The sequence below is a fragment of the Ailuropoda melanoleuca genome, chromosome 5 (assembly GCF_002007445.2).
Source record: "Ailuropoda melanoleuca isolate Jingjing chromosome 5, ASM200744v2, whole genome shotgun sequence".
Taxonomy (NCBI): domain Eukaryota; kingdom Metazoa; phylum Chordata; class Mammalia; order Carnivora; family Ursidae; genus Ailuropoda; species Ailuropoda melanoleuca.
This window is the reverse complement of record NC_048222.1, coordinates 37206014-37440994: the sequence shown is the minus strand read 5'-3', so window position 1 is coordinate 37440994 and position 234981 is coordinate 37206014. Positions and strand designations below refer to the sequence as shown.

At 39.1% G+C, this 234981-nt stretch overlaps 2 protein-coding genes across 5 annotated transcripts; one reads left to right on the top strand and one right to left on the bottom strand.

Annotated features, from left to right (window-relative positions):
- Window positions 1-31543: 31543 nt before the first annotated feature.
- On the bottom strand, window positions 31544-44109 carry THAP10 (THAP domain containing 10). Its single transcript, XM_002922324.4, has 3 exons — window positions 43646-44109; window positions 33474-33621; window positions 31544-33364 (listed from the first exon to the last, which is right to left on the bottom strand). Exons 1-3 carry the CDS (start codon window positions 44072-44074, stop codon window positions 33201-33203), a joined length of 741 nt encoding a protein of 246 aa, XP_002922370.2. The 5' UTR covers window positions 44075-44109; the 3' UTR covers window positions 31544-33200.
- A 373-nt stretch (window positions 44110-44482) lies between these two features.
- LRRC49 (leucine rich repeat containing 49) lies at window positions 44483-199477 on the top strand. 4 transcript variants are annotated; one of them, XM_011228815.3, is made up of 17 exons: window positions 44483-44708; window positions 45361-45417; window positions 47341-47428; window positions 51810-52007; window positions 52365-52467; window positions 56317-56520; window positions 62769-62835; window positions 71749-71892; window positions 96465-96526; window positions 137167-137314; window positions 148642-148725; window positions 154005-154168; window positions 166996-167233; window positions 175379-175564; window positions 178238-178347; window positions 189249-189402; window positions 198835-199477. In XM_011228815.3, the coding sequence occupies exons 1-17, from the start codon at window positions 44661-44663 to the stop codon at window positions 199036-199038; spliced, it is 2259 nt and encodes a 752-aa protein (XP_011227117.1). In that variant the 5' UTR covers window positions 44483-44660; the 3' UTR covers window positions 199039-199477. The 4 variants fall into 4 exon arrangements, with proteins under 4 accessions (XP_011227117.1, XP_011227119.1, XP_002922369.1 ...); XM_011228817.3 differs by lacking the exon at window positions 45361-45417; XM_002922323.4 differs by lacking the exon at window positions 51810-52007.
- The last annotated feature ends 35504 nt before the right edge of the window (window positions 199478-234981 follow it).

The following is a 234981-nucleotide window of genomic DNA, read 5'->3' as shown; positions in this document are numbered from 1 at the left end:
GCGGCGGGGGGAGGGCGACTTCCTCCGCGCGCCCCGCGCCCAGCGCCCCCGCCCGGCGGGGAAAGACGCGCCCGACCCCCGACGCCTCCGCGCGCGCCCGCTGTTCCCTCCTCCTTCCCACTCGGCTCTTCACGGCCCCGGAGAGGGGAGGGCGCCCCACCTCGGACTTCTTCCGCGGATGACTGGGGGGGGGGGGCAGGAACGGAGGGCACCTTAAGGGACTTCTGTGCCTCTTGGTGTCTCCCCCCACGGACCTGCCAAGACGACCTGAATCTCCACCGTTCATCTCTTTGGCACAATCACTCTCGACTGTGCGCCCTGTGAGGTCAGGGACTTGGTTCCTGCCGTGCCCTAAACCCTGGTCCCCAGACCAGCAGCACCAGCCTTACCTGGGAACTTGAGAGAAACGCAGATTCTCAGGGCCCAACCAGATCTCCGGAATCAGGATCTAGGGTTCTGAACTTTGTGTTCTAAAAAGCCTTCCAAGTGATGCCAAAGTTCACCAAAGTTTGAAAGCCACTGTCTTGTAGTGCCCTTTGCATTTTCTTCTTAGAATATGCCCTGCATACAGCAAGCCTTCAAATATTGTCGAACGAATAAAGAGAGCTATTGAAATGCCAGTATGTTCGAAAACTCTGTTCATATTCAGCTTTAAGTAAGTTCCATAGCAACCCTGCACAAGTGACCCAGAAACGAGGGACATAAGCATAGACATAAATAAAACCTGAATGTGCTTTCATGAAGCTCTTCATTTACCTCCTTGAACATCATTTATTATATTAATCTGCCAACCTAGGGCTTTAAGAGGACAGAGCCCTGGACCAATACGTTTTGATAGAGGGAAGCAAATCAGAGAGGCTCAAGAAGTGGGGTCTCTTGGAAAGCACAGTCCTTGTAAAAGAACCCCATGCTTGGGACCCTGGGGGTCTGGGCTGGGGCCAGGAGAGACCCCGGGGGGTGCAGCAAGGGCAGCCCTTCTTGTTAAGATTTGACTGGAAACCCCTTCCATTTCTTGGTCAGATTTCTTTTTTGATTAAAGGGGCCAGAGAATGTGTAAGTGAAGGAAGAGAGAGCCCCCTGGGGTCCGTACCAGAGCAACTCACAGCCTGCCTCTAAGCTACAGAGAGGAAGGAAGAGGCAGGAAGTCCCCAGGGTCTGCTCCAAGCAAGCCGTGCCTCCCGCCGGGACTGTAGAGTTCATTGAACTGCTCTACACCTGGCCCACTGCGATGAAGATGTGGAGGACAGAGATTTGCAGCCCTGTCCACACCTCCCTTTCTGATAACCTTAGCTCCTGATTTTCACAAAGCTATCCGCATTATCTCATTTAAACCTTCCTGTGTGGCGAAGACAGCAAAGATTATTATCCTTACCCACAGTAATGGCTCATATTTGCACCAGACTCTACGGCTCATGAAGAATTCGTGCATGCCTATCTCAGAGTTTCCAATTGCCTGATAAGAGTGCCCTGGGGAACGTTCTGAAAATATAGACTCCTAGGCTCCTATAGTTTAAGAACTGGCAGTTGGGGGGGTGAATCTTGTCTGCGGAAGTGTGCTATTTGGTTGGAGTTCAGAAAAACTAAATGGAACGATATGCCCTTAGGTTCAAATGTATCTACCTAAGCTGTCTCTGATATTATTTCTGACTTCTCATAAAAGAATTTTGAATCTAGAAAGGATGTCAGACATCATCCAGTTTTGAGCTCCTCCTTTTAGGGACTGGGGATCCCCAAGAATAAACCTTTCTGCCAGGCCTCCCCTGAGTGAAGAACCCCCCCCCCCACACACACACCACCTCTTGGAATATATACTTGGAATTGAATGCAAAACTCGCATAGAATTTTTAAAGCAACTTCACATAAGTTTCTCATTTGTAGTGATGGGCTTAGCATGATGCCTTGGGGTGGGGAGGATGGACACCCCCATCTGCATTTCGGGTAGTGTCTCATGGGAGGAGCCCAGCTCAGTCAGTCACTCTTCAGATGAGGAAAGTGAGTTCTAATAAGGCTCACTGGTATTTGCTGTATGTTAAACAAATGATTCAGCGGGTAAATTTATTCCTGAGAGAAGGACCTCTCTGTCCTTGTTACAGCCCCCATCCTGTCTAGCAGAAAGCCCTGCATCCAGAAATGTGTGTTGATTTGATTTGATTTGTCCCACCCACACACCCATTCTCTGTGCCACTGGTGAAGGAGCTTTTAAAGGGCCTCTCTCCTTTCCAGCTCTTTCCTTCACAGAGCTGTGGCCAGCGGCTGAGGCCAGCCCCACCCAGGCCTGTGCTGGGCATCACGGCGGGGGTTCGTACCAGCATCGACTTCATTAGCAGAATCTCCTTCAGCAAAATCATGACCTCAGCCTGGAGTTGGCACCATTCCCTTTCCCTGGAATCCTGAGGGCTCATCTTTATAACAAACTCCGAGTGGGAAATAGTTTTTCCCCTATGGCTTCTGAAGATGAAACAAAAGGAAATACTAATTAACGAGTCATCGGGACGGACTGAGGTTAGGTTGAAGCAAAATTCAACCCCGGGGAGACCTTTTCAGTAAATGAAAGATTGTTGTTTGAGAATCAACTGGAAATAGTTTTGAGTGTCCCTGGCACTAGAGTTGCAAACCAAGGACTTAGAATAAGATATTGATGTGGGGAAATTGGCAGTGGAGGCTAAGTATTGAAAGGAAAAATTGGTAACATGGGGGTGGGGGTTCAGCAAAGGGTCTGGTTTTAACTGTAGGGAAAGGAGGCTGACTTATTTACTCACGTAATCATTTGTTTCAGCGTGTAACAAACACCAGGCCCCGTGCTAGCCTTAATTTTGTAAAATGACTAAGACATGATCCATTAATACCAGGAGATGGAGAGAGCCTGGAAAAGATGGCCTTCAGTAATAGAACTTGTCTCCTGCATTCAATGCCACGGCGGAAATCTGTACAAAGAGGCCCAGCCAGTGAAAACATGACTGAGATGTCTTGAAACTCCCACAGACGCAGTGGTGTGCGGTGGAAAACACTCGCTCTTGAAACAAGTACACTTGGGTCCCGCCACCAGTCTTGCCACGCCTTAGCTCCATAGCCTTTCTGCTGTTCAGTTTTCATACCTGTAAAATGCTCTGAATGATCCTTACCTCATTGAGTTGGGTCTGTAGGTCAAATGAGATTGAGGAAGACGTCTAGCACAGCACATGGCCCAGATTAGACGCGGGGTCTGCCAGCATACACTGTGCTGTGGCCTTCTAAGTACCTCCATACAGGGGAAATCTCAGCCTGAACGGGGAACACAAACACTCCTGTTGCAGATATGTGTCTTCGTCCATTGTCAATGAAGTAATTGGTATTTTGGGGGGTCAGTCTGGCAAACTTTTATAAGTTGAAGTAGCCTCTCAGAGCCAACTTAATTCTGAACACGCTGACAAAACAAAGGACCTCTCTGGGCAGGAAATCGGCATGTTTCTATAATCCATTTCTAGCTTCAATAAGAACGAAGATACCCATCCATGGGCATGAGATGTTTTACGAGACTTGTCCATCAATATACAGTCTCCCTTGCCTAATAAAACAAATCCCCAGTTGTAGATGGATACAGAGCCCCCCAGTTAGAGATTACATTTCCCAGCATGCTTTGCCCATCGTTATAAACACACAACAGAGCTCTGGCCAGTAAGATGTGAGCAAAAGGTTTGCTCCCATTTCTGGGCTGTGTTTCTAGAAATGCGGGTGTGGTTCTCCAGCTTTTCCCCTCTACCTATAGCTGGAGTAGCCATGTAGGAACTGAGGACAAAAGCACAGGAACAAGAAACCAGAGCAGGTTAAAGACAGTAGAACCAACAGCCAAGCCCTGGGCTTGTTCAGTGGACCATAATCTGGACCATCATTTAAGAGAAAAAATCACAGCCTGTTTGATCCTGTATTTTGAGATATTTTTGTTACAGCATCTTAGCCTGTATCCTCACTAATACGTGAGGATTAACTAAGATTGAATGAGATAACGCATGAAAGTACCTAGTTCAGGATCCAGGACATAGTAGCCACCCAATAAATGGGTGTTGAATTTGAATTTGAAAAACTTGATAACTCAACATGTATTGCATGACAAAAGTATACACATTATGTGGTAAGAACGATGTAGAATTCAAAAAGGAATAAAATGTGGTCTCTCTTTCTAGGAGTTCATATTCTTCTAGGAGAATTGGATTCTTTCTTCTTTCTTCTCATCCCTTCATGACAGTAGCATGACCAGCATTATTAGTGGAAGTCCAGCCATTGCAGCAAGTGGAAAAAACAGTGGGGGCTTCCAAAAGGCCCTCAACTTCTGTCTCCCACTCCCCTAAGTTTGAGGTCCCTCCCCGCCCAAAAGAACTGCATCTCAAGTTTGGGTCCCACCAAGTAAAACTAACATCTTGCCGTTATGACATTATCTCCTTTTGGCACATTATCCAATTATGTTGGCGCAGACTTCAGAGAGAGTATTTAAGCTTTCCCTGCCATGTATGACTTGTGGAAGATTAGCTTGTCAAACGGATGCGAAGTATGAAGCATTAAAAGCAGATGGAGTTGATGTAGGGGGGAGGGAAGCGAGCACAGGACTAGGGGAGTGTTCAGAAATGGCAGGGTTTTGGTCATTGGCAGAAATGCCAAGAAGCACAAACAAAAGTGCTCATTATCTTATTGAGGAAGAGCCTGCAGAACTTACACAAAGCTGGACCACACAGAGCGAGAGAGTCAGCTGCATTCTCGCGGAAGGGTGAGTCCACCCTTGGTCCTCCAATTCTTAAGAAGACACACAGCGGCCAGTGCATTTCTCTGATTGGGGTGAGGGCTCTAGGAGGTCAGAGAGCCTGCGTGTTAGAATCACTTGGGGAGCTGTAAAACGCTCTGATGCCCAGACTGCATCCAAATCCACTCAATTCTGATGCCCGGGTGAGACCCGGGCACTAAAATCTTTCAAAGCTCCCAAAGTGATTCCAATATGCAGTAAAGGTTGAGAACCTCTGTGTAAGATCTTTTGAGCTCCTGTTCTCCAGACCCCTCCCCTCAAAAGGTCTGGAGACTGGCTACCGGCTCACCTGATCTCCAAGAGAAAGTAACCAGCACAGTACGACCTCAGAGTTTTCCTAGAGCTTACTGAGATATTGGGTGACTCAAAGATGAATTTCTCTGTTGTAACATTCCTTAGCAGGAGCAGGCTTCAGACCAGGTTGCTGCAAACAGTTGCGCATGTTGCGCACAACACAAGAATGCTTGGCGAAGGGGATAAAGGGGCTGAAATTACAGCCTAAACTCTGCTCACCAAGTCGTGCCCCTGGCCTTGAACTTGGTGCAACTAGAAAGGGAAAGGGTGCATATTCCTAATTCTCACAAAGGAGCTGAAGGTCTAATAGAGTTCCTGGTTCAAGCCTGCCCAAGGTACAGGCAAAGAGTAATTCCAGGACCATCTGTATCATGATTACCTGGGATCTTATTAAAACATAGGTTCCTGGGCCCCCACCCCAATCTAATGAATCAGGTTTCTGGGGGTAGAACCCTAGAAATCTGTGTTTTAAACAATATCTGAAGTGGTCTCCATCTGAAGTCAGGTGACTGCTGGACTAGTGTGTGGGATGGTCTTTCAACAAAAATAAATTGAGTACCTCTTGCATGGCAGGCCCATGGCACCTTTCAGGGATTTCAGAGTAAAAAAGACCCTGTCTCTTACTCAAGCATCCCCATCTAATAGGAGACATGAGCAGAAAGTGTAGGCCCAAGCTAGGGTTCAGATGGAGCTGGCATATACAGTGAACCAGAGAGCAGACCCAGAGATCTCTCCAGGAGGGACTGAAGCTCCTCCCAGGAGGACAGTCATCCCAGGGAAGTGGGAGCCAGGCACCACAAGCCAGACCCACTAACAAAGGCTCCATTGTCAGAAAGGAGGAGTGAGCTGGGGGGACAGCTTAGTGTCTGACATGTGTTTGCATGTGGGCCAAGGCCCGACTGCCCAACCCTGTTTATGCTCCCTGATTATTATCTGAGTGTGGATGGAAAGCTGGGGCTTGTGCCTGAAAACTGAAAGGGTTGAGGGTTGCCTGGGTGGCTCAGTCAGTTAGGTGCCTGACGCTTGACTTCGGCTCAGGTCATGATCTCAAGGTCCTGGGATCAAGCCCCGCAACTGGCTCTACACTCAGTGGGGAGTCTGCTTCTCTCCCTCTCCCTCCGATCCCCTCCACTGCCCCTCCCCTCTCTCAAACTAAATAAATAAAATCTTAAAAAAAAAAAACCCTGCAAGGTTTGCTTCCCTATAACCCATTTAACTATCCGGGCAGAAGGAATAGGACTTTGGGACCTCACTGATTGAACATACACATAAAGGGGGAGGCAATCTTGCCAAGGCATACAACATCTCATAGCTCTGGCACTTCCTGTGCCCCTCCTTGGCTGCAGGAAGGAGTCTGTGGCACCTGGTGGACACAGCTGTGTCCAGGGCAGAGGGCATTATCTAGCAGAGAAGTGCTGAGATGGTAGAAAAAGGATAATCCATAGATACCAGGTGATGCCTAGCTATGCTTGTCCATTCAGACATGTGAGACACCTCAGGAAATGTCCACAGATACTTGGGGAGTGTCTGAGGGGCTAAGATCCTACTAATCTTTCAGATTTCAGCAAAAATATCACTTACTTGGGCAGACCTTCCTTTCTGGAGTTAGCAGTTTAGTGCATAAGACAATAAAATCCATAAACTCAGATGTGGAGAAAATGTAACTCTTTGGGGTGACAGAAACTGAGGACCAGTTTGAGTTCAGGCTCTTCCCATAACTTGAACTTGGGTAAAGATTCCAGACAACCGGTCACCAGCCATGTGTTTGCTCAGGCATCTGTCTACTGAGACGTCTATATCATCAGTCAGGGGCTCTCTTGGCTGCTTCAATGCCAGTCTGGGGCGTGTGGATCTTTGTTAGGCTCGCTTTGATCCCATGTGCCTAGAGTCAACACCACCGACACACAATTATCCTCCTTTTTAGTCTTGCTTCCATTCTAGAGGAATCATTTTCTGGTTCAAGGAGAAGTTGTTTCATCTCAAACTCTGTCCTGCTCAATGGTTGCTGGCTTCTTTCCCAAACCTTTGTATTACTTTTATACAGAAAGGTTGAAAGAATACAAATACCCATCCCTGAAAATTCTACTGGATCAATAATTGTTAAAATTTTGGGGCACCTGAGTGGCTCAGTCGGTTAAGTGTCTGACTCTTGGTTTCGGCTCAAGTCACGATCTCAGGGTTGTAAGATCGAGCCCCGCATTGGGCTCTGAGCTCAGCAGGGAGTCTACTGGATATTCTCTCTCTCTCCCTCTGCCCCCCTTCCCCCTTAAAATAAATAAATAGGTATTTTTTAAAAATTGTGACAATCTTGCCATCACTGTGGCCTGATCTCTGCATAGTCCAACCTATGTCTTCTAAAAGGCAGGGCATTTACCTACATAACTGCAACACCATGGCCACATCTAACAAAATTATCCGCAGTTCCACAAAATTACCAAATATCCAGTTCATATTCACATTGCCCTGAAATGTTCCATTCCAATAATTTTTTGTGCTTAAAAATAAACACCAAGATCCAACGAAGAGTCACACATTACATTTTCCCTCTAGGTCCTTGTAGTCTATTTTAATCTAGAAGGTGCCTCCAACTTTCTATGTTGTTGTTGCTGCTTCAAGGCATTGACCTTTTTAAAGGATTTGGGTCAGTTAACCTAAAGGACTCAGGTTTTTGGTAACAAAAGCCGGAGAACTCTGCTTCAAAAGTGCAAGTAACCCATCCTGGTTTGGCCCAGGACTGAGGGTTTTCTCTGACAGTGCGACTTTTAGTGCCCAAACCAAGAAAGTGACACACAAGCAAGGACGAGTTGGTCACACTAGAGGCAAGGAGGCACAAAACTGGATATTTGCTTGTATGGTTGCAAGGCACAGGGTAAAACTCTAAAGACAATAACCCAAACGGTACGGCCACGCTTGATCGATAAATGCTCTCATACTGTTCTCTGCTGACCCATTCAGAGAGCTCATATATAATTTCGACTCTCTGTTTGATGTCTAAATTTCCCAATAGATAATATATGCCATGAAGGCAGGGACATGTATGTCTTCCTCATGACTCTAAACCCTAATGTATCCCCGTACTTCTGGTACACATTAAGCACTTATTAAATAGCTATTGAGTGAAGGTATATTTGAATGATGGCAAAGAATTTCAGAAGTGAATGTACAAAATAAAATTCCACATCTATTTTTGGAAGGACCGGCTAAGAAATTTTTAAACCGTAGGACTGCAAACTCTGGTTGGGAATTTCCAGACCTTAATTACTGAGTATTATTATTAGGTTATGTTGTCTGCGTACAAGTCTTTTTTTTTTTTAAGGATTTTATTTGAGAGAGAAAGAGAGAGAGAGAGCATGAGCAGGGGGGAGGGGCAGAGGGAGAGGGAGAAGCAGACTCCCCGCTGAATGGGGAGCCCAACGCAGGGCTCCAACCCAGGACCCTGGGATCATGACCTGAGCCAAAGGCAGACGCTTAACTGACTGAGCCACCCAGGCGCCCCTCTGCATGCAAATTTTAACAATTATGCTGTGCAATTGTCTTGGCCTTACAGGTGAGAGTCTGGAAGTTTAAATAATCTTCAAGATCAAATTCAGACCTTAGCTCCTAAGCTCTCAGAGGCTTCAGGCGATGAGGGGACAGATAAGGGTGGCGAGTATCTGGAAATGTGGAGGCACAACTGGTCCACGTACCAGGGCCCTAAGGAAATCAATCACACTATAAGAAATTTCCGTTAAATCAGGTAGAAATTAATATTATAATTGTCCTCAGTCTTTGTCCTGTTCTCCAGATTTGAACCCCTCAATGCCATTAAATGTTGGTCCCCGAGAGGCCAAGAAGGAAGGGTTGGAGTTGGGAGGGCAGTTGAAATCTGGTATAATTCTGGACATGGCCTGAGCTTTAGGTCAAGTCTGGCCTTGGGGAAGTCTCCTGGACCAGGGATTTTGAGACAGACTTGAAGTAGCAAGGGGTACGTGTTGGTAAAGAATTCAGCTGGCAGCTGAGCTGGGCTGGAACCTTGAAGGCCCAGTGCCCAGGACTGGCAAGGTCCAAGCAGATGACTCCACAGCTCAATGCCTGCTTTCTCATTCCTTGCTCCCTCCCAACAGGAAGCGTGGTTGCGACCCAGGCTAATCTCTAAAAGGATGGTTTTTTGCAGAATTCTTAGTTCAGAGGCTCACCCGAGAAAAAGGTGTTGGGGTCACCGTGAAGTATCAAAAAGACTGATAGACAGGAGTGTTTAGAGAAGAAAAGAACTTCCTCGCCGCGAAGGGATTTTGAACCGCATGATGATGACATTGTGTGTGTGTTTTTTTTCGGAGGTTCAACAGAATATTTTTTATGGGCTCCCCATACGGGGCGGGGGCTGACATACTGAGAAGACATCAAGTCCTGTAAGGAGATAAAGGGAATGACCTTTCATGAAGCAATGACCGTACGCTACGCGCGTGATCTCATTCCGCCCTTGCAGCGCTCCCCATGAGGCACTGTCCAGAAACAGAGGCTTAGCAAAATTAAGGGACTCGCTGAAGATTATGTGCCTGGGACATGGCAGAACATGAAGATTTACATGTGTGCTGTCTGACTCCAAAGCTACACGTTTCCCACTCTCCCACCTTGCATTTTTCTAGAAGAACAATGGGGCTAAGGCCCGAACAACCTCAGAAGTGAGGAGGGGGGGGGCTGTGTGGAGGGCCTTATCAAATCCAGGCGAAGAAGACAGCCATAGCTGCCATGCTGTCTGGAGGCACTGGAAAGACTGAAAAACCCCAGTTTTTTCTATCACACCTCCCACACTGCCTTGACATCCTGGCATGCGTTGCTTTGAGATGAAGATCGGGGGTCGTGCCTCCCACAGCCATTCCAAAGAACGAATTTGACTCAGAGGTGATGGGGCGAGGTGCTCTGCACTCCTCCCTGTCACCTCTATTCTGATACATTCCAGATGCTCCAGCCGCCACATTGCTCAGTATTAGCCGTGAGCTTGAGAGCATTGTGTTTTTCCTTCTCTTTGGCTTGATTGTCCTTTGCCCTTGGGGGAGGGGGGAGGGTACTAATGGCCTGGAGGGTAGCCAGAGTATTCCATTTTGCAATCTCCAGCCACAGCTGCTAAAGAAAACTTATATTGTGTTTTCATTCAGCGGGGAAAACATGTTTTGTTTTGCACTCTTGCGTAACCATGAAACATCTGGGGTAACTTAGCTTAAAATTTCCCTCCAGTGTCTCATTTAGGATAAATGATATAGAAAAATGTCCACGTTGAAATGTAAGCTACAACAGTGTAATAAGTCATTATTACATGTGTCTGGACGCACACCCAGTAGGGAGTCATACAGGACTTATAACCCGGGCCCTCTTAACAGAACTACTGCCTTTATCCCACGTTATTCTGTTCCTTATAAATGATCAGGGCCCAGAAAATGGCACTCAGAAGGGGGGTGACACTTGGGAGGGCTTAGAAAGGACCCCTCAATGTTTTCAACTGATGGTTCTCAATCTTGACCGGGCATCAGAATCACCTACAGGACTTACTAAAACGCAGGTTGGCTCCATCCCCAGAGTTTCCAATTCAGGAGGTCTAGGGCAGAGTTCAAGGCTTTGCCTTTGCAATAAACTCCAAGTGATGCTGATGCTACCATGCTGGGGGCCGTATCTTTAGACTTTGGTCAACCCACGTGAGGAATTAAATACAATACATGGGACTGGCAAAAACTGCATACAGTGGCAATGTCCAGTTTCATGCTTTGTTTTCTTTTTCTTTCTTTTTTTTTTTTAAGATTTTATACATTTATTTGAGAGAGTGAGCATAAGTGGGTTTGGGATGGGGGGAAGGGCAGAGGAAGAAGGGGGCTCCCCACTGAGCCGGGAGTCTGATCCAGGGCCTGATTCCAGGACCCCAGGACCCCAGGATCATGACCTGAGCCAAAGGCAGATGCTTAACCAACTGAGCCACCCACACACCCCTGTTTTGTTTTTCTAAATGGGTAAGAGCTGGTGCTAAAATGAGCTGACCACACAGCCATTGCTAATGGGTGGACATGTTGGTACAAGCTTTCTAGAAAACTAATTGGAAGAAGAATAATATTGGGCGCCCTGCTCTGCTGGGAGCCTGCTTCTTCCTCTCCCACTCCCCCTGCTTATGTTCGCTCTCTCACTGGCTCTCTCTCTCTCTGTCAAAGAAATAAATAAAATCTTAAAAAAATAAAAGGAAGTGGAATAATATTTATGGGCATTGATCTAGTAATCCCACTTCTAGGTATCTCTGAGGAAATAATCAGAAATGCGCACAAAGATTAAGGTACAGGAATGTTTATTGCAGCTTTATATTAAGTAGTGGAGACTTGAAAATCACATAAATATGTAATAGTTCATATATATATATACACGAATATTCATACAAGGGAGTATTACACAACCGTCAAAGTACTTGAAGAAAATTTTTAATGATGAGAGGAAATGCTTATGATATACAACTAAGCAAAAAACCCAAGGCACAGAGATGCATATATAGTAATATGAAGCATATTAATACGTGTAGACTGTTTCGGGGTTTTTTTGCGTTTTTTAGTTATAATGTCACATCTCTTTTATTCAATCGTAATATAATGTGGTTCAAAACTTAATCACATCTATGGTTTCCTTTAGTACTTTATATGTGTTTGAGAACTGAAGACATTTACTGATTTTAATAGACTTAAAACGTTGAAAGTTCTTATTGCCTATTGCTTTTTAAATCTGTATTTTTGGGGATGCCTGGGTGGCTCAGTGGGTTAAGCATCTGCCTTCGGCTCAGGTCATGATCCCAGGGTCCTGGGATGGAGCCCTGCATCAGGCTCCCCAGGGAGCCTGCTTCTCCCTCTGCCTGTTGCGTCCCCTGCTTGTGCTCTCTCTCTGACAAATAAATATAAAAAATATTTTTAAAAAAAAGATGCTTGGGGTGCCTGGGTGGCTCAGTCATTAGGTGTCTGCCTTTGGCTCAGGGTGTGATCCCAGCGTTCTGGGATCGAGCCCCACATCAGGCTTCCCTGCTAGGAGCCTGCTTCTTCCTCTCCCACTCCCCCTGCTTGTGTTCTCTCTCTCTGGCTGTCTCTCTCTGTCAAATAAATAAATAAAATCTTAAAAAAAAAAAAAAGATGCTTAACCAACTGAGCCACCCAGGCACATCACCAAAAGGAGATTTTGGGGATCCCTTCCAGTGATAGATGACTGGACCCTGTATAGACCCCTGACCCAAGGTGAACCTATCAGGGACTCCCTCACAAAACTAGAGTAGTAACCCCAGAAAGAGCTCGATAGCTGTGGGATGGGTACAAGTAGACTTAGGGCTGTGGCCGTCTCGGGTGGCGTGTCAGTAGAGGGGGCTAGTGCAGACCTGCATATCTGTTCGTATTACCGTCTATAATACAGGTTCAGTAGCTAAGTAGCACACGCAGGTATGCACACACACACACACACACACACACACACACACAATTCTCCTTGAGGGGCGCCTGGGTGGCTCAGTTGGTTAAGCGTCTGCCTTCAGCTCGGGTCATGATCTCAGGGTCCTGGGATGGAGCCCCACATTGGGCTCCCTGCTCAGTGGGGAGGCTGCTTCTCCCTCCACTCTTCCCCCCTGCTCGTGATCTCTCTCCCTTTCTCTCTCAAATAAATAAATAATTCTTAATTTTTTTTCCTTAAAAAGCACAGTGGGGAAAGATCGTAAATATTAAGCTGTAATACTTTGTCCCTGCTATGCTTCCAATGATCTCCCTTTTGTGCCCGAGCTAATTAGAGAGGGTTTCTTCTCCTTGTAATTGCATCTTAAATTAACAGGTGACTTTTATTTGGGTATTCATACAGGATTGTTTTATCCTAATCTCCCACACTGGATGTATTGCTGCTTTTCTTACAGGAAAATATTGAAATGAAGACACTGAGCTGGGCTGAAAACTAATTACTTACTAGAAAGCTTCCTAGTTTATTACTAGCCCTTACTGACAAACCTTCCTATTTTTGACACTCTGACCTTCAGAGGTTTTCCTTGGCTTCTCTCAGTTTGGTTCAAAACCCAGGGACAGTTAATTTTAAGTTTGGAAATGTCCATGCAAAATTTGTATCCAGTACTGAGCTGAGGTCTGTCACTTCCCCCAGCAACTCTGAGGATTCCAACAGCAAAGACTGATGTCCAGTGAAAGACGCAGGGAGTGCATCTTTCCCCACCGCCTTGAAGATCGGAATGGGTGAGTCATCAGCAAACTGAATTGGGAGGGATTGCTGTAGAACAGCCCACACTTTGTCATAAAAATTTTGCTGCAATATCACACTAGTTCAACTGTGGTTTTTCATTTTTAGAATATGAGTGAATGCCGTAGAGTTTCTTACCACTGTTTTGTGACACGTCAGATTCATGTGAAGTTGTATCGACCAACCCCAAGGGTAATACGGTTCAGGACAGGACTATCTGGAATAAGCCTATTAGGTAATTCTGATCCCTCTCAAGGTCATCATCTCAACCTCTCTTTTCCACTGGGAATCAAATTCTAATTAACACATGGCTGGAATTGGTTTTCAGAATTTTTTTTATATGCTGTGAGATATTTAAGGGAAGGGCTGATTCTGCCACGTTCGTTGAATGAGCGAGAAACCATTCATATTGTGCTGAGAGCTGAACTGAACGGGTGAGTACTTGCAAGTAACAGCCTGAGGGGTCCAGGAGACCCAGACTGTGGATTAGAAGCCTGGGATGATGTTGGAGATAAAGTCATGCTATAATGTAGGGTTTCCAAAAGTGTGTGCTTTCTGAAAGGATAAGAAGACTGTCAAGAAGGAGAACATTATTAGCACTTCAATAATGGAGGAAATTCAGGGCGCCTGGGTTGGCTTGAGCATCTGACTCTTGGTTTCGGCTCTGGTAATGATCTTGGGGTCCTGGGATCAAACCCCACATGGGGCTCCCTTCTCCATGGGGAGTCTGCTTGTCTCTTCTCCCTCTGCCCCTCCCCCTACTCACATGCTTTCTCTAAAATAAATAAATCTTTAAAAAAATAATAGAGGAAATTCAGGCAGAGAAGTTAAGTTCCATTGGCAGAATCTTAAAAGCTGTCACGTCCATGAGGAGAGTGGTCTGGATCTGAAACCATGCAGTGGATCTGATGAGGGAGCAGAAGGCAAGCTGAGGGCAAAGCACGAGCTGACACCCCACAACCCCCTCCCCGCCCCCACTCCCAGGTGGGATCTGTGTGACACTCCTCAGGCACTCCTGGCTGCCCTAAAGCTAAGGGAAGGGAAACAAATGGTTAACTTAGATTCCAATTCTGCAGGACACCAGTCTCCCTCCCTTTACAAATGTCTTAGTGATTTACAAGAAAAAAAGCATTCTTATCAATAGCCTAACTTCCAGAAGGAAATGTAGATAACATTAAATGTCCTTAAAACCTGCAGCCCACTGACAGATACTTGAGGCTGGCAGAGTGTAATGTTCCTCCAGGAAACTCCCAACTGGCTTCATGGAATGCTCTGCTAGAGGGAAAAACAACCTTAACTTGACAATGGCAAGGCCTCCAGTATCTTGTAGGTCCTCTTTAGCATAGGAAAGTTCTTTTGAAACCTCCCTTTTTCCTTATCTCCCCCAGGTCCCAAGTATATAATCAGCCACCCCTCACAACCCTGGGACCGCAGCTCCTTCTGCCCATGGGTCCTGTCCCTGTACTTTCATAAAACTACCATTTTGCACCAAAGACATCTCAAGAATTCTTTCTTGGCTGTCGCCGCCGGACCCCACAAATTCACTAATATGCCAAAAACTGCATCATTTGGCGCCCAATGTGGGGCTTTGAGTCTTTACATCTGGACTCAGCGTCGGTACAAACTTGGTGAGTACTTTCTCTTCTCTTCCTTTACTCCCATTTCAGGGGTTTTTCAAGGAGTATGGTCTTATTGACATTGCTCAGGCTGTAATCCTCTATCCCGTGGCTACTCACTGTGGGGGAGAAAGCCTGCCTTTTGGCTGGAAATTAGCACCCCGGCTGGGATGGTACTAAGACCCAGAAACTAGATATCCTCTCTTCATTTCTGTCCTTATACAAAGTTGTCCGTCTTGGGCATGGGACACCCACCTAAGTCACCAGGACGGCTGCCAATCTTAAGACTCCTGTGTGAGGTTTCCTCTTCATTGGTCTAATGTGATCCCCTTCACATTCCTGCTCCAGCTGCTTCTGACCATGAGACATTCGCTGGGAGCCGACTGAAACCGGTACCCGATTGAATTAAAACCCAACCGGGGACCCTTTCCTTGGGAAGTTGGCTGTAAAGATACGTGTGTTGGAATATCACTTAGACCATAATGGATTTCTATCTTTACTGTCTTCTGTCAATATCCTCTAACTACTTGAGTTACAAAATTAGGTAATTTCCCCTTGTAAAAATTGCTAGTCTTCTCCATGGGTTAAAAATGGTGGGTTCCTCAAGGCCAGGTAAAATAAGGCATGACCTTCAAGGCACAGTATTTCAGTCCATATGCCAGGCACCCATTTGTAGCCTAGGATGCAATGGGGAAGCAGGGGGACCTAGCATTCCTCCTACAGGGGCCTTTATCAGCGGTGGTGGTCATAGAAATTTTGTTCGGGGGATGCCTTGGGTTGCTTTGACACCAGCAACGTCTGACATATCCTGCATGAGGGACACCACCTGGGAGTTGGGTGGAATTTTCTAGGTAATGGACATTCTCTACTTTTCTTCTTCTCTTTTCTTCAGTTTCCAAGGAATCTCCCTTGGGGTGCCTTTTAACCCACTGGAAACAATTCAGATTGCAAAATTTAGGAAAGGACTGAGCTCCTGTATCACTGCATAGCCTCGGTGGGATCTATCAGTTAGATCTCTTCTGCAGGAGATAGGGCAAAGGGACCTAGAGTATCTTTGATGAAGGATAGTTTGAAGAAGGGCAGGCAGGGATTAGAGGTCCCCGCTCTAAGAGGAAATCACCCTTAAAAGGATATTACACCACCCTGGAAGGAGCCCTCCACCCTTTTCCATGTGATAGATATGACAAAGCCTGATTGGGTGACAGGTGCAGGGAGGGTTAATCAGATGAAAACAGCCCTCCAACAAGCCCATAAAAAACTCCCAGACTTAGATACCCTGGTGGAAACCCTCTCGGGTCCCCTTCCTCTTCAGGAGCTTTGTGCTATCACTTTGCTGTCACTCAATAAACTTTGCTTTGCTGCCCACCACTCTTCTCATCTCCCTCTCCATTCTTCGAAGCAGCGTGACCAAGAACAGCGGGCATCGACAGAGAAGAAATCCGGTAACAGCTTCATAGCTTGCACCTAGGCCTTCATTGCCCTACACCAGGACCCCAACCTAAGGGCCTCTTTTGGAACATGTTTGGTCAGGAACCAGGCTAGTAAACTCCCTCCTGACTATGAGATGATAATTATCTAAATAGGCCTCCTCCAAATTAAACCCAGGCCATCCCTAGCAAAGGCGACACTGACTTTCTCACTGTTCCTCCTCCTAATAGATGTGGGGGCTTCTCCCTCATTTTCTAGGTTAATGGCTATAATTGGGGCCAACTGTGGTTAGTCTACCACAGGACGGGGACTTTAAGGAATATTCCCAAGCAGCAACTGAAACTCCCTTTGTTTCGGGGAAATTCCCTGTCTTCTCTGGTCAAGCATGGACTGAATATTTCCATTTTGGTGGAAAAAACCACGGTGTCTGCTCATCTGTCTGAGATGACGAGGTTTAGAACTGGGAACTCTTTTCTTTGCCTTCTGGTGGCATCTCACCTCTTCTGCCTTCCCCTCCCCCTCCTCCTGTTTCTGCGCCACCTTGAGTGGGGCCTGTAGAGCTGGTTCCTATACCTCAGGCATACCTCCTATACCATGACTCCTACCCTCGCTATCAAGCAGCGAAGAGCACCCCCTGGACTTAACACCCCCAACTTCAGACTTCCCCACCAGTGTCCCAGGTAAGAATTGACAATGGGGAGGATCCAAGTGGAACATATGCAGTATCCAGTAAATATTCTTTCTTCCATGGCAATCATAGTCATTTTCATAAGTTCAATAAGAATCTGTTCTCCTTAGCCAAACTGTAGAAAGAGCCCAGATGTCCATTGACAGATGAATCGATAAAGAAGATGTGATTCATATATACAATGGAATGTTACACAGCCATCAAAGAAAAAAAAGAAGAAATCTTGCCATTTGCAACAACATGGATGGAACTCGAGGGCATTATGCTAAGCGAAATAACTCAATCAGAGAAAGACAATTATATGATCTCACTGATATGTGGAATTTAAGAAACAAGGCAGAGGGTCATAGGGGAAGAGAGGAAAAATTGAAATAAGATGAAATCAGAGTGGAAGACAAACCCTAAGAGACTCTTAATCTTAGGAAACAAGCTGAGGGTTGCTGGAGGGGAGGGGTGGGGGGAATGGGGTGGCTGGGTGATGGACATTGGGGAGGGTATGTGTGGTGGTGAGAACTGGGTGTTATGTAAGACTGATGAATCACAGACCTGTACCCCTGAAACAAAGAATACATTATATGTTAATTTAAAAAAATAACGTATAAAATAATAAACAAACAAAAAGAATCTGTTCTCCTTGTAACAGGACACCATTGGAAACATGGGTTATTTTACCAAGGCTTTGACTGGAATGTTATATTTGAGAGACATGCATAGACTTAGATATGACCGAACAGCTTTCAGGAACTAAGGTTGACTTGATGAAACCTGGAGCCAATAGAGCCCCTTGGAACTGTTGGCTTGACACCTTGCTTACAGAGTTCCCAGCAGCCTCACCAGGTGAGTAAAGAATGTCACTTCCTGGCAGGTGCAGGAACCTCAGGCTACTTTGGGGGCCTTGAAAAGTGGAATTTGCCTAAATCTACAGGGATTGCAGCATGTCTGATGGCAAGTACCTGGCCTGGCTTCTGGCCTGGAGAGTCTACTAAAAGTTCAGCCTGGAGATTCCTTATAAAAAGTTCCAGCCAAGCAGATTGTAAAAGATCAATGTGATCCATCATTCTTGCTGAGCTTATGTAAATGATTAGGCCAAGGTTGTTAAAACTGGACTCGTTCTGCAAACAAATTAGTCTTGATTTGGCTATCTCTAGAAATGAGGGTTATTTTAGAGAGAAAAATTATGTGTCAATAACCCACCTTTGGGGGCGCCTGGGTGGCACAGCGGTTAAGCATCTCCCTTCGGCTCAGGGCGTGATCCCGGCGTTATGGGATCAAGCCCCACATCAGGCTCCTCCGCTATGAGCCTGCTTCTTCCTCTCCCACTCCCCCTGCTTGTGTTCCCTCTCTCGCTGGCTGTCTCTCTCTGTCAAATAAATAAATACAATCTTTTAAAAAAAAATAACCCACCTTTGCAGGTGTTAAGTCCTAGTTTGGATTTTCCTTGAGTGTTGTTTGCCTAAGCTAGACCACTTGAGGTAAACTGCAGAGCAGTTCCCACATAGTTCATGTATAGATAATCTTCGTGCTTTTTATTCTGTGAGGATAATGACAGGAGCCCATGGGCATATGATTAAACAACTAGAAACGCTGATCCCCCAACAACTGTGTAACTGCTACTTTGACCAATTCTGTGAGGCTGGGATGACAAAATTGCTGCTTAAAAGCCAGAGTGCGCCCCACTCCATGGGGTTGACTGTGGACTTGTGGAGATAATGAATGACCCCACTTTCCTTATGATTGGACTGGATGATGCACTTGGGGATGCCCTCGTCTCTTAAGACAAGCCTTCTCCCACTTGCCAGTGATTTCCTTATAATTAGGACACTGTTAAGGCTGGACCTCAAACAAAAAGGGCTTCTTGATGGTTTCGTCCCTCAAAGTCACAGTTGTCCTACAAGCCACCTCTATTGATGTTCAATTGCAAACAAAGGTTTTAGCCAAGCACATAACAACCTTCCTGGTAAAAGGAGCCTCAATCTCACATTACAATTCCTGACTGTAATGACTTCACATCAGGTCCAGAGTGTCTTAGAGACCAAAGGCCACCAATAGATGATGGGAGGCAGACTTATTAAATACCAGGCAATGCTTATAGATGTGCCTGAAATAATATTTAAAACCTGTCAAACTAAACCCAGCTCCCCTTATGCCTGGACCAGACCATCGTACTTCTATGGGGCATAACTGTGCAGTGGCTATTGATCTTGTTTATTCTAGTCGACCAGATTTTTTGTTTGTTGTTGTAAAGATTTTATTTATTTATTTGGCAGAGAGAGACAGCCAGAGAGAGAGGGAACACAGGCAGGGGGAGTGGGAGAGGAAGAGGCAGGCTTCTAGCGGAGAAGCCTGATGTGGGGCTCGATCCCATAACGCCGGGATCACGCCCTGAGCCAAAGGCAGACGCTTAACGACTGCGCCACCCAGGCGCCCCTCTCGTTGACCAAATTTATAATGCAGATGACAGTTGGTTCACCAATGGCAGCAACGTAGTTTCCTGGAAAGGGAAACGAGGAAAGATGGGTATGCTACAGTCAAACTCAGTCTGTTGAGGCAAAGCTCTGTCAGCAAATATGTCTGCCCCCAAAGTACAGTTATTAGTGCCCACCTGTGCTTTGCAGTTGGCAAAAGCCTAAAAAATTAATATTTACTCTGACTCCAAATATGCCTTCCTAGTCTTACGTGCCCATGGAGCAATTCCAAGCAAATGGGATATTGTCAAGCCATAGACCGCCAATCAAATATGGGCCTGAAATTACTACACAATTCAAAGGATGGCCCTCCAACACCGAGTAGCCCTTGATATCCTGACTGCACTGCAAGGAGGCCCAGTATTAGATGGCTGCCTCCTAACGGGACCCAATGGCTATGTGGCTCTAACTTGTGGCCATGGCCTCCCCCAGGCTGGATAGGCCGCTGTGCTCTGGGTTTTGCCTGGATGCACGGACATATTATTAAAACTATTACCAACCCAGCCAACCTTCCAAATTTAAAATGATGGTGGACATGTCTGTGTCTCATTGGTATGACCACCTAACAAACATTTTTGTTCCCTCTTTGAGACTGGAGGGTATTGTTCAGCACATAGAAACTCTTATTAAGTACATGGTCAAAGCCCTAAATGACACTCAAAATAACATTACTAAGATACTAAAATACGGAAGTAATACAAATGTGTAAAGCAGCTTTACAGAATAGAATGGCCTTAGATGTTTTAACTGTTGCAAAAATTAGAACTTACGCTATCATAAAAACAATGCTGTGTATACATTCCAGGTTACCACAAAATACTTCTGAGACATAAATGCTCAAATCGGCTCTTTAAACAATCTCTCTCTTTCCTTTAATGATTGGTTAAAACTTCTGGACTGGAGGAAAATTATGGTTAACTATCAATGGGTGTTTTTATCAGGCTTCTGTTTCTCATTATTAACCTTATTTTGTTGTCTTTTCCGGTGTCTTCCTGCCTGGTGTCAAGACTCCTTCACTGACGTAACTTCCAGCTGACAGATGATCCTTTCTACTCAAGGAGGTTCGCATATGCTGTCCGTGTTGGATTCAGCTGCCCCCAACTTTCATAACTCCCCTATACATTTCCTCACTGACCAATATTGACCCATAAGTAGGGACATCTCTACGCCCCTATTCAGCAGGAAGAAATTACGGAACATGAGACCTTCCGCCTTCCACAACGTTAAAGATTTCAGGGTCAAAAATTGTTCAAGGGGGAAATGATGAGGGAGCAGAAGGCAAGCTGAGGGCAAAGCACAAGCTGACACCCCACAACCCCCTCCCCGCCCCCACTCCCAGGTGGGATCTGTGTGACACTCCTCAGGCACTCCTGGCTGCCCTAAAGCTAAGGGAAGGGAAACAAATGGTTAACTTAGATTCCAATTCTGCAGGACACCAGTCTCCCTCCCTTTACAAATGTCTTAGTGATTTACAAGAAAAAAAGCATTCTTATCAATAGCCTAACTTCCAGAAGGAAATGTAGATAACATTAAATGTCCTTAAAACCTGCAGCCCACTGACAGATACTTGAGGCTGGCAGAGTGTAATGTTCCTCCAGGAAACTCCCAACTGGCTTCATGGAATGCTCTGCTAGAGGGAAAAACAACCTTAACTTGACAATGGCAAGGCCTCCAGTATCTTGTAGGTCCTCTTTAGAATAGGAAAGTTCTTTTGAAACCTCCCTTTTTCCTTATCTCCCCCAGGTCCCAAGTATATAATCAGCCACCCCTCACAACCCTGGAACCGCAGCTCCTTCTGCCCATGGGTCCTGTCCCTGTGCTTTCATAAAACCACCATTTTGCACCAAGACATCTGAAGAACTCTTTTTGGCCATCACCTCAGGACAAACTCACCAACATGCCCAAAACTACATCAGAGCTGTGTCGAGAGAGATAGGACTTTAATTCCCAAGACATCGCACCACCTTTGAAAGGCACGACCCTTGATGATGGATTGCCAAGTGGAAGGCACCGAAGTCTAAACTGGCAGCTGACCCACTTTAAGAACAGCCATATTCTGCTATTCCTCCCCTTGGGTAAAATACCACATATAGTCAGAATGGCTAAGTAAACCTAGATGATAGAAGATGGGAGGATGAGGGTTAAGAACACGAGGGAACTAGAAAATACTCATTGCCATTTCTTTAGGGAGTCTTTACCACTACATATACATGAGAGAGTGTTTCCTATATCCTACCCTACCCCACAATGTAATGACTTAAAACACAACCATTAATTTATTTCCCAGTTCCACAAGTTGCTTGAGAAGTTCTGTCTGGATGGGCGTGGCTGATAAGCTCGGGCTCACTCATGTTTCTCCATTCAGCAGGCATGTCAGCGGTGGCTGGATGATCTACGATGGCCTCGCACGTATGTTTGGTATTTAGATGGCTCTTGGCAAGGGTCTGGCTGCCTTTCCTCTCACCCTCTAGCAGGCTAGATTGGGCTCATTCCCATGGTAGTTCCAGGGTTCCAAGCACAGCCAGAGGACAACCCCAGTGCTCCAGCACTTTCAAAGCCCCGGCATGAATCACCTTTGCTAATATCCCATTGGCCAAAGTGAGTCATATGGCCAAGTCAGGCTTATGGAGTGGGCAAATAGATTTCACTTCTTGATAGGAGTAGAAGAATTTATGGTCATTTAAAAAAATCTACCACAACAAGATCATAGGGTCGGTAAAGAAAGAAACCAGTAAGTCCTTAGAACGGTAGAGAAATGGTTAAAAGGAGACAGTGCTTGGCTCTAGAAATTCTTCATTTCCTGGTGTTAGCAAAACAGAACCAGGGTGTCATTCAGCACAGCCAGGGAACAGGGTGTTGAGGGATTGCCCTGGGTTATGTTATCTCAGTGCCCAGAACACTTTTGAGCTCTAAATAGAACTGTAAACACCATCTTGGAACAATCCTGGAAGTGTCCTAGATGTCTGGGGTCTTTCGTTCTAAACAAAACATTCATGGGAGCCGTACTCTCGTCTCCATTTCGAAGAGGAAAAGACACTTGACTGATATTATAAAAACCTAATAGAAACAGAACCAGGAAAAGGGAAATCTATGGATAGATGAGAGCAATAGTAAGCAGTAAAGGACGATAAGACAACGTGACATCAAATTGGGTACATACAGCATCCAACCTCATTAGCTGGGGAAGCCCCGTGGGGACAGCCAGGCTGGAGTCGGATTGAGAGGCCAGGGAGGAGTGTCCTCCCTTCAAGTGAGACTTCCAGCTGACAATCCCCCTAAGGGCCACATTTATAGGGCAAATGACAGGGTCCGAAGTTAAACATCTATTTGCCCACATGCAGTTTGGATCGAGGGGCATTCCTATGTTATCCTGTCTTTACATGTTCAAGGAGCCTGGGCTGGGTGTGTTTGCCTCCCCTCCTGGATTCCGTTGGGGGGTTGGTGGGCCACCCAGCCTGGAGCTGGGTGGGATGTAAGGCAAGATTTTCAGCTCTTGGTGTCCAGACCAGAAGGGCCAGCTCTGACCAGGAAGCCAGCTAACGTCAACTAATCAGGCTCCCAAGGTCACTTATGTAGCACAAGTCTCACAATGTCTCACAATGTCTCAGAAATGACATTCTTTAGCCTGCTTGCATACCTGCGGCCTGGGTGGTCGTTTATGCGGACAAATCACAGAAACCTCCATTCATATGATACATCCGTCTATTTTGAAACTAACCAGGCAGGGACAATTTCCTTGGAATATCTGAAAACCCATCCCTGCTGGTCCAGGTGGGAAAGAGGAGCAATTTTTCTTCTCAAGGACAGGGATTAAAAACCAGGAGGGGCAAATCATAGATGGGTGAGTAGCAATAATAAGGTTGGTTAGTTGTCCTGGAATCAGGAAAAGGGAACATAGGAATGGTAAGCCTGCTCCCAGTGGGAAGTAATAAAAATTAATAATATTCTGGAGAATATGATCTGGAGGAAAGGTTAGGGAACATTTAAAGGACAGGTGGATGAAATTTGATACTATCTTGAAGCAGATTGAATTATTTTTTAAGGATGATAAGCTAAGGGAGATTCTCATCTCATCTCTGCCGCTAACCACTTTGTTACATGATCATGGGCATAACTTAGTTTTTTCTTTTTTTTAAAAGATTTTATTTATTTATTTATTTGACAGAGAGAGACAGCCAGCGAGAGAGGGAACGCAAGCAGGGGGAGTGGGAGAGGAAGAAGCGGGCTCCTAGAGGAGGAGACCCGTATGGGGCTTGATCCCAGGACTCTGGGATCACGCCCTGAGCCGAAGGCAGATGCTTAACGACTGAGCCACCCAGGCACCCTGTAATTTAGTTTTTTCATTGACAAAATGAAAAATTTCACCTGGGTGATTTTTCCAAAGTTCTCTCCAGCTCTCACACCTTCACAGAAACTGGAAAAAGAAGAAAAGCATTGATTGACGTGTACATGAAGAGAATGAGGTTGTGTTAGAAGGAATCCCCTTCGGAGATCATTGGAACAAGTACAAAGGAAGATTTGAAATCTCTAGAACTTTTAAAATATGATAAATCCCTAGCATTCATTCAACGAATGTTAACTGAGGATCTACCATAGGCCAGACAGAGCAGTCAGTGAATGACAGCAGCTTGGTCCTGCTCCTGCGGAGCTTACGGGATCCTTTGGGTTTGATCAAATGATTGTAGAAAATTAGGATTTGTAAGCACATCCAGCTTTATTATTCAGTCGTTTCTGATGAAGAGTGGGATTGGGTTTGCCAGAAATGGGGACACGGGATTGCTGAGACAATGGTAGGCAGGGATTACATCAGATAACTTCTCTGATCCTTAGTTTCTTCATCTGCAAAATAAAAAGGGCTGACTAGAGCATTCCTGAAAGTCTCTTTCAGTTCCAAAAATGTTGGGTGCTTTGGCTCAGCAACCCCATCTAGTGTCACTGTATGAACTCAGTAGAAAACATCCACTGGTCTGCCACTGACAGAGGAGGGGCAGTGAAGAGACCAGACCTAGCTGGAGATGGGCTTGCGAATTAAAATACCAGAGTAAAGGAGTGATGGTAATCCATTTTTTAATAATTATTTTTTATTATATTATGTTAGTCACCATACAGTACCTCCTTAGTTTTTGATGTAGTGTTCCATGATTCGTTATTTGCATATAACACCCAGTGCTCCATGCAATATGTGCCCTCCTTAATACCCATCACCGGCCTATCCCAATCCCCCCACCCCCCGGAAGCCCTCAGTTTGTTTCCCTGAGTCCATAGTCTCTCGTGGTTCATTCCCCTTTCTGTTTACCCCCCCTTCATTCTTCCCTTCCTTCTCCTACCAATCTCCGCTATTTCTTACATTCCATAAATGAGTGAAACCATATGATAATTGTCTTTCTCTGCTTGACTTATTTCACTTAGCATAATCTCCTCCAGTCCCATCCATGTTGCTGCGAATGTTGGGTAATCGTTCTTTCTGATGGCTGAGTAATATTCCATTGTATATATGAACCACATCTTCTTTATCCATTCGTCTGTTGAAGGGCATCTCGGCTCCTTCCAGAGTTTAGCTATTGTGGACAATGCTGCCATGAACATTGGGGTGCATATGGCCCTCGTCATCACTACATCTGTATCTTTGCAGTAAATACCCAGTAGTGCAATTGCTGGATCATAGGGTAGCTCTATTTTTAACTTTTTAAGGGAACTCCACACTGTTTTCCAAAGTGGCTGTACCCACTTGCATTCCCACCAACAGTGTAAGAGGGATCCCCTTTCTCCACATCCTCTCCAACATTTGTTGTTTCCTGCCTTGTCAATTTTTGCCATTCTAACTGGCGTAAGGTGGTATCTCAGTGTGGTTTGGATTTGAATTTCCCTGCTGGCTAATGATTTTGAACATTTTTTCATGTGTCTGTTAGCCATTCATATGTCTTCATTGGAAAAGTGTCTGTTCATATCTTCTGCCCATTTTTTGATTTGATTATTTGTTTCACATGTATTGAGTTTGAGAAGTTCTTTGTAGATCTTGGATACCAGTCTTTTATCTGTAGTGTCATTAGCAAATATCTTCTCCCATTCTGTGGGCTGCCTCTTGGTGATGGTAACCCTAATGAACGCGGACATGGCGTTTGCTATGTGTCAGCCAGTGTTCTACGTGGCTACTATTCATGCAATTCTCATAACAAACCTATGATAGAGGTACTAATACACTCCTGCTTTCCAGATGAGGAAACAGGGCAGAAAAACATAACTTGCCTAGTAAGTGGCAGAGGCGGATTCAAGCCCAGGTAGTGGTCGCCAAAGGTCACCCTCTTCTCCACCAAATTTTCCTGCCTCTAGCTAAGAGTGGCATGCTTCCCATGTGGCAGGCACTCTTCTGAGAGTTCTGCATATTCAACCTCATTTAATCCTGTCAACAAAAATATGATGTAGGTACTAAAACTGCAGTTTTTCGGATGAGAAGATGTAACCCCAGGGAGATGAAGTAACTTGTCTAAGCTCGTATAGTTGATTAGTGGTGGAGATTAGTATTCAATCGGGGTGAAAACCCAAAATGTCTAGTCACGCCGCTAGAATTTTTCTCCCACTTTCTCATATGTCACTGCTTCATTGTTCTCGGTACAAAAGGGAAGAGGCAAACATCAAATGCCAGGCAAAGCAGAGTGTGTGTGTGTGTGTGTGTGTGTGTGTGTGTGTGTGTGTGTGCCAATTATCTGAAGAGCCAATTCCTGAATATTCAGAAGTTGTTAATTTGACTAATGGTGAATGCAGGCTTGCACGTATTTTCTTGGTCTCTCCTGCTTCTCATTTTGGAGCAAATTTGCCAGGTAAGTAATGAAGACATTAAGTGCCACAGGAAGTTTGTTTATAAGCTGTCCTTTAGGAATCTTCCATCATGGTTTCAACAATCACTTTTATGGAAATACCTCCCCAGACTATATATCCTAAACTTACCACTCTAATTGCCTGAGGAACACATCCACGTTCCTGTTCCTTTATCCTCTCAAACTCAACATTCAGTACGTATTTAGCAAATACCTACAAGCACAAAACGCAAAACCCTTGGGCTCTCAGAACAATGCTTGACACAGGGGAATACTAAAGAAAGATAGTCCTTACTTTCAAGTTTTATGGGAGATGGGTAGACAGTCACAACACAAGGCGATAAATGTGATGGGCTAAGCATGACACACTCTGGTGTATGCAGTGACATTTCTTTTCTTTCTTTTTTTTTTTTTAAGATTTTTTATTCATTTATTTGACAGAGAGAGATAAAGCCTGCAAGAGAGGGAACACAAGCAGGGGGAGTGGGAGAGGAAGAAGCAGGCTCCCAGCGGAGCAGGGAGCCCAATGCGGGGCTCAATCCCAGAACACCGGGATCATGCCCTGGGCCGAAAGCAGACGCTTAATGACTGAGCCACTCAGGCGCCCCTGCAGTGACATTTCATCCAGTCTTAAGACAGAGGTAGGAATTGGGTCAAGGTTGGTTTCTCAGATAATTGACTCCTAAAACTGAAATCAACATCTTTCTCCCCAGACTGGCTGCTTCTTATCTCTACTCATTATCCTGCCATTTTAGCTACCCAGGCTTGGAAACTCATTGTTTACTCTGTCCTTGTTCACAAATCCAGACTCTAACCTAATACTTGTGGTCAATTCTTTCTTCTCCATATCACCTCCTTTCTTTGCCTTCCTCACTCTAGTTCAGTCTTTGATCTTCTCAAGCCAGGACTACTGCAAGTCTGTCATCTGAACTCCAGCAAATTCTCTTCTTGCTGATTCTTCCTGCACCACAATCTAGGTTCATTTGCCTAACATCCTCCCCTACTCAAAAATCTCAAAAGGTCATTCAGGACCCAAAGGATAAAGATCCATCTCTTTGTTCTGGCAGCATTCTGCCCCTAACCTTCTCCTCCCTCCATCTGAATCTCCCACAATTCCCTGGTAAGAGTCTCTCCCTTCAGTCTAATGATACCACCACCATCCCTTCAAGCCACCCACTCTGCTCTTTCTGCATTCATGCCTGTGTTGACTTTTTCTTTGCTCAGTTTTTTCTTTTTTAATGTAGCACATCTATATCCTATCTCTCCTGAAAGGGCAACTCCAATTTTACCTCTTCTGTGAAGCCTAGCTTGAAAAACTACAGAATTTATTGTCTGTACTAGTCATTTGGCAATTAACGTGTATTGACCTTTTCTTTGGTCAACTTTATAAAGGTATAATGTACACAACTACAAGGATATGTAGGGTACAACATTTACTGTCTCTACAACTACAAGGATACAGTGTAACTATCACCACATCAGGATCTAAAACACCCACATTACTCCAAACATTTCCTTCTCTCCCTTGCAGGTAGTGTCTTCCCTGCTCCAGTCCTAGGCAACTGCTGGTTTTCTTTCTGTTACTACAGATTAGTTATCTCTCACTCTCTCGTAGCAAATGGAGATACAGGATATGTACTCTTATTTGAATCTGGACTTTTTCACTCAGCATGTTTTCAAAATTCATCCATGTCATTAGAAACATGCTTGTTCTCTCTTATTGCTGAGATAATTCCATTGTCTGAATATACTGAATTTGCTTATCCATTCACCTGTTGATGAATACATGGGTTGTTTTCAGGTTTTGGCTCTTATAAGCATTTGTGTAAAAGTCCTTGTATTTTAATTTTTCTTGCATAAATACTTAGGAGTTGAATTGCTTGGTTGAATGATATGGGTATGTCACCTTTATAGTTTGTCAAACTGTTTTCTAAAATGGTTTTAACATTTTACGCTCCCATCAGCCATGTATGAGAGTTCCAGTTGCTCCTTCTCTATCCAACATTTGGTTCTTCTAAACCCTTTGTTTTTCCATACTGTAAATTGTTTTGATTTTTTATTTTGCTTTGCTAGTATATAGGAATACAATTGCTTTTTATACATGACTTTACTAAACTCACTTATTCTATTAGCTTTGTTATAGATTCCATAGGCATATCTATGCACATGATCTCTATTTAAAAAGACAGTTTTATATCTTCCTTTTAAACTTTTTTTTTTTTTTTAGATTTTATTTATTTATTTGACAGAGATAGAGACAGCCAGCGAGAGAGGGAACACAAGCAGGGGAGCGGGAGAGGAAGAAGCAGGTTCATAGCGGAGGAGCCTGATGTGGGGCTCGATCCCATAACGCCGGGATCACGCCCTGAGCTGAAGGCAGACGCTTAACCGCTGTGCCACCCAGGCGCCCCTCCTTTTAAACTTCTATGCATTTTTTTTCTTTTTGCCTTTATTGCACTAATTAGGATCTTCAGTACAATGTCCTTGCCTTTCTCCTGGTCCTTGTTCCTGATCAAGTTTTCAGCCCTTGAACATTAATTATGATGTTATTGATGGCTGCTATTTATCACACTGAGAAAACCCCTTGTATTCTTAGTTTGCTGAGAGTCTTTATCGTAAATGGATGCTATCTTTTGTCAAATGCTCTTTCTAAATCTAATGAGATGATCGTGTGATTTTTCTCCTTTATTCTCTTAATTTGGCAATTGCATTGATCGAGTTTTGAGTGGGAAGCCAACCTTGCAGTGTTAAGTTAAACTATACTTGGACATGATGTATTATTCTTATAATATATTGCAGGGTAGGTTTACTGACAGTCTGTTAAGGGTATTTGCATCTACATTCACATTAGGGTATTGCTTTGTAATTTCTTTAATGACTTTGCCTACTTTTGGTAATAGGATAATGTTGAACTTATGAAATGGGAAGTGTTCCCTAATTCTTTTCTCTTTTCTTTCTTTCTTTCTTTTTTTTTTTTTTAAGATTTTATTTATTTATTTGACAGAGATAGAGACAGCCAGCGAGAGAGGGAACACAAGCAGGGGGAGTGGGAGAGGAAGAAGCAGGCTCATAGCAGAGGAGCCTGACGTGGGGGCTCGATCCCATAACGCTGGGATCACGCCCTGAGCTGAAGGCAGACGCCTAACCGCTGTGCCACCCAGGCGCCCCCCTAATTCTTTTCTCTTGAAAGAGTTTATGTAACATTTGCATTTTTTCCTTATGTGTTTGATAGAAGTTATAAGTGAAGCCGTCTGAACATAGACTTTTCTTTGTGAAAGGATTATAATCCAATTCTTTAATAGATATAGAGCAATTCAGGTTTTCTGTTTCTTCCTGTGTCAGTGTTGATAGCTTGTCTTTTTAGCTCCAGAATTTCCATTTGGTTCTTTTTTATATTTCTTTTTCTCTTCTGAGATTCCTCACCTCTTCATTCAATATTGCTGTATTTCTGTGTTTGAACACATTTGTAACAGCTCTTCTAAAGTTCTTGTCTGCTAAATAAAATCTTTTAAAAAGCGGAGGGGGGGGGCACCTGGGTGGCTCAGTCGGTTAAGTGTCTACCTTCAGGTCAGGTCATGATCCCAGGGTTCTGGGGTGGAGCCCTGCATCAGGCTCCCGGCTCAGCAGGGGTCTGTTTCTCCTTCTGTGCTCTCTCTCTCTCTCAAGTTAATAAAAGCTTTTTAAAGAAATAAAGTTCTTGTCTGCTAATTACAAGTTCTGGTTATCCTGGGGTTGCTTCCTTTTTGTCTTGATTATTGATCACACTTTTCCAATTTCTCCACATGACTAGTAATTCTGAATATTGTACTGGGCATTTTAGATGATAAGTTCTGTCATCTTATTTTAAAGCATGATGGATTTTGTTCTAACAGCCAACTAACTTGGCTAAACTCATAAACTCCAAATTCTGCTTCCTCTATGATGGCTAGCCACTAAGCCAAGGCTTCCAACCGTTGCTTTCTGCTGAGACCCCTGAGGTCTCTCCATGCAACACATGTGTACTTCAGTGATTAGTCCAAGATTCGGGTGGTTTATAAACACATTTGGGCCCTTTTCCCCTGTGGCTTCTACTTTTCCTCTTGCCTCACCACTTTTCACTCCAGTAGCCCTTCATCTTCAACTCTGACTCCTCAAGCCAGTAAGATGGCAACTTTCTGCTTGAGTTCTAGCTGCCCCTCACAGCATGGAATGGGGAGTGCACTCAGGTGGGAAGGCACACAAGGGACATCTCACCCACTGCAGTTCACCTCTTTTAAGGCTGACTTGCTGCTTCTACTTGCTTTTGACATTCCCCAGGTCCATCAAAGTTATTTGTTTTCTATACATGTTATCCTTGGGAGAGTTAATCTGATACAAGCTTCCTTGCCACTAGTAGAATAGGAACTGCTCTATTTGTTTCCATGGGGAGATTTAAAAGAAAATGACACCATCACCACCATCAACTCTCCAGAATTCCCAGTATTTTTGACAGGACAAGCTTTATATTCACACACCCTTGATAGTTCTCTCTTTTCTTGCCTAAAGTGCAATGACTTTATGTGTGAATCCAATTGTTTTTTAAGTGTAAGAAATAAATACTGGCAGATAAGCCAGCCATAAAATACATTTAAAATAGAATTTAAGCGTAGAATAAGATAAAAATTCTTGATAGTGACAGCAAATGCCTTACATGGTCTGGTCCTGCATACCACTCCAATCTCATCTCTTACCATTCTCTGCTTAGTTCATTATCTCCAGCCACCCCAGCCTCTTTGTTGTTCCTCAAATACCAGAGCACCTGCCATTCCTATCATGTGGACTGCTCTTCCTCCAATCATCACACGATTGCTTCTTCTGATCATCAAGGTCTCTGATTAAGTATTGTATCTTCGGAGAGACCTTTCCTGATTACCCTAACTAAAAGAGCAAACCCTCTTCCCCACCCCAATTATGTTCTAACACCTTACTCTGCTTTGTTTTTTTCATAGCATGAATCACTATCTAAAATTATTCATCCATTTCCTTGTTTATAGTCTGGCTCCCCTCTAAAAGGTAAGCACCAAGAGGGCAGAATTTTTCTCTTGCTCACCAATGTATACTTGGTGGCTAGAACACTTATCTGTCACAGAGTGTGTTTAATAAGTACGTATTACATAAACAAATGAAAAATAATGGCAGGGTTGAGGTATATCTCATTTTCCCCCATTAAACTCATCTGGCAACAAAAGAAATTAAGATAATTGAAAATATGCAAAAAGTAATCAATATTATATAAACTGTAAGTTCCTCACATTTAATTTAAAATAAAGCCAGTATTTCATTTTACTTTAGGACAGTGAAACATTGTGCAATACATTATAAAACCATGTGAATCAACAAACCAAACATAAATTCTCAACTGGTAAGAGAAAAAAACCTAACTGAATAGGAAGGAAGGAAGGAAGGAAGGAAGGAAGGAAGGAAGGAAGGAAGGCAGGCAGGCTATGGTTGTCAAAGTTGTTTAACACATAGAAATGAAGTAAACTCATGGCAGTGAAATTTGGGGATGAATGGGCATATAACATTCATTATAATTTGAATTAAGGCGATAGGCTATTCAAAAGCTCAAGGAGCAACAGGTATTTACTGACAGTATTTAGCTTCAGAAGATTTATATTCTTAATCTTAAAACACAATGCTCTCTCAAAACATCAAATAGTCATCTCAAATTCAAGCCAAAGCAGCAATAACAATAATAATAATAGTAGTAGTGTTATGTGTTTACATAATCATTGTTCAGGCTCACAACTTCTATTAATATTTTATTTGTTATTCTTTTTATTAAAGTTACACTGTTCAAATTGAGTCACACATGAAATTAGCTTTGGAAGAAAATCACTTTGGTGTATTATTTAAACCTTCTAGGATAAAATGCATGCAAGTTCTTCCAATCATGCGCAACTAACAAGACATGTGAGGTATAAAATGGACATTTATTTTTATTATTCTCAATAAAAGATCAGAGTTATAGTAAGTTTCTCAGAAACAATTGTAACAAATTATTTCACGGTACAAAATTGCCATAGAAATTTTCCTGGTGAATGGCAGATGGGCGGCTATTTCTCACACACTTATTTCCCAAATGTAGAATTCAATAGAATGGTATTAATAAAGGAAAACCTAATTCTTGAAATGGGGATATCTTAGAAATATAATACTTTTTTTTTGCATGATGTTAGTAATTTCAATCTAAATTAGGCTATTTGGTTTGTTGTAATAGGAACCAATGCAAATAGATTTCATTAACAAGGCAATCCAAGTATATGAAACTCTATCTCTATTTAAATTAATTCCCTTTGAAAATTTTCTGTAAGAGCCATAACTTCACCAGAAATGCTCACAGGGACTGATCCACAGATCCAATAGTATTACAAATGGACAAACTAATAAATATACAAGATAAAAAAAATAATAATCAAGGATAAGTTTCCTGGCTCCCAAATCATTTAATAGTATCAGACTTGGTTGTGCTTACTATTATCTTCAAATTATTTAGAATAGTGATGTTCTAACCTGTGAATGTCATAGAAGTTCCATATGAGTGTTGCTTCTGCAGTAAGCTTAAACATTCAGTGCTTAATCTCGATCTGGAAATGCTGCTATTGTGGTTTTGTCTTATAACTCGATTTCTACCAAAAGGATAAAAAGAAAAAAAGAAACAAGGCGTGCAAGTGGGAGGTGGGGAGGATTATCTTCATTATTTTGGCAGGCGGCCACATTTTTGCCTTAGAGCTGAGCAAATTTTGCTGATACTCAACTATCCCAAAGTGAAACATTTATAAGAACAAAGAAGTAATTATGTGAGTGAAGATTTGAAAACCTATAGGACATCAAGTCATTTGATGTTGCGTTTTTAACAAGACTCTTCTTTCACCCGCATGGCTACTAAGACAAATCGCTCTGCTCACTCTTGACATCCCAGTCTGCATCTGGCTCTGAGTCACTGGAGTAAATGTCAAAGAGAGAGGCACTTCTAGACTGCAATCCGTCGGTCTGAGTCGTGGCATTACACAGTTGTTTTCCGAACACTTTCACTTTGGCCTGAATACCTGAAAGAGAATAAACACATTTGCCTGTGAATTACATTTTGCTTGTCATTTATCTTTCATATACAAAAGATCAATTCAATTATCGATCAGTTGAAGAGTCTAAACATACCAACACTGCGGTGGGGGGGCCTTTTCAGAGACATTTGTGTACTTTTATGCGCTGGGCCTTCTTCCCGGTGAGTAGGTACTGAAGCGACACCGTAAGATAGATTATTAGCAGGGACTTGTGTTTGTTTAACTTCATTTTCACATGTAATCTAAAAATATAAATCAGAGGAGAACTATATCAAAGGTAAGTCTAACTAGTACGGCTTATCTTTCAAAAGTGAGTGGTAAAACAATATACATAATAGTTTTCAAGGTCACATATTAGGAAGACTGGAATTTGAACCTAGGCAAGCTGGCTCCAAAGTCCAAGTTCTTAAGAACTCTGCCATACTGTTCTTTACTATTTGTAAATCATAAAATGCTAAGCATTCTGGTCAAACAGAAATTTATAAGTTATTAATTTCTTACAACTCATTATTTCCCCCCTAAATCAATAGCTGTACGAGATAATACTACTAGTATTAAATTACTGGATATCATAGCAGTAGCATTATTCTAGAAAGCCTAATCATCGGTCCTTTATACCTTACAGAGAAATACTTAAATAAAATAATATGATTGCCTTTAATGTTTTTATACTTCCCTGAGAAAAATTACAATGTGAAATGGAAATTTTGATTTGCCAGGGAAGTAAGAGGCAGAAAGGAGGAGGATTTGGACACTTAGAAGGTAACATAAACAATTGTACTACTAGGTATTTATCCAAAGAATACAAACAGTGATTTGAAGGGGCACCTGCACCCCAATGTTTATAGCAGCAATGTCCACAATAGTTAAAATATGAAAAGAGCCCAGATGTCCATTGACAGATGAATGGATAAAGATGTGGCATGCATATATACATATGTATATGTATGTGTATGTATATATGTATATTATATATGTATATATACACACACACATATATATGCATATTACTTAGCCATCAAAAAGAATGTAATCTTCCATTTGCAATGATGTGGATAGAACTAAAGGGTATTTGCTAAGCTAAATAAATCAGTCAGAGAAAGACAAATACCATATGATTTCATTCATATGTGGAATTTAAGAAACAAAACAGATGAACATGGGGGAAGGGAAGGAAAAATTAAATAAGATGAAAACAGAGAGGGAAGCAAGCCATAAAAAACACAAGTCTTAACTATAGGGAACAAACCGAGGGTTGCTGGAGGGGTAGGGGGTGGGGGGCTGGGTAACCTGGTGATGGGCATTAAGGAGGGCATTTGATGGAGTGAGCATTAGGTGTTCTACCAACTGATGAATCACCAAATCTTACCCCTAAAACTAATAAAACGGCAGATGTTAACTAAATTGAATTAAAATAAAAAATTTTTAAAAAGACGGTAACATAAGACTGAGTACCTAGAAATTATGTGGAAGACGCTAAGGATTTCTGGAATATGTAAGGAGGCCTGTGGGAAGAAGTAAGAAGTGATAGAGAAAAAAAAAATTAAAGTGCTTTGCAATCTTATCTAGCGCCCTGGTCGCGGCAACTGTCTTTGAACCACTGAAAAAATATTTAGTTGGTATTCATGGTTGCTGTAATATAGGCTATTAACACCGAAGTTATAGAAACTTTGTGAAAAAACTTCTGTGAAGAATCCCTTTGCTTTTTGTTTTTAAGATTTTATTTATTTATTCATGGGAGACAGAGAGGCAGAGGCTGAGGGGAGGGAGAAGCAGGCTCCCCACAGAGCAGGGAGCCCGATGTGGAGCTCGATCCCAGGACCCTGGGATGAGGACCTGAGCTGGAGGCAGACGCTTACCTGACTGAGCCACCCAGGCGCCCTGAAGAGTCCTTTGTAACAGGAATAATTACACCTAATATTACTGAGGACTTAAATCAAAATATAAGTCTTACCTTTTTATTTGTATTTGTAAAATTATGAACAATTTCCACTGGCTATATCTACTTCTAAGCCAAGCATTATAAAAGTCTAGTAAGTACATATTTCTTTACAAAATGGGTTTATGCTTTAATTAGGCTATTAAAAATAACTTCTATTCCCGTTAGAATAATAATACTTTTTATCACTGAGAAAAATTTGCACCATACAGAGAAGCAAAATAAAGTAAAAATTAGCCATAATCTCTTTATCTGTAGCTAACAACTTTGTATTTTGGAACTTTTTTGTTTTTTTCCATGTGTTTTTTTAAAAAACTGGGATCATCTGTTTTGTAACCTTGTTTTTTCCTTTAATATATCATGTTTCTATGTTATTTAATATTCTACATAATTTTTCTGGCTACATACACTCTATTGTACAGGTACACTGTAATTTATTAAAACAATCTATATTGGAAATCTTTGAACATAAATCTTTTGTGCACATATCTGATTATTACTTCTTCATATTAAAAGGTTAAGAAGCAGAATTTCCAAATATATATTGATCAACTGGAACACTAGTCAAAGAAAATATCTGAAATGAGGCACAGAGAGACAAAAGTTTGGAAAATAAAGAAAAGATCACAAGAGACAAAGCAGATAAGATGAAAAAGTATCATAAATGATATTAATTGTAGTACCAGAGGAAGAGAGAGAAAATGGGACAGAGGCACTATTTGAGCAAATAACATCTGAAAATTCACCAAAATGGAGAGAAGACATTAAGACATGGTTTTACAAAAGTACTATTTGTATTTATCCAAATAAAAACAAAGGAAGCCATACCTATGCACTTTACAGTAAAACTGGACAACAAAGAGAAGACATTAGAAGCAGCCAGAGGAAAAAGATACATTCTCTTCAAAGGGGCAATCATAGGATGGTAATGGCAAAACTCTTAAGGATACAGAAAGATTGAAAATAAAAAGATATAAAAAGACATTCTATGCCAACACTAACCTAAAGAAAGCTGATGTTGCTATATTGGCATTACATAACACAAAAACTGTTAGAATTACAAGATCAAATATGTAAATTCAAAATCACAGAAGATTTTTAATATGCCTCTCCCAGTAATTAATACAGTAAGTAGACAAAAATTCCAAAAGCATAGAGAAGCTGTAAACATGATTATAGACATGTACATAAATGTACTCAACCGCAGAACACACATTCATCTCAAGTGCATATGGAACTTTTATAAGAACTGACCTATGTTTTGCCTAATACAAGTTTCAATAAATTTCAAAGGATTAAATTCATATGCTGTATATTCTCTGGCCACAGGGTAACTGACTTAGAAATTGATAACAACAATAGAACTACAAAATGCCTGTATGTTTAGAAATTTAAAAATCTACTTCTAAATAACCCATGAAAAGATGAGATAAATTTATAGTGAAAATAAAAAGATATTTTAAGCTAAATAATACTATTCTATATAAAAAACTTGTGGGACTCAGTGAATGCCATGCTTACAAAGGAATTTATAGTCATACGCACAAAAGAGTATAGAAAAATTAATTAGGCTGAATAAATTTAGATTGGAATTGTTAACATCGCACAAAAAAGTATCCCACAAAATATTTCTAACATATCCTCATTTCAGAAGTCAATTTTTCTTCTATTAATACCACTCTAGGGAATTCTACAATTGGGAAATAAGCATGTGAAACTCAGATGCCCCTTTGTCCATTAATATGAGAATTCTGAAAACCCATGATCCAATTTAACTTCTCAAGAAGTTAGAAGAACAGTAAATAAAAATTTTAAAAGTAGAGGAACCAAGAGTGAACTATAACATAAACTATGGACTTTGGGTGATAGTGATGCGTCAATGTAGGTTCCTCAGCTCTAACAAATGTACCATTCCGGTGGGGGTGCTGATATTGGGGATGCCTACCCATGTGTGGGGGCAGTGGGAAAATGGAAAAATCTCTCTATGGTCCCCTAAATTTTGCTGTGAACCTAAAATTGCTAAAAAAAAAAAAAGTCTTACAAAAATAATTTTTAAAATACTGGGAAAAAATTTTTAATGTTATTATTTATTTGACAGAGAGAAACAGAGATAGCAACAGAGAGCACAAGTGGGGAGGAGACGGAGAAGCAGGCTCCCGCTGAGCAGGGAGCCAGACACTGGGCTTGATCCCAGGACCCTGGGATCATGACCTGAACTGAAAAAAGACACTCAACCAACTGACTGAGCCACCCAGGTGCCCCAGAGCTGGAAAATTTTTTTAAAAAATTTAAGCAGCTGGGCACAATTTGAAGTGTTTGGTAATTCAGTGTTTTGTCTTCACATAAGCAAGTTGGTTATTCTTAACAATATTCTTTGCATGAAATACCACATCTTAATATGTAAAGATAACTTTAAGTCAAGTTTTCACTTTTTAACAAGCTTGTTTAATGGAAAAATAGATAAGGAAATATCTGTTAATCATTTAGCTCAGTAATACATAAATCTAATCTATCAACTAAAAAATCAAAGTTGAAAAAAATAAGTTAGAGGGAAGGAAAAGTGACAAAAAATAATGCAAAAAAAATACCAGAAAGAAGACGAAGAAGGCAGTTTATTTTTTGAAAAGACTAATAAAAACCAATGAACACGAGGTGAAGCAGATCAAAAACAGAATGAAAAAGCAAAAATTACTAAAGATCATATAGAATTTTAAAGGGTCAAAGATTATAATTCTGTGTCAATATATTTGAAAATTTAAACTAACAAATTTTTAGAAACATATAACTTATCAAAATAAGTATAGAAACAAAAAACTGAATAACCCCATAACTATTAAAAAAACCTGATCCATCATTAAAAATCTTCTCACAAGGGGCACCTGGGTGGTGCAGTTGGTTGAGCATCCAAATCTTGGTTTCCTCTCAGGTTGTGCTCTCAAGGTCATGAGACAGAGCCCTGCTGCGGGCTCTGAGCTTAGCATGGAGTCTGCTTGAAATTCTCTCTACCCCTCCCGCTTGTGTGTGAGTGCTCTCCCTAATAAATAAATAAATCTTCTTTTTTTAAAAAAGATTTTATTTATTTATTTGTCAGAGAGAGAGAGCGCGAGTGCACAAGCAAGGGGAGCAGAGGCAGAGGGAGAAACGGGCTCCCTGCTGAGGGAGGAGCCCCACATGGGACTCCATCCTGGGACCCTGGGATCATGACCTGAGCCGAAGGCAGATGCTTAACTGACTGAACCAGCCAGGTGTCCCTAATAAATAAATAAATCTTAAAAAAAGTCTTTCCACAAGGAAAACTCCAGGACCAGGTAAGGACTAGGTATCTTTACCATCAAACTCTACCAAATATTAATACCAAATTTATTAATGAATATATAATGTCAATTTATAGAAACATTTCCAGAGAATGATATAAGAGGAAATAACTCCAAACTGGTCAGCATAATCTTGATACCAAATCTGAGAAAGACATTTCAAGAAAGAAAAATTATAGACTGAGTTTGCCCATAAACACAGATGTAAAAATCCTAAGTATTATCAAATGAAATTAAGCAATATGTAAAAGTAATACACCTTGGCCAAAATGTGTTTACTTCAGCCATGCAAATTTGGTTTTATATTTCAAAACCAGACAATATAATTCACAATAACAAAATAATAGGCAAAATATATGATCATGAATAGATTCAGAAAAAGCACTTGATACAATTCAACATCATTTATGATTTAAACCTGTAGCAAAAACTAGGAAGAGGTGGGAATATTTCTTTTTATGATAAAAAGCAGCAGCAAAAAATCCACAAAACTGTAGCAAAAAATGGTAAACTTATAAAGGCTTTCCCTCTGGAAATTAGAATGAGAAAAAGGATTCCTCATCACCTCTTTGGTTCCCAACACTATACTGAAGTTTCTAGTTAGTGCAGTAGGAATAGGAAATAAAAGCACAAACATCAAAAACTATTTACTGAAATGTTTTAGACATGTAGAAAATTGAAAAATATCTACAAATTATTGGAATAAATAGGTTTACACAAGGTTTCTGGATATAAGGTCAACAAAAATAAATTTATCTATATAAATACATAAAAACAAAATTTTAAATACTGTTTATAATAGCAAAATCTAATAGGAATAAATCAAAAAATGTACAAAACCTTTACATAGAATGCCATAAAATATTTTTAAGAGGAACGTAAAAACCCAGATAAATGTAAGGATACGCTGTTTGTGGACTGGAAGAACTGCTATTGTCAATATGCTATTTCTCCCCACATTCATTTATAAATTCAATGTAGTCCCAATCAAATCCCGGTAGATAATTTCTGGAAATTGACAAACCAATTCTAAGATATAGATGGAACTTTAAGGAGCCCCAAATAGCCAAGACATCCATGAAAATGAACAAGGTAAGAGAAATCGATCAATTGAATATTGATTCTTAATATAAGCCACAGTAATTAAGGTACTGTGATAATGGTGCAAAAATACGCAAATGGATAAATGGACAGAATTTTAAAATGTGGAAACAGACTTCATGTGTACATAGAAACTTAACTTATGACAAAGTTGACGCTGTAGGATAATGAGGAAATGCTAGCCTTTTCAATAAAAGACGCTGCGTCAATTGGGTATTTATATGGGAAAAAAATGAAACTTAAACCCATCATACACAAAAGTCAATTCTGAATGGGTTGTAGATCTGAATGTAAAAATTTAAAACAAGTTTATAGAAAACAGCCTAATAGAATGTTTAAGCATTAAGCATATAGAAAAATACTGGTAAGTTGGTCTACATTAAGAATTTCAATACATCAAAAGACACTATATGGAAGAGGGAAGCCATCGCAGGAGAAGATATTTGAAACATACTTAACTGACAAAGGAAGCCAGAATTTATTAAGATCCCCAAATCAACAAGAGTAAGATAACCCAACAGAAAAATGGGCATATCATCAAAGAGGCTATCCACATGTTCAATTAACATTTGAAAAGGTGTTCCCTTACTAATTTCATTTACAAAATGGGAAATGCAAAGTAAACCACCACTACACACCTTGCAAAAGGCCTCAAATGTGAGTCTGACCAACCAAGTGTAGGCAAGAATGAGGAACAATGTGAACGCTTATACACTGCTGGTAAAGTGTGAATTGGTACTACTATTTTAAAAAGTCACTTGGAATTATTTATTGAATTTTAACATACTACTCTGTCCCAGCAATTCTAGGTATATACCATCAGGATCGTGTGCACCTATGAAAAAGACATGTTCAAAAATGCTGATAGCAACATTACTTATAATCGCCCCCAAATGGTAACAACCCTAATGTCCAAATAGAGAACAGATAAATTTTTTGGCATATTCATACAATGGACTGCTACATAATAATGAAAACAATATGAATGAATCTCACAAATATAAGGTTGAACAAAGAAGCCAGATGCAAGAAATGCCTACATTTCTTTACACTTTATGAAGCTAAATAAAAAAGCAAACTTGGTTTCTTTGAGGAGGAGGGAAGGCTACAGCTCAGGTGATATAGGGGCCCCTGGATTGCTAGTAGTGTTCTATTTCTTTGAGTTATCTAGGGGTTACACTCGTTCAGTCTGTGATAATTTAATGACAATATTTATGCACTTTCCCGCATATGTTACACTTTGTTTAAAAAATACAGTTGGATAAAAAATAAGAATGCAAGATTAACAGTTAAGGAAAATAATCACAGCCTCATGAAGCAAAATATCAGACAGTGTATAGTGCTCCTCAGAGCCCCTTTTCTCCTCGGAGAAAGTCCCTAATCCTTTCTCAAGCTCCCTACAGGTAGAGAACATTCAGTTATATTTATCTATAGAAAGCACCAAGTACCCAGAACAGTGTCTACAACAGCCCCTCAATAAATGTCGTAGAATGCCTGGAAATTTGATTTTTAGTTAGTTGGTCCTGGAATTGGAAAAACAGCGAGTGGGGAAAGGAGCCAGAGGTGGCATAAGCAGACTTTCTTAGCAGTTACGGGGGTTCTCAATCCAGACCTGGCTAAAAACGTATTGCTGTCAACTCTAAACTCTTTTTAACCTTATATACTTTTAAAGTAACTGTTAATAAAACTAACACATAGTTTCCTAATAAACAGCAAATATATTAATGTAATATGGATTGTTAGAAATGTTGGCTGGATGTATTATTTTAATATATATAGTATTCTAATTGCCAAGTAGGTTTGGTATGTACTCTGGATTTCCTCAAGGTTAGCCTTTGTTATAAAATCTTTGATTGTTTCACTAGCTTGGCTTTTCTTCTCCCAAGTTTTGATTAGATGGTATAATTATGAGGAAGTAAAATGGCATAAAGGCGTGCATGGCATGTTTAACGTTCCTCTCTTTTACTAGATACTTGCATTTGTGTATTATATATGTGCTTAGGTAATGGTAAGGTAGTGATAGTGGACAGATGATTAAAAGAAGAGACAGATGTCTTGACTGGTATATAGCTTGGTGAGAAGGGTAGCTGGCAGAGAACTGAAAATTCTATTGTCATAATCACTCCACAAATACTTATTGAATTCCTAAAATTTGCAAAATANAGTACAAAAAAGTGTTCTTAGAGTCATAATCACTCCACAAATACTTATTGAATTCCTAAAATTTGCAAAATATTGTCGAGGTACTGCCAATACAATAATGAACGTGTCAGATAGGATCCCTGCTCTCATGGAGCTTACATTCTAATGTGAAGACAACCATTAAGCAAATGACACAATTATTTCATGACAACTGTGAGGCGTTATTGAAGTGCATGTGCTACCGAAGCATATGAAATAAATGAAGAATGAAAATATATCATTAGGGGATCAAAAGGAAAGGATGTTTGAATTGATTTTTAAAGTAAAAAGACTTAATTGATGATTCCAGGGTATTACATGAAACAAATGACTGAAGACTTGTTGGTAGGAAGGAACAGAGCACATTCAAAAATGGAAAAGATCAACACGACTGGTGTATACTGAGCTACAAAGACAATGGCCTTGGATAGGGCTAGTACGGTAGGCAGGGGCAAAAAGCACACAGGGACTTGCAGGTTGTGTCATTAATTTTGCTCTTTATCCTAGTAATTTCAGGACACCTTAAGTGTCTTAAGCACCCACTCCCATATAGGAAGCAGGCTGGTATTTCAGAAGAAGTTTTGATCTGGCAGTTGGACCTACAGCAAATATTACAGGCCCATGAGGAAATTCTTTTTTTTTTTTTTTTAAGATTTTATTTATTTATTCAACAGAGATAGAGACAGCCAGTGAGAGAGGGAACACAAGCAGGGGGAGTGGGAGAGGAAGAAGCAGGCTCATAGCAGAAGAGCCTGATGTGGGGCTCGATCCAATAACACCGGGATCACGCCCTGAGCCGAAGGCAGACGCTTAACCGCTGTGCCACCCCAGGCGCCGCCGGTGAGGAAATTCTGAATCTCCTGGATTGACATCCTTGTGTGTGAAGTGTGAGTCTGAACTAGAGGGAGCACTTAGTTTCCCTTCAGCTCTAGAATTCTACCAACCCATCTGAATATTCAAAGTCAAAATGTCAGTTACAGATCACTTCACTTCTTGGTGAACTCTTCCCATCTCTAGAAACGAACACCTTTTAGATCTAATTAAAAGTCATAATTTAATCTATGTAATGGTGATAGGGCTGAAGTTTGATTATCTCCAAGAAGGTTGGGAAGTCTTCATTAAGATGGTAAGTGGGGAAGAAGATAGCAGTGACCAGATGCAAAGTAAGTCTAGTCAATGCTTAAGAGGATTAGTAAGGTAACAGAAGAGCAAGGTGGGAAAATTCAGCTCACTGCGATGTTTTAACCAACAGGAAGCTAGTCAAGAAAAAGTTGAGGAGCGGGAAGGGATTGTTTATCAGCAATCCCCCTCTTCACCCATAGCTCCGCATTCCCCTTCCCTCACCATTTTGGCGGTTACAATGGACATTTCCTCAAGCTCAGGTAATATGTTATGCAAAAACAGTTACAAGCACCCCTTGCCTTGAGATTTGCTCAGATGGAACCCTTTCTATTTAAAAAGCCTGCGGCGGGCTGTGAAGGCGACTCTAGAATCTAAAGGACGAGTGTGTGTTTGTGAGTCTGGGGCAGGAGGAGGTAGAAGTGTAATTCTAGAGTGTTCATGTTAAATGGAACCTGGAGATCGCCGCTACAGCACCCTCCTAATTTTACTGATGGGAAGACAGTACCCTTCGAGGTGAGGTGACCTTCCCCAGGTGACACTAGTGGCAGAGCCGAGCCACAGTCCGGGGGTCCTTCCATGACCCTCGGCCGACTCCTGATATCCCTTTACCTGTGAAGGCGCAGCCCTCTTCCTGGCCCGGAGGAGCGTACAGGGGGCTGGCCCCGGGGCGGCTTCTGCCTGCCTGACTGCCTGGGGCGCTCCTCCCTTTTCGGGGCCGCCCGCGTGCTCTCCCTCTTCTTCCCCCTTAGGTGCTGCGGCGGACACCCGGTGCAGGGTGGGCACGGCGCCCGCTACGAGCCGCAGGCGCTGGGAGAAGCGCAGATTCTTCTGGATAACCGAAGAGACGTCAAAACAGGCCGGGGCGAAGTGGTCGGAGCAGATGACAGAGCGGTCATTGCCCCCGTACCAGTCTGCGCGGCGGCCCCGCACGAAGCGGTCCCACAGCAGCCGCACGGCCCGGTCCTTGGGAAAGCGGAACAGTGACTTCCCGGATTTGGTGGTGTTGCCGCAGTGGGCGGCCACGCAGCGGGCAGGCATAGCGGCGACCTCGGCCTCCGCACGCCCGCGCGCTCCCAGCCGGGGGGACGCGGTGCCCCTGCGCCAGTCCGCGCGGCGCGGCGCCTCGTCCGGGCCCCTACCTCCGGCCCCCGGAAGTGCCGAGCTAGGGCCCCACAGGGGAGTACGCGGTGCTCGGGTGTCGGCCTCCGCCCGCTCGCAGCGGTCCTCCCCCGAGAGCGGGGGGCCGCCAGCAGTGGGATCCAAATTTCGCGCGGGCCGAGCTGAGGTGGGCCGTAAAGAGGAGCGGACCGGAAGTGGTGGTTGTCACAGCTACCGAGGCGGCCGGCCTCCTCCCCGTCTCCTCACCCCTACACACCCGCTCCGTTTGTACGAGGCCAGGAAAGTAGGACGAGGAAATGCGGACGCACCGGACCCCGGCAAACATCACCGGAGGCTCTACCGACCGGGTTGGCCCGTCGATTTAGGAGAGGACCAGACCGGAAGTGGTCGTCTCCATGGTAACCCCTGAGCGGGTTGCCTGGGAGATGACCCCTTTCGGTCTTTGAGTCTCCGCTGTATCGTCGCTTCTAAGGCAGCTGTAACAGATCCTGGACTGTCTCCTGCCATGATTCCCGGGAAATACCGCTCTGTATCTGGCCGGGCTGCGAACAACGTAGGTTGGGTCTCCTGCTTTCCCCCTTTTCCCGTTCGTATCGTTCTTTCTGATTGGCGTCTTTGTCCTAGGTGATGGGCTGTATTATTGGGACCAGGACCGCTGAATCTACTCAAGCTATTGTCTGACCGAGGCTTGAGATTCGTGGACTGGACCAAGGCTCTTGGAGGGTATTTAATATTGTATGATGGGTATTCAAAGTCTTGTCCAGGTTCTTGGCTTCCCAGAAGGTGGAGCTGGTCTGCTGTGAACGGCTAAGGTTCATTTCAATTCTTTTAATCAATCTCCCACCCTTTTTTTAATTAAGAAAAAAATATGTATTATGGATAGGCACTTCACCTCCTTTTTCTGTCCCATTGAGATATGTACGTAGACTTGAAATGGCAAGTGTCAAAAACCTGAGGTGCTAAGATAGAGTGTTAAATCGCTGCAGACATTTTGGAAAATAAATCACAGTGAAATCTTTTAATTCTTAGTCGTGATTTTGTTGTTTTCAGTAGATCCTCAGAACATGATCATTTACTACAAACAAAAAGCAAGCATTCTGTTTTATTCTAAGTGTCTGTTAAATCTTTATCTGTACCAGTTTGGGGAGAAATATGTGTGTATTTAAGTTAAGAGCATATTTTATGCTATAATTTTTACATTGCAGGTGAACTGTGGGCTTCATCTGGTTATTCAAACATCATCGCTTCCTGAAAAAAGCAAAGTAAGATTTAAGCAGATTTGTATTTAAATCGAAGATAAATTATTTTATAACCTACACAATTAATAGCTTGATTTAAAGAGTAGAGCTAAAATAATTTTTATTTTCTGCCCACATAAAGTCAAAAAGCCTCTTTAAAAAACTCATTTTTATTTTACCAATTACAAGAGGTGAGTTTGGTTTTTTTGTTTGTTTGCTCGTTTTTTTACCTTTAAATATTTCTTAAATCAGGATTCTTCTTAAAATTGATGGCACACCATAATTGAGTTAGGAAAGTTTTTTCTTTCTTAGTAGTGGGTAAAATGATGGTATGTCTTACTACTGATGGCATCTTATAATGGATAAAATGTGATAATTTAGAGGGATACAACTACACATTCCATTTAAAATCGGGGGAGAACATAATAGATTAGCAATGAAAATATATTGGGCTTAATGCTATTTAGAAGTTAAGATATGAACATAAGATTCTTTTTTCCCAAATTTGCACACAATATCCCCTGGATTTCCATTATGTCTAGCTTTAGATTTGATTTTTGAGATGCACGTGTTTTTCTTTCCCTCCTGTCTCAACTCAGCCCTCATATACTCATCTCCCTCCCACGGAACTGTCTTAAGACACAGAACAATTTTTCCCCCTTTGCCCCAGTTGGATACCTCCAATCATCACAATTGAGTTTTTTTCCTAAAAGATTGTTTAGTAGATGTCACTGGGGGAACTCTAAAGTGAAGGACAGAGTTTACAAACAACAGCATGAGGAGGATAAGGAGGCACATAAGGAGGGTTGATGGAAGGACTCCATTAGTCAAGGAGGCAGTGGTTGATTACAATACACGTGAAAATAAACACTTGGAAAATAGACCATTTGATCGTCTTGAATAAATAGCAGTTAGCTAGATTAATTGAAAATATTCTTTATTATAATTGGGCATAATGGATTCCCTCCAAAGTTTTGCTAATTGATTTCAGTGGAAAAATCCTGTTTTATCATTATAATGTATTTCTAGGAATGACATGCCTTGTCCAGATTTTTTTCTCAAACTTATTTACTTTCTCTAGTGTAGACTTATGTTCTGAGAAAATACCTTTAGCTCATATAATTCGTAAAGCTATAATGCAAGTGCTGTTATAATATTTACAGTATGGACGAATCAGAAGCATCATAACTCTTTTAAGATACATACTTAGGGTTTTTTGGTGGCTAATCATGAGTGGCTGTTTTGGTTTTGTTTTTCTCAGTCCTCCTATCAAATAATTTAAAATCAATTTAGAGGAAACCCTGCTTAGAAGGTTTAGATATATAATTTTATTATAACTGGATTCTTAAAAGGAATTCTGATGATAAAACCATAGTGTTGTTTTTTTTCCAACAGAATTTACTTTTTGTCATATGGTTTTTGCTTTTGTTTTCTAGAAAATGGTTCCTTTAATCATTGTACTTGTGGTGGGGGTATGGAGGAATTGCAAGTGGTTTGGAGCATGGTTTTTTCTGACCTCATGAAATTGATTCTGATTGTGTGTGTGTGTGTATGTTAAAAAAACTCATAACATAAAATTCACCATTTTAGCCATTTTAAGTTGTACAAATTAGTGGTATTAAATACATTCACAAGGTTGTGCAGCCATCATCACTATGTAGTTCCAGAACTTTTTGTCACTCAAAAGAGAGTCATTAAACAATCACTCCTCATTTCCTCTTCTCACCCCCTTTGAAAACCACAAATCTGTTTTCTGTCTCTGTAGACCTTTTTGTTATCTGTATTTCATAGATGGAATCCTACGCTATGTGCCATTTTGTGTCTCGCTTCTTTCGCTCCGCATGTTTTCAAGGTTCATCTCTGTTGTGGCTTGTGTCAGTATTGTACATAATTTTATAATTATCTTCATTACTTACCATTAAATTTTTCCTCAAATATGTTTTTTAGGTTGAATTCAAGCTAAATAAAGAAACGCCATCATTCTCTGGTCGACTCTTACAACATGATCTTGAAAGAAACTACTCAAGTAGACAAGGTATTGTCAGCAAGTAGAGATCAGATATGGCTTATCTTATTTGAATAATATTGTTTAATAATCTTGACTACCTAAATCCAAATAGACCTAATTAAAAATGAAATGGTTCATTAAACAATGGCTCATTAATCAAATTGGTTTGGTATTTATTTGGATCAGAATTGATTTTATATCCACAGCATAGTAGATTATTTCCAGTACAGAAAAAGCAGTTGTACTGTTGTTTGAGGGTGGGCTATGCACAACAGAAGAGGAAAGAATCTTCCAAATACTGTCTTAGAACTAGGAAAAATGGCTAGTTAATGAGGGTAAGAGTATGGGAACACAGATATCTAGGAAATAAACAATGGAAAGAGTGAAAAGTCAGGAGTAGAAAAGAAAATCTTTCCCTTACTAGTGCATATAATTGTAGATATTTTATATCAAAGGCCTTATACTTCAGTGTGCATCACCTGAGATTTTATTAGAAAGGCAGATTCTTAGTATTCCCCTTCCTTTCTTCCTCTTCCCCATTCTGATTTTATAGTTCTTGAGTGGGATTTGGAAACATGCATTTTAATGTCTCGAGTCATTCTGATGGATGTGGTTTGTGGATCACCCCTTGAAAAACACTGCCTTATATGATCTAGTTTTATTTCTGAAATGAAGTTTTCAGTCCAAGGAGAAATTTCCTTTAGCACATTTGAGTTGTTAGTTGGTTTTTAAAAACTGCTAGCCATCTGTAATGGGCTAGTGTTAAGCACTATAGAATCCTTATATCTGTACCATCCCCACCTCCTAGAAGTTTGTATGAGGGGGTTGATCTGTATAGGCCTGTCCAGGTTGTTCGTCTCATTACTGCGTGAACATATGGTCATCTTGAATATTGGATTAGTTTTCTTTTTTTATTTTGTTACTTCTGGACTTTCCTCTTGGGCCCATCTGATTTGACATGACTTTTCCCTTTCTTGTATCATACAGTCTCGTCTTGGCCAACTGCTAGGTATGGCATCAACCTAACTGCAGTTCCACACTACAGAAAGGCATCTGTCTTGCTCTCTTTGATTCCGTTCAGTACATATTTATTGAGTATACTATGTGCTAGACACTGTTTTAGGAACAGAGTTATAGATGTGAACCTGAAAATTTTCAAGTAGGATTTTTTATGTTAGCATTATGAATTTCCTTTACATTTTTTATAATAATGTATTTGTTTTCTAAATCATGAGTCAAACTTACATACTTTTCCCAAGCTATTCTCGAGTTAGAAGAGGAGGTTGTTATACAGATTTCTGGATGACTGGCTGGGTAAATTTATTTAAGTGGTAAGGTATTACTAGATATTTGCTAATGATTACTAGATATTGCTAGAAATAGTTTGAATTTTGTGAACCTAAGAGATGAATAGAGTTTTATACATACATAAATAATGACTCATGAAATACAGAATTCTTTAGGGAAAAATAAACCTTTTTTTTCATTGAAGGATTTTATTCAAAATCATTCTCTGTAACAGGCTATTCATTTGTACCCAGTTGTTTCCAAATGTGCCTTCTCCGTAGTTCCAGGCAATTTCATGCAAAGAAGACCATGTGACTGTAGCTGGTTTTTTTAACTTCTGTACTCACCATTCTACGTGTAAAGGCATACAACTTTGGAGAAATTATAAGTAGCACTTTATCAGGAAAGTTTGGGAATCTTTCTCTAATAAACTGCATCCTGATACCTAATCATTATAATTTCACCCTATTTCCTTTTTTACTCTATTTTTCCAAAAGCAATTAAACATAATAGTCCATTAGCATAAATTAATCAGTGGTACTCTCAGTCTAAAGGAAAGAAGCTGAATGTTAATTAGGCTGGTAAATCTAAAACTTGGCATGTGATTTCTTTTGGGCTTTTTAGATTATTGTTAAGAGTTAATCCCTGTATCCTTGGGATTTGTAAGAGCCAGATATTCCAGGGATACAATAAAATCTCAGTTAACCAGAATTTAATTTATTAGATCCCTTAAGTAAGAATTCTAAAATGTGTATATAGAGAGGAAGAGTCAGTACTTCACTCTTAAGATCATGATAAATCAGTGGAAAATCTAGAATCAGTATCTCAAAGATAAGGCTGAATGGACACACACCCATCACCATGTACTTTATCATCCTTCCACCCATCCACCTACCATCTGTTCATCCCCGTATGTAGGGTGCAGTGCAGTAAAGATTCTTCTTGAGTATAGACCATTATTAAAAGAATGGTCAGCACTTTTTAAAAAAGATATATTTATTTATTTGAGAGAGAGAGAGAAAGAGCACGAGATGATGGAGGGGGGTGAATAGGGAGAGAGAATCTCAAGCAGGCTCTGAACTGAGCACAGAACTTGACATGGGGCTCGATCATGAGATCATGGCCCTGAGATCATGACCCTGAGATCATGACCTGAGTCAAAACCAAAAGTTGGACGCTTAACCAACTGTGCCAACTGTGCCACTCAGGCGCCCCTGATCAGCATTTTTATACCAAAATACAAGACTTTGATTTTCTTTTTTTTAAAAACAGAAATAGTATATGCAAAATAAATTTCCAATTAACTTTTAGTAAATTGGAAAATCGATTAATTAATTTATTGAGCGCTTACTAAATTTGGATTTGGCCAAGAATATAAAGAGTGTAAAATGAGGTCTATCTCCCAAAGAGCTTATAAATTTAATTGGGAAAAGAGGAGCTTCAAATCTGGTAATTAAATAGTGACATATGAAATAATAGGAAATGTTTCAATTAAAATTTTGCCATATAGTAATGTGGTTTATATGTAGGGTGAAACATCCCACAAATATATATGAGTGTTTGATATACAAATATATGTGTATATATGCGGGTGTTTATATATCCATATAAGTATGTGGATGTGTCAATCATAGATCACTCTGGTTTCCAGTCACTTAGGGGATATTGTTTGTGGGCTTTAAGGCGTTTCTCCCTAATCATTCTCATTCCTTGCTATTTCTTGTAAGGTATATATCATACTGATCATGATAGTAAGCTCCTCATGGGGTAGGGATTATGACTTTTGTATATAATAGGAACTGAAAAGTGTGAAGATAAAACTCCTTTAGGCATAAATGAAACTACTCTTTGATTATTTCCTGTATACCCCAAGTCTTTTAAAGTTTAAATCTGCCTCTTAAATTGAGGATTGGCTTGAAGCCTTAACAAAATAATTTAAAAAGCTAACTCCGATGCTAATAAGAGAAATCAAGGTTGTCTCTTGTTTGGAGTTTTACCTTTATCATCTTTAGGTGACCAGTTACACCTTAATCAGTTAATCCTTGGACCAATTTTTGTTTGTTTCTTTTTTTTTTTTTAACTACCTGAATTTTGATTTCCAAATCAGTTTACTGAATCATGGTTGCTTTGGTATCCTGCTAGGAGCTGAATCCTGTCACAAGAGCCGTTCATTGATGAACACGATGGCAATTCTGAGTGAATATAATCTAGAATATCATTAGTAGTTATCTTGATGTTTCATGATATTTAGAAAAGTGGAGTATGAACACTGATTATTTTGCACAAGAGGCTCGGTGTGTGATAATTTGGTTTATGCTTTGTAGACCCTTAGAAGCTAGCAAATATCGTTGCTTGACAGCTTTTAAATAGTGCTATATGGAACTTGGTTTTAAGTTGTCATCATATTGTCTGATGGTCTCCCAAAGAGTATGTTAGCATCCTAGATTTTGTTTTTTCTTTTCACCTTACTGGTCCGTTTAAGCAGAAGAGTTCTGTGGTAACCATAGTTTCTATTTTACTGCTTATTGCTCCCTTCAGCATCAATTGCTTCTTTCAGGAAAATTTCTCTTTATAGTAGAAAATACGTAGATTTCCTCTGATTTTCAAACTGACCCCTTTGACCCATTACTCAAATCTTACCTCATTTCTGGAACTTCCCAGCATCTCTTCTTGACCATTCTACATTCTTCTGGTTCTTTAAAATAGACCTTAATATCCACCTCCCCCCAAACCCATCTTCTTAAGTGGAAAATAACTGTCACATTTATGTGTGAATATATAACTGATACTATTTTTTATTCTGCATTTTGTGTACATTGTTCTACATGGGCTATTAATTTCATATGTGTTTGCCAGTTTGCCATAAGCTACTTAATGGCAGTCAGGTTTATAGGGCCAACAGCCTATAAACCTCATAGGGCTATCAAACACCCTGTGGACCCTAATTACAAATGTACAGTATTTATCCACATCCATTGGTCTCTGCAATATTTCTACTAATAATAGCTGAACATACAAAGAAAAAGTGATACATCTGCTATCCAAAACTACTTTCTCTGTATTTCCAGTAGCAAAGTCATGTACTGTGTAGCTTTGTGATAAACTTTTTGATATTTTGAAGGAGATGGAAGAGTAATAAGCCCTTCACCTCGTAATAAATCATCATGCATCTCATCCACAACAAACGTGACAGAACTATGTGGGCTGGAAATGAAAACCGCCATGAGCTCCTTATCAGCATTTGGAGATTCTTCCATTCAGACACCTTCAAAGTCCAGAATCCGGCAGGGCTGTCATAGTGCTGGCCCAAATGTATCTGGTAATGAGGGACTATCATCTCAGTTTTAAGAGAGTTAAAATTTAGTATTAGGAGTCAGCCTTATGAAGGGGTAGAGATAGCCCTAGGGTAGCTCTGTACTTTCAGCCGATCTGTAGGGCAAGGGAAAAATGATTTCATATATATGGAACATATATACAGAACACGTAGTTTAGGGTTGAGGAGGAAAGAAACAAACTCAAATATAGTAATTAATTTTAAGTGTAGAGAGTCTATGGAAACTGTATTTTCCAGAAAAGATATTTGTAGGTGCCAAAGTTCTCCAAATGTAAGGTGACTTTAGTTTCAAGATTTTAAAGGTTTTTCTTAATCAAGTAATTTGTATGTCCTTTTCAATAGGTGATCATATTACTCTTGCAAGCTCATCAATGCCATCATTTCCCATTCTGCAACGTTCTTCTGAAGAGAAAATTCTTTACTCAGACAGGTTGACCCTAGAAAGGTGAGGACAATTTCTTTTCTTTTCATTTCTTTTTTTGGCTAGATAATACATAAACATGGTACAGGATTGGAAAGATAGAAAAGTCGTTCTCTCTTCTCTTGTTCTCCAGCTCCCCAGTTCTCCCACATAGGTGTAATCACTGTTACCACTTTTTTTTTTTTCTTCCAGGGGGGTGGGACGAATTTTATAGCCATGTAATATAATGGAGCTTACCTATACCCTGAAAGAGTAGTATAGGAATTCTAGACTATGACATTGATAAAAATGGACTTTAGGATAGAAAAATTTATGATATAGTCCTCATATGGGCCCTTCTGGGCCCTATCCAGTTGAGTTCCTGTTACGTCACTGGCCTGACCTCCTAATTTCTCCTTCATTCACTCTGCTGAATTTACACCTGTCTCCTTGGTGCTGCTTGAATACCCCAAGCATGCTTATACCTCAGGACTTCTGCACTTGATGTTCCTTTTGCGTAGAATGCTTTTCCCTCACATACCTGTAGGTTCACTCCCTAACCTCTTTCAGGTCTTTACTCAATGTCATCATGTCAGGGATAACCTTCCCCGCCACCATCTCCAAAGCTGCTACCCCTTCCACCCTGACACTCCCGAACCCCCTTCTCTGCTTTATTTTTCTTTTTAGCATTTATCACCCTCCAATACACGAAGTATTTTCCTTATCAGGTTTATTGTTTGTCTCCTCCTCCTCCTATCGTTTGTAAGCTCCACAAACACTGAGAGTTTTGTACAGTTCTGTATCCTGAGTGCCTAGAACAGAGCCTGGGACAAAATAGACTAAAAAAATTTTTGAACAAGTGAATATATTTAGGATTTGATTCCTAGTTTTAAATCTAGGAAGCCCTCAAACCTTCTTACACTGCTGGTGGGAATGCAAACTGGTACAGCCACTGTGGAAAACAGTATGGAGATTCCTCAAAAAGTTAAAAATAGAGCTGCCTTATGACCCAGCAATTGTACTACTAGGTATTTATCCAAAGGATACAAACATAGTGATTCAAAGGGGCACATGCACCCCAATGTTTATAGCAGCAATGTCCACGATAGCCAAAATATGGAAAGGGCCCAGATGTCCACCAATAGATGAATGGATAAAGAAGATGTGATATATATATCACATATATATGTAAAATATATATATATAAAATCCAAAGTATATATAAAATGGAATATTATATATCTATAATGGAATATTACACAGTCATCAAAAAGAATGAAATCTTGCCATTTGCAACGATGTGGATGGAACTAGAGGGTATTATGCTGAGCTAAATAAGCCAGTCAGGGAAAGATAAATACCATATGGTTTCACTCCTATGTGGAATTTAGGAAACAAAACAGATGAACATAGGGGCAGGGAAGGAAAAATAAAATAAGATGAAAACAGAGGGAGACAAACCATAAGAGACTCTTAACTATAGAGAACAAACTGAGGGTTGCTGGAGGGGAGGTGGGTGGGGGGATGGGGTAACTGGGTGTTGAGCATTAAGGAGGGCACTTGATATAATGAGCACTGGGTGTTATATGCAACTGATGAATCACTGAATTCTACCCCTGAAACTAATAATATAGTGTATGTTACCTAAATTGAATTTAAATTAAAAAATAAAATAAATCTAGGAAGCCCTTGGCAATAGAATGGTGGATGAAGGACCCCTATCCTATGTTAGTGCTATAACCAGTCTAGAAAAACCAATGCTGCTATGCATACCTTTAGCTCAGCAGTGCGTCTCCAAGAGCATATTGGGTTTTTTTTTTTAAGATTTTATTTATTTATTAGAGAGAGAGAGTGAGAGAGAGAGAGAAATGGAGCAGGGGAAGGTCAGAGGGAGAAGGAGAAGCAGACTCCCCACTGAGCGGGGAACTGTACATGAGGCTTGGTCCCGGTACTCCAGGATCACGATCTGAGCCTAAGGCAGATGCTTAACTAAGCCTCACAGGTGCCCCATCCAAGAGCAAATAGTTAAGCAAACTTCTTACATTAGCAGGACACAACTGACAGTGAATTGTCATAGACCATCTGTGTGTGTGGTTGGGAAAAAGCTCTCTGGAGGGTGTGATGTGTTGTGTTATAGGCAGAGCACCACTTGAGGGCACTAACTCTCATGACAGTTTTGCAGTATTGTTGTTCCAGCATCAAGTAGGAAATGCAGAGGCAAAAGTAGTGTCCAGTATACATCTGGTATTGGGACAGGAGGTGTAGCAACTCAGGGATTTTGTAGGCAGAACGACCTCCACCCCGCCCCGCCCCGCCCCGCCACCTCGGAAAGCACTGGCTTATTGCGTGTGTGTGTTTGCTTGTTTTACTGCATGGCAGGGACTTAGGGGGTTAGGGGGTGGACAAGTGAGCCTTGCAGTTGGGACTTAGTCACTGGATTTGGAATCTAAGAAAGTGACTATTTCAAGCTATAGTAACTTATATAAGAGGGAGGTCCGAGATTATTTATTTTTCTTTCTCAGTGATGACTGACTCAAAAATTGGATGAACTAGAAGCTGTGGTATTGGTAAGTTTCACTGAGAAACAGAGGAAGACTGAAGCAGGAAAAAGGAGACAAAGTTATTTGCTAAGCTGATAAAGATGTAAATTTTAAGCTAGAATACTTGTCATGTATTAATTTATAATTTAAAAGACAAGAAGCAAATGTGGTAGTATTGAGTGCGTGAAGTGAATTCTAAATACTAAGCACACAGAAAAGAATTAAACTCTTGTCTATTATGTTTTACTTTTCTATTTTAAACTGAGTTTTTCAGGATCTGTATTTTTAAACATCGTATCTTTGTCAACTGTTTGCATTCAGTCATTTCTTTGCGCTAGTCATCTTTACACATGAGTATGATTCTGATCACATCCACAATTTCACTCATGCTTGTAGCATTCTGATTTATTTTCTTTCAAGGTTACGTTTGCTTGATTTTTACTGAAAGGAAGTACTAATAAGTCTCTCCTATAGTTGTTCACACACTGATCAATACAGTGACATTTTCCTTGAACACTGTTGAAAACGTCAGAGTGGAATCACTCCTCTCTGGCAATTTTATTACAAGAGTGGAATTCTTAAAGGACCCTGTATGTATTTACTTCACATGCAGTACATAATAACTTTTTGCATAATAGAGACTTTAGTGTTTCAAATACAGCTGAATGGTTGTATTAGTAAGGTTTCATCCTATCCAATAGCATTCTAAATGTTCTGCAAAGTCTAAAGTTAATGTCGAACATGTAAACATTCTTAAAATTTGAGCTTCTGAGGGAATGTGTTATAAGGACCACCTTTCCATTAATGGATTTCAGGATGCAACTGTTTCCATCAAAGTGAACTCTAGATGTCTGAATTTCTTGCTTTTCCTAAGATGTCGTCCAGCTCAAGAGGCTGTGATTCTCTGAGAGACCTGTGTATAAATTGTTGTTTTTTCCCTTATAACTTAGTTGCCTGGGCAGTCTTTGTATCAGTGGATTGATAGCAAGGGCATCTCTTAGGTTATGTGACATGGCTCTTTGAATCATTTCAGTCTTCAGAAAGCAATTACATTGAGTGTTTTCTGATAAGTCAATTTTATGTGAAATGATTGATATTGGAGATTTTTTTAATACAATGAGAGCTTAGACTTCATTATAATAATTTCCTTTGTCAAAGTATATTGTCTTTTATAGAAATGATTTACAATTAGATCTAGGATGCTCCATTCCTGGAGCCAAGAAGTGGTTCTGTTTATCTTTTTTCTCCTCACAGCATGGGAGCACAAAGATACTATTAATAATATTTGTAATAATAAAAAGAAGAGGCAGATTGTCACATCGAAACTTTATTAACTTTTTAAAATGTTTTCTAGGCAAAAGCTGACTGTATGTCCTATCATTGATGGAGAAGAACACCTTCGCTTGTTGAACTTCCAACACAATTTTATAACTCGGATCCAAAATATTTCTAATCTACAGAGGCTAATATTCTTGGATTTATATGATAACCAAATTGAAGAAATCAGTGGGCTTTCTACTCTGAGATCCCTCCGTGTCCTTCTGCTGGGGAAAAACAGGTAATCTTTGTAGAACAGATTTGTTTATTTACTCAGGGCTAATATTGAGACTTCTGGTTTAAGATGGCAACTCAGAGCTGAATAATATTTAAGAAACGAACACACTGAAAAAAAAAGAAACAAATTGACTAAAATTGGTAAGATTATTTGAATGGATTAAGATTCAGTCATAATTTGTTTTACGAGATTCAATCTGACAGTCAAACAAAATAATATTTGTTGAATGTGTACTTTATTATTTCCATTGCTTCCCAGTGCCATATCTTATATGGAAGTAAATAGCAGACTTTGGCCTTAACCTTATGTGTTCTTGGGCTATCTCGTAAGTGTGTGTATTCACTTTAGGTTGTTGTGTGTTTCTCTTACCATTCCTCCCAGTGCTTGACTGCGGGTAGACGTTTGCTACTTCATGTTTGTCAAATTACTGATTGATTCTTGTTCAGATGGTGTTTTCAGTATGAATTTAACATTACATCCTATATGAACTTCCCCAGTTCTTTTTATAAGGCTGTGTTACGTAGTGCAGTTACACAATTTCTGACTAATTTCCTTGATATTTGTCTATGACTTTTCTCTCCATTCTGTTTTGCTGGATAGCTTTTGCAATGCCTACAAAGAAGGGCTGTTGAGCAAACTCCAGAAATAACTTTTATAGTATCAAATGATGAATTTTAGATACAGCATTATACCCAAGCTTGGTTCCCCTCTCCCCTTCCCCCACCTCCTCCCTGATAGCATGGCTCTTGAATCACCTCTTTATCTCACTGGCCAGTGGTAATATAAGGTACTTTTTCTAAGATCATGCCCCAGAATCCTAGGCTCTTGTCTGTTCTCTGTGGTTTCTTGAAAGTTCCCACCAATGTAGTTTATCGCCTCTACTTGGTTCAAGCGTTACACTGAGCATTATGGTAGCTGGAGAGAATTTGGGGAAATGATAGGAGCATGGAGTGTTAGAGCATAAAGTGACCTCAGAGATCAGTTCTCTCATCTCACAGATGAAGAAATGGAGATGTAAAGGGACTTTTGCAAGGTTAGATGTGTATGAACTATGCAGTAGGAGTACCCCAGTGGAGCAGTTTAGGGAGTAAAGTAAGAAGTCAACTTTTCATACATTTAAGGCATTCCCTTTGAGGTGCTCCCTATTCTCTCTCCCAGAGATTTCTTAACTAGTTCCTGATCCTTGGAGTTTTTGATTTGAGTAGCTTCCATTTATGCTTTAGCACTATTGCCTTATGCCCTCCTTTCAGTCCTGGAGTATGTCCTGGTGGCATTTGTAATCTCCTTTGCTAGTTTTAAACATAGTATCTAAGAGCTGCTCCTGGCTCCCAGTGTTTTAAATCAACTCTCAATCTACTTTTCTTCCTGCTTCTACTTTGCAGCTTTCCTGGCTTCTTGGAAATAACCTCTTTAAGTTTTTTAAAAAATAATTTGTGGGCTCAAAGACACCAGTCCATCTGACTTTCGGACCTTTTCAGAGGTCTCTTTGCTCCTCCAAGTCTAAGGGACCTAATGCCCTTTGCTGTAGCCTTACCTTGGTCAGGTAAAAGCAATCTAATGCAGTCTCTTCTTCCTCTTTCTACTTCACATTTTTGTTTGTTTTGTTTGCGTTTGGTCATGTTTTACTTTATTTTTTCCCAAAAAGAAAATAGCCATTAAGCAATTTTAGAGCTGTTAGTGTACTCGAATAAAAAAGAAAGACAAGTTTCCACATTCTCCAAAATGCGTATTTCTGAAGTATGCATGATTCTGAAGTATAACAGTGCACATCCGCCTTGTGTTTTTAGGTCAGCTGTGTGAGCCTTGAAGATGCAAGTCTAACCTGAGGCAGTACTTTAGTGAACTTTAGGCAAACCTGGCTGAAAAGTGCTCAAGGAGAGAGCAGCTCATTTGCTAGCCTGTCTCCCCAGGTTTGTCTTGGATGAACTGTTGCCCCCTGCTGGGAGAGTCCCGGAAGTTTTCTCCCTCTCACTTTGCAAAGCGCTGTACCATCTTTTAGTCCAAGACAATGGAACCAGATGTTAAAATCAGGGCAACCATATTCTTCTAAGTTCAAGCAACTCCAACAAAGATTCCTGCCCCAAAGCTACAACAACCGTGCTCAGATTCTGTATGTGAGGTTTGCATTGCTACCGAGGAACCCCCGGTCCTTCTGTACCACTGTGTTACTGAAGTTCTTGCCATCTCACTCTTCTGCTTTTTGTGTTCCTGTTTGTCCTTATGAGATCTTCTCATAAGGCTAACGGGTGGAACTTCTGTGTATTTTTTTTCTGATCACCCAGTACTATAGATACAAAACTCTCCACCGGGCTCTGGGATTCCATATTCCTTTTCTATTGCTTCCTTGAAGGTCTCCACTTAAGGATTTGTCTCTAACACCTGAAAAGCCTAGCCTTCATATAGATTCTGAGGTGAGGTCCTCACGCAGGCCTCAGTATCATAACGTAGCCTGCAGAGATGGGCTCTGACGTACCCCTCCGGGTCTGTAACTGCTGATGTGATGGGCGAGGCTTGTCTTTTCCTAGTTTCAGTCCGTTTAATGGGAGAACTTCCTTCTAAAAATCTTTCAGGTCATTTTGGGAACTGACTAGGATTTTGTGGATTCCTCAGATCAATACCTAAGCTAAGCAGTGGTCTCCTGGTCAACTGATACCTTCATCTCCTCTGAATTCTTTAGAATTGGATCTTTTTTTTAGGTCATTAGGTTTTGCGGGTGGGGAAGGAATCTGTGATAAAGGTAGTTCATGAAGACAAGACACCAAGATGTTTGATTGGTCTTGGGTTTAACTGACAGCAAGCTACTTACCTATTTTTTTCCCTATTCACCTGGGCAATCCAAGCCTGAAATGAGAATAATAAAGCCACTATATGTCAAAGCTAAAAGAATGCTTGAAGTCACAATATATAGGTACTGTTTTACTGGATAGCTTAATAGTATGTGAGTCCCTGGTGGAATTCTGTGGGAAGACTTACTGCACATGAAGGTCTCTGTGATTGAAGTACCTTAAAACTGCCCAGAGTTTCTGATAAATATAGAAACAAAGCATCGATCCTCCAAATCAGAGAACTTTAGGCTGAGACCGACTCCATCCCTTGTGTATAATTTTCAAAACGTTAAAAATACAATCCTCAGACAAATAGTAATTAACAGGCCAATGTTTTAATTAACTCAATAATGAAGGAACCAGTAGGATGACAAAGCTGATTCAAAAGGAGGATAAGAGAAACTGATCAATGAAAAGTAAAGAGTGCCAGAATATGCTTAGGTTATAAAACAGGTTCATGTCCTACAAAGCAATAAAATCATAACCCTCTGGGTTATTTTTTCTAACACAAAGGAATAAATTACATTCCTACCTGGCAAAAATCATCATTATATCTGAATCAGTTTTCTACCAGTTAGTATATAACACTACAGAGATTGGGCTCTAATCACTGGCGTTAGGTGACCCTTAGATAAGCTTGTTCACAGTGCTCTGATATGAATTGAAAGGACATGCAGTTATTCCTTTGCCTTATTTACACATTTTGATTATCTATGCTGAGTAGCACTCTTTCTTCTTCTTCTTTTTTTTAAAATTTTATTTATTTGAGAGAGAGAGATCATGAGCAGGGGGGAAGGGTAGAAGGAGAAGCAGACTCCCTGCTGAGCAGGGAGCCCTATGTGGGACTCGTCCAGGACTTTGGGATCATGACCTGAGCCAAAGGCAGATGCTTAACCAACTGAGCCACCCAGGCACCCAACACTCTTTCTTCTATACTCACCATATCACAGTTTACAAAATTGGTTTTTATACTGTGTGTTTTTCACTTGAATATATTTTTTTATTTACATCTTCCCATATCATTAAATGTTGTTTGAAAAAACATTTTTTGAAAATACATTTTAAGAGCTGCATAACATAGATAGATGGATGTGTAATAATTAGTTAATGTTTCCATGTGTTAGACATTTACGTTGTGTCCCTTTTTCTTTGCTGTGATATTGCTGTGATAAATCTCCTCATCCATAAATCTTCACCTCTCTGATTATTTCATTAGAACATGCTTTAGTACTTTTAAAGTAGGTGAGTTCATCCTCATGAAACTCATATGAAAAGAAAGTTGAGATTTGGTGATGGAGGTCTGTATTTTAAGGTAATACTTCTCAAAATGTGATCTCTGGCCCAGCAGCATCAGCACCACCTAGGATCATGTTAGAAATGCAAATGTTTGAACCCTGGCCCAGAAACTCTGGAGGTGGGCCTCAGCAGTCTATATTTTAGCAAGCCCTCCAAATGACTGTGATACTCACAGAAGTTTGAGAACCACCGTTTTAGGGAATGTGAGCTTGGCAGTATCAAAGAGTTGCATAAAAGGCTTCTCTAATAGCTGGGAGGTCAGATTGCTGTTAGAGAGCATCACTCTTTCCTAAGCCATATTATTAGGGTATTTTAATTTTTTCCAACTGTTCTAGGTATTTCAAGAGCAAAGCAGGCAAAGAACAACTTTTCCTATCTGATAGTGTCAGCATAAGCTTGAGAAATTCTTTTAAACTATCTTTTGTCTCTTTGCCTATCTGATAGTGTCAGCATAAGCTTGAGAAATTCTTTTAAACTAAGGCAAAATACGGATAGGAAGAACAAAAGATGAGATGAGGGGAGTGGTGTGTGTGAGAGAGAGAGAGAGAGAGATAAGGGGGAGAAGAACTGCTGTCATATTGTGATGGGCCATAGGTGTGTGATAAATATTATTATATACCAAATTGGATTGAATTATTTGTGGTGATATAATTCTGGAGTTGGCAATGATGTAAGATGGCTGAGATCACATGGAGATGGAAATTCTCGAAGTTTAAACTGGGATTATGTTTCCATGGCAATCAGCATATATGAAGTTTGAAGGGATGATCCAGGTTCTGGAGACATTTAGGAAGGTAGAAATGGTTCTTTGAGGCAGTAAGCACTGACAACAGAAATAAATAGTAATAGGCAGTTGGTGATCAAGATGGATTGCATGAACTTCATTTCTACCCTTTCTTTGCCATTGCTCCTTTCCCTCTACTGAATTATGGCAGTACGAAAAAATAGGATCTGTAGGAGGGAAAACAATAAAAAGGAAGTAGTTTTTGTTTTGTTTTGTTTCATTTTGTTTGAACTGTCCAGGTGGAGGCAGTTGGATAGACAAGGTAGCCAGAAAAGATAGGAATGAGGGAGACAATGGGCGGGCCCTAATCATTAAGGAATGTAAGAAGGAGCATTTTAGAGATAAAATGCTGTGTTTTAAAATTTATAGCAAAGTGTAGCTTTTCACAAGATGGCAAATCAAAAATTCCAAATATTCACAAACTGAGCAGGTCCTGTAGAAAGCATTTAAGTGGTGTCTAATTTATCTCTGTGATAAATAATCCTCCTATGAATACTCTTGTACATAAAACTCATCCATTTAGTTAGTATATGTTTATTTATTCACTAAACAAATATTTCTTGGGTTCCTGCTCAGTGCCAGCCCCTTTTATAAGTGCTGGGGATGGAGTAGAGAATATGTTGAAATTTCTGCACTCTTGAAGCTCACGTTTTGGTTGAGGAAGGATATCATAAGAAGGTAAACACATAAACAATATAATTTTAGGCAAAGATAGGTGCAATAAAGTCAATTAAAGCGGGGGAAGGAGAGAGTATTGGAGATAGGAATGGGGAGTGAACCATGCTAAGTTCTGGGTGAAGAACACTGAGGAAGAAGGAGCAGAAGGATAAACACCCCAAGGCAGAAATGAACTTGTCAGGTTAGAGGTGGCAAGAAAGCCCCTGTGGCTAGAGCAGAGAGCGCCTGAGCCATGGTAGAAGATAAGCCTGGAGGAAGAGTCAGCAGTGGCAAGGTTTAGAGCCTTGAGAACTGAGGTAAGGAGTTTAGATCATATTCTGAAGGGAACTGCCTTGAATAAGTGCCTTGTCCTAAGGTTCTTAGAAGTAGAATTGCTTTTTCCTAAAGATACGACTTTTAAGCTGTCTTTGGGACATTTCCCCCAATGGGATTGCATCTTTAACATTCTAATTAAATCAATGGGAAATATGTTTTTGTTTTGTATATATAGTTACATATAATCTCTCTATGCATACATGTTTATATAGATATATCTATAGCCGTCTCTATATCTGTCTACTTATCTATAGAGAGAAAGAGTAAATTTAAATGAGTTATGCCTTAGCATGTTTTGATTTACAATAAATATGATACATCCATATTTCTACTCTACTTATTCTGAATTTCAGAATCAAGAAAATTTCGAATCTGGAGAACCTCAAAAGCTTAGATGTCTTGGACCTTCATGGAAATCAGGTATTGTAAAGCCCCTTTCTTTCTTTTCAGGAAAAAAGTCTAGGAAAATTTGGTATTATAAAATTTTAACAATGATACTTGTGTTGAAGTACTTCAAGAGTTACTTTACTGACTCATTGAAATTTCTAACGTATAAAGCCTGTTTATTCAAGATATGGTTATTCCTTAGCAGTAAATGACAGATGAAACTTCTAAAACATTTGGAATCCTTAGTAGTTATGATAATTTCATTTCTTATTTAGTCTTTTTGAAATTTTATTTATTTTATTTTATTTTATATTATTTATTTGACAGAGAAAGAGAGAGGGAGCACACAAGCAGGGGGAGTGGCAGGCAGAGGGAGAGGGAAAAGCAGGCTCCTCACTGAGCAGGGAGCCCAACACGGGGCTCTATCTCAGGACCCCAGGATCATGACCTGAGCAGACGCTTAACTGGCTGAGCCACCCAGGCGCCCCTAGTCTTTTATTATTTTTAAAATACATATTTTCCAACCATGGCCCAACAACTTGAATATTACTAATGATTTTTTTCTACTTAGGTATTCCTCCTATATTCTGAGGTCACCACTATCCAGGATTTCACATTTATCATTCCCTTGTGGATTTTTTTTAAGTTGGTTTTATCACATATGTGTGTGTAAATAATACCTTGTTTAGTAATATTGTGTTGTAATTTAAAAAGGTATCATACTATATATTGTCATCTAGTGTTTGCTTTTTGCATATAACAGTAGCTTACTGAGATTAATCTATTTTGATTAAGTAACTGTAGTTTACTCCTTTTTGCTGTTGTAAATTCCATGGAATGATTATATGAAAACCTTTTTCTCCAGTTTATTATTGATAGACATTTGGGTTGTTGCCTTTTGTTTGTTTGTTTCCTTTTAGGAATAGCACTTCTAGGAGCATTCTTATATGGGCTTCTTCTACATACCATATGTATTCTAGGGTATATATCTGGGAGTGAAACTGATAGAACAGAAGTTATTTAAATTCTAACGTTAAAAGATAATGTCAAATTGTTTTCCAAAGTGGTTGTACCAGTTTATACTCCCACCAGTAATGCAGGATAAGTCCTGTTGCTTCACATTGTTTTCAACATCTGGAATTGTCATACTTTTTTTTTTTTAATGACTCAAGGATTTATTAAGTCACAGATGCAAAACATACTACCAATTACATTAGCAAAAGATCAATGTAAAAATACCCCACAATTCTACAACTGTCAATTTAAAAAATGTTGTTCGAGTAGTTGAAAGGTCCAGCTTTATATTCTTGCCAGTGGGTAAGTTGTACAGAACTTCATTAGCACAAGCACAAGCTTCCAGAACCTCACAAATCCAGAGGAACATGGTTAGGCAGAGCAACCGGAAGTGTGTGTCCAGGGGGGTGAGACAAAGAGGAGGGTCAGCATTAGCCAAGGTATGGTGTTGGTGATCTGGCAAGACAGTGATGTGAAGAAAGTTCCTGGACTCCAGGAATATCTAAAATATTTCAAAAACTGTAAAGCTGCAATGTGTCATTTTTACACCTAGTTATGGAAAACTAAGAAAAATGCTTATTAGCTTTGAATAAAGTAACAAGGAAATAGGAATGCACTTTTATTAATCTACAAAAAAAATTTCTAATGCATTATCAATCAGAAAGATTTTATAATACAAGAAGGCATATTGCTCATCAAGAAGGGATTCTATAAGAAAAGCACTAAGTTAGCAACGATGGCAATGACCAGTTCAAAGATTAATTAAATGCCCAATTTCAGGAGGGATGGCAGGTCTAAGAAGAAGCTTAAAACAGTGATAATGCCGATCTTTCCTCATCATTTACTGCATTTGACAGAGATGAACCTTTTAAAATTTTATCAGTGACACTTTTACTCAGTTTAATTATGATGTGTACAATGTAGTGTAACCTCCATATTTTGTCAAAATAGCTGCCTTCATTCTTTGGTCACATCCCATGCTACACACACCCACCCCGGTGTACCCACGGCTAGAGCAGATACTTCATCAGAGGGATGTGGGAGTAAGAGGTCTGTTCAAAATCTCAGCAATAGCGTATCACTAAGTTTTTGTTTTTGTTTTTTTTTTAATCTCACCATGGGGGCGCCTGATTGCTGCAGTGAGTTGGCTGTCCAACTCTTGGTTTCAGCTCAGGTGGTGATCTCAGGCTTGTGAGATCGAACCCCCAGTGGTGCTCCATGTTCAGCACAGTTTGCTTGAGATTCTCTTTTCCCTCTGCCCCTGCCCCCCCAAAATAAATAAATCTTTTTAAAAATCTCACTACAAAATCAGAAAGATTGATCCAAAGAATTTTGAGTCCTTACACTCATTCCATTAGGATGTAAAGTTCAGTGTTAGGGAATGGATGCGTACTGATAAATTACTGGTACATTACATGGCAACATTTCATGAAGGAGGCTCTGCTGCTTTCTTATCAGAAACTAATTAGGAAGTGTCTGCATTTCCAAACTTGAGATGTTGCAGTCTCTTCTTTTTTTTTTTTAGAAATAAAAATAAGATTTTATTTGGTAATGAAATATACCAAATGTAATCAGGAAATATCTTTAGGTATTAGAGTTTTAGGGGATTTGTTTATTCTCCTTTATACTTTTATGTGTTTTTCAGGTTTTCTGATATAAACAAGTCTTTTTTTTTTTATTATGTTAAGTTAGCTACCATAGGGTACGTCATTAGTTTTTGACGTAGTGCTCAGTGATTCATTAGTTGTGTATAACACCCAGTGCTCATCACAACACGTGCCCTCCTTAATACTCATCACCCAACTACCCTGTCCCCCCACCCCCCTCCCCTCTGAAACCCTCAGTTTGTGTCCCGGAGTCTAGAGTCTCTCATGGTTTTTCTTCCTCTCTGATTTCCCCCCCCTTCAGTTTTCCCTCCCTTCCCCTATGGTCCTCTGTGCTATTCCTTATATTCCACATTTGAGTGAAACCATATGATAATTGTCTTTCTCTGCTTGACTTATTTCACTTAGCATAATCTCCTCCAGTTCCATCCATGTCGATGCAAATGGTGGGTAATCGTTCTTTCTGATAGCTGAGTAATATTCCATTGTATATACGGACCACAACTTCTTAATTCAGTCATCTGTTGAAGGGCATCTCAGCTCCTTCCACAGTTTGGCTATCGTGGACATTGCTGCTATGAACATTGGAGTGCATGTGTCCCTTCTTTTCACTACATGTGTATCTTTGGGGTAAATACCTAGTAGTGCAATTGCTGGGTCATAGGGTAGTTCTATTTTTAACTTTTTGAGGAACCTCCGTAGTGTTTCCTGCAGTCTGTTCCTAAAGACAAAGATCTTGAGTGGTTTAGCGCCTAGTGTTCTCAGCACAACAATGCAACTTAGTTCACAAGCATTGTGAACTTAGTTCACATTGAAAAATAAGACTTTAAGAGAGCCTGCCATTTTAGGGGTGAATTTTACTATAATGTGAAAATTTGAAGTCTTACACTTTAAGCAAATAAAACCTAAAAATGATTGATTGGTTCAAAATGGTTTTATGGAAAAAGTAATCTGTAACAAAAACTTGGCACTGTGTGTGAAGGCTCCACCATATTTGAGCAAAGCATATAAAGGTTCCGAGGTGGACAGGGCAGGGGAGGGGCCCAGACATTTGCAGCAGCAAATGAAGCATTTTCTCTTCCTCTTCTTGACCGGTGGAGGGCAGAGAATCCTCGAAGAGCTTCATCCCACTCTGTCTGGAGGCCTCGCTGCAGGAGAGCCGAGCACTCAGGTGCTTTCCAGCACTGATCTCCTTAGCCCTGGCCAAACCCTGCGGCTGGTGATGGGAGTCAGCTTCTCCAGCAGTTGCTCAATCACATCTTTGTTGTCCCTGAGATCAAGTTTAGTCTCCACCAGGATGATAGGGGTGTTGGGACAGTGGTGTCGCACTTCAGGTACCACCGTGCTCGAACATTTTCAAATGATGAAGGACTCAGGAGAGAAAAGCAAATTATGACCATATCTGTTTGTGGATAGGATAAGGGATGTAATCTGTCATAATCTTCTTGTCCAGCTGTATCCCATAAGCCCAGATTCACCCGTTTTCCACCTACCATAACATTGGCAGAGTAGTTGTCAAAGACAGTGGGGCTGTATTCTCTAGAGAATCATTGGTTTAACCGATTAGTAGGCAACTTTTACCTGCAGCTCTGTCTCCCACCACCACACGCTTGGTGGCTGCATCTGGGCCTCTTGCTGGGCTGCCGTGGCATTGGGGTGCTGAGGAGAGAAGGGTGGGCTTGGGGCGTGAGGTGCCAGGGCTGCTGTCCAAGCCACGTCGCCCTCCCCCGGTGGGAAGCCAGAGCCAGCAGCGGCCACCACCCAGAGCTCTGGAATTGTCATACTTCTTAATTTTTGCCAATTAAGTTGGTATAAAGTAGTGTCTCTTTGTAGTTTTGATTTCTTTTTCCAATACTTCATAATCTGGACTCTTTATTCGGTTGGGTCAGTTTGTCTGCCTCTATGTCAGTCTGTCTGACTTTTTCTATCTGGTTTGTTATATTCCCCCTCCTTCTCTCTCAGAGCACCTTGGCTGTTTTTTAGTCCTTTGCTCTCCCATTGAAAGTTTTGTCTTTCAAATGCATTTATTTATGAACAGCTACGTGAGCTACTCCCGCAGAAGGCAGAGCCTCTCCTGAGGTGGTAAGTGTGCATTCTGGGATGACCCATGAGTCCCCGCCTGTTGACGAACAAGATCTGTCACTGCCACCTGCAGCTGGTCAAGTGCAGACTTCAGTGTGATCTCTCTAGGCTTTCTAACAGCTGCTAGTCCCAGTCGTTCTGGTGAAAAGCTAATGTAATGAGTGAAAACCTTGGTAGATCTAGATAGACCACATCCGCTAGGTTTTAATCTCACCCAGCCCCATCTGTGTGTGTCTGTGTGTGCATGGAATGGGAGGAATGTTGGTGGCTTGGGAACTGTCCAGCTCTGCAGGCTGGTTAGTGTCACTCTAGTAGAGAAGCTAGCCAGTTTAGGTGAGGGTGGAAGGGGAAGAAGAATTAAAGAGTTTTGTCAGTAAAAGAATATCATATGCAAAAGCACTGAGACAAAAAACAACACGGTATTTTTTACTGCTTGAGAATTTAGCATGTGTTGAAGAATAGTGAGAAACGAGGGGAGAGAAGTAGGAAAGGCCAGATCGTGGAAGGCTTTGTATGCCACACCTGAGGAATTGCTGTTTTATCTTGTAGCCCACTATTTTTATTTTATTTACTTATTTTTTATTTTTTTTTATAGCCCACTATTTTTAAAACTATTCATAACTAATTGCAACATTTTATGGTAACGACTTTTTAAAGTTTATTTTTCAATGTATATATGATTAAACATATTTATGTAGTTTTCACATTATAATATACCTTTAAGAATTCATTTTATTTATTTTTTATTATATATATACATATATTTTTATTTTTAGAGCAAGAATTGGGGGTGAGAGGCAGAGGGAGAAAAAGAGAGAATCTTAAGCAGGCTCCACACCCAGCTTGGAGTCTGATGCAGGGCTTGATCTCAGAAGCCTGAGATCATGACCTGAGCCAAAATCGAGAGTCAGACGTTTAACAAACTAAGCCATCCAGGCGCCCCTACCTTTAAGAATTCATTGGGTATTACCCACGATCTGTGAGGGATCGTGGTATATGAATAACATATCACTTGATCTATATGTATTTACCAACCGTTAAGTTCATGAAAAATGTTCTATTCCTTGTTAGCTGACCTGTGTTATGTCATATAATTTCAGCTTTGTGTTTGTACTTATTCCACGTATTGAGATTCAATATTTGTACCACACAAATTATTTCTCAAGGCTCTATAACTACAAGAAGGAAGTTTTACATGAAAATCCAAGTCTTGTTTCAAAATATCTAAATCCACTAAGCAGAAATTTGGAATATTTCAAAGCAAAGACAGCATTAGTGACTTTAGGCTTCTAAAAAGTCAGGAGATAAAGTATTCAAGATGAAACAATGTCCAATTCTTAAAAAAAAAAAATAGCGTCAGGTAATTAAAAACCTAATGGAAAATTAAGTGAATATTTTTTGTTTTCGGAGCTTACTTTCATTAGAAATAAAAATGATATTTGGTGTACATTGTGAAATAAACCGTAATTGGTTTACGGATGTGAGAATAGTCTGAGGAGTGATAATAGTGTTCAAGAGATAAATTGGCGGATGGAAAGAGGTGCAGGAAAGTGAAACTGGAGACAGAACAGTTGAGAGACTAATCCAGTAATCTGTGTGAAAAGTGGTGGTGGCTTGACCTGAAGTAGTAACAATAGGGATTCAATAAGGGGGCAGATAGGATAAATATTTAAAAAGTGGAAACATCAAGATTTAGCCATTGATTATATTTGAATAGTGAAGAATATAGAGGAATCTGAGAGGTTGGCTCTCAATTTCTGACGTAGATTTTTTTTTGGTCTTCCAGAATTTGTTCTTCTTGGTAAAAGCTTGCTTTAACATGGACACAAATGTGCTTCCGGAAGGATCTGTTCTTTCAAGGCCATGTTTTCCTTCAGGGAGAGCTTGCCCTTTCTGTGACTGCTTGACTGAAAGGAGACACTTGCCCTTTCAGCATTGCTGAGTCGGAAGGTTGTCTTTATCTAGACAGAGCAGTCTGGGTTACTCTTCTCCATAAAGATGAGCCTGGAGTATCCGGCTTTCCTAGATGCATTAAGAAGCCCTGCAGTCTCCTGGAGACCCTCTCTCTGATCAATGTCCCATGATTGGGCTTTCGGACATTCTCATCATTTCTTCTTCTTGCTATGAAGTTTATTAACTAACCAAGAGCCGACACCACCCTACACCACCTTTTGCTGAAATTTTTATCACGTACTGTGACTTTGTCCATGGCTGCAAAGAGTAATAGGCTTCATCAGAGACGTTGCACACAATTCTGGCCTGATTGCAAACCAAGAAGCCGAACAATATCCCCGGTGACTTTTAAAAACTACTTCTTGATACCCATATTTTAGAATTAGTAATGTTCCTTTTCAGGGTTACCAAACTAAGAAAAGGTAACTCTGCAAGGTAGGCATTCTAATTATCAGTCCCACCATGACCAAGGAATCAGAGTAAGGTAGTTTTCTAAAACAAATGCCCCAGGTTTAGTAGCAGAAGGGGGAAGACACTCTATGTATGTCATGTAACAAATGTGCCCCTTCATTCTATATATTTTTATCTTTCCTGTTCTCAGAAAAGTTTTATTTTATGTATTTAAATATTGCTTTTCCATTCGTGTTTGTTACATCTATATTATTTGTCTTCCACATTCCCATCTTATCTTTTATTCTTCCTATCTCCATTTTTCCTTAGTATTTTAGGAGAATTTCTCAAGCTTATGATGACATTGATTTTTCACAGTGTGTATTTTGCTTTTTGCTGATTCTGTACATTTAAAATTCTATCACTTATTTAGTTTTGAAATGCTTTTGTCCACATCTCATTGTACATAGTTCTATCATCTACGAATACTGATAACCTTGTTTCTTCTTTTATAATTTTTATTTATTTTCATTTTACATCAGTTAGACCAAAAATCTTAGGACAAATTTTAAAGCATGGTCAGAAGTCACCTTTATGCATTACTGAATTTATAGTAAACACGGGTTTTCCCTTTTGAACCTAGATGGAATCTAGATGGTATTTCTTGAATGTAAGAGAAGGTCTAATAACAACATGCAAACTGGATTAAGCAAACGTTTTTAGCCAACATCCGCTTTGAAGTGTTAAATAAAAACTTTCAAATTTTTTCTCATCTGTACTGGAATGACAGTACAGATGAGAAAATCTCTAGTGATGGTGAAAACTTTTTTTAACGTTTGGAAGAAAAGTGTTACTTGTATGACTCATTGTTAACTTTAAGTAGTTGGTTGACGAAGTCCCCCGCAAGGACTGCTACTTATGTTTCTTAGAGAACCATCTCGCTGTGCTTGCTCTCTTACACTAGTGGGGCTTAAAATCCTTTGTAGCTTTTCCTTACCCTACCTTACTGTGCAAGTCAGGGCTCCTCAGCTGCAGGTCAGAGTTTGTGTGTATGTGCCCATTCCATGACTCAAGTCCTCTTGTTCTGAACACTTAATGTCCACCATATTGCACTCTGGCTAAAGGTTATCTGTCTCTTCCCTTAAGCACTTCCACTAATAAAGAATATCCATCCTCACTCTCCACTCGGGATCCTCGTTCTTTGTATCTTTTCCATTTAGACTCTTGATAGCTTTCAGGATCCTGCGGTATAAATGGAATGAACAAGGGGGGTGTGGTAGCATTCCTTTTCCTTGCCTTTCCTCTCAGAGGGCTGTCTTGCTTGGTCGAAACATGGTGAGCTTCTGCCTGGGGCTCAGAGTAAGTTTTTATTTGGCAGAGAGTTCTTGTCACCTTGATCTGGACCTGGCACAGTATTGGGCAATTAGAGACGCCCCCAAGGATGGCCTTGCTGATTATTTGATAAAATTTACTTCAAACATTTACTATGGTGCAATTATAAAATATGTTCCTTAGTTAATTTTCACAAGTTAAATGACTTCTTATCTACAACAGAGGAAATTGGAAATCCATCTTTTAAAGGATTTTATTTATTTATTTGAGAGAGAGAGCAAGAGAGTGAGAGAGAGCATGAGAGCAGGGTGAGGGCCAGAGGGAGAAGCAGACTCCCTGTTGAGCAGAGAGCCTGACATGGGGTTCCATCTTGGGACTCTGGGATCACGACCTGAGGCAAAGGCAGATGCTTAACTGACTGAGACACCCAGATGCCCCTGGAAATACATTAAGTATCTTCATATAAACCTGTCACTGAATCCAGTGACTAAATATTTTATTTTTAGGGTTTTTATAACATACATATATGAGAATTTTGCCTGCTAATCATCCCTTTTTCATTTTTTAACAGATTACCAAAATCGAAAATGTCGGTCATTTGTGTGATTTGAGAGTTTTAAATCTTGCCAGGAACCTTTTAAGTCACGTTGATAATCTTAGTGGGCTGGATTCACTGACTGAACTTAACCTGCGACACAATCAAATCACTTTTGTGGTGAGTATTAAAATGGAATCGATATATGATTTCTGCCTTTTCTTCTAAGGAAATGAAATAAATGTTATGGCATTGCTTTATGCAAAGTAAGAATCTATGGTAACTTACGTTCTTTTCTGAATTTAATTGTGGATATAATTATTAAGCTTTATATTTTGATTTGGGAAATGTTAAGGTGTTTTTCATTTTAAAAGATAAATGTAAAATTAGAAACAGAAGTATTATCAATAAATGAATTAGCTAATATGAGTAGTGAATTCTTTCCTGTTTTATCATGGGAGTAGAATTAATAAGAAAGAAGGTTATTGGTGACTTAAAGTTGGTAAATTGTTGGACCAGGAGGGAAAAAGGCACAGAGAGGAGAGGCTGAGGGCTGTGAAGACATGCATAAATATCATTTCCTTTGCAGTGGTGAAAGAGGCAGGCTGGTCTAGTGGAGAAAGCGTTGCGTAGGGCATCAGAGACCTCGTTCTCTCACAGCTTCAGCTCTCATTAGCTGGGTGACTTTGGGTAAATCTTCGACTCTGTGTCAGTTTACTTTTCTCTAAAGTGACGGCCTTGGGCTAGATTATTTCTAGGATCCTTTTTAGCTTGTTGAATCTGAAGAAAGACATAAACGTGATCAAGAGATGGCATGTGAGCAGGAGGAAACAAGTTCACACTGTGGGGGCAAAACTACAGGAAGGCGACTCTGGAACTCTGAAGATGAACTTTGTTAGATTTATAGCTGAACTCAAGTTCAGTAACGAAATAACAGTCTGATGCTCAGGTGTTTTGTACTTGTGCACATGTGAGGAGCGCTAGAAATAGGACTTTTGGCTGTATGATGTGATATGGGCCAAGAAGACTTCTAATGATATATAAAAACATTTGTTTTGTTTTGTTTTTAAACAAGCTTCCTTTCTTTACATGCAATAGGAAAATACTAGGTTCTCTGTGGATATCATTCAAGTACTTTAAAAGGCAAAATCTAACTCTTCACTTTTTTGAGACGTTGAGTTTCCTAGTAAATAATTAAGTGTAATATAAATGGCACACTTGGAAAGGTTGACGGACAGTTGATGCCTTATCTCTAGGCCTCATTGTACAGATTGGTTTCATTTTGAAGTTTTCCCAGAAGATCAGAGCTCATTAATGCTCACATCTTCTAGGAGGTTGGGATAATTTCAGAACCTTTTTCCAAGACATGGATTTATTCCAGAGCCCCTGAATTCTGTCAGGCCCTCCCCAGATTGGATTTAAATATTGGAAATGGCTTGTTTATTTTAAAAGACATCCAGATGGAGTTAATCTGTTACATTGCTGAGAGTCTAGGAACTGCTCAGGCTGGACTCGATCTGTCCTCAGGACACTGGGTATGGTAAGAATCCAAAAAGCTTTGGTAGAGTGGGGCACAGACATCTATTGACTTTTGCATATTCCTGTCTTGTATTCTTTCATTTGGAAAGTACATAATGTGTATCCAGGAAATTGCTTAGTGAATTTCCCAGTGAGTATGATGTGTGATCATTACTGGTATAGCTTAGGCAGCAGCCAACATCTATGGAAAAGGAAATTGTATTAGCTTCTAACAGTTAAAAAGATTTAAAAAGTGTGATGCATATGGTATCACCATGATGATAAGTATCACGCATAATAATTTATAGGAAATTTGAATATACATGTAAGGATACATAAGACTGGATCCAACTTTTGTTTCTTTTTTAAAGCATCCTTTCCTAAAACAGCCAAGAGACTTTTAAATCTGAAGATTCATTTTTTTTTTTCCTCCAGTGTCTCTTCTTTTCTCTAGGGTCAGTTATCACACTTATTCTTTTGCTTTTCTTTTTTTCTTTCGTGGTTTTGATTTTCCTCAGTGGCTGGTAATCCTTAAGTGAAGGACTGTGTTAAGTACTGACTGGGTCTCCTGCACAGCCGGATAGGTCTTTTTAACTCTAAGATCTCTCCCTAAATGATCACTGGATTTGTGTAAGTTGTTGAATCCCACACGTTGGCAGGCTTCCCTTTAGAGTGAGCGGAAGGGAAGAGGGAGGCTCACTCGGTAATCGCCATAATAAGAGAACGACTATTTGGGGAATAGAAGGACTTTACTATCTTCTGTGCCGGGTGAAACTGCCATTCCTTTTCCGCCTCTGGTTCTAATGCAGCAGTTATTAACCGTCTCCATGGATGAAACACCCACCCTCTCCATCCTTCCTGGACGGATACTCTGCTTTGCTGAGAGAACAGACCCCGAGGCTCCAGCTGAGGGTTTCTGCAGCCAGCTGCTCTGTACATTGCCTGTGTGTGTGTGTGTGGCTGGGGTGGGAGTGGGCTGAGGCTGAGGTGGGGTAGCTGCTGCTCTGGGAATAGCGGTTGAGTAGACGGACCTTTAATTACACGTCTGCTTGATTAGCCACAGTTAACTACTGTCCACTTCCGCTCCCTGCGTGTACTGAGTGTGAGCACGGGGTAAGATGGCATTTGGTCAGAGAGGACTGCTGTGGCCGAGGTGCAGCATGCCTCTGGCCAGTTCGGAGCTGTGGGTTTCTCAGGGGTTATCGCTGATGAGATCCCGTCTGCTTTCCAGCTCCCTGAAATTCACCAAAAATGGGGATCGCTTAACGATGACTCTCTTGTTTTTAGCTTTTGCGTGGATTTACCCATTTTTCGTATTTTTATTGTCGCCCATCAAACCATGTAGGAGGAAACAAATGCGTTACCTACTTCACTATCTTATCAGAAAACTTCTCTGATGTTTTTGATGCAGAAAAGTTTTTGTTTGTTTATTGTAGTTTAAAGTCACTGATCTTTTTCTGGGAGATTTTATAAATTTCAAACCAAATGTTTTTTTTTTTATTTTTTTTTTTTTTATTTTTTTTAAATTTTATTTTATTATATTGTGTTAATCACCATACAGTACATCCCCAGATTCCGATGTAAAGTTTGATGCTTCATTAGTTGCGTATAACACCCAGTGCACCATGCAATACGTGCCCTCCCTACTACCCATCACCAGGCTATCCCCTTCCCCCACCCCCTCCCCTCTGAAGTCCTCAGTTTGCCTCTCACAGTCCATAGTCTCTCATGTTTCATTCCCCCCTCTGATTACCCCCCTTTTCTTTATCCCTTTCTTCCCCTACCGATCCTCCTAGTTCTTATGTTCCATAGATGAGAGAAATCATATGATAATTGTCTTTCTCTGCTTGACTTATTTCACTTAGCATTATCTCCTCCAGTGCCGTCCATGTTGCAGCAAATGTTGAGAATTCGTTCTTTCTGATAGCTGAGTAATATTCCATTGTATATATGGACCACAGCTTCTTAATCCAGTCATCTGTTGAAGGGCATCTCGGCTCCTTCCATGATTTGGCTATTGTGGACAATGCAGCTATGAACATTGGGGTGCATATGGCCCTTCTCTTTACTACGTCTGTATCTTTGGGGTAAACACCCAGTAGTGCAATGGCTGGGTCATAGGGTAGTTCAATTTTTAACTTTTTAAGGGACCTCCACACTGTTTTCCAGAGTGGCTGTACCAACTTGCATTCCCACCAACAATGTAGGAGGGATCCCCTTTCTCCACATCCTCTCCAACAATTGTTGTTTCTTGCCTTGTCTATCTTTGCCATTCTAACTGGCGTAAGGTGGTATCTCAGTGTGGTTTTGATTTGAATTTCCCTGATGGCTAATGATTTTGAACATTTTTTCATGTGTCTGTTAGCCATTTGTATGTCTTCATTGGAAAAGTGTCTGTTCATATCTTCTGCCCATTTTATGATTTGTTTATTTGTTTCTCGTGTATTGAGTTTGAGAAGTTCTTTGTAGATCTTGGATACCAGTCCTTTATCTGTGGTGTCCTTTGCAAATATATTCTCCCATTCCGTGGGCTGTCTCTTAGTTTTTTTGACTGTTTCCTTGGCTGTGCAGAAGCTCTTTATCCTGATAAAGTCCCATAAGTTCATTTTATCTTTTATTTCTCTTGCCTTTGGAGATGTGTCGTGAAAAAGGTTGCTCTGGCCGATGTCATAGAAGTTGTTGCCTATGTTCTCCTCTAGAATTTTGATGGATTCCTGTCTCACATTGAGGTCTTTCATCCATTTGGAGTTTATTTTTGTGTATGGTGTGAGAGAGTGGTCAAGTTTCATTCTTTTGCATGTAGCTGTCCAATTTTCCCAGCACCATTTATTGAAGAGACTGTCTTTTTTCCACCGGATGTTTTTTCCTGCTTTATCAAAGATTAGTTGCCCAAAGAGCCGAGGGTCCATTTCTGGGTTCTCTATTCTGTTCCATTGGTCGATGTGTCTGTTTTTGTGCCAGTACCATGCTGTCTTTGTGATCACAGCTTTGTAGTACAGCTCGAAATCCGGCATTGTGATGCCCCCAGCTTTGTTTTTCCTTTTCAACAGTTCCTTGGAGATTCGGGGCCTTTTCTGGTTCCATACAAATTTAAGGACTATTTGTTCCAGTTCTTTGAAAAATGTCCTCGGTATTTTGATCGGGATAGCATTGAAAGTGTAGATTGCTCTGGGTAGTATGGACATTTTAACTATGTTAATTCTTCCAATCCATGAGCATGGAATATTTTTCCATCTTTTTATGTCTTCCTCAATATCTTTCAAAAGTGATCTATAGTTTCTAGCATATAGGTCCTTTACGTCTCTGGTTAAGTTAATTCCAAGGTAACGCATGGTTTTTGGTGTTATTGTAAATGGGATGGATTCCCTAATTTCTCTTTCTTCAGTCTCGTTATTCGTGTATAGAAATGCAACTGATTTCTGGGCATTGATTTTGTATCCTGCCACCTTACTGAATTGTTCTATAACTTCTAATAGTTTGGGAGTGGATTCCTTTGGGTTTTCCATATAGAGTATCATGTCATCTGCAAAGAGAGACAGTTTGACTTCTTCTTTGCCGATTTGGATACCTTTGATCCCTTTTTGTCTTCTGATTGCTGTTGCAAGGACTTCTAGTACTATGTTGAATAATAGTGGCGAGAGTGGGCATCCTTGTCGTGTTCCTGATCTTAAGGGAAAGGCTTCCAGCTTTTCCCCATTGAGAATAATGCTTGCAGTAGGCTTTTCATAGATGGCTTTTATGAGATTGAGAAATGTACCCTCTATTCCTACACTCTGAAGGGTTTTAATCAGGAAAGGATGCTGTATTTTGTCAAATGCTTTTTCTGCATCAATTGAGAGGATCATATGGTTCTTGAGTCTTTTCTTGTTGATATGATGTATCACATTGATTGATTTGCGAGTGTTGAACCATGCTTGCATCCCAGGTATGAATCCCACTTGGTCATGATGGATAATCCTTTTAATGTACTGTTGGATTCTATTAGCAAGGATCTTGTTGAGGATTTTGGCATCCATATTCATTAGAGAAATCGGTCTGTAATTCTCCTTTTTGAGGGGGTCTTTGCCTGGTTTGGGGATCAAGGTAATATTAGCCTCATAGAATGAGTTTGGTAGCTTTCCTTCTGTTTCTATTTTTTGAAATAGCTTTAGGAGAATAGGTATTATTTCTTCTTTGAATGTTTGGTAGAATTCCCCAGGAAAACCGTCTGGGCCTGGAGTTTTATTATTTGGAAGGTTGTTTATCACTGACTCAATTTCTTCATAGTTAATTGGCCTATTTAAGAAATCTATTTCTTCCTGTTTCAGTCTTGGTAGTTTATAGGTTTCCAGGAAGGCCTCCATCTCTTCCAGATTGTTTAGTTTTTTGGCATATAGCTGTTGATAAAAGTTTCTAATAATCCTTGCAATTTCAATGGTGCTGGTCGTGACCTCTCCCTTTTCAGTCATAATTTTAATAATCTCAGTCCTTTCTCTTTGTTTTTGGACAAGTTTTGCCAGTGGTCTATCAATTTTATGGATTCTCTCAAAGAACCAGCTTCTAGTCCTGTTGATCTGCTCTACTGTGGTTCTGGTCTCTAATTCATTGATTTCTGCTCTAATCTTGGTCAACTCCTTCCTTGTCAGTGGGTTAGGCCTGTCCCTCTGTTGCTGTTCCAGTTTCTTGAGGTGAGAATATAGAAACTGCATTTTAGATTTTTCTATTCTTTTGAGTGAGGCTTGGATGGCTATGTATTTCCCCCTTAGGACTGCCTTTGCAGTATCCCATAGGTTTTGGACCGTTGTGTATTCATTCTCGTTGGTCTCCATAAATTGTTTAATTTGTTTTTTGATTTCCTGGTTTATCGAGTCATTCTTGAGCAGGATGGTTCTTAGCCTCCAAGTGTTTGAGTTTCTTCCAGGTTTTTCCTTGTGGTTGAGTTCCAATTTCAGAGCGTTGTGGTCTGAGAATATGCAGGGGATAATTTCAATCTTTTGGTATTGGCTGAGACCTGTTTTGTGTCCCAGAGCATGATCTATTCTTGAGAATGTTCCATGGGCATTTGAATAGAATGAGTATTCTTTGGTTCTGGGGTGTAGTGTTCTATATATATCTATGAGGTCCAACTCGTCGAGTATGGCATTCAAAGCCTTTGATTCTTTGCTTAGTTTTTGCCAGGGTGTTCTGTCTATTTCTGATAGTGGGGTGTTGAGGTCCCCTACTATTACTGTGTTCTTATCTATATGTCTCTTTATTTTGGTTAAGAGTTGGCTTGTGTATCTTGCTGCTCCCCTGTTGGGGGCATATATATTAATAATTGTCATATCCACTTGTTGAATACTTCCTTTAAGAATAATATAGTGCCCTTCTGTATCTCTCTCTATGGCCTCTAGTTTAAAATCCAGTCTATCTGATATGAGAATTGCTACTCCAGCTTTCTTTTGAGGTCCATTTGCGTGGAAGATGGTACTCCATCCCCTTACTCTAAGTCTGAATGCATCTTTGGGTTCAAAATGAGTCTCTTGTAGACAGCAAATGGATGGGTCATGTCTTTTTATCCAATCTGCAACCCTGTGGCGTTTTATGGGAGAGTTTAAGCCATTTAGATTGATAGAGATTATTGACAGATATGATTTTAATGATGCCATTTCTCTTTAAAGTCTTTGTATCGGTTGTGACTTGCTGCTCTGTATCACTCTTGGGGCCTTTTTACCTTTATAGAGCCCCCCTTAATATCTCCTGTAGGGCTGGTTTCGTGGTTACGAAATTGGTTAATGATTGGCGATTTTGGAACGTCTTTATTTCTCCATCAATTCTGAATGACAGCTTTGCTGGATAAAGGATCCTTGGCTGCATGTTTTTCTCTGAAAGAGCTTTAAAAATGCCCCCCCAAGCCTTTCTCTCATTCCAGGTCTCTGTAGACAGGTCTGACGTAATCCTGATACCTTTGCCTTGGTACGTGAGAAATTTCTTTGCCCTGGCCGCTTTCAATACTGTATCCTTGGATCTAATATTTGCGAATTGCACTATGACATGCCGTGGCGTAGGTTTGTCCTGGTTGAGCTTGGATGGGGTCCTCTCTGCCTCTTGGACACGAATGCTTGTTTCCCTTGCTAGATTAGGGAAGTTTTCAGCTACAATTTGTTCAAATATCTCTTCTAGACCTCTGTTTTTCTCCACCCCTTCAGGGATGCCGATGATTCTGACATTGGATCGTTTCATAGAGTCAGTAATCTCCCGTAATCTACATTCGTGGGCGTGGATTTTTTTAAGACCAGCTTCTATTTTCGTTTTTTCTTCTACTAACCCATCCTCCAATTCGCTAACGCGTTCCTCTGCCTCGGTGACCCTGGCCGTCAGAGCCTCTAGTTTTGACTGTATTTGGCCCATAGAATTTTTAATTTCTGTCAGATTCGCTCTCATTTCTGCCCTTAGGGATTCTATATTCTCAGCAACGCTTTCTCTGATGCTTTTTTCAAGTTTACTCATCATCTTGACCATTGTTGCTCTGAATTCCATTTCTGATAATTGGGATACATCCATATGTATTAATTCTGTGGCCGAGGCCAATTCTGTGGCAGAGGCCACAGACTCATTATCTTTTCTTTGCTGGGGGGGACTTCTCCTTCTCGTCATTCTGATGAAGAGAGATTGCAGGGTTGTCCAGAGCCCAAGTGTTGACTGGGACCCAGGCCGTGCGCCCTTGTTTTATAGAGATCTTAGGGATGTGGGCTTCTTCCTTAAAGAGTTTATTTATTTATTTGAGAGAGAGAGAGACAGTCAGCAAGAAAGGGAACCCAAGCAGAGGAGTGGGAGAGGAAGAAGCAGGTTCCCGGTGGAGAAGCCCGATGAGGGACTCCTTTCCGGAACGTTGTAAACACACCCTAATCCGAAGACAGGTGCTTGGTGACTGCGCCACTCAGGCGCTCCGGGTTGTGGGCTTCTTGATTTTTCAGCCTGCCTTCTGGGGGAGGGGCCTGCCTGCCGGTACTCAGAAAACCCTGTTTGGGTAGAGTCTCTGTGTCCCTTGCGAGGGGGGATGGGGATGGGCACCCTGTGAGCCGGTATTTCCGGGCTTTTGTTCTCTGGCGGCTTTCCCTGGCGGTTTGCTATGCCTCTTCTGAGAGAGCAGCAGCGGCTGAAATTCAGCCTCTGTCTCAGAACAGAGGGATCGCGGATCGTTCTCCACTGATGTTCTGGCCACTTTAACTCTGTTTCTGTTGGTGCTGCTCAACCCTGCAGCATCCCGGGCTGTGCGCCCCACACCCGGCGTCCCAGCCCTCACTTCCAGGGCCGGCACGTCTCTGTCCTTTGTGTTTCCAACCCCGCCCGCCGCCAGCCGCCCCGCGCGGGCTCCCGGAGCTCCCCGTCTCAGTCTGGTGTCTCACGGGTGCTGACCGCGAGTCCGCCTGCTCCCCCGTGCAGGTGGCCCTCCAGCCGCCAGCCGCCCCGCGGACGCTCCCGGAGCTCCCGGTCTCAGCCTCGATCCAGTGAGCACACCGGAGCTCCGGAGCTCCGTGAGATGCTTGGTGGTGCACGCTCCCGGCTCACGGACTCAGTCTGCCGTTTCCAGAGTGCGGGTCCGCGGTCCGCCCGCTCCCCGGTGCAGGTGGCCCGCCAGCCGCCCTGCGCGCGCGCTCCTGGAGCTCGCGTTCTAAGTCTGTTGTCTCGCGGGTGCCGTCCGCGAGTCCGCCTGCTCCCCCGTGCAGGTGGCCCGCCAACCGCCAGCCGTCCCGCGTGCGCTCCCGGAGCTCCCTTCTCAGCCTGCTGTCTCAAGCGTGCGGGTCCGCGGTCTGTCCGCTCCCCCTTGCAGGTGGCTACCGCTTCCCGGCGCCCTGACACGGCGGCTCCCTCCCCCTTCTGTTTAGCTTCCGATATCTGTGCGCGGTTTCACGGCTCCCCGCTTCGTACCTCGATACTCAGCGCTGGAGATGTTCATTTGTAGAGATCCAGATGTATCTTCCTGCGTCTCAGGCTGATTCCGTGGATATTCCTGCTGGTCTGGTACCTATCCAGCTCAACTCAGGGGACCGGCTGAAAAAGGTGTCCCCTACTCCTCCGCCATCTTCTCCTGTCCCAAATGTTTTTTTTTTGTTTATACGGTAGCTTTCCCTTTTAAACAATTGTGAAACCTTTCAGACATTCTGAAAAGAATGGGAAATATTACCAACATGTGTGTCTATCTACCAATCAACTTAAATAAAAACCCTTCAAATATAGTTAAGGCCTAATGAGTAACCCTCCCCCATCACATTCCCTCCCTCCTTTACAGAGATAAGCACAATTCTGAGTACGGTGTTTATTCCCATGAATGTCTGTTTCCTATGCCATATATGTATGTACCCCTCCCGAAACAATATCAAGTAATTTTTTGGTGTGCTTTTAAATGTTCATCACACCGTACATATTTTCTGTAATTTGCTTTTATTAACATGGTTTGAGATTTGTCTGTGTTATTATCTGTAGCTCTGGTTCATAATTTTCATTGTTATATATCATTCCATTGTATGATTGTCATTAACTATTCATTCTTCTACTTATGGACGGTAGTATTTCCAATTGTTTATTTTTAAAAAGTGTCACAAATAACATTTTTGTACATGTCTTTTGGTGGCTCTGTATAACAGTTTCTCTAGAACAGTGGCTTTCAGACCATAATCTATGGTAGTAAATAAAATTTACATGAAAACCCAGTTATTAAATACCATTATTAAATATTTATATGGGCATGTTATAAATAATAGAAGCAAGCATTTCAAGAAGCTATGCCTACCCTTGCTCTTCTATCAAAAACTTTGGTTTCAACCTACTGAATTGATTTCTTAACCAATGAAAAATTGGTCGCAACCTGCATTTGTCGAACAATGAATGCTCAGTGGTAGAGCTTGGGAGAGGCATTGCTGGGTGCCAGGGTTATGCTCATCATTTCATTTTATTAGATATCATCAAGTTTTGTCCAAAACTTGATACAAAAATTTGGTACAACCAAACTACATTTCCATCAGCATTACCTGGGAGTTCCTTTAACTTGACGTTTTTGTTGATACTTGATATTGTCAGACCTTTTATTTTTTGCCAGTCTTTTAACTATGAAATTACATTGCATTGAGATTTTAATTTTAATTTCCAATGAGGCTGAATGCCTTCCATCTTTCTTCTTTTGTGATAATTGCGATTGCTTCTCATTTAGATTGCCTGAATAGTCTTATCCTTTGCCCACTATAACGACAGGTGTTTTTTCTTTTTTTTTTTCTTTTTCTTTTGTTTCTACTGTATTTTGAGGAACAGAAGTAAAAATCAAATAGTTTTCTTTATGGTTTCTGGTTTTTTTGTTTGAAAAATCCTCCCTTAAAGGTTGAGGACATGAAGATATTTTTCTGTGTTGTCTAACAGAAGGTTGAAGTTGCCCTTCACATGTTTTATCTATTTGGAAGCGATTCTTAAATCCAGCTTTGTTTTCTTTTTTTCTCATATGGATTGCTAATTGTCCCAGCACCATTTATTGAAAAATGGATTATTTCTGTCCTTCCCTCTCCCCTGGGCAGTATCTCCCTCTAGCAGATTAAATATCCACATATGCATGAGTCTGTGCCTGGCCTCTCTGGTCTGTTGGATCTCTATCTAATGTTCCAATATAACACTATCTTCGTAACTGTAATCTCTATTACGCCCTAAGAACTAGTAGCATGAGGTCCCCAATCTTCCTTTCTCTTCCCTAGCCTTCCTTTCTTCCTTTAAAAAAAAAATGTTATTTATTTTCTTTTTCTATATACATTCTCAAAATAGCATGTCAAGTTTCATGAATAACCCTACTGGTCGTTTGATTGGAATATCTTTGAATTTGAAGACAATTGACATTTTTGATATTGAACCTTTACTATCATAATATGAACATGGCATATTACTATGAAGACATAATATGAATACAGCATATCTCTCAATTCGTATATGTCACATTTAATGATTTTTGTTCTTCTCCGTGGATAGCTTGTTTTTGTTAGATTTCTTTCCAGATATTTTATACTTTTTTTGCTATTGTAAATTATTTTGATCAGAAATAGATTTCTTACTGTTGTTGCTACTATATGGAGCCACAGTTGATTTTGGTTCATTGATCGTATATTTAGCAACCATGCTCTGACACTTAATAATTCTAATAATATATCTGTAGGTTATCTTAGATTTTCTATTTAGAAAATTTTAATTTTTTGTGAACAATTATAGTTTTTCCTTAATCATTATATGTTTTGTTTCTTCTTGTTTGACTGAGCTAGACTGACCTTCCAGTTTGACCATACCTCCCTTACAAAGCTGAATAAAGAAGCAAAAGTGGGCATCCTTGCCTTATTCATGATTTTAAAGGAAACATATCACTAGCTATGTTTACTAAATGCCATTTATCAGTCTGAAGAAATTATCCTTTATTTTTTTTATTTTTTATTTTTTTAAAGATTTTATTTATTTATTAGACAGAGATAGAGACAGCCAGCGAGAGAGGGAACACAAGCAGGGGGAGTGGGAGAGGAAGAAGCAGGCTCATAGCTGAGGAGCCTAACGTGGGGTTCGATCCCATAATGCCGGGATCACGCCCTGAGCCGAAGGCAGATGCTTAACCGCTGTGCCACCCAGGCGCCCCTATCCTTTATTTTTAGTTTGCTTAAGTTTATTTATGAATGGTTGTTGCATTTTATTAGATGATTCTTATACAGCTCTTAGACTGATCATATGGATTTTTTCTTCTTTAATTTATTAATTTTGGAAATTATAAGATTTCGTAATGGTAAGTCATTCTAGCATTTTTGGTTATTATGTATTTTATGGGCTACATTTCATATACATTCCTGGATTTTGTTTATTAATATTTTATTCACAATATTTACATCTATGTTAAGTGAGATTTGTCTGTAATTTCTTTTTGTTCTTTTCTGATATCAAGGTCACACTAGCGTCGTAAAATGAATTGAGTGCCTCCGATTTTAATATTCTGTGATTCCCTATTTTGGTTTCCTATTTGGTATAAATCTCACTTTATATGAAATTAAAGATGATCTGCTCCTTGTATACTTGGAGGAATTTATCTGTAAAATAGTCTGGGTAGTTTTAAACTATTGGCTCAGTAATAATAGTGAGTGTCAATTTTGATATAGTTTCCTTTTATCTAAATTCACTTTTTTTTTTTTTTAAGCTATTCTCTCTGTCGTCCTGTCCCTGTTGTTGTTTCTCATAATGCTTATTTGTACTTTATTTCTTGATTAGTATTGCCTGAGGTTTCTTTATTTTACTAGTAGTTTCAAAGAACTGGCTTTGGCTTTTAAAAAATATTGTTCTATCTATTTTTGTTCCTAACTCTCTTACTTTCTCTTTTTGCTTTTTCTTTCTAAAGTTTTGGGTTGGATATTTGATACATTAGTTTTCAGTCCTTTTTAGTTTCTAACAGAAGCACTTCAAGCTATATGTTTCCCTCTAAGAACCACTTCAGCTTCTTCCCATAAGTTCACATAAGTGAATGTGAATTATATGTAATCTGTGAGGTTTGTTGAGGTTCGCTGCATTGCCGAGCATACATTCAACATTTACAGTCAATACACACTGTCAATATGTTTCCCTAGTATGTGGTCACTGTTTGAAGCTGTTTCTAGGTGCACACAAGGTTAAAATTGGTGTATCTTCGTGGTAAATTGTTCCTTTGATCATTGTGTTTCCACTCTCTTCATTACTGACTCCTTCATTGAGTAAGTATTGTATGAGCATGAACTATATGCATGCCAGGCCCTGTTCTATCTACGTAGTATAGGTAAAGAAGTTAATCATACTTTTTGGCCTTAACATTTATTTAGTCTAATGTTAATACCAACTTTCTTTTGGTTATTTTTTTCCTGGTTTATCTTTTTTATTCTTTAACCTTTTTTAATTTTTAATTTGGCATGATTTCAGAAAAAGATGCAACAATAGTATAAAGATTCCTGAAATGGTAACATTTTAGTACATTTGCTTTATCCTCTCTCTTTCTCTTTTAAAATTTTATTTATTTGATAGAGAGCTTGCCGTGCACAAGGGTGATGGAAGGGCAGAGGGACAGGGAGAAGCAGATTCCCCACTGAGCAGGGAGCCTGATGCGGGGCTTGATCCCAGGACCCAGGGATCATGACCTGAGCTGAAGGCAGACGCTTAACCAACCAAGCCACCCAGGTGCCATGCTTTACCCTCTCTTTTGATTATTCTTTGTGTCCTTCTCTATCTACAAGTCCCTCTCTCTTTTTTCCTGAGCCATTTAAGAGTAAGGTGAGGCATGATGCCCCTTCATCGCCACTTCAATGGTGTATTTTCTACTTCAGTGTGTATTTTCTAAAAACAAGAAGCCTCTTATATAACCACATTACAATAATCAAAATCAGGAAATTAACACTGATAGGATACTGTTATCTAATCGGTAGATCCCATTCAGGTTTTCTTAATTATCTCACTAGCAGGGACGCCTTGGTGGCTCAGTCAGTTAAGCGTCTGCCTTCCGCTCAGGTCATGATCCCAGGGCCTTGGGATCGAACTCCACGTCATCGGGCCCCTTGCTCAGAGGGGAGCCTGCTTCTCCCTCTGCCTGCCACTCCCCCTGCTTGTGCTCTCTCTTTCTCTCTCTCTGACAAATAAATAAAATCTTTAAAAAAAAATGATCTCACTAGTGTCCTTTATAGCAAAAGAAAATCCAAGATCACGCATTGCATCCTATAGTTATGTCTCCCTTGTCTTCTTTAATCTGCAAGAGTATGTGCATCGTTCTTTGTATGTCATGACACTGACATTTTTGAAGAATAGTGGTTTATTATTTTGTAGAATGTCCTTCAGTTTGGGCTTGTCTAATGACGTGTCCTCATGATCAGATTCAGATTGTGTACGTCTGGCAGGAGCAGAAGTGATGCTGAGTTCTTCTCATTGAGTCATATTACATATTCTTTTACTTTCAACCTTTTTCTTATAAAGAGTGCACAACTTCTTTTTTAACTTACAATATGAGAATCCTTCTTCTGACTAGAGCCTTTAGTCTATTATACTAATTGTGATTACTGATAAATTTACCACTTGCTTTTATTTCATGCTGTTTGTTCTGCACTTCATGTGTGTGTCTGTGTGTGTGTGTGCACGCGTGCGTGTGCACCTTACTGTGGGTTGATGGAGTTTTCTCTGTTCTTTCTTATTCACTCTAATGGTTACTCTTAATGTTTTAAAATACACACTTGACTTAAATTATAGAGTTAATACATGTCCCTACCCTTTTCTTAAAAAAGGACCCTAGAATCATTTAATCCGGTAACCTTGTGCCGTTTTAGATGTTTTTGTTTCCTAGGCTTTTCTTTTTATCTTTTTACTCCCAAAATTAGATATTTTAATTGTTGGTGTTTTCAGTCAGTGCTTATTTGGATTCACCCACACGCTTGTTTGGGTGTACCACTCTTTTGAAAATATATAATTTAGAAAAATTTCCTTTAAAATGACTCTGGTGGTAAGCTCTCTCAGTCTATGTTTGTCTAATAATGTGTTTATTTTGTCTTTATTCATGATGGTTGGTCTGACTTGATTGACAGTTATTTTTCTCCCAGGTGTTTGAAGCTCATGTTTTATTGTCTTTGAACTCTATTGTTATCATTAAACTGTCTACTATCTTTTTTGTACATGGTCTTCTTTTTCTTTGGTAGCTTTTGAGATTATAAGATTTCTTTTTGAAGTTCTTCAGACTCACTAAGATGTGTAGGGATGTGGAACTACCATATTTCACCATTTTGGGATGCACATTTTTCCACATTTCACCAACTTAGAAATCTGAATATGTTTTGAAACGCATGGCTTCTTAAAATCACTATTGGATAGGCTATGACAATTTCATTGCTAAATATATGTGAACTTGGTTATAACTTTATACTATGCTCGTTTCAGTTATTGGTACTATATGTTTTCAGTTTAATCACTGTTCAAAATGTATTTAAAAATTGATTACACCGATAGGGCCCCTTCTTGGCTCAGTCAGTTAAGCGTCTGATTTCAGCTCAGGTCCTGATCTCAGGGTCTTGGGATGAGGCCACCTCAGGCTCCTTGCTCAGCAGGGAGTCTTCTTCTCCCTCTTCCTCTGCCCCTCCCCCTGCCCATGCTCTCTCTCTCTCAAATAAAATAAATAAGATCTTTTTTAAAAAGAGTTACGGGGCACCTGGGTGGCTCCGTTGTTAAGCACCTGCCTTCAGCTCAGGGCGTGATCCCACCATTCTGGGATCCAGCCCCACGTCGGGCTCCTCCCCTGGGAGCCTGTTTCTTCCTCTCCCACTCTCCCTGCTTGTGTTCCCTCTCTCACTGGCTGTCTCTCTCTGTCAAATAAATAAATAAAAATATTTTTTAAAAAAGTTACACCAAGATTTGGCATGGAAATGAAACATTTCTGTATTCAAAAAGGGAAGAACAACAGACATAAATCTAATATACTTTTCTTTGGAGGCATAACTGCAATTCCACATTTTCTTGCTAATTAACAATCAAATACTTTAAAAGGAAGAAAACCATGTTTGGCGAAGCTGTGTTATATTTTGCTCCTGGGATAGATTCAGAGAGTTTGCTTATCACATGCCAAGCAATGCACCCGAAGGCAAGAGAAATTGAGCAAACTCCTTGGAAGAGATGAAAGCATTTCAAAGCAACAGGAAGCTGTGGTACAATTCACACTGATGTCTCACACCATTTGGGCTGCAATCTATCACAAAGTACCACAGACTCGGTAGCTTATAAACAAGAGAAATTTATTTCTCACAGTTCTAGAAGCTGGGAAGTCCAAGATCTAGGTGGCAGCATGGTTGCATTCTGGTGAGAGCCTTCTTTCTGGTCCATAGCTGGCACGTTTTCTCTGTGTCCTCACATGGTGGAGGAGGCTAGATCTCTTTCATAAGGCACTGATCCCATTCATAAGGAACCACCCTTGTGACCGAAGCCCCTCCCAAAGGCCCACCTCCTAATACCATCACCTTTGGGGTCAGGATTTCAACATATGAATTTGGAGAAGAGACAAACGTTCAGAACACAGTACTGGTGTTTCTTTACTTTAACAATATAAAAATACACTGAATGGATGTCACTAGTTTTGAAGAAAATTCTGTGCACCATAACAGAGCACAGTTTTAGGATATCCAGCATCACCAATGTTCTTGATGGCACAGAATACAATATGGTGTGAAAAGCATGGACATTATTAGTTGAATAGTGATTCAGAAGTTGGACTCTAGGGGTGCCTGGGTGGCTAGTAGGTTAAGCGTCTGCCTTGGGCTCAGGTCATGATCTCAAGGTCCTGGGATTGAGCCCCACATCAGGCTCCCTGCTCGGTGGGGAGTTTGCTTCTCCCTCTCCTCCTGCCCCTCCCCCTGCTCATCCTGTCTCTCTCTCAAATAAATAAATAAAATCTTAAAAAAAAAAAAAAGTTGGGCTCTAAATGTGAAGACGTTTCCTCCATGCTTTATTGAGGTGTAATCTGGATACAGTAAAATGCACAAATCTTAACTGTACAGTTCAGTGATTTTTTTTTTTTACATAAATGTACTTTCACCTGACTACCACTCAGATCAAGATAGAAAACATTTCTTTCTCTTCAGAAAGCTCCCTTGTGCCCCTTTCCAGTCAGTACTTTTCCCTGCCCTGGAAGTTTCTGACTTCTCTCTTCATAGATTAATTTTGCCTGTTTTTGAACTTTTCATGAAGTATATATATAAAATATATGTACTCTTTGTGTACTAAACATGTTTTGATATTCATCCATTTTGTGGTGTGTGTCAGTAATTCTTTTTAATGAACTGAGTTGCATTTATTTCCTAATTATAATACAATTTGTGTTTTCATTCTTCTGTTCATAGGCATCTTTGTTATGTAGATTTTGGGCCCTCGAAAAATAAAGCTGCTATGAATATTCTTGTAGTCTTTTATTTATACATGTATTTTGGTGGACATGTACCTCATTTCTCTTAGGTGAATACTAAGAACATCATTACCGAGCCATAAGGTAGTGGATGTCTAAATTTATTAGAAACTGCCCAACAGTTTTACAGAGTGATTATGCCATTTTACATTCCAGCAGCGATAAATGGGAGTTCTAATTGCTCCACATCCTTGCCAACATTTGATATTGACAGTCTATAATTTTAGTGATTCTATGATTCTCATTGTGGTTTTAATTTATAGTTCCTTGATGAATAACTAGGGATGCTGAGCATCTTTTCAAGTACTTTTAGGCCATTCTTTTTTTTTTTTTAAAGATTTTATTTATTTATTTGACAGAGATAGAGACAGCCAGCGAGAGAGGGAACACAAGCAGGGGGAGTGGGAGAGGAAGAAGCAGGCTCATAGCGGAGGAGCCTGATGTGGGGCTCGATCCCTTAACGCCGGGATCACGCCCTGAGCCGAAGGCAGATGCTTAACCGCTGTGCCACCCAGGCGCCCCCTTTTAGGCCATTCTAACATATGAAGTATCAGTTCAAGTCTTTTACCCATTTAAGAAAAAAATAGGTTATCTTTTTATCATTGAGTTGTAGTAGATCTATATTCTAGCTTCAGGTCCTTTATTTGGTATATGTATTGGGTGTATTTTCTGCATGGCTTGCTTTTTTGCTTTCTTAATAATGTTTTTGATATGTAGAAGCTTACATTTTAGTGAAGTACGGTTTATCAACTAGTTTTCTTTTATCATTAATTCCTGTTTTGCCCTGAACAAGACATCTCTGCCTATCTCTAGATCATAAATATGTTCTCCTCAGTTTTCTTCCAAAAGGCTTATACTTTTACCTTTTACTTAGGGCCTTTGACCCATCTTCAACTAAATTTTGTGTGTGGTGTGAGGTAGGGATCCTGGTTGATTTTTCCCATATAGGGATGTCTATTTGCTCCACACCTTTTGTTGAGAAGATCTTTCTTTACTCATTGAATTGGTATCTTTGTTGGAATTGAGTTATAATCAAATGAGTCTTTTTGTGGACCGTCTCTTCTGTTCCATCTATTTGTGTACACCATTATGCCCGAACTACATTGTCTAACTTTATGGTAAATGGGGATATTTTGAAGTTCATTTATTTAATGAATTTGTTTTGCTTAATTTTTATGTATGTATAAGGATGATATTTGATTAAAAATATGGTTAAACAAATCTGAAAGAACTCTTTGAGTAATAATGAAATAAAAATTCTAGTGATATTTTATTATTGGTAAATTATTTTATTATTGGGTGTTTTATTATTGGTAACACCAGGTGTTACTTAAAATAATTTTAAGATGGTATCTTAGGTTTGATCAAATATAGTAATTTTACTAGCATACCTAGTATTTGTCTTTCCTGAATTGCAGATTCCTATCTTTTATTAATTATGGGAACTTATTGAGTCTTTATATTTTCAAATATTGCCTCCTTCCATTTTCTCTCTTTCTACTTCTTAAATACCTACTGGATATAGTATGGACCTTCTTGTTCTATCCTTTTTTTTCTTAAAATGTCTATCATTTTTTTTTCTCTCTGCTACATTTCTGCATTCTTTTTACTTCTTTAGTGCTATCTGCTAGTTAACTGTCTCCTCAGTTTTGTCTAGTCTGATTTTCAGTCCATCTACTGACTTTTTAATAATGACCATAATTTTTTGTTTCTAGAAGTTCTGCATGATTTTTTTTCATAAATGCCCAGATCTTATTGTAGTACCTTATATTTTTTCATGTTTAGATTTATTTCTCTAATAATTTTAAACATAGATCTTCCATAGTCTTTATCCAGTTACTATATTTTCTTAATATTTGAGCAGTTCTACATTTGCTGCCTAAAGTTTCTGCTGACTCTTGCTCATGCTAACTTTTCCCCATAGGTTAGTAGTTTGGGATAGTCAGAGTACTGTAAACCCTGAGTTGAGTTTTAGGTCTTTCCAGAGAATGTTGCCAGGAGTGGTAGGAGCATGAAAGCCAGGAATCATGGTTTATGACAAGTCTTGTTAGATCATGCATGTGATGGACATTTTAACTACAGATTCAAGTGAGCAAAGGCCTGTGATTATGGAATTGAGGTCTTTTCTCTTTCCTCATAGCTGTTATATCTAGCTTTCCTAGATTATAAAGACTGGAAATCTCCATAGTTAGAGTATCGGTGCCTGCTTACTAGTCTGGTTTTTAGTTTCCCTCTTTCTTTCCCCTGTGGGGATTAAATTGTGTGTAGAAAAAAATCGGACTGGAAAAATAGCTTGCAACTAGATTGAATATATATTATATATATATATATACACACACACACACACACGCACAAAATGGGTGATAAATAAATATAAAAGGATATATATAGGGGCGCCTGGGTGGCACAGCGGTTAAGCGTCTGCCTTTGGCTCAGGGCATGATCCCGGCGTTCTGGGATCGAGCCCCACATCAGGCTCCTCCTCTAGGAGCCTGCTTCTTCCTCTCCCACTCCACCTGCTTGTGTTCCCTCTCTCGCTGGCTGTCTCTCTCTGTCTAATAAATAAAATAAATAAATCTTAAAAAAAAAGGATATATATATATATATATGCACTTTTGGTAACAGACCCAGAAAACAGACTTTTTTATTTTTTAATTTTTTAAAAGTTTTTTTATTTGAGAGAGAATGTACATGGAGGAGTGGGCAGAGGGAGCGAGGGGGTGAGGGAGAATCTCAAGCAGACTCCCTGTTGAGCACAGGGCTGGATCTCATGACCCTGAGTTCAGGACCTGAGCCAAAACCAGGAGTTGGATGCTTAACCGACTGAGCTACCCAGGCACCCTGAAAATAGACTTTTTTAAGCTGGCATTTAAATGTATGGTTGAACTTGTTGATATGATGGCTTGCACATATAATTTCTCATATAATATGTTTCTATGTCAAAAGTGATGGCTGTATCTAGTAGTTATTTTGGAATTAATAAATCTTTTTATAGAAAGAAGTATTTTTTTGCTTTTTTTCAAACTTATTCAATGCTTAATAAATCTCTTTTCAGTTCTCAAAATAATTACCCTATATATTTATGTATTTATTTTTATTTATGACAGAATAGGTAACAAAGTGAGAGTAGCTGTGATGTTTTTTTTAGTCCTCTTTGTCCTACTTGATGCATGCCAAAGCCTCCATCGCTTCACCTTTCTTCCTTATTCCTCTGCAGGAAGCTACTCCAAAAATAGCTTCAGTAATAGATGTTCTACACATGGTCAGATTGCTGAATCATTCAGTTCTTTTGTCAAGTTTAAGAATATGGAAAATCGTGTCTAAGCAGAGTAGGACAAGCATGTTTTTCAAATGGCAAGTCACTGTTCTTTTGAAAAAGAAGGAATTATAATCCTCTCAATAATCTGTAGTAATTTTATTGAAGTCTAATTTTAAAGGATTATATTTTAAAATATATATAAAACTGTTTTGAATCTTCAAAAAACGTTTTGAATGTGATCTTAGAATTGTGTTTTGTTAAATGTAATTTGAGACTATGAGCAGATTAATAACACACAAAGTGTAAATATTCCCTTATATGTAAATATTTGATTTTGTCTTGTTTTTATCATTGTAGTTATGTTAACATTGTTACTACTTTGCAGTAGTTTCTCTGCCTCTGAAATAGTTCCCTCCAGAAGAGATTTGTTGGGAGGGCTTAACAATTGACAATTAAATTAATGTGCTGATTTTCCCTTCAAGTTATGAGGATTTAGCTTTCTTACATTATCCTTAAACCTCCATTGTTCCTTTCCCCATCATTCCAAAATAATTATATTTTTTGGATAAGTAGTTTGTCAAATGCTGGCTCCCCCGGAATATCACCGGGATAACGTGTTGATAAAGAAAAGCTGAGATTATTACTTACTGGCAAGAAGACCACACTACCTTGACATAGTCTTAGTGATGTCTTCAAGGGGAAAGGCAGGATTTTTATTTATGAGATTTCTTGGGGGTTTGGTTTAAAGTGGGTCTTTCAGTGAAGGGGCTTGGTTCATACTGATGAATCAATTAGGATTGTCCAGCACAGCAAGATGAGCTTTGCAAAGTGAATATTGGATCAGGGTATTAAACCATGAGATGACATCCTAAGATTTTTTTTTTTTTTGTCTCTCTCCAGTGGTGAATCCCCTCCCTGGATCTTACTTATCTCCATCTTTGGTTTCTTCTCTCATATTAGAGGAGTCATCTTCCAGTGGCGTTCAATGAGTCTTTTTTTTTTTTTTTAATTATAAATAACTCACAAATAATTGATATGATAAATGTTTTGTTTTTGTCTATTATAATGCTAGAAATTCATTACAATGTATATCTTAAAACTGCTGGCAAGATTAAAGTTACAATTTTTTTATAGAAATGAAATTTGGAACAGGAAAATGATTGTGGGTATTTTGCTTTTTAAAGTTCTTGGAAGGACTACCTACTTAACTGGTTATAGGGATATATGTAGTTAAATTCTAAGTTTCGTTTTTCAGTTTGTTGTAAATATTTGACGAGGGGCTCAGTCTCATGACCCTGAGGTCATGACCTGAGCCAAAATCAAGAGTTGGATACTTAACTGACTGAGCCACCCCGGTGCCCCTGTTGGAAATATTTTTTATAGCTCTACCAAGTAATGACAGCTAATGATTTGAAAATTTGATAAAGACTTCTGGTAAAATTTTATTTCATAAATGAAGATAAATACAAAACATTATAATTTAATCAAGTAAGCTTTAAAAAACCTTTTTTGAAGCCTGATGTAATTTGAATTGGCAAAAACTTATGTCTTGAAAGGTGTCTGTAGTCTCTGAAGATGGTAGGCTGGAGCTCAAAGAGGCAAACGTATTTTTTTTTAAGGTGCCTTGATTTAAAGGAGATCTTGGCTACTGCTTCTCACCTTCTCCCAGTCAGATGTCAACAAACAATGCTTGTGCGTGGAAATATCTCAGGTAGATTTCAGGAAGAATTTGGGAGAAAAAACCCCGAGAGTACAGAGAGGGCTTTCAGTTTGGCTATGACCCATACTCTCCCCCCCAAATAAATACATATATTTAAGCTTTTCTTTATTTATTCGAGAGATAGAGAGAACATGAGCAGAGTGGAGGGGCAGAGGGAGAGGGAGAAGCAGACTGCCCCCTGAGCAGGGAGCCCCATGCAGGGCTCAATCCCAGCACCCTGGAATCATGACCTGAGCCGAAGGCAGAACGCTTAACTGACTGAGCCACCCAGGCGCCCGGCTATGACCCATACTTTTAGAGACCAGATAGGAAGCAAGCCACCATTTCTTTGGAAAGTAGGGCCCTGGAATAAAACGAGACCTACCACTGGTCCATCACTTCTCTACCCCATTCTGCTGTCATTTCTGGCAATATCAGAGAGAGGAAGCTGTAGAGATGATTCAAGAAGTTGGCCAACATATAGAGCTTATCACCCACTGTGGGGAATTTGGCTGCCTTCCTGTTTTCTCCAGACTTATTCCTTGGCCACGGTTGAAAAACTCTAAAAACCTCTTACTCACATCTATGGAACAGGCTTTTCAGGGGTGGGCCTGAGAATGGTAGTGCCAAGTGAATGGTACACATAGCCCATGTTCTGATCACTGGCAGTTGTATTTGTTTTACACTGTTTAGGGTCTGCGAGATTGAGAAAGTGTTGGAGAATGGTGTACAGGGAAACTCCATGGGAGAATGTCTTAAGCCAGATTCATTTCTCCTGTGCCCTCTCAAAAACCAGTGAGATGTGGCCGTGCCACAATCCCACCACTTTTATATTTTCTTTGTATAACAAGCTTTCAAAAATAAATAAGTGAGGCATTTTTGGAAAAGCTAGCTTTGGTTGTCATTTTAATGTACTTGCCTTAATTCTTACTGAGGTCTTGGAAATGGTAGTTTTAAAAGGGAGGAAGGAAAAAAGGGAAGAGGAAAGATAATGACTCATAGAAACATAAAACAAGTTTGGATTTGGGTTTAAATATTGGGCACAATAATATGTAAAATATATATATACTTATATTAGCATTATTCCAACTCCTGTAACTAAGGATTATTGTAAATGATATTGCCCTTAAAAATGAAAAACATTTCTTGTACACCTGAAACTAATAAAACACTGTATGTTAATTATGCTTCAAAAAAGAATCAGTCCTAGAGGAAAAAAAGAGAGAAGAGAGAGAAATGTCTCCCGAAGTTTCATACTCCATATTAACAGCAGATATTTTAGCTGGGTCATCATCCAGCAAATTAAAGTGAGTCTTGAAAAAAAAATTTTTAATGAAAAAAAGAGAAAGAGAAAAACATTTTATATGAGAAGTGCCAGTGTGTAGAATTTTAACTGAAGTCAGGATAACAAATCTTGTCCTGTCTCAGCCTCTAGGGCACTATGTAGTCCTGGGTCACATTTCCACCCACTCCCACCCTGCCTCTGCCACAGCCTCAACTGTTCACTTCTCATGTGCAGAAGGAGATTGTAGACTAGGTAATCACGAAGCTGCTTAAGGTTCTATTACTCCAGTGTATGCCAGACTCTTTGGAAGTCTGTGTCTTTTCATTTAACGAAGCTAGGTAGCTTTGTATTTATTTTGTGATCTAAAAAAAAAAAAAATCATTTGAGCCAAAACATTTCAATATTTGCTAAGGATAAGACTGCATTTAAACAGCCATGGTTTACTTTGGGACGCCGTACCTGAACAGAACAGGGGTGATTTCCAGTCATAAGAATGTCTGACGTTTGCTTAGGTTGGAAATTGCCCTTCAGTGAAACTCATGATCTGCTTTCCGTTTTATGGGGAAATTGTCAGCATATTGGTTCATTTATAACTGGGTGGTGTGTTTCCAAGGGTTTGAGAAGAGTGAGGAAAATTGCTTTGAAATTCTCAGCACTGTTGTGAAAGCTAATTGCATAAATTTAAAATTTAAAACATTTGAACAGCTTCCTTTTAAAAGTGATTTTTAACAAATGTTTGATCGTACTATATTTGTGCTACAGTTGAATTGCTGAAGTAGCATTTTGGCTTCTTTCCCAAAAGCATGCTTAAAGAGGCTAGCAGCAGCATCTCTCCCTGTTCTCCTCAGTGCTTTTTACCTTGCGAGCGGTGCAGCTCGCTCTGCGGATGAACTGCCACCCTCCCATTTAATCTGCAGTGGAGAAGAATGGAGCTCAGTGTCTGGTAGAAAACAGTGCTCTAGCAAGGTTGCCGGAAACAGAAGTGAATATGTATTGCAACAGCTGAGCGAGAAGACATGTATGATAGTTTTTTTTTCTTTCAGCTGATCAATTTTTGCTTTCTGTTTCCTTCTAGAGAGATGTGGATAATTTGCCCTGCCTCCAACGTCTGTTTCTCAGCTTCAACAATATCTCTACGTAAGTGGAACCTCCCAGTTTGTCATTTATTAATAACCTGGCTGTGTGGGTTCTAGTGCTTTAAATGAGGATTGTAAGTACCTTGGAAAATCTTGTTGTCATGTAAGATTTTAAATTTGAAAATGATGGGGCCATATGACAGTTCTTCGTGGAAAAACAAAGCTCTGGTGCGGGTGAGAGCCTCTAAAGCTAAAATGATGACATTAGTATAGCACGTGCTTTTTATTTAATTATACTTTGGGGTTGCTCTTCTGCAAAATGTGTATGTGGAAATGTCAACATATATTTTGCTATCCTTTGTTTGACACTTACTGCACCAGTCAGTTGAATTAGAATTTCTTCCATAAATTATCTTCTCCAAGCTGTGTAGCTACTAAGCAATTTTGATATAGCAGGCTATATTTGTCACTGAGCCTCTTGCTAATTGGGCCGTAACTTCTAACTTGCTATCCCTACTTAGAACTATTGCTGCTAAGAAACAGTAGATCAGAGTGTATAAATGCATACATTTTGTTTTCCAAAGATCTGAAGCCTGTTCTCCTTTACATTGTGATGCTGTCTCATTCAGTGTCAGTGTGGAAGATTTCAGAACTAGAGCTGAGACAGGCAGTCAGGCTTTTCGATGCAAAAGGACCCCTCTACTCCTTCCCTCATTCTTTCCTTCTCTTTCCCCCAGCCACTCAGTTTGAACTATGCCTTATAACTGCTTCTCTGTTCTTTAGTTTAACTAGAAGGCTGTATTTTGCACCAGCTTTTGTAAGAAGGTAAGAACTAAGTATAGAAGAGTTCAGAACACATCTCTTCCTGAGCTCAAGGTCTATGCTTCTGATTATTAAGAACCAGATTAGGGTCACCTGGCTGGCTCAGTCGGTAGAGCATGTGACTCTCAATCACAGGATCAGGAGTTCAGGTCCCACATTGGACGCAGAGTTTACTTAAAATAAATAAAACTAAAAAAAAAAAAAACAACAAAAAACCCAGTTTAGCTTTCATGCATTTTTTTGTTTGCATATTTTTCCTCCCCTATCAGATCTAAATGTTAACTCCATATCTCTGTGCTATGTCTAAAAGTTAGAGATTAAATCCAGGGAATGAACGTTGCATTGAGGCATTATTTCTAAGAAAATACCCTTACTCTGTCTCTCTTCTCTTCTGTGGAAAAAATATTGATGTTTTCTGCAAGACTTTTCATACTCTTTTCAGTTTATGCTGAGTGCTATTCCAGTGGTCTTTCCATCTTGTTGGAGAGGTAGATTTCTTTTTAATGGCAGTGTAAGGGACACTTAATTTTCTTTAGGAAATTTCTACCTAAAGACCATTAGCAACTATTTTCAGCAGATGGTTTTCATTCTCACAATATTTGCTGTTTAAAGTGCTGGGCACCCTTAGATTTCCCCAACTTACAGTGGAACACATTGCTTTTGCTTCTTGCCTCGATTGTGTTGAGTATTTAAAGAGAGTTACAAGTTTGGGTGTATAGGGGCTTTGATGTTCCCAGGTCCCCAGGAAACTTGAACTTCTGAAGTCCTGGCTCTATAGGGAGTTGGTTTGAATTGCTTATATAGAGGGAATTTTCTTCCCAACCTCGAAAGGAGTTTTACTCACTGGCAAAATAAAGATATGATTAATGGGATTAATATTGATAACTTTCTTTTTTTTTAAAAAACATTTTTAGTTTTATTTCAGCCATGATAGGTTTTCCATGAGCTGTGAAAAGCTATGCTACTTGATGATAAACCTATCGGTTCGAAATACTACTTTGTAAATTGGACCTCTGATTTTCATGTACCCCAAATCAATGATCTTTTGTGCCTTAAGGAGAAAAATTACCAGAGGAAAATTGTATCTGTCACATATATAATATATCGTTTGGTCATTGTCACACTGTCATTAAGGAATATTTACTTTGTAGGGGCAATTAAAGGTAATCAATGCCATATGCTTCACTGTCCTCCTCCCTGTCTTATAACTTTCTTTAAAAAGCCTGATTTCCCAAGAAATTGAGCTAGTAGTGAGTCAACAATTTTAGTGGTTTCATTTTCTTACTAATTGTTTTCTCTGTGTTTCTACATAGGCTTAGCCCTTTACCTTACTCTAGTAATTCCAGCTCATCGGCTTTGAGGCTCAGTACATCTTCTGTTCTGTTTCTGTTGACACATGTAGTCCAGGAGATAGTATGTAGATTAGATTTGATCTGCTGGGGAAAAAAAATCCGAGTGCAAGCCTTGAAAACATTTCTGTTAGCTTTACTCATGACACAGATATCTCAGATAGCTGGGCATCAGATGATTTGTAGTGATAACCGTAGGATCTTTTCAGGGCCCCCATGTCCTGCTGTAGTCCTGGCATAATAGATTTGTCTGGTTTTACAGTTTAGTGGCCCAGGAGTGACAGAGGTCAAGAAGAGTAGAAACAGCAGCATAAAGCTGAAAGTACCTTTTAGGACTCCATCTGGGGAACTCACAGATAATATTAAGCCAATGAGAACATCCAGTTAATTGTATATCCATTTCAGGGAGACAATAACGTATTGACCGTTTTATAGTAGGGCTTCCTAATTTTTGACCAAATTGTTGAATTCTTAGAGGGCCATTTACATAAACTATTAGGTACCTGGTGGAAATTCAGAAAGTTCCAAAATGTGATGGCACCCTGTTGAATACAGAGAATTCCAACATGGGTTAAATAGGTAACTATGTTTAATGTCATGTGTACAGAACCCCTTTTGTATATTTTCCTGCAGCTATTAGAACAGTTCATTTAGCACTACCAGTAGGCACGCAAGATGTATTTAGAGAATGAATGACATGTATCCATGTCTATGTAGCTGAACAGAACCAGTGCTTCTGAGGTTAAACTATCCCTCAAAGCTGAGGAAGGCAGAGACACAAATAGGTAATTATTATGGTGTGAGTTAAACTTAGTTGTGATGATCTGTGGGGATATTAGAAAATAGAAATCAGCCTGAGGAAGGGAAGTGAAGGAAGGCTTCCCAGAGGGAAATGGTACCTGGACCCAGTGCGAAAGGAAGAGTAGGCCTTAGTGGAGCTAAGGGTACTTGGACATCCCAGGTGGAGGGCACAAGCTGGGCAGAGTTGATTCAGAAGGCTCAGGGCAGACTCACTACATCTGCCCTGTCTGGACTTGCAGTGAGGTCCTTGCTCTCCCTTTCTCCTGCCCCACCCGGGCCCTCCTCCAGACCACAGAACACTGGAGGGACCTGCCAGAGTACATTTTATGATGATCACCCTGAAAGTAATATTCTGTGGTTAATCAGGGGGATCCGTTATATCTAATTCAGTCTTCAGACATGGTCATTCCATTATTCACCTCTTCTTCTGAGGTACTGTTTGTCTGGTTGATTTGTTTTTCTCTGCTCTCATGAAATTTCCAAGCAGTCTGATTACATTTTTTCTTAATGGCTTATTCTTAGTTTATGGATGAGAGAAAGATTTCTTTGATTTCTACAATTTACTTTTTTCCCTCAGAGTTAATCCTGTATTTGTTCTCCAAACAAAACCAAACAAAAATGCTCTTTTTGTTTGTTTGTTTCTTTATTTCTTTGATTTTTGGGTGGAAGTTCGTATTTATAAGTGAGAGTCTAGATGGATTTTTTTTGTCAGCAATGGTTGAAAAAATCACCGTGAATGCAAATTATGAGTATAGGATCTCTGCAGAGGACATAGGATAGGGCGGAGGGAGGATATCAACCCAGTTGGACTTTCCTTTATGATGTGCACAAGAAACTTGTCTTCTGGAAATGGAGGCTCCTTTTTCATCTTGGCCACCAGAATTTACCCAGAGCACTGCCTTTCCTCTCTCATCTTGTTCAACCTTGGGACAATTCACAAGGCAGCTACTCTGAGAGTGAGATGCTGGAAAACTTTTACCAAACTCTTCAATAATTACCGGACAGCTGACCCACATCTGCTGCCAACACTGTTGCCTCTGATCTAGGGAATATTCTAAGGTTCTGCTGGCAACACTTACAGTATAAAATGATCCTGTTCATTGCAGGATTTTAGCAATTTGGGGTTTTACTGATTCCATCTACTTTGTATCTTCCAGAAATTCCTTAGTGTTCTGGTCTGCTGATGGCACTCTTCCTGGTTTTCTAGTACAGCTATGGGTGTTTTCATATTATGTCCATTCATTTCAAAGAGATTTTGAGAGGGTGGAGAGAGGTAAGTGCATGTGCTCAGGCAGCCGTTCTCATAACTGTCTTTTCTTTGAGTGATTTTCCCCAAATAGGCTACACATAAAAATATCCTTGGAAACTTTAAAAATACATAGTCACTGGTTCACTGCTGGGTAATCTGCTCCAGGAGATTTGGAGTGGAGCCAGAGATCTGTAATTTTTTAAGGCTTCTCAGAGTATTCCCAATCCCTCGATTTGGGAACCAGTGAGTTACGGCACCCTGAAATGAGAATATGTGTTAACGTAGACATCACGCAAAATTTTCCTTCACGAGGAAAAGCTTTATAGACAAAAATATTTGTCGAGGATAAAGTAAATACTTGTGACCCTCAGGAGGGTACTTTATGATCTTGACCCGAAAACTGGAGTGTTCCATCAGCTTCATCTCTTCCGCTGAGACGGCCGTAGGGTGCTGTCTTCAGCGCAAGGTTAAGTTGGAATTGATTCCTCTCTCTGGTCTCTCTCTCCTTTCATTCTCCAATGTAGAAAGTTTTAACAAGCTTTTTAAACAAACAAACAAACCAAAACCCAAAAGGAAGAAGGGTTTATAATTCTAGTGTCTTGATTGCCTCAAAGGGAATGGTTGCTGTTGCTTCTAGAACTGAGGGGAATTCAGTCTCATTGAGTCAAATACTAGTGAGGATCAAATATGAGCTCAGGACTCTTGGTTTGTGTATTCTTTATTAAAATTGTGGTAAAATACATATAAGTGTCCTATCTTAATCATTGCTAAGTGTACAGTGCAGTGGTGTTACGTTCACGTTGTTGTGCAGCCAATCTCCAGACCTTCTTCATCTTATGAAACTGAAACTCTGTACCCATTAAATAACATTTCTCCTTTCTTCCCTCCCCCAGCCCTGGCAACCACCACTCTGTTTTCTGTTTCTGTGAATGTGATTGCCCTAGATATCTCATCTAAGTGGAACCATACTGTATTTGACTGTTTGTGTCTGGCTCATTTCACTTAGCATAATGTCCTTAAAGTTCATCCATGCTGTAGCATTTGTTACAATTTCCTTCCTTTTAATTATTCTTGAGGTAGTGTGGAACATACTAGAAAAGGGAACTTGCAGAATGAACCATGTCTACCTCTCCATCCTCATTGCCTTCCCGTAGTGATCTAGACTCTGTTCCACTGAGCTTCCTTAAACATAGCATGCTCCTCCTTGTCCACTCGGTCTTTGCATCTGCCATGGCTTCTGGCAATAATATTTTCCTGCCTGCTCGCTGCCTGAATAACTCCTGATCATCCTTTAGATTGGAGATGAAATGATAACAAGGGTTCTCAAACGTTAATATGCCTAAGAATTATCTGGAGAGCCTGCTAAAATGCAGCTTTCCGGGCCCAACTTCCATGGATTCTAATTCAGTAGTTTAAGGTGGGGCTCAGGAATTTGCATCTTTAGCAATAATGTCGCTGACTTAAAAATACCATTGGTCTGTGTTTTTCAGTCTTTGGGTCAAAACCCATATGGGGCGGGGCGCCTGGGTGGCACAGCGGTTAAGCGTCTGCCTTCGGCTCAGGGCGTGATCCCGGCGTTATGGGATTGAGCCCCACATCAGGCTCCTCTGCTATGAGCCTGCTTCTTCCTCTCCCACTCCCCCTGCTTGTGTTCCCTCTCCTGCTGGCTATCTCTATCTCTGTCGAATAAATAAATAAAATCTTAAAAAAAAAAAAAACCCATACGGGGATCCTAAAATCAATCTCGTGGTTAAGGCTGGGGAAATAAAAATGGAATAGAAAATATCAGTTTGTCCCACATTTTCAGGACAAGTATTGTTTCATGAATATTTTCCAGTTTTAATTACATATGGGTATGTTTATACATGAGTTTGTGTGTGTACATTGTTTTACTATAGATATGTGGGGACTGAGTTACAATGTAAATATATTTCTCAGTATGTCTTGAGTTTACAAAGTGAACAATGCTATGGGGTCTTGCTATATGCTTTCCTCATAGCTTCCTATATTTCTACAGGAAGTAAACTATTGCAGTTCCATAGTTTATTGAACTTTCTTTTTATTTATTTATTTTTTAAAGATTTGTTTATTTTAGAGAGAGAGAGAAAGAGAGCACGAGTGGGAGGGGCAGAGGGAAGGGGAGAGAGAATCTCAAGCCGACTCCACGCTAAGCTCGGAGCCCTGACATGGGGCTCTATATCATGACCCAGAGATCACAACCTGAGCTGAAACCGAGTCAGACACTCACCTAGGCACCCCTGAACTTTCTCTTTAAATTGTTCTTCCTGCTAGACTGTAAACTTGACAAAGGCAAAGGTGCATATCTAAAGTGCTCACTGCAGTCTCTCCAGCATCTACTTTGTAAATAATATTACTATTTTATCAAATATTTTTCCAGAAGAATTAATTTAATCCCTCAAGTAGAAATATTTTTCTCTGTGGTTTCCGAACTTGTTTTGGTGGGTCCTCTTTCACGCCATTACTAAGTCGTTTGGACTATGTTTAATGCCTGGACAGGTGAGGTTTAAAGGCTTACGCAATCAAAGTTCTCTTGGCGATCATTTCTGGCTTCTAGGTCAATCTATTTATTTGTCAGTAAAGATCTTGCCCAGAACTTATACAATAGAGGAAAATCTATAGAACCTTCCCATTAGATGAGTTGTAACAAGGGTAGGGTCATGGGTGTCTTCGGCCCCAAGGAGTTGCAGTATCTGTAGGGCATTTGAAAACAATAATAAAACTGAATAATAAAAACTGAATAATAAAAAACTGCCTTTGTGGACCTCTTGTACCTCCTTCCTTCTCTTAGTAAAACACTGCTATTTGGATTCTGCTTTCTCTTTGTGATGTCACTGAAAATTTTAAGCAAGGATTCTGTTTTCTTTTGGAGGGCAAGAATACTGTTACAAGTTCTTTAATGATCTCTTTTAGTAATTGTATTACTAAAGTTCACCAGACTGTAAGTTTTTGGGTGTGACTTTTCCTTCATTATGGTTCTTCTCTACGGCAAGGGTATCCTCTAGGCTATTTTCAATATTTATGAAAAATGGTTCATAATTTTACCTTTATTAGGAAATCATTCTCTGCATTTTTTCCAAGCTCTATTTCAACTTGGTTAGGCACACCATATGAATTCTATAACCAGGACGAAACCAAGTGAGAGAAACTCAGACTACCCTGCAGTTGTCACTTTTAGTGCCAGTTGATATTTTAAGGAGGAAATTATTTCATTGACCTTCAGAATGTATTGGTAGTTGTTAGGAACTCAGGTTGTTACATAAAGTGTTCCTGTAGCTGAGGCTTGACTCTCCTTGTGCTTTCCAGGATTGGGGGTATTGCTTATGTTATTTTGGCTCGAAGGAAATTAAATTTTCTTAGTTCTCGTATCCAGCAAACTGTCAAAATGGCTTCACATTTTTTTCCTTTCTGGCTCAAGTTAACAGATAACCAACAATAGGCCGATCTTCTTACTAACTGAATAAAACAGAAATCAACAGAATAACACAGAAACCAACTATTATTGACAGATCATTTCTGACCGCCTACTAAGAAAAGTTGTAAATTTAAGAAATGACTACATACTTGACAATGAAATTTGCTATTTAACTCCTCTTCAAGGTGTTTGCCTGATGGCTGACACGTGATTCACCTTCACACAAACTTTAAATTGCATTTTTCTAAATGTGATAGGCACCATGTAAAGAGGACATACAAAAAAAGGTCTAAAAATAGGGGCTCTTTTCCTTTCTTTTCTTTTCTTTTTCTTTTTTCTATCCATTGCTGTTTTACTCCTCACAGTGAGCAAAACCCTAGGGTATGCTAAGGCATAATCCCTTAGCGTCTGATCCTAAGCCCAACTGTAGCTTTTCAGTCCTTTCAGAAAGAAAATAGGTGAACAAAAGTCCACAACTAATGGTTGGTTCCATCACTTCAGAAAAACAGACTTGAAGTAAGATAAATTTGTTTTATCATGTTTTGAGTTGACATAATTATTGGATCTAAATTTAGAGCATAGAACTTTAACTAAAATTTTATATAATCTCCCATGTATACCTTATTTCAGTATTGCCTTATTATAGGTGACTTTTCCATTTAGATATCAAAAGTAGAAATTATTCTAAAATACCATAGAATATAAAAATGTTTAAAATGGATCTACCTATTTTCATCATTGTTTTTAGGACAGTTTGTTAGATGACCATGATATTTGTAATACTCTGCATTCTAATATAAAGTCTTATTTGAATTTTTCTACCCTAAGCGAAGGGTTACAGTTAGCTGATTTTCTCTATTATTTTTTTGTCATAGTCAAAATGGCTTTTTCTTTATGTCAGTTTTAAGTATTGGTTGACCTCATGCTAAACAGATTAGTGCCTTACAGGTGGAATATTAACGTTATGATACCATGTACTCTTGTCAAGTGGCAGTACTGTTGAACGTATTGGAGATTTTTTCCTCATTTAAGGAAACTAACATTACTGCCATTCACACATTGACATTGTAAGATTATCCCATCAGTATTCTATAGATAAAGGAGCATTAGAAACCAATCTTTTGGGGCGCCTGGGTGGCGCAGTCGTTAAACATCTGCCTTCAGCTCAGGGCGTGATCCCGGCGTTCTGGGATCGAGCCCCACATCAGGCTTCTGCGCTAGGAGCCTGCTTCTTCCTCTCGCACTCCCCCTGCTTGAGTTCCCTCTCTCGCTGGCTGTCTCTCTCTGTCAAATAAATAAATCAAATCTTTAAAAAAAAAACCCAATCTTTTGTTATATATGCCTTATACCTTTATAGTATTTTGTACAGTTATAAATTCTATAATTTTTTTTGCTTTAAGCAGCATTTTTAAGTGAGCAGAGTATATTTGCTTTATATCTTCCTTTTTTTATAACTTTTTTATTTATTTAATCTCTACATCCAACATGGGGCTTGACCTCACGACCCCAAGATCACAAGTCACATACTCTTCCAACTGAGCCAGCCGGGTGCCCCTGCTTTGAATCTTGTAATTTACTACATTGCGTATAAATGTTACTGCCAAGAGAAAATTACTCAAGTGACACAAATAGAGATTAAAGCCTTCATTCGGATGTATTGTCGGGAGCACCTGAAAATCAGGTGACTCTCCAGCTGAGGCAGGATCAGAGATTGTATAGGATTGGAAAGGTGACTATGGGATCTTGCCGTTTTACTGTAGGCAGCAGTTTGCCACTTCACTCTCCACTAGTGCTTGGGGGTTGTTCCTTTCTTCATGCTTCCTGCTGGAGGATTCCATAATAGGGCATATTTTCTGAGGACTATTTTTGCAAACCTTGTGGTTTATTGAAGAGCCCAAGTTCGTAGGGCAGGGGTGGTAACTAGTAAAGAAGAAAGAAAAGGGGGCAAAGGTACAAGGCAGTAGAGAAACTTGGGACCCTCTATATGTTTGTGGTAATTATTTCTTTTGTATTACCTTTGAAGGAGGGAAGGGCAGAAAAAAATCAAGTGGATAGCAGTTCCTTTTTATTATTATTATAGCCTTATGTTATTATTGTATTTCTAACAGCATCCATAATCACTTAAAACATCAATTCTGTGGTACAAAAATATATACAAATGCTATCATGGATTTGATTTATAACATTATGAAGAAACTTCACTGGAAGTTTTCCAGATACTTATCGTCATCATAAAGTTTGATTTTCATTAGTGTGGAGGTAATAATGTGTGTATATGTGTGAGAGTTATTCTCAGAGGAATGATTCTTGAACTCACATTAAACTAAGGCCCTGTGAGCAGGCTGTTTGCACACCTCATCTCAGTCTGGGCTCACACATAGACAGTTGAGAGGCTGATAGCTATTTGGGGAAGCGAATTAATATTTTTTTATAATATATATATTTTTAAAGATTTTTTTTATTTATTTGAGAGAGAGAGAGAGAGATAGCATGAGAGAGCACAAGCAGGGGAGAGAGAGAAGCAGGCACCCCGCCAAGCAGGGAGCCTGATGTGGAACTCGATCTCAGGACCCTGGGATCATGACCTGAGCCAAAGGCAGATGCTTAACCGACTGAGCCACCCAGGCGCCCCAGGAATTAATATTTTTAAAAACGTTGATGTATCAAAGGCCCTATTGGGTTTTGTTGTTGTTGTTGTTAATGTAATGGTTCTAGAAGTTGCAGGAAAATTTTTGGTGCATATTAGGGGAATTTTGAGTCTTAAAATTACTTATGATTAAATATTATATTGGGTGGTTGTTTCTAGGTTCAGAAATAAACAAGTATGATAAATGAAACCAACATGTGCTTTGAGATTTCCTTTTTATTCTACAAATGCAGGGAAATACAAAGTATATTCAGAAACAAACTTAAGGTTATAAGTAGATTAAATCCAAAATGCATTTAAAAATAAATTTAAGGTACGTAAGTAGCTTCCTCTAGTGCTATTCCTTGTACTTGTCTTGTAGAAATACTTCCAAAAGGGGTTTGAAGTAGTTTACAATAAAAATCCCGAATACAGTGAGCATCAACATTTAAAACAAAGGTAAATGAACAGCTATTGAAAGGACTGAGCACACTGGTCAGTTCCCTTCAGGAAAAAAACAAGTTCAAAATTAATAATGCCAGAACCCCAAATGCCTACTTCTACCTGGAGGAACTTCTGTCAATCCTTTATCATCCAATCCACATCCCAAACAAGGAGAATTGTTTCCTTTTCCTGATACCTCTACAACATCTCTTAAGTGTACTGTGATAGCTGTTTTTATATGTGTCCCATTAGGCCACGTTTCACTTATCTTTGTATTGGTCTTATTTTGCACATTGTAGACATGTAATCATTATTGTTTTAATTAATGAATAAATAGAACCCAAATCTGAAGCTGATGTTTTCCAATATTCATGGATAATTCTTAACAGCCCTATTCAATATGTTATTTAGCTGTCTGAGGATTCAGTTTGCAGCTACTTCATCATGGCTGTCCCCTGGGATGTAGACTGCTAAGAAGTAAATAAGACAAGGAAGCCAATTTAAGATTATTTCATGCAAGAGTAGGATGATTAGTAACACCTGTCACAAGATATTCCAGCCCAAAGGCTGTCTTCACTGATTTAAGATTCCAGTGAGATACTTTTTAAAAATTTGAGTAGGTTCAAAGTTGCTTCTTGGAGAAAAACTGAGACTTTGCTTGAGGAAGTTCCCAAATCATCTGGTGCCAAAATAAGATAGCCTTCTATTTGAGCAGAAATATGCACCTGATTTTCATATATATATGAAATATATAGAAATACATATATTAAATAGAGATAGAAATATATATGTGAAATATATATATGGAATCTCTAGAAATATATATGAAATATATATGATATGTATAAATGAAATACAGAAATATGTTGTTATTAATCTTGGGTCTTGTATAGGAGCTGCTTTCATAGCTATACATCTTCTCCTTTAGAGAAGAAGAGAGAGAAGGAGAGAAAGAGCAAAAGAAGGCTCCTTGGTCAATTACTCTTTGGAATGTAAACATATGACTGTATATTTTATTATTTTTTGAAATGTAAACACAGAGCTCTGGGAGAGAAATTTCTTTATCATTCCAGAGTTATCTATCTACATAATCACCCTTGAACCCTGGTGCCAGCATTCTTTTCTCAGAAGACCCTGGCCATACAGAAACACGAACAGCTTCACATTGTTTCTCCGTGTAGAGTAGCCCTTACACCTAAAGCATAGCCTTCCTGGGGCCTCAACTATATAATCTGAGTGTTCAGTGACATCTTTTCACTGTGTCTGGTTGGAACCCCAGCGTCTCCCACCTCCACGTGGCCTCTAGGTACTCTCTTCATCTCACAGCCCCTCAGTAGTTATATTTCGCTGGGCTTCCTAGGCCCCCTGTGGTGGGGCATCCTAATATTCAGCCAAATACTTAAAAGACCCCAATGCAGATTTCTAGAGTTTCTTTTCTACAAAGCTCCCTCTTCTCCCTGCAAATCCCAGCAGCCTCAACAGACCCAAACTCTGATTCTTTTTCATCCACCCAGTGAAACCTCTGTTCTCTTTTTGACTCCACTTCCTTGTGCTGTGATCTGGAAAGCGCCTCCAGGCAGAAAGCCAAATGAATGTGGCTTTCTTGTTTTTCTCTTCTCCAAGGATCACAGCCCTTCCTGTCTGATGTTCACTGTTTGCTTCATATATTTTGTCCAGTTTCATAGTTGTTTACATTGGGAGAATGAGCCTTATACCATCATTGCCAAATTGCAAGTTCTTTGTATCAGATTTTCAAATTATCATGTTATGTATCATCTTTGCCGTCTGTCTGGTATTTAAAGGATATGAATTCCCTTTAAATTAACAATTCTGTGTTCCTGTAGCTAGGAACCAATTATATAATCTAATCCTGAGTTGACAGGTGTCCAGTTTCTCTGAAAAGACTTCCTGATATTTAAACTGAACAGTTTTGAAATGGGCTAAAAATAGATTTAGATTCTTTAAACTGCACTCTAGGATCATATCATTTGTTCAGAAAACTTCATGTTTTGTCTTTATTACTTTATCTTCCTGTAGAAATAGTTTCAAAAACTATGGTTTAGCAGATCCTAATCTTTACTCAAGAGACTGAGGAAGGAACTAATTAAACTAGAAAACTCTGGCTGGTGAAAGATACAGTTGAGCATAGATTTTATTACAGGTCAAAGTGAAAAGGAAACAATACAGATGTATGATTCAGTTATTGGGATACTTTTTCATATGCACACACAATAATTATGTCTACACTTAGTCATTCTTGAGTTCATGTCTGAGATTGTAGGATCAATGTCATTTTCAAAAGAAAAATATTTTCACTAATAATTTGTGATGGAAAAACACGGGTGGTTTAAAAGCTGTGTTAAATTAGGACCGAATTTATAAGGATTGTGTATTTCTGCAGAACCTGCTGACTTTCAATGTTTGAAGGGGTGATCGATAATCATACTCTTTCTCTTCTCTAAGTTTTGAATCAATTGAAAGATGCAGGAATCAGACAAATGGAGTACAAAATAGCAGAATGTAGTTGAGATATATATCTACAATAAGGCTTCCTAATACGCCTGTCCTGAATTGGATATTTGACTCACTCTGCCACTGGCAGAGGAATTGAAAAACTGAGAGCAACCCCTCTAGGAGGGGTGGAGCTGAAGAGAACACCCCCATCCTGGAGACTGGGTGGCCTGAAAGAAAGAGAATCCACAATTATGTATGCACTTTTGGGGAGTTTACCTTTTAGAAAGTGTGTGTGTGTGTGTGTGTGTTTGCGTGTGTGTGTGAATATGTTATTAAATGGATTGAATTAGTTGCTTTCTCCATATTAGTTTTTAGAATTAAAGATGACTTTTATGAAGGGCTGAAATGTAACTTGGTCAGGAAGGAAAATTATTGCTTGATCTTGAAAGTCAGTGGATTTCTAATTAAGCCTTGGTTGAAAGAGGAGGCTATTTAAGAAATCTTGTTTATAGCCAAGTAAGGGAGTTAGGAGCTGGAATTCCCCATAAGGAGGATACATCTGGATTCTTGCCTTGAAGGGAAGTGAATCAGTTAGGCTTGTTTGTCCTGGGCACATAAAAATATCACAGTGACTTACAGTTCAAAACTGTCAACTAATCTCTGAGAATTGTTTTTGGTAAAAGTTCCTTCTTATGGTTTAAAAAGAAATTGACAGTGTCACTTATAGACCTCATGTTAAGGGCCATACTTTTTAGGTTAGGTATTTCCTAGAAATTTTTCACAGCTGCATGGGTTCAGGATCTAGGACTATCTTGCGGCTATCCAGAGGATGGTAGCTAAAAACTGGTCCTCCTCCTCCTATACAATTTCATTAAAATATCTTCTTCATTTCTTTCATCTAAGAATTTAAAAAATTTTCCCAGTTGGTTGTTGAACATTGATGATGCAGTTCTGTATGTAAAACAGTAAATAAGGCATTGTGGGGAGTGACAGAGACACATTTATGGCTTCTGTTTTCTATGAGTGTATATATAATCTAATGACAGAGAACACACAAAGAACGGGATGATAGAAATGTAAAACAAACGAACCCCGGGCTTCTTGGGCGGCTCAGTCGCTTAAAGTGCCTGCCTTTGGCTCTCACTGACTTTGGGGTCTCAGGATCCAGCGCCCTGTAGGGCTATGGCTGGGTGGGGAGTCTGCTTCTCCCTCTCCCTCTGCCGCTCCCCTTGCTTCTGCTCTTTCTCTCTCTCTCTCTGTCAAATAAACAAATAAAATCTTAAAAAAAAAACAAACGAACCCTGCATCTCGTAGACAAGCCAACAGGCCCAGAATCACAGTCTAGCAGCTTTGCAGCTCTGGTATAAAGAGCAGTTCTTCCCTGATAACTCCGGCAGGAAGTTTCTGAAGGACCTTAATGTTCACAGTTGTGACCCTGGACTAGCGGCATCAGCGTTGCTGGGGAGCTTATTAGAAATCCAGATTCTCAAACCCTACCCTAGGCCTACTGGATCAGAATTGTCATTTTGAAAAAGATTCAAATGTACCTTACAGCCTGGGAAGCACTACTGCAGAGGATTCTGATGGTGCTTATTCAGGTCAGGTGCCCAGTCAGAAGTCATCACTCTAGCCAGGGGCATATAACGCACACTGAATGCTCAAGCCTGGGACATATGTTCCCTATTTCCTAGGACAATGGGGGTGGGATCAGTATGTGGATTGGGTGTGCTACAGAACAGAGGTGTTCTGTTGCTAGGGGAAGGGAAGCTGAGCAGGAAGATAATAATAATAGGTACCCAATAAACTTATTTCCTCTTTCATGCCTATGCTCACATTAATGTTAGGACTAGCTGTTCACTAGCCCTTCATGTTGGGCTGTTTCACCCCATTTTGTGTGTGTGCACGTGCGTGCGCTTGAGTGTTCTACTCCCAGCCTCACCTCACGAGGCCATCTGTCTGCTTGGCCTAGATATCAGAGATCTTTCATTCTTCCACACCTCAAAAATATATTAACGCTTTAAGGATAAGCACACACATACCTGTGCCTCAGTCTGACTTCACTTCCTTGCGCTCTCAGTCAGCGTGTGTGCCTCCCTCACTGCCTTTCGTTCTACTCCTAGGGATTCAACCTTGGAGTCATGCCTTTGCAAGTTGTGAACTGTTAAAATGCTTTTGTATTTACTAGAGGGTGTCATACTTTTAGCCCTAAGGAATTAAAATCGTAAGTGACCACTTTTTAGAACATTTTTACATACAGGGAAAGACAAGGTTATAATCATTTACTATATTCTTCATTTTAAAAAAAGGATTTATTTATTTATTTTGGAGACAGAGAGAACATGCACAAACACAGGTGGTATGGGCAGAGGGAGAGGGAGAGAGAGAATCTCCAGCAGACTCCCTGATGAGCGCGGAGCCAGGCACAGGGCTCAGTCTCACCAACCGAGATCATGACCTGAGCTGAAATCAAGAATCTGATGCTTAACTGACCAAGCCACCCAGGTGCCCCTACTGTTATTCATTTTGATGCTCAAATTTTCCCAGAATTGTCAAGCTGGCTCCTGTTGTCTTTTGATATGTCCTTATCATTTCTTAAACTCTTCCTTACTTTCTAGCACATCAAGATATTTCAGGCTTATCTTTTGCAGACCTGGCTTTGGAATCAAACAGTTTTCATTCCTTTTAGTGGCAAATAGTATTTAGAAAGCAAGATTTGAGTTATGATCATGGTTATTGTGGCATCATTGCTTCTAAGCTTTCTCAATGGATAGTATTAGGTAGTGTTGTGTGCGTGTGTGCGAGTTTATTATACATCTTTATTTATCTGTCTGTGTATATTAAAAGCTGTGGCTTCATACTGACACCCTCCATGAATTCAATCACGAAACTTCCAGTTACAATCCGCTACCACTGGAGTTATTAGTCATCCACCATCACCCCTTTCCATATTTATAATTACTTTCTCTGACATTGACTCCCATTATATATATTTATATATTTGCTCAACATTTGAGTATATAGAAAATAGTTTCAGAATTGCTAACCCATACTTCTCTGGGAGGAAAAAGACTACTAACCAGGGTTCAATATTTATTTACACTTTTTTATCTTTAGCCGAAAATATAATCTAAGAACTGCATTCAGAATTTGCTTAGGTTAGTTCTCCTCCACTGTTTTCAGGGTGTTCTTCATTTGAACAGTAAAATTTGTTTCTTTTTCTATTTTATTTTTTGTTGTTTTTCCCCTCAACCTTGCTATAATTTGATATATTTATTTTTCTGTTTGTGTAATAAAACATGGTCCCAAAACTCGAAAACTATACAAAAAAGTGTCACTCAGAGATCCTTCACTTTCCCATTCTTTCTACCTCTCACCCAACCCCACTCCTTTCCATTCTGTTTTCGCCAACACCTATAGGAAACCAATCTCATAAGTTTCTGGGTTAGCCTTCTGTTGTCTCTTTTTTTGTAGAAATCAGCAGATACATGAGTACCAGAGAGGAATTCGCACATGGTTTTTTTAGTTCTTGTATGCTGTCAATATTTGCATTACAGCCGTGATCCACTTGGAGGTTATTCTTGCATAGTGTGAAGTTTGGAGCAAATTTAATTGTTTTTCACATGTCTATTCAGTTGTTCCAGAGCCATTTATTAAAACGCCCATCTTTGGGGTGCCTGGGTGGCTCAGCCTTAAGAGTCTGCCCTGGGATTGAGCCCTGCATCAGGCTCCCTGCTCAATGGGGAGTCTGCTTCTCCCTCTGCCTTTCGCTCCCTCTGCTTGTGCACCATTGCTAGCTCTCTCTCTCTCTGTCAAACAAATAAATAAAATCTTAAAAAATAAAAGCCCATCTTTACCCCAGTGATTTGGGGTTCTCTATCTTTAGTATCAACTTGTCTAACTCCATTAAGAAGCTCTTGGTATTTTAATTGTGATTGCATTAAAACTATAAATTAACTTATAAATTACAAATTTACATTCTGCTACTTTACTTAATTCTTTTATTGGGCTAGTTTTCTCATTGATTCCCTAGGGCAGCACTGTCCAGTAAAACCTTCTGGGATCGAGCCCTGAGGCGGGCTTCCTGCTCAGCAGGGAGCCTGCTTCTCCCTCTCCCACTCCCCCTGCTTGTGCTCTCTCGCTCTCGCTGTCAAATAAATAAAATCTTTAAAATAAATAAATAAAAACAAATAAATAAAATCTTTTAAAAAACTTGATTTATGGATACTGAAATTTGGATTTTATATAATTTTCATGTTACGACATGTCAATCTTTTGAGTTTTTTACAGTGATTTTAAAATATAGACAATAATTTATGAGATGGGCAAAAACAGGTGCTGGACCATGTTTAGTCCAAGAGCTGTACTTTGCTGACCACTGCTGTTTCTGAAACACTTTATTTTTGTCATCTCTCTCCAAACAGTATGATGGGGTTTTGTTTTGATAGCCAAATTGAAATTCTTTTTCTCTTAATAAATGAGTTAAGCCCATTGACATTTATTCATATGATTGAAGTCTTTCTGTCATATAATCTTACATTATAATTCTAATGTGTGTTATGTTTATACTTGCTATGTTTCTTCTCATGATGTGTTTTCTTTTCAAATTTCTTTTGGTATTTGGGAAGTTTTGTAGTTTTGTTCTATTGGTTACTTTTTACTTAATGTCATTTAAATGCCCTTATTCCCAGTTATTTTTAACTGACATATAATCGACATATAACATTGTATGAAATTTTAAGTGTACAAAATGTTGATTTGATGCACTTTACCTCCTGCAAAACGATTCCCATCATAGCATTAGCTACAACCTCTGTCCAGTCCCATAATTATCATTTCTGTTTTTGTGGTGAGAACAATGAAGATCTAGTCTCTTAGCACTTTCATTGATTACTTTCACTATGCTGTGCCTTAGCTCTCCAATCATCCGTTTTCTTAGTTCCTCCTTTCCTAGGATGTCATTTTTAATGGTATCCTTTAACTCTTCCTTATTGTCCACACAATAATCATTAGCTTATTTTGCTTTCCTCTTTCCTTCTCCAACCTTCCATTTTTTAGCTGCATTACTTGTACTTTCCTGTACATAAAACACATGATACATAATACATAGCATGTCGTTCTTCCACTTAGGTTCCCGTCTTTATTTCATTCCCAGAATGACAATCATTTCTTGTATGCTCATCACTAGTCCTCTCACTCAAGCTTACTCAGTCATCTCTCAGCGGGGGCAGCCCAACCAGAATATTCCTCAGCAAGGGCTCATAGGAACTGAATATTCCCATATCTTGCCTGCTTAAAAGTTTTACTGTACCTTTGGTACTTGAAGGATAGCTTGTCTGAGCATGGGATTTTTGGCTCACTCATTATGTCCTTGAGTTGTTCAAAAAGAATTCAGCTGCGTTATTTCTTTGCATCGTAAATTATGTTTACGGCATCCGATGCCAGTCTGAATTTCACTTTTGATCCTTGTGCTTAGACGTCCTAAAGGTTTTTTCTTAAATTTTTTTTAATTTTTTAAGTCTAATAATTTGTTAGGGTATGTTTTCAAATGGATCATTCTGGTTCAGTTTTCCCAGGTACCTGTTGGACCTTTTCAACATATACATTTTGGTCTTTTCTTATTTCCAGAAAGTTTTCTTGGGTTATAGTTTTAAGTATTAGTTCTGTTCAGTTGCTTTGTTTTTATATTTAGGATCTCAAGTTGCACGTACGTGTTTTCTTCTGGTTCAGCCACTTTATTTATGACCCATTTTATTTCTTTGCTTCATTTTCATTCTCTTGGGGTTTTTTTCTGGCTTTCTTCGGTGTTCCTTAGTAACATTTTATTTGTATCTATTCTCTCTTGGAGACTTTGTAATTTAACCTTTGTGTGATGATTTCTTTTCCTTTCATTTCTATCCTAAGTTCAGTCACCTCTTTTGTCATTTCTTCCTGTTTATTGTCCAAATCTGCATTTAAGTTTTGAATTTCTCATTTAAGGTGGGTTTTCCCAGCTCCAAATGCTTACTTGAGGAGATTTAATTCAGTGTGGAATGTTGTGTTACATGTTTCTTTTGGGGGGTGGTGAATTTGATTTCTATTCTTAAAATACTTCGTATGTATTTATTCTGGTTTTGCCAGTTCGTTTGTGGGTTTGGGTGATTTGTAAGAATCTTCCATTAAGGGACGCCTGGGTGGCTCAGTTGGTTAAGCCTCTGCCTTTGGCTCAGGTCGTGATCTCAGGGCCCTGAGATCGAGCCCCACATCAGGCTCCCTGCTCAGTGGGCAGTTTGCTTCTCCCTGCCTTTCTGCCCTCTCCCTGCTCATCCTCTCTCTCTCTCAAATAAATAAAATATTTTTTTTTAAAAAAAGAATCTTCCATCAAGGGTGTCTTCTGCCAGTGCAGTGAAGCACAGTTGGTGTGTATGTGTGTGTATAAAAGGAGTTGTATATCTGTTTTAATCTTTAAATTTTTGGTTCTCTTTTATCTTGCAAATCTCTAAATTTCTCCCTTTGCCTCTTTTCACTGTCACCATCCAATCTCCAAAGAGCTCTACTTTCCTTTCTATCTTCTCAAAAGCAATGAATTTTGAAGCCTGCCACCCCGAATCATGTGGTCCTCAAAGTCCCTTCCTTGTAGCACGTGCTCAGATCTACTAGTACTCTTCCGATATGGTTGTGCCTACTGTGGACTTTCTGCTGGTGATTTAGATGAGTTTTAAACCCACTATTAGCTCCCCTTTTCTATCTACCTACTACCTACCTAGTGCTAGCTCCCCTTTTCGTTCTTCCACATAATTTTTTCGTATTGCCCTTCCATATTACGTGCTTACAGGTAATTTGATACTTGGGTCTTCTCTGTCTTTTGGTTACGTTATGGGCATTGGTTTTACGTAACTTGTTCTTCTTGGTTGTTCTGTAATTTGTTCTTCTTGGTAGGTATTGTTTTTTGGAGGGAGAGTTTGGGAAATCCAGTTTCCCTCTATATTTACCTCATATATATGCATATGTTTGTATACATGTGTGTATATTATACATATATATTCTCTCTCTTGCTCTCAATCTCTCTCTCTCAAATAAATAAATAAAGTCTTAAAAAAAAAAAAAAGACTGAGGGAGATGACCATCTACAGTCCAAGGAGAGAGGCCTCAGAAGGAATCAACCCTGCTGACACTTTGATCTTGGACTTCTAGCCTCTAGAACTGTGAGAAAATACATTTCTGTTGTTGAAGCCACCCAGTTTGTGACAGCCCTAGCAAACTAATACTACAAGGACATTCATCATAGAATTTTGAAATAACAGCTCAAAATGGAAACAACACAAGTGTCCAACAATGGAGGCATAAGTTATATTGATCTCTAAAACTACCTATCCCACCTGCTCTGGCATTCTCTTTGATGGCAGCAAAGGACAGCAAGAGTAGTCAAGGATGCAGACTGCTGCCATCATAAGTAACCTGAGCCAAGTCATGAAAATTATTAGAATAAGCTCCACTGTCTTTCAGTTTACGGCTTCCTCTGTGCAATGGGTAGAATAGAAAGGCACCACAGATTAAGACATTAGTTTTATTTGTCCTGATCATGAACATGCCAAAGAGAAAAAATTGGTGCCTACAAATTTTAAACTGCACTGGATCAGTATATTCCTTTTCCCCCAAATGGTTTTATTCTCTTTTCTACATAGATTCCCTCCAAACTCTAGTTCAGAGCCTCCTTTGAAATAAGATTTAAACCGTTCAGTATTCTTTTTTTATCAGTATTCTTTTTTATTTTCTCTCCATTATTATCCATAATTACCATGCCAAGACCAAGATATACTTATTTATATCTGATAGATAATTCTGTTTTTGCCAGCAAAACCTTACAGTATAGTCCCCAAAATTCATTACCACAAACAAAACCTCTGTCAAGTTTACTTCTCATATATGTTATTTTTTATAATTTCTCTCCATTTTAATATAGTAGATTCCTCCCACAGATGACTAGAGTTCAGCAAGAAAATTAGAATATTCCCCAAATATTATGCACTTATTAAAAATAATAATATGGAAATAATTAGTGACATGAAAAGTGTTGGTAAAATGTAAAGGAAGCAGTATAGAAAGTTATTTTATATAACATGATCCACATTTTGTTAAAAAATATATAAATGGGGTACCTGGGTGGCTTAGTCGGTTAAGTGGCTGCCTTTGGCTCAGGCCATGATCTCAGGCACCTGCGATCAAGCCCTATGTTGGGCTTCCTGCTCAGCAGGGAGTCTGCTTCTCCCTCTCCCTCTCCCTCTGTGCTCTCTGCCCCCCCCCAAATAAATAAAATCTTAAAAAAATATATATGTGTATATATATGTGTGTGTATATATATATATATACACATATATATATGTATAAACAAGTGTATCTTTAGAAGAAATGTCACATTGTTTAATTTGGTCTTACACTTTTCCAGATTTTCTTAATGATTATGGATTCTATAATAAAGAGGGAAAAAAAGGAAGGCAGAGGGAATAGCTAGGGAGAAGGCTGCTGATGGAATCTCATTCCACAGTTAAGATTTTTGTTGCATAAACTACAGGATGAGGTAAGGTTTCTTTTTTTTTTTTTTAAAGAAAAAATACTATTATTATTATTTCATTCCATGTTTGTTATAGCAAAGACAAATATGTGTAAAGTAAGTAAAAAGTGAATGTGCTATCCCACAGCCCCCGGTCTCAATTGCAGAAATACAACTCTGTTAAGAGTTTGGTGAGGGGCGCCTGGGTGGCACAGCGGTTAAGCGTCTGCCTTCGGCTCAGGGCGTGATCCCGGCGTTGTGGGATCGAGCCCCACATCAGGCTCCTCTGCTATGAGCCTGCTTCTTCCTCTCCCACTCCCCCTGCTTGTGTTCCCTGTCTCACTGAGGCTGTCTCTATCTCTGTCGAATAAATAAATAAAATCTTTAAAAAAAAAAAAAGAGTTTGGTGAGAACGTATTAAGGAAGGATTCTACCAGATTTTTGTATATTTTTTATTTTGATTGATTTTTGTAATATTTTTGCAAATATATTATCATGCTTTCTGGATTCTTCCTCCCCTTGCTCTTTCAGTTAGCAATGTACTGTAGATATTTTTCCATGTTAGTACTTGTAGGCAAGGGGGTGATGTAAAAAATGTCACAAGTATAGCATACATACTATAGCAAGGGTAGTGTATTGATTCAGGAATCTTAACCAGTGTAGCATGCCCGCTGTTCAGTCAGCATAAATGCTAACCTGGGTTTCAAGGCCCCTGCTCTGCCAAGGGTTAATCTTTTGCTGCCAAAACAACAGAGGTTCAGGACTGGGACAATGAGGAGCAGCACGTAAGGCAGCATGAGGGCAGTGGCCTTTACCAACTGGCATGGAAGTATTTTGGAATTTTAACTAATACAGTGAGTTATACCAGGTGAATATCAGCCTTATACGTACATCTCATTCTTTTTAATGGCTACTTTCAATTTCACTGTATGGATTAATTTTAATTTATTTTACGAGGTCCTTATTGATGGTTGTTTAGACAGTTTGTCATTTTTTATTAGAAGCAATATGGCAATACACATTTTTGTACATATTATGTTTGTGAACGTGGGCTGGTTTATTACAATGTCACTTTGGAGAAAACATCTTTCTCCTTAGAACTGTAAATGTTAATATTTATTTCTTAGTATTAGTGAGGAACTGTAAGGCCCACATTAGAAATCTTTAAGGGTGTACTGAAGTTTACATAAGTGGTCTCAAACCTGACTCTGTATTAAAATCACTTACAGAACTATTCAAATAATATAACCAGGACCCTGGGGCCCCTAGCAATTTTGGTTTAGATATGGATGGGTTCTAGGTATTTGTGTTTTATATTAAGCTCCACAAATGATTTTGATGCCCAGTCAGTATTAGAAGCTATTGAAATGTGGAGGAATTAATATTTTAAAATAGGGCAAGATTATACAATTTGGTGATATGTAACATTTAGATAAAAAAATATTGGTGAAGATGTGAAGCTACTAGAGCTCCCATACCTGCCAGTGAAGATGTAAATCAATAAATTATTTTGTAAAGCTCTGGAAGTGTCTATTAAGTCAAACTTAATACTATACTTTATGACTCAGCAATGCCACTCCTAGATATAAACTCCACAGAAATGCTTAATGTGTTCACCTGAATGTTCTTGGTTGCACTATTTAGAATAACCTCAAATACAAACAATCTAAATTGTCCTCTCAGAATAGAATAGAGAAAGTGAGTTTATTGAGAGTCCTTGAACTACAGCTACATGTAATATGGATGAATCTCAAAGCATATGTGAAGCCTAAGAAGCCAGATTCAAATAAGTGCATATGAATGATTTATTTTACATAGAGTTAGTAGATAGGCAAACCTTATCTATAGTTGGAATCAGGAGAGTGGTTACTTCGGGGAGGCGTAATGGCTGTAAGGGGACGTGGGGGGCAGGGGGACATCAGGGTGTGTGTTATGGGGGAGGAAGAATTTTCTTTCTGCTTTTCTAGTATCTTTGGCTTGTTTAATAATTACATTGACATAAGACTGATTAACAGGAGAAAAAAATTTAATTACATATGTACAGGAGCCTCGTGAATATGAGACCCAAAGGTAAATTGAGCAGTAGAGGCTTATATGTCATCTTGAGCTAAGGAATGGGATAGGGGCGTGGGACTTCAGAGGGGAGGAGGATGACTCACAGGATGATAAGAAGAGCAGATGTTTGGTAATTAGATGTTTGCCCTGCCGTACATATAGATTTAGATGCCATACATATAGATATAAATGTTTCAGATAAAAAACTTTCTCTGATAATAGCTCTTTCTGAGCCAGGCCTCTTATCTAAGTTCTTTTAGGGTAGTTAAGGGAAAGATAAAAGTTTTTCTTGTATCTCGTGGGTGTTAATTACCTTCAGCTCAGAATAATCTGCGCACAAAGTGGCATATTTTGGAGTCATGTATTCTGTTCCCCACCAGTCCCACTTTTGAAACTTCTCCAAGAAGTTTCACAGTCCAGAAGTTGAGTTGGTAGATTGGTCCATCTCATTGAATCAGTCGCTTAGTCCTGAGAGTAGGTCAGTTCAGTTAGACAGCTGTATCTCCATTCAGAAAGCAGCTGTGCATGTGCGCTCCCAAAGTTAGGTCTGTGGTGCAAGCTATCAGGTATGTAGTAAGATAAATTTTTACGGAAACAAAAGAAAAACAATTGTTAATCATTGGAGTTCCCAGTTTCTGGGATTCTGAAGGCAGCTAGCCAAGAAGATATGTAGGTATTTGGCTCAAAGCAAACATCTTTAGATGTTTAGTAAGGGCAGGTGGTGGCAATCTGATAGATTTTCCTGATTTGTAGTTGGAATGTCTGGGGTGATCTTTCTGAGTGGTATAGCAACAGGCATGAAGATTGTCCATACATGTACTGTTGGGGTGATTTCTCTAAAGTTTATATCAAATTGTCCAGCTTTAGTTTACATGGCCTCAGAAAAAGAGCAGTTTCAGTTAGTGATTCCAAGTCAGAAGGGTAGGAGAAAAGTTGGAAATGTTAGTTTGGGGAGTTGCAACCAAATATTGGAAGAAACTAAAAATTCAGGTTCTAGTCCAGTTTACCACTAGAAAACAAAACTTCAAAGACAATTAACAGTTAGAAACTAATATCCAGAAAGGTGTATCACTGAAGCACAATTTTTCTCTCTATAGTCACACCCACATCAGAGATAGCTTCAATAAGAATAGTGTGTTTGCAAATTAAATGTAGTTTCAGTAAACTTGGCCTGATTCTTTACATATAAATGCAGCAAGAATGATGATGGATCATGTAGAATCTTTTAGTCTGTTCTCTTGGAACTTTTCATAAGGAATCTCAGACTCGTCTTTTTAAAAGCCTTGTGAGGCTAAGAAGCCAAAAGAGGGCTCACCATCAGCCTTTGTACGCAATACCTATAGATTTGGGTAAGTTCCTCTCCTCGTGAAGTCTCCAAAATATCCTAAGGTTTCTCAGTGTGCCAGGAAGTAACCTTCTTTTCTCACCTGGTGGGACTGTTGGGAACCCTGTAAGCAAGGTACTGGGCCAATTTATCCAAGGAGTATTATTGGCTCCATAAAGTCAACCTTAGTTCCTTAAAGCTGTCTGGCATATTTGATTCTGTGCACATTCTCAAAATGACATTCCAGCCAAAGCCTTGGCAATATAACCAATGTTTCCAGTTGTGTCCTATTACAAGGAGAATAGATTCTTACTGAATTTATGCAATTAACTATATTGACATGAAAATAAGAATTCAAAGTTTCTCAATTCTGGAGTGATCAGGTAGAGAGAAAAAGTAATTGTTTCATCTTTGTTCACAAAGATGTATCTTACTGAGATTGTTGATAGCTTAAGAAAAAAGAGAAAAAGTTTTCCTTAAACCTGGAAAAACAAAACATAAAAGAACCAGCAATGTCTCAATGAAAAAATCATAAAGATTATTAGTCATCCTCATCAGCTCATTTAGTCTCATGTTATTCTTATTCTACTTGAATCCAGTTTTTCCATTAGTTCTGTAAATTGTTACCCAGTTCAGTTTTATGATCTTAAAGTTATCAGAAACCTGTACATATCAAAAGTCCTTTCCTTGAATCTCTTTGAAAATGAAGTACTTTTGATGGAACACTTTTGCAAAGCATTGGAGTAAAACAATAATTATCTGTAAATGACAAAAACCTTTAAAATGCTCATTGTTAAAGATCTGATGAAATTCATTTTAATGGAATTGATAAGGAAATATGTTTATTTTTGTGGCTCACAACATTTTGAGATAGTAACTGGAATTATGATGATAACATAATCAGCAGTGCTCATACCAAATCTTTACTAGAGTTACTGTATCCAAGGAAGTAGTTCCACAGATGTTTTCTCCTGCTAAAGTGCTAATATAGAAAATGGAAAGGACTCTCACCACTCTCGCTTCCATCAGATCCTGTAGGCAGAAATCTGGGACACTGACATAGTAAGAATTCTTTTTTTTTTTTTAAGATTTTATTTATTTATTTGACAGAGAGAGACAGCCAGCGAGAGAGGGAACACAAGCAGGGGGGAGTGGGAGAGGAAGAAGCAGGCTCCCAGCGGAGGAGCCTGATGTGGGGCTCGATCCCATAACGCCGGGATCGCGACCTGAGCCGAAGGCAGACGCTTAACCGCTGTGCCACCCAGGCGCCCCTGGAATTCTTAACCTTATGCTGGCTTTTGTCAGAGGTCCCAGCATCTCTCAGCTACAGTATCTTGGAGCAAGCAATGTCCAGCTAGTAAAGATCCCTTCATGGTCACCAACTATAGGAGGAAAAATTTTCCTTCTACCCTGCTAGGTTCTTTAGCTGGTTTAATAATCAAATTGACACAACAGATTAACAGGAGAAAAACAAATTTACTTACATATGTACAGGAGCCCCATGAGAATATGAGGCCCAAGGGCAAGTCAAGCGGTTGAGGGTTAATATGCCATCCTGAGCTGAGGAATGGGATAGGGGCATGGGACTTTGAAGGAGAGGAGGACGATTCACAGGATAAGAAGAGCAGATGTTTGGTAATTAGATGTTTGTCGTGCCATACATATAGGTCTTACAGATTAAGAGTTATCTGTGATAAAGCTCTCTTTCTGGTCCAGGCCTCCTATCTAAACTCTTTTAGGTAGATAAGGGAATGGTAAAAGTTTCTCTTAAATTTACTGAGTCTTGATTGCCTTCAGCTCAAAATAATCCACATTCCAAAGGTTATGTATTTTGGGGTCACATATTCTACTCCCCATTAGGGTAATAATGTTTCTTAATCTGGAGACTATTTTTACATGGGTGTGTTCAGTTTGTGCAAAGTCATCATGTTCTGCACTTGTGATTTGTGGACTTTTTTGTATGCATAGTACATCTGATAAAAAGTTCAAAAAATACTGGAAAATCATCAACAGAAGGAAGTTCCTCTATTGAAATACATGAGTATTTCATGTATTTCATGAAATGTACAAAAGTATTTCATGAAATGTACAAAAGTATTTCATGACAGAATAATAACTATCCTTCCATTAACTTTAAAAGAGGAATTTGGTCTGCAGTGGTATGCTGGAGCCAGCTTGTGTGGCTTACTAGACCAACTTATGTGCATCTTTTCAATTCAGCAACATCATCTTGGTAGCTTGAAATCAGCCATGTTGGGAAAATTTACACCATGGAAATTGACAAAGGCTACATCAGTCTGTTGTCTTCCCAGAGAGCTTCTTACCTACACAGTACACAACTTAGATCTCTTTGCACACGGGACTGTTATTTGGCTTGCATTACAAACAGTGTAAATTTTAAACAATTAGTATAAATGTTGAAAGTGGTTAAGATGAGCACGTTTTTTAGAATTGTTATCACACTTTGAGACTGCAAAGAATCCTACTCTTTTTCCTCTATAAATTTGAGGAGACTTATTTGCATTCACCTGTCAATTCGTAAGAGGAAATATATCATCAAGAACTTTGTTGTCACTTTAAATTTGGTTTCAGTGTCACAAATAAGCATTACAAGAATATTACCATGACTTGAAATCTACTCTTGGTAATCAGAGCCATTGTAAATCTCCTGAGACTGAAGCTATGTTCCTTTTTTTTCTTTTTACTGCTAGAGAATGAATAAGGTAATAGAGAAAGCTAATAGAACTGTCACCTGCAATTCTGAGATACTCAGTTCTATGCCAGTGTTTTTTGTCAGTCAGGTGCATTCAGACATAATAAATAGTCTCCTTGTTGAATTGTTGTCAATGGCATTGTTGCAGCAAAAGATGCCTAAAGAGACAGCTTAACATTTTTCTCTAGTCTGTTTAATTCTTTATGTCTCTACCTTCTCCTTCTCACTTTGTTTGTTTCTGTCTAAAGCCATAGTCTTCTATTTATTTCTCTCTGGTATTACTTTAGCTTCTCAAATATTAAAATCTTTAACACACTGTGACAGGTGGGTTAAGCAATTCTAGTAGCTTCCCCAAGGGAAATTTGGAGGTCTTTTTCATGTATGTAAAAAAAATTTTTAATTGTTTCAGTCGTATTTTTGCTTCATGACAAAAAAATAATAGCTTATGATTAGAAAGTGTCTTTAGATTCTTTAGAACCATCTTGTTTCTAAGAACCCCTACTACCATCATGCACTAAAAATAATTTCAGTGACTAAGTAACTAACATTACTTAACAGGTATCAAAATAGATGATTATTTGTTAGAGAGCACCAAAAGAGAGAAACAAGAAAGTGAAAGCATTGTAAAGGGAGGAAAAAAGGTGTGCTAGTTTTGCTTACTGTAATGTCAAAACTAGTTACTGGGTTCAGCTGTTGTCCACCTATTTCATTTTTAATAAAGCATCATCTTTTCAGTGTTTTAGCAGTCATTAATGATCAGTGTCTGGATCCACTATTTCTTTAGGGATTACAAAATGATGATATTCCATCATTCCTCATCTTTTTCAGCTGTACTTCTTCTATAAAGAAAACTTTGATTGACTTTTTGATTACCCTGAAGGACAGTTTATGCAGGAAAGGCATGTAAATGCTTGATTCCCTTTATTTCCATCGACTGCCTTTGACTTTTTTTAGTTTAATTTTTAAAATATTTTTCTAGTCAATAGAAGTTCTATGTCTTTTCAAATCTTCTTGGAGTTTACTCGTATTTTCAAACTTGTTTTTCTTTCTTTTTTTAAAAGATTTTATTTACTATTTAGAGAGAGAGAGGAGTGCTAGCAGGGGGAGGGGCAGAAGGAGAGGGAGGGAGAGAATCTCAAGCAGACTCTGTGCTGAATGCAGAGCCCCACGCAGGGCTGAATCTCACGGCCCTGAGATTATGGCCTGACTCGAAATCAAGAGTCAGAAGCTTAACCCACTGAGACACCCAGCTGTCCCAACCTGTTTTTATTTCTTGAAATATAATGTTTTATATTCTATGTTTCATAATCCAATTATATGAAAAAGTCTTAGCCAATCTATGTCACCTGTTGTTTCTGCTGCCTATCAGTGTTTTATTTCCTTTTGAACTATGAGCTATATATTTTTGGTACCTTATCTTTAGAAATTCTTTGGGGGTCTTTTATGAAGGTAGGTTCCTCCATGAAGGAGTTTCTTTTTTTCTTTTTTTTAAGATTTTTATTTAATTAATTAATTTCTTTATTTGAGAGAGAGAGAGAGCAGGAGCTGGGAGGAGAAGCAGAGGGAGAAGCAGACTTCCTGCTGAGCAGAGAGCCCGATGCGGGGCTTGATCCTGGGACTCCAGAATCATGACCTGAGCCGAAGGCAGACGCTTAACCAACTGAGCCACCCAGGTGCCCCCATGAAGGAGTTTCATTTGTTTCTGTCAGAAGCCTATAGGCAAAGCCAGCTTTAGACGTCTTCAAAGTATCGGTTCCCTTTAAATCTTTTAGACCACCCATTCAGCGTGGATTCAGGCTGCAAATTGTGCTTTGTGGTTATAAGTAATCAAGGAAGAATTTTCCTCTCCTTCCTAGCCCCAGGTTTTGAGATGGGCTATATATCTCGGGTAGTGGGTAGGAAAGTTTATAACTAATTAACTATGTTGATAGTTGAGTCCTTGGGTCTCAGACTTATGGACAAGTCTCCAGTTAGGCTCTCCAACTTGGGTAGCCCCTGGGATTTGTCTTCTGTCCTCCATCTTTGAAGATTGTATGAACCAAAGTTCAAGTTCATTGGGTTCAGTAAATGCCCTCACAGCAAAAAGGTTAGTTTCAATATTCTGGTTACCTCTTAGGATTCCCAACTTTACTTCTTTTTTTTTTTTTTTTTTGTAACCTGTGTAATTTTTTTTTTAGCAGGTCGTATATGCACTTGAGAAGATTTTTAAAATATATCTTATGTAGCATTTTTAGCAAAAGCCTCAGTCCACAAATTTCATTCTATCAGACATACAAACACCTTCATTATGTGCTCTTTTCTTTAACTGTGCTTCATTCTTTAATCCTTAATTATATGTTGTTCAGATTTTTCTAGGTATTTTATATTTGTCAGTTGTGTATATTTTAGTTCTTGTGAGAACACTTGATTTATTCTACTGTTCCATTTTATTTCAGCCTGCTAGATACATAGTAACTATCCGTAAAATTTTCACTGATCAATATAAAATAAGTGAGGTTTTGTTAAGATTATTTTAGAGTATATGGTACTTAAATGGTATGAAAGAGTAAAACCCTTTTTCTAAAGTAATTGGAGAAATTTAACTGATATTTGGGGATTGCTATTTAAATATCTATGTGGTATACATGCATATATGGGAATTTTATTTTCTCTATTTTATTAAGTAAATGTAAAACGGACTGAAATATGTTCTTTTCCTTTTGAAATGTGAATTTTGGTCAGTAGGGACACATTGTTCCTCTGTAGGTTCTTTAGCAGATAGGAAGCAGATGTGGCATTGGGAGGAGACCACTAGGGGAAGAACAAATGTATGAGTAATCTGGAAAAAGATTAAAGTCAACTTATGAATTAAATGTCAGCCTTTGGACCCAAGCTTTTCCATTCTTGGTACTCAGAAGAGGCAAGCAACTGAGTATTCTTAAAAAGAAAGAGACTGTTCTTAGAAGCCAGTAGTATTTCACTATACTTACTGTCCTATTTCCAGGTGTTTTTGTTTTTATTTTACAATCCGATTTTGATTTTCTTTGGTTAGGTACAATGTAACCCTTCATTAGCCTGGATTTGTACTGAACGAGTCTTCTTTCATTTGATTAGAGAATGTCTTTAAAATCATATGTACTTTGTCAGTGCATTTCTAGGAATGTATGGCATGTTTATTAGTCAAATGCCTTGCAGATGGAAATGAAATTTTGTGAGGAATCTTCTGGATCAAATATAGATTTACTTTTACTTGAATAAAACTATTCTAAGCATAAAGACTTTAGTCTGAATATCAGTGCTAGCAGCCGACCTGGGAAGGGTTGCCAGAACAGTACCTGCTAAAGATGGTAGTGATTTTCCTACTCCTGGTGCTTCTTTGGTTGTGCTTGAATTACAGACATAGACCAGGTGGGCATCAGCAGGTCTCCTAGATCTCTGAACAGCTTCATAATGACTGCATTCACTGGACATAGTATTTTCTTCTGTATTCACTAATGTGCTTTATATTTTAATTCAGTGAAGATACTGTGTAGTTTTGTGTTTAACACCACCCATTTGGTAATCATTGGACTAATTACATCCCCCAAAGGAATACTTGAGCATTTGGGCTAGGAAAAGCTACAGTCATTTTAGTTTAAAATTATACTTGCAGTAAGAAATAAATCATAGACTCATAGGCGCCTGGGTGGCTCAGTCAGTTGAGCATCTGACTCTTAGTTTCAGCTCATGTCATGATCTCGGGGTGGTGGGATTGAGTCACGCATCAGGCTCTGCACTCAGCTCAGAGTCTGCTCAGGATTCTCTCTCTTTCCCTTTCCCTCTGTCCCTCCCCCCAACTTATGCTCCCTCTCTCTAAAATAAATAAATCTTAAAAAAAAAAAAAAAGAAAGAAATCCTGCAGTCCAACTTGTAAATAAATATTAAATAACAATAGGGGCGCCTGGGTGGCTCAGTCAGTGAAGCATCTGCCTTTGGCTCAGGTCATGATCTTGGGGTCCTGAGATCAAACCCCATGGTGGGCTCCCTGCTCAGTGGGGACATGGGAGGCTGCTTCTCCCTCTCCCTCTGCCACTCCCCCTGCTTGTGCTCTCTTTCTCTCTCAAATAAATAAATAAAATCTTAAAAAATTAAGTAAATAACAATAAATCAGGATTTACCTACAATAAAATGAAGTTTTCCAACTTCTCTATGCTTCTGGACATATTTTTTCCACTTTTCAGTACACTTACCTGATTAGTGACAGATATCAGATCATAATGATTCCTGATAACATGATATCTTTTAAATAATTCTAAGACTAATGTAAGAAAAATTATTTATTAATTTTTATATCAAGGATAAGCCTTTTGAAATCATGTCCATTCTTCATATTCTTTCATTCATTCACCAAAACTTTATCACACACTTACTAGATGCTAGGCACTGTGTTAGGTTTTGGGATAGTGTTCACAGCACATTTCTAGCCCTCAAGAACTTTACAGTTTAATTCTGTTTAAATATGCTGGGCCATTGAAGGAAATTGCTCTTCAGCATAGAAGGGTTTGCTTGCCTTTACTGGCTCTGTTGCCTCTGCTTTTCACATTTCTTAATTTCTTGAAGGTTGAACTTAGTATCCCATCTTGTGTAGTTGGAGGAGAACTTAATGAAAGCCTTTTTGAAACATGTCCTAATAACCATGGGTCACCATTATAACATACTGTTCCAGGGATGCTGGGGTGGCTCAGTCAGTTAAGCATCTTCCTTCGGCTCAGGTCATGATCCCAGGGTCTTGAGATCAAACCGTGTCAGGCTCCCTGCTCAGCTGGGAGCCCTGCTTCTCCCTGTCCCTCTGCCCCCTGCTCTGCCTGCTTACGCTCACGCTCTCTCTCTCTCTCTCTATGACAAATAAGTAAATAAAATCTTTAAAAAAAAAACCAACAACATACTGTTCCAAATAAAGGAGACCTGATACATGAAAAGATGACCTGTCAAATATGTATTTTTTGTATGTTTAAATTTTTGTATTTTTTGATTTAAAAATTGATATATTGATATATAGTTTACATGTAATTTAAAAAAGCACCCATTTTAAGTGTAGACTTCAAGGAATTTTGACAAAGTATATGTCCTCGTAACCACCACCCAATCATTAACCCAAGAGAGAAACCTGGGTGTTATTCTAGATTCCTCTCTTCCTCACATCCAAAGAAGTACTAGTTTCTGTACATGCTACACCCTGGTTTCCATGGAACCTGTCCTTTCCTCTTTACTCTCATGGCTTCTACCTTAGTTTTTGATATGTTAGAGCCTTTCTCCTTTTTACCTCTACGTATTGCAATCTCTAATTAGTTTTTTGCTCTTAAATCATTTCTTTCCTTTATACCTCCTATAATGTTAGTAATTATTCTAATAATTACTAGTTATTCTAATCCTATTAGAACCCCCCTCCCTTGCTTAAAATCCCTTGATGACTCTTCCCCAGTTTGCATTCTCAGGCATCAGTTTCTGAGTAAGAGATTGTTTCTCAGCAACTGACTTGGTGGTGACATTATTTATCAGATAGGAAATATACATAGAGAAGCAAATTTGGATGGAAGATGATGACTTCATTCACTTAACACTGTAGAAGAAAAACGAATTTGCTTTGTGTTTCAGTTTTGAAATGTTGGAAGCATCTTTATTTGATTTTAGCTTTATGAAAACAACTGTCAGGGAAGAAGAGAAGCATTTTTTAAACATCCTTTAAACACCAGAAACTATTCTTAGATATTTTATATTGATGGGGGAAAATAATTTTGTTAATGCTAGGTGGGGAAAATTACAATGTTTGTTCAAGTTTATTTATGCTTGTAATAATTGTTAAGTTTAAGTTAGTGAACTCTCATTTTCACCTGTACACAATGGCCTTTTAAAAAATGTCTTCCCAATTGATACTGTTCAAATGTCAATACTACCAAAATCCATATATAGATTCCATGCATTCCCTATCAGTATTCCAGTAACATTTTTTACAGAAGTCAAAAAACAGTCCTAAAATTTATGTAGAAGCACAAAAGACCCTGAAATAGAGAAATCCTGAGAAAGAATAACAAAACAGGAGGCATCACGTTTCCTGATTTCAAGCTACACTATAAAGCCATAGTCATCAAAACAGTATGGTACTAGAATAAAAACAGACAATTAGAACAATGGAATAGAATTAAGAGCTCAGAAATAAACCTAAATATAACAGGTCAGCTTATATTTGACAAGGGAGCAAAGACTACTCAATGGAGAAAAGACAGCCTCTTCAATAAATGGTGCTGGGAAAATTGGATACTCACATGTAAAAGAATCAAACGGAACTCCTTTCTTACACTACTCACAAAAATTAACTCAAAATGGATTAAAGACTTAAATGTAAGATCTGGGGGGCCTAGGGGGCACCTGGATGGCTCAGTTGGTTAAGCGTCCAACTCTTGATCTCAGGATTGTGAGTTCAAGCCCTGCGTTAAAATATGTCACATAAAGCACAAGCAACAAAATAAAAAATAAATAAGAAGTACTGCATCGAACTAAAAAGCTTCTACACAGCAAAAGAAACCATCAACAAAGGGAAAAGACAACCTATGCAATGGGAAGAATGTTTGTAAACCACTTATTGGATAAGGGGTTAATATCACAAATATATAAAGAACTCATACAACTCAATCAATAGCAAAAAAATAAATAACCCAGTTTAAAAATGGGCAAAAGACCTGAATTGACATTTCTTCAGAGAAGATATACAAAAGGCCAACAAGTACATGAAAAGATGCTCAACATCACTAGTCATTAGGGAAATGCAAATTAAAACCATAAAGAGTGATCACCTCATGCCTCTTAGAATGACCATCATCGGAAAGACAAGAGATAACAAATGCTGGTATGGATGTAGAGAAAAGGGAACCCTGTGCACTGTTGGTGGGACTGTAAATTCATATGACCACTATGGAAAACAGTATGGAGGATCTTCAGAAAATTAAAAACACAGCTAACATATAATCCAGCAATTTCACCTCTTCGAATATACCCAGAGGAAATGAAAACTTTAACTTGAAAAGATATCTGCACTGTTCTGTTCACAGCAACATTATTACAGTAACCAAGCCATGGAAATAATTGTCCATTGATGGATGAATGGATAAAGAAGTTATAGTTTATATACATACATGAATATATACATAAATATATATATCTGAATATTATTCAACCATAAGAAGTAAGGAAATCATACCATTCCGTGGATGGACCCTGAGGCATTATGCTAAGTGAAATAAGTCAGGCAGAAAAAGATAGATACTGTATGATCTCACTTATATGTGGAATCAAAAAGCAAAAACAAAAACCAAGCTCACAGAAAAAGAGATCGGACTTTGTGGTTACCAGAGGTGGAGGATGGGGAAGGGGGAATTGGAGGAAGATGGTCAAAAGGCCCAAACTTCCAGTTATAAGATAAATCATACTGGGGCACCTGAGTGGCTCAGTCGGTTAAGCATCTGACTCTTGGTTCTGCTTATTAGGTCATGATCTCATGAGTCCTGGGACTAAGCCCCGTGTTAGGCTCCACACTCAGCACGGAGTCGCTTGAAGATTTTCTCTCTTCCCCTCCCCCCACTCATGGATTCTGTCATCCTCTCTCTGTCTCTCTCTAAAATAAATAAACAAATCTTAAAAAAAAAAAAAGATAAATCAGTACTAGGGATGTAAAGTACCATACGATGATCACAGCTAACACTGCTGTATGATATATAGGAAAGTTGTTAAGAAAGTAAATGCTGTGGGGGTACCGGAATAGCTCAGTTGGTTAAGCGCCCGACTCTCGATCTCAGCTCAGGTCTGGATCTCAGGATTGTGAGTTCAAACCCCACATTGGGCTCCATGCTGGGCATGCGGCCTACTTAAGGAAAAAAAAAAAAGTAAAGGCTATGAGTTCTCATCATTAGGAGGAAATTTTTTCTTCACTCTTTTGTTCTTTCTTTTCTTTGTATTGCATCTATATGAGGAAATGGATGTTAGCTGAACCTATTATGATCATCATTTCACAATATATGTAAATCTAAGCATTATACTGTGTCTTAGACTTACATAATGATGTATGTCAGTTATTTCTCAGTAAAACTGGGGGAAAATGTCTTCCCATAATTATCTAATAAACACGTCTCAAAAACCATAATGAGCACATGAATTGTGAGATTTACCTATTAGATGGTAAAAATAATCTCTAAAGTAAAATAATTGATAGGAGAGGATCTTTTTACCTTGAGTGGGAGGAAAACATAGAAGAAATATTTAAATGTGACAATAAAAAAATAATGAACTTTATTCTTGCTATAGACCTTGCCTTGACCTTACTTGTCAAACATATTATTTATTTTCTATACCATAAATATTCCGTATCCTTTAGCTTTTCTTAACATGGAAGGAAGAGATATTCAATATATTGCCTGAGTAAAGGAAGTATTTTTAGGTCTAAATGTTTACATTAGTTATTTGAATAGTCATTGAATGAGGATGATTCTAATATAAATTATTTTTACTAACCTGCTCTGGGATATTATTTAGAAAGTTGAGTAGTCCTTTTAAAAATTGAAAGTCCTCAAAAAATTAAAAATAGAACTACCGTATGATTGAGTAATTCCATTTCTGGGTATTTATCCAAAGAAAATGAAAGCCCTAACTTGGAAAGATATCTGCATCTTCATTGCAGCATTATTTATAGTAGCTAAGATCTGGAAGCAATCTAAGTGTGCATGGACAGGGGTGCTTGGGTGGCTCAGTCGGTTAAACGTCTGACTCTTGATTTCGGCTCAGGTCATGATCTTAGGGTTGTAAAATCAAGCCCTGTATCGATCTCCACACTGGAGTGTACACTGTACACTGCTTAAGATTCTTTCTCTCCTCCCTTTGCCCCTCACCACCACTTGTGTGCTTTCTCCCTCTTAAAAAAAAAAAAGTGTCAATGGACAGATGAATGGATAAAGAAAATGTAAGGTGGATGGCTAGATAGATGGATAGAGAGAAAGATAGAAAGATAGATAGACAGATAGATAGATAGATAGATAGATAGATAGATAGATAGATAATGGATATTTATTATTCAGCCATAAAAAAAGAATGAAATCTTGCCAATTGCAACTATATGGATGGACTTTGGGGCATTATGCTAAGTGAAATAAGTCAGACAGAGAAAAACAAATATAATTTTGCTTCTATGTGTAATCTAAAGACAAAAACAAAAACCAACAACAAAAAAAGCAAAACAAACTAATAGATACAGATTGGTGGTTGCCAGAGGCAGAGGGCTGGCAGGGAATGGAATGGATGAAGTCAAAAGGTACAGACTTTCAGTTATAAAATAAATTAGTCATGGGAATATAATGTATAGTATATCAACTATTATTAATAATACTGGGTTGCATATTTGAAAGCTGCTAAGAAAGTAGATCTTAAAAGTTCTTACCACAAGAAAAAAAATTCTGTAAATAATCTGTAACTGGATGTTATACTAGACATATTTCACAATCTATACACATTTGAATTATTGTTATATACCTGAAATTAATATAGAGTATATCAATTCTACCTCAATTTTTATAAAGTCCCAATCAAAATCCCAGCAAGTTGGTATCAGTGAATGGATTCTAAGGTTTGTATGTGAAAGCTAAGACCTAGAATAGCAACACAATACTGAAGAACACAATTGGAGGACTCAGACTAACCTATTTCAAGACTTAACTATTAAGGTACAATAATCAAGACAGTGTGGTATTGGTGAAAGAGTAGACATATATATCAATGGAAAAGAATAGAGAGCCTAGAAATAGATTCACACAAATATAGTCAAGCAATCTATGACAAACGAGCAAAGGCAATTCAATAGAGAAAGGGTAGTCTTTTCAAGATGATACTGGAAATATTGGATATTCACATTAAGAAAAGAATCTAGACATAGACCTTATACCTTTTACAAAATTTACTCAAAATGGTTTGTAGATTAAATATAAGGCACAGAGCTATAGAACTTTTAGAAGAAAATTTAGGAGAAAATCTAGGCATTCTTGGGTTTGGTGATGAATTTTTTTTTTAAGATTTTATTTATTTATTTGACAGAGGGAGAGACAGCCAGTGAGAGAGGGAACACAAGCAGGGGGAGTGGGAGAGGAAAAAGCAAGCTCCCAGCGGAGGAGCCCGATGCGGGCTCAATCCCAGGACCCTGAGATCACGCCCTGAGCTGAAGCAGACGTTTAACAACTGAGTCACTCAGGTGCCCCTGGTAATGAATTTTTGATAACACCAAGACCATGATACATGAAAGAAAAAATTTATTTGGGCATCATTAAAATCAAGAATTTCTGCCCAGTGAAGGGCACTATTAAGAAAGTGTGAAAAGACAAGTCACAGCATAGGAGAAATATTCACAAATATTATATCTGTTAAATTATATGTATACAGGTATATTTTTGTATATATCCATGATATACAAAAATTCAACAATACAAAAACAACAGGTGTTGGCAGGGTGGAGAAAAAGAACCCTTGTACACTGTTGGTGGGAACGTAAATTGGTGCAGCCACGATGGAAAACAGTATGAAGATTCCTCAAAAAGTTAAAAATAGAACTACCTTATGATTCAGCAATTGCACTACAATGTATTTACCCAAGGGATACAAAAACAGTAATTCAAAGGGATACATTCACCCCTATATTTATAGCAGCATTATTTACAATAACCAAGATATGGAAACAACCCAAGTGTCCATTGATTGATGAGTGGATAAGAAAGATGTGGGAGATATATATATATATACACACACACATATATATAAAATGGAATATTAGCCATAAAAAAAGAAGGAAATCTTGCCATTTGCAATGACATGGATGGCGGTAGAGAGTATTATGCTAAACAAAATAAGTCAGAGAAAGACAAATACCATATGATTTCAGTCTTACGTGGAATTTAAGAAACAAAACAAATGAGTAAAGGGAAAAAAGAGAGAGGCAAACCAAAAATAGACTTTTAACTATAGAGAACAATCTGATGTTTTCCAGAGGGGATGGGCTGTAAAGAGGGTTAAGGAGTGTCCTTGTCATGATGAGTACAAGGTGATGTATGAAAGTATTTAATCACTATATTATACACCTGGAACTAATATAACACTGTATGTTAACTAACTGGAATTAAAATAAAAACTTAACCATCCCCCCAAAACTCTTAAAACTCAAAAATAAGGAAACAACTCAATGAAAAAATGGGCACGAGAGCTGAAAATGCGAAGAAGATATACAAGTGGCAAATATGCATATTGAAAAAATGTTCAACGTCCTTTGACATTAGGGAATTGCACATTAAAACAGTAAGATACCACTACACACCTATTGGAATGACTAATAAAAAAAAACCCTGACAAATACCAAATGCTCGTGAGAATGTGGAACTGGCAGGAATGCAAGATGTAACAGCCACGTTGGAAGACAGTTTGGCAATTTCTCACAAAGCTAAACTTACTCTTACAATATGATCCAGCAATTGCAATCTTAAGTATTTACCCAATTGAGTTGAAAACTTATGTTCACACAAAAACCTGCAGATAAATATTTATAGCAGCATTATTCATAATCGCTAAAATCTGGAAGCAACCAAGATGTCTTCAGTAGCTGAATGGGTAAACAGACTGTGGTACATACATACAATGGAATATTACTCAGTGATGAGAGGGAGCGTGTGTGCTCTGAAGACACGAAAAGACATGGAAGAACCTTAAATGCATATTGCTAAGTGACCGAAGTCAGTGTGAAAAGGCTATATTCTGTATGATTACAGCTATATGACATTCTGGAAAAGGCAAAACTATAAAGACAGTAAAAAGATAAGTGGTTGCCAGAGATTGAGGGAGAGAGGAGGAGGGTTGAATAGGATTGTTTAGGGGCATGGAGTCATTCTGTATGATACTTCTGCATTTGTCAAAACCCACAGAACTTTACAGCACAGTGAGAACCTTAATGTATGCAAATTAAAATATTTAGGAGGTTAGAGGATCCCAGGAAGGAATGAATATAGACTATGACAAAAGAAGCTAAGTGTATTTCAACTGTATGAAACAACTCTGCTGAAGGGATAGCAGGAGGGGAGGTGCTGACCTAAGTCACTTTGGAATGAATGTGTAAGGCTAAATGCTAAAGGAATTACACCTAGCGGTTGTATTTAATAGTTGTTTCCCATGGGGATTCAGGTTGAAAATTCTGATACCACTACGCATATATTCTGGACTTGAACAATTAAGTAAATGGATGAGAGCTGGTGAGAGTCACGTTTCTCTTTGTTGGAGTAGGAATTTACAGATAAGGGAAAGAGGCTACAATGATCCTTTTGATAATAGATTAGAGTTGGGAAACATCAGTGTAAACTAATGTTTAGCTTAATATAGACATAGATGGTTACATATTATAGATAATATATATATACACAGGCTAGTATACACACACACATTTCCTTGCTCTGTCAGGAGAGGGCATGAAAAAAAATGACACCCCAGTGACGAAAAGTGTACTTAGCCACCAGATCTTTGGTTCCAGTACCATTCTCCAATAAAAGGAATCATGACTCCTTGGAGAAATGTCTGATTCTATGAGTGGGGTAGGAAATATGTGAGTCTAGAGAATCTTATAGTGCCAGAAAGTAAGGAATGAATGAATGGATTCTAAATGATTTGTAAATAATTGTAAATTAATTGTAAAAAATGTACAGTACTACTACAAGATGTTAATAATAGGGAAAACTGAGTGCAGAATATGTGGGAACTCTATACTATCTTAATTTTTCTGTAAATCTAAAACTATTCTAAAATAAGAATGTATATTCAATAAATGAAAGTACTATTGGAAGGTCTCACAATAATCCAGTGGTTTCTGTCTCTCCTGCAGTTTTGAAAGTGTTTGCTGCCTTGCTGACTCTTCTTCTCTCTCAGACATCACTTTTGATGGCAATCCAATAGCTCAGGAGTCATGGTACAAACACACTATCCTTCAGAATATGACGCAGCTGCGCCAGCTAGATATGAAGAGAGTCACGGTGAGAACTCTTTTGAAGTGCTTACCATATTGTCTTCCTTACTGTGGATTAGGAGACTGGGGGGCCTATTCTTTGCTTGAAATGCTTCTTAGTTTTAATAAACTATCATAACTATATAATTCACAATTATAATTACACATTTTTTACCACCTGTCCCTTATTCCCAATTTCACTGAATAGGGCTGTTAAGTAACAAAAAATCCAACTGAGTAAATTAAAAAGATCAAATTGGTTTTATTAGTCAGTTCATGAATTCGGCAGCATCCCGTGTAGCAAGTGGAGGGGTGCTCCCAGTGACTACAGAAAAGGAAAGGTGTTAAATGTAGAGAGGACGTGGGGAAAGGATCCATTGTTTCAGGCAAGGTCACCCTTGGGAAGGGAAGAAGGGAAGGGGAGGGGAGGGGAGGGGGAGGGGCCTATCCATAAATTTCCTAGTCCTGACCAGGAAATTCACAGGTTGACTGGTTACAGATTACATTTCTGGGCGTGACATCTAAACTACAGTTAGGTGAGGTAGTTAAGTCTTGGTTTACTGGCTTGTGGCCTTGACCTGAGTGGTGCCGTTTTGGGCCTGTGGTTTCCTTTTTAACAGGTTTTTTAAAAAAGTTAATTTAAATTAATTAGCCATCATGATTGTTTAAATGAATCATCACGATTGTTTTTCATTCTGGCTAATACCCAACTAAAAATTTCTTGTGGGATGGATGAGTAAGAATGGCATTCATCAAGTTACATAATGTAATGTTACAGAACAAGGGTGCCAAAGCCAGACTGCTTGACATCAATCCGGGCTTGACCATTTTCTGGCCAAATGACCTTTGGCCATTTACTTAACCTTTCTGTATCTCATTTTCCTCGAAGTAAAATGGGGGGCAAGGGGGTCATAATTATGTTGTAGGGTTGTTGTCAAGATAAAATAAAGCACTAAACCTTAGAACAGCATGAGGCTCATAGGAAGCAGCATGTGGAGCTGTTGGGCTTGTTATTGGCGCCATACCTCTCAAATAGCTCTTTTTATTCATTCTGTCTGCATGTTAGATATTTTCTGTTCTTCGGGGTTTTAATATGACCCCTGATCTAAGTGAAATGCTATCTCTACACCTTTTGGGTGCACACTGCACGTTTGCATTTTACAGGCTTCAAGGAGTTCTGTAATAAAGACATTTGCCTTAATTTGTTTCAGTGCATATCCCAGATTTATTTGAATATTTTACTATCTCAGATACCGCCTATTAATGATCTCAGTTTGATAATCTCAGAGCTGGAAAAATATCTTAAGCTTCCACTTGTTTTCTAACTTCTAGACTCTGTGGATTCTGAGTGGTCAGCTAGGTTTATTCAGTTGCAAATTGACTCATTGCCTATAGCCATTTTCACAACCTGTGCATTTTACATTTCTGTCTCAGCCTTATCACGGACATCTCAGGTGACCAGCAGATAGCTACAAGTGTGGATGAATTTGTTAATGCCAGGGATCTTCTGGGGGCTCTGCCTCTTTGTTCCAGCATGGAGATTCAGTTCTTTGTCCTCAGTTTGTTCAGATCTATCCTGCAAACACTGTTTTTCGTACTTTCACCCATATCTCCACATGTTTCTTTCCCCCCCGCCAAAGCTTTTATTTATTTGTCAGAAAGAGAGAGAGAGCACAAGCAGGGGTAACAGCAGGCAGAGGGAGAAGATGACTCCCCACTGAGCAGGGAGCCCTATGCGGGACTCGATCCCAGGACCCTGGGATCATAACCTGAGCCAAAGGCAGGCACTTAACCAACTGAGCCACCCAGGCACCCCTCCATGTGTTTCTTAATTGAGCATTTTTGGTACTTAATAATTACTCTTCGTGGTGAGGTTGAGATGGGTGGGGTAAGAAATGAAGCTAACTCATTTATATAAATTAGTAATTAATTATATATTATGTTTCTCGTAGTGAACTTATATGTCAGTCTTGCCTACCCAACTGATGTATACAATCCTTAAGGGCAGAAGCCATTCTTCTTCTTTGCCTGATATATACAGATGTCCTATACATGTTTATTTCCTTTCCTTCCCTATCTCATACAGTGCTGAGAATGTAGTAATGTTCATTAAAGTCTTAATTGAGTGAAATTTATCTACTTTCATGCCTGAAATAAAGGAGAATGATGCTATATATAATCATTGTCTTTGTACATTCCATGAATTGTGTTTGCCCGGTGAAGAAATGAGGGAAGATCACCAGGGATGGGAGCAGGGCCTGCTGTTGTGCTAAACACAGAGCAGCAATCCTTGTATATCTTCTCCTTCACAGTTTAATTTGAGAAATTAAAAAAAAAATAATGTCTTACTAAAAGCTTTACTTGAGGTATGATGGGCATAAAATTAATTGCACATGTTAACTGTACAAGTTGATAAATTTCAACATGTATATCACCTGTGAAACATCACCACGGTCACGCTTTTTCATAATCCACCACCAAAAAAAGTTTCCTCATGCTCCTTTTTATCCCTCCTTTCCACCCCTCCCCACCCAACCTCCATGCCCAAGCAACCACTGATATACTTTTTGTCATTATAGGTTACTAGTTTCCATTTTCTAGAATTAATGGAAACAATTTCAAAGTTACAGAAAAGTTGTAAGTACAGTGGCAAAAACTTTTTTCTTGAACTATTTGAGAGTAAGTTGCTGATTAGATTACCCAACAATCCTGAACACTTGAGTATGTGTTTTCTGCAAGCAAAGACACTCTCCTATATAAACACAATATAACCAAAGAAATTCGGAAGTAAAAAATGAATAACTACTAGTGTCTAATTCTCACACCACTCTCAAATTTTACCAATTATGTCAATAATTTCTGTGTAGTGAAATGATCCAGTTTGGAATTATATATTACATATGGTGTGTTTGGTTGTCAGGTCTCCCTCATCACTATTTTTCAGGAACAGTTTCTCAGTCTTTCCTTGACTTTCATGACTCTTAACATTTATGACGATTACAGGTCAGTTTGTAGAATGACCCTCAGTTCAGGCTTTTTGATGTTTCCTCACGATCAATTTTTATAGATTTTTGCATAAATATCACAGAAATGATTTTGATTTTTCTCCTTGCATCCTATCAAGTGGTATATAATTTCTGTTTATCCCTTTATTGATGTTGACCACTTCAATTAAGATGCTCTCTGCCAGCCTTCTCCATAGGAAGTTTTTCTCTTTCCCTTTGTAATCCCATTCCTCATAACAATTTCAGTTTATTCATTTATTCATATCAGTATGGACTCATAGTATTTAGTCTTACCTTTTATTTATGACTTTTTAGTAACTTTAGTGTAGAAACAGCATACCTTTTTTCTCAGTAACTTTTTTTAAAAGATTTTATTTATTTATTTGAGAGAGAGAGAGTGCGCATGCAAGAGGGGGGAGGGAGAGAGACAAGGAGACTCTGTGGTGAGCATGGAGCCTGACACGGGGCGAGGTTGTGACCTGAGCCGAAATCAAGAGTCGGATGCTTAACCTTCTGAGCCACCCAGACGCCCTAAAACAGTATACCTTTTAAAAAACTTTCTGTTAACAGCATTGGCAAACAATGGCACATGTTCTGGCCATGTGTTTTTGTAAACAAAATTTATTGGAACACAGTTGCGTCCCTTTGTTAATACGTTATCTCCATATGCTTTGATGCTACAGTGGCAGAATTCCATAGTTGCTCAAAGAAACTATATGGCCTATAAGTCTAAAATATGTACCATCTGGCTAAAAAGTTTGCTGACACCAGTTCTATACCAATTTTTGTCTTTTTAAAATTGGTATCTCGATTAATTTTTATGTAATTTACTATATAAACATTCTTTGTATTTGTATAAACATGGATTATACAAATAGTTAATCTCTGTGCACTAGAGCTGTGTGCTGAGGACGCAGTGGACTCGGGCACTGTGGTATATTTATAATTTTCAAGGGAAATGCAGTGATATTTGAGATCTTTGAGACGCTGAGAAGACTACTAGCTCAAGGTCATTTGCCATTTCAGCATGAGGTCACACTCTGTTTACTTCCATGGCATCAATTCTTTGCAAAGCTGAGCTTTCAGTGGTGGTTTTGCTAAAACCAAATACAATGCCCAAATCAGTATGGAACAGGAAATGAGGGTGCCGGGGTCCAGTCTAAATACAACATTTGAGAAGTTGTATAATGCCCTCCAGATATACAGATTTCATTGGTAAGCAGTTGTGGTTCTTGAAGAATGGTATATTTTTTTCTTCCAATTTATGTGTATCATTATTTTTTTCAAATGGCTCCTAAGTTGCTAGAACACAAGCACTTAATAAGTTGTTTACTAACTACTGAGTAAACAGAGCTATTAACACATTTCAAAAGAAATGTGTTTCACTTAGAAGCACCATAAAAAAATTCCTGAGCATTCTTAGGCACATTGAACTGAAAAGTTCCTGTACTAGGATCTGTATTGGACACTAGAGATGATAAGATCAGAATCTAATTCATGCCCTCAAGTTACTCACTGTCTAGTGCAGACAGGTTATAATGCAAAATGCCAAGCTAGAGAAGATCAACTGATAGATATGTATATGTACGTACACACATTCACACACGTGCACGTGCACACACGCATAGCGCAGTGACATTGAAGGGTAAAGACACCCTATGTCTACCAGAGAAATAGAAGTTCCAAAGGAGAAATTACTTGACTTGGGCTTGAAGAATGCTTAAAAAGAAGGAGGATATATCTGTGGAGAGTATTCCAGGGAGAATGAAGGCATGCAAAATGCAGAGAGATGTGAGGGAATATAGTAACCGATAGCAGTTCAACATGGCTGAGCCCTGAGTATACATGGAGGAGTGTAGCAGGACAAAGCGTGTCTGACAGGCAAGGCCTAGGCCACAAAAGGCATTTTATGTCATAATGAAGAGTTTAGCTTTTTGTCTTGGACATAATAGGAAGCCCTTGAGGAGTTTAAGGTGGCTAAATTACATTTGCCTATTAAAAAAATTGTCTCTCTGGATAGCAGCCCAGGGGGATGAATTGGGGAGGATAGGATGGGTGAGATGAGAAGCAGGGAGATTAGTTAGAGTGAGAGTTTCGGAGGGGGGAGGGGTGGCCGATCCAGAGGAATGGCAAAAGATAATATGAGGCCAAGAGAGTATGTAAGTTGATGGCCTCAGTTCCCATTTTACTTTTGTTATCTCTGTTAAGAATGGCTTTTAGTCTGTAAAGAGTGAAGTAAATATTAAGATGAAGAAAGTGAAGCCTAGGATGGGTGAGTAGATAAGTTTGATGTAGAGCAGGGGCTGGCAAACTTTATCTGTAAAGGGTCTGATGGTAAATATTTTAGGCTTTGGAGGCTATACAGTCTTTGCTGAAAACTACTAAACTCACTGTAGTGTGAAAGAAAGCATAGACACTACATACATGAATGAGCATGGCTCTGTTCGATAAAACTTTATTTACAAAAATAGGTGGCAGACTGGATTTGGCCTGTGGACTGGAGTTTGCCAGTTGCTGATCTACAGCACTGAATAAATGTAGTGAATGAATTGCTAGACCTCTGAAAGTTGTATCAGAGAAGCGGTGTAGATTAATAGAGTAGCTGCGAGTTAAGACGAACTAATCTGTCTTTGAGTAGCTGCAAGTTAAGATGAACTAATCTGTCTTTGAGTAGCTGCAAGTTAAGATGAACTAATCTGTCTTTGAGTAGCTGCAAGTTAAGACGAACTAATCTGTCTTTTTACCATAGAAGGAAAGAATAAAAATTTCACAAATTGTGACAGTAAACTCGATGCTGAGTATGAAAGAAATCTAAATTAGATTGTTAGATGAGTTGTGAGTATTAAGAGAATTGGTCACTAGGAGGCAGCATTAGTTCACTAAAAACAACTCATGCCAGACACAGTTAATTTTCTGTTTTAGCTATTGTCAATAGGCCCTCTCAGAGGGGTGTTAGAGATATTGTTTTGGTGTTTAAGCAAAGCTTTTGACAAAGTCTTTTATGATACTGCTTTGAGTAAGTTGTATGACAACATAGTTAAGTGAATTTGTGATTTGAGCCAGCCTCTAGAAAAATCTGTATTGGCATGCCTTGAGGCTTTATCCTTGGGCCCCTTTGATTCAACATTTTTGTTAATGACTGAATGAGAATATTTCTGTTATTCTGATAAAATATATGATTGACAGGAACTGGAGAACTTGGAGACCCTGATATACTGCTTAATCAAAACAGAATCCCAAAGTAGCCCAGTAATCTCCAGCCAGGTAGCCTGTGGACCAAATCCATCCTGCAGACTGTTTATGAACAAGAGAATGGTTTATATATTTTTAAAGCATTGTATTAAAAAGGTAAAGAAAAACAACATATGATAGAGATCTTTGGTGGCTCACAGAGCCTAAAGCATTTACTATCTGGCCCTTTAGAGAAAAAATTGCTGACTGCTAGTGTAGAAAAACAAGCAGAATTTAGCAAGATAAAAATAGATACATTGTGGGGTGCCTGGGTGGCACAGCGATTGGGTGTCTGCCTTCAGCTCAGGGCGTGGTCCCGGCGTTATGGGATCGAGCCCCACGTCAGGCTCTTCTGCTATGAGCCTGCTTCTTCCTCTCCCACTCCCCCCGCTTGTGTTCCCTCTCTCGCTGGCTGTCTCTATCTCTATCGAATAAATAAATAAAATCTTAAAAAAAAATAGATACATTGAAAAGCCTGGACTTTACTCCATGACAACAAACAATTCTCAGCACAAATGCAGATTTATGTGAGATGAGACTTAGCAAATTAAGTTCAGATTGAGTTAATTGTGAGATGTGATCGTTAGAAGTTATATGGTTTAAAATAATATCATTTATCAAAATAGAGAATTCAGAAAAATAGAGACAGTAGTCCCCATTTTTTTTCTTTAATGGTCAGATTATACCTGAACTATTAATCTTAGAGAGGTGACAACAAACTGAAGTATTTCCAGAGAACCTGGCACAATTCGTTGACAGAGGAGAAGACATAGGAAGATATTATAGTGGTCTTCAAATATATCACAACTATCCATAAAAAAAGAGAAGACACTGTATAGACAATGATAGAATAGAGAGTAGACGTTGTATAGACAGTTCTAGGACAGGCAGAAGTTTTTCCTTTAATTTCTAAGGCAGTATTTTGCTAACCCAGGCACTATTCTCAGAATTCTGAAACAGACACAATTTCACAATTTCTAAAGTTTTCCCTTCAGATGCACATTTAGTTGCCTTAATATGACCTTGTTTACAATTTCCCTCCAAAAATCGCAGCAGTCTATCTAGGACAGAAGTGAGTTTTCTATTGTGGCAGCGGTTACTAATGCCCGCCGATACATTTTGATTCTCCTGTTTTTCTCAGGTGGGAGGATTGTATTTCCCTTCCCCTTTGAACTTAAGTGTCGTTGTGCATCTTGCTTTGGCCAATGAAATGTGAGCAGAAGTAACGTATGTAATTTTCAGGCAGGAGCGTTTAAAAGCCAATGTGTGATTTTCACTGCTTTTCTCCGGTATGGTGGCCATCATGGGAGCATGTATTGAGTTGGAGATGCCATCGGATCACAGCGCCCAGGATTACTTAGTCACTACAAGGAGGACAGCTGCAGGGTTCTTTGCGTGATCAAGAAGTAAACTTTTGTCGTAAGCCGGTGTAAATTTTGAAGTTGTTCTGGCAGCATCACCGAGTTCGTTCTGGCTTTTCCCCCATCTCATATTTAACAGCTAATATCTCCAGGCCAAGAGAAGTCAGGTGATGTGGCTTCCATCCTTCGCTCTGACATTAACTAGGACCTAGAAAGATCAGTTTTCTCCATTAAAAAAAAAAAGATTGTGTGAATGAAAAATAATGGACTGTCTCTTCTAGACAAAAACTCTGATTTTAGCCTGTTTGAATATTTGTTGTAGTCAGGGAAAACAATGTCTTTTATAACTAACTGTTCTAAAGTATATGGTTAAAAACCCACATTGCCATTTATTTTTTTTTAATTCCACATACTAAATTGCTGCGTACATTAGGACTACCATTATTTATTTGGAGCAAAACTTTTTCTCATGTAAAATATGCATTGTTTTAGAGCCTTGATAGTCTGCTAACAGAGTATAGTCTAAGTTATCAATCACCTATTAAATCACTGTACTTATTAATTACTTTGAAATCATTTCTACATTTTATCTTTATAACAGACTGAAGTAAGGAAAAAAAGATTTTTTGGTCCTAGATGGATCCTTTTGCTTTGCTATATAAAGGATATGGCTTCTATCCCAGAAATGGAACTATTATCATGAAGATGCCAGAAGTTTACAGTTTTTTTCCTTCTTACCAAGAGATTTATAGCTTATCTTCATAATTAGAGGTTTATTTTTGTTTCCAAGTTTAGTTACTCTGTAATTATTTGGGCTGAATATAATCATTGGATGTATAAATTCCTTAAAACACTCAATATTTGAGTTGATTTGGCGTGTATCCAGTTTTCTTAGGTTTAGCCTTCCTTTTAAAGTCCTACTGCCTTTAATAGAAGCTCAAATTCTTTTTGAAAATCTGATGAAATCATCTCTTAAGTATGTGTAGGACGTGATCCATACAGTTTCCAGTACTGTTTGAAATTGGCTCTTGGAATAACCAATCTGTTTCTAGTTCACATTTTATAGATAAGTCAACAATTGAACATCAATATATTTTGCTCTTTTAAAAAGTTTGTTCTGAAATAGGTTATACTTAATAGGTACCAAATCAGTACTTACTGAACAAAAGAGTTTAATATAGTTGTCAGTCCAGCTACGTTGTGAAGCTAGGAATCAAGCTTCTGAATGTCTTCTGGAGTTCGCCTCAGAAGCTCTACCTAGCCTTTGAACACCAAGAATAACTATTTTCCATATCGTAAAAGATTTTAAATTCACCACTAGTCACATTCAGTTTCCATTCCCTTTAAAACTATTAAATCATATAGCAGATTACTATTGAATTTTAACCTTACCTTTTATATCTTTCTAAAATCAGTAAAATTCATTTAAACATGTCCTTATTATAAAAAATAAAAATTCCATTTCTCACAAGCTATGGCTTCTGGTCCTGATCCTGGCTTTGTCACTAGCTGTGTGACCTTGTATAAATTATTAACCTTCTCAGAGTATTCATTACCTCGTTTCTAAAATCAGAGTCTTCCAGTGGATGCATTTCTAGTTTTCTTTCTAACTTTGTGGTAATTTCTCTTTGTGCATTTTTTAAAAAGATTTTTTTTTTATTCATTTGAGAGAGAGAGAGACAGAGAGAGCACAAACAGGGGGAGAGGGAGAAGCAGACTTTCCATTGAGCTGGGGCCCGACATGGGGCTCAATCCCAGGACCTGGAGATCATGACCTGAGCTGAAGGCAGATGCTCAACCATCTGAGCCACCCAGACGTTCCTCTTTGTGCATTTGTTATGTCCTTCTTTAGCCTAGGACTTTTCTTTGTTTTCAGAAGCATTTATAATGGCTCACCCCTTAGAATACATTTTCATGGCCTCTTTGACCTTTAATTCTAACATGATATATATACTGGTCAGGATAGGCTGGATTATGCTGTAGAAACAACTTCTCTGACCTCAGTGGATTAAAGCAACAAAGTTTATTTCATTCATACTGCCTGCTTGCAGTATGTATGTATGTGGTCTGGAAACTTTGCTGTGTGTTGTCTTCATTCCAGAACCAAGGCCTTCAAAGTACCCACCATGTGGAGCTTTGCAGATTCTATAGGAGAGGTGAGAGAGAGAACAACTCTCCCATACATTGTCTTTGAAAGCTGCTTCCCAAATAAACTCCCTCCAGAAATAAACACATGTCACTTTTGTTCATCTAACATTGGTCAAAGAAAGTCACATGACAGCACCTAACTGATAAGGGGCAAGAATTGCTATCTTACAATATGGCCTGGATGTGGGAAGACACAGGAATATTTGGTGAACAGCTGTTATGTTCTATCTATTATGTACTATCTATTATGTTTTAAATAAAATGCTGACTTCTGGTAGGGAGGAAATCAGTACCACACTTACGGAGAGCAATTTGTAAACATATAAAAAGTCCTAGAAATATGTCTTCCATTTGATTTAGTGGTTCCAGTTTTAGGAAATTGTTGAACAGATATATGAAGATGTATATTTAATAATCAATTCTTCAAATATACATTTATTGACTATCTACAATATGCCGGAAGCTGACATGGTCCATACCTTCAAGGAGCTATTGGGGTAGGAGAGGGGAGAGAGAGTAGCAGAGATTAAAATGAAACAGGTTAAGTGCTATAGTGAGGAGTATAGGGTGCTATGAAAGCATATGGGAAGGTTTCTTCTGATCTGTTTTTTAGTTGCCAGAGTCTCTCTTCGGCTGTGTACAATATGGTCTTCAGCTCCCCTCCATTGGATTTTTCATTTCAGTTTGTGTGATTTTTCATTTCTGTAAGAGTTCTCCTTCAAATGTGCTAAATTACTTTTTATGGTTTCCTATCTCTGAAGATATTTTCAAGCTCACCTTTTAGGAAGAAATTGTTTTTCTCAAATTGTGACATCATTTTGAATACCTACAAATCTTTTGATATTAAAATTTAAAATTACATGTTTATAATTTACTTTACTAAAATTTGACAATCTTTAGGGGAAAAAAACATGATCCACACTGTGTATACAGATTGCAACTTGAAAAAATGTGTTTATAGTGAGTACCGTAAGATGATACAGAAATGATAAGACGTGAGTTAGCGTGTTGGAATTATGGCTGATTTTTAAAATTTTTTTCTAAACTTTAATGTTGTTTTATAGGTTTTAGAATTTGAGAAATTAGACTGGCCAAATCAACCTAAAAGCAAAGTAAAAGTAATAATAAAGAATAATTTATTAATACCAGTGGAGAGCTTCAAAAGGGTTTCATACTTGTTTTAGTATTTAAAAAGCTGTGATTTACATCCTAGGTCAAATAAACGTTGTGAGAAGTATAATTCTTTTGTTTTTATCATCATAGTAGAAAGTTTTAAGTCTTTTTATGTGGAACTTTAGTACATGGCATACAAAGAAAAACTATGTAAACCTTCTCCCCCCTTGCTTCTTGCTTTTTTCCTTCTGTTTTCTTTCTTGTATTAGCAAGGTACATCTCACAACTAGAGTTGGCAGCAGAGTTAAGAACACACAGTTCTTTAGAATTGGGAAGGAAAAAGAATAAAGAGGAAAAGGCTAATTTTCTATGAGGGGCATATTTTCTGTTAGCAAGTAGTATGCTTCTCACAAAGGAAACCAGACTTGTAAAACCAAAGAAGTCGCATAGAAGAGATTAAATCCTTAGTAATTCTTGTAAACTTTTTTTGCCTTTAGGAAGAAGAAAGGCGTATGGCATCTGTTGCAGCCAAAAAGGAGGAAGAGAAGAAGCGGGAGAGTCATAAACAGTCCTTGCTTAAGGTACTTTCCCTAATGCCTGCATGCGTACGTACGTACGTGCGTGTGTGTTCGTGTGTGCATGCACGCGAGCGCGCGCGCTGAAACTAGCTAGCTAGTCAGCTGGAAAAGCAGTTTCCCAACTGTGTAAAGTTTTCATTCCTATTGGTAGAATTTTTTTTATAAATAAATACCCTTATAACATTTATAAGTTACCTATAAATAAGCCTGTACTTGTGAAATGCTACATAATGTACATTATAAAACACATGCAAAGGCTCCAGATTTTAAAAGGAAAGGATAAAAAATAAATAGAACACAAGTTACAGTTTTTCTTCCACACCAGTGCCTCACCTTGTGTATCCTTGTGCCTTGTGCTCTTCATTTTGGAAATCACTCTAATTACTGTAATCATCATCTTTACTGAGATATTTTAACGAGCTCTGATACATGGGTTTCTTTTTTAAAATTGCTTTTTAAATTGAAAAACTTTCTCTATTAGCTTCTCTTAAATAGAGGTGGTAAAGATTTTGAGGATTTAGAAATTAAAATTTGTTTTAAACTAGTTTTAAATGAATTAGCATATCGTTATTATTTTCCTTAGATAAAATATTTTCTTTTAAAATATTTTTATTCACATCACAACTATAATAAATAAAGACAGCTTAAAGTTTATAGCTTGTCTTATGCTCCTACTATGTTCTAAAACCAAGAATATCATGCTGATTATCATTGCTCATTCTTGTCTTATGTAGGTGCTTTTCTTTTTAAAGTGAAAATGCCATATGGAATTCAAAAGATGACTAGTAGGGATATGCAGTTGTACAAGATAAACTTTGGAAACAAGGACACTTGTTGCGGCAATGGAAATGTAGATCTTGATAGGGGTGTGGGTTACAGAGGCGTCTGCCTTCCTCAAAACTGGTCAAAGACTACTTGAATCTGTCTGTTTTATTCTATGAAAACTAATTCTAAATTAACAAAACAGAAAAACAACTGGGTCCCAAGCCCTCTCAGCTCAAGGCTACTACTTCAAAAGTATTTAGAACTCTTGACCTTGACCTGTTATGCTACAGTTTTCTCATATGCTATTATTTCTAACCTCCTGACTCCTCCCCAACTTTATCTGCTTTCCCTTATCCCATTAATTAGATGTACTATGCCCCCTCTTGATATCTCTATCTTTTTATTGATTTAGATAATAGAATTTTAGTCTTTTTTTCTACTGGACTATTTCTAAGGGTTGGTCAAAAACACACTTTGGTTTATAGGAAATAGAATTGTAGGCAAAATTTTTAAAATGTGTAGTTATGAGCAAGATTTACCATTGCCAAATAATACTATTGCTAAACTTTCTGAATGGTTCATTTGGAAAAAGTAGTAGAGTTGATTCTTGAACGATATGAGTTTGAACTATGCAGCTCCACTTGTTAACGGATTTTTCTTTCAATAAATACGGTACAGTACTGTAAATGTATTTTCCTTATGATTTTCTTAATAACATTTTATTTTCTCTAGCTTACTTTATTATATGAATACAGTATATAATGCATCTAACATACAAAATATGTGTTAATCAACTGTTTATATTATTTGTAAAGCTTTCAGTCAACAGTAGGCTATCAGTAGTTAAGTTTTTGAGGAGTCCAAAGTTTTACACAGATTTGCAGCACCCCTGACCGGACTCCCATGTTGTTCAAGGGTCAACTCTATTTCCTATCATACGGCTCCTATACATATGCTGTGTAAGTGAATGAACGAATGAATGAATAAAAATATATAAGTAAATAAATAGACTAAAGCTCTCAGACCAAAAGAACACTTTTGTATGAGTCCTAGAGCATGGGAAGGAAGGATAAACAAAGAAACTCCATTGGTTTAGCTTTAAAGCTACCAGTATAAGTTGAGCCTGGTATAGGCAACAAATTGCTCTTGACTCCACCTTTGCACTGAGATTTTTTCCTTGTATACCCAATTCAGATGCTGTTCACTATCAGCATTTTTGGAAACATGCCGTTAAACATTTAGCCAACATGGTTTTTCCATGTTTGGAAAATTTGAAAACTTCAAAAAATAGTGAATGCTTCTCTTGAAGTCACTAAATAGAACTCTTTCATTATGGGTGTTATTTAGCTTTAACATGTTTTAATTAGAGGAGAAGCATGGGAAATCAAGAGACTTGGATTCTAGCCCTAGCCCGGATTTGAGATCATGATACCGAAGACCCTTAGCATTTGCTGGCTATTGTTTCATTCGACAGCACATACTGATAATATATTAAGAAAAGTGGGTGGATGGGTGGTTATGAAGGGACCAGAAGAGTGCATTGACACATATCTTCTGTTGATTTCTATCTTTCTGTTCTTCCTGCAACCCTGGAAATGAATGAAAGTGATAGTTACAGGCTATACTGGTGCGATATTGCTTGGACTATGAAAAGTAGACTAGTGGCAAAACCCGCAAATTTGGAATCTTCTAAAATAATTGTCACCTTAACACAGACTTGGCAATGTATTGTTATCTAGCTTTAGAAACATGACTATAGCTGATACACCAAATGCATCCATGATCTTTGAGCAGAGGATTTTCTTCTGCCTTGAAGAATCTCTAGCCTTTCTCTGGCTTCTTTTTTTTTCTTGCACCACAGATACCTCGAGCCCTTATGTGGCCCTCTGGCCAGCCAGTGACTGACCCCCATCTGACCCCAGGCTGTACTCCTATTACNAAACATGACTATAGCTGATACACCAAATGCATCCATGATCTTTGAGCAGAGGATTTTCTTCTGCCTTGAAGAATCTCTAGCCTTTCTCTGGCTTCTTTTTTTTTTCTTGCACCACAGATACCTCGAGCCCTTATGTGGCCCTCTGGCCAGCCAGTGACTGACCCACATCTGACCCCAGGCTGTACTCCTATTACTTATTTATTTATTTATCTATTTATTTATTTATTTATTTATTTAAGATTTTATTTATTTTGACAGAGAGAGAGAGAGACAGTGAGAGAGGGAACACAAGCAGGGGGAGTGGGAGAGGGAGAAGCAGGCTCCCCGCTGAGCAGGGACCCTGATGTGGGGCTTGATCCCGGGACCCTGGAATCATGACCTGAGCCGAAGGCAGACGCTTAACGACTGAGCCACCCAGGCGCCTGTACTCCTATTTTAAAATACATCTTCCCTCTTCCTGGCCCCAGTAAAAATATCCATTCTCTTAGTGAACCTGCTGTTGATCTAATTCCAATAATCCTAATAAAGGAAGCTTAACTTTGGAGTGGGTATAGGAAAGCGTTTGTATTTTCGGAGTATCTTATAAATTTGCTAACATACTCAGTGGTATAAAGATACTGTATATCTTTTTTCTCAGCACAGCTTTATCTACCCCATTAAGAATATTTCTTTCTGTCAACTCCCCGTCAGCCAGAAAGCCAAATGTGTGGAGCCAGCATGACAGGCATCTGCCATTAACTCACTGCCCCTGCCTCTTTCAAAGTGGTCCGCTACTGAGCAAAAATGACACTACTTAGGTTAAGAATTGTGTTGTACCAGTTATCTATGAATAACTAACATAGAGTTCCTTAAGGTAAGATGCCTTTTAGTATAGATTTGTGACAAAAAAATTTTTTTACAGTAGAATAGCAGGTTCCTACTTGCTTTAGATAAGGAAGACCTACATAAAATGTCCAAAAGTCTCAGACGTATATGCATATTAAGTATAACCCATTTAATGGTATAGACAAATTTGAAATACCGAGCAGTAGAAAAAGAACCCAAGCTAAAAACATTTTTATTTTTTTTATTTTTTAAAGATTTTATTTATTTATTCGACAGAGATAGAGACAGCCAGCGAGAGAGGGAACACAAGCAGGGGGAGTGGGAGAGGAAGAAGCAGGCTCATAGCGGAGGAGCCTGATGTGGGGCTCGATCCCATAACTCCGGGATCACGCCCTGAGCTAAAGGCGGACGCTTAACCGCTGTGCCACCCAGGCACCCCTAAAAACATTTTTAAACACAGAAACAGAACTTTTAGAAAGTTTAGTTTTAATGAAGCTTTGTCATCACTTTTCATACCTACCCAATGCCACTTTTCCATGCTAAAATTTTAGGTACCCACATATAGACAGAGAGATGGAACTGAAACTTTATTCTGTGTGTATATATGCACTGAGGAAATGGGCAAAGAATTTTCCTAACAGCCCTCCCTGAGTCCAGAGGCAGCCGGTGAGGAGGGGTCAGTATCACACAGCTCATCTGTCATTGGATGAGTGCTCTCAGTAAAGAGGAAAGGGAAGAGGTCTGTTTTCAGCACTCTGACCATATTGACACGCCATTTCAAGATGTTAACTTTCTATAATGGACACTTCACCAGAATATTGATTATCTTCCTTATCAATTTATATAAGCTGAGTAGAAACATTTCAGCCTTGCACATTTTCTTTCAGTAGTCTGGATCTGCTTTTCTCAACAGATCTCTGTGAGAGAGTGGAGCTCCGATACCCTAAGCCAGTGGTTCTCACAGTGAGGTCCATGGAGCAGTAGCCTGAACAACAGCTGGGAGCTCTTAGAAATGTAAATTCTCAAGCTCCACCTCAACACACTAAATCAGGATGGGTGAGAACCAGCAGTTGGTGTTTTTAATAAGTTCTCCAGGTCATTTGAGGCACCCTAAAGTTTGAAAACCGCTATCCTAAGGCATCCATTGCATATAATGAGTTAACTTCTTTCCTATTCATCTGGGATGATAGTAGTTGCCTAGAAATATTTCAACCTAGTGTAATTTCTTTTAGTCGTCTTTATGTAATTATTGGTTTTCAGACACTGTAGTTCATGCTCTGAAGCTTGGAACGTCGATCGATGCCTCTTCTTCTCCCCACCTCTCAACCGAGATTATTCCATCATACTAGTCTGAATTATTGGGTAGGAAAATTAAAATATTACTAGTTTGCTTCTTGCTATGTTTAAACACAAAGGCATATAAATTTCTTTCAAATTAAAATCTTAGATAGCAAGTATAAAAATTTCTGTCAGATTAAACTTTCAGATAGTGAATTTCCATATCTTCAATGGAAATAATTATTGTTTGTGTGTAATTTTTTTCTCTTTAAGGATAATAGATCTCTGTTGAGATGTTTGAATGCACAGGGTAAACAAAGGCCACTTGTACTTTTATGGTACCTATTTGTAGCTAGTTTTAAGGAATAGACTCCTTTTAAAAGTATGATAAGTAGTATAAACAACGTGCTTTGGGGATATTCTCCTGCTACAAAAATTGCATCATATAATTCTGTCACACTGAAATTTTTCATAGGAGAAGAAAAGGTTAACAATTAACAATGTAGCTCGAAAGTGGGACTTGCAACAGCATCGAATATCCAGTATTGCTCCAAATCAAGATAGAAAAGTTTCTGACTGTCCTCAGGACCCCTCTCAGCTCCGTGGAAGCACCGTCTCTGCATTTCCAGAGGAAACAGGGTATGCAATGGTCTTCTTTCCAGGTACTAGTGTCTTTGGAGAACTGAATTTGGAGCAAAAATGGGAAACCATTTCACATACAGTTATTTAAAGATAGTTTCCTTAAGAAAACCTGCTGAGATTAGAAGGTTAAGTTTAAAAGTGAAGATGGAAAAACTGCAAGTGTAAGCTGACCCCTAATTAAAACACCCTTCAGTGGTTTCCTATTTTTTCATAGGAAAAAAAAAAACTAGGTTACTTCATGTAGCCCAGGAGGCCGTCTAGCCACCTCGCCTATTTCATCCCATCCCGTCAGCCACTGTTGCGATGCTGCATCAGTGGGTTGCAGTTCAGTTCAGTCCCTACCTCACAGCCTTTCTCCTACAAACAGTTGTACTGTCCTCTGCCACTACTTCCCTCCCCTGCCCTAGCTAATACCAGCCTGAGGGTCTTAGAGTTAAGCGGCACCTCCCCTGAAAAGCCTTCCCTAACTACATCCTGGAGACTAGGCTAGATTGGATAGGTCTTCTCTCTCAGTACTGTGTACTTCCCCTTCACAGCACTTACCATAACCATAATTAAATAACTAGTGGGGAATTAGTTGTTTCATATCTGTCTTCTCCATTAGAGTGTAAGCTTGAAGAGGAAAAGAATCCTGATTCTGATTCTTGATTGTCTTGACCTCTTTCGTGTCCCCAGCAGCCAGCATAGAACCTTACTCCTAACTAGTAGTAATTAAGCAAATTTTGGCATAAAATCTGAATAATTACTCCAGTTGTGTTCTATAATAATCTATCTATTCCAGTGGCTCACAACCTCTTTTCTTCTATAGCATATGTGTCACATAATATATATCCCCTGGTTTATGAGCAAATCTGAGCACACTATGTAGATTTTACGTATTTCTCTTCCTCTTAAGAAAGTGTATTGGAATCAAGTAAATGAAAGAGCTATAAAGCATATATATCTTTATAGTTTATTTATAATTTTAAAAACATATAATAATCTATATATTTATATAATTTAAAACAAAGCCTAAAAATCAAAGAATGCATTTCAGTTGTTTTTTTTTTAAGATTTTATTTATTTATTTGACAGAGAGAGACAGCCAGCGAGAGAGGGAACAAGCAGGGGGAGTGGGAGAGGAAGAAGCAGGCTCCCAGCAGAGCAGGGAGCCCGATGCGGGGCTCGATCCCAGATCGCCGGGATCACGCCCTGAGCCGAAGGCAGACGCTTAACGACTGAGCCACCCAGGCGCCCCATGCATTTCAGTTTTGTTTCATTTGATGAAGCACTGTTATCTAATGACCTTAACCAAATCCTGAAGCACACTTCAAACTAAATACAATGTAGCTTTTCTTTCAAGTTTTCAGGTCATATTCTTTAACCTTTTCATATACAAAGAATGTCATGAAGAAAATAAGAGGCATTAGACTAATATTGTGGAAGTTTTCTTGGAGTTAAAGAGTGTGACATATATTTAGACAAATATACTTAAAAAATTTTAATTATAGGATTAATTCATATTGATCAGTATACTTCCTTCAACTCACTTGGGTATCATATCCACATGTCGAACTTCTCAGCTCTTTGAACTAGCAAAATAAAGCAAAAAGAATAGAAATTTTAATTAAGTGATAATTTATATAACAAATACGTATCATTCTTATATTATCCTAGAGCCTTATTTAACATCATTTTACTTGGTCAGAACTATCACACTTTATAAAGTTAAACCTTTATAGCCCTGAGCTTTAGATTTATGAAATCCTATACAAGTCAGTTTCTGATTGCTGTTTTCTAAAAAACGTTTTTTCCTATCTTCCTTAAGAAGTCTTCTTAGATCCAAGTTTATTGAAATAAGCTTATACATTACATTCTAAAATTTTAATAAGGTTTTAAAAGTTAGTCCTTTCTATATCAACTTTATTTTTATACATAGTGTTAGGTAAGAGTCTAACTTGATTTTATTTCAGTTGGCTAATTTGATAATAGCATTTCTTAATTAAAGTATTCTCTTTTTTAATGAGAATGCTGTTTTCATCTTATATTAAGTTTCTGTAAATATTTGGATAGATTTCTAGACTTTCTTTCTTTCTTTTTTTTTTTTTTAAAGATTTATGTGAGAGAGAGAAAGCACGAGTGGGAGGGGCAGAGGGAGAGGGAGAATCTCAAGCAGACTTCATGCTAAATGCAAAGCCGGACTCAGGGCCCGATTTCAGGACCCTGAGATCATGACTGGGGCTGAAATCAAGAGCTGGATGCTCATCCGACTGAGCCACCCAGGCACCCCTCTTTCTGGACTTTCTATTCCATTTCACTCATCTATTTATCTATTTTAATGCCAATACCAAAACTGCTTGATTATGGTAGTTTCATAGTAAGTTTTAATACCTCTGTAGGGGAAATCTGCTTTCACTATTCAAAGTTTTAATTCTTGCACACTTGTTCTTCCATATGAACTTTAAAATCATTTAATCTACTGATACAACATTGTATATTAACTATACTTCAGTGAAAAATTATTTAATCTAAATGGAAATGTTAAGAATTGTTTTCAAATGACACTTCTGTTATTCATTTCGGAAGTATTGACATTCTTAAGATAATTAATCATCACTTTAAAAATCATGGTATATCTCCATTTTTTCAGGTTTTGTTTGGTATCCAGAGGGAGCTAATTAGGGAAGTGTTGAAAGATTGAAGGAAAATTCTGAGGAACTAAATGAGGTTAGAGACCATGAAATTGTAGCAATTATAGTCAGAACTGTTGAATGAGTATTCCAGGAGCACAGAGTAGGTAGGTACAACAGTAGAGAAGCTGTATGTTTGATAAAGAGTAAGGAGAAAAAGGATCAAAGATAAAGAATAAAAAATTCAACTGTAATGATAAGGAAATTGGGTCATATGATCTAGGCTAGATTTTTAAAGTATTAAAAAATAGAAGATTGCCAGCAGATTAGGAGAAAATTCAGTATTTCTGAGACTGGAAGTCTAAATGAAGTTGAAGATGAGAAGCATATGAAGGAGTGAGTTGAAATAGTGGGAATTTATGGTCAGAGTTAAGTTTTTGAAGTTGGAGATTTTAAAGGTGGAACATATCTAAGAGCAATTTGGAGGCCATTATTGTGGCCATGGGAGTGGGTTGTTAGCGAAGAATGGAAGTAAGAGTCATCAGAGAGAGATCAGTTGAAGCTATTATTGTAGATATTGAAGTTGGTGATGGTAGAGCTAAGTGGAACTAGGGGCCAGTGTATTCAACAGTGATCAGCCTTATCTCCTTCTAGTCTAAGTCATGCATCCTATGCTCTTGTTACAGGGCCGTTCACTGTTCACATTTTACTAGTGTTGGCAGCTACAGTGAGTGCAGAAGTGCCTTTGTTTATTAATTGGCTCTTTAACGATCTCTGATAGGTATGGATTGCACACTGTTAATATGATCTTCCCAACACTTTGAACTTTTAGGCAGCTTATGGACAAAAATTCTGTGACCCTCTAAAATAATTTAAACTTATAGAGTCGTCACTTTTATGGTCTCAAAAACAAGTATTCAGTTCCAAGAGAAAGAGGAAGTATCTGTTAGTGAAAATTGTTATGCCTTGTAGTTACTGCCAAGAGTTTCAGAATTTTTATTAGAAGCTCCACAAAGTCAAAGGCCTTTTAAGCAAGAAGCACAAAGGGAGAGTTTGGGAGAGATGGGAAAAGTGATGTATGGGTTCAGTGGAGAGGATGTGGAGAACAGTAATGAATCATTGGAAGGGGATCCACAATTTCTGGCAAAAGATTTATTTTTTATTGATGTAAGTTCAAAGTGCCATGGAGACACCATGACATTATCTTGGTCTGACCCTTTTAATGACTTAAAAACTATGAAGTCAAGGAGACAAAGGTGATATTTGAAGTCAGAAAGGTAAAACTCTGAAGATAGTGAATTATTGGTAAAACTTTAATGCAAAATTACTTATAACTTCTAGTGGGAATAGATGATTTCTTCAGTTTAGTTTGTGGTTGTCTAATTCATATAAAATCTCTTACATCAGAAAGAAATATTTCTAAAAGAGCTGATTATACCTTGTACGTGTATTCACCAGGGACTCTTAGTAGAGTATCCAGACTGACTTCTTGAACTTGGAAGTCCTTATTTTATGCTTGAACCTTCCACACCATTTGACATAGTTGACAGTCTTCATCTGAAAAGCTCTTTGCACTGATTTTTCTGATAGCACATTCACCTGATTTTCCTTTTACTTATGTGGCTACTGTTTTGTTTTGTTTTGTTTTTTTTAAATAATATCTTGCTAGCTCCTTTTTGACCAAATCTCTGTGTATTATGCTTTCTCAACTTACAAGATTTAGAAAGACTTTTTGCTATAACAGACAAGGATTCACTCACTCACTTCTTTTCCCCGCAACACTATATACCTAGGGCTCTTTTACTGATAACTTTCATAATTTACTATAATTAAATCTCTGTTTCTTGTTCCATGTGCTATAGATAGTAGCTTTCAAGTTTGCATTGTGCAAGATGAATCTACCCTTTACTCCTCCCACTTTTTTGCATTGCAACTTTTTATGAGCTATGTTTTTTTAGTTTCCCTTGTGATTTCTTCCTTGACCCATTGTTTAAGAGTTTATTAATTTCCATACATTTGTGAATTTTCCAGATTTCTCTCTGTTATTGATTTCTAGTTTTATTCCATTGTTTCCAGAGATGTTTTATGTGAGGCTTGTTTTGTGGCTTAACATGTAGTCTATTATGAAAATGTTCCATGCACACTTGAGAAGAACATACATTCTAATGTCTCTGGGTAGAGTCTTCTGTGTATGTTAGATCTAGTTGATGCATAGTGCTCTTGAAGTCCTCTGTTTCCTTAGAGATTTTTCTGCCTAGTTCTACCCATTATTGCAAGTAGGGTATTGAAATCCCCAACTATGATTGCAGAACTGTTGCTCCCTTCTGTCAGTTCTTGCTTTATGTGTTTTGGATGTTTGGTGCAATATGTTTATAATCGTCACACCTTCCTGATGGATTGACTCTTTCATCGATATAAAATGCCCTTCTAGGTCTCTTGTAACACTTTTTGACACGATGTCTCTTTTGTCTGATATTAGCAGCCAGCCACTCTAGCTCTTTTGGTTATCATTTGCATGGAAATCTTTTTCCATCTTTCCAATTTCAATCTGTGTCTTTTAATCTTGTAGACAGCATATAGTTCAGTCTTGTTTTTTTAATCCATTCAGCTAATAACTACCTTTTCGTTGGAGAATTTAATCTATCAAATCCTGATAAGAAAGCACTTAATTCTGTCATTTTGCTCTTTGATTTCTGTCATATATCTTTTTTGTTCCTCAATTCCTCCACTACTTTTTTTTATGTTCAAGGACTTTTTAGCGTGCCATTGTGATTCTCTTCTCATTCCTTTTACTGCATGTATTTCTTAGCTATTGTCTCAGTTGTTACCCTGGGGATTGCAGTTAACATCTTAATTAATAACAATTTAGTTTGCATTAATACCAACTTAGTTCCAATAATATATAAAAACTTTGTTCCTATGTAGTTTCACTCTGTTTATGTTATTATTGTCACAAATTTCATCTTTATACATTAAGTGCACATTAACATAGATTTATAATTATTTTATGAATTTGTCTATTAAATCATATATAGAGAAAGAAGATTTACCAGCCAAAAATACAGTTATACTGTCTTTTATATTTACCTATGTAATTGCCTTTCCTGGTATTATTTCTTCCTTCATATGGCTTTGAGTTACTCTCTAGTGTCCTTTTTTTTTTTTTAAAGATTTTATTTATTTATTCGACAGAGATAGAGACAGCCAGTGAGAGAGGGAACACAAGCAGGGGGAGTGGGAGAGGAAGAAGCAGGCTCCCAGCAGAGGAGCCTGATGTGGGGCTTGATCCCATAACGCCGGGATCACGCCCTGAGCCGAAGGCAGACGCTTAACCGCTGTGCCACCCAGGCGCCCCTCTAGTGTCCTTTTATTTCAATCTAGGTGACTAGCATTTCTTGTAAGGCAAGTGTACTAGTAATGAATTCTCACAGCTTTTGTTTATCTGGGGCTGTCTTACTTTCTCCATTTCAAAGTGCAGCTTTGCTGGATATAGAATTCTTGGTTGAAAGTTTTTTCTTTCAGTGCTATAAATATGGCATCCCACTGTCTTCTGCCCTCCATGGTTTCTGATGAGAAATTGGCTGTTAAGTTTGAGGGTCCCTTGTACATGACCAGTCACGTCTCTCTTGCTGTTTCAAGATTCTCCCTTTGTCTTTGCTGCTTTCAACTATTGGAGATGACTGCTTACAAAAGAACTTAACAAAGCCCTTATTCCCCCAACCATCTCCTTCACCAGCCTCTTTTCTTTTCCTCAGGCTTTTTGCTCTGTCTGTTGTTTGCCACGTGTGGCGCACCTAAATACACTTTCATGTTTAAATGTTCTCAACAAATGCCACCTAGGAAGCCACCGCTGCCCAGGGAAGGTTCTGAGACAGATGAAACAAAGGCAAGCTCTTTAGTTGATCCTTCAGGGAGCCACTAGACAGGTCAAAACACACAACCCCAAGTTTTTGAGAGCAAAGTATGTATTGCTGTTTCTGGTACCAGCACCCTGCACAAAGAATATGGGCTCCCATCTTCAACACCGCCGCTGAGCTGGGGAGTAGGGCATGTTAACAGGGTAAGTTACAATGCACAGAACTCTCTTATTGAAATTTGGCATGGTTTTTCTTTGTTACACATTTCTCTGGTTGTTGTAAATTTTTTGTTAGATGCCAGAGTTCTGAAAAAGTTGATTCTGACAGCTTTTGCTAGGATATTTGTTGCTTTTGTGAAGGAGAGGAGTTTTAGAGTTCTGCTACTTTCTCTTATTTGGAACCCCAATTTTGCTATATTCCATGAGCTATACTTTTACATTTCAGTTTTAATATTATTTATATCTGTTCTATAACCATAACATTGTCAACTGGTAGTTTCTAAAGGTTGAAAACTAGTAAGAGTGTTTAAGTTTCTGTGATTATGTGACTGTCTTTTACTTGAGCATTAAGTAGTGTACTGTGATTACATCTCATTTTCTGCTTCCTAAACCATTCAAGGAAAATACTCTTAGCATCAAATTCAGATGGCCCCCTCTTCATCACACTTCAAAACATGTTCAAAACCATACCACACTTTAGTTTGCTTCCCACTTGAGCCATGTTTTTCTTACATGGTTTGTTTTTATCTGGAGTTTCTGATTGCCTGTCTTTTATTATTATTGTTGTTGTTATTATTATTTATTAAACAAAGAAATGTGTGCTGCCTTTACTACAATCCAGTTTCTTTGAACTTCTTGTTTATCTTTTGAATAGAATTTACTCTTCTTGAAGCCTGCTCTCTCCCTGACCTTATAAACTTCCTTTTGGACCATTGTTTACAGTTTATTATTTTACATCATATTACTGGTAGCCTTTTCTTGCCTTATGTATCTTTCTGATATCCTCAAGTACTTCTGTCCTCTCAACCTCCAGATAGTAGAGTTACGCAGATTTTAGTGCTGAGCCTTCTTTTCACTCTGCTTTCCCCTAAGCAATCTCATAATGTCTTTGCCTTTAAATAACATTTGTATTTTGAAGATACCCAATATATATACCTTCTCTTTTATGGTTCACCCATTTGGGTTGTATTTAAGAAAAATCAATCCTTTACTACATTGAGATTATAAAAATATCCTCCCATTTTGTCTTCCTAAAGGTTTAAAATTTGGCTTTTCATATTTTAGTTTTTATTAAACTTGGAATTGATTTGTAAGTTTGAGATTGAGGTCTGATTTGTTTGTTTTTCTCATATGGGAATAACCAATTGCCCCAGCGCTCCATATTGAGTATTCTTTCCTTCTCCCACTGATCTGCAATGCCACTCGGCCTGACTGTTTTATTGACAGTGGGATAAGTAGGTGGTAGGGCCCTTTTACAGATCTTCAATTAAAGCCCCTGTATTCAGTCTTATTTCTACTTCCATCTTCTATCATATCTACTGTTCTTTCCTTTCCAAAAGCCCTACTGGGCAGTTTGGCTATCATCTTTGTTCTTGTCCCCAGTGCATATGCCAAGCAATAACTTCCTTTGTTTTTCTTCGTCGTTCAACATTCTTTACTTTCCAGCTTCTAGAAATTTTCTAAACTTCTTACGGCAGATTGTCCCTCCCCCACCCCCAACTGTTGTACTACTCGTGGGTTTGCATCAGTCCAGTTACTTTAATGGGGTTTTAGAGGGAGATTTCAAACACACATGTTCAGTCTTAGTGCTAGTTTATCTGAAAGTACACAGTGAAGTGTTTTAAGTTTTAGAAGGTGTGTTACTATATTCTCTGTCTTTAAAAATATAATTAAATTTCATCTTTCTAAATGATATAAGCCTGACTCTTTCTGAAGGTAGAGAGCTAGAGGGTCACAAAGTCCCTTCCTTAGGGTTCCAATTTGTTTTTTAATACTGCGTAAGTTTTTCCATTTTTAACAATCCCATTTATAGTCTTTAGTTTTTCATAATGCCAAAAAAGTGGCTAATTCTTGTGTTAGAGTGTCTGTGACCTTTGGCTTATGGGTGTGTAACTAAATGCCTGGAAACAAGTATCCATGAAAAAATTATAGGCACATAAAGAGAAGAAATTCTGTAAAACTTTGGTATATCCCATTAATGATTTCACTGTTCACTGTACTTGGGACAGCTCTACAGTAAAGTGACATATTGCAGGTTTCTTTCCTCTGCCAGAAATGAGAAAGTACTTGGTGTAATGTTTTCTTTGCTTACATTGGATGCATGCAGTGAAGCTGGTTTATTTTTGGTCATTTCCTGTCTGTGAAGACTGTGGTACTTTAGCCAACACTACCATAATAAAATAAAATGCATAAAATGAATTTCCACACCTACAAATGTTGTAATAGAAATTCATAAAATACGTTATTATAGAAATCAGCACCACTTATTCATCGGGAAAAGAATCTTCCGAAATATTTTAAGTCTTTCTGTTCTAGCCTGTTATAGAAAGCCTAAAGATTTTTAAAAACACACCAAAAAACCCCATAATCCTCTGAAATATTGTCTTTTTTTTCCATTTAGGCGTTTAAGAGTATATTCTTTTTTTCAGCCTGGCTTTCAGGGACTTGTTTCTTTATTGCATTAAATTAATTACTCTGTCTTTTCTTAGAGTTCTACACTAATCAAGAAGGCATAGAATATTTTTCTGACCCATTCTGTATAAAGATCAAATTGATTAAATGAACATTTGTACTTGTAATTAACCACTTGATTGTGAAGATCTTGAAGAGAATTCCTATTTGATGGCAGATATTTGAGGTGGGAAATATACATGGAATGTATTGGGCTTCATGGGAAAACAAATTCTAAAACATGGATCCTCCATAGAAGAATGCCACGTTTCTTAAGAGTTGTTAATTTAGACTAGACAGGGGCTGAAAACTAGACCACTTGACCCAGTCGCCTATTGTAAGAATTTGAGCCACATTTGGTTCTTTCTTCTCCTTTATTCCCAAATATCAGTCACTAAATAAGGACAAGTAAGTCTTAATTTATCTTTATATCCCCAGCACCTATCCTAACACCCGACACATAGTAAGCTCTACAGATAAACCTATTTGTTTAAGGGAGGTTGAGTCATTTCAGTTTAATTATATTTCATGTGTTTATTAAATTAATTGCAGAATATGATTAAAGCAGTTATATTTATGAGACTATAGCCCTATAAAATTGAGGAAAAGGTTTGATATACTCAACACTTGCACGTGATCTCTATACTGACTGTCCTTATCAATACAGATGGGTTAGTTGCCTATGCCAGAATCCTTAGCAGTGCCCTGTGTATAATGGGCTTTCGGCAAATGTTTGCTGAATAAATGAACAAATGAAATATGTATGTATGAATGAGTACAAAATTGTGGACACACCAACCAAGCATACAAGGAAAACTGGAAGGACAATGCCCAACATATAAGCATTTTTAGCAAACTTTCCAAGTAATTTTTTGTGCAAATCAGAGCATACCTTCCCCCAAGAACAGGTTCCTCTACTCTATATTGGCCAGAATTTGAGGCAAAACTCAAGCCTCATTCAGAAAACAACTGAAGGGGCGCCTGGGTGGCACAGCGGTTAAGCGTCTGCCTTTGGCTCAGGGCGTGATCCCGGCGTTCTGGGATCGAGCCTCACATCAGGCTCCTCTGCTATGAGCCTGCTTCTTCCCCTCCCATTCCCCCTGCTTGTGTTCCCTTTCTCTCTGGCTGTCTCTATCTCTGTCGAATAAATAAAAAATAAAATCTTAAAAAAAAAAAAAAGAAAAAGAAAACAACTGAAATGGGTTAGCTGTTGTGTGACCTGTTTAACAGGGGCTACATTTCCTGTTGAGAAAGACAAACCTTTCTATAGCCCAGAAAACTCACCATTTGTTTTTTACAGAATGCCCATGTGAAATCTATGTTAAGTTAGAAATTACTTCTGCTTTCTTTTGTAGCCATATTACTATTTCGCTGAGTGTAGACTTACTTATTATTTCACTTATTTTCCCAATAGTTTGCTTGACAAACCTTTATACAAAATAAATAATCCCTTTCTGATGAAAGGCCTTTTATCTTGGAGTTTATATTCTTTAACTTTTAATCATATGGAAAAGAAAAAGAAAGGCAAGACACTTCCAAAAGATTTATTCATAGCTCTGATTCCCCATCATTTCTACATTAAAATGAACTTGGTTTGCTGGGTATCGTGGCCATTAGGCATCACTATATCAACTAGCTAGGTTTTTTTTTTCCTTGACTTGACCTGATTTCTTCATTATTTGCCTTTGCCTCACCTGAGAAGACCTTGCTAACCCTTACAGTCTGTATCTGTATCACTGATTCTGCCCCTTTGCTCAAACCACAGCTTATAGTTTGAACATCCTTCTTAAGATTCAATAGACAGTCATTAAAAACTTCGTCATTGTCTCACTTCATTAATTCATTCAAGAAATATTTACTGAACACAGCATGTGCTAGGAGCTGTGCTAAATGCCGCATCTACTAATGTGACAAAGTTGGAGCGCTCAAGGGTCACAGCATTTTGGTAAGAGACACAGACAAGCAGGTAATCATCATGCAGTGCAGTAAGTTCTGTAATAGGTGTGTGCGCTCTTTCCAGCAAGCCTTCTGTATTTTAGTGGCAGTGAAATAGAACTCCTATCCTTTATCTTATTCCAGAAATGATTGTCTGCTTTACATAGCTCAACACAAAGCTGTCACACAAAGTACAATACAAGGAACTCTTAATTCTGTCTTATTTTTGTTCTGTTATCAGCCTTTACCTTTATAGGATTATAGGTTATTCAAATACCACTGCTCGTTGAATGTCTAACTACTGTCATATAATAATCATTGTCTTAAGCATGAGTCTGGCAGAAATAAAAAGGCTCTTTGTATTTTCTTGGTTGCATATTCATTTCAAATTGGCTGTTATTACCTAGCTTGTTACTGAACACATAGATTTGTTACAGGTTAACCAGTGCCTCTGAAAGAAGTGCACGTAAGTCCAGTAAAACATAATAAAGCAACAAGGCAGTGGTTTGTTGGTCTTCTCCTTTAGTATCAGCATTATAAAAAATTCGAAGCCCCTTAATAATTCATTTATTCAACATACATTGTGAAAAGCCCATCATTACCAGGCCCCAGAGCCCCAAAGATGAGAAAATATAGTCTCCAGCCTCAAGGAATTCACTGATAGAGAAGGCAAATTGTAAATATATAGTTATGATATAGTAAGAGAAGTGAAATATTGGAGGAGTATATAGAAGTTCATAGGAGCACAAAAGAAGGCAAAGTACTAATATTAGTAAAGGCAAATAAATACTGCTAGAAAGCAAAAATAGCAGAACAAAAACATAAAGAACAGAAGCCAACCCCGGTTTGAATTTTGAGATTGAGTAAAATAAATAGTTATGTCTCTATTTACAAATCAGAAAATTCGAGTTGGATTGAGCTATTTCTTTTATTCTCTGGCTATCATTTGGGTACCTTTTGCAGAAAATGTGGCCCCTACTTTGGAAATAGTAACAATTATCATTTTCAGTAAAGTATGTGATTTTGTGTATATTATATATGTATATGTGTGTGTATATGTATACATATGTAGAGACAGATTTTAAATAGTGAATTATTTTTCATCATTTTAAATTTCAAAATTGGGAAGAAATCTTCATTAATTTTACTGCTTGTGACTGTAGTATACAATTGCAAAAGGTCAAACAACATTGAGGTATTCAAAAAATAGAAAGTCAAAGTTACCCCTTAATCTAGCTTCTGAGAGGTAAACTATTGTTAACAGTAATTACGTGTCTTCCCACGTGTTTTATAAATATATTTTTATATTATATGGTTCTTAATATAGAAATAGTGTTCTGTAAAATGCAGGGTTTTTTTTCTGCTAGACAGTGGAATACTTTATAGTTTAGGAAAACATATTTGTACTAACATGAAAAGATATCCAAAAAAAAGAAAAGATATCCATGATATACTAAATCAATTGTTTTAAAACTAAATAGGATATCAATTACCTTTAGTTGGTATAAATAATTTGGGTTTAAAATGGTATTTTTTTGTTCACATGTGCCTCTTTTTTAATTAAAATGTGAAACTAGAAGAATACAAAACTTCCCAATATTCTGTTGAAATTTAATCTTTGGTGCTCTGCATTTAATTATTGAAACAAAAAATGAATATAAAATTTCAAATACCTTTGCCAACAGGTTTTTATTGTCTCTTATTTACTTTTCATGATAAGACTTTCATTTAAAATTGTATGTTGCATTTTCCAGGTCTCTGGACTCAGGACTCACCAGTGCTTTACAAGGTTTATCTGTCACAGATACACACCTTGTTGAAGTGGATGGGGACACACTTTCCCTGTATGGTTCAGGAGCACTGGAATCTCTAGATCGGAATTGGAGTGTTCAAACAGCAGGAATGGTGACAACAGTGTCCTTCACCTTCATAGAATTTGATGAAATCGTCCAAGTGCTTCCCAAATTGAAGATTAAATTTCCTAATTCTCTGGTAAACATTTCCTTGTAGTAGTATATTGGAATTATTCTCAGTCGTGACGTGCGTATTCAGGCTGAAGACCTATTTTCACTTTTATTTATGCAGTTTCTATCTGGCCGGGAAACTGAGTTTTTGTGTTGATTTTCTGGATCTGGGATTTAAATTAGTATTCATAAATGGCCTTGCAGTTTTCTGTTAATATTAGAAATTATCTCTCTATAAAATGATTCTTTATGGAGTATAAAGAACTAATATAATTTTATTCAAATTATGTATTTCTACTTTATAAAGCATTCATCAGGACCTCACCTAATCCTATATTATGTATTCATTTATCCTACCTGGTATTAATGGGACATGTACATTTATATATAATTTTTATAGTAGTCCCCTAACAACATCTAAAATAATTTGAGTAGCTCATTTAAAATTAGTTCGAGAAGGGGAAATGGTGGAATAGGAAGATCCTAAGTTCACCTCATTCTGTGGCTACAGCTTTATAACACCCACATCAATGTAATAACCCAGAAAATGACCTGAAGACTGGCAGAACAGACTCTCCATGGCTAAATGTAAAAAAAAGAGGGTAGGGAGGGCAGAGATAGGTCGGAAGATAAACAGACCTGCGGAACTGTCCATAGGAGAGGAGAGGAGCAGACCCCCATGTCAGGCATCCCAGGCATGGGGACGTGCACTGGGAAGATGAATCCCTATAACATTTGGCTTTGAAAACCAAAGGGGCCTAACTCCATGAATTCTTACAATCAGTGGGGCTTAACACCTGGAAATTTAAAAATAAGTGAACTCGGCTCTGGGAGAAGAGGAAACTAAGTTCCCACCCTTAAAGAAATAGCACAACAAACCTCTCCACTGACGTACAGTATAGAAGCAGCAGTTTAAAAAATACCTGGGATATATGGGAAGGTGATTTATTTACTGGTCTCAGAACAAGTGCTGGAGGGGCAGAGATCTTTTGGAGACCTTTCCAAGAACAAAAGAGCTGGCAGGTGCCATTTCCCTCTCCCACTCCACAGCCTAGATACACAGACACCTGCAGGAGCTAGCACAACACTAACACTCTCCACGTAGATTGCGAACGGCATGCCCCATCCCTGCACACTTCTGTGAACATGCCCCCTCCATCCTAGCCTGGGCAGGAGGTTTCCTGAGAGTCAGCAGGTCCCTTCCTGCAGTGGATGGATGCAGACCTTGCTAGCACCATGAGCTCTGTACCCGCACTCTCCTATGGGACCTGCCCCTTCTAATCTACCCTTGACCAGAGCCCATCCAAAGCAGTGCCACAAGCCTGGTACTATGCAAGAAGCCCCCAGAGGGGCCAACACCACTCCAGAATGACTCCTGCCCTGGGCAGAGGGGAAGATAACCGTACACACAAGTCTGACTGTGACACCAGCAATGGGCTGGAGGCAGATAACGGGTCTGACTGCAGGCCTCACCCACCAATGAAAGCTTCTCAGGGGACAGCACAGGGAAAGTGCCCTGTAGTTCAGTGCTACTGCATCTCTGGCAAGCGCCTGGTCTGACTCAGCTCAAGCCCATGGTGGTCCCAGACTGGCCCACTAACAACACAGGGACTAAACCCTGCCCATAACAGACAGAGAGAGCCATTGCAGATGACTGGACTGAAGGCAAACACAGCTCAGCCACAATAGTAGGGCACATGCAACACACATAAGAGACACCACTGAAGCACTGGGTTCTGGTAAACAGGGGGCACCGCTCTGCAAGGGCACTACAGGACCTCTCCTTAAGGCTGCTATTTTCAAGAGCAGGAGATGAGCTGACTTTTTCAACACACAGAAACAGACACAGGGAGTTAGATTAGGAAACAGAAATATGTACCAAATGAAAGAACAGGACAAAATCACAAGAGAGCTAAATGAAATGGAGATAAGTAATGTATCTGATAGAGAATTTAAAGTAATGGTCATAAAGATACTCACTGGGCTTGAGAAAAGAGTGGAGGACCTCAGTGAGACCCTCAACAAAGAGGCCAAAAACATTAAAAAAAAAAGAACCAATCAGAGATGAAGAACTCAGTAATTGAAATTAAAAATACACTAAATGGAATAAATGGTAGACCAGAAGAACCAGAAAAACAGATCTGCAATCTGGAGGACAGAGTAAGGGAAAGCAATCAGTCTGAACAGGGGAGAGAAAAATAATAATAAAAAATGAAAATAGACTAAGGGAACTCAGCAACACCATCAAGCATAATAACATTCACACAGTGGGGACCCCAGAAGAGGAAGAGAGAGAAAAGGGGGCAGAAAATTTATTTGAAGAAATAATAGCTGCAAACTTCCCAAATCTGGGGGAAGAACCAGAAGTCCAGATTCAGGAGGCATAGAGAGCCCACAACAAAATCAGCACAAGGAGGTCCACACCAAGACCTATAGTAATTAAAATGGCAAAAAGTAGTGGTAAAGAGAGAATTTTGAAAGCAGCAAGAGAAGAGAAAACAATTACATACAAGGGATACCAGCTGATTTTTTTCAGTAGAAACTTTGCAAGGGCAGAAAGGAGTGGCATGATATATTCAAAGTGCTGAAAGAAAAAAACCTGCAACCAAGAATGATCTATTCAGCAAGGCTGTCATTCAGAATAGAAAGAGAGATAAATAAATTCCCAGACAAACAAAAATTAAAAGAATTCATCACCACTAAACCAACCCTTCAGGAAATGTTAAAGGGGACTCTGAGTGGAAAGGAAAGACAATAAGCAGGAATAAGAAAAGTAGGAAGCACAAAAGCAGTAAAATTAAGTATATCCATAAAAATCAGTCGAAGACTCCAAAAAAGGATATGAAGTATGACCCAATATACCTAAAATGTAGAGGGGAGAGGAGTAAAATTTTAGTGCTTTTATAATGAGTTCAAACTTAATAGAGACTGCTATATGCATAAGATATTATATGTAAATCTAATGGTAATCACATATCAAAAAACAGTAATAGATATGCAAAAAATAGAAATCCAAGTATATCACTAAAGAAAATCAGCAAACCATGAGAGATGAAAGCAAGAGAAGAAAGGAACAGGAAGAACTACTAAAACAAACATAAAACATGCAACAAAATAAGTACTACCCGTCAATAATTACTTTGAATGGAAATGGACTGTGCTCCAATTGAAAGACATAGGGTGATGGAATGGATAAAAAAGAAAGACCCATCTGTATGCTGCCAACAAGGGATTCTTTTCAGACCTAAAGATACCTGCAGATTGAAAGTGAAGGGATGGAAAAACATTTATCATGCGAATGAAAGTGAAAAGAAAGCTGGGATAACAATACTTATATCAGACAAAATAGACATTAAAACAAAGACTATAACAAAAGGCAGAGACACTGTATAATAATAAAGGGAACAATCCAACAAAAGATGTAACAGTTGTGAATATTTATGCACCCAACATGGGAGCACCCAAATACATAAAACAGCTAAAAACAAACATAAAGGAAGTAATCAATAGTAGTACAATAATAGTAGGGGATTTTAACACCCCATTTACATCAAGATAGATCGTCCAAATGGAAAATCATCAAGGAAGAAGAGGATTGGAAGGACACGTTGGACTAGATGGATCTAACAGATATATTCAGAACATTCCCTCCTAAAGCACAGAATACACATTCTTTTCAAGTGCACATGGAACATTCTCTGGAATAGATCATGTATTAGGCCACAAAACAAGTCTCAACAAATTCAAAGAGACTGAAGTCATACCATGCATTTTCTCTGACCACAACAGGGTGAAACTAGAAATCAGCCACAAGAAAAAATCAGGAAAAGACACAAATACATGGAGGTTAAATAACATGTTACTAAACAATGAATGGGTCAACCAAGAAATCAAAGAGGAAATAAAAAAAAATACATGGGGACAAATGAAAATGAAAGCACAATGGTCCAAAATCTTTAGGGATGCAGTAAAAACTGTTTCTTGAGGGAAGTTTAGAGCAGTACAGATCTACCTCAGGAAGGGAGAAAAATCTCAAACCACCTAATCTTACACGTAAAGGAGCTAAAAAAAGAAGAATAAACAAAACCCAAAATGAATAGAAGGAAGCAAATAATAAAGATTGGAGCAGAAATAAGTGAAATAGAAATAAAAACTAGTAGAACAGATGAATGAAACAAGGAGCTGGTTCTTTGAAGAGATCAACAAAATTAATAAATGTTTAGCCAGATTCATGAGAGAGAGAGAGAGAGAACTCAAAATCAGAAATGAAAGAGGAGAAATAACAACCGAAACCACAGAAAGAACAAAGGATTACAAGAGAATATTATAAAAAATTATATGCCAACAAACTGGATAACCTAGGAGTAATTGACAAATTCCTAGAAACATATAAACTACCAAAACTGAATCAGGAAGAAATAGAAAATTTGAACAGACTGATTACCAGCAGCGAAATTGAATCAGTAATCAAAAGGTCCCAACAAACAAAAGTCCAGGATCAGATAGTTTCACAGGTGAATTCTACCAAACATTTAAAGACAGAAGGGGGAGTGAACCATGAGAGACTATGGACTCTGGGAAACAAACTGAGGGTTTCAGAGGGGAGGGGGGTGGGGGAATGGGTTAGGCTGGTGATGGGTATTAAGGAGGGCACGTATTGCATGGTGCACTGGGTGTTATATGCAAGTAATGTATCATGGAACTTTACATCAAAAACTAGGGATGTACTGTTTGGTGACTAACATAATATAATAAAAAATATTTTAAAAAATAAAAATAAAATGAGAATCAGAAAAAAAAAATAAAGACAAGTTAATACCTATTCTTCTCAAACTATTCCAAAAAATAGAAGAGAAAGGAAAGTTTCCAAATTCATTCTATGAAGCCAGCATTATCCTGATACCAAAACCGGATAAACATATACAAAAAAAGAGAGCTACAGGCCAATATTTTTGATGAACATAGATGCAAAAGTCATCAACAAAACACTAGGAAGCCAAATGCAGCAATACATTAAAAAAAGTCATTCTCCACGATCAAGTGGGATTTAATTCCAGGATTGCAGGGGTGATTTAGTATTCACAGATCAATCAACGTGATTAATCACCTCAACAAGAGAGAGGTTAGAAATCACACGATCATTTCAATAGATACAGATAAAGCATTTGACAAAGTGCAACATCCACTCATGATAAAAACCCTCAACAAAGTAGTTTTAGAGGGAACATACCTCAACATAATAAAGGCCATGTATGAAAACCCTTAACTAACATCATACTCAGTGGTGAAAAACTGAGAGCTTTTCCCCTAAGACCAGAAACAAGACCAGGATGTCCACTCTCACCACTTTTATTCATGAGTCCTGGAAGTCCTAGCCACCACAGTTAGGAAAATAAATAAAAGGCATCCAGATTGGTAAGGAAGAAGTAAAACTTAGACTGTTTGCAGATGACATGATACTATACATAGAAAACCTAACAGACTCCACCAAAAACTACTAGAACTGATAAATGAATTCAGTAAGGTTGCAGGATACTAAATCAATATACAGAAATCCATTGCATTTCTATACACTAATAATGAAATAGTGGAGAAATTAAAACAATCCTATTTACAATGGCATCAAAAATAATAGAATATCTAGGAATAAATTTAACCAAGGAGGTGAAAGACCTATACTCTGAAAACTATAAAACATTCATGAAAGAAATTGAAGATGACACAAAGAAATGGAAAGGTATTCTGCGCTCATGGATTGGAAGAAAAGTTAAAATGTCCATACTCCCCAAAGCAATCTACAGATTTAATGCAATCCCTATCAAAACACCACCAGCACTTTTCACAGAGCTAGAATAAACAATCCTAAAATTCACATGAAACCATAAAAAAACCCAAATAGCTAAAGCACTCTTGAAAAAGAACAAAACTGGAGGTATCACAATCTCAGATCTCAAGATATACTACAAAGTTGTAGTAATCAAAACTGTGTGGTATTGGCACAAATTACACACATAAATCAATGGAACAGAGTAGAGAGCATAGAAATAAACCCATGATTATATAGTTAATTAATCTTCGACAAAGGAGGCAAGAATATGCAATGAGAAAAAGACAGTCTTTTCAACAAATGTTGGGAAAACTAGACAGTCACACGCAAAAGAATGAAACTGGACCACTTTCTTACACCATAAACAAAAATAAACTCAAAATGGATTAAGGATGAAAATGTGAGACCTGAAACCATAAAAATCCTGGAAGGGAAAAAAGGTAGTAACTTAATTCACATTGGCTGAAGCAACTTCTTTCTAGATAGGTCTCCTGAGGCAAGGCAAGCGAAAGTAAAAATTATTGGGAATGCATAAAAATAAAAAGCTCCTGCACAAAAAAAGGAAACAATCAATGAAACTAAAAGGCACCTACTGAATGGGAGAAGATATTTGCAAATGACATCCAGTAAAGGGTCAGTGTCCAAAATGTATAAGGAATTTATACAGCTCAACACCAGATACACAAATAATCTAATTAAAAATGGGCAGAAGACATGAACAGACATTTCTCCAAAGACAAACAGATAGCCCACAGACACATGAAAAGATGTTCAACATCACTCATCATCAGGGAAATACAAATCAAAACCACAATGAGATATCACCTCACATGTGTCAGAATGGCTAAAATTAAAAAGACAAGAAACAAAGGTGTTGGCTAGGATGTGGAAAAAAAGGAATGAACCCTTGCACGCTGTTGGCGGGAATGCAAACTGTTGCGGCCACTGTGGGAGGAAGTATGGAGATTTCTCCAAAAATTAGAAATAAAACCACTGTACTATCTAGTAATTGCACTACTAGGTATTTACTCAAAGAATATGAAAAGACTAATTTGAAAAGATATGTGCACTCCTACATTTATTGCAGCATTATTTATAATAGCCATACTATGGAAGCAGCCCAAGTGTCCATCCACAGATGAATGGATAAAGAAGATGTGAGTCCACAGATGAATGGATATATATACGTGTGTGTGTGTGTGTGTGTGTGTGTGTGTGTGTGTGTGTGTGAGAGAGATGGCAAGATTTCATTCTTTTTATGGCTGAATAATATTCCACTGTGTGTAGATAGATAGATAGATAGATAGATAGATATATGTGATATATAAAGGAAAAAAGGGACAAATCAAAACAGACTCTTAACTATAGAGAACACACTGATGGTTACCAGAGGGGAGGTGGGGGGGGTTGGTGAGTGAAATAGGTGAAGGGGATTAAGAGTCCCCTTACTGTGATGAGCGCTGAGTAATGTATAGAATTGTTGAATCACTGAATAGTACACATGAAACTAATATAATACTGTATGTTAACTATACTGGAATTAAAATTTTTTAAAAATAAGGTTGAGAAATTAGCTTTTTCCAGTTTTTCCAATTAGCTGTTTGTGGTACCATTATATTACTTATTAGTATGTATTTGCAGAAACTTGAGTTCTCCCTTGAGTTTTTTTTATTGTTGTGTTTTTCTCTGTTAGCCAAGTGATTTCCTTCACCTGCCCTCTTATAGTTCTTTCTCTTTTTGCTACATCATCCTCCCTAAAGAAGATAGAAGTGGAGACAATATGTTCAGAAAAGAGCATCCAATTTCACAGAAAGAACACTTACATTAGCATTTCAGTTTCAGTGATTTTCTGTTCCCATGGCAAGTTTAACTAGCCTGAATAGCAATTGGCAAGATACAGGTGGTAATGACTAATTAGTTCTTCTCAGAACCATTGTGAGCCCTGTATTTATAAAGTTCTGGAAGTTTTATTTCTCACCTTTCCTTTGTAGATTTAATTTCAGTTTAAAGCATATGAAATTATTGTAATGCCTAAAAGTCTGAATTATTGTATATTTATTTAATTTTAAGGATCTTAGTTTGCTCATAAATGGGGGATATCCTTTGCAGATGGGAAATCACTTTGAATTCACTACTGGGCGGATTAATGGATTCCATCAATGATGTATCAGATGGACTAAAATTATGTAAATTTAGTAGATTCAGTTGATTTAAGGTAATTGAAAACATATTAGTTAGGCCTAAAGTTTACAGGCTTCTTGGAGAATGATCAGTGAAGCTTTAATGTGAATATTTTAAGATGCTTAAATTCAATGTTCAGCTCTTTTTTGTGTTTTATTATTGCAGCACCTTAAATTCAAGGAAACAAATCTTGTAATGCTGCAGCAATTTAATGCACTAGCTCAACTCCGCCGTGTCGACCAGTTGACAGTTGATCCTCAAGGAAATCCAGTTGTCAATTTTACACTCTGGAAATACTATGTACTGTTTAGGCTGAGCCATTTTAGTATGCAGAAAATAAATGGGACAGAGGTAAGCTTAAACATAACTGTAGAATTAAAATATTCCTTTTTAGGGGAAATAGTCATAAAAATGGTTAAGAATTTCAGGAACCATGATAGAACTTTTGAGAAATGTGCGTTTTTCCCAAATCTTGACATTTACAATGTTAAAAAGCTAAAAATCCATCAAACACCTCTAAAGCACTAGACAGACTTTAAAAATAGCAATGAAATAATGGTGAATAGCAAATACTTTTACTGTTCTTTGTAAACATTCAGAGAAGTAAAAGGTTGATAGGATGACAGTTAAGAAAAAAAAGAACACTTACGTAGGTACTGTGATCTTTGTGTTCTTCAAAGTGTATTTCAGACTGCCGGACACATAAGAAGGATGGGGAAGTAGTACCCAAATGTCAGTCGAGAAGGGTCATGGTAGAGGAAGGGAGGAATAAAGTGAGAAAAAAGAATGTATGCAGGAAAGAAGAGTAATTTTAAAAAGAAAAGATGAGAAAGAGAAATAAGGAAGAAAGGTAAAAGAAGAGAAAATAAAAATGAGAAGAAAAGGTAATAAAACAAGCATATATAAATGCCTGGACTGCTTTGTTAATAGTTTGTAACAGCTGCCAGTGGATTACCTGCACTGTGTAACTCACCCTGGAATATTACTAGTGAAGGGTTATTTTTCAGATTCATTTTGCTAAGCCTGTCACAAGGGTAATTTTCCTGCTGTCCAAAGACCATGTTCTCTAAATGCTCTTTTGGAAGAAAAGAGAAACTATGCATCTTCCGCTCCTGTGCAATTCCTGCACTGAATTTAAATAATCCTCCAAAGAAAGAAGATCTCTAATATGCTGTTAGTATTATTACTGTTATCTCTTAAAATTCAGGAGACCTCCGTATTGTAAAATGCGCTGTAATCAAGTTTGCCAGCATGGTGGTAATAGCCACTGTATTTCCCTGCAGCTGATGCACTGCAAGTACTCAAAAAATCCAGTAGAGTGTTGAGAGACTGGAGCTCTCTGGATCAGTGTACAACAGCCAAGTGAAATTTGCATCAACCATGGTAGGCTCATGACCACAGTATCAGCTGTCTGTTGAAGATGTAGGACAAATGTGGAACCTTCAAACTACTAATTTCTCCAGCTAGTTCCCAAGAGATTTGGTTCAGTCTTCTGTACTCTTGTGCATTCTCTTGATACTTCCCAGAAAGGTTGTGAGTCATTGATCAGACCTAATAATTAGTCCCAAAATTTTCCAAAGCTACCCTGGACTGGAAATAGAGTAGTTATTTTGGCTATGGGTGAGTTTTCTCCTTCATTAATGGCCAAACTTTTGACCCCGTTAACCTAAGTAGTATATTTACCCAGACATGGATCACTACTAGAGATGTACTGATTATGGTAGAACCTTGAAATGGGAAGGAATGGTACAGTATAATTACATAAAATAGAGAAGAATTAGAAAGAACCAATATAACTTATTCTGATTTAAAGTTCCTAAAATGTCAATATCCAGGATGTTTGACCCTTTATTAACAGCCTAAAATAAAGCTGCTTATTTCAACCTTGACAATATGTAGTTATATTACACTATATACCTACTTTTCTTTGTATATGAGAAAGAATAATACCACTTGAAGTAGAATTAAATTTGAATTGTGAGCATCGAGAAGAAAAGATGGAGCAGTGGCCTGCACTGGCCACTAGGTGACTATGTTAGACCAAACAACTTAGTTGTCGGCTAAAGGAAAGATTTGAGGGAACAGCAGCCTCCTAACTCTGAAGGTCTTAGGGCAAGTGGGAGGCCGCACTGAGTCCTGTGTATAAGATGCTAGTGAACTATGGGTTTATTTTTTGGAAAATGCCTGTGAAGTGTATTACAGCTGGTATTAATGAATTGTTTTAAGTTCCAAATTTAACTCTACCAGGGTTTCTCAACCTCAGCTCTGTTGACATTTTGGGCCAGGTCATCCTTCGTTGTGGGGGCCGTCCTGTGCAATGACGGATGTTTAGCCGAATCCCTGGCCTCAACCCACTAGGCTCTAGTAGCACCCCCATGCCAGTTGTGATAACCAAAAATGTCTCCAGACATTGTCAGATGTTCCCTAGGGGCCAAAATGGCCCCAGTTGGGAACCACTGATTATATAGACAAACGAATAGTATTTAAAATGCAAGCAACTGTTTCTTATATTAAAGAAAATATGCCCAGATATTAATCCAAGTCCCACTTTCAGCTGTTAGTACCTTCATGGTTAACATAGGAATAAGCCCTCACAGAGAGTACCTGTGACAGTTGTTCCTTGTGGAAAGAGTATCCTTGCTTATCTAATGTTCCATCTCTCAGAAAGGGACAATGTTATTGGGAATTTTCCCCCTAAATCAATATACTCCAAGAAATTACAGGCTTTCTGGAAAAAATTCATTAAGAATTTAAGTTGCCTCAAGTATAATTCTCAGGGAACATTGCTTTGAGTTAGAGCTAACTCCTCACCGCGGTCATCCTCCGTCACCATGAGCCACATCGGTACATCTTCATTTCAGTTAAGTTAGGGAAGGAAAGGATGTCAATGAGAACTCCTCTTACAGCCCAGGAGAAGGTACTTCCCTGGACTAAAGAAAATACGTTAGAAATTTCTTTGGAATTGTGTTAATTATATCAAGCTAGAGACTGTCATTTTGACCCCTCTCCGTTGCATCTCTTCAGGTGACGCAGAATGATATGATAATGGCTGAAAGGCTCTTTGGAATCCTAGCACATGTCGCATCTTCCGAGTTACCCCAGTACCGTCTGATTTCAATTCTGGGTGATGCCAGGTAATCTTTAATTTCTATCATTTTTATAGAATTTCTGTTGCACTAGGAAAAAGGGATAAATTTCACGCACCTCTTAACTGGCCGTGTGCATCCCACAAACATGGATCCTAAATTTGTCTGTGGCTGGCCCTCTTCAAAGTGTTGGGGTATAAAAATATAAGACAAAATTCTTGCTCTCGTGTGGCTTATAAACTAATAATTTAGAAGATATATGTAAGCACTTAAAATGTAAATGTTTCAGATTTCAGAGAGGGCTGTAGGAGTGTGGGAGAGACCAGTTGCACTTTGGAACAACCTAAGGGAAGGTTTCACAGAAGAGGCAACATTTTTTCTATCTCCTCAGGAATGAGGAGGAGTTTTTCAGGTAGGGGATATAGGGGAAAGAGATCTGCAAAGGTGCAAGGAATTGTAACAAGTTTAGTACAATTGGAGCATAGGATAATTGTGAATAGTGACAGGAAATGAAGCTAGAAAAATTATGGTCTGATTTTGAAGAGCTTTGCAATCCATTCAAAACAAAAATGAATACTTGTGCTTTGTAATTAAGCACAACAATCATGTGATTAGATGTATGTTCTAGAAAGGCTGCCATTTGAGCAGACAGAGATGGAAGGACTGGAGACTAATCAAGAGGCTCAGTATAGTCCAGGAGGGAGATTTTGAAGGCATCAACTAGGACAGTGAGAGTGGAGGAAAGGATAGTTTGATAAATACTTAGGAGAGGTATACCTGACAGCACACACTGAGAAAATGTGCATGGATGCAAAGAGAAAAGTCGAGGATGCTATGTCAGTCGTGATTCAGTTATAGATAAGAGAATTCACTCTGGCTAGAATAAGCAGAAAACAACTGATACACAAGGATTTAGCTGTCTATAAAATCATCGGAAGGGGCAGGGAAGCAGTCTGATGACTCCCAGAATGGTACCACAGAACCAGCCCAGCAAGGAAGCAGCCACCTCTGCTCAGGGAGCTGGCTGATCAGGACACTGTCATCCCAGTTGCAGCCTCCAGGATCGTACCACTTTCCCTCCATGGGGGATCAGGAAGTTCCCCACTCCTGTCCCCGGAACTTGGTTGCAGGATTTATCGTTACGGGTTTGTAATTTGTACCCCAAAAATGGTCATCTGTGTGCTACCTCTACTTCCCCACTTGGCTCAGTTCTGATTTCAGATCTTACCCAAGTGTGTCTGATTGGTAGAATCTAAATCCCATAAAAAACCTATAGAGTCACTTAAGAAAAAATGTACCGAAGGAGGGACTGCTACAAAATGAACAGTGAGTGCAAGAAATAGGAAGCATTGAATTAAAAAACTGATGGTGTGGATGTAAGTAAAAATGAGAGGAAAAAAATGAAACAAGACAAAACCAGAGAGGCAGACACCCTAAGAGGCTCTTGATCTTAGGAAACAAACTGAAGGTGGCAGGAGGGGAGGGGTTCAGGGGAGGGGGTGGCTGGGTAATGGACACTGGGGAGGGTATGTGTTGTGGTGAGCGTTGGGTGTTATGCAAGACTGACGAATCACAGACCTGTACCCCTGAAACAAATAATACATTACATGTTAATTTGTAAAAATATGCTCATGTAAGGAATTAAAAATTAAAATAATAATAAAAAGTAAAATACAAATCTAAAAAAATTATAGTTATCAAAAAATATTTAGTATTAAGTACAAAAAAAATTTAGTAACCCTGAAAATAAAAGTCCCAGAAATTCTTAAGGGAAAGGAAGTTAAATTTTCCTAAGCTTTTTTCCCCTTGGGAGTAATAATAGGTACCAATTAGCACCAAAAGTTGATGGAAAAATACATGTTTAACTGTGTATATTAAAATTTTAAGGACTACCATTAAGAAGAAAAGCTAGATGTACAGATTCTAAATCACTAAAAAGAAAACTCTGGAAAGAAAAGAAACATGTTAGTTATAATAAATATTAATAAATGGAATTCTCCTATTAATAGTTAGTGGCTATCAGAGTTAAAAATTGAGTTACATGTTGTATTTGAAAAATACCCCTGAAGAAAGCAATATATAAAGTTTGAAAATAAAGGGATGAAAACACATAGCAAGGAAATGCCATCAACAACAACAAACAAATCTGGGAATATTAATATTAGTGATAATAGAATTGGTGGCACCAAAAGCTACAATCTACCAAAAAATATGATAATTATGAAACTTAATGTAACTAAGCTCCTAAATATATTAACAATTACAAGTATACATGACGAATTCATAGTTATTGTAATAGATGTTAATCTAATAGATCAGTATATCAAATAAACCCCCCCAAAAAAAGAATATGGAGGATTTGAATAACACAGTTAATGCAATTTATCAAATAAATGGATTTATAATTTTATTCCCAGACTCTTATTCCCAATTCAAAAACAAATTCTATTTAGATTTTATTTATTTATTTGACAGAGAGAGACACAGCCAGTGAGAGAGGGAACACAAGCAGGGGGAGTGCGAGAGGAAGAAGCAGGCTCATAGCTGAGGAGCCTGATGTGGGGCTCAATCCCAGAACGTTGGGATCACGCCCTGAGCTGAAGGCAGACGCTTAATGACTGAGCCACCCAGGTGCCCTCAAAAACAAATTCTTTTTAAACACCAATGAAATGTTTGCAAAAATTGGACATATATTAAACTCAAAGAAAATCATGTTTCCCCAAAAAAATATGCAAACAGATCACTTTCTCTAATGATACCATAAAATTAGAAAATAATAAGCCAAAATTTTACCCGGTTGAAATTGGAAACACAAAGAAACAGGAGAAGCAGTTTCCAAGTGCCTTTAAACTTAAAAAAGATGTTTAACCTCAATCAAAGTCATAGACATGAAAATTTTAAAACAATGAGAGAACTTTGTGGGTGAAAGGCTAAAAGTTTGGTGGTATATAGCGTGTTGAAACAGAACTCTTACACACGGTGGTATAAATTGAGGCAATTCTTAGCAATACCTAACAAATTTTAAATTTATGTCCTCTTTGACTTAGTAATTTCACTTAAAGGAATCTTTTTCAGATAGTGTTTTTTATGTGAGCACAAATAATGCAGCCAGTGTTTATAATAGCAAAATACGAAAAGTCACTAGATTTCAACTAATAAAGACCGAGGACTTGCAAGTCCAAAAATAATTAGAGGTTCTGATATGAAACAGTCTGTAAGATGTCTTAGAAAATAAAAATGCAAGTTATAGGACAGTTGTATAGTGTACTGCAATTTATGAGATATGGGGCTGACATTTCAAAGATGTCCTTGTGTAATTTTAAAATATTTGATTTTTTAAAAATGACTGTCTCTAGGAGTTGAATTGAGGACACTAGGGTTCCAAAGTATGTAGAAGCTTACTTTTTTACTGTATGCTTATAGATAACTGCTCAAATTACCTTTTTGGTTTTGTTCTGTTTTGGCTTTTGTTCTTTTTTAATTTTTATTATTATTATCATATTCCTTTTTTAAGGGATTTTAAAAAATACTTTAACTCTTTTGGGTTGAAGAATAAATTAAAACCAAAGTTATAAATAACATAAATGAATTTGGTAACAAGGACACTCTGTGTCACAGCCTGTGGGATGTTGCTAAAACTGTAGTGGGAGGAAATGATATATCTTCAATATACATGTTAGGAAACAAGAAAGATTAGAAATTAATGAATGAGGCTTTCAACTCAAGAAGCTAGAAAAATACCAAAGTAAAGTAAAAGAAAATGGAGGCAAGAAATTCAAAAAGATAAAGCAATTTTTAAAGAAATAAGAAAGAAGAATCATTAACTAGTAAAAGCAAAAATTGACTCTTTATAAACCATTTTCTAAAGAAAATTTAAGAATTCAATTATTAAACTTTTTTATAACTTATCAGAATAGATAACAAGGAAACCAGACACTACATCAGCATACACAAATAATTGGCATTTCTTCACTAACATAGTAAATTCTTGAAAATAGTATTAGAAAATTATCCTATTTATAGAGGCAATAAAAATGATAAAATATCAGGAAATCCACCTGACACAAAGTTAACTATGAAACAAACAGCGAAATTAGGCGTTAAAAAAAAAGTCTAAAAAATGGAGAGATGTACATTGTTAATGAATTCTGCTTAATAAAAATGTCAATTTATTTTAATTAAATTATGTAGTTATTAACTTTCCAATCAACAATCCCAGTGTGATTTCTCAGTAAACTAAACAAGATGATTTTTGTATCTTAGGAAGACATTCATCACTTCAAGTTTATAAAAACATTCTACTATACTTTCTAATACTTTTGTATGATAAAAGACATCATAAAGTCAAAAGACATGAGCAGGCAGGGAGAATGTATTTGCAACACATTTAACAGATTTAAGAAGTCCTACGAATTTAGTATTAAAAAGACAATCAACATGAAAGTAAAAGCAAAAGATATGAAGACTTTACAAAAAAAAAAAGGACAAATATTGTAAGAAAAGATCCAACTCACTTGTAATCAGAGAAGTAAAAATTAAATTAAAACAATAAGATTTCATTTTTGCCAATGAGATTGACTAAAAAATTTAAGAACTAATAATATTGAGGGTTTGTTAGTATTCAGAGAAATATATGCTCTACAGTACTGGTGGAAGTATAACTTGATGCAGACTTGTGAAGGAAGTAGTTTAGCAATACCTATCGTATTTTTGAACCCAGAAGTTCCCGTACTAGGAATATAGCCTATTGAAATGCACATATATGGGCACAAAAAACTTATGTACAGGCTGTCATTGCTTTATTGTTTGTAGTAACCCAACTTTGGAAAGTACTTAAATGTCTAACAATAGGGAAAGTCAAATAAATCATGATACTTCTAAACTATGAATGTAGTATCTATATGATACTATGTACATTACAGTTATTATAAATCTATAAGAAAAAGAAGAAAAAGGAAAAAAAAAGATTAAAGTAGATTTTCCGTTCTGATATGAAATGATCCAGAGACAGATTGTTCATTAAATAAAATAAAGTATAAGAGAGCATTTATATTATGACCCGATGTCATTTTTGAAAGCAACAAAATAAATGTACATGTATAAATATGGAGGCATAGAAAGGGAGCTAAAAAGGTGAACACCTGGTAGGATGTGGGTGTTAGGAGTGGTGGGTGAGTAGTTAAAGAGTGGTTTTCAAGTTTTGCTGTATGTATGTTTGTACAGTTTGAAAGTTCTTATTGAGAATACATTGGACTTCTCCAATAATGGTGAGTTAGGTTGTTTTGACAATTCCTTGCACTAAAAACAACGAAAAATTTGGATAAAATAAAAATGAAAACTCCATAAAAGTACTGAAGAGCTGATAAGATATAGCATAATAACTAGGCCGAGATCTATGGGAAGAACATTGAGAAGTAAGGTGAGCATGTAGACTGAGTTTAACCTGGAGGCATTTAAGGGAAACTTAAATTTTGCCTTTGTTAGCTGCAAAGAGGGAAGGCTAGAAATCAAAGCCCAGGACCCCCTCTAAAGTGGTGACTATAAATTGAGATCTTCCCAAAATTAAGCTACAATCCCTATGGCTACACCATCAAGATGGTGTCAGAAATAAAGCTCCCTTTCTTCACCTGGATTTTCCAAGGAAAGTTGTCATGGTATGAGCAGAAAAGGGGCAAAATTGTCTCTAAGAAATGTAACCAAAAGCCAGTCCTCATACAGATTTGCAGCCTAAATTCATAATACATGGATAGTTTAAAATAATATCAAAGTTTAAATGTTACTACCTCTAGATACCTGGGAAAAGCAAATGCACCTCCTCTCTGGAGGAAGTTTACTTCCCACCTATCTCGAAGAATTTCCGTAAGTAATTTTTAAGGACAGTGACCAGGACACAATGGAAAAAAAGTAAAAATAACCAAGCACACAAGGAAATAAGCTACCATATATAAGAACTAGCAGGATAAAAAAATATGCTACAGAAACAGACCCACAAATACTTTGGATTTTGGCATTATTTCTTAAAGATTATAAAACAAATATGCATCGTGTATTTCATGATATAATAGACAAATTTGAAAATATCTGGAGATAACAAGAAAATTTAAAAAGTGATCCATCAGATCTGGAAGGAAACCAAAAGAAGTTCTATAAATGAAAAATGCAACAAACACAATTAAAACTTAAGAGGTTTAACAGCCAATTAGATCTAGTTGAAAAGAGAATCAGTAAATTGGGAAATAACCAAGAGAGAATTTTATGGGATGAAGCATAAAGAGAAAAGAACATATGGAAAAGCAGTTAAGAAATGTGGGGATAGAATGAATTAAAAGGTTTAAAATATGTTTGATTGGAATTTCAAAAAGATAATAAAGAAGGTGGGGTAGAGGTAATATTTAAAGATAATGGCAAGGAATTTTTAAACTGATGAAATACCCTAATCTATACATTAGACAAGCTCAACCAATTCCAAATGTATTCAATTAAAAGAAATCTACCCCAAGTCACCTCACAGTGAAACCACAGAGCACCAACTATAAAGGTGAAAAATTCTAAAACAGCCAGGAGAAGATTATCTTTAAAGGAGTGCACATCAGCAGTTGACTTCACAACAGCAGCAGTGGAACTCAGAAGACAGGATAGTAAATGATATGTTCAATTACTGAAGGAAATTAATTGCCAACAACCTAGAATTCTATACACAGTAAAAATGTCTTTTAAGAATGAAGATAAAATAAAGACACTTTAGAACAAAATAATATAAAACAAAAGCTAAGAGATTTCCTGCCAGTATTACTGCACTAAAAGAAATTATAAAGCCTGTAATTAAGCAGAAAGTGATCCCAGATAGAAGGTCTGAGGTGCAAGAAGAGCTAAATGAAGAACAAGGAAAATACCAAATTTGTGGGATAAAGCTAAATGAACATCGACTGTATAAAGCAACAATAATTATGTGTTATGGGTTTTAAAATCTATAGAATTAACATACATTACACCAGCATAGTGTAGGAGGAGGTAGATAAAGATACGGCGTTCTAGATCCTTGTATTGTCTGGGAAGGAGCCTTCGTAATTAAGGCTAGATGTTAGCAAGTTAAGAGTACATGCTCTAATTTCTATGGTAACCAAAGAATAAAGAGTGTACAGTTTCTAAACTAATAAGGAGGAATGGGGGAAATGGAAAAGAAGAGAAAGAGAAAAGAAACACAGAACATGTGGGTCAAACTGAAAGAAAAGAAAATGTCAGATTTAACCTAAATGTGACTATATCAGCAATTCCATTTGTACCAAAAGTCAGTGGCTTAGAACAAGAGTCGTTTTCTCCCGAGTCTGCAGGTCAGCTGGATGGCTGTGCCTTCAGCTGGGGTCCTCATGCATCTGCAGTCACTTGTGGGTTGGGTAGGCAGCTCTGCTGATCAAGCCTGGGCTCTCGCTTGTTTGGGGGTTGGCCAGCTATAAACTGGTCTAGGGCGGCCTTAGGTATTTGGTAAAGTTGTCTTTGGTACAGTTTGCTTAGGTATTTAGGTAAAGTTGTCTTTGCTCCACCCGGTCTCTCATGCTCTAGAAATCTGCCTGGGTTCGTTTTCATGGGAGAGGCAGGATTTAAAGAGAGAGAGAAAACATGCAAGGACTCCTGAGGCCTGGTCTGAATACTGATACTATCATGGAGGTAGTCTCCTTAGCTGCAGAATCACATTGTAAAGGGCATGAATCTAAGGGAGCTCGTAATTATGACCATCAATGTTATCAATGATAAAATACAAATGTACTAATTGTTCTGGTTAAGAGTCAAAGATTGTCAGATTGAGTAAAAAAATGAAGTTCAGTTATACGTTGTTTACAAGGGACACATCTGAAGCATAAGGTTACATAAAGTTTAAAAAGTAAAAAAGTGAGAAAAGGAAACAACATCAATACTAACCAAAATAAAAACAGAGTAGCCATTGAGGACTAAATACACTAAGGTTAGAAGCAACACAAAAAATAAAGAGGATCATGTGAAAATGATAAGAGGTTCAGTTCATCAGAAATAGATAAATTTGCTAATTTAATTTGTATGTATCCGTTAGCATAGCCTTAAAAATCTATAAACCAAAAATTGGCATTACTACAACTCCACAATCACAGTGGGAAGTTTTAATATACTTTTGAGCTATTAATTTAAAACGGATATAAAATACATGAACATGATTAACAAATTTGATTTAATGGACGTCCAGAGAACATTACCCCCAATAACTGTAGAACACATGTTCTTGTCAAGCATGCGTGGAAATTTATAAAAATTGACCAGATACTACCCATAAGGCAATCATCAACAGATTCCAAAGGATTTACATAGCCCATGTTTTCTGTTCAAAATTCAATTAAGCTTTAATTTAGTTACTCAGTGTTAACCAGGAAATCTCCATATATCTGGAAATCAAAAAACACATTTCTGAATAACCCACAGATTAAAGACAGTTTTATAATGGAAACTACCTTGAACTGAAATATAACAAAAATACCACATTTCAAAACTGTGGAATCAAGTTACATGATGCTAAATGAAAGCATTTTAGCCTTTGACATGCATGTATTAGGGAAGAATAAAGGCTGAAAATGAATGAGCTCAATATTTATCTAAAGGAGTTAGGAAAAGAAAATAAAGAAGTTAGAAAGAGGGGCGCCTGGGTGGCACAGCGGTTAAGCGTCTGCCTTCGGCTCAGGGCGTGATCTCGGTGTTGCGAGATCGAGCCCCACATCAGGCTCTTGGACTATGAGCCTGCTTCTTCCTCTCCCACTCCCCCTGCTTGTGTTCCCTCTCGCTGGCTGTCTCTATCTCTGTCGAATAAATAAATAAATCTTTAAAAAAAAAAAAAAAGAAGTTAGAAAGAAAAAAGCAAAATAATCCTGAAGGAAGTTGAAAGAAATAATGACATTAAGAACCAAATAATAAGGGGCGGCTAGGTGGCTCAGTCAGTTGGGCATCCGACTCTTGGTTTTGGCTCAGGTCATTGGCTCAGGTTCCCGAGACTGAGCCTCAGGTCGGACTCCACTCTGCAGGGAGTCTGCTTGAGGATTCTCTCCACCTCCATCCCACCTCTTCCCCCACTTGCACACACTCTCTCTCTCAAATAAATAAATCTTAAAAAAACAAAACAAAACATTGGGTCCTGCTCTTCAGATTTAGAAAAAGAGATTCAAGTGTTATGCAAAGGGAAGATAAGGATAGCATTTCCTCATTATGGAAAAAATCAGACCCAAAATTTCCCTTTTATATTTTTTTAGATTTTATTTGTTTGAGAGAAAGAGAGAGCAAGAGCAGAGGGAGGGGCAGAGGGAGAGGGACAAGCAGACTCCCCATTGAGTGTGGAGCCCAATGCAGGCCCAGATCCCGAGACCCCGAGATCATGACCTGAGCCGAAGTCAGGTGCTTAACCAACTGAGCCACCCAGGCATCCCCAGATCCTTAATTTCTAAGGTGGTGTGGCTTATTGAAACACACAAGGCAATGAAGACCAGATTCTGGAACGATGTGATGCCAGGGGAGGAGAGTCCTACAACTCAACAACAAATCTGTTCTAGGGGACAGATGGCATTAACAGCATTAAAAGTTTATACTCCAGAACATCTGAGTTTGAGATTCTTCAAACAGCAATAGCCTTGTTTCTTTGTGTGACAATTAAAGCTGCCTGACAGTGAATAAGGGAAAAAAATAAAAAATAAAATAAAAACAGAATTAATGAAAAATGATCATTTGAAAAGACTAATGTGAATGATATAAAATGTATATATGCATTGCTTTGGTAATTGAAAAGTCAGTAAAGAAAATGCAGGTGAAGATCTATATGTTACTCACTTTCTTTATAAAAGTTGAGAAAATTATACTACTAAATATCTAAAATAAGGGCTTGGTTAGGTATATTGATTAACATCACAATTGAATTTTATTCATTCATTCAGTTTTAATGACATAGAAAAATGCTTACTAGATAGCACTGAGTGAAAGTAAGTGTACAAAATTGGATGTTTAGTGTGATCTTAACTTTTTACAAAAATTCCTAGAAAAAGCTGCAAAAAAATATGTTGAATGTGAACAATGTTATAGTTTATATAGATTTATGAGCTATAGATTTATGGGTGATTTTTATCTGTTTATACTTTTCAAAATGTGTACTCCTTGAAATTTCTAAAGTTGCTGTTTTATACTTTTAAATTGGGAAAGGAAAAAAAATTTAAAAGAACTATTCCTCTTCTCTTCCCAATCTTTAGTTCAGTTTAAAGTAAAGTAGTAATAGCCCATCACTTAGAGACACACTAAGTCTGGTGGAAACCAGCAATCAACCTTCATGGGAGGTGAGTTACAGCACTCTGTCTAGCCTTATGGGTCTGCCAGGGATGCTCTGAGCACTGTGTATGTTCTTCATAATCAAATGAAGTTTCTGGTTTCATTATTTACCTCCTACTAAGATCTTGCCCCAATGTGCTAACACTTTTTGTTTTCGGGTTTTGTTTATTTTGGTTTTGCCTAAAGTTAAACCAGTATCCCATTCCATTTTCTATCTCTGAGTAATACTGCTGAGCTGCATAATGGAATTACGAACTCTTTGTGTGATTTGTAAGAGGTAATATATATTTTATGAAAGATAAGCACTGAGAAAGTTTGGGTCGTTTTATGCTCTTGATTATTTAAATTTTGTATTGATTTCTTTAAGGTAGAGTTTGTTCACTCTAAAAGTGGTTGAGACATGCTTATGCTGATGATTGGAAGTTATGAAACAAAAGAATTTGAGTTGACTAGCTTAATAGTAGAAAGATTGGGGTATTGAACTGAGTTCAAATAAATAACTCAAACTCATAAAACAAACATTCCAAAGAGCATATGCTTTCCTCAAAAGTCAACAAAAAAATAGGCACATTTTAATAAATCTCATTGGTAACTCTCTACATCTCTTGACTGTCTTTCTACAGAAAGAAGCAATTCCGGTATCTGCTAGAAACCAAAGGAAAAAAACCTGGTCTTGTCAATGAAGAAAACAGCGATAGCAAAAGACTCGTGGGAGAAAACACAAACCGTGCTACACTAAATTATACCACGAGAGACTTTTATAACGAAAGGCTAGAGGTAAAACCACCATCAGTCTTTGGGATCTGGTGCCTGGATGTCTCCCACCTGGCGTGGGACTTGGAGGTTGTACATTTCTCCCTTTAATCAGTGAAGATAACATGTTTGTGTCCTGGAAAGTTAGCCAGCCTCACGTTACATACAGCTGGAGACAGTAGGCACCATGGCCTTAGGAAGAAATAGAGCCCATAGTTCCAATATCTTATTTCAGCAGAAAAAAAAGTTCCAAAGAAATCTGTACCAAAAATTTAGACCAAAGTGGACGAGGGGTTCTGATCTGTCTGAATTAAGACAGAAGATACGGGCTTGTTGTGAGTACCTAGGTAGCCCACGTCAGGTTGCGTCCTTGATGTCCTCGTTCACTGCTTTCATTCTCCTACACCACTAACTTCTGCATCCTTAATTGCGTGGTACCGTTTTAACCTACCCTGTTTCCACTGTAGCTACTTAGCCCGCAAAGCTGGAGCTAATTCTTTACTTCTTCGTGTTCGGAGGTTTATTGGAGAAATACAGTGTTAGGGTGCCACAGGAGCTCCAAAGAAGGGCGGCATGCAGTGCCTGCCTTAATGGAACTCCTAAGGAAGCCGAAGAAACAAGTCCTCTAAATAACAATGGAATGTGAAGATTCTGCGAAAGATTTTGAGGGGACTGAAGGGTAAAGAGCAAGACAAAGGGCAGAAAGCCCTCACTGACTGAGCATCTTTCACTGATGTGCAAGACACCGTGAGTTGTATTTATATAACTCACACAGGTTTTAGATATGTATCATATATATATATACGTATATATATGGCAGTGAAATGGCCAGGCAAGTGGTTTTCGGATCTTTTTTAACAGCCATGGGACTCTTTATTCAAACCATATTGTAGCTGAAGCCCCGCAAGTCAAAACAAAGCAAAAACCGCAGAGTAGCTGTTGTTGTTGAGGGAAAGGAGGGCTTCAGAGCTTCATTTGGTTGGATTGTCTATTATTTTCCTTCCTCCTCATCTTATCCCCAGTCCTGAAGCATCTCTTTGGAACCCATAGGGCTCTAAGGATTACAGCTTGAAAATACCTTGAAAGCTCAATGCAATCGATATTTTTATAGCATCCTAAAAGATGTTCAGATTCTGCTTTAGATTCTTCTAGTACGAGAATCACTGCTTTGTGAGGTGGCTCTTGATTCTTTATCACTGAACAATTCCACTGGTGAAAAAATTCTTACCCATGTGAAGCTGAAATCTGCCTCCTAATAACTTTTAATTCATGACCCTAGTACCACCTTATGTAAAAAAGAGAATTAGTCTCTTTCTCATGAAAACTCTTTAAATACTTGAAGTCAATACCTTGAAGTCATCCCCCACCCCCACAGTCATGCTTTCACTCATTCAGAAATCATGTGTGAGGCCCCTGTCACACACATTACTTGGGCTGTAAGAAGTCACTGTCCTTATCCTCACGGATCTCACATCCTAATGGAGGAGATAGGCATATACGGGGATGGTTATAAATCAGTATATCAAGAGAGTGCAGGTGGGATATCTTAGTCAGGTCAAGGGAGGCTTTCCAGAGAAGAAGTTTCCTGATACCAGTCTTAAATGATAAAATGTAGCTACATGCAAAGGGAAAAGGGCAATTCTGAGAGAGCGCAGTATGAGTAAAAGGCATAGAAGCATAAACTAGACAAGGAGAGAGCCAGGAGCTATGAGCAATTCACTCTTCAGAAGCACAGAGGTTGAGGTAGATGATGTTAAAAGAAGAGACTAGAAAGGTAATAAGAGGGCTATGTGAAAGGATTGAATTTAATCTTTGGCCAGTAGGGGCTTCCTGGTATGGCCAAAGGAGGAAAATGAAAGCCAAACTGACAGGATAGCAAGTCTTTGTCTTCTTGAAGGCACTCAGTTCCATCAGCCAAAAGTTAATACTAATATCAATAAAAGACATTTACAAAAATACCAAAGAGCTGAATGCAAAACAAGAACAATTTCACAGAGAAATCAACCAACTCTTTAAAGAACAGACAATTCCAGTGATTTTTAAGTTGTGTAAGATTATTGCAAAAGAAGAAAACTTTTCCATTTTTTTAAAGGCAGACATCATAACATTACCTGCCAGGTTTGGCACAGAAAAAGAAAAGCCAGACCAAAAACCTAAGAATATAGATGGTGCAAAAATCCTTTAAAAAAGGAGGGGGAGAATTTAAAGGAGACTATAGCAGAACGTTAAATGAATAACAAAACATTACAGCCAAGTGTAGTTTATTCTAGGAATGCAAGAAGATTCCTATCAGTAGATTGATTGATCTAAGGTGAAAAGTTGTGATTATTTCTTTAGACATTGAAAAGGCATTTCACACAATTCAACATCCATCCTTAATTCTTTTAAATCAGCAAATAAGATAAATAGAAATTGAATAGCAAATGTCATGCTTGATGGGGAAACTTTAGCAACATTAGCATTAATGGTTGGCAGAATTCTGAATGAGATGTCCTCCACGATTCCCACATCCTGGTATCCCTCTCTTCAGTGCCGGTAAAACATGTGACTTGCTTCTAACCAACAGAATAGATCAAGGGTAAAGGGATTTTGCAAATATAATTAAGGTCTCTAATCAGTTGACTTGAGTTAATGGAAAGGGAGATTATCCTGGGTAAGTCTGACCAGGTCCTTTAAAAGAGGATTCAGGCTACTGCTGGCCTTGAAGAAGTAAGCCACCATGTGAGAGGGTACGTGGGCAAGAACTGCAAGAAGCTTCTAGGAGCTGACAGCAGTCCCCTGCTGACAGCCAGCAAGAAAATGGGGCTTCAGCTCTACAACTGCAAGGAACTGAGTTCTGTTCAAACAACCACCTGGGTCGGGAAGAGGATCCAAACTATAGAAAGGAACACAGCTTGACTGACACCTTGACTACAGTGACGTCCTGAGCAGAGCTCCTGGCTAAGCTGCACCTGGACTCCTGGTGCATGGAACCTGTAAGATGATAGGTACGTGTCATCTTAAGCCACCAAGTTTGAGATAATGTGCTGCACAGCAACAGAGCCCTAATGCATCACTGAAGTCAGCTCAAGACAAGGACGTCCAGTATTGCCATTATCATTTATCAATACAGACAATGCAAAAAGGCAAGAGAAAGAGATTAGTGGTAATTTGAAAGGAAAAGAGTGAACTTATACTTGTAGATAATAGTATCAAATCTCTGGAATTCCCAAGATAATTAAACTATAAAAGCTATAAGAAAATTCAGTAATGGAGCAGAAATCAACAGCTTCCATGTAAGTAAATAACAACCAGAAAGAGAAGACCCAGCTCACAGCAGCAACACAAAAAGATAAAATACCTAGTAATAACTAACTAATAAATATGCATGATTTCTGTGAAGTAAGCTTTAAAACATTAATGAAGCACACCACAGATTTATACAAATGGAAAAACCTACCATGTTTTGGATAAGAAGGATCTAAAGCAAAATGTCAGTTTCCCTTAAGTTAATTTAAAAATTTAATATGATCTTGGGGCGCCTGGGTGGCTCAATTGGTTAAGCGTCTACCTTTGGCTTGGGTCATGATCCCAGGGTCCTGGGATTGAGCCCCGAGTTGGGCTCTCTGCTGGGCGGGGAGCCTGCTTCTCCCTCTCCCTCGGCCTGCTGCTCCCCCTGCTTGTGCTCTCTTTCTCTCTCCCTCTCTGTCAAATGAATAAATAAATTAATCTTTAAAAAATATAAAAATTTAATATGATCTTAATAAAAAGGCCAAAAATTTTTGTTGAGGGTTTTTTGAGACAAGTTGGTTCTATGGTACATGTGGGAAAATAAGCATAAAAACTCTTTTGAAAAAGAACAATATTGAGAATACTAGCACTAGGTATTAAGGTATATTATAAAGTCATAGCAATTCAAAGAGGATGGCCATAAAGAGATAGTCTAATGGATAGAATGGAAAATTCAAGTGTATATCCAAATACAAAAGATAATTTATTATATGATAAAGAATAATCTCAAGTCATGTGGACTATCCAATAATTGATTTAGGAATAATTAGGGAACTGAGGGGGAAAAAAGCTAGATTCAGACATTATATCAGCATAAATTCCAAATGGGTCAGAGCTTTTAAAGTTTATAATAAAAGTATAAAGGTTTTTCAAGAAATCCTGGAAAATATGTGTGTGGCGTTGGCATGAAAAAGACCTTCAGTTGGATAGAATAAGCAAAGACAAGAAAGAAACGAAAAGATGGTTTGCAACTAATCTTCTTAAATGATAAAGAACTTTTATAAATCGGTAAGAAAAGGGGCTGACGACCCAATATAGGCTATGTTACCTATTTAAAAATAAATTTAAAGTAATATACCATTTACTGTAACAAAAAATACTATAGGAATGAGCAATAAAATATGTATAAGTCCTCTATGGAGAAAATTATGAAATTTTATTGAAAAACATGGAAGAAGAACTAAATAGATAGTTCATGTTCGAGGACAGGAATGTTCTACATGGGAAAGATTCTTCCTAAATCCATCCATAAATATAAAGCAGTTCTAATCAAAATTTGTAGAATGTCACCAGCTGATCCAAAAGTTATCTGATAGAGCAAAGAACCTAAAATACACAAGACTAAAAGTGGGGAGAACTTGCCTCACCAGATGTCAGGTATATTGTAAAGCTGTAGTGATTAAGGCAGTGTAGGAATAGACAAATAGACCTGAGAGCAAAGTAGAGAGCAGGAACTCTCCCATGTATGTGACATACAGATAGCCCACGTATATGGGGATGTAGATAAGAGGTATTGCAGATTAGTACAGACAATTTAATAAATGGTACTGAGGAAATTGAATATGAAATCAGAAATACATATTGAACCCTTACTTCACACCAAACAACAAAAATTAACTCCAGATCAAATGGAAACCCAAGTATGAAAAGCAAAACTTTAAAGTTTTCATTGAAAAAGTAAGTGAAAATCTTTATGACCTTGATTGAAGAGACTGTGATTTTCTAACACCTGCAGGTTACAAACAGAAGAAAAAAATGTCATAAATTTGACAGTCAAGATCATTGTTTGTTTGTATTTTAAATAGGAGTAGTTTTAGTGGAGTCATATAAGCAGCATCTCAAAATGGTTTGAGCAGTAAATAAGCAATCCGAAAGTTAGGACAGAGAATGTCGACTCTTGTTTTGAGAAATGTCGAAGGGATTTTGGAAAGAACACTTGGCCGCTAGGAGACCTGGATCTGAGCCCCTGATTCTACCACTTAATACCTGAAAGACCTTGTCCTAGTCCCTTAATCACTCTCTTGACTTACAGTCTAGCATTCCTTCGCCCAGACCACGCTCCTTACCTCTTGAAAAATATTTATTTATTTTTAAGATTTTATTTATTCATTTGAGAGAGAGAGAGACAGCCAGCGAGAGAGGGAGCACAGCAGGGGGAGTGGGAGAGGAAGAAGCAGGCTCAGCAGAGGAGCCCAATGCGGGGCTCGATCCCATAATGCCGGGATCAAGCCCTGAGCCAAAGGCAGATGCTTAACGACTGAGCCACCCAGGCGCCTCTTGAAAAATATTTAGATCATTGCAGCATAGAGTGCTCAGTCTCTCTCTCCGGTGTATCCTGAGTTGTGAAGGGAATTAATTATAGTGAGTTCCTCACAAATCAGGCTAAGCAGACCCTTCCGTTATACATATGGCATGTATAATTATACATACGACATGTATAATTCTGTTGCTTGGTAACTGCCCATCCATGCTCCTGACTCATTTCAAAAAAGATCTAAGGCAGAAGTGGAGTCCTCGAGCTGAAAGGGACTAATGATTCCAGTCCTGTTCTTAGACAAATGAGGAAAACAGGAGGCTCAGAGGAACTACTCAGGATCGCACGGCCAGTTACTGACCGAGCTGCCTCTAGAACTCAGACCTCCTGATTGTTGACCTTGGACTCTTTCAGAGTGTATCATGCCACTTTCTGAAGTCTTCCTGACCACAAAGTGCTGTCTCTTTCTGAACACTGATTAGATTTGCTGTCTAAACATCTTGTTCAGCACTTAGTTACTGTTAGTATTTTTTTAGTTAGCTTTTCGTACGTGTAGGCCATCTCTCCAACTAGACTGCGAGTCCTTCAGAGACTAGAGTTTCCTCTGGGAAAGTATTAGTAGTGATGTGTAATCCTGAGCGCGTCTCTCAACTTCTGTTGACCTTAGTTTCCCATTTATGAGATGGGGATACGGATTGTACCCCAGTACAAGTACCATTATAGCTGAACTCGCTCCACAACAAATCCCACCTTTGACCTACTTTTTTCCCCAAACCATCTTCATGACAAAAAGTTTTAGTTCGATGAAATAAATAATATTGTATAGAGTTCATCTCATCAGGATTGAACTTGTACAATACTTGCTTTATGAACCCCACAGGGATATTGTGGGATAGGAAAAAAAGAAGTATATGAAAGCATTTGAGAATGGAAAAAGCATTATTCAAGGAGCAGTAACTCCTTGACGGGTCAGGGCAAGAGAGGTATCTCTAACATGCTTTTAACAGGATCGTTCTGGACAGGCAGAGTGAGTCGTCCTGGCAGATATCTGATGAGTTGAGAGCATACTTCACGGAGATGGGAGTAATTGGTATGGAGGAGAGAAGAAATGATGAAGTAAAACTGCTTTCCAATAGTTCTGAATTAAGGGTTATTATGGCAGATGCAATTCTGTAGCAACATGTTTATAAAGAAGTAATGGAAGGAGCTATAGCAAGAACTTTTAAAGCACCAAAAATTGCACTATGCCACTTACAAAGAGTTTAATTTATATTATGTATAAATTATTTAACAAAATACATCATTTAAAAATTCTTTACGTTTTTGTTATTCCTTAATTACTATAAAAATTTTCCAGTCTTACTGCCAGGACTTTCTTTTTTAAAAGGCTCAAAATTGTGGGGTGCCTGTGGCTCAATCAGGTAAGTGTCAGACTCTTGATTTCAGCTCAGGTCGTGATCTTGGGGTTGTAGGATGGAGCCCAGCATTGGGCTCGTGCTGGAAGTGGAGCCTGCTTAACATTCTCTCTCTCTCTTCCCCTCCCCCCTCTCTAAACTAAATAAATAAAGAACTCAAAATTGTGTTTCAAGAAACTCAGCAATGTGTAAAAGAGGCATTCACTAAATATGCTATGTGCCTTCTGTTTGTGTAAATGTATTGCATGTTGTGAAATATTGCTCGCTTCAGCTCTTGATCGATCTCTGGTGATTCACACTTGTCTCTCTCCCTGGTAGTCCCTGTGTAGCCCAGATTTACTGAGTGTTAAAAGGGAACAGCTCAATGCTGTTCTCATCAACAAGCTAACTTAGTGCAGGTGACTAAGTCCCAGACCATATTTCAGAGTTAAAGAAAGTGAGATCCATCGGAGAAGTAGCCAGCTGGAACCATTTGTTATTTATTGCCCATCACAATCTGTACATATTTTTATGCGAGGTCAACTCATGACCAGTTGTTTTTAGCGCATGAACTAAATCAGGTCGGCATGTTGACCCCTGAATGGTGAGTGATTATTCAGAGAAATTTTATATGTCATAAGAAAATTTCCAAAATATGCCTGTGTTAGGGAAAGTTAGTGACAATTGGGACTCATCATTAACTTACGTTAATTAATCAAGAATCCAAAACATGTTTTGTTGTTTTAAAAATTGTAAAAATTTGGAAAAGGAAGAGAAATAGAAAAAAGGAGGAAAAAACTCTCATGGTCTCAACAACCCAAAGACAATATTAATGATACTTCAATATGGGTCACCTGGATGGCTCAGTCGTTAAGTGTCTGCCTTCGGCTCAGGTCATGATCCCAGGGTCCTGGGATCAAGCCCCGCATCGGGTTCCCTGCTCCGCTGGGAGCCTGCTTCTTCCTCTCCCACTCCCACTGTTTGTGTTCCCTCTCTTGCTGGCTGCCTCTCTCTGTCTGTCAAATAAATAAATAAAATCTTTTTAAAAAATGATACTTCAATATATTTTCTTCCACTCATTTTCTTTATACTTTTTCTAACTTTTTAATGAAAATTTCAGACATAAAGTTGAAAGAATTTTATAGCGAATGCCCATACACCCAAACCTAGATTCTGCTATTAACATTGTGCTGTTGTGTCCTTGCTTTGTCCCATATCTATACATTGACCTATCCTCTATTCATCATCCGTCCACCTTCTATTTTTTAATTCACTTCAAAGCAATTGCAGACATTAGCATGCTTCCTAAGTAATTCAGCATATGTATCATTAATCAGAGTTCAATATTTGATATAGTTTCTTCTTTTGGGGTAAAACTTATATAAAATGATATACAACTCTTAGGTGTACAACTGCTAAGTTTTGACTTTTATATCCATGTGTATAACCCAACCTCTATCAAAATTTTATTTTGTATTTTTGTTTTTCCATTGTGATGTATTTTCCTTGTTATTACAAGTCTTTATAAGTATAATTTTAATGACAACATCTGTTGATATTTTAAATTTAACTCTTTAATTCATCTTGAAATTATTTTGGTATTTTCATTTGATTTGGAGGTTTAAATAGATTCTTTTCCAAGAAGTTAAACCTATTGTCTCATTGACATTTATTATCTCTTTCCTCTTTCATTGATGTGAATTTTTCCTATAATTCTGATGGTCTGATCTACTCCATTAATTTTTCCATATCTATTTTGGCACTCTCCATCATCATGCCTCAATACTCCTCACAAGTATGAAGAGCCAAAATAAATGTTGAATTCTTATATTGAACATATGGCTTTGTGTCAGCCACTAGGGTGAAATTGGGGCCCAGGGCCTGAATAGCTTTAGGCCCAAAACTTCCGCTGTAATGTTTTGGACCCAGATTTTTCATTTGCAAACTTCCAAACCCAGAATTTGAGTGGGAGCACTGTTTCTCTCAAGGCCAAGTTCTAGGTCCCAGGCTCATGTACGTTTCCTCTTCCTTGTACACTTTTCCCCAACTTGGTCCAAATGGTCTAGCTAATGAATCAGTGTAGTGCCGCCACACAGTCTCCTAACATACGGACTGAATTCAGAGTATGGTATTTCCAGGATGTGTCTGGCTATTAATTGACCTGATACCAATTAAGATTGTCGGTGTCGGTGCCCTGATACGCTTACCACTAGCAGCCATGAATCTGTGCATTCCTCTGTCTTGCGTGAGCTAAACTCCCTTAACTGAGAAAGGAGATAGTTACAATCCAGGTGATTCCAGTAAAGAGACGTCCTCTAGCAGAGCTGTCTAACAGGCAGGAGTGGCCTGGGAAGTAGAGAGCTCCTCACCGCTGTCTTTACTCAAGCAGAGCTCTGTGTCCAGAGTGTCTAGGAAACTACCCCTGCTCTGGAGGACGGGGCTCAGAGCAGGTGCTCTCATGTTACTCTCGTTCAGCTGGTGGTGCCTTTGGCTCTTGGATTAATTACGATTCAATGCAAACTTTTCTTTTTTTAACAGGAAATAAAGGAAAAAAAGAAATTCTGCAAGATGTATATGGAAGACCTCGTGAAGGAAGCCACAGAAATCAACATGAAAAACGAGGCTCTGCAGAAACTTTGGCCGCAGATGTTCATTGAGCTTGTTAGGGATGCCGTCATAGAAATCCGCAATAAAAATTCCTACATGAAGCTCTGCCTACAGCAGATAACTGACCAAAAATAGAAATGGCTTTTAGTTCCAGTTGACTTTAGCAGTTTTGTGTTTTCGAAGGTTGAAAACAAGTAGGTTAACCATGTTGAAGCAACACTATCCTACAAACTAGAAAGCCTAGCATCAAAGCACTCTATAGCCTGCTGTTCCCGTAGTTAAAGGTGAGGAAGAAGGCAGGAGGACAGAGAGAAGGGAGGATCAGCTTCCTGCGTAAGCTGACCAAACAACGTCTGGGAGCTAAGCGGTCTTGAGAGCCAGCGGGGCCCCGCGCCAGCACCGCGTCCCGGCTCTGCTTCGCCCGCCCCTGCTCTGGCCCAAAGCAGCGAGTGCTTGCTCAGGGTTCAGCATGAGTTGCTCCCACCTACTTGCAGCTGATAATTCCCAGTTACTTGCCTTTTTATTTTATGTCATGATTTCAAAGCCAAAAATACGTTCTTTTTTATGAGTGAAGAATAAACTTACTAATAAATTAGTAAAAAAAGAAAAATGTGTTTGCCTTCTTCGTCCAGTCAGAAGTGGCCTATTACTGTATGCTCCTCTCTAGCTGAGCGGGAGCCCTTCTCTTCACTTAAGTAGGAAGAGGCCCCATCCTTCCAGGGGTGCGTCCTCAGGGCACCACAGGGCGTCATGGGGTCACCGGGGACAGAAAATATGAACGTGAGTACAGCGGGCGCAAGAAGAAAATGCTTTGTCTGAAGGGCTCCCAAGTTGAGTGTAAAATGCAGTCACAAGTCGGTAAGTCTGCTTCTCCGAAAGGGGTGTCTTTCCATTGCTAGCTGTGCGGGGGCTCTTTCTTCAGGCAGGTGTCGTCCCTGTGCCTCAGAAGTATTAGGGACTCATGGGTGACAGGTTCTCATTTTTCTAATTCCCTCCGAAGATCAAACAGGTAAATAGGACGCAAGCAGGGGTTTGTCCTAGTTCGTGCTGGTGGGGAGGGTGTTTCGCGGCCACTAGCGTAGCTGGAGATAATACACCTTCAGTAAAACAACCTTTCAGGTCGATAAGTAGGAATTTTCCGTCTTGCTCAGATTCCGCCTGACAGCTCTCACAGCAGCGGGACCGCCCGGGGTGGGACAATGAGAGTGGAAGTTACAGGACAACAAAGTCATACAGAAATGCTTGGAAGGAAGCTAGGCAAGCTGCTCGTGCAGCTCTCGGGAGCTCCCCCAAGAAGGCATGCTCAAGTTCGATGTTAACATATCGTTTCAGAATGCGACCTCGTCAGTCCTGCTGTCCTGGCTTTGTACCTTGGTGCTTAAGCTACCAGTTTACTAGCTCGTGACCCATCTGAACCCATCTGAACCCGCCTCATAATACAACCTACGTTAAGTAGTGTGGTGAGGAGCAAATGAGATGATGCGTTTAAAGCATTTACCACAATGCCCGGCACACAGTGAACACCGTAAACGAAGCTATTCTAGAAACCGGTGGAACCACAGAAGTGGTGCTCCTGGACAGGAAGAACTCAGGGTTTCTTGATGATCCTTCAGCCTTTCGAAATTAAAACATGAACCATCTCTTACCTGGCTGGCAAAGGGTGATCTCTCTGGGTTTTCTTGTTTGATATGGAAGTGAGACCCCACCTGGAGGGTGACGTTGGGAGGAGAGACAACGATGTCTTGTTCCTGGGCTTCCGGTACTAGGAAAGGCCAGACCTTGTGATGCCTTGGGCACCTGGAGAACCTCACTCAAGGTTTCGCCAGGGAATGGTCTGGCTGTGTGATAGGTCATGTCTCTGGCTTCCTGTGCTGCCTCTTCTCCCCTAGCCCTCCCATCCCTGATGCTACAGGCATCTGACCCTCATATTCACATGTATTCTTGGCTCTCCCCGGGTATTCTGGGAATTGGAGGGACCTTGGGTCAGCACTCAATGACTTGGCAGCAAGCCTACAGGCCCTGCTGGCTCTACGCAGACCTACTAATAGGGTTTCTGTCTTGTTCTTGAAACCAAATCTTATGCCCCAGCTCTAGTCACTTGGTCTCACATCCCTTTGTACCTGAGCCGTCTCTTGCCTCCCCCCACTATCCATAGTAGATGGATTTATACTTCTTGAATCCTTATTTTGCCTGGTCCCAAACTCCCAATGGCTATGTCCTGGACCCCATATAATTCCTATCCCCTCCAGCTCAACTTCCTCCCAACCCATTTTGATTGCCGGAGTTCCTGGGTGTAGATAATTCCCCAGGTGAAAGGACAAGGGGACCTGAGCGAGGGTGTGGAATCAAGTGAGGGTCGTATGTTGTTAGCGTTGATTCCTGGAACAAGTTGTCCTCTCTACTTGGGGTTTTCCAGGGTCTTTGGGAAAGGAGAAGAGAGGCATACCCCACAGTCTGAGACTATCTAGTGTGTGCTGAAGGATTGCTTTTTTCCAAAAGGAATCTCAAGCAGAAACAGAATATTGTGGTTGCTTCAAAAGCAGAAATGTCCAGTATCCCCCATTTAGGGAGACACTGCCCTCCCCCATTTCTGGTCCAGCAGTTAAATGGTTAAATGTGCTGCTGGATCTGGGGATGGCTGCTAGGTGTGCCTTTGGATCTGAGGCTAGTTCACTGTGTTGTCTGAGGATGGGGCTGGTATCAGCCTCCCCTTCCTAAGCTTCACTCCGCTGGAGGCTGACACGTGAGCCAGCAAAGCCTTATCCTCCTGCTGGGCTATTCCTGACCAGGGCAGGGAATCCACTGGGATTCATATTCTCCTCCACTGATTAATAATAATAATCATAACAACTAAGATTGATGAATATCTTGTATTACTAAGCTCTTTACATGCATTATCTCATTTAATCTCCCAATGTGAGTATATGATAGTTACCCCCATTCGAACATTTGAAAATGGAGGCACAGAGAGGTTGAAAACCTCATCTCAGGTTATTTCAACCAATAAATAATAGAGAGGACCTGCTTTCATAGACACTGTTAGTTTTAAGGATCTGGCATCTGAGTAAAATAAATGAAAGAGTGAGAAGAAAGAAAGGAAAGGAAGAAAAGAAGGGAGAGAGGGTGGGAGGCAGGGAGGACAGAAGAACAAATGAAAGAAGAAACTGGCTAGTCAGCAAGACAAAATGCAAAACCGAATACGTAGAGACTGCGCAGAAAAGAATGCAGTTGAAATCTTGAAGAACAAAAGTTGGTTTTTGTAACCTGCTTTTCTGGGTCAGCTGCGGATGGAATGGGTGCCATTGCCAAGGAGTTCAGAGCTAAGTTTGAAACCTGATCACAGCAACTGTGGTTAACCAGGATCGATGGAGTATTTGTTATCCTTGATCCTGATGTCCTACTTATGTTTAGGTTTTTCCGGCTCATTGTATATGTCTTTTGTTGCAAGCCACCTTAAACCCCTTGTGCAAAGAGGGTAAGGATATATAACAGATCTAAAGTGTGCTCAAAGCTCTGAAGAATAAATGGCTCCTGTATTTCTTGGGCAATAGGATAGTTTGCAGTTTCTCTTCAGGAGACGATGAAACTATCTACCCATCCCTTACCCCAGGCTCTCTAAGCTTGAGCTGGAGAGTTGACTTCTTCTCCTTGTTTCTCTTGAAATATTTCAGCATGCAGAAATGCATGGAGAGTAGTAGTATCTCAAATAAATACCCTGTATCCACCACCAATCATGTCAGATATTAATATTTTCCCACACTGGCTTCAGATTTTAAAAATAAAACATTGGAAGTAAAGGTGGAGCTTCTGTGTGGTTCATGTCTCCGCTGGACATAATCCCTATTCTGAACTTGAAGCTCATGATTCATTCACGTTTCATACCGTTTGTATTTATGCACTTATGCCTAGGGAGTTTATTGAGTAGATTTTTAAATATTTTCAAATTTTATAGAAATTGTCTCATTCGGTGTGTATTTTTCTGTGCCTTCTTTTTTCCCACTCAGTTTTCTGTTTCTGAGTAGGGGGCTACTCAGAAGCGTAACGGATGGGAGTAATCTTATTTATTCATTTATTTATTTATTTATTTTATTTATTTATTTTACTGCCGTTTGATACCCAGTTGTATGGCCAATGTGGGGTTTATATATCCCTTTTCCTATTGGTGGGTACTGAGTGATTTCTAGTTTATAACTATTACATGCTGCCTTGAATATACTTGAATATACATGTGGGTTTTGGGAGGTACATAATTACTGGAATTTCTGGGTCATAGGCACACACTCAACTGTATTAAATATTGTCAAATTGCTCTCTGATGTGCTTCGTATCAGTTCACATTCCCATAGCAGAGAATACAAGTTCCAGTTGTTCCACATACACAATGACAATTAGATTTTCATATTTGGAATCTGATGTATTATGCGAAGGATGTGTGTACTTGACAGTGGCCATTGTGCACAGAAGAGATTGCTCAAGGGCTTTTTTAAAAGATGAAATTTATGTATAATGAAATGCACTGAAGGGTATAATTTGATTAATTTTAAAAGTCTAATCAACATCCTGATTAAGATACAAAACATTTTAATCATATCAGAAAAATTCTGGTCAGTCCTTGCCCTTCCCCACGAGCGACTGCTTTTCCTAATTTCTTTCACCATTGATTAATTTTGTCTGTTCTAGAACTTCAATAAGTGTAACAATACAGCACTTACTTTTTTGTGTTCGGCTGTTTTTACCCAACATAGTGTTTTTGAGAATGACTCATATCGTTTCATGTATCCGTAATTGATTACTTTTTTATTGCAGAGTATGAAGATTCCACAACACATTTACCCATTCTATTGGGTTGTTTCTAATTAGGGCTATCATGAATAAAGACATTTTTCACACAAGTCTTTTTGTTCAGTGGACCTGAACGTTTTTAAGGTTAACTTTATAAGGAACTGCTATACATTTTTACAAAGGAGTTGTATAATTTTATACTCCCTCCAACAATGCATAGAGAGTTCCAACTGCTCCACAGATTTGCTAAAATTTGTTATTGTAAGACTTTTTTTTTTTTTTAACTATTCTAGGCTGGCTTTTTCAGCCATCTTTATTTAATTTTATTTTTTTTATTTTTCCTGATGTCTATTGATGTTGATCACATTTGTGTATGCTTTATGGTTATTTATATATCTTCTTTTGTGAAGTAAATGTTCAGGTCTGGTACCCATTTAAAAAATTTGAGTTGTCTTTTTATTATTGAATTATATGACTTATTAATATGTTCTAGATACAATAGTTCTTTTTTGAACTATAATGAAGTTCAACTCATCAACTTTTTTATGGCAAGTGCTTTGTAATGTTCTTTCGGAAATGGTTTGCCTGGCCCAAATTTGCAAAGATCTTCTCTTCTGCTTTTTTCTAGAAGCTTTATAGTTTTAGCAATTACATTCAGAAATATGACCCTTCTTGAATTAATTTTCATGAATGCTGCGAAGCAGTGTTCAAACTTCATTTTATTATCCGTATGAGAATCCAGTTGTTCCAGCACAATTTGGGGTAAAGAGTGATTTTCCTCCATTGAATTGTTTTGGCAACTTGTTTTTGAGAACCAGTTGACCTGCATATATGTGAGTCTCTTTCTAAACTTATATTCTTTTCCATTTTTCTATTCTTACATAAATACCACACTGTCATGATTCCTGTAGCTCTGTAGTAAGTCTTGAAATCAGGTAATATAACTCCTTAAACTTTATCCTTTTACAAAATTCTTTTAGGTAGTCTAGTGCTTTGCATTGCTATATAAATTTTAGAATCAGCTTGCCAATTTCTATAAAGAAAATGACTTTGGGGATTATTATTGGGATTGTATTGAATCAATAAATGAACTGGGGGACATAGACATCTTAATAATATTGAATCTTTCAATTCCCAAATATGAGATATATCTTCATTTATTTAGATCATTTTTCAGCAAAATTTTTGGGTTTCAGCTTAAATTTTATTCTGAAATAAATTTATTCCTAAGCAGTTCTTTTTTTTTTTACATCTTAAAGGTATTTTAAATTCTTATTTCTAATTTTTTTGCTAATATATAGTAATAAATTTATTTTTATTTACAGTTGATCCTCATTATTTACAGACTCTGTATTTGCAAATTCATCTCATTGCTAATGTTTATTTGTAACCCCAAAATCAACACTCACACTGCTTTCATGCTCATTCATGGACATGAGTGGAGTGATGAAAAATTTGAGCCACCCAACATGACGTCCAGCTAAGGTCAAGGAAGGCAACATTCTTTTTTCAGTTGTCATAATGTAAACAAGTGTCCTTTCCATGGTATATTTAGTGTCACCTTCGTTGCATTATTATGTTTTTTGAGGGTGATTTTGTTATTTAAAATGCCCCCAAGGATAGTGCTGACCTGCTTTCTCATGTTTTAAGTACAAGAAGGTTGTGATGCGGCTTACAGGGGAAATAGTGTATTAGATAAGCTTTGTTCAGGCATGAGTTAAAATCTGTTGGCCATGAGTTCAATGTTAATAAATCAACAATATATATTTTAAAAGGTGTCTTTAAACAAAAACACATGTAAAATAAGTTCACATATTGATTGATAAAAATGTGCTAAAAGGCTCAAGGAATCTAACCTTCTATTTTCCTTAGGAGCAAATGTTCAGTATTCACCAATTCATTTTTCTCAACAACTTTATAAAATATAACTACAGTGAATAATGAGAATATATTATATTGACCTCATACCTATGTTCTATGCTATATTAATTTTGACAGTTTCTTTTGTGGATTCCTTAGGATTTTCGACATGAAAAAGCAGTTCGTCTACAAATACAATGTTATAACTTCCTTTCCAGTCTTTACACCCTTCATTTCTTTTTCTTGCTTTATTGCCCAGGCTAGGACTCTCAGTTCAATGTTTATTTATTTATTTTTTTAAAAAGATTTTATTTATTTGACAGACAGAGAGACAGCCAGCGAGAGAGGGAACACAAGCAGGGGGAGTGGGAGAGGAAGAAGCAGGCTCCCAGTGGAGGAGCCTGATGCGGGGCTTGATCCCAGGACACCGGGATCACACCCTGAGCCGAAGGCAGACGCTTAACGACTGAGCCACCCAGGCACCCCATCTCAGTTCAATGTTTAACAGAAGTGGTAAGAGTGTTCATCATTGTTCCTAATCTTACAGTAAAAGTGTTCAACATTTTACCATTATAAGGTTAGCTTTGGTTTACATAGGTAGCCTTTGTTATACTGAGGAAATTCCCTTTTATTCTTAATTTTCTGAAAGTTTTTATCATGAATTAATATTCACTTAATCAAATATTGTTCCACATCTATTGAAATAATCATATTGCTCTTTTCCTTCATTCTACTAGCATTATTAATTACATTGGTTGATTTCCTAATGTTAAATCTACCTTGCATTACTAGGATAATAGAACAATATTCTTTAACATATTAGCAGATTTTATTTGCTAGCATTTGTTTTAAGATATTTGTGTCTATGTTTATTAAAGATATTGGTCTGTAATATTTTTTCTGTTGCATCTTTTTCAGGTTTTGATATTAAGATTAAGCTGGCCTCATAAAACAAGTGAGAAAGTATTCCCCCTACTATATTTTCTGAAAGAAAAGAAGAACCATAACCTTTGAAATAAATTATAAATTTCCTTGTGACCTATTCTTTGACTCAGAGGTTATTTAGAAGTGTGTTGTTCAGTTTGTAAGTATTTGTCCTCATTATGTGAGTAATACACCTTTTCATGTCCTGTTAGTATGTGTGTGATGCCACCAGTACCAGCATCTGAACCAAAGTCTGGCTGACAGCTCCACCTTATTTCTGAAAGGTGACTATAACATCTGTATATAGCAACTTAGGTCAAAATCCTTAAGCATGTTGTTCAAATCATCTATCTTTTTCTTTTTTTCCCTAAGTTTGGCCTACCAATTACTGAAAGAGTCAAAATCTCTCACTAAGATTGTGGATTTGTCTATTTCTCTTTGTGTTCTATCATTTTTTGCTATATGCATTTAAGGGCATGTTATTAGGTGCATACAAATTAAAAACTGACATATCTTACTGGTGAGATGATGTTTTTGACATTATGAGGTAACTTTCTTTCATATCTAGAAAATCTTTTTTGCCTCAGAGACTTTTTTGTTCAATATTAGCTTTCTTTTCATTAAGATTTGAATGATATTTTTTTATGCTTTAATTTCAACCTTTCTATATCCTTATGTTTTAGGTAGTGTGTTTCTTGTAACCAGCATATAATTTATATTTCTATCCAGTCCAACCATCTACCACTTCAATTTGTGCTTTTACTTATTTCACCTATTACATGTTTTGTAATTTTCTTTTCCCTTTCAATTGCTTCCTTTCGAATTACTGGGCATTTTTTAACCACACATTTTCCCCATATGGATTTAGAAGTTATACAATCTGTTTCTATTTTTTGAGTGATTTCTGTAGAACTTACAACATATATAATATAAATATATTTGATATTTACATAATAGACAATGAGCTGAGAGCTAGGGATAAAAGCATTACCAGTTCAATAATTTTATATAGACTTACTAATGTACACACTTAATAGTCACACTTTAATTTTTCATCTGTTCATGTCAAATCATTTTACATGGTTCCATTTGCCTAGCATATTCATTTTCTTATCCCATGTTTGCACTGGAATCAGCTCACTGTTTAATTTGTTATTTGCATTAATTTAATATGCCCATCATTATTCTTGACCTTCAACAAGCCTTTTTTGTGATTTGAAGCTAGACACATCATAATAGAAATGACAAATATGCAAATTCAGGGAACTCACTCATTCAATAGGTATTTACTGAGTACGTATGAGTATATGCTAGGCTGCGCTGTGCCTAGGGATGTAAGTAAGCAATACGAGGTGCAGCCTCATAAAATTTGTAGTCGAGTGGACAACAGACTGTGAAGGATGAGAAGCTACATTAGCTCAGAGGAATTGTACTGACTCATTCTCAGCAGAAAACAACTGATTGGAACATAGGTAATCTTTAAGAATAAAAATGAGAACATTTCTATACAACTGTGAAAATAATTTTATGTTTCAAATTTGTGGAATATATATAAAAACAAATTTCAAAGTATTTTGACCTGTCTGAATCTGCCAAACTATCTGCAGGCCACTCCTTCAGATTGCCTGGTCCACCAGTGGTCTAGAGAAAATGGTTTGAGAAATAAACTTATAGTTGTGTTTTTTTAAATATTCCTCTCCAGCAGAATTTTGGCTGGTGGGATTGGCTTCACTTCCTTGCTCCAGGATGGGCCTTGATTGGCATAACCTGGTTAACATAGTTGCATGCCTCTTGCTACAGTCATTGTGTACTGAGTAAGGTCTAAGCTGATCAACACGTGGAATTTCTCTAGCATCAGTAACTGGCTTAGGTAGGACCAATCGGAAAGAAGTGCAGTTTTTGTTTTGTTTTTTTGATGTGATTTGTTTTGAATGGTTGGGAACAAGACAGCTCTCTCTCTCTTTCACTCTGAATACAAGATGCACAAATGTGAAGCCTGGAATCTCTGTAATAATTTAATACCACGGAAGAAAGCAGCCACACCCAGAAGGGGAAAGCTGAGAAATTGAAAAGAAATGGAAAAGGAGTCCTGTTCAAACCATGCTTGAAGGTTTCTCTACTGCTGAACTTTTTCTCTGTTGAGTGGCCTGAGCGAGGAAGATGCAAAGGCTGGAGTCTGGCATAATCTGAAGGTTTATTCACTCATGTGTCTGCTGGTTGATGCTAGCTACTGACCGGGACATCTGCTGGGGGCTACCCAGATACCCACATATGGCCTCTTCAAGTGGCTGACTGGGCTTCCTCATAGCATGGGGGCTGGGTTCCAAGAGCAAGCATCCCAAGTTCTATCATCTTCTCTGACTTTACCTTAGAAGCCACATAGCATTACTTTCAGATCTAGATCACAGAGATTCAGCTCTGGACCGGTGGAGTATCAAAGTCATTTTGTCAGAGAAGCGTGTAGAACGAGGAATACTGTTGCAGCCATTTTGAAAACTATCATTTGCCACATATACCATCTACTTGTCTCTGAGGCCTTAGATGTTTGGTAACATTTTCTTCTACCTTTTTCACCTGGCTACACCATACTCATCGTCCTCTGGGTGAGGTGTCCCTATGAACACGCACACAGCACCCTGTATTTCTGTAATAGAGTTTACTTATCCCTTACCTGCCTGTGTCCTCCACCAGCCTGTGAGTCCTTGGCTGTGTTTGTTTTCATGTTTCCGTTGTTGTATCTCCAGCATATATAGCAAAATATACAGATGAGTAATAAAGCTTTATCTAGGGCTTCATGTAGTGAACCAGTTTCATTTAAGTTGGATACTCATCTTAGAAACAGGCCCCCACTTCTGACTTTTAATATCCTTACATCCTGCAGTTTTGAGCACTTTGTGCTGACACCTCTATGCACCTTCCAGATGCAAAGTTCAGGCTTTTAGAAGCCAGGCAGCAAAGAACATTCTGAGCTACCTCATGGTGGCTTTGCTTGGCCGCCAACTGTTCAGTCTTATAAGCATCACCATGTGTGCGCAGCAGAGCGAGTGGAAGAAGGAAAAATATGGCACTCTAATACTAGCGATAAGAAATGAAACCCCACAGCTACTACAACAGAGTCAAAGATGGAAACCATCAAGCATGATGAAAATGCCGAAAAGAACAAGAAAACGACAACATGTAAAGACCATATACAAAATGCTGAAAATATATCATCAAAGATAGAATCTATAAGGCAGGGCATTACTAAGGATCTTATAATTTTCTTAAGCTTTCTGGGAATTAAAACCACTCATCAAATATAAATTCTCCTGTTGAACTTTTGATTTTCTAGCAGACTTATAGGGACATATTCTGCATTAAAAGAGTGGACTACCTATCCTAAATAATATGTGAAGCCCATAGTTATATTACACCAACTCTTCAGGCCAAGTCTAACAGTGTATCCAGGCTGAGACTTGACGTTGAATATGGCGATAGCAGGATATGCGATAGGGAGGAAGACTTGAAGACGTGACGTATCTGTGGCTGACATGAGCAGGTAAGATACCTCCTAAAACATAAGCAAAGACCTACTGACATCACTCTGGGAAACATTTCTCAAAAATGGCATGGGGATGCCCACACCAGAGTGACATGTGGGAATCTTACACATCAGATGCCTGCCCCCAACCCCTTTATTTGGACCAAACCCCTGCGGGTGGATCCCAGCACTTTTTTTTTAAAGATTTTATTTATTTATTCGACAGAGATAGAGACAGCCAGCGAGAGAGGGAACACAAGCAGGGGGAGTGGGAAAGGAAGAAGCAGGCTCATAGCGGAGGAGCCTGATGTGGGGCTCGATCCCAGAATGCTGGGATCACGCCCTGAGCCAAAGGCAGACACTTAATGACTGCACCACCCAGGCGCCCCGATTCCCAGCACTTTTAATAGGCTCCCAGATGACTCTTGTTCATACCAAATTTTGGACTAATGCTTCAGTAGATGCTGACATTGAGGCAATGAGTCCCTTGGCTTCTTCCTGCAGTCCACTTTAGCCCCATCATCATGAGAAAGCCAATCCCCGGATGATATAAGCCCACCCATATGAACAAGAAGAAATGGCTTATAACAAGAAAAGAAGAAGAATCCAAGGAAAGTTTTTTTAATCAGCTTTGAAAATGCTAACTTTGTGCATTTTCAAATGTCTGAGGCCTCTGTCTTTCTCCTCAAGCTGACATTGGGATAGCAGGACTGGGTAGTCATTCTTCCAACAAGTTTCTTTGCCACAGTGGTCATGCAATCCATCTGAATGGGAAACTGGACGGTGGGAAGAGACTGGTGGCCAGTGGCAGACCATTTCATAAGATTGTGAGGCAGAGACTGTAGGCTTTGAGTGTCTGTAAGAATAGTAAACACTCTGGCTTCTGCCCTGGGGAATGGATTGCTGGCAACAATGGAAATGGTGACAGGATAGGACTGAGAGCTGTGTGTGGGGCAGGTGAGGTCGTTGACTTCCAGGTAATTCCAGCACTTAATGTACAATTGCAGAGATCTTCAACACTACAGGTTACATCCAGAAGCTGAACTTACAAAGCCTCTTCCTGTCAGATGGTCAAAAAATGAACACGAAGGTACTGTAGCAGACGTGAGCACTCAGTGACTGACGCCCCAAAGAGTCAAGCAGAACCGAAAATAGAAATACGGCGCTGATCCCATAGAGCTTAGTTCTTCATTTGCGGTCGACTAAAACCCCTCAAATTCTGCTGGTTTTTTCGGTCAGTAAATCTGTGGCCTGTATTTACTGTCTAGGAAAGCAATTGTATGAACGAGCTTCTCTCTCTACCTTTCTGCCTCCTCCTATCCATTTTTTCCTCTTACGGTCCCCACGTCTCTCCCAACTTCTCATATCTTACCGTAAATCCTTTCTCAAAACCAATCATTTTCTTCAGATCTATCTTCTCTCCCTCCATTTTCCCCCTTTTTGTTTCAAATATTTCTGTAATCCCCTCGCTTTTTCCTGCTCCACCTCTCAGTGTTCTCCCTCTTCCCACACTTCTCATCACTAAGACACATCTCCCCCCCCCCCATTCCATTAATCTTTGTGTCTTTCTTGCTTGTTTCTGAATGGCCCTATCCACTGTCTTTCTATCTCAGTCTTCTCAGACCTCTGTGTCTATTTAAAAAAAATTTTTTTTATTATGTTTCAGTTAGCCAACATATAGTACATCATTAATTTTTGACGCAGTGTTCAACGATTCATCTGTGGCTATTTTTAAAAATATCTGTGTTGATCTTAATCTCTATGAAGTTATTCTCAGGAGTACTATTTGCCAAGGGAGAGGGAAGAGTCTGACAAGCAATGTCTAAAGCCCGATGGCAAAGAAAGTAGAGACATGTTACATCTAGTTCGTCTCCTACTAGACTGCGAATTCCTCGAGGTAGGGACAGTACTTGGACTGTATTAGGAATATATCTACTTAATGAACTGGCTGTTGTTACTAGGGGAAATCTTAGGAGATACCATAAGAAGAGAAAAGCACTGGAAACGATGGTTTATTTTTTAAAGTCACATTTTCCAGTGCAAATGGCTAAACTGCAATGGTGGAACTTTCACTCATCTTTTACATACATCCTGCCATGGCCACTATTTAAATCTGCTGGCAAGTAAAAGAAAGCAGGGCTTCCCAGAGGACAGATAGCTGCTTGTGCTGGAAAGGGGCGGGGGGGGGATCAGAATGAGCCTGGAATATCCTGTTGCCACCAGAAAGCAAGAATCTTATTTTTAAAAATGTTAGGGGCAATATCAAAAGGCCTAAGGACCCAAATTTAAGGGCTTCCATTGACCAAGTTGTAACAATTTGAGGAAAACTACTATTGTTATTATGGTTACCCAGAGCAAGTTGAGTCTATGAAAGAATATGGACTCATAATTATTCTCAAAAGAGAAAAATTAACATAATGAGTACAAAAATAGAGTTGTAATGCAAAAAAATGGATAACCAATTATGGATTTGCTTCTTATTAATGGATTTTAACAAATGGCTATTGTTTATATATGGATAGGGTGTTTCTCCCACTAAATTACTATTTTTATAAAAAATATACAAATATTTATGCATATATTTGTTTCTGAGGAAAAAATAAAATTTTGGGACTAAGTAAACCAATAATCTAGGAAAAAACAGGAACTCTATCAAGAAGAGAGAGAACTGGTTTGGTTGGCACTAGGATTAACATATAATAATTTACGTGGAAAGAAGGTCTAACACTTAATCAGGATCAGTGATCATACAAAATTACCAAGTAGGAGAAAGTTTTAACAGGGTCTTCTTAAAAAGATGAATTAGTCAAATGTCCCAAAAAAGATTATACTACCCAGACCCAATGCCCAATGCCTTATCTCAGGAAATGAAACCACTAGATGGCCCTACTCATTTTAATAAAACAGCAATAAGGAATACGTGAATTTTTGTTAAAGATTACAAACCAAGTCAATATATCATACCAGTAAGACATTGGGTTTTGTAAATCTGGCAAAGTGAGACTTGAAAGTACATCATTTCCTGAAAGACACCAGGTTGTAAAAATAAATAAATAAAGCCCAAGTGGAAGTGTGACTTGAAAAATCATGTTGTTTTAACAGTGGACGTTAAGGCAGCCTGATGAGTCCTGTGCTCCGACCCCAGCTGGATCAGCCAGTAACCCAGGTCCTGAAGCCCTGGCTGAGCTGAGCATGTGTACTTTTTCTTTTTCTTTCAGGTCTGGTAATATTACTCCACCCCTGGGAAGAAATAAAAATATATTACTGAAACTCTAGGAAGATATTAAAATAAGTATACTAATATCCCCTAGGAAGGTATAAAACAAGCACATAAATTATCAAAGAAATGAATAAGTCCATTGTTCGGAGGATTTAGAATACATTTAAGTGTCAGTATAATAATAAGCTTTGTAGCCACTGCGTTTGTGAAAGGTTTATGATATTTCAAGTGTTCAAGAAGTCAGCCATAGTAAACATGTAATCGCATTTTAAATGATTTAAGAGAATTTAATCAAATATAGCTTAACTTTTCAAGATTATTTGTTTTTTAAATAGTTGTTTATTAGGTAGATGAGTTCAATCCTTCGACCATTATACAGAATGCAAGTTTCCAGTTCCTGACGGGAAAATTAAAAAAACCTGGGCTGTGAGGTCCCTCTCCCCCCCAGAATCATCCCAGAGGAAATCAGAGACAGTGATTAAAAACATCTGTGACAAGTTCGAATCCTCCAGGGAGCTTTAAAAACTATTGATGATCGGGCGTCCTCCTTGGACCAATTGTATCAGAATCTCCAGAAACAGAGAGCGGGTACTAGCATTTCTAGAATACTCTTTAGGCCCAACTAACACGTAGGCCAGGTGGAGAAACTGATAGAGGAGAGAAGGCAGAGTCTGTGGGATTCACATACAAACTTAGGGAAGGCCTTAAGGAACCCAAAGACAGTTGCGAGCTGGTGCAGAAGCTCGTGGCGGTACGGGGTGGGGGCACGGAGGGGCAGTGGGTGCAGCTACGGAGGCAAAATTTTGCTGTTCCCCTACATTGCTTGGGCAGGAGCTTTTCTGGCTCTATCACTTCTGTGGGATGGGAATTCGCACGAGCAGCCCAGATGCCAGGCGTGCGTGCGGGGGAAACAAGTGTTGGGGGACGTGGGGAGACTATCAGGGCAGCTTCGGGACCCCACTAGGTTGAGAATCTGGTGAGAACTCATGACTACCTGAGTTAAGGCATTTGCTTCCTTGTTCCCTTTCTCTCCATCCCCTCAATGACAGTGTGTTGTAATCTAAAATAACCTGCTTTTTCCCAAGAATTTAAGGGAGATTCTCTGAATAGAGGCAATGCGTGGTGAAGCAATGAAAATGGCCTTAGTCTGCAGCATCCTCCTGGCCCACATACTCTCGCGGGACTTGGGAGGCAAGGGGAGCCAATGAGAAAAGGAAGCGATTAAGTCCTTTGTTTCTGATCTAGGAGGCTCATGTCTTCTGGCAGCATTTCTGAAACTGTGACTGGGTACCTTGTTAGCTTCCAAGTAGGGTAAAATCCAAGACTCTTCATGATTCTTGCTAATAACTTCTAAAAATCCCTGAAGTCTGGACACGAAATAGTGTACAACTAAATAACTAGATTAAAAAGGAACTCGGGAAGATATTACAGAAAACAGAATAAACAAAGTATTTTAAGGTAAAATTTGTGGACATAGCTAAAACAGAATTTGGAGGGAAACTTATAAATGGAAACTAATGTATCAGGAATCAAGAAAGATTGAAAACTGGGGTGCCTGGGTGGCTCAGTCGTTAAGCGGCTGCCTTTGGCTCAAGTCATGATCCCAGGGTCCTGGGATCGAGGCCCACATCCGGCTCCTTCCTCAGACGGAAGCCTGTTTCTTCCTCTCCCACTCCCCAGCTTGTGTTCCCTCTCTTGTGTCTCTCTCTGTGTCAAATAAATAAACAAGCAAACAAACAAACAAAATCCTTAAAAAAAAAAAAAGGAAGATTGAAAACTAGTGAGCTAAGTGTTTAATTCAAGAAGGTAAAAGAAAATTAGAGCAAAACTAAAGAAATCAGAAGGAAATATTAAGCGCAGAAATCAAAGTACACAACAAGAAAAATAATACTAATGCAATATATAAAATAATAACAATAAACAACAGAGATCAGCAAATTAAAAGCTGGGTTTTTGTTTTTTTTTTTTTTTTAAAGACAAGCAGTATAGTCTTCTGGAAAGACTGGCCAAAAACAAGGAAAGATCATATAAAGAAACAAAATGCAAAATGATAAAAAAGGAAATAACTACAGATGCATAAGAAATTTTAAAATGATAAAATATTATGGACAGCCACAGTGTAACATATTTGAAATTGTAGATGAAATGGACTTCGTTCTACAGGATGGTGTATAAATTAATCCACAAGGAGAGCTTCGGCGCTGACTCATCACCATGGCTACCTACCAATCAGAAAGGTGCTGCCAGGATGCACACCGGTGTATCCCCGCCAAATAATGCCTCCGTATTTCTGAGATAAAACTAAAATGGCCAATTGGAGAAATCTAAACATTAAATAGGCCAGTAATCATTAACGAAGTGAAAATGGTAGTCAAAACTTTCCTCTTCCAAAAAGCTGTAGTCCAGAAAGTTTTCTAGATGAAAGCATTACAAACTTTTAAGGGACAGATTAATTCCCTCTCTCATGCATTCACAATGGGATAAAAATTCATTGGTTTTTGTAGAGGGACAAAAACATCTTAGACATCAAAAGAGTTTGTGGTCCTCTAAAGAGTTACAGTACAGATATACAGGGTGTCTGTGGTATTAAAATTTTATGGTGGGGAATTAGAAAAAAAAAATCTAAAAAGACTCCAAGAAGAGTGGGAGGCTGTAACGAAAAAACAAGTTGAGACACGCTCCTTAATTTTCTTCAAGAAAATAGAAAAAGAACAAAAGCTTTTCAGATCATTTTAACATTTTAAGAGGTTCATATAACTGAATCCAAAACTGGACGAGGACACACATGTGTGTATAGACAGTTATCCTCTGCTTTTTGAAAGTTCACGTTACATCACTACGCTTTTGTGAAAGATCTACATTAGTGCCTGATTTCACTAATGGAAAAAATCCGAAGAGGTTTTCACTTTTACAAAAAAAAAAAAAAGAAAAGGAAAATAGCATTCAGGGTTCGTTTTGCAGCAGTGGCGCGCACCCAAGGAGCAGCGAGGGTGGCCCCACCAAGCTCCTTCCCTGAAACTACACTCAGCATCTCAACATCAAGTCACCAGAGCTTTGAACTGTGTCTGTGAACATCTGTGCTTTATCCTGATTCATTTTGGGCATTTGTTAGCAAGATGTGTGCTAAGCTATCAGAAAAGCCTAAGAGAGGTTATTTTTGAGGTCTGAGAATTCTCCAAAAAATTTCCATATAAATTAATGGTAAGTGCTTCTTTGCTTTATGCCATTTTGGCATATGAAAGATTTCATAGCCATGTTCTACTTTTGCATAGTGGGGGAAATCTATACTTACAGACACATATGTAGGCATTTATATTCATAAGTGAAATGTGCCTCTTTATATATACAGAGTCATGTTCAGTTATAAAAATGAGTGCAAAAATCCTCCAGGGGCGCCTGGGTAGCACAGTCCTTAAGCGTCTGCCTTCGGCTCAGGGCGTGATCCCGGCGTTCCGGGATCGAGTCCCACATCGGGCTCCTCTGCTGGGGGCCTGCTTCTTCCTCTCCCGCTCCCCTGCTGTGTTCCCTCTCTCACTGGCTAGCTCTCTGTCAAATAAATAAAATCTTTAAAAAAAAAATCCTCCATAAATATTAGTTAAATGAATCCAACAGAGTATTAAAAATATATCATGGAACTAGCGTTACCCTCCTATCTTAAACAATGAGAAAAGCTGGACAATAGAAAGATCAGGACTGTGATTTCAGAGAAGAGGAAAACCAGTGCGATGAGTCCTGCGGCTTTCTGCCTGGAGGTGCGTTCCAGACAGCAGAGAGGCAGGGAGTTCTCAAGCTAAACTAGTGGTCTCTCTGAATTGAAGGGCAGAGACTGGAGTTCTGGAATCTGAGGTGGCTGGAAGTTGTAGAGCAGAGTTCCAGAGAGAAGGAACTACATGGAAAAACAGCTCAGTCTTCAGTTAATGGTAAGATATGTAGACAGAGTGAAACTGCATATATACACAGAGGTGTATATAGATATGTATGCATATATGTATACACGTAAGTGTAATATTATTAGAAGGTAGGCTGTGATAATTAAAGCTGTTTGCTATAAACTCTAAAACAACCACAAATACAAAACAAAGAGTCGTAACTAGTAAGTCCTCAAAAAAGAAAAAAACAGATTCATAAAAATATTCAATTAATTTGAAAGAAGTGAATAAAATAGGGAAAAGTTCACAAATAACAGATGGAACAAGTAGAAACCAACCAGTGAGGTGGGAGCCTGTCACTAATGGCATAAGATACAGATGGTTGGATTTAAAGGCAGAAATTGGATAACAAAACCACATCCAGCTATACGCTGCCTACAAGCAACCCACTTTAAATATAAAGACACAATAGATTCAAAATAATAGAACAAAAAAAGCTACAGTGAAGTAATTGATCACAATAAAGTGGGAGTGGTTATACTAACATGAGACCAAGTAGAGTTCAGAGCAAATCTTAGCAAGGATCAAGAGGACCATTCATATGATGAAAGAGTCATTTCACCAAAGGTCATAACAATTCTCAGTGTTTTTGTACCAAGTAGCAGAGGATCAAAATAGATCATCAAATTAAAAAACCCAATAGACCTGAAAGAAAGAATTGGCAGTTACAATTATAGTCAGAGATTTCAACATGCTCTCTTAATAATTCATAGAATAATAAGTAGAAAACCTGAAGGACATAGAAGACTTGAAAAACACAATAAACACTATACAGCAAACCATTTGTATATTGATAGAACACTCCCCCCACCCACAACAACATAATTCTTTTCAGGTGTACAGGGAATATTACTAAGACGCTATTCTGTGATGTAAAACAAGCCTTGATAAATTGAAAATAATTCAACTCATTCAAAGGATGTTATCTGACTTCAATGGAATTAAATCAGAAAACGATAAGAGTGAAATACCCGAAAAAAAGTCCAAATGTTTGGAAACTACCATACTTCCAAGTAACCCATGGATCAAGAAGAAAACAAACAGGAAATTAAAAAGTATTTTGAACTAAATGAAAATGAAAACACAACATATCAAATATTGTAGGATGCTGGTAAGATAGTGCTGAGAGGGAATGTGTTAGAAAGCTTTTAAATTAAAGACCTGAGTTTCCACCTTAAAAAGGTAGAACAAATTAAACCTCAAAATCAAAGAGAAAACCAATGAAACCAAACATTTGTTTTTTAGAAAGTCAATAAAATGGATGAATCTATAGTCAGATTAAGAAAAAAGAGAAGACACAATTTATAAATATCAAGGAGAAGGAAGTGACATAATTACAGTTTCAACAGACATTAAAAGAAACACTATGAACAATTCTACACACATAAATCTGACAACTTGAATGAAATGGACCAATTCCTTGAAAGACACAAACCGCAAAAGCTCATTCAAGAAAAGAATTAATAACCTAGGGGCGTCTGGGTGGCACAGCGGTGTTCCCTCTCTCACTGGCTGTCTCTATCTGTCGAATAAATAAATAAAATCTTTAAAAAAATAAAATAAAATAAAATAAATAAATTTAAAAAAAGAATTAATAACCTATATAGCCCTAAATTAAAGAAATGGACTTTTGGGGCACCTGGGTGGCTTAGTTGGTCAGTGCCCAACTTTTGGTTTTGGCTCCGGTCATGATCTCATGGGTCATGGGACTGAGCTCCTAGTCAGGCTCTGCACTTAGGGGGACATCTGCTTGAGGATTCTCTCCCTCTCCCCCTCCCCCAACTTGTGCTCTCCCGCTTTCAAATAAATAAATACATCTTCAAAAAATAAAAAAATAAAGAAAGAAACTGATTTTTTTACTTAAAATCCTTCCCCCAAAGAAAACTCTATGCTCAGATGACAACCCTAGTGAAGTCTATCAAATATGTAAGAAAAAAACCCACTAATGTTTTTTAACCCCCACTAATTTTAAATAAACTCTTCCAGAAAATTAGAGAGGAGAACACAGTCCCCAATTTAATATTACTCTGATACCAAAACCAGACAAAGTCATTATAAGAAAAAACATTACAATCAAAATCCCTCATGAACATAGATTCAACAAATTCTTAACAATATTTTAGCAAATCAAATCCAATACTACATAAAAAGATAATACGTCATGACCAACAGGATTTCATCCCAGGAATGTAAGTTTGGTTCGACAGTTGAAAAATTCATCAATGCAATTCACCACATTAAGGACTAGAAAAGAAAAATCAGATGATATCTGAACAGATGCAGGAAAGGTACTTTGTGCAGGGAACATCGGGGAACAGCATCCCTAACAGCTTGGGTGTGACAACAAGAGTCATCCCTCCACATAGACATCCAGATTGCTCCTGCATTCTTGCCTCTGGGCTGGCTCCAGGGATGGACAGAGAGGGCTTCTCTCTGCCTCATTACCAGCACTTCCCAGACCTGCTCTGTGTGATGCCCCCCCCTGCTTCCTAGTCCATCAGAATTTTAGTCCCTAGTTCAGGCTACTGATTTCATCAACTGACCTGACAGGATTGTAGGGTTGGTTTCTGCTAGCCAGGTGCTTCTCCCCCACTCACTGGCACTGACACCCCCTCCACCACCACTGAGGTACTTCCCCACCCTGTTTGCTTGATAATGGGTGAGTGGTCATTTTAGGGCTTTGCTGTATGGCAGATGAATAGTGTTTACCATTCCACCCACCTGACTCTTTGGTCATCCTGGAAGCATTATAAAAGTGGGTTTATAGTTTAGTTTCTATGTGCTCCAGGGCCAGTATCTACCTACCTTCTTGCTTTTACTCTTAAATCCCCCATAATTTTTCACATAGTAATCTCCATACTCTAATATTTCCACAGCACACTCTCTAACCCAAGTTCATTGTTAGCATAGTTTCTTCAGTGAGGAGAGGCAGCCTGCTAGCCAGACTGCGGGAAGAGGCCTGCTGCTGTACATTACAAACCTCACAAGCACTATTTGACTTTCAAGACTGTATACATGTGGGGTGCTGGGGTGGCTCAGTCGGTTAAGCATCTGCCTTCGGCTCAGGTCACGATCCTGGAGTCCCGGGATTGAGCCCCGCATTGGGCTCCCTGCTCAGCGGGGAGTCTGCGTCTTCCTCTGACCTCCCCCATCTTGTGCTCTCTCTCTCTCAAATAAATAAATAAAACCTTTAAAAAATACAAAAATTTTAAAAATTTAAAAAAAGAAAAGAAATATTTTAAAAAGACTATATATGTGTAATTCTTTTATAAAATAAAATAAAATCTAAAACAAAAAAAGAAAAGACATAGCATACTTGCTGCTCCTCTCCAACCTGGGCCTAATGCAGGCATCACTAATCCATAATGGCACTCCTTTCTGCTGACCTCCAGCCTCCCAACCCCCCTTGATACCAGGCAGGCACTACCAATCAAACTAGGGTTGACTTGCAACAAGTTTTCCACTCCTGATCTTTTCCACCAGCTCTGCAAACAGATTTTCCTTTTGCTTTTCTATCTCTGCTCTTTGTGCCTTTTCCAGAATGACTCCAAGCTCCAGCCCCTTGGCATCATCCACCATTGCATAAGATATATACCGTTCCTAAACCAAGCCATGCCTTACTGCCAGGGAACCTTCTCTGACCACATCCTGTGGCCTCCCTGCTCAGAGGGGAGGGAGTGTGCAGGAACAGATTGATCTCAGGAAGTCCAAACAGCCATTACCCCTGAGAGAAAGCCCCTCTGGGAATAGTGAGTGGCGCTGATGGGACACCTTATTGCTTCAAAGTTCTTCAATCCTTTCTCATTGGTCCAGGGAGTGACCTCTAACCTTTCAACACTTTCCTCTTCAAGAGAAGCAGCACTTCCTACAGCCCTTCCAGTGGTGCTTGGCTTACACCAGGTAGGAAGACCTTGCCTTGTATCGGGTGAATGTGGCCGGGGAAGGGTCCAGCTGTGAAAGCTGTTACCCCTTGCTCCCTCCCATCAGGAAGAGCACTGACTCCCCCCCCCCCATTTCCCCTTGCAAATCTTCAGTCTCGGAAGCAAAGCAATCAATCACGTTGTCAACACAAATAGGCCTCATAAAATTCAAGTTAAGGTCAGCACTGACTGTTTCTTCGCCCATAAAACGAGGGGGTTAGACCAGATAATCTCTAAGGGTCTTTCCAGCTCTCACGTCTAGTGACTTTATGGCTTCAGTCAACAATATAAAACAAGAATGGAAAGCAAAAGACTTCCTCTAAAATTTAGCACAGGTTCTGGAGAAAAAAAGAGTTGATTTGAAAGGTGAGAAGCCTAAATGAGTTCTGAAATGGAGCGGGACGATAAGAATGTGCTTGTAAAGTGTATCACCACCCATGTGCCTTCCAACTGGCTCTGGATGATTTCCCAACAGTGGTATCTGACTGATAAGCATCTTTCTTCGTTAATGTAACCATGGTTTGTTGTGTTTGCCAAAGGTTGGAAGAAAACTGAGCCAACAGCTGGAGGCCAAAAGCTCCCCACTCCTGCCCTACACATCGAGACTGTGGGCTTTTACATTTCCTACTACATTGCAAGGCAAGTAACTCTAATTTTTGCTTCTCTGTCCCCTGTGACTAGGAAGCACCACATCTCCATGGCAATCGGGGATGCATTTACCTTTACCAACCCTTCCAAAAATCCTTCTAGAACATGCTGTAGCAGGAGTTAACTTTCATTGGGAAGGTTCAGCATGCAGCCTATACCAGAGTGGCTTGTTCCTGGAATGCACACCCCCCTTGAATCCAAGAGCTGGCTCGTGGAGGAAGGGGGCACTGTCCCAATTTTAGTGACAAAGCCGTGGGTGAGAGAAACTTGTCTGAAGTTTGGCATAGAATTCAGGACCATTGCTTTGGGAGTCAGTGACCCTGAGAGGGAGCAGAGGCCTCTGGGAGGGGTGAGGCGGCTCAGGGAGAACAGATGTGCAAGGAGAGGAGAGGACCCGGGGCAGGAGGCTGGTGGGGTGGTGCCGTCCAGGGCCTGCTCCCAAGCAGCAGGTCTCCGGCCTCTTCACGCCTCACACACCTGCACCTGGGCTGGCGGCGTGTTGCATTTCTTCCGTCGTTATTGAGCTACCTGCTCCTTCACGTACTCGCTTGTTCCTCCACTCAGGAAGCATTCCCTCAGCACTTCTCTTGTGCCACGTACTGTCACAGGTACTGAGTTCACACCGATGACTAGGACGCGGTTCCTGCCCACCGGGACCCACAGCCCCGGCCACACAGACAGATGCCGCTCCGCACGGTCCGTGCCGTGGTGAGCAGGCAATGCGGTGGGAGCACAGGAGGGGGGCAGCTAAGCCATCTTCATGAGGGGTACAGTGGGCTTTTCAAAGGAGGGCCTGTCTTCAGGGTCCTGAGGATGTGCTGTTGTATTCCATGGGTGAGGACGGGGCAGGGAAAGAGACACAGGATCTTCTAGACTTGGGGGAGAGGGGGGCACAGCGTTCACAGTGGCTCAGAGACAAGGAGGAGCGTGTGGGGCGTGGAGGCCAAGAAGTGGTCCTGAGAGTTCAGCTGATGAACTGACCCCATACTTCATGGTGGGCTGGACCCCATCTTCCCTCAAGGGTTTACTGAGCAGCTTCCAGGAAGAAATTGGCTTGCTAAGGCTGGCCATGTGGAATGAGTTCACTCAATTTGATTGTATTTAACTCTACACAGTTGGGTTTAGTGAAATGTTGCCTCTTTCAGAAGGAACATGAGGATTTATGAACCAGAGAATAACGTGAAGAAGTAATGCAGTCATAAACAAGGTGATTGCTCAGTGAAGGGACTGGAGGCAGAGAGCCCGGGAGAGCCTGGCAGCCCTTGGGAGCGTTCGGAAGGCACAGACACAGTAGGGAAGGGACGTGGTGTTAACTGAGCCCCTGCAAAATCAGGCACCAGGAGAAATGCTACTGACAGGTCACCTCACCACCTTCCCAATAACCTAATGGAAGGCGGTGGTTTTACGCCCACTTTACTAATGAGGAAGTGGAAGGGTGGAGTTTGTCAAAGCCATTGGCCTTGCATTGCTTTGAGAGACTTGCCATGGCTTTCTGACTTGAGCAGAGACTGAGGTAAGTCATCAGAAATAAGACCCCTGTTAGGCAAATTAGCAGCACCACTGAGCGTCTGGTCTGGCGGTGAGCGGCTCAGGACGATGGGATAAGTAGTGGTGTCGGTGTTCAGAGCAGGGCACTCCGGAGTGGTTGGGGGTTGGGGGTTTTTAGCACGGAACTTCAATTCACTCATTCATTCTATTCATTCAGTAGAAGTTCTGCTAGAGTTGCAGCTGCAAAAGCAAACAGAAAGAGACTAAGATCTGTGCCCACATGGAGCTTCTGTCCTAGCCAGGAGGCAGATAACAGGCAAGATCAAGGGATGCCTGGGTCCACTGAGCCTCAGACTCTTGATTTTGGCTCAGGTCATGAGCTCAGGGTCCTGAGATGGAGCCCCCGATGTGGGGCTGCGCTCAGCAGGGAGTCTCTCCTTCTGCCACCCCCACCCCTGCTCACACATGTGCTCTCTCTCTCTCTAAAACAAAAAACGAAAAACAAAAAACAAAAAAAAAACGAGATGAAGAATTTACTCACAGTAGGATAAATGGTGATAAGCACTAGCGAGAGAAATAAAGGAAGGAAAGAAGCACAGAAACGTCAGGGTGGCTGCAGTTTTACATGGAGTGGCCAAGAAAGTGGCATTTGAATAGAGGCCTGAAGAAATGGAAGGAGGGAACCTGAGGACATCTGGGGGAAAGTGCTTCTGGCAGAGGGAAGAGCAAGGGCTGGAGACAAGAGTGTGCCTGTTGAGTCTGAGAGCAAGCCTGGAGCCCCTGCGGCTAGCTGGGAGGGAAAGGGCCAGAGAGAAGGGGCTGGACCTTGCAGGCCTCGAAGGTCATCCCAAGGACTGCAGCCTTCCCTCCAGATAGGACTGAAAGCCCTGGAAAATCCTGAGTGGAGGGTAACCCCATCTGACTTCCGTTTCAACAATGTCCACCTGGTTTCCGTGTTGGGGCCATGGTCCAAAGGGGCAAAGGCAAAGCAGGGGGAGAATCAGGCAGCAAGTGCAGTGATCCAGGTGACAGCTGATTAGGGTCCGGACAAGTGGGGAGCCATGGAAGTGGTGAAAGTGGTCCAACCTCAGCATATTCGGAAAGTTGGACCAGGCCAGCACTGGTCTGAAAAGAGCTGGGAAGGNTTGGTCCAAAGGGGCAAAGGCAAAGCAGGGGGAGAATCAGGCAGCAAGTGCAGTGATCCAGGTGACAGCTGATAAGGGTCCGGACAAGTGGGGAGCCATGGAAGTGGTGAAAGTGGTCCAACCTCAACATATTCGGAAAGTTGGACCAACTAGGTTTTGTTCACGGATTGGATGTGGAGTGTGAGAGGAAGTGAAGGATGACCCTGGCATTTTGGTCCAGAACTGGAAGTGATTAACTGAACAAGGGTGGCGGGGTGGGAGAAGAGGAGGTGAGGTTTGGGACCCAAAGCCAGAGCCTCTGGTAAGCTTGGAGCAGAGATGTGGGAGACACAAAGGTAGGACAGCTCCACAGAGGCTGGGGGCAGAAGGACTGTGCTAGATCCCACAGAAAAGATGGGGGACATGAGCTCAGAGGGGAGGTCATTGAATTTGCAAATAAACAGCCCTGAGATCACAGAAGAGGCACACAGTGTGGGGTGTGGCTTTCCACCCAATCCCACATGCCCCATACATACGTGTGCAGTTCTTTGGGCCAGTTTCTTTTTTTCTATTCTCCTTCCCAGCTCTTTTCAGACCAGTGCTGGCCTGTGCCTATCCACTTCTCCAATACTGGCTTTGAAGCCTGTTTAATTTAATGGTCCCTCCAGGGATCTCTTGGTAATGGGTGGGAGGGTACCCTGTCCCCTGCATGGTATTTTTATGTTCATTTTTATGGAGCATTTATTTTTCATGCTAAAAATACCCTGTGCCTTTCTGGAGGTAGGGGAGGGAGAGAAGCGGAGTGGAAAAATTATTTTAGCATTTCACTTACAAATCTGCTCAGTGGACTAGAGTCCTTACCTACCGTGGGTTTGAGCATTGAGTTTCCATGCCCGTTTCTGGATGTCCCCACTAACATATTCCAGCCCAGGCCCTTCCTGTTTTAATGAAAGGAAAGCAGTGCAGTCCCTCCCACTCAACTTCAAAACTCCCTCCGGATGGACTGGTGAGTTTCCATTCCAGTGGATGGCACGGAACTGAGTTCATGGAGCACGGAGAGCCTGAACATCTGTTTCTACGGGTCTCCATGATGTCATTTGTCCTGAAACACCCCCAGCCTCACACACAGACAGCCCAGATTCTAAATTTGGAAGGAAACAAAAACCAGAAGGGGAATTCCTACTGGGACAATGTTCTGGGTGTGGAGAGGCACCCAAACCTGGCTTCCATGAATGGACTGATTGAGCCAGTAGACTTTTAGAGGGCTAATCTCTTCTCACTGCTTCCCTAAACTCCATCCTTTGAAAAAGAAAAGAAAAATAAACTGGGCAGAGTCATTACTGTGTGAAATGAGCCTGGGGATTAGGATTTCCTTGGGTCTAAGAGCAATTGAGTCATTACCATTGCATAGATTCAAGGTTGACTTCAGGGTAGTTGAGTTCATAGATCACTGGATATTTGAGAAACCATCTAAAGAAAATTTCACTGTGAACTAGCCTGAGCCAAGGTAATAGTTTGCTTCAGAAAAGCAAAAATAGGTAAATAATGTGGCTGTAGAAGGATGTGGGAGTAGAGACTGTTGTATGGAGAAAGGAGAAAGCTGTGTGAAGGCGCTTTTATGTGGCTCAGAAGGAAGGGCTTGTCCCTGAGCTTCCCTGTGTGCTGTCCCCCGGAGAGTCCCTGAAACAGTCCTCCAGGGTGAAGAGTGTGACTCTCTCCAGGTCTGGGAATCAGGACTTGGGACCACCATGCTGGGCATTTTGATTTGGGGAAGGGTGAGAAAGGGATGGTTTGTGACAATATTTAGCACTCCGAGTCCCTTGGGCTCCTTTAATTCAGTGTGGGTCCGCAGTGCATGGTGGTGGTAGAGGGCAGGGGTGTGGGCTGATTGGCGCGGGTATGTTCTGTTTTGCCAACTCGAAGCACTGGAATCTTGATGACAGTAGCACATGGGTCCTCCTGGTAGAAAAATATGTCCACATCAATATCTGGAAGAGTGCTTTGCCTTAGGACTTTAAGAAGACAGCAAAGGAATGGTTGATGACATTTGAACCTATACTCTTTTTTTTCCTTTTTTTTTGGACCTATACTCCTGAATGAGAACTTGATGTTGTTACTCTGTGGATGACCTGTTTGATTATATACACCTGTGCAGGAGAGCTAACACAGCCGGCCTGAGGCTGCTCTCCTTAGGAAGAGCAAGGTTGCAAGTTTGTTTGTCTGCTTGCAAGGTTGGCCCTCGGCTGGTGTGGGAACTTGGCCAGTAAACTGTCTTCTGGATGGATATAAAGCTTTTCCTAAATGATAAGGGTAGCTCACTGTACCTATCCTATTTATACAGTGGTGGTTTATGCTGAACAGCTGGTTTCCTTCTGGGAGTCTGGAATTTTAGTACAGTTGGGTACCTGTATGACCAGTCTCCAATAAAAACCTTAGACACTGAGTTTCTAATGAGCTTCCCTGATAGACAGCACTTCATATGTGTTGCTATAACTCGTTGCTGGAGGAATTAAGCTGGGCCTCTGTGACTCTACTGAGAGAGGACTTTTGAGAACTTACACCTGGTTTCCTCCAGATTTCTCTCCATAGCCTTTCCCCTTTGCTGATTTTGCTCTGTAGCCCTTCACTGTAATAAATCCCACGAGTGTGCTGTGAATGCAACCATATGCTGAGTCCTGTGAGTCCTTCTAGCAAATCGCTGACCCTAGAGGTGGTCTTGAGGATTCTGACAGAACACTAAACCACTATGTGCTACAGGGTGGGGTTCTAAAATTAATGACCAGATTCCTCTGCACTAAATAATTTAAAAGGTTCTTGAACCAGGTGGGGTTTTAAAGGAAGGTGTTGATTCCAGCCTGGATAGTTTTGTTGACCCTGTTTTTGATGACCCCTACTGATCCTGGCCCATACCTCATTTCACGAGTGTAATTACGTCCCTGTACTTAGACCTTCCCTCCTGTGTGCACAGCATTCTCAGTCTTGATTTACTTGTCCTGGAGCAGAGGCAGATCAGAGACATAGAAGGAGTATTTGGGTCTATCAATGGTTGTTGCTGGGAACTCCCTAGCTGCTTGCAGGTCACCTCCTACGCCAGCAGGAGGGTGATGCTGAGGAACTGGCCACAGGAAATGTTCAGGACAGATGCCCTCAGCAAGGCATGGCGGTGCACTTCTCAAGAGTGCCTTTCTCACTGAGGTTTTTCTAGATTCCAAGTTGACCTACTTCTACTTGGTTTCCACACTTTCTTTCTTTAGATATGCTAATGTAATCTGGTAACTTATACAGAATCTTGCTCTGGCCTGTGGGGCTCACCTGCTGTAAGATGGCAATATCTGTCTCTAACCTGATGTGTTGACTTGGCTCTTGAAGAGCCACTTGATCCAAGTTTGGGGGCACTCCTCGCTCATGGTCCTTGCCCCCAGCTCAGTTACCAGCTTGTATGCAGAATTGCTTTGATGCTTGGTGCCCTCTTTGGACATCCCATAGAGAAAAGCAAGTTTGTATATGCTCTTCAGGGTCATAGAAAGCAACTTGCCATGTACCCAATTCTGGGTTCCCATACAGCCACTCAGATGTGGAGGTTTTCCTTCTGGGACAGGTCTGTTTCTCCAGCCTCACCCCCTTCTGTGCTCATAGCATACACCAATGAGGATGTGAGAAGGGGGCTTGGGAAGTACATAGGAGGTAATTCTTAGAAGTATGGAAGATTCGATTACGTTGTGGACCTTTGACTCTGAGGGCTGGTTTTCTGCATTTGCTAGCCCTCATTAGCTCATCCTTGGGAAAGAATAGTCCATGGGTCTGACAGCCCTCATAGAGGGTCAAAGAGGAGTGGTACTTCTGGGTATGGAGGTGAAGGGAATAAGGGAGGAGAGTGTGTAAGTGGCAACAGGACCCATGGGAGTGGTGGGAGAAGGAAAGAGACAGTGTCTATGGATGAGGCAGTTCCCAAGGGACCAGGAAATCCTAATGGCATTTTTTTTTCCTGATTAAAAGTCTTGTCAACCCACTGGATCAAGGGACCATTCATGATTGTTGACTTTGTGTGGACCCTTATGGGCTGCTAAAGGTGAGTTGTTGTAAGTGGCTTCAGATACAAAGTGAATGTTCTGCTTCAGCATGATGGATAGGCTGAGAGTAAAATGTTTGGGTAAAGTATTGCCCATCCTCCCAACATGGTGAGCTTAGTAGGAAAATCTTATAATTATCACTGCAGGAAGTGCTAGGTGATCAGGGAAATATACCAGAACTGCAGACTTTCCTATATGGAAGCTATTTCTCATTGTTAACTTCAGAAGTCTCTTTATTTGGCATCTAGGATTTGGGTTTCAGTTAGAAGCTTTTAAGGGAGCATGATATGAAGAGGGTCTCCTTTCATAACCAAGGGATCTGCTCTTCATCTTGAATGACTATGAGCAGCAGGCCTCACCATGTCCACTGACTTACGTTGGCTACACACCTGGGTGGTTGGGGGAAGCCATAGAGTATTGACTAAGACCTGGCCTCTTTTTTCAGGGAGTTTGCAATCTAACACATTAAGATTGGTAAGTGGGACTAAAAAGAGAGCATATATTTTTTTAATACAAACATCATTATTATCATCAAATGTTCCAGCCTGTGGTGATTTCATTACCTAAACATTTTGCTTCAATTTTTTAATTTTTTTAAAAATTTAATTCCAGTGTAGGTAACATACAGTGTTATATTATTTTCAAGTGTACAATATGGTGATTCAACAATTCTATACATGACTCAGTGCTCATCATGGTAAGTGTACTCTTTAATTTCCATCACTTATTTCACCCATTCCCCACCCAACTCCCCTCTGGTGACCATCAGTTTGTTCTTTATAATTAAAAGCCTATTTCCTGGTTTGTCCTTCTCTTTTTTTTTCCCCTTTGCTTGTTTGTTTTGTTTCTTAAATTCTACATATAAATGCAATCATATGGTATTTGTCTTTCTCTGACTTATTTTGCTTAGCATTGTATTCTCTAGATCCATCCATGTTGCTGCAAATGGCAAGATTTTCATTCTTTTTTAGGGCCAAATAATATTCCATTGCATGTATATACCACATCTTCTTTATTCATATATTGATGGACACTTGGAGTGCTTCCATATCTTGGAATAATAATAATAATATAATAATAATAATAATAATACTGCAATAAACAGAGGGGAGCACATATCCTTTCAAATTAGTGTTTTTGGATTCTTTGGGTAAATACCTAGTAGTGCAATTACTGGATCATGGTGTAGCTCTATTTCTAATTTTTTGAGGACCCTCCATACTGTTTTTCACAGTGGCTGCACTGATTTGCATTCCTACCAGTAGTATACAAAGGCTCCTATTTCTCCACATCCTCGCCAACACTTGATGTTTCTTATGTTGTTGATTTTAGCCAGGTGTAGGGTGGTAGCTCATTGTGGTTTTGATGTGTATTTCCCTGATGCTGAGTGATGCTGAGCATCTTTTCGTGTGTCAGTTGGCCATCTGTTTGTCTTCTTTGGAGAAATGTCTGTTCATATCTTCTGCCCATTTAAATTGGATTGTTTGTTTTTTGGGTGTTGAGTTGTATAAGTTCTTTATATATTTTGGATACTAACCAAAAGGATGCCATATTCTTGAACAGAGGTCAAGTTGGTGAACCAGTCCCGGTTCTCCATGGTAGAGGGTTCCATCCTTCCATGTTTTACATCCACAGACAGATTTGCTCAGAAGACTGTGGAAGCTGTATTAATCCCTCAGAATAATGGCTTCCTGCACCATCTGTGAGTGTCTTTTAAGCAGGTCTTCAACAAATGAATTTTAATTTCTCATAATTCAAGTCAATCCAACATTTATTGAAGGCCGGCAAGGATGGGAAAAAATGTGTTCTCTGGCTTCATGTCCTCTGTGCTTACTGTCTTGGGATTGGCCGTGAACGCCAAATCATTGCTTGGCAGGCAGCACAAAAGCTCCAGCCCCAGCTGAGCCATTTAATAGGTGCTTAAGTTGAATTTGGGGGAAGTTTTTAGAAAAAAGAAGCAGTTGCCCTAAGCATCCAGGAATATTTCATGCAGCTATATTTCTAGCCTCTGCATTTTTTCCTGTTACAAAGGATGACCTGTCACTGCCTCTTTTCAGGGCATCCCACCACTTGTGCACAGGTTCTTATCCCTTTTTCCCATTCAAGGACTTTGCATCTTTCTTTTGTATCATTGATTTTTCCATTTCTAGTGTATCATCCCATTGGTATACTAATATGTTGTAAGATCCCTTCTCATATTTAAAAATAAATTTCTCCTTGACCTCCAGTTCCTCCTTTATCTATTACTTTATTTTGCTCTCTTTATAGCAAAACTCCTCAAAACAGCTGTTGCTACTAGCTTTACTTCCTCTCTTCCTGTTCTTTCTTTGACCCTTATCAGTCAGGCTTTAGTCTCCACAATAATACTGAAACTAGAATTTTCAAGTCACCAACAACCCCTATTTTGCTAAATATACTGGTCAATTCACACTTTCACATCAGTTGACCTCTTACTAGCATGTATCACAGTATGTCATTTCCTTCTTCTGGAGACTCTTTCTTTGCTTGAATTTTGGGGTAGCCCATTCCCCTGGCTTTCCTCCTACTCACTAATCACTCCTTCATGCCCTTTGCTGGCTCCTTCTTCTCTTTCTTTCCCTCTCAATGTTGGGGTGTTCAAGGGCTCAAGGGCTTTCCTCTAAGCCAACCACCTTCCTACCATGTCCACTTGGGTGCCTGTTGGACAGGTCAAAGTTTACATGTTCAAAATTGAATTCTGAATTTCCTGCAAGGCCCTCTCCTCATAGCTGTCTTCTATAGTTTGCCCCTCACTCAATCAGGGACACCACCATTTACTCCAATACTCAGGCTCCACGCCTATACACTGTAACTGAATTTTCTTTTTACCCTACACTCCACATCCAAACCATCAGTAAATGTGGTTGGTTCCATCTGCAAAATATAAGCCAGATTCAACCACAGCTCAGCATCTTTGCATATTTTGACCTTTACTATTGTCACCCATCAGAACCACTGCCATCTCTCCCTGGACCTATTCGAGTAGCCTCACAGTTCATCCCGCTGCGTCCCCTGATGCTATCCCTCCCCCCAGTTTATTCTCTCCATGGCCAGCCAGGAGATATTTTATTTTTTTAAAAAAGAATTTAATTTAATTTAATTATTTGAGAGAGAGAGAGTACAAGTGGGGGGGGGCAGAGAGAGAGAGAGGGAGAAACAGACTCCCCGCTGAGCAGAGAGCCCAATGCAGGGCTCGATCCCAGGATCCTGGGATCATGACCCGAGCCCAAGGCAGACACTTAACCAACTGAGCACCCAGGCACCCCCAGGAGGTATTTTATTTTTTATTTTTATTTTTTTAAGATTTATTTATTTGACAAAGAGACAGCCAGCAAGAGAGGGAACACAAGTAGGAGGAGTGGAAGAAGAAGAAGCAGGCTTCACACTGAGCAGGAGCCTGATGTGGGGCTTGATCCCAGGACCCTGGGATCACGCCCTGAGCCAAAGGCAGACGCTTAATGACTGCGCCACCCAGGCGCCCCCCAGGAGGTATTTTAAAAGTGTGAATCAAATCATGTCAAACCCTGCTCAAAACTTAGAATGAAATCCAAACTCCTTACCACAGCTGCCTCTCCCTCTCACCTTCTCTCTTGCCCTCCATTCTCACCACACCAACCTTCATGCTTTTTCTCAACCCACTAACTTTATTCTCGCTTCAGGACGTTCATATTTCCTCTACCCACTGCCTAGACTGCTGTCGAGGATCTTTGCAGGTCTCAAACACTTATTATCGCCTGATATTATAATGATTATTCATGTGTTTACTTGTTTGTTGTTGGTCTCTAAGGCAATAGAATATATATTTCATGGCAAGAATTGAGTCTGTTTTGTTCACTGATATACCGCTGGTGCCTGAAGTAGGTTCTAACGCATGGAAGAGACTCAATAAATATTTGTTGAATGAGTGAGAAATTATAATAGCTAGAATTCGTTGAGTATTTGCTGTGTGCCAGATATTGTGATAAGGGCTTTGCATGTCTTGTCTCATTTAACTCTCAAGCAAGCCTATGAGAAGTTTACTATTATTTTACTCAGTTTCCCAGATGAGTAAAACATCAGCATAAAAAGATGAAGAAATTTGCCTAAGGTTACACAACTGATGGATGCACCCAGCTTGGTCTCACCGAGACTATACTGCCCACGATGAAGGCTGCTCTTCTATCACTTAAAGTCCCAATGAAACCATTTTGAGATCCCCCGCTTATGAATTCTGCATGTGGCCACCATAATGCTCCTTCCAGTCTAATGGCAATGGAAAGAGCTGTCCCTGCTTAGGGAAGAGTTGTGAGGACACTCTCAGCCTCCAGTTCTCCTGCCCAGCCCCTGTAAATGGATTCATATTTCACATGTGGGTGGGGGAGGGGAAGAGGATGGGCACAGGTGGAATGGGACAGAAGCAGTCTACCCTGGAAGCTCAAATGTCTGATCTTTCAAGTCTAGGCTTTGATGTGGGGCAAATGCCTCAAGTTTTCCTGCTGTCTTCATCCTTGAGCTTTATCTTGCTCTTGCTGCCCTCCCTTCCTCCTCTTCTGGATGGTGGGGCGAGTTCTCTCTAGGAGACACCCTTGGTCCCCCAGCCATATGCCCTGGGTCTGCCCTAGAGCTCATTCCCCACCCAGGAATGTTTTCCTGCCTCTCTCCACCTAAGGGCGGTCTCCAGCCCAGGAGTGCACTCCCTCCTGCTGGGCTACAGGCCAGACGTGTCAGTGAGACAGCACCACGAGAGTGACCCACCACCACTGAGGGACAGGAGTTGGTAGATTGAAACGTCTCCTGCTGCTCTCAGCAGGAAACTCCGCAGTATGTGGCATAGTTTCCCAGAAGGTTCCCAGCAGGACGGAGCCCCACTTGTCGACAGCAGTCCTCTACTCATCAACACATCCTCCATGGCTTTCCTTTCTTCCTGTCCCCTCCCCACCCCCTCATGTGCTTCCCAAGATCACCTCCCGAGTAAGTTACACATCCCGGACTCCTCGTCTCAGGGTCTGCCTTTGGGGGAAACCCCACCCAAGATAGTGTTTAACCCGCTGAGGTTTGCTTTTCTCCTTTTTATTTTTCCAGTCAATGGCCTTCAAATCATTTTGTCAGTGGAGTTTGTTCCATGCTGCAGAGTAAAGAAATACATGCACTTCGGCGTTTTCTTCTCCTCGGTGGATAGGTGCACCTGGTTCCAAGATTCTTCACATTTCTCCCCTGCTATCCAGAAATAGGGGTCAGCTCCTGATCCCAGGGTGGAGCTCATCTCCCCGTCCAGCATGTCCTCACTATGGGTCTGCAGCCGGGAAGTTGGTCTGCGTAATGCGTGCGTTGGGAAAACGTGGCAGCTACCTGACTATGGCTTCCTCAGGGGTGGAGTGTGTGCTCTGCCCGTTCATGTTGGGTTTTCCCCATGACTCCTTCCTTTGCTATTCCACAATACAGCTGACCTGCCATAGCAACGCCTACAGACAGTGGTTCCATGCAGGCTGTTCCTTCTCAGCTGTGAAATGTTTCCTTAAAGAAACATACACCTGGAAATGGAATTTCTGGAACGATTCCTGGATGCTTTCCAGAAGAACCCTGGCAACATGTGCAAATACCCTTTTATTTTCCAACATGGGAACAAATAGTTCCTATCTTTCTTTAGTGCAGAGGCTGGTCTCAGTAACTACCCAGGGGACATGTTTCTGGGTGGCAGGGGTGGGTGATGGGAGTGAGGCCACAGTAATACCTCAGGCTGGGTCAGTTCCACTGGCACTAAGTGGGTTATTCTTTTAATGTCCCAGTGGAGATTATGGACTGGAACTCAGGGAAAAAAGATGGAGATGAACATTCTGGAGTTATCTTCGAAGAGAATTTTAAATTATGAGAATGGATGCAATCTCTGTGGAAGAGAAGAGAGAGAGAGGAAGATTGGGACAGAAGAGNGGTCAGTTCCACTGGCACTAAGTGGGTTATTCTTTTAATGTCCCAGTGGAGATTATGGACTGGAACTCAGGGAAAAAAGATGGAGATGAACATTCTGGAGTTATCTTCGAAGAGAATTTTAAATTATGAGAATGGATGCAATCTCTGTGGAAGAGAAGAGAGAGAGAGGAAGATCGGGACAGATGGGAGGAGAGAGAGAGGAAGATCGGGACAGAAGAGAAGAGAGAGAGGGGAAGATCAGGACAGAAGAGAAGAGAGAGAGAGGAAGATCGGGACAGAAGAGAAGAGAGAGAGAGGAAGATCGGGACAGATGGGAGGAGAGAGAGAGGAAGATCGGGACAGAAGAGAAGAGAGAGAGGAAGATCGGGACAGAAGAGAAGAGAGAGAGAGGAAGATCGGGACAGAAGAGAAGAGAGAGAGGGGAAGATCGGGACAGAAGAGAAGAGAGAGAGGGGAAGATCGGGACAGAAGAGAAGAGAGAGAGGAAGATCGGGACAGAAGAGAAGAGAGNAGAGAGAGGAAGATCGGGACAGAAGAGAAGAGAGAGAGAGGAAGATCGGGACAGATGGGAGGAGAGAGAGAGAAGAAGATCGGGAGAGAAGAGAAGAGAGAGAGAGGAAGATCGGGACAGAAGAGAAGAGAGAGAGAGGAAGATCGGGACAGAAGAG

Bases quoted from the DNA above. Each gene is read 5' to 3' on its own strand.
- THAP10 (XM_002922324.4), bottom strand. From the start codon at position 44,074: ATGCCTGCCCGCTGCGTGGCCGCCCACTGCGGCAACACCACCAAATCC. The intron at 33,622-43,645 runs GTAAAGGGATAT...TTATATTTTTAG, and splicing joins AGAGGGCTGCGCCTTCACAG to ATTACATGTGAAAATGAAGT. The intron at 33,365-33,473 runs GTATGTTTAGAC...ATTCTCTTTCAG, and splicing joins GCCCCCCCACCGCAGTGTTG to GTATTCAGGCCAAAGTGAAA.
- LRRC49 (XM_011228815.3), top strand. From the start codon at position 44,661: ATGATTCCCGGGAAATACCGCTCTGTATCTGGCCGGGCTGCGAACAAC. The intron at 148,726-154,004 runs GTACTTTCCCTA...AATTTTTCATAG, and splicing joins ATAAACAGTCCTTGCTTAAG to GAGAAGAAAAGGTTAACAAT. The intron at 154,169-166,995 runs GTATGCAATGGT...TGCATTTTCCAG, and splicing joins GCATTTCCAGAGGAAACAGG to GTCTCTGGACTCAGGACTCA.